The sequence below is a fragment of the Eretmochelys imbricata genome, chromosome 17 (genome assembly GCF_965152235.1).
Source record: "Eretmochelys imbricata isolate rEreImb1 chromosome 17, rEreImb1.hap1, whole genome shotgun sequence".
In the NCBI taxonomy this organism is placed as follows: Eukaryota; Metazoa; Chordata; order Testudines; family Cheloniidae; genus Eretmochelys; species Eretmochelys imbricata.
The window spans coordinates 4,112,640-4,354,969 of NC_135588.1; the positions used below are offsets into that span (position 1 = coordinate 4,112,640).

General features: G+C 48.4%; 9 protein-coding genes across 9 annotated transcripts; 4 read left to right on the forward strand and 5 right to left on the reverse strand.

Moving 5' to 3' along the window:
• The first annotated feature begins 11,703 nt into the window (after nt 1-11,703).
• Nucleotides 11,704-25,755, forward strand: ALDH3A2 (aldehyde dehydrogenase 3 family member A2). The gene is made up of 10 exons (XM_077836394.1): nt 11,704-12,004; nt 12,611-12,842; nt 12,955-13,040; nt 15,743-15,951; nt 17,521-17,638; nt 18,170-18,311; nt 20,018-20,184; nt 21,669-21,768; nt 22,387-22,622; nt 24,420-25,755. The coding sequence occupies exons 1-10, from the start codon at nt 11,843-11,845 to the stop codon at nt 24,432-24,434; spliced, it is 1,467 nt and encodes a 488-aa protein (XP_077692520.1). The 5' UTR covers nt 11,704-11,842; the 3' UTR covers nt 24,435-25,755.
• Nucleotides 25,756-26,853: 1,098 nt separating this feature from the next.
• LOC144276455 (multidrug and toxin extrusion protein 1-like) lies at nt 26,854-43,672 on the reverse strand. Its single transcript, XM_077836533.1, has 17 exons — nt 43,508-43,672; nt 42,021-42,122; nt 41,691-41,759; nt 40,318-40,466; nt 39,667-39,709; nt 38,925-38,969; nt 37,486-37,583; nt 36,294-36,391; nt 35,432-35,545; nt 34,803-34,870; nt 34,009-34,117; nt 33,430-33,505; nt 32,580-32,649; nt 31,767-31,899; nt 30,328-30,422; nt 28,078-28,162; nt 26,854-27,074 (listed from the first exon to the last, which is right to left on the reverse strand). Exons 1-17 carry the CDS (start codon nt 43,670-43,672, stop codon nt 26,854-26,856), a joined length of 1,740 nt encoding a protein of 579 aa, XP_077692659.1.
• A 3,309-nt stretch (nt 43,673-46,981) lies between these two features.
• Nucleotides 46,982-66,179, reverse strand: LOC144276438 (multidrug and toxin extrusion protein 2-like). Its single transcript, XM_077836503.1, has 17 exons — nt 66,048-66,179; nt 61,941-62,042; nt 61,402-61,470; nt 60,466-60,614; nt 59,332-59,374; nt 58,314-58,358; nt 57,552-57,649; nt 56,844-56,941; nt 56,278-56,391; nt 55,943-56,010; nt 55,160-55,268; nt 52,110-52,185; nt 51,611-51,680; nt 50,728-50,860; nt 49,824-49,918; nt 48,355-48,436; nt 46,982-47,474 (listed from the first exon to the last, which is right to left on the reverse strand). The coding sequence occupies exons 1-17, from the start codon at nt 66,177-66,179 to the stop codon at nt 47,230-47,232; spliced, it is 1,728 nt and encodes a 575-aa protein (XP_077692629.1). The 3' UTR covers nt 46,982-47,229.
• Nucleotides 66,180-87,262: 21,083 nt separating this feature from the next.
• NXN (nucleoredoxin) lies at nt 87,263-188,425 on the forward strand. Its single transcript, XM_077836708.1, has 8 exons — nt 87,263-87,580; nt 153,849-153,966; nt 156,015-156,148; nt 156,603-156,703; nt 157,537-157,643; nt 172,182-172,361; nt 177,248-177,372; nt 187,389-188,425. The coding sequence occupies exons 1-8, from the start codon at nt 87,263-87,265 to the stop codon at nt 187,569-187,571; spliced, it is 1,266 nt and encodes a 421-aa protein (XP_077692834.1). The 3' UTR covers nt 187,572-188,425.
• A 5,584-nt stretch (nt 188,426-194,009) lies between these two features.
• On the reverse strand, nt 194,010-198,341 carry MRM3 (mitochondrial rRNA methyltransferase 3). Its single transcript, XM_077836796.1, has 4 exons — nt 198,031-198,341; nt 195,909-196,153; nt 195,115-195,282; nt 194,010-194,686 (listed from the first exon to the last, which is right to left on the reverse strand). Exons 1-4 carry the CDS (start codon nt 198,306-198,308, stop codon nt 194,115-194,117), a joined length of 1,263 nt encoding a protein of 420 aa, XP_077692922.1. The 5' UTR covers nt 198,309-198,341; the 3' UTR covers nt 194,010-194,114.
• Nucleotides 198,342-198,398: 57 nt separating this feature from the next.
• Nucleotides 198,399-206,736, forward strand: GLOD4 (glyoxalase domain containing 4). The gene is made up of 9 exons (XM_077836361.1): nt 198,399-198,533; nt 199,153-199,202; nt 200,803-200,923; nt 201,887-202,031; nt 202,241-202,377; nt 203,126-203,212; nt 203,465-203,578; nt 203,670-203,756; nt 204,743-206,736. The coding sequence occupies exons 1-9, from the start codon at nt 198,444-198,446 to the stop codon at nt 204,806-204,808; spliced, it is 897 nt and encodes a 298-aa protein (XP_077692487.1). The 5' UTR covers nt 198,399-198,443; the 3' UTR covers nt 204,809-206,736.
• A 4,052-nt stretch (nt 206,737-210,788) lies between these two features.
• Nucleotides 210,789-215,839, reverse strand: LOC144276552 (diazepam-binding inhibitor-like 5). The gene is made up of 2 exons (XM_077836718.1): nt 215,823-215,839; nt 210,789-211,138 (listed from the first exon to the last, which is right to left on the reverse strand). The coding sequence occupies exon 2, from the start codon at nt 211,050-211,052 to the stop codon at nt 210,789-210,791; it is 264 nt and encodes an 87-aa protein (XP_077692844.1). The 5' UTR covers nt 211,053-211,138; nt 215,823-215,839.
• A 120-nt stretch (nt 215,840-215,959) lies between these two features.
• Nucleotides 215,960-222,441, forward strand: GEMIN4 (gem nuclear organelle associated protein 4). Its single transcript, XM_077836360.1, has 2 exons — nt 215,960-216,092; nt 219,062-222,441. Exons 1-2 carry the CDS (start codon nt 216,083-216,085, stop codon nt 222,247-222,249), a joined length of 3,198 nt encoding a protein of 1,065 aa, XP_077692486.1. The 5' UTR covers nt 215,960-216,082; the 3' UTR covers nt 222,250-222,441.
• A 421-nt stretch (nt 222,442-222,862) lies between these two features.
• TLCD3A (TLC domain containing 3A) lies at nt 222,863-231,191 on the reverse strand. The gene is made up of 5 exons (XM_077836473.1): nt 230,943-231,191; nt 229,534-229,617; nt 226,828-227,035; nt 225,717-225,812; nt 222,863-225,009 (listed from the first exon to the last, which is right to left on the reverse strand). Exons 1-5 carry the CDS (start codon nt 231,062-231,064, stop codon nt 224,740-224,742), a joined length of 780 nt encoding a protein of 259 aa, XP_077692599.1. The 5' UTR covers nt 231,065-231,191; the 3' UTR covers nt 222,863-224,739.
• Between the last annotated feature and the right edge of the window lie 11,139 nt (nt 231,192-242,330).

Genomic DNA, 242,330 nt, shown 5'->3' on the forward strand with positions numbered 1-242,330 from the left:
ATCTCTTCCATCTTGTTGTGCCTCTCTGGCCTGGTTTTTGTGACTCTTTTAATGCACCCAGACAGTATGATAGACACCATGGATGCCAAGGGTAGGTCTATGCAGCAAAAGCTAGGCACAGGCTTGTCAACCCAAGCTAGCTTGAATCCAGCTGCATGGGTAACGAGGAGAGTGAAGACAACATTGGCTTCAGCACAAGCCCAGTACAGATGTGGGTACATACTTGGCTCCCCAGCCTTCACTCCTGTTCTTGTCCAAGCTAGCTAGATACAAGTTAGCTCAGGCAGGCAGCCAACGTGTAGTTCTTGCAGTGTGGATGCACCCTTATAAATAGGGCCCTCCAAATTCACAGTCCATTTTGGTCAATTTCACCTATTTAAATCTGAAATTTCATGGTAGGGTAATGGCAGGGGTCCTGACCCAAAAAGGAGTTGGGGGGTGGGAGGTCGCAGGGTTGTTGTAGGGGGGCTGCAGTACTACCCTTACCGCTGCTGCCAATGCCTTCAGAGCTGGGTGGCTGGCGAGTGGCGGCTGCTGGCCGAGAGCCCGGCTCTGACGGCAGAGCCACTGCCAGCAGCAGCGTGGAAATAAGGGTGGCCTGGTATGGTGTTGCCACCCTTCCTCTGTGCTGCTGCCTTCAGAGCTGGGCCCTTGGTCAGCAGCCGCCCCGCTCTGAAGGCGGCAGCAAGGGTGGCCTGGTATGGCGTTGCCACCCTTCCCTCTGCACTGCTGCTGGTGGGGCTCAGCCTTCAGACCGAGCTGCCGGGCCAACAGTCGCTGTTCTCTAGCCACCCAGCGCTGAAAGCAGCACAGTAGTAAGAGTGGCGATACCGTAACCCCCCTAAAATAACCTTGCCAACTCCCTTTTGGGTCAGAACCCCTCGTTTGAGAAACACTGGTCTCCCCAATGAAATCTGTATAGTCGAGGGTAAAAGCACATAAAAGACCAGATTTCACGTCCATGACGTGTTTTTCATGGCTGCGAATTTGGCAGGGCCCTACTTATAAAAGACACAAATTGAGGATCACTGTCTAGGGTCTTGCCAAACTGCTCCAAAACCAAAGCATGTTCTCTCCCCTGCTTCCCCCCCAGGAAAAGGCTGTGAATGCAGATTAGATTTGCCCAGTGATCTCAAGTTGAACACGTTTGATTAACCAAAATTGGACATTTTCTATAGCTGATGCAGTTTCACAACAATTGAGATCATCCAGGAAGAGAGGATCCCTAGGGTAACCGGGACCCAATCCCTGTAAGGTTTTGTAGGTTGAAATCAACAGCTTGGATTGTATCCAGAAATATGTAGGAAGCCAGTGCAGATCATGGTGCATAGGTGTAACAAGATCCATGTGTGGCCAAATTATTTCATTTAATAGAGGCGTTGTTGTGGCTAAGTATAATAAAGTAATGTGTGAGGGACAGGGTTAAGTAGGACAGGAATGTAAGATTGACAAGCCTTTCTGAGTGATGAATATATATTAAATATATTGGCAAAGTAAGGCTGCAATGCAAGGCTGAGGCCTGTAAGCTTTCAGCTTCGCTATACCAGGCCTAAGGAGGGCTAACATAAGTTGATGACCCAGGAATAACCCTATACCAGGGTAAGAACTTTCTTATATTATTTATTTATTTAAGTATTGACAGCTTTACCAACCCTTGCCATCTAACTATCACAAACACAACAATCATTACAAGACTGAGCTTTTGTTTAAAGAGACAGTATACAGTCATCAGACCTCTGTTTATATTCTGGAGTGAGTGTCATTCCAACACCTATACCATGTCATTTCTAGTGAGTTTTGTTAGCAATATATAAGAACTCTCTTGAAGTTGGGTGATCTTAGGCTGTAGCCCCAATGCCGAGTGAATCCTATCTGCTGCTGAGAAAGGCAGCAGGGAACTCTGGGGTGAGGTCCTGCCTCCGAAAGGAAATATTTGGCCCCTTCTGGATAAGTTTTGGAACCACAGGTGTCTGGAAGAACATGCTTGATGGACCCAAGAAATTACCACTTCACATCATGTGATACCAGGGAGGCAGTAGCTGGCAGTCGAGTGACTCCAACTTAGCCTTCGCTGTTACTGGACACAAGTCAAGTGTAGTTTTTAAGCTACCCCAGCAGAGTTAATTGTATCCATACAGTGCCAGCTACCAACATATATCCTCTGACGGATCATCTCAAACCTCGTTTTTTAAACACTACAAGAAGAAAGCTATAGACAGAAGCCAGTGCATATAGTAGCATGGAACTACAATGAAATGCATCTCCTATGAGCAGAATAAACTATGGGAATGGGGAGGTGGTTATAGAATTTGGATGGGACCAAAAAGTTTATACACCGAAATAACCAGTGAATGTTTGTAGCAAAACTGAACCTCCTGGTAGTGAATTCACTAGCCAAACCCAACCCCCAGTTAGAAGGAGGCATCCTTTATTTTATTTGTTTCACTCTGAGGCAACAGGTTAGAGTAAAAATCCACAGAAAGAAACTGTTTACTCTCCTTTTTCACTCTGAAAAGGCCCCTGCTCTTCTCTCGTACCAGCCTGGCAATGACGCAGAGTGAGAAAATGCCAGTGAACTAGCCTAGTATTTGCAAGGGCCAGAGTTCAAGTCCAGGCCTGGTAAGCAATTGGAGCTATGGGGAGAAACGTGATGCGTACAGAACTGACATCCAACTGCCACACACTTCACACCAGCAAAGGGAAAAGTTCCATTAGAAGCTATTCCGCTCTGTGTTTAGGCAGCTGCAACTAAAGTGTTGCCTCCAGCAAGAGGACTTGAAAGGAGGCAAACTTCCCTTTTCAAAAGAATATTAGGAATACAGTGGAAAAGCTGTAAAAACCCTATACAATGCAGCTGGCCTTGGCCCAGCCCTAGTCTCCCAGTCCCTTGGGAACAGAATCCTTTTCTTCTTGGAGGATCACTGCACGGAGGGGATAGTTGGAGTAATTTCAAGCAGAGCGTGAGAACGTATTTGTGTCTCACCCAGGCGGTGCTTGTCTCTTGAATGTTTCCCACTAAACAAATTCATGTTTGTTCTGTTATGATGTAGCCTAACGCAAAGGAAGAAACTGATGCCTCAGAGGGATCTGTATATACATCACGGTGCTAGATGTGGTCTATCTTTCAGGCAGATCCCTGCCCTTTCTCTGCATATTGACTCCCTGCCCACTGCTGGACTGCGGTTTTGGTTTAACCCTTTGCTAAGAGCCTTTCCCAGGATGCTTTGCTTATTATGGCTCTCCTAAGTCTGAGAGACGACTCACTGCAGTTGTGCTTTGTTCCTTTGGCTTCCAACTGCTATTGGCTGTGGCTCCCTTCCTCCCAACTCAGCACTTGAGCTCCTTTTCTCCTTGTTTTTCTCTTTCCTCCCAGAAGAGGCCAAATGGTCTCTGTCTACGGAAGATGTAGGCGATGTACACTAAAACAGTGGCAGAGACGCTGCTTAGAACTCCACCTCCCTCCAAGCTAATGGTGTGATGAGAGTCAGTGGGAGAAGGCTCTGTACCCTGCTCCCACACTCCTGAGCCATCCACTCCTTTGCCAAGCCATCTCGAGCAGCGTCTGGGAGTGGGAAAGAGAACAACACAGACAGGTTTGTTCTCCAAACCCTGTGCATGCCTGTAATTTATGGGCATGGAAGATGACAGTCTTGCTAATTGGTCCAAGGGGAGAAGATGCTAGAACAAAGTCTGGTGGGGGAGAGGGCTTCTCTCATGTTCAGTCGCTCAATAAAACCTGTCACCTGATGCCATAATTATAACACTGGGGACTAATGGCACCCCAGTAATGTCTGCCATACGATTCCTCTGGAGTTCAGTTACCTGTCCACAAACACCCCTTCTGCCTTATTTCTTGGAGACTGAGTAAAAACAGACTATTCCCCAAGCTGCTAGCCATGAGAAACTACCATCAGCAAGCCCTCAAAAAGCCAGCATGTGTTCTTGTCATGTTCCAACTCAAGGATTCCCCCATTCTCCTTGTATCACATGTCCGTCTCACCAGCCTGCCACCCAAGGAGGGCTACACAGATCTCTAGAGATGCTGGATGCTTTCTAAATCCATGTCCCAATAATCTGCAGTGGCTGATGCTTTAACAGCTCGAGGGGTCAGTGGGGAGGGACCTGGGGCCCTTCTCTTTCCCCAAGGACTCAACATGCTGCCTCTTTAGCATTCCAGTTGCTGGAAACCAGTGACTGAGCCCAACTGTCCCTCAAGGCATGGCAGAACATTAGTGTGGTGTCTAGCAGACAGGGCATTGGACTGGGAGTCAGGAGACCTGAGTTTTGTCCTTGGTTCTATCACATCACCTTTGTTTCTCTTCCCACCATTTCTCTGCCCTATCTATTCAGTTTGTGTCTCAGCCTGTGTGCAGGGCCAAGCATAGGGGCCTCAAGGCACTACTGTAATGTTAATAATATGCCTGGGCTAAAGGGTCAGTTATATTCCAAGGAACAGACTCGCTTGTTCAAGACACTCTGGGGAAAAACAGATAAGAAGCAAACTCCCTTTTCCACTGCACTATCCCTTCTCTCTGAAGCATTGACTGCAAATGGGCACTTTACATGGCCTTCTCCAGAGGCCCATAATAACTGTCTGATCGGCGTGGGAAAGACTTTTGCTCCGCCTGCAGCAGAATTAGTTCCTTGTCTAATTTCCCTCCAATCTGTTTAAACTGAGGTGCCTGAATTCTGACAGGGCCTCTGGGGAGGGACGTTTGTGATGGTGCTCTGGGGATATATGTATTACAACAGGTCTGATATTGTAATCTTTATTCAGGTGAAACTTCCATGGAAGCCACGGTCTCAGCTACTCAGATCTTCATTCACTCTGAAGTCCTGTAGGGCGTTCTCTAAAAGCCAGCCCAGCCCTAGCTCAGTGACCATTCCTCTTAGTGCAAATCGCAGAATGTAAGCAGTTTCCTTGGCTTACAGATTCTCCATCCTGTGGAGCTGCTGGCAGTTGCTCCCGTCAATCTTTCCCACTCCAAGCTCTCTCCATTTGGATTTATGCAACGGCTTGTGCAATGCTCATGTGCAGACGTCCCCAGCCTGCCAGATTCATGAGCTAAGCCTGCTGACTGGACAGAGGCAAAGACTCCAGCTGGGTTGGCAGGAAGCAGCCGACTCTGCGTGCGGCATGGAATGACACTGATCCGGGATCCCTTTGCCCCACATAACATGGAAATGGGCCTGGTACCCTCTGAATAGAGAAATGGGAGAGGGGGGCTGCTTAGGCAAAGGAGCTATTAGGATCTGTGGCTTGATTGTTGTGGTCAGAGCTAGTCTCCAGGTGCTTTTCAATGTACTCACTACAATAAAAACCACAAAACCCTTTCCTGCCTCTGCACCCGGTCCCCTAAAAAAACAACTCACAAAACTATCTGAGGAAACGTTAGATACCTTTGGAGCGTGGAGGGATGGAGGCAGGCAGCGGGAGCCAAAAGCCAGGGTGGAGTAAAGTTGTAGAACTTGGCTGGGGTTAGGCTGCTGCCCTGACTAGGGCCAGTAGTGAGATCAATGAGAGAACCTGTAGCACTCTACCACCACCTAGTGGGCAAGACTAACACAGGTTCCATGGCCCAACAACCCTAGCAAAGCTACAGCCATGTTAGGTTTGGTTTTGGATTGATCTACCTAGCATGTTGGCAACAAACGTCTCTGCCCTTTGAGGCACTAAGAATCTGGCCGCACTGCAGCAGCACAGCTGGGCCGCTGTAGCACTGTTGTGCGGACACTTGCTACAACCACGGCCGGTTTTTTCCTGTCCATGGAGGTAATCCACCTCCCCAAGAGGCAGTAGCTAGGTCTTCTATTGACTTGCTTGCCTCTACACTGGGGGTTAGGTTGACCCAACTGCTGCACGGGGCGCAAAAGTTTTCACAGCCCTGCACCATGCAGGTCAGGCAACGTAATCTGTAGGTGTAGACCTTGTCTAAGGCCCTTATCCACAAAGCTATTTCGGGTCCTAACTGGTCCTAATCTCCCCTTAACCTATGATTTTTCCATGCTAAATATGACAATGTGTAGTAACTGATGCTTTGGGGAGAATTTCAAGTAACCTTGGTATCCGAGAATTATAAATGAGCTGTTCAGACAGGGCACAGCAACAGAAAGCAAGTCAGCTCAGAAATTTACCTAAAGTAAGTCACGCCCTGTCCCAATTCTCTTCTGGATCGTTGGCATGCACTCTGAACGTGACTGAGTTAACGCACCTCTTTTAACAAACATCCTGGCCAAATTTCAGTTAAGGTGATTACATGCTACTCCCTCACAAAACACGTGCATTTTCAGCTGTTTATTGGGAGTATTTACCTCCCATCAAAAACTATTGTATAATGTTGCTGTACATAGTTCAGGGGCTTGTGTTCAACCCCCAGAGGTGGCTGCAACTCAGTGGTGGGTGTGGTCATCCATCTGTATATACTCGGAGTTTCAATCAGTGAAGGACTTTGAGATCCATTGGGGTTAAAGATGGTGTACAAAGGTGAGTTACTAACAATTTTATGCAATAGGACCTCTTACATGAACATACAGCTCTGCTTCACACCAGCCTGAGGGGACTATGGAGTGCACTGGACTTGAGTCAATATGTTACATAATCCTAACTGGACTTTAAGTTAGTCTGCTCAGGCAGCTGCCTACTGGGGTGATCTTGTTTGAACAGGACTGGCAGGTTTCCCTAGCATTACAAAGGAACATGCCATACAGAGGCTGGGGACACGGAAAATTGAAAAAACACCCTATGCGACTTTGGCCAGGTGCTTCAAGCTCCTTACTCTGGCCTCGTGGCCCCAGCACATGTCAAGGCTCACCAAGGACAGAGAGGCACTCTTTGGCTATGTGGGGAAATCCAGGCATTCCTTGCCCCCGCCTGTGTTTTCACTGTACGTGGTTTAGGTGATTTATTGCCCAAAACATATTGGGAAAATTCCTTCCCTTTCCAGTCATGCACATAAGTGGATGCTGCATTCTCCAGGCCATTATGTGTCCTGTCTGTGGAGTGTCCACAAGCCTGTGGATTCCTCAGAGCTTGGCTGCCTCACTGTCAGCCATCAAATAGAAGTCAGAGAAGCGTCTGCATATATTTTTGAACCATGTGAACAGATCAATATCAAATGGAAGCTGGTTCCAAGGCTCACTGCTTACAAGGGTCACTTGCCCTTTGCCCATACTACTCACTGGAAGTGATTTCTTTGATTTTCTTTGTTTTCAAAAACTGGGCAGAATGTCACACTGTTGAGAGCAATCGGCCACATGTAAAGAATCTCACAGCTTGTGAGAGGCCAGGGGAGAGCCTATTCTATATAGTGGTCCTCACATCCACGCTGCATTGAAGTCTTGCAGAATCCTTCTGCACAACATCTCTAAGAGATGGCCTTTCCTATCCATCCACCCAGCCAAAACTGTCATCCAGGCTTCCATCATCTCAGATCCTGGTGATTGGAACACGCTTTTGTGGCCTTGACAAATGCAGTCTCGCCCTGCTCAGATCCATTTGGTTTGATGCTACAAGGATCGTTTTCCCAGCCTGTTGCACTGACCGTGTCACCCTTCTCTTTGAATCCCTCCATTGGCTGCCTCTTTATTGCATCAAACATATGCTGCTTGTCTTCGCTTTCAAGACCTAGCCCCACCCCGTCATCTCTTTTAGTCCATACTGAAACGTCAGCTCCCGCCTCTGATCAGCCCTTGGTGCAGCCTCCATCACTCACTCATTCAATTTTCAAACACGCACTCGTGCTTGGGAGGAGCTCCCCGTAAACAGCCACAAAACGAACACATTCATTATTCTCCTTCAAATTGCTCCTTCAAATCGTGTGATGCCTACAAAACGATTGACAAGGGTTAGGCTCTTGGTGTGCTGAGACCACCGCCTGCCAGGCTGACCCACGCTGTCTCATTGTTTCCATGGATTCCCCCACTGTCTATCTGCATCCATCTGTCATCTCTTATCTTCTGTTCAGATTTGTTTGCTCTTTGGAGCAGGAGCCCATCTTTGTTGTGTGTTTGTATAGCACCTCGCACTGGGGCTGCGAGGTGCCATGGTAATACATATAATAACCTGCCTGACCTAGTTTGGTGTTAAAATATGTGGGAGGACTCGCTCGAGGGAGATTTTGTTTGTGCACCTGTCTGCTTTGGGAAGTTAATTCTTTCACCAGCCTGGCAGTCACAGTCATTCAGAATGAAGCCGATGGGCATTGCCCAAATGGACTCTTCTCACATGATCTCAATGGAAACTACTTTTCCTTCAAACCCTTTCACCCCCCAAAAAACAACAAAACCAAAACTGAAATGGAGAATTCAAAAGTTTATCTTTGAGAGCAGAAACCCCTTAGGAAACAGGTTTACAGATGACTGGATCAGATGTTGCTAGAGGTGTATGGAGATTCCTTGTAATCTTCCCTCCTCGAAATCATAACATTTCTTTCCTTTCCTGTCTTTATCTTCTTTACCCTCTCTGCCCATCCCCTCTTCCTTAAATCTCCTCTCTCGGACATAGGTGCAGTGAAAGAAAGTTCTCTGAGATGCAGCAAGGAAATCAAGTGAGATGGACTGAGACCTGGAGGGAATGGAGTTAAGATTTTAAGGAGAGAGGGAACTGAGATGTTGAGGAGCTCAAGGTGGGAACAGTGGCCCAGATCCTGAAAGGTATTTAGGCATCTAACTCCCATTAATTCCAGCAGGAGTTAGGCATTTAATACCTTTCAGGATCTGGGCCAATGTACTTTGGACTTTGTAGAATCTGCCAGAAACCACAGGCAAGAAAATAATTGGCAACTAAATATTAAAGGCCCACAATTACATATAAAAATGTGTGTGTGTGTTCTTGCAAATACTATACAGCTGACGCTGGGCTTGGGGCCAAATTTCCTTAGTGGGAGGGATGAAGTCAAAGTAGGGAGGTGTCTGGGGCGCGGCTGTGTTCTTTGCCCTCATTGCTGTCGAGCAGTCCAGGGAGAAGCTGCGATTAAGGTAATGTCTTTTTATAACACGCCACTTTTGTTAAAGCTTAATAGCAAACTACCTACGCCCAGGGAAGGGGAACCACTGCGGGTATTTACTATGAAATACCTGCCCTTTATTTTCTCAGGCAAGGAAGAGTGCTTCTGCAGGAATAGCTTTCCTCCTCTTGCATAGGTATTTTCATGTAGTGGAAGCTACTTAGGGTAAACTCTGACATACAAAGACATAGAATGAAATGCCTGTATTGTTTTAATAGAGTAGGCTGGGGAGAGAATGAAGTCTCCTTTTACAGTGAAGTTGTTCTGTAAACACAAATGGCTTCTTTATAACCAGGAGCTCCTATCCCTGTAAAATTTGCAATGATCAAGCTGTGTTTTGCAGTGTGGGTGCCCAGACACTAGAGTGAATGGTGCTACACTTCAAAACAAATTCATTCTTAATATTTACAGTTTTTTAGTAGCATTTAAATAAAAGGGATGGGGGTTATGTTTAAATAAATTCCGGGAAAGAACGGAGACAGGGCAGATTTCTCAGCTGCCCTACCTGACCCTGGGAAAGGGCAAGAGAGCAGCTGGTACCCCAGAGACCACTCTGAAATACACTGGCATAGAGAGAATCCTATAGGTTGAGCAGCTGTGTTCTGTTTGCATGTTTTCCATAGGTTTTTTCTATGATTTGTATGAACATAGGGTCCTTTGTTGCTCAGGAGTCCCTCTGCCCACTGCTACCTACTCCCCAACTGCACCCATAATCTTGTGACTTCACGATCTCAGAATTAATGAGCAGAGGATTAGTACCCTTGCCAACCGTTGCAGGGCACCGGCAGAGATGCCAGCTCCCTGGGACGGGTGTTCTAAACCTGGGCCAAGCTGCAGCTCTACCTGCTGGGAGGGTTGAACTAGCTGCATGTAAATGCCTATATACCTGTTTATTCAAATGAGCTCTACATGCTCTGCTAATATTGACTCAGGATCAGGACTGTACCAAGCTAAATGGGTCAAAGGGAACATGCCTCTTGGGCTGGCCATGCCTGAACCTGCAAGGGCCCTACTGTTGTTTGCAAATTTGCAAAGTAATTTACCCCACACCCTAGACTGCAATGGCTCCTTCATTATCTCTTCCAACCTTGTCTGTCTCTACCTCCATCTCTCCTACACCTAGTCCCTCCCTTCCAGCCCAAATTCAATGCTTTGTCTACTCCTGATCTCGTATCCATTGTCATGGTGCTGCCCCAGGCCCCTACATCCACCTCCCAGGTGCTGCACATCAAGTGCCCCTGTTCCAAAGGACAGGTGAAACTGCACCTCTATGTGAAATACAGATCCAAACACTGTACGCTTTCTTTTGCTTGTTCTATATCATACCTGCTCCTCAGGCCTTTAGGGTATGTCCCCGCTGCAGCTGGGGGTGTGACTCTCAGACTAGGTAGACAGACACATGCTAGCTCTGCTCCAGCTAGCGTTCTAAAAATAGCACTGTAGACATTATGGCACGAGCTAGCCACTCGAGTATAGACCCGGGGGGTGGGCAGGCTCAAACACGGGTGGCTAGCCCATTCTACAACCTCCACACAGCTATTTTTAGGGCACTAGCTGGAGTCAGTCTTTGCAGGCAAAGAGGCACACTATAACCTGAACTGTAGACATACTCTTAGATTCTAGTCCCTCGGGCATGGACTTGCTACCTGTGGCATAGCTGCACAGCGCTGGGTACCATCAGGGCACTAAGCTCCCACAGCTCCAAATAAAGTCACGGGGCTGCAGGTGCTCAATGCTTCTGAAAATCAGGCCCTAAAAAAAGCAGAACGGGCTGCAGAAACCACAGACAGATGGATTAAAGCAGGTGTTATGGGGTAGTGACTGGTTCTGCATGACAGGGACATGCACCCACCCCCCCATTGCACCTACTCTGACACTATCCCCACTCAACACTGCACTCGCTCAACAGGGACCCATGTCTGCCCTAATGTGCCCACCCTGACTCTCCTCCCACCCCACCAGGGACCCACGCCCACCCTGCTGCTGCACCCACCCACACATAACCCCCACCCCAACACAGTGCACACCCTGGCAAGGACCCACATCCAGAATCCTCTACACACTCCGGGTGCTTTGGAGCAGGTGGGTCCTTCTGCTTCCTGGGTGTGTTTGGGGAGGCATCAGGGTGACTCTCCCCAGCGTCCCCTCCATTCTCTCTCTCTGGGGGGGGCTGGGTTCCCCACAGGGGCCCCTCCATTCTCTCTCTCTGGGGGGGGGGCTGGGTTCCCCCAGTGTCCCCTCTATTCTCTCTCGGGGGGGGAGGGCTGAGTCCCTTAGGGGCCCCTCCATTCTCTCTCTATGGGGGGCTGGGTCCCCACAGAGGCCCCTCCATTCTCTCTCTCTCTGGGGGGGGCTGGGTTCCCCCAGCATCCCCTCCATTCTCTCGGGGGGGGGCTGAGTCCCTTAGGGGCTCCTCCATTCTCTCTCTATGGGGGGCTAGGTTCTCCCCCTGAGGTCCTTCCACTATCTCCATGGGGGGGGTCCCTATATTGGTTGGACCGGAAGTGCGGCCACGTCCCTACCTGGTCAGGTGACCGGAAGGAGGCGGTGTTAGCGCGGGGGGGGAGGGTCAGGTGGGAGGCGGGCTGCCCGGAGCTGAGGCGCGGCAGAGTCAGGTGGGCGGGCCCCGCCCGAGCGGGAACCAGCGCCGGAAACTCCCCACCCCCCGCCTTGCGCGAGCGCGGCCGGCTCCCGCCTGCAGCCGCGGGGGGTCGTTGCCTCGCGCTGCCCGCAGCCCGGCCGCTGATTGGCCGGTCCCGGGGGAAGCGCCGGGCCGGCGCCGCGCGGCGCCCCCTGACCGTTGCCTCTCCCGCCAGGTCCGCGCCCGCCCGGCCGCCATGGAGACGCCGGAGCAGACGGTGGCGCGCGCGCGGGCCGCGTTCCGCTCGGGCCGCTGCCGCCCGTGGGCCTTCCGGCTGCGGCAGCTGCGGGCCCTGGAGCGGATGGTGAAGGAGAAGGAGACGGAGATCGCCGCCGCCCTGCACGCGGATCTGCACAAGGTGCCCCGCCGATCGCCGTCTCTCAGGGCCGGAAGGGACCTCGGGCGGTCATCCGGTCCCACCCCCTGCTCGGAGCAGGGCCAGTCCCCCATAGGTGCCCCAGATCCCTAAATGGCCCCCTCAAGGATTGAACGCCCAACCCTGGGTTTAGCAGGCCGGTGCTCAAACCACTGAGCGACCCCTCCCCCCTGCCGGGGGGGGGCTGGCGCCAAGACCCCGCTGCGCGGTGCCCTCACGGGCTGGCTCCGGGTTCAGGGCTTAAAGCTGCGCCCCCCCCCCCCCCGTGGGTGCGGAGGGCCTGGGGTGGCTGTGGCCCCCCTGCTCCCTGCAGGCTCGGTCCAGCCTCCTCTTCCCCCTGGGCGATTTCAGGTCTGGGCCGCTGCCTGCGTCTGGGCTCAGGCTCTGAAGCCGGGGCTCGTCTGTTGTAGACATGTGTCTTCTGGGGGCATCCCCCGCCCCCCGCAGTCGGGCAGTAGGTGCGTGCGCCAGCCGCCAGCCTCGGCTAATTAGATGTGCCATCATCCTGCCTCTTGCTCCGGGTGTCTCCAGTAACGTGGCACCCCTGCTGTGGCGCTCACTGACGGAGCACCCTGCTCTCTGTGACAGAGTGAATGCAATGCATACAGCTTCGAGATCATGGGAGTGTTGGGGGAGATCGCCCTGATGGTGGACAGGCTTCCTACGTGGGCCGCCCCGAAGCCTGTTTCGAAGAATATATTGACGCTGAGGGATGAGGTCTACATCCACCATGAACCGCTGGGCGTGGTCCTGGTTATTGGGGCTTGGAACTACCCCTTTGTCTTGATTATGCAGCCTCTAATAGGGGCCATCGCAGCAGGTATGGTACAATCCTTGTGCCTTGTTTTGTTGGCCTTTCCCGTCATCCTTTCTCCCCTTAGTGTGTTCCAGGCTCAAGCAGACAACACATTGTCTTGACTTTTGTCTCTTAGGAAATGCTGTAGTGATCAAACCTTCAGAGATAAGTGAAAATACAGCAAAGCTTGTAGCTGAGCTGATCCCACAGTACATTGACAAGGTCAGTAAAAGCCAACATTCCTGACAGTGCTGTTATTTTTAGTTATTCATTTGTCTTGTAGTGCCTGGGCCCTGTGCAGATACAAGCTTTGTATCTGTATCTGATCCACGATCCACAAACATGATCCGTGGATATCTGAGGATATTTGCAGGGCTCTAGACATAAAATTTAAATCCGCATCCATCTGTACACATTGTCCGCGGACATAGTGGATATCCGTGGATTTGCATGGCTCTGCCAATCCAAGTTCCATCTTGCTAGGTGCTATACAGGCATGTAACAAAGATGGTCTCTGTCCTAAAGGGTTTGCAGGTGGATACAGCAAACAGACAGGGTGGAAGGGGAGCACAGGCCAACAGTGAGACTATTAGGAACAACAGGATCAACAGAGGGGAGTTTATGGAGGGATTAGAAGGAAAATAATGAGGTGGCTTTGCAGGTGTCCATGAGGAACTCATGCACGAGGGAATGTTCCAGGCAGTTAGTGTATTGTAAAGTCAAGCAGACTATTCGCCTTTCCGTTCGCTGTTCTGAACTGCCTCTGAAGGACAGGGTTCTCTGTGGGACCAAGTGTGGTATCATTCCTTTCAGGTCCTGCTTCTGTGTTAGAAATTAATAGGAGTTTTGCTATTGACTTCAGCAATGACAGGTTCAGGCCTCCTGAAGTTTGTCATGAATGGTGACCTGCTCTCTCCAAAAGTATCCAAACTCTGCAAGCCAGGATGCTGCAATTAGGATTATAGCACAAAGGGGATCCCAGCACTTTTGCATCCTGACAGCTATTGTGAAACCCTGCTCTGTTTAAATAGGATTATTTTGCAAGTTAACTCAGGCACTGGAGAAGGATAGCATTACTGTTTGGTAGCACCAGGGTTGGGGAAGCAGCAGTATTTCTAAAGTGAACAGCTGCTGCTTTAGTGCTAGTGACATTGAATCAAAATGTTGCAACGACTCTTAGTCTGCAGTCATAGCTACTTGGGTGTAAAAACCTGGCCGTTCCTGGCCATCTCTGGGGGGCTAGTGGGTCTCTGAGCGCTCTATGAGAGGATAAAGGCCAGTCCACCTCTGGGCCCATATGTGTCCTACCAATCCCTCTTAGGGTGAAATTTGCTGCGCTGCTTGTGCTCCTCTTTAAGGCAGGTAAATGATTCTCATATCCTAGCCCTGACAGGACTTGTGGTGTTTGAGTGTTAAAATCTCACTGGGGATAGATGTAAAAACTACCAATTTGATTGGCCCCAGCTAGGAAACTGCTTCAGCCTCATTTTGGTGGAGAGCTGCCTTGAGATCCCGAAACCTACTAGAGTTGGCACAATAGGATAAGTGAGGGGTGGGTCCCTGCAAGTGGTTCTGTACTGGGGGGAGAGTCGAGAGGTGGCTTGAATGCCAGACTTTTTGCAGACTTTCATTTCCCATCTCCTCTATTGTCTAGCTCTGTGCAGGGCTGGCAGGTGGATTGCCAAAAGGGAATTCCTTCTTCCCACAATATTAAACCAAACCAGAGTCTTCTATTCCTTTTGCAAGGGGAACTGTTAACCAGCTTCTCATTCAGCCTGCTTTTGTCTGCGACCCAGTTAACATGCTGCAATTCTTCCCCGACTGCTGCCACGGAGCATTTCATTATGTGTCCTTTCTTACAGACAGTTCAGGCTTCCCCTTCTTAGGAACACAGGACTAGCCACGTTGGATCTGACCCAAGGTCCACCTAGCTCTGTATCCTGTCTGACAGTGGCCAGCACTAGATGCTTCCGGAGGTGCAAGAACCCTGCCAGAGGCAGATGTGTGCTAATCTTTCACCTACCTGAGGTCTCATTCTGGTCTCTAATAGTTAGAGATTTGCTTAAGCCCTACAGCATGAGGTTTCCTACCTGCTGGTGGTGGTGGTTGTGAAGCACTAATGCCTGCTAGTACCTGCACGTTTGACTCCATGTGTCTGCTATTTTGAAGAATGGGGATGGGATGGCACTCCCTGGCTAGAAGAGAACAGGCTCCGTGAGCTCGAACGCCGGGCAGTAAACACTTCAGTGTAGTCCATGCCTTGCTAAAGGAACTCTAGGTAGTGGGATTATCAGCAGCAGAGGCTTAATTCTCCCCCTGCCCCAGGCAGCATTAGCAAGTCAGCCCTCTTTTTAATGAGCACCGCCAGATGGCCCAGGAGACACAGTTGCAGTCTATTGCAGGTATTTCCTGCGATGCTGCAGTCATGCCTGTTTAGACAGTTGTCTAAAGATAATGAAGCCATGAAAGTAAACCAAACTTCCCATCATGCTGTATTGTTGTGGTGTTTAATCCGATGACTTCTACTGACACATCAGTAAAAATGTCCAAGAGCTAAGAAGCGACTGCCATTTCCATACCAAAAACCACTGCTGTTGGCTTTGATTCCATCTTGGCTTCTGTAACCTGGTGCTGGCAATAATTGCCTCCCAAGTGGCTGTAGCTTTGTTAAAGCAATTGGTGCTTTGCTTGAAGGAGCCAGACTCTGAATCTGGAGTTAACCGCTCACATCAGGCATGGGAGACCTTTTGCAGTGTTGAGATTTCCAAGCAAACAGTCCAAACGGGATGGGGGCTGCATTTGCAATGAACTTGCCATGCAGCAACAGCAAAGTAACGATATCGTGTTACAAATCTCTTGACATTTATTGCACCAAAGTCAAGTCAGTTACACAAACGTCTTGCTATTTCTGTCTGCATTTGAAGGACCTGTACCCAGTTATTAATGGAGGGGTCAAGGAGACAACTGAGCTGCTAAAGGAGAGGTTTGATCACATCTTCTATACCGGGAGTTCCCAAGTGGGCAAAATTGTCATGGAAGCTGCTGCCAAGCACCTCACCCCTGTCACTCTTGAACTGGGTGGAAAAAGTCCGTGTTATATTGATAAGGACTGCAATATTGAAATTGCCTGCAGGTGAGCTCATCCTCTAAAGGTTCAATTGCTGGGGGCGGGGTGAAGTCCATGAGGAATGTTTGTGGCTCACAGCGTTGGACACATGCCTCCGTGACTATGGTGGTGTCTTATGGCCGGGCTGTCCTTTCCTACACTGGTTTCTCTCTGTCTTGGGATATTGGTTGGCTCCCACTTGACCCCACTTCTGCATGTTTGAGTTTTAACAAATAGAAACTGAAAGATGAAACTTTTATTTTAGCATATTTGGCTCTGTTAATGTTTTTTAAAAGCTTTTATCTAATTAGTTTAAATAAATTAGATTATACTTGACTGACCACATTGGGCGAGAGAGGAGACTTTAAAAGGTGAAAAATTAGCTTAATCTGCCCCCTCGTTATTTAAATAGACCCCAGTCTTGCAAGTTGCTCCATGTGCAATACTGGCAGGATTGAGGCCGTGGTTTTGGATTTTTGTTTGTATCATCCCATTCAGTTTCACAGCCATCCTGCAGAATCTAGAACAAAGGGCACATGTCCAGAGTCCCGCAGCAGTGATCTCAGAGTCCCGCAGAACAGCGATCCCAGACTGCTGTATGGCAGCTGCCGTGCCTTGATGGGACCTTGCTCTGTGAATTATTGAGCAGTACAAAACCAAATATTTAGGGAGGTCTGTTTTAAAATAGGAGGCAGCATTCTTTAAAGCAGCTGTTAGAGGCCTAATTCAGTAACTCCGCTTACTATGGATGCTGGGGTATTAACATTTTTCTTGCAGCACAGCAAAAGAAAATGGCTCAGATTGAAAAGTTGTGGAGAAGCAGCATATTCTATTGTACGCTCATAACTCAGTTCTCCAGTTGCCTGAGCAGAGCTTGAGGATCTAGTATGGGGGCCCCAAGGTTTGTGTTAATTGTAAGAGCGCAGAGTTCTTTAACACAAGAAAATCATAGCATGGTACAAATGCTGTTGAATCTTGTAAAATGAGACTAAAACCTGTACTGTTCGTACAAACGTACTAACGGTCTTGCTAGGTAGAGACTTTGGAAGGCTGCAGCCTGTAGATATGACCGACTGATCACCAATGCTGATGCAGAATGTTACAGAAAGATAGTTACTGTACCTTGTTCAAGGCTATTGCTCTAACTCTTGGCTATTTTTAATTAAAGCAGCAGACTGCAGAGTTCAGGTGCTCTTGAATTGCTGGAGTTTATGCTGCAGTTGATCCATTGCGTTTTAGCATCTGCATGCAGCATTGGCTTCAGAATCCTCTGTCAGCATCAGCTGGGGGGATCCTCTGACTCGTAATGGGGGTCCCAATGAGCTTGGTTTATCTAGATTTCAAAATTTGTTTGCCAATCACTAGAAAACAGCATCATGGGGGTGTAATCTCTGGTAAGAAACATCCCTTATCTCCCCCCACGAGTCATCCTCCTGCAGGGAGGTGTGCTCCTGGGAGAAGCTGAACAGCAAGATAGTAATCACTTAGAATGGTTCGGGTTGGATGTGGTGCGTGAGTAGTGCCCCATGTAGAGATGGCTCCTCTTGTCAGGAAAACACTAGTAAATGGAGATCAATCCTTTTCTTCCGTCCTTAGACGAGTAACTTGGGGGAAGTATTTGAACTGTGGGCAGACCTGCATTGCCCCCGATTACATCCTCTGTGACCAATCCATCCAGAACAAAATAGTGGAGAATATCAAGAAGACTCTCAAGGTAAGTGTTAAGTGACACTTGCTTTGCAAATCTGCAGCTGCTTTCACTGTAATTGTAGCTGTGTGTGTTTTGCCCCCGGAGTTCCCGTAATTACGAACCTGTATTTCAGGCTCATGATGGTGTCAAGTGTGTGCTTTGGAATGTTTGTAAACAACTTGACAACTCCAAAGCCCTTGTCATAGCAGTGCCAGGTCTGGGGACTTACTCTGTCAGATGGCCCGACTTGTGTTTCCTGGCATCCATTCAGTTTTCCCAAGCCTGTAGAGTTTCAGATCTGTGCTGTGCAAATGTAACTGGAAATCCATACCTGCTGAGAGCACACTAATACATTTCAAGGAGATGACAGACACTTCCGAGGCTGAGAAATGGCCTCATCTGAGTAATGACAGGATTTGCAGCCTTGCAGTAGTCCAGCTGATGTCTGTGCTGACCCTGGCCTAGGCGGGTAGGTGCCAGATTATTGATCAACATGTCCAATTTTTAAACCCCACCCCCTTTTCTTTTCTTTTTTCTTTCTTTTTTTTTTTACAGGAATTCCATGGGGAAGATATAAAAAAATCTCCAGATTATGAAAGGATCGTCAACAAGCACCACTTTAAAAGGCTCGTGACGCTGCTGGAAGGGCAGAAGATAGCTTATGGAGGAGAGACTGAGGAGGCTTCGTGTTTTATCGGTATTCTTTCTACATTTGCTTGGGACAACAAGGTGGCATATAGGTGTGACCATGATCCTTATGCCCAGCTAGTGTTCTCTCCTCTCCGAGCTGATGTGTAGTCAGACTTCTGGCTCATTTGGCCTGTGTTTAATCCAGTTGGTGCATAGGATTAAAATAAAAAGCAAACACATAGGAATATCTCTGCAGCCTAATGTTCCTTCCTACAGGAGAGGTGTTTCTGGCAGCTGTTTCAGTGTTTTGATATAGCTATTCATTCTCCTCATGTCTAGTATGAACAAAACACTGGTGAATGGCAGAATAACAGACCAGCTTCGGTTTCCTCATTTTCAGGTCTCTTCCCCCCCGCCCCAAGCTTTCAGACTCCTATTAATCTGTACAAATCTCTTCTAAGACACAGAGACTTGTGGTGCCAGTTTGGAAGTCACACCGTGGTGCAAAGCCTCTGGTTGTGCTCAGGTGGTGCCCACACCACAGCCATGAGGTCTGCCTATTGCCTTCCCCTTTTACAAGGGATAAAGCATGGGGCTGGGATCCAGGAAACCTGGGTTTGTTCTCAGCTCTGCCACTGACTTCCTGTGTGACCTCGGGCAAGTCACTTGGCCTAACTGCTAACGATGCATACTGTAGCCTGGTCCTATAATAAATGCCAATTGGTACTCAGGTAAGGAGAGGAGTCCCCTAAGGTTCTTGCCCCAGGATCAGACACAACAGAGTCAAAACTGACAAGTTCAGTATCTTGTAGGGAACCCCAGGCTGTATGGGAAGGGCACTCACCTGGAGAGCAAAACACAACCTTAACCACCTTTTATTAATATAATTAATAGAGACAAGAAAGCTCCAAACCACAGAAGCAAATAGCAATAATAGAGCATTAGAGAAATCTTAACAGTTATTTCTTGCCTAGCATATGCTCATACGTATATACCCAGACCCCTTTCTTGGAGATCTGGTGGTCAGAGACAAGACAAAGGACCAGCCCTGTCTCCGGCACGCAAAATGGGTCCGATGGTCCAGATCCCCAGTGCTTGAAGATAGGTGATAAAGGATTGAAAGCTGGAGGGCTAGCTGCCTTCTTCACGTGGGTTCTTGCTTATATAAGGCCTGGGAATCACCCTGAATGTTCATACAAACACTCTGCCTCCTCTGTCCATATCCAGCTTCCTCACCCTTATAATACTGGGGTGCCTTTCCCTGATAGGCTAGCATATTCATCCCTATTGACTCATCCCTATTGCTAAAGCAAATTTGTGGTTAGATGTCTGCCAACAATCCTGTCCAAAAATATCCAAGCTTAGTATCAGTTCAGTATTCCTGCGGTTGCTTAGTCTTATGTCAACTTGTCTCATAAGCAAGCTATTCCCAGTTCCTCAAAATCTAGGGTGACCGTTGGCCACGTTATTTGTGCTAAAGGTCAGAGGCCTATGCTTCACTTACGCTAACTTGCTTAAGCCAGTGTCTTACAGGATGCCGGCCTGTAGGTTCCTTGCGTTACTGCTCGTGAAATAAGGCTAATCTGGCCCTACGGGTTGCATACCCACCTTACTAGATCAACAAAACTGCATTTATTTTCTTTGAAAATTGAGATGGGGAAACTAGCTGTGCTTGACCATTGCTGAGCTAGATGCAGGAGAGCAGGTGGGGCTTCTTGAGCAGAGCATTTATTTCCCTATTCCTAATTCAGTTTTCTCCCCTGTCTGTCGTAGCCCCGACTATACTCACTGATGTTAGCCCAGAATCCAGGATCATGAAAGAAGAGATTTTTGGCCCCCTCCTTCCTATCGTGACGATAAAGAGTGCAGATGAAGCCATTCAATTCATAAATCAGCGGGAGAAGCCACTCGCCCTTTATTTATTTTCCAATGATAAAAAGGTAGGTCCTGGGCTGCACTGCGCAGTTGGACACACAACTCTGCCCTGTTTATTATAAACACAGAGCCAGGTTCATCCTTGGCACAGCTTCATTGAGTGCATTTGGCTTTAGCTCATGTTAAACCCCAGCTCTTGGGTCCTGTGGAATCAGATATTCCCAAAGCTTCTGGAACTCTGGGGGCAGGAAGTAACTTAAATCAATCTGTTTTGCCCTCACACCCAGGTGGGAACGCAACATAGATGGGTCATTTTGGCAAGCGGCTTCCCACCACTCCACTGCTCGTCATAATAGGTCAGGGTGACCAGGCTCTCAAAGTGGGTCAGGCCTGTTCATACACCACCAGCCGAGTGTTATGTAAGAATGTGTAGCTTGGCAACATAGCAGAGACTGAAATACTAGCTCAGGTAAGGACACAGTCAGTAACAGAGGCTGGTAATCTTTCATTACAATATTCGGCAAGTTGAGGTCTCCGGACTTGCAAAGACTGTAGCTAGTACAGATCTTGTACAGACCATTGAATCAGCTATTGCTAGTGGAAACGTGATAAAGCCAAATACATTATAACCAAAAGGGAAAGGGGTGTGTGTGTGTCTGCCTCGGAAAGCTAACTCTAACCCAGCTGCTGGTGCAGTTCCACGGAGGGCAGTGGGGTTGTACTCGTATAACTAAGAGAATTTGTTGTCTTGAATCTGAACTCCTAGTTCTAAAACAGGAAAGAACTCTGTTAATGCAGAGTATTAAGACTCTGTACAAAGGGTAGCTCCTCCTGGAAAAGACAGTTATCAGGCATCTCAAAGTCTGAGCATGGAAGGATCTTGTGCAGTCAGCACCAACTTCTTCATTGTGACACTTGGCCCTAGTTAGCCTGCTTGCCAGCCCTTGGAATACAGCTGCTAATTCAGCACTCTGAGATTTTATTACATTTATAGCCATATAAAACCTGCATCCTTTATGGGTGGCTTCTTAGGGCATTTCCCTAGTTGGCCAGTCTCTGGGTTCTCTCAGGGAAACTTTTCAATCCTTCCTTAGTCAGAGCTGACGAATTAGCAGCTGAATTGCAGAGCTGTGTGATGTAACCCTGATCATGCACCCGTTCTCACCTCTTGATGCTCACTGCATTTAGCTTTGAAATATTAGTCCCTTTAAACATTTCTAAAACTTGACTCTATAGTGGTGATCTTAAAACGTTCATCACAATGCTGTAATCTGACAAGATGCCAAGGAAAGTGTTGGCTGCTACATGACCACTACATGGTGCTGTTTTGGAGACTTCCAGCTCAAAAATTTTTGCCCATGAAATGTGGCTGGAGAAACAGAACATTTCTGAAGCCACAGGTAGTAAACTTGATGGGCGGGTTCCCATCATCCCTAAATTTCTTTGTCAAGATAGTTTCTATCACAGTGTTGATCATCCATCTAAAACTTTATACTGAACGCAGCCGGTGGGTTATCTGGTATTGTATCGTCTGTTTGTGTTTTATTAGTTGATCAAAAGGATGATATCGGAGACCTCCAGCGGAGGTGTCACTGCAAACGATGTCATTATGCACTACACTCTCCCAGATCTGCCCTTCGGTGGAGTCGGTGAGTTACAGGAACTTTGTGTAATAAACCATGAGTGTGCTGTGTAGAGCTGATCTCTGTATCTTAGCCACTGGTTCTTTCCAGTGATCTCGTGATGGATCAGAGCCTTGGAGTTCTGTACAGCAGGTGGCCCCTAGTCCTTCTTAAAAAATAGACAGACAGCAGGTTCCCATAGAAAGGTGCTGGCCTGAATTCCCCCCGTTTATCCTCAGAACAGGTAGACACACACCCATAGGCAGCTTCCAGCGCATACACCTGCATTGCACCAACGTTCCTCCACCCTGGCCTGGAACGACCTCTTCTGTGGATGAGCTGCTAACTCAGTTTCCAGGCCCATTCAGTCCTTGGTCTCTCTGCTGAGAATGCCATGAAGGGGTCCTGTTGTGATGTGGACACCTGTCCTCTGGAAACGGGACTTAGACCCACCAAAGGTCTGACGGGGGGCAGGTTACTGAAGAGGAGCTGGGTTTTGAAAGGAACTTGTCTAGTGAATTCCCGCCTATGGTGCACAGTCTGTGCCTTTGTTTTCATGTGGCACACTGCAAGCCTGGATGCGCCTGACTGATTACCTTGCCCAACCAACTGCATGCTAACTAGTGTGTGTGTTTCCACATTCAGGGAACAGTGGAATGGGCAACTACCACGGCAGACACAGCTTTGAGACCTTCTCCCATCGCCGCTCCTGCTTAATTAAGTCTCTGACGATGGAAAGTATGAACAAAATCCGGTACCCGCCAAACAGTCAGAGGAAGCTGGACTGGGCAAAGTTCTTCTTCTTGAAGCGATTTAACAAAGGCCGACTGGGGCTCATTGCCCTGGCCCTACTGGGAGCCATACTGGCTGCGGTGATAAAGGTGAGCTTTGGGGCTCTGTTTTTCTGTACCATTGTGTGTTTTAAATGAGGGTTTATTTCTGAGCCCATTTGGCGCCAGGAGGTCCCACTTCCCAGCCTTGCTCCTCTCCTAGAAGCTGGTCTACTGTAACTTTTGAGCTGAGATCTGTGTGACAGCAGGGCCAGCCAGAAGCACTCAAATCTGCTTCTCTCTCACTTATGCTAGCAGGATCCAGACTGGTAACAGAGCTGAGCTGATTCTTGGGTAAACCCTCTGAGTCTGCTAGGCCATTATTGCTCTAATTTGATGGGTAACGTATGAGAAACTGAGCCCTCCTCCTGAAGAACAGGGGTTGGGACATGGCTGGATGGGATCTGCAAGGGCTGCATGAGCTGCTTCCGCAACTCTTTCGGCATGAGAGCTTTCTTTGGGAGTAGGTTGGCTACCTGGCTAACGAACTGAATATGTGGCATTTGCAGCTTTACTTACATTACTTACTTACAGGGATACTGTGGCGGGACTGGGCTGAGAGGGGAAGGTTGGCTTTTGGCTCTGCTGCAGACACCCCCTGTGGACGTGGGGATACTTCCCTCCCTCCCAGAGGTGCTGTTGAGCTCTGGAGAGGGGGAGCAGGGCTGTCTGGGTGGCATGAAACTCTTTCAGTTTGGAGCAGGTGGAGGATTCAAGACGGTCCATTGTGAAAAATGTCTTAAAATTCCAAATGAACAGCCTCCAGTAATGCAGCAAACCAGGCCGTACATGCTGCCTTGGGAAAGTGAGGGTAACCAGGGGCTGCGTGTGCTGTCATGCCACACAGCATACATGTCAACTCTAACTTGTGAATCTTTCCTGCCGCAGCATGGGTGGACTTGGGGACAGAAGGGAATGGTAGTTGTAGATCAGTATGTCAGTAAAGACTGGTTGAATTGGAATCGCCATTGGGGATCACATCCACTGTCCCTCTAGTGCAATATCCTGTCTGACAGTGGCCAGCCAGAGGTGCAAGATCCCCACATCAGGCAATTGCAGGCTAATTGTTGCCCACCATTAGGTCTCCACTCGTCAGAGATTGGCTTGATGAGCCCTGAAGCACACAGTTTTCTGTCCCTTCCCAAATTCTTTGTTACCATGCACTATGGAATGAGTTCCCTCTTAACCTATTGTGCCAGTCTTGTGACCAACTCTCTTTAAAATAAGGCCTTGTTCTGCCATCTCCCCACGCCTCATTACGTGCCTTCTCAGTGAAGAGGGTGACTAGAGGCATTTTTAAAAGCATTTGGGTTTTCCCAAGATCAGTGACCTGTGCTGAAGAGAGCAGCCCTGGGTGGTGCCTTGGCAGTGCAGAGACAGTGCTGGCTCAGTCATTGCTGAGGAGCAGCAGGTTTCAAAGCCCTGCTAGTCCTGCTGAAGCAAGATAGGACTTTCCTTGTGTGGCGTATTACAGACCCCGCTTGTAGAGGGGGGAATCTTTCAGAGCGGCGGGTGTGGGTACAGCCTGGAGTGATGCAGGCTTTCCTTCCGTCCATCACTTTGACTCTCTACCCTTACAGCCTGGTCACATGGGGGTTGTGAAGGGATGATTCTTCTCTTGCATGCAGCATCTAGGCTGTGGATTCTATACAGTACTCGAAGTAAGAGTCAAAAGGGGCATGATAATAGGGATTAAGAGAATGGCAAGTGGGCCAGGAAAAGCAGTGTCTATTGGATCTAGAGTCTGTTCAAGTGGGGAATGCGCACCCACCTTTGTTAATATCTAGGAGTTGGAATTTATTCCATCTCTTTGCTGAAGTTATACAATATCTTTCTTTGCCTTCACAGGTAGCCTACTCCTGAAGAAAAGAAGTGACCTGACCTGCTATAACCAAGCCGCAGTACTTGTATCCTAACCGCACACTTTATGTAATGACCTTTTTCCGCTTAAGAGTTTTACTTTTTTTCTATGAAATGTTAAGTGCACAAAACAATGAGAAGTAAAGTAAGAATGCACTAGCTAGTAACTGCTTGGGCTGGCACTTCATGTGATTTGAAAAGCCATGCATCAATAAAGGGATTAATGCAGCAGTGGGCGTAAAGTATTGGTCATGCAACCAGCAGTGAGTTAGAAGAGAACTGCAAAGCAGGAAGCAGCAGCACCCTCCGCTGCTACTCCATGCTGTATAAAGACCACGTCAGAGGCGGTCTGCTTATGTCTTCTCAGGACTATCACTTTTGCTGGAGAACTAGAACTTGGGCTTACATTTCAGTCTGTGAGCCATCACAGTTCAGTTCCTCCAATGATTCTTCCAGAGTCCTCCAAAAAGAGGGAAATCAGGACCTGATCCACTTAATGTAAAGAGTAAAAGCCCAAAATAAAACAGAAGTAGCCTTTTTACATCTTAATGGACAGAGACGTTTTCTTTACAGTTCTTCCCTTTTCTGGTACCTTCCTAGGGTTGTAGTAACTATCTTCCACACCTCATAATTAGTGTGGTATCTCTTCCTTTCTGGGGTGGTGGAGACAGAATTGGTCTTGAGTATTAGTAAAATCTGACTAAATGTACATTGAGGCTGCTGCTCACATTCTAATCCAGGACATGTGTCCTTAGAATCTCCCCCAGAAAAAGAGATTGTCCACTTGTTAGCCCTGTGATTTAATCTGACCGCACATTCAACTGGCTGCAGCTTCCGAAGTGAAGGACCTGCTACAGCTGCTAGAGAGTCGCAGGGTGTCTCTCTCGTCATGCTGCAGTCACCTGTGCTCCTATCTGCCAGGCTTGCATTCTGACATTCAGGTGCAGTGTTTAGAGCATTAGGAATTAAGAGAACTCACTCGTGGCATATTTCCATTTGCTGCTGGAGAGAAACCAGAACATACTTCCAAGTGAAGTATACCTAATCCTAGGAAGGCATCAGTTAATTAACAGGGGACATATTTCATCTTAAGGGGACAATACTGGATAAACTTAAGCACTAGAAGAGGTTCCAGCTTTTTAAAACAAATATTTTTAAACAATAAGGAAAATAAACAACTTGATATACTATTAAATTTAACTAAAGAATTTATATTGAAAAATGATTTGCCTTTTGTTCAGTAGATATAAATGTATGATGTTTAGTTAAATATATATATATATATATTGAACGTACTAAATAAACACTGCCTGACAAACAAGAATGAATTGAGCTTTGTTGGTTCAGTAGAGGAAGCAATACAGATAAGTACTTGAGAGGGAGTCAGGAAACCAGGTTTATATGCAGTTCTGCCACCCATTCACTGTGTGATCCCAGGCAAGTCTCTTCACTTGACTTCTCCCATTTGTAAACTGGGAATATTTACCCCCCAGAAAAAGGCCTTTGACCTCTTGGTGAACAGTGCTCTGAGTGGTAAGCTATTACAGATGTAAACCTTTCATGCTTCTATCTGTTGTCAGTATACCCTGGTGCTGTGGTGTACATGTCTACAGGTTAGGGAGGGAGCCAGCAAAACTATACTGGAAGCTTCACGCTAGAGCTACAAGTATTATTGAAATCTCCTCCCCACCCACAGATAGGCAGTGAGGTAAGGAAGAATGAGATCTGCACATAGTGTTCCTGTGTCAAATGATTTGATGCTAATGCAAACTCCTTTGGAAAGCTGTTCCTTCAGCTCTCCCCCTATGGAGCCGTCCTTTCAGGCAGCATGCATCTAAAGCAGGTACACCACTGTTGAGAGCGGAGATGGAGAATATGCTCTGAAGAGGTTCACAGCTAACTCGAGCTCAGTGACTGTCTTCTGCCATGGCAGCCAAACACGAATATGAATCTCAAACCAAAGGAGGTATTGCAATACCCTAATTGGCAGCTTGAGAGATTTATTCATCATTAAAGGCAATTGAATCACCATGCCAGCAGTCCTGTACACACATAAGCTGCCGCTGCTGCTAGCAGATTACAAGCAATAGAAGTTCACTGTGGTGATAAGTTATCAGTGCTTGCAATTGAAAAGCTGTTGCAGGTAGAAAGGGCAGTCCTCCAAAGTATTTCCAGCCTATTCAGCCAGCTGTGGGATGAGATTCCCATAGCAACCTTTAGCCATTTCCAAGGACACCATGTAGAGCAACTCATAGCACTGGTCACCTCTAGTCTTCTGATAAAGTGGACTCTTTGCCCTTGCTGTGACAGTAGGACCGGTGGAGTGTTAGTCTTCTGTAGCTGGGTCCATGCTTCAGCTACCTAGTGAGCCAGGGGGTCTCCTTCCCTTTATCCACACCCCTGGCTGGTTGCTGGCGTGACGCTAGTGAGGGATAGTCATGGCCCTAATTAGAATGCCTACTGCGAGTACAGCAATAGCTGCAGTGACAGCCAGCCCACGCCGTATGATCAGCTGCTTCACAGACAGCATTTCACCAACCGTGGAAAGGGCAGGCGTGGCTTCCTGGAGCGTTAGCTGGTACGTCTGACCCTCGTTCTTAGTGATGCGCATCAGAACAACGCCGTTCTGGGCTTCTGCTTCCACTGCAACACAACAAGGGGGGGGTGGAGGGGCAGTGGTGCTGCAGGGCTGCTCAGGCTGTAGAACTGAGTTTGTAGCTGGCAGCACTAGGATAGCCAGCAGAGACGTCACAAATTAAATTAAGCGCTGGCCCGATGCTGAAGAGTTCCTTGCCAACTCTCTCTGGGAGTACTGAACTTAAACTGCTTCACCACATGCTTGTTTTTCCTCTTGGGAAGGGGGGGGGGGAGTGAACGAGGCCTTCTGCAGCCCTTACAACCCCGCTGATCCCCTCCTCTTCTCTTTCTTTATGCCTCAATTCCCATGCTTATAGCTGGTGTTTTCCCCTCCTCTCCCAAGCTTGCAGGAAGAGCCCTGTGCCTGCCCTTCAGTGCAGGGTGCAAGGGAAAATAGAGCTGAGCAGGCCAAGCACTTACTAGAAGTAGGAGGGGTTTTGTGCTCTCTGCTCTTTAAACCCCATTTATTGTTTTAAAATAAACTGGATTGCAGGCCAGCTGCCAACGGAACAGGCTCCACCCTCCCAGATGCACAACAGGAGGCCCAACTCTGGGCTCAGCCTACTGCGGCCTGGAAATTCCACTTGTTGAGCAGCCTAGATCTTCATGGGGTGAGAGACAGCAACTCTAAACCAGCAAGGGCAAGAGTCCACTCAGCCCAGAGCTATGCGGCGTAACACCCTTAGTTTCCCTGCAGGTATGTCAGGTTTCCACACTGGGACTCAAGGGTTCGTTTCCTAACACTAGCCCTAGTGCGGCTTGCACTGTAACTAGTGCAGAGCATGGTAATGCTTCTTTACATGTTATATAATCAATGCAATTAAACTCCACTTCCCACAAACTGCTTAGGCACATGCATACACGCTGCCCAACACACTTGCCAAGAACGGTAGTGGTTTTAGTTAGCTACCCACTGGCCAACACTTCAGTTACTCGGGTCATATATGTGCTACCTAAACATCTGCAGGTCACACTATTAGGCCATTAGTAAATCAAACCTGTTCCCTACCAGAGGGGAGAGCCATCGTGTATGAGATAGGAGCTGAGTTCAAATCCTCGGCAGCCAACTGGCTCACACCTGCCCGTTGCTGAGCCTAGGAACATAAACACACTGTACTCAGATGATCACTGTTGTATGCAGCAGGTCGGAAGGGAAAATATATTTGTCTTACAAAGCAAGTTTTACTATCACATTTCAGATATAGTTTGTCTCACAGGAGATATCACTGCCCAGCCATGAGATTTGTGTTACATGAATATGGAGCTTTTGCTGACATGGACGTTGTGACTAAAGAAAGAACCCCGAGAGCAACAACAGCCCAAAAGTATCCAAGGGCTGAGAGGTTTAGGTTGTGTGTGTTTTGTGGATGAAGGGAAAGCAGTGGACGTGTTGTTCCTTGACTTTAGCAAAGCTTTTGACACTGTCTCCCACAGTATTCTTGCCAGCAAGTTAAAGGAGTATGGGCTGGATGAATGGACTATTAGGTGGATAGAAAGCTGGCTAGATTGTCGGGCTCAATGGGTAGTGATCAATGGCTCCATGTCTAGTTAGCAGCCGGTATCAAGTGGAGTGCCCCAAGTGTAGGTCATGGGGCCGGTTTTGTTCAATATCTTCATAAATGATCTGGAGGATGGTGTGGATTGCACCCTCAGCAAGTTTGCAGATGACACTAAACTGGGAGGAGAGGTAGATACGCTGGAGGGCAGGGATAGGATACAGAGGGACCTAGACAAATTGGAGGATTGGGCCAAAAGAAATCTGATGAGGTTCAACAAGGACAAGTGCAGAGTCCTGCACTTAGGACAGAAGAATCCCATGCACCGCTACAGACTAGGGACCGAATGGCTCGGCAGCAGTTCTCCAGAAAAGGACCTAGGGGTTACAGTGGACGAGAATCTGGATATGAGTCAACAGTGTGCCCTTGTTGCCAAGAAGGCCAATGGCATTTAGGGATGTATAAGTAGGGGCATTGCCAGCAGATCGAGGGACGTGATCGTTCCCCTCTATTCGACACTGGTGAGGCCTCATCTGGAGTACTGTGTCCAGTTTTGGGCCCCACACTACAAGAAGGATGTCGAAAAATTGGAAAGAGTCCAGCGGAGGGCAACAAAAATGATTAGGGGACTGGAACACATGACTTATGAGGAAAGGCTGAGGGAACTGGGGATGTTTAGTCTACGGAAAAGAAGAATGAGGGGGGATTTGATAGCTGCTTTCAACTATCTGAAAGGGGGTTCCAAAGAGGATGGATCTAGACTGTTCTCAGTGGTAGCAGATGATAGAACAAGGAGTAATGGTCTCAAGTTGCAGTGGGGGAGATTTAGGTTGGATATTAAGAGAAACTTTTTCACTAGGAGGAGGTGAAACACTGGAATGCGTTACCTAGGGAGGTGGTGGAATCTCCTTCCTTAGAAGTTTTTAAGGTCAGGCTTGACAAAGCCCTTGCTGAGATGATTTAATTGGTGATCGGTCCTGCTTTGAGCAGGGGGTTGGACTAGATGACCTCCTGAGGTCCCTTCCAACCCTGATATTCTATGATTCTATCCAGACTGGTTTGCTCTTGAGCTCTCTATCCAGGGTTGGCATTAAAAGCCCGCAGGGACCCAATGAGTAATAGGTGACCTGAACTGCTTTTAACTATATATGAAAAACTAGCAGGAGCCCAAATCATTAATAGAATCGCTGGATATACAAACCCCTTGCATTAAGCCAAAATAGCTAAAAAATCAGTTTTCATGGTGCTGTCCAGCCTTCTCCTGCAACACAGAAGCACTCAGCAGTGTGGGGTCTGGCACCTTTTGCTGGGCTGTGTTCGCTCAGGCTTGCAGCAAAGATTACAGGAGCTCCGTGGAACTCAGAACAGGGCAGGGACGAGGCCTTCCTTCCCTTTCGCCTTTAACGACATGGCCAGCTGGCTCCCTGCCGTGGGAACAGGCGACATCACTTGTGGCTAACGCTTAAAGAAGCGTGACTGGGAGGCCCCTAAAGGAGTAACTGATTATTGATTATTCAAGAGGGATAAATATGGTGACGAGTGTTAGCCAGGTCCTTGTGATTTTTAACATGGATATGGCCAATATGGCGGCATAACGGCAGGAAACCTCACCCCATGTCTGCATTGAGCCCACTGCTGCTAAGTCATGGCTATTCAGGGACCCTAAGATGTTTCACTAATAGGTCTGCGCCATCACCTCCTGTCCCCCCCGCTTGCATGCGTGCCAAATATAACCTGCAGTACACTAAAGTAAAGCTGGTTACCTCCTCGGAGGCCCTTTTCCAGTTCATCCGCCCAATGTAGATGACAGAGCAGCTGGCTGGGATAAAGGCGCTGATCAGCAAGCCGACCCAGAGGCCTGGTAGAGGGAACACTGGTGTTAACAGAGGAACTTGGTACCCAGATGAAGCTAGGGCGGCAGGTGCTACAGAAACCCTTAAGACGGAATCTCCTCCTGGCCCCGCAAGCCTGTGTCTCCCAGTGCTTTGCTGCCTATACACGCCCATCGTGGGCCAGAACACGAGTGCCCAACGCTTAGGACAGGGCCACCAGGGAACTGGGGAATTGCTCCTTGTGGCAGGTGCGGGCCGACCATGGGCTTGGCCTGGAGGCACCAGGCTGTACCTTCGGGGGCGGGGGGGGGAGCTGCGCAACACTGCCACCTAGTGGCCACTGCTGCACAGTACAGTCAGGGTCCTTAATACTACACCTGCCTGCTCAGGTGGCTCCTCCCCAAACCTAGGAGGGACTCCCAAGGGAAGCTGGAAGATCCAGGCCCAAAGGAACCCTCTACACTCAACCCAGCCAGGGAGAGGCCCAGAGCAGCCCTCAGCAGCCTAAGGGATCTCCTGTTTCTGCCAGACTCCCCCAGCCCAGGTAAGAAGGAAAAGGGGGGTGTTAGCCAGCCAGGGTGCAGATGAATATGGTGGTGGGAGATGGAATGCGGGTGGGGAGAGCTGGAGAGGACATTGGTGTTGAAGCCGAGGTTGGGTTGGGGGTGGAGGGGGGATGTAGGTGCTGGAACTAACGGTGTAAGGGGTGCTGCTGCACTCCCTGGCTTGAAGTGGTTTCGTTATATACAGGGTTGCAGTTTGGTTCAATGGCTCCCAGCACCCCTCAGGGGGAAGGAAAAGAGATGCATTTTGGGGGGATGGAAGATGAAATTTTTCTTGGGCTGTGCAGGGAGCGATGGAACTATTCTGGGAGGCTGGGGGGCAAGATGTGGGCTGTGAGGGACTGGGTTTTTAGGGAGGGCTGGAAGCTAGATGGATTTGGGCTGGTTTAAGGAGGGGCAAAAGGACAGATCACTGGGGTCCCTTCTGGCTTTGGAGTCTATGAGAACCCGGCTTCTAAAGCAAATTTCAGCTGTGTTTAGTATGCACCAAACAGGAGCAACATCCAAAACCCACTCCCTCGAAACCCACCCCCAGCCTCCGACCCCACCCCTCTCCCAACCAGCACAAGGACTGAGTAACCTTTAGGCCCATTTTAAAGGCACTAAAGTTTTTATGCCTTGGGTTTAAAAAAAAAAAAAAAGGCAGCCAAGAGGCATGGCAACAATTTAGCCCTGTTCCCGAGACACGACCAATGGAGTCTAACCTAGAACATCTGGTGCTGGGCTCGTTTTGTCCTGGGATTTGGGCGTTGGTATTTCCAGGGCTAAAGGGTCAATTCCCTTTCCCCACCCTTCTGATGTTTGTACCTATCATTCCAATCCTGGCCACGAACAGCAGCACGCTTCCCAACGGCAGGCCCACGGCATAGTAGCCAACTGTATTCAAGATCGCGCCGATCTTCTGCTTCCCTGTGCCTCTTAGCACTCCACTGGTTACGCACTGCGAGGGGGGAGGACAAGATGACTCTGAAGGACGTGCGCTGGTTGCAGTAAGTCCCCTAGGCTTGGTGCTGGCAGCAGCATTGCCCACACATACTGGTTGCTTTACTTCCCCTTACTGACCTCTATCGAACCCCCGGGGGGACACCCTCCCCACAGCTGAGCTCTCGCTTCATGGCTGGTTGCAGCCAGGCAGCTGGTAACCCCTGGAAGCTTGTATAAGAGCCTTGCCCTAGGAGAACCGGCTTTCTTCAATACAGCCCCTGGCAAATGACCACTGTTTGTCTCTCTTCTGTACTCATTGCTCTGTCTCCTGCTCACAGATGAGCCACACAGTAATTCCTGTAGGCCCACAGGTAGGGAATGTTTCCTGCATTCGTTTCCTTTCCTTTCCCCATACCTACCCCCTCCCTTCCATCTGAATGCACCATGCATTGACTATTAGCCCTTCTATTAAAAGGATTTTCCTTTTGGCCAGTTTCCCCATTACATCGGACGTATTCGTTCCTCTGAGTCCTTCCCTAGGGCCTGTGATCTTGGAGGCAGACATTACCCAGGCTCTTAGCCATGGGGATAACTCTGGACTCTCTCCTTGATCAACCTGGAGCCGAATTCCACCAGCATCAGAAATAATGTCTGAGAGCAAATGCAGCAGCACGGTTAATTCCTTGAAGTACTTACACAGCCGGCTTCAAACACGTGGACGGCCATGTACACTGGTATAACCCAAGCCACCAGGGCGATGATCTCTCTGTTTAAGGAATGGAGGAGGCAATCAGGCTCAGAAAGTGCATCTGTCACAGCTAAACTAGTTCATGCCCCGAACACATTGCTGCATTCTGTACAACCTGCTGACCCTCGCAGACTTGCACAAACGTGCCTGGAGAGAGACTTGCTTACAGCACACACTTTACAGTGCGACCGAGCACAACAGTACTACAGGGCCATGCCGCAGGCTGGGACTGAACTGAGTTACAGGAAGTCTTGACCCCCATTTCTGCTGCCGCACGGGGAAAGGTCAGCATCTCCTCAATCACTCTTCGCTCTTGGCTGGCTGGTCTTTAACCAGCGATTGAGGGTTTCGGGTGTCTTCAGGTGTGATCAGGAAAAGTCTGTTGGGCCGGGTGGCATCTGTACCGCCCTGCTAACTAAGCTTTTTGCAGCAGACTTTCCCCGTGACTTGATCAGCTGACGTCTTCCGAAACAAAATTTGCTCTGATCCAAATAAAGAGGAACATACACCAAGGTGCTCTCTCCTTCGAGTGAAGCCCAGCTCAGATGCAGCATCGTTTTTCCAGTGAGATCCCTGCTTTGTACTCAGATGATGCATGAGCCAGAGCGTAGGAGAAGGCAAGTGGGCCCACCCCATGCGTTAAGGTCCCCTGCAGTCACTGGGAACCTTTCCCCTGACTTCAGTGGGCTTGGGAGCAGGCTCTCCTAAGCCCCCAAACAATTCTTCCCTTGGCTCAGTCTTTAATAGTAACTTGTATCTTTGTTGTGAAAGACGTAGTACCGAATCGGAGCAACTCACCTGTCACTGGTAAATATGTATCCCAGCACATCCTTTGTGGCTGCTAATATGACGTCCACCACCAGGCAAAGAAACCCTGAAAAGCAGAGTCAAGAGTCAGTCGGGCAGAGCAATCACAAGCGGACGACTATGTGAAATCCAGTTCCTGTCAGGGCCTGAGCAACCTGCCTCAGGCCACAAGTGTAAACAAAACTGGGGCTGTCACCCTGGTCCCTAGGTGCCCATATCACTAAATAACTGCAGGCAATCCGGCTGAGTCCTAGGGCTGGAAACAATAGGATACTGCAGGGGAGAACTGAGGTGCAACTGGCAAAGATCAGTGTAGGAAGCTTGCAAAACCAGCTGCCCTTGCTATGCCCAGCACTAGGCAGAGCCATGAGCATCTCGCTTTGTCTGGCACTGTAGCATACAGACTGACCACCCAGGAGGGATGGAGCCAATGCAGAGTCACTAGGCTGACCAGACAGCAAGTGTGAAAAATCGGGACAGGGTTGTGGGGACCCTATATAAGAAAAAGCCCCGAGTATCGGGACTGTCCCTATAAAATTGGGACATCTGGTCACCCTAAGAGTCACGCACCTGTGCACAGAATGCTGGTGATGGAAGATCTCTTGGCCTCCTCTGGGTTCCCAGCACCCAGCGCGTTCCCCACCTGAACGCTGACAGCTATGCTGAGTCCATAGTGAATCTGAAATCCCAAAGCACCAACACACATTGGTCTGGGGAGGGGACGTCATGGGCGACCCAGGGGGACAAGTGTTACAAACACCTCCAGCCGAGACAATTGCTAGGAGGTGGCCCGTGAGCTAATGAAGGTGAATGTGGACGGAGCTCTGCAGAGCATGAGCTAAAACTTTAGGTCGGGCAGAGGGAGGGGCAACAGCCAGGTGTAATCGGCGCACGGGCAGGTAGCCACAAAAGCGGAGGTTCTCATCCTGCCTCTGACCCCGATTCCCATCTGTGACCTTGGGCAAGTCACTTCACCTCCCAGCCTCAGTTTTCCCATCTGTAAAAAAGGGATAACACTGGCCTACCTGACGGCTGGGGAGTGCAGGTAACATCTCTCTGAACCCCAGACTGCAGGGTATTATGGATTGACAGGCTGGGAGCAGGAGACAGGGACAGGCACATGGGGTGACAGTGTGGAAGCTGGGGCCAGGAGATAGATGTGGGACATGTTTGAGGCTGATTGTAGTTAAGGCTAACGCTTCAATATGACTGGCTGTCTGGCTTCCTCTGCCAATTTAGACCATAAGAGCTTCAGAGCGGGGGCTGTCTTGCATTGCTGGTCAGCGCCCAGCATGACGGGGCCCCACTCTCAGGGAGGGCCTTTAGGTGGTGCCAGAACGTAGATAATAACCCCAAATTCTTACCATGTACGACACAATGGACACCTCATAAATGATGGATTGTGCGGAAAGCTCCACTACGCTCAGCAGGCCTGAATTCGGGGGGAAAAGTCAGAATTTTGTATTCTGATCCCCAGAAAAGGAGCCTTTTAAAGGGCAGGTGATACGTCAGGCAGATCGGTGGCTCTCAACCTGTCCAGACTCCTTTCAGGAGGCCAATTTCTCTTGCATACCCCAAGTTCAGAAACTCCCTCACTTAAAAACTACTTGCCTAGAAAATCACACCTAAAAATACACAAGTGTCACAGCACACTAGTACTGAAAAATTGCTTACGTTCTCATTTTTACCATATAATTATAAAATAAATCGATTGGAATATAAAAGATTGTAGTTACATTTCTGTGTATAGTCTATAGAGCAGTGTAAATAAGTCACTGTCTGTATGAAATTTCAGTTTGTACTGACTTCGGTAGTGCTTTTTACGTAGCCAGTTGTAAAAGTAGACAAGTATCTAGCTGGGTTGATGTGCACTCGGGAAGACCTCTGCCTATCCCCAAGGGTACACGTACCCCTGCTTGAGAACCACTGTGGTAGATCCTCCTTGGTGATAATATTTCTAGTGCCCCATCAGCATGCTCCTCCCATCACTGACCTATCAGGAAGCTTCCGATTTCGTAGGTCCACCACTCAATGCATGTCATGAGCATGCTGGGCACAGCCAGCGTGACGAAGGTGTCCCACTCCTGGAGGCACTCGCTGGACCAGCCTGGGATAAGAAGATGAAGGGTGTAAAGAGTCAGCCCGGAGGTTTAGCATATGGAGAACCAGGAAGTGAAACTGACTGCGTCTATTTCCACTTTCCAGAGCAAGTGACGTGAAAAGAGAAAAAGCCCCAATTCAGATGCACCCAAACTCCAAGAGCGTTTAGAATTCAACCTAATCTTTTCGGGGCCTAGGCCATATTAGAGAGAGTGACAGGGACCAGCTTGGACATTTCTGTAAATCCCAGGGGGAAACAGCCACCCTTTCCATACTCAGTGGGCCCTACCAAGCCACATGTAACCTCAGCAGGAACTCCAGAGATGCTGAGTGCGCTTTGTCCGTTAACACATCCCAGCGGGCCCACAGAGCCTTAACTGACACTCACAAACCCAGGCCCCAGTTCTACGGGTGACTCCTGCACGTGTACAGAACTGACAGCAGGATGGGATGCGTGCTGTTCTGATTGCAGCCCGGGGACCTCTGGCAGCTTTAGAAGCGAGGTTCAGTTCCCCAGGAACGCTGATCACTGACGAGACTTTCTTTCCAGGCTCACCCAGCGCTCGTGATGCGTAAGTTACAGCTCCGACCAACACAGCGTAACACAGCATCTGGCAGACATGCTTATACCAAGGTTAACATTAACCCTTCTCACCAACGGAATGCAAATCAATGGAAGGGGGAGCTGAGAGGGTCTCCCAGGTGAAGCGGAGATTTTTGCAGACACACAAAAGCATAAGAGAACGATACCACACCTCCCCAGGTCTCCACATGGAGCTTCTTCGCGACAATGTACAGGAACAGGAAGATGGCTTGTGCGTACTGAGCAATAGTGTTTGCCCAGGCCGAACCCCTGGGAAAGGGACAGAGAAAGCAAGCTGGACTTTCTGCTCTTGCAGAGAGCCCTGTCTCGCCGGCAGTTGCTCTAGCTGCAGCGAAAGCCTCGCTAAGGAGCTGAACTGAAGACACTTGCCCAGACGACAATAGCATCTCGCCCACTCCACACACAGCGGTGCGTTGCTGAGCAGGTACTCAGTGAGTGGGGTGTTCACTCCCCCTGAAACATTCGGAATCGGGCCCTGGGGGCAGAATGCTGGAGTGGATGGACTAGCACCCCAGCTGGTTATGGCTAATCCTCAGGGGCTGGTTATCACTACGTACGATCTGATTGGCCTGGACTCCATATCCCAGAAGTCTCCATGGTACCCTTTGCTACCAGTCAGTTTCCAGCTGGTGTGTGTATATTTGCCTTGTGCTTTTACCCAGAGAAATGACTCTGCCCTACAAATAACTAGCACTTTCCATCTCCCAAGCATTGCACAAACATGAACTCACAGCTGCTTCACTTCCTATGCTAATGCTTTCGGGTCGTGAAGTCCTGTCTCAGTCAAAGCCAATGTTGACAGAGCAAGTGGGGGGTTTTACAGAGGAAGGACGTCAGGGCAATGTCTGTTCTGTATCTGGTGAACGTACCCAGTGAGAGGGGACTGCCTTTCTACGATGGCCAACGGGATACCTGTGGATCGTCTCGGGGCCTGGTTCTCTGGATGAAGAGAGCTAGTCGTACCACTGGGCCAAATATTGAGGCCCTTGCTTGGTTTTATCCTTTAAGCAAAGTCCCACTAGCCTCAGCTGGAATCCATGTGCAAGTTAAGAGAGCTTTAGTATCTTCTAGGGATCCAGGCTGTGTCTCTGTAGCCATCCGTGACCAAGTCACATTCGTTCACTTAGGCCAAGATTTTTCAAAAGTGGCTAATGCTTTTGGGCACCCAACTTGAGACACCTTTAAAGAGATCTGATTTTTCTGAAGTGCTGAGCATCTGGTCTCTGAAAAACCAGGCCCCTTTAAAGAGGTCTCAAGTTGGCCCCCCAAAATCAGTACCACTCAGGATCAAGCCATAGCTGGACGTCTAGTTTTTTTCTTCCAAATATTTAGGCACTACTCACATGACTCCGAGGCCCAGCACGTAGAGAAAGACATAGTTTGCAATTGCATTTATGATATTTCCAGCGATGCCACTTAGCACCTCTGGCCAGATTATCCTCTGAAATTAAACAAAATACAGATCTGTGTTTTTTTAACTGGGCTCCTAGGTTTCTGTTGCCTTGTCTAAAATATAAACATGGCTTCTGGAGAAAGGCGTATGTTAGTGCCTCACCGATCTGTTCAATACCAAACTCTTGGGGAGCAATTGAGGCAGATGTGGAGTGACCGGGGAGGGTAGAACTGATGATGCTATAATGAAATTTTATTCAAGAGAGCAGCCTTGCATTGATGGGAAGTAGCTCTGTATTCTGATTGGCCAGGAGCCTCCAGTTCCATCAGAATTATGGCTTTTTACAAACACCATTCAGGAAGCAGCAGGTTGAGTGGTGAGAGCAGGAGATCTGAGTTTTGTTCCCAATTCCATCATTAACTTGCCGTGTAATCCTGGGCAAGTACTTTAGGCCTAAATTTTCAAAAGGGGCCTCTAATTTAGGGTACCTTTAGTCTGTAGGTGCCCAACTTTAGAGCCCCAAGGCCTGATTTTTAGAAGCACTGAGCACCCATAACTCCATTTAAGTCAGTGGGAGCTATTGGTGCTCAGCTCTTCTGAAAACCTGACCACAGATTTACAGGCCACTCCTGAAATGTCTAGTTCTTAACCTTTCTGTGCCTCAGTTTCCCTACATGTAGGCTAGGCATAATGGTACTTTGCACATCCTTGCAAAGCGTGGCTGAGATCCTCAGGATTGTGCAAATATTATTGTTTCTGAGGAATGGAAATGCCAAGTTGAGTGGCAGTTTTTGCTACAGAGAGCTCCTCAGAGAAGGAATACAGATGCAGAACTAATACCCTACCGTCTTGCTGCAGTTATTAGCTAGAGTCGGGAATGCCCACAAAAACCCACCTAACCAGAACTGACTAAAAAGATTGACCTGTGGAAAATAAAGCCAGAGAGCAAAATTCAATATCGCTATTGCCTTGGAAAGTAGGAGACATGTAGGTGATCCACTGAAATAGCAGCATGTGCAAAGTGAGAAGCTTAATTAGCTGGACTCTAAAAGGGCAGCTAAATGCATTCAGAGTGAGCTCCAATGGGAACATCATGTCGGAGAACCTTTGTTTTTCCCAAACTCCTAACAGAGGGAGGATTGGCCAGTCATTAGCACAAATGCAAATGAAACTGCTGCACTGAACACAGGCCCAGGTGGGCGGCTCAAACTGCAGCAATAGGATACTACTGGGCGTGCGTGTTTTATATGGGCTACTGGACACGGTGCAAAACAACTATGAGCTCTCGGGGCAAATTACCTGAGAGAGACACCCTGAGCAATTGCACAGAATGAGAGATTTGCCCCCTTTACTTAAAGATGTGAACGTGAAGGTAAAGGGGCATCCTACCTGATTCTGCAAATATCTCGTCTCCAACTGGTACAGAAAAGCCGCCTGCAAAAGTCAGTGAATCAGCCTGTGAGATCAGGGGACTGGCCAGAGCAGAGTCTAGAGATTACAGGAGAAGCAGAAAGCACAGTGCCCAGCTGGCATTCATGGGGCACAGGAAGGAGGGTCTGATTTGGACGGCATCACTGAGGTTGGGGGTGCAGGACAAAAACATACTTCCAGCGCCATTCAAAAGACCTAGAGGGTAACAGAGCTCGGGGCTAACTGCAAAGTTGGGGTGAGATGCCGGACTCATCCTGCACCCCAAATTAAACCTACCAAGGCAGCTTGGCAAAACTGGTAAATGAAAATTTAGCAGCCCCGGCACAAAAACCCTTAAGATGCTCTTGGACACTAGGGAAAAAATAACAGTAGCAATAATATTATCTATTCACTAGCCCTTGAAGGGCATGAAAAAGTGAAGACAGTTTACTAGCCTGTCCTAAAAATCCCACAGAGTACTCGCCCTGGGCCAGTACATAAGTAGATCCTTGTGAGGCTCCACCCAGGGCTGTCTCCAATTTTGACCATTCCTGCAGGAAGGAGAGAGACTATTTTGCATGCAAGAAGCCACTGCAGGCAGAGAAAGGGGCTATGGGACTCCATGGAGCTGAGGGGACCGGCAGCATCTGGCTTTGGGCTCTGAGAGAAGTGACTTCCTAGCAGTGACTGATAGAGAAAGTCGAGGGTAATGGGAACTTACAGGAAGAGCTGGGATAAAAATCATCACATAAACCTGGGTTAACCTGGGGGAAGATACAAAACCCCCCAATTAGTACAGGGCATCTTCCAAAACATCCCTTTTCCCCTGCCAGCCCTGGCCTGCCCCTCCGTGCTCGCTGGGTAACGTAGGGGGGTATGGCTCACAGGAGGACCAGCTATCCTCTGCCTTCCTCCACTGTGGCTAAACCCTCCTACCGTGGCTCCGCAGCATTGTTACAAGAAATGGCTCCCCTGCGGAGACCCCGTCTGATAAGCCTCGGCTGCTGTGCAAGAGGGAGGCAGAGAATTTACCTTCAAAAGGCAGCAAGATTCAAGGCCAAATTCTGCCTTGGGTTATACCCATGGATGTGACCCCAATTAATACAAGAGCGGGCTGCATGGGGCGGGCTGATGGCAGAACCCATCCAATAGGGAGAGAGGGGTTGTGCCAATGTAGCCGAGGGCTGGGCCCGGCCAGCGGGGAGAAGGGAGCGCTCCACCGGTGTCGCCGAGGGCTGGGCCTGGTCCATAAGGGGGCTGCTCCGGTGTCCCTGAGGCCTTAGCACGTAATTTAAGGCACCCGTCCCCTTGGTTTCTTGGAGAGCGTGTGACCCGCAGCACGGAGCTGTACAAACTGGAGCACACGCCCGACCTGGAGACCTCCGGGTCCTGCCGGACCAGCAGCAGGATCTGCTCGGTGTTGATGAAGACAGCCCAGCAGGGGAAGCAGCAAAGCAGCAGGATGAGGATCCCACGCTGCAGGATGGTTCCCACCCGCTTCATGTTCTTACCGCCATATGTCTGGAAAACAAGAGGTTAAATCCAATGGCATCCTTCAGCCACCCTCTCCACCTCCAACCCCCTGACTGCGCTGACTAAGGGACTGCTGGGCAGTTCTCTCCGTGGCCTAGAAGCCTGCATGCTCCTCCCACTTGGGGACAGGGATCCATACAGGAACTGCACAGGAGTGTCGGGCATCACCCACTGCCTATTGTAGCACAGCGGCATGTGAGGACTTTGAGGGTCATTAAAAACATGCCCTGGGATCCTTCAGTGTCCATGCAAAAAAGGAAGGATGTGGCTTTTAGGGTGATCTAAGACAGTGGTCCTCAAGCAGGGATACGTGTAACTCTGGGGCTATGTGGAGGTCTCCCGGGGGTACATCAACTCACCTAGATATTTGCTTACTTTTACAACAGGCTACATAAACTGCACTAGTGAAGTCAGTACAAACTAAAATTTCATACAGTGTCATGTTTATACTGCTCTATAGACTATACACAAATGTAACTACAATATTTATGTTCCAATTGATTTACTTTATAATTACATGGTAAAAATGAGAAACTCAGCAATTTTTCAGTAACTGGGCTGCATTCTCATGTTTAATTTTTGTAGGCAAGTAGTTTTTAAGTGAGGTGAAACTTGAGGTAAGTAAGACAAGTCAGACTCCTGAAAGGGGTGCAGTTGTCTGGAAAGGTTGAGACCCACTAGTCTAGGAGCTGCTGCCGCAGTGTGGCTCTCTGACCCCACTTAGTAGCTTATGAGTCTGTTACAGCCTTGGAGTTAATGGACCTGGTCCTTTTGCTACAAGAGTAAGAGTCTCACATCTTTAAATCCAAAAGTCCTGGGCTCAACTCCGGCAGCCAGACTGTCCTGGGAGAACACTGCAGTCTCATTCTGCAGAAGCATGACATGTGATGGATCCTTGCAAGATGAAGAGCCACGTTGGACCCTGATGGAGCTTTGAACTGCATATTCTAGGGCATCTAGGTCATTGCTTAGACAATTGAGTCATTCCTTGGTATTTCATAGGATCCGCTCACCTGGGTGTCCTGAAGGGCAAAACCTATGGCGTTTGGAACTTCTAAGGGTTCATCTACTTGGCTTTGACTCTTATAGAAGCTCAGACACCAATTATGACAGCCCTGTGCAATATGGGCGACTATATTCAGCCAGTGTCTTTAAAAAACAACAACACAATCTCTAAAACAAAGAGATCAGAGACCAGCAGCTGTTACCTACCTGGGATATTAACGTGTCACATGCTGAAGATAAACCAAACCCCACAGAGATGCCAGTAACGTTTATAACCTGGAAATAGTCATAATAATAAAACAACAGTGAGAAAACATGACAGTGCAATTTCAGATGGTCACAAGTTTCATCTAGGGCTGGGTTTGAAAGGCAAAGGAGATGTCAAAGGTCCCCTTCTATCCCGGGCTGTTACCAGCCCTTCAGCCATCAACCCACCTCTCCAACTACCTAGTTGCTATTTTATAAGAGACGTTTCACATACATGAGCTGGCGTGAAAGGATACAACCTATGTAAAGACTCAAAACTAAAATACTTACAGCGATAGCAAGCGTGACGGAGGCCAACTCAACCTTCCCCAGATGGCCACAGAATACAGAGCTTACAATGTGTATCATAAAGATCAGCAACTGGATCAAGGTCTAGAAATGGGCAGGGAGGGGGGAGGAAAAACAGATCAGGGTGACTGCAGGCTGCAGAATTGGAGGTGTGATTACACCGAGAGGCTCCTTGAGGACACACTCTTCCTGTACTGTACAAAAGAGAGCGCGTGGGATTGTTTGCATTCAAATGGGTTTAACGAATAACATTAGAATATTTAAAAAAAAAACACAACAACCCCCAGATTAAGCTGGTTTTAGGTTTATCCACCAGCCCTTGGAAATTCTCTGAAAGACTCGGCCTGATGCAATGACTCTCTGTCACCAAGTCATTTCCTCGCGGTTCTAGCCAGTCCCTGGTCAGCTCAGGGTTAATCACTCCACTTGACGCTCCACAGGGGCTGGTGACGCCAGCAACTCTGTGTTTTGGCTAAATAGGCCAGACTCTGATCTCTGCTACATCTGGGTAAGCCCGGAGTAGTACTATTGAGCCCAGATCGGAACAGGTGCGACGGAGCTGCATTTCCGCACCCCAGGCGTGTCTCACATTTGGGAATATCTGATCAGCTCCACTGATGGGAAGAGTCTTAGTCAAGATGGGCCCCAAGTTGCTGCCACCATTTTAAATGCTTAAACTACCCCTGCTCCATTCCCTTTAGGTTGCAGCATCTCCTCAACCACCTCTGTGCAGCCTACGGCTCGCCTCCTGCTCTACTGTAGGCAAGATACCTGCCCCAAGGCACAAGCCAAGAAGACTTCAGCAGCGCAGCCTGGGGAAAGCTCTCCCAGCACCCATGGATCTCTTGCTCCTTCCAGGAACAGGGGCTTTCCCGATAGCGTCTCTGTGATGTCTCGTCCCTTTCCCTCTCTGAGCGAGCACCATCCACCCGCGTCCCCAGTGCTGGGGGCTTTAAGGGTGCCACACTGTACCTGATCCTACGGTTCCTCCCTCCCTTTCCTCTCTGACCCATTTCCCCTTTGCTGATTATACTCCAGGAAGCGGCAAGTGGTCGTTTCAGCACACAGCAAAGGGGAGGGGCGGGACCAGGGGATGAATTGAACCAGGGGTCTGGGGCTCTGAGCTTTGCAATGAGAGGGGGCCTGGACTTTCTAGGAGAGGCAGTGGAAGAAGGGTATGTACTGAGCTGGGCTGGCCAGCTTGTCTGCCTGCTAGGGAAGAAGATCCAGGATGGGGCCAGAAGGACAATGAGGGTCAAACCTCCAAATGCCACTTAAAACCTACAGGAGCTCATCACCTGGAAGTCTGGAATCCATCCAGCCGCCTCCCACCTAGCAAGCAGGATTCAAACCCATGTGACTTGGGGCTCTGCCGATCCAACTTGAGGGGAGTCGCAGACCCGGAGCAAGGGGCTCTGCACCAATACGCTGGACAAACCCGGCTATCTCTAGCCCTCCCTCGCTCTCACCAGTGGTCCCGACAGCACCAGCAGCTTCTTCACCTCTTCCCAGAAGTTGAATGGGATCAGCTGGCGAATCCAGCAGCTGCTCTTCTGGCCGGAGGATGGCACGTGCAGGACGATGCTCCTGGTGTCTCTGAAGGGGTTCTCATCAGCAGGGCCTGCAAGCTCCATGCTGCCGCTGTGCCAGGGAATAACTAACCCTCTTTTTCTTCCCCGTTGGTTAAACCCATTTGATTCACTTGACCCGAGCGGGCAACGGTTTCGTAACCACAGCAGAGTGCACTTCGGCCATGGCTGAGCAAGCATGCCCCTATCCGCCACCCGCTCTTGCTGGCACAGCCTGAGAACAGGTGATGAGTAAAGTCCCTGGGACACATGGAGGAGGAGCAGGAGGGCTCGGAAGCAGGACAGCCTCGAGCAGAGTCGGATTCTGTTCTAGGTATCCTTAGGTCTGCCTCCGCACGAGGGGGGTGGGGTGGCCTAGATGACCTCGCAAGGTCCTTTCCAGCCCTGCACATCTATGATTCTATGTCAGGGCGGCGTGGACAGCCCTGATGGGGGCAGCTGAAGACCGCAACCTCTGGGGATGGGGAATTCCTGCAGCCAGACTGCCTTGTGATGTTGTCTTGCATGCTAAGCAAGGCTGGTACTTGTCCATAATTGCATGGGCGACCTAAGGACAGAAGAGGTGCTGCAAAAAGTAGCATGGCTGATCCGGAAGGTGGCGTTCCTCTTTCTGAGTCAGTACTGACGAAATGCTCCTTAATAAACCTCTGGCACTTAGCATGGGTGTCCTGGCCATGGGCTGCGTGCTGGATGCAGTGGGGAGATCTGGCTGCGGGAGGAAAGCGGGATTTGTTCCCTGTGGACTGCACGTTGCCAGCCTGAGGCCGTGTCTGCACTGGCAATTGTTTGTGTGGCGGCAGTGCCAGCTGTGGTCGAGGTCTCGTTACGCTAAGCGCTGTAGACACAAGGCAAGAGCCAGTCCCTGCCAGAGCACTTGTAATCGCCAGGTACAAGCTGGAAAGGGAGTGGGAGGTGAAGTGACTTCAGATGAGTGTCGGGGCCAGGAACAGAACCCAGGTTTCTGACTAATAGTGGAGCCGTACTACTGCACGGGCCTAGCCAGGACTCTGGGTTTGGTTTGGTTTGGTTTTTTTTTTACCACCACGCCATCTAGATCTGTGCAGAATAGGATCAGAGGGGCTGGTGGTAACAACGCTAGAGTACTGTCTACACTACAGCTTCCACTGGTACGGAACTGCGTCACAGGCAAGCTGCGTACCCAATGCAACTTACGCATCCCCTGGTTCCACTGAGATAAGGCACACGCTTTCTGCCACACTGTTGCTGCTTGGGTCTGACTCCACTGCAATCAGTGACAAAGCACCCCATGACTTCAATGGATGCAGGATCAGGCCCTTAAAGAGCTGCCCGCCTATTATTTTGGTTGGCTGAGGCTTTCACCTGATCCCTTCCAGTGATGGTTGTGCTGTCCTCTTTACAGAGTCTCGTGGTTGCTCCCCAAATCACCTGGCTCCTAACTTTGGATTAGTCTATCTGCAGTTGGGAAGCAGCCCCACACAGTGATCTCTGCTCCTCTTTAACATTGCTTGATTCAGTTCCAAGCTTGCTCACTCCTGCTGAAGGAAACCATTGTTGCCTTTTAGCCTAGCTGTGTTAATGAAAAACCAAGGCTGGGGGAAGCAGGTCAGAGGTGATACTGGTCCTATAGCTTGTAAGCCTGGCTTCCCCCCACATTCACAGGGCCAGTGCCGGGGATTTCATTCAATGTATAAGCCATTGTACCCTTATACTGCCTTGCTTTGTTCTCTTGCTTTCCCTGCTAGCTGCAGTTCTATCCCCGGGGTTCATCTGGTGAATTGAACATTAATTTGGCATCTGGCTTCTCTCTGCATGAAAGGTTTTGCCTTCTGCGACTTTCTGCATTCAAACAGATTCCATCTCTGCTAATGTCTTTCACCCAGTCCTGTGTTAGGATTGCCCTTTATTCCCTAACATCATTTGTATTCTGGTCATTTTCACAGCGACCTTTGCTACAGGTTACTCATCCACCGCCATTTCTTACTGCACAAGTCTGTGCCAGGTAGTGGGAGTCTAACTCCCTGTTCCTTTGGCGCCTACACTGTGGGTCTAATGATTGGAGGGATGCAGAATTTCAGTGCATGAATCACATGCAAGCAAAATTCTGAGCTGACCCCTGCCCTACAGTGCAGAGAGGGGCCAGTATTTTTACCACTGTCCCATCTGCTCCTAGGCTGAGCAGGATGAGAGGGAACAGCAGATAAGAGTGCTTGCACCCTGTCTCCAGGAGGGCTATGTTACTCATTTTATTGTTCTGAGTTTAGACTAGGTCGAAGATTGACCTGGACCAAGGAGCTGGGAGTTCAGATTAGGTGATGGGGGTTTGGTGGATTTCTTCTACACAAGGCTTAGCAAAACATTTCTTAACTAGCAGTCACTGTAGTTCATCAAACCCTCCCTTTCACTGAAGGGAGCCAGAAAAGAATCCCAGCCTGGCGTCACACACATGGACCCGCTTGCAACCATGTGCACTTCTGTAGTTAGAAAAGCCAGCTAAGCAATGGCAGCCCTGGGCAGTGTAAGACATACTGCTAACAAGCGTTCATGTGGATGCAGCGGATTAAGTGAGGGAGGTTCCACTTTTACTAGGGGAGAGATGTTTGGTAGAACGAGACACAGTCTGAACGAATGGCAGCCTGGTATGTTCATTTCCATACCCGTTAGCGATAACAGGGCAGACTTTGCCACATGCGTCACGCTGGCCTGAAAAGCCAGAAGAAAAGTGGAGTGCTAGTAATGTGTCCACCAAATGCAGAGTTACCAGAATCAGACATACATTTTCCGGATGATACTTTTCTTGGATCATGCTGGGGTGACTAGAAACTAGTAACATAAGGACAAATTGGAAGCAATCCCTGAAATCAATTAAACAACCTGAATGTTTATGCATAATAATTTACTGTATCAAAATGCTGGATTCCAAAAGCATGACAAAAGATTTCTTTAGGCAACATGTCTGGTGAATGGTAGAGAATGCCCCAGGAAGCGTGTGTGTCAATTTGCTCCAGCCATTGCTGGGTGATTTTATAAACACTTTCTAACAAAGCAAAAAACTTACCCTCAGTTTGCTTTGTGTTGCATTATAGGAGAGAGTCGCAGATCAAGTTTTGAAATGTAAAAAGTGCTCAGAAAATGGGCTCTGGAATAACATGGGAGGCACTTGGCACATTCAGGGCAAACTCTGTATTTTAACAAAGCAATGGAACATAAAAGACATGAACAAATTCTTCTCAGGATCAGGAAACAGTGAACCACTGGTAACGTTTGACTGTCTCAGTCAGTGCATCAGTACCCATTCTCTGCAAGTGTTGTACAATCTGTCCATCAGCTGTGTTGCCCTACTGGCTCTGTCATACTGCTGTGGAAGGGATCAGCAAACATCCCCTAGTCAGTATCATTCATGCAATGAATGCATGAGTGCTGTGCCCTCACCCAACCTGTTAGAACAGGAACAACCAAGGGTCCTAAACAGGACACTGTGACTTCACCATAATGCCAAGAGACGTGGTCCTTGACATGTTAGCAGAATAGATGAGCATCCTGTTTCACCCCAGCCTCTTCCTAGAACACCCAATCACAGCCTCGTGCCCAAGTCCATCAATTCCAGTCTTCACATTGCTGGCCTACCCATTACCGGTCAGGAGCCGGACTAGAACCCCCACTAGCAGGACTGCAATGGCCACAGCCAGAGCCAACCCGCGACGGAAGATCAGCTCCTTCCCCGACAAAACGTTCTGTCCTGGAGAGGCGGAGCCCAGTGCAGAGTCCTCCTGCAGGATGAGCTGGTGATCTGGCTGGCTCTCACTCCTGGAAACAGGGTCAGGCAAAACCACCGCATTCTGGACTTCCGTTTCAATTGTGAAATACTCTGTGTGGCAGATAAGTTAGGTTACAAATGGGAGGTTGGAACAGGCAGGGTCTGAGCTGGAAAACGAGCTGCAGAGCTTGAGAGCCAGTGGTTCCCAGTCACACTCACCATGGCTGGGAGGCACAGGTGACAAATCGTCCTAATCTTCCTCTCCTTACCTGGATAAGCCTGGCCTTCATGTGTCCACTTTTAGAGAGAGCGGGGTTAGGAGCAGCAGCCGTTGGAGCGCTACTGCAGATTAGGCCATGCAAAACTGAATGGGAAGCAGCGGGCGAGGCTGGCTGACATAACAGAGGTCTGATTCAGAGCGGTGCTGCAGTCCCAGCTGGCACAGCTGGGGGCCACACTCGGGATCAGGCCCTCTGTATGCCAGGCTAGGTTCCGTTCCCGCAACTCTCAATCTGTCTTCCTGCCAGGTGAAGGGCCTTGTTAGGCACTCCCTGGGGATTTGCTTGCCTGGAGACCATCCCTTAGGGTGGGAGGGACACATGTGAGCAAGACTACACTCACACAGAGGTGTTGCTGCTAGTCTGCTTTGAGACCACGAAGCTCCGATATCAGTGGGGCCCTGCCCTGCCCTGCTCCAGGGGAAAACCCACCCCCATGCAAAATCCATCCCCAACCTGCTGCGCTGCTCAAGCCCCCACAGTCCACTCACGGAATAGCATGGGGCCACAGGGTAAGTTACTTTAGCACTTAACCCCACACATGCCTTTTGCAAAACCAGGCTCTTCCTGGTTGTGTAGAAGGACTGTCCCCGTGGAACTTGGCTATACAAGGCAAGAGCCTCTGCATCACAGGTGTTACTGGCACGTCTTGTTGGCATTCACTTGGGGGCATCGGAGAACTGCAGCCCCCTCCCCAAGTCCCAGACACGTACCTGAACCACCTGTTTCATCAGCTCCAGCACGACTGGAAGACACAGCTACTGGCTTCTCTTTGAGCCCTGCTCGGATCTGAGCCTAAGATAAAAAAAAGAGCAGGGTCAGAATCTCCATGGACCCTGCGCAGGCAACAGTGCAACCCGCCAGGGACACAGGGCAGTATGAACATACCACCATCAATCCTGACACTAAACACCGCGTTCCCTGTGGGGGGAGCACTAGGGAACAAGCCACATGTGACAGAGGTTATGCACCCAACTGCTCCAGGGATGAGGGCAAGAGAAGAGATGGTACAGAACAGGATTGAAAGTTGCCAGAAGAGCAGAATGGCTTGTTGCGCGGAGAAATGCCCATCCCGTTGATATTGCAATGGAGACCGTTAAATATTCCACATGGTTATGTGCTCTCTAGAACTAGAAGTCTAATCGCACCTTTGCCATTGAGCTGCTGTCTTCAGAGAGTCACTTTACCGCTGACTCTCCGTTTCCCCATCAATAAAATGGGATTAATGTAGACAATAAAGGAGTTGGGAAGCTTAAGTCATTGAAGCTCCCTTCATCGGCAGCCCTTCACGTTTGAAAAGTACTTTGAGGTCCCTGAAAGGAAAGCCCTAGAGATGAGCAGGTCAGAGGAGGGATCACAGGGCTAGTTTCCTCTAGTTTCCCATACACAGGAGAAGATCTCCAGTCCCAGGAGAGACTTTCAGTGCAGACAAAGGAAAATACTATAAGCCCTGAGAGCTGCAATGGAAAGGAGGGATCATTTCTTAAACTTTCAGCATCACAACAGCAGGTCCTAGGCAACCAGAGCCACAGCACCAGATGCAGTGCAAGACCCCACAGAAATAATCCTGATGGGGGCCCAACATGAGATCTCTGACCCATCTTGGACACCCTGTCCTCAGAGCGTGAGCTAAAGAGAAATGCTCTTCGGTTGGGCATCTGTGACCCTTCCAGCTGTCAGACGACTACTCAGGTAAGCTAATAACGTTACACACTCTCCCACCCAGCTCCACTGATCCTGGAGAGAGCTAGTCTTTTGTTATTCAGGTGTCCTTCCAACCCCTCAGACTCTCCCGAACTGCCTCCAAGGCCACAAGGACATTACTTCTAAAGGGACAATCCTTCCGGCTGGAGACTGCTCTGCCCTGGTGATAGGCTAGACGGGATCCAAGCAGGCCTTCCCAGCTCGGACTTCTAGGTCTTCAGCTGGAATATGGGAATTCCATGATCAACAAGTGACTCTGAACCCACAACCCTTCTGATGCTTCCTTTTCAGGTTTACAACCAATGAACTGCAGGTGTTCACCCCCCAGCACTCCTGCCAGAAAGCAGTTATTGAACCACGGAACTGGAGGGACAGATTGTGCAGTTACACCGTAGCAGTATCCTGGAGGTCTGATTTGCACTAGTGCAAGATTTGACCCACGGTCTTCGGAAGCAACTAAAGAGTGTGAGAGTCTTACCTCCTCTGCAGCTTTCTTCCAGTCCATGCGCAAGACAAAAATCAAGAAGGAAAGGGCTTGCAAGAAGAGGCAGACGGCCATCCCTATCCACAGGCCTGAAGTAAAGGGAAATCCCAGTCAGTTGTCTGAAGACCCCACGTAAAATCCTGGCCCCACTGGAGTCCACGGTAGCACTTCCATAGACTTGAATGGGAATCAGCATTTTACTCCACGTGTCTAGTTGGTTTCCTAATACTTCAGACCTGATCCTGAGATGTACAGACATGCACAACTTGGAGTCAAGGCCAGTATCATGGAGTCCCATTAGTAGTCCTGGAAGACCTCCTCCTAAGTTAACTGGACCCAACGCTTAGTGCATCTTTTAATCACAGAGCAGACACTGTGCCGACTTCTCTTCCTGCTTACCTGGGTTAGCTCCATAAAGCCGAATTTGTGTTATTACGTCAGCACACAAATACAACTCAATTTCTTTGGAGTTGAACTCCAGATTTCTGAAGGCAATGGAGAAGAATTTGGCTCCGTGTCCGTTCCTTTAAAATTGCTGGACCCAAGACACAATGCAAGTGCTGGAGTTGGAGGGAGGCTTCCATCCCTTGGAGGCCCTTATGGAATGCAGATGCTTAGCTGAGCCTGGATTCAGTAATATGCATCAGCCCATGCGTACGTCCCATTGCCGTCATTAGAAGTGAGACACGTGCTTCGCTGAACTGGGGCCCTGCGGAGGTTAAACCTGGGAGCAGGAGCGTACAGCTAGTGGAACCAGCTCTCCGCATGTCGCAGCCAGTGGCGAGCCTCCTACAGACTTCAACAGGCGCAGGACTGAGGCCAGCGTAGGCAGTGACAGACAATTGCACAAGTCAGGATATTCAGCATCCCTCATGCTCAGCGCCAGCCCCACACGTACCTAGTACCCCAAGCTTGGCGGCGAACATCAGTGAGATTCCAATGGGGAAGCCGATGCCGTAAAACCCAATGGCATTGGCGATGGCGCCGATCTTCTGTTTCCCGGTCCCTCTCAGCACACCGCCACACGTAGCCTACAGAAACATGCACGGGTCAGAGCCATGTTTGCTGGCCTCTGGCACACAGTGGAAACCGGGCAGCTTTGTAGCTATTAATAAGGAAATACTGCAGCACTAGCCCACAGAGCCGAGAGGGGCTGAAGTCCCATTTCAAAGATTTCCCTCCAATGAGGAGACTGTATATAAAGATTCCTGCCTGAGCTAGTATGGAAAGCAGCGGATCAGTGCACATAACATCAAGCTGCCCCCAGATACCAGGTGGTGTAGCAGCTGGTAAACCTGCCCTTGTGAGTGTCCTGGATCAGCTATATTGCATGCAGCAGTAGGCACCCCAATGTATCCATGGGGCAGGGAACTGGTGGGTGCGAAAAGATCTGAAAGTACCACACCAAGGGCCGTACCTTGGTACTATCAGGAGCCTGTGTGTGCTCAGCACCTCCCAAAATCAGGCCATGTGTTTAGGTGTCTAAATAGGAATCAAAGCACCCAGCGTAAGTCATCCAAGTTAGGCAACTTTGACTCCAGATTTTTAACCTTTAGGTGACAGGAGTTGGGATGTCCTGGATGTAACGATAAGTGGTGGCTACAAGCACCAAGGGGATTAAAGTGCCCCAGGATGCCACAGGCTGCTGCTTTCAGATGCAGCTGGAATCTTTTCCCTTTAATTTTAGCAGATTGCAGGTGAGCGTCAAAGGACCTAAGACAATAGAAAATGCCAGCCAGTTCCAATCAAGAGTACGTAGCTTGGTGCATTAAAATACTCACTGCTGTTGCATCAAGCAAGTGGAAGGGAGCACATATCAGCATCACCTTCGACACCAAGGTAACAATCTCTCTGTTGGGAGAAAGATGAAATGATCATTCTGGAGTGTGATATAAGCAACATGGTCTGAACGCAGGGCTGGAAGCAAGGAACTCCTGGTTTCTCATCCTAGCTCAGACACCGACTTGCTGCTGATTACGGACAAGGTCACCAAGAGCCTAATACAAAGCCTATTGACGATCCGTGGTACTCTTTCTATTGCCTTTAGATCGGGCTGAGTTAGTGGTGCTGTAGTGTTTTGTGCTGAAACCTATGCTACCTAATGGCTTCCTGTGCTGGGGAGATTCTCTGGTGGGGGTGGGCTTGCTAGATTTAGGATAACACACTCCATCCCCAACTGGCTGCTTCTCAGTCTGTCCCTCATACTCAGCAACTGGAAAACAAGTTCCAGAAAAGCCCTTTAAGTTAAATAATAGTCTTTGATGTAATCAGATTACCCACTTGTCGCTGGTGAAGATATAGCCCACTACGTCCTTCAAGGATCCCAGTAGGGTACTGACCACCATAGCAAACACTCCTGGAAGACAGTCAAGCAACAGGGGATTTGATCAAGACAGGTACCACGTTCTTCTCTTCTCCTGGGCTGCTGTTTGGGACCAAGATCTCTGGGCTGTTGGTGACAGGTTTGTTCACGATTTAATATAGTGGGGGCCTGATGTTGGTGGGGAACTCTGGGCGCTATTCCAATAAGCAACGTGAGAATTTGCTGCGTTAATTCCCCATGGATGCCTTCCCCACAGGTCCTGGCGCAAGGGTTAGAACATTAAATCAGATGCTATTTTGCTACAGAAACCATAAGTCAGACCTTCCACAGAGGAGCTTAACTGAGCCTTTTTTATTGAGGAGTTCAGTCCAAATGAGGACAGTGTGTGACCCACCTTCATGGAGAAATTAAAAAATAAAAAGTGACAGTCCCCATTTCCAAGGAATTTGAAGGCTATACTTTAACAGTGAGCGACACCCCCTTTTTTCCCCCCACGACCGTCAACCCACCATCAAAACCCCATAAAAAAATCAGCCTGAAATTTAGTAGGGCTGTCAAGCGATTAAAAAAATTAATTGTGATTAATCGCACTGTTAAACAAGAATAGAATACCATTTAAATAAATATTTGTGGATGTTTTCTATATTTTCAAATATATTGTATTCTGTGTTGTAATTGAAATCAAGTGTATAGTGCTCACTTTATATTGATTTTTGTTTACAAGTAAACACTGTAAAAAACTCAAAAGAAATAGTATTTTTCCATTCACCTAGTACAAGTACTGTAGTGCAATCTCTTAATCATAAAAGTCGAACTCACAAATGTAGTTATGTTAAAAAAAAGCTGCATTCAAAAATAAAACCATGTAAATTTTAGAGCCTGGAAGTCCAGTCCTACTTCTTGTTCACCCAATCGCTCAGACAAACAAGTTTGTTTGCATTTGCGGGAGATAATGCTGCCTGCTGCTTGTTCACGTCACCTGAAAGTGAAAACAGTTGTTCGTATGGTACTGATGTAGCCGGCATCACAAGATATTTACATGCCAGATGCGCTAAAGATTCATATGTCCCTTCATGCTTCAACCACCATTCCAGGGGATATGCGTCCATGCTGATGACTGGTTCTGCTCGATAACAATCCAAAGTAGTGCGGACCGACGCATGTTCATTTTCATTATCAGAATCAGATGCTGCCAGCAGAAGGCTGATTTTCTTTCTTGGTGATTTGGGTTCTGTAGTTTCTGCATCGAAGTGATGCTCTTTTAAGACTTCTGAAAGCATGCTCCACACCCCGTTCTGATCACATTTTGGAAGTCACTTCAGCTTCTTAAACCTTGGGTCGAGTGCTATCTTTAGAAATCTCACATCGGTACATTCTTTGTTTTGTCAAATCTGCAGCAAAAAGTGTTCTTAAAATGAAGAACATGTGTTGGGTCATCATCTGAGACTGCTGTATGAAATATATGGCAGAAAGTGGGTAAAAAAGAGCAGGGGACACACAATTATCCCCCAAGGAGTTCAGTCACGAATTTAATTAATGCATTTAAAAAAAAAAAGCGCATCATCAGCATGGAAGCATGTCCTCTGGAATGGTGGCCGAAGCATGAAGGGGCATATGAATGTTTAGCATATCTGGCACATAAATACCTTGCAATCCCAGCTACAGAAGTACCATGCAAAGCCTGTTCTCACTTTCTGGTGACACACAGTAAAGAAGAAGAGGGCAGCATTATCTCCTCTAAATGTAAACAACCTTGTTTGTCTGAGCAATTTGCTGAAGAAGAAGTAGGACTGAGTGGACTTATAGGTCCTAAAGTTTTACACTATTTTGTTTTTGAGTGCTGTTATGTAACAAAAACAAAATCTACATTTGTAAGTTACACTTTCACGATAAAGAGATTGCACTACAGTACTTGTAGGAGGTGAACTGAAAAAACTATTTTTTGTTTATTTTTACAGTACAAATATTTGTAATAAAAATATACACTTTGATTTCAATTACAACACAGAATATAAGAAAAAATGAAAATGTAGAAAAACATCCAAAATATTTAATACATTTCAACTGATATTCTATTGTTTAACAGTGTGATTAATTGCGATTAATTTTTTTTAGTTAATCGCGTGAGTTAACTGATTGATTGACAGCCCTAAAATTGAGGTTAAGGAATTAGGAAAATCTTCTTAATGGACAGCGAAGTTAAGCACTGGAACAAATTGCCTAGAGATGTTGTGGAATTTTCATCATTGGAGGTTTTTAAGGCAGGTTAGATAAACACCTGTCAGGGATAGTCTAGATAATTTAGTTCTGCCTCTGCATATGTGGTAGACTAGATGACCTATTGAGGTCTCTTCCAGCCCTACATTTCTTTGAGTCACAGCAACATCCAGTACAGGTGTAATATCAAGTTTAAAAGGGAGACTATAGATTGTAAATGCTCAGGGACAGGGATTTTAAAGTGCTTAGCGCATATTGTTGCTATTAGAACAAATGGCTGTAATTTAGGCTTTATTTAAAAAATTAAAAAACAACTGGCTGGGGCAGGGTACAAAACCTAATATTGGGATAAATGTTGTTAGGGTCAGCTTTTTCAAAAGAGCTGAACAATGGCAGATTCCCTCCCATCAAATGAAAACTCTTGCTGCAGTTTTGCATCCGCCGCCCTTTAGAAAATCTGCCCTTTAATTATTTTTTTGAATAGTGAGAATTTTCTCCCCCCATCCCCTTTAATTTAAGAAGTTCTCTTCTATGCTGGAGCCCTTCCCCAGCCACACAAGCCCTGTGCTGTTGGGTTAGGCCCAGACAGGGGAAGCAGCTATGCAGAGACCAGTCTAGTTTAATCAGCTGCAGACTGATATTACACAGAGTCACCAATGGTGAAAAGGAAATTAAGCCTTTGTAACAGAGTAGTTAACAGGGAAGGAATTTTTCTCCCCTTGGTGCTGTCCCCTTAAAAGCCACCAGGAAAACATCATTCCAGCAGGCACTGGACAGAGAACATACCCACCTGTGCACAGCAGTGCTGTTATACATGACTTCTTTGCCTGCTCTGCATTGCCTGCTCCCAAGGCGTTACCAACTCTGACTGCGGCAGCCACGCTGAAGCCCAGTGGCACCTAAGCACGAGGAAACAGATACCACCAGGGGTTTGTGGTTGGGAGCTGTTCGGCCACGATCGTGACAGGGTGCCAATGGCTGGCAGAGCCTGCAGCAATCTAGCTCTCCCCTTGCAGAAAGGGTAGGTACACATCAGCATAACTTGCACCCAGTCGCCTCTTCATACTGTCTATGATCCTCCCAAGCTATTCTGTGCCCTGGGGCAAGTACAGCAGCATGCTGGAAATGCAGCAAGTCCTCACTGATTTGAAGAATTTTCCTGCTGGGTTTAGCATCCATGACTGTTGGACTAATAGCCCAGATATAAGGGAAGTGTGACAGGCAGGGGCCGCGCTAGCTTCTTCAATGCACCAATCAGAGGCAACACACTGTTATTCCAGACCTGTAGGGCCTCCCATGTCAGTTCAGCCAACGCACCTCAGTCCTGATGTGCATTAAAAAGCCCCTGCCATTCCAGATCTGGTAACCACCCACCACAAACCCTGGGTTTGCCAATACATCTGAGCCTCGACAGGCAGCAGGCCCTGCTATGCCAGTCTTCTACTCCCTGCCAGGGCTCTGCCAACCCTCCTCCGTCTTACAGTGCCACTTGCTATTCCAGTCTTGGGACCCTCGAGTTCTTGATGCACCTCGATCCGGACACACAGCATGTCTCGCAAGCTTGAGCTCTTACCATGTACGCTGCAGTGACCAGTTCATAGATTACAGACTGTGCTCCCAGCTCCACCACGCTGATCAGACCTAGAAGAGAGGCATAGCTTTTGTTTTGCAAATGAGAATGAAAAGACCCTCATTCCGGGGGGGAAAACATTAATGGGCTGTGATCCGGCAGCAGCCGTGGAGGATCAGCCTACCACATGCAGGAGAGGATGACAGGCTGGAGTTGCATCTGGGGGAATCATGAAGGTCTGTTCAGCCACCTGGAATGGTCCCCCAAAACAGCATGAACAACGGGAGACCCCTGCTAAAGTGGGGAAGGGAACTGGCATTCGTAGAGGACTCTTTCACCTGTCAGAAAGCTCCCGATCTCAAAGGTCCACCACTCGATACACATCATGACCATGCCAGGCACAGCTAGCCGAATGAAGGACCCCCACTCCTGGAGACATTCCCTGGTCCAGCCTGCAACAACAAGCAGGGAGGGATAACGAAGGTGGAGTAACTGCCTCCCTTGGTCCCCGCAGGACGCTGGAGTTGTAATCTCTGCAGGCAGCCGCTCAGTATGACAGAGGAGAGCAGCCATGAGCTCCACAGTAGAATTCCATGGGCCCCAGTCCAGCCATTTCTGCAGTCCAATGCATTGGTGTAACGTGCTCAGAGGGACTGAACTCAGGACCATGCTTAGGCATGAGCCAGAGGCCACAATCCCCCTCATGCTCCAAGCACTCTGCAAGAGTCTCAGATAAAGAGGTTGCAGAGAAATCCTCTGGCAGCAGCTAACACATTCACACCTTGAATACAAAAATCTACAGGGCTGGCTTCCGAGGGATCAGGAACCAAGGCCACCATCCCCTCTGCTCTAACAGTTGCCAGATCAGACCAGTAACATATAACAGGACAGAGACATACGCTACCTCCCCAGGTCTTGACGTGTATTTTCTTCCACCACACATACAGGAAGAGGAGAACAGCCTGGGTGTACTGGGACACAGTGTTGGACCAGGCAGAGCCCCTGCAGAGAGAGGTTGAATGGTTACAAGGGGCACATCGCCATTAAACTGGGTATCATTCCCTCCCCCACCCCTATGTATTTGCTCTGCATGGATTCAAAGATCAGGATAAGGCAGCGTTGTATCAGTCTTGAGGCAGGGGATGCTTTTACACACAGATCTGCTAAGGCACTGGGAGTGATGGGCAGAACCCACCCACTCTTCCAGTCCTGTCTCTCCCCAGCCACATCTTTCCCAGTGCACGTGCATGCTGAGTGGCAGCCCCTAGTTAAGCCATAACTCAGCTAAGCAAGGCACTCGTGCGTGCAATCCCATCACACCAAGCTTGCATGCCACTGCCCTAGACTGAACGGGCTCGCCCATGATGAAGTGTAGCATCATGATGGCTTGCTAGGAGCACACAACCCTCACTAATAGTGATGCCAAACAGACGTTTTCATTGGCAGTCATGGCTGATTCAATTCTTTATAGGCTGGGGGCACCCATGGACAGAGACCAGCGCGACCAAGTCAGGGAGCATCCAGGAGAGAACAGCAGCCCTGGCCTGGGCAGGTCCCAGGATCTTTGCTAAAAACCCAGCGACCGGGAGTCTCTGGCCCTGTTCATACTCACACCACTCCCAGCTTCAGTGCATACAGGAAGAGGGCGTTCATGGCCACGTTGAGGAGATTGGCTGCAACACCTGTCACGACCTGAGGCAAGATGATTGCCTGGAAGCGGGAGAGAGAAAGAAAGTCTTTGGAAAGAGTTTCCCCAGTGCCACAGCCAGACCCCCAACTCCTGGCCCAGTTTAGGGACCCAGCAGCCATTTCTAAGTGTAACAGCGTCATTTGGGAGGGAATTAAGCCACCTACAGGGCCCCAGGAGGCAGCCAGGCTGATATCACCTGACCAGACAGAGTTTTCAGCCAGGTCCAGCTGAAGGCAAGACAATGGTGAAGGTGAAGAGGAGACCTGAAGGTAGCAGAACCTGCCATTTGGGAGGCCAACGCTGAAATCAATGATTAGTGCACAAAGTTCTTAAGGGGATAGAGATGGGAATGGGCCTTCCATCACCCCCTCTCTCTCTCTCCACCCCTCAAAGGCGATGTATCGGACAGACTCATCTCTCCAGCCAAGGAGGCCTCAACAGCTCCCTCTGGAGATCATCAAAGCAGCTCTGACCTTGAAAGAGGGACAGCGAGTGCCAGGAGACAACTGCGCTCCCACCACTGTAGAGGACTGATCAGAGACAAGTCCCCTGCCATATTTCCCAGGCCATGCTCCTCACAGCAAAGGAATGAGCTGTGATCCCCTGCTTTTGTGATGCTCCGAGAGACACATTTCAATCTGTGTCCCACAGCCCAACTAGTTATACAACTAGCAGGAGCCCTACCTGGCTTTGTAAATACCTTGTCTGCAGCTGGTACAGAAACGCTGCCTGCAAGACAGAGAGAGTTAGGTTCCATTTCATTAGAGCCACCTTGAGGACATACAGGGCTTCCCACAAACTGCTTCTTACCACTTAGTGGGGGTCCAGGGATTAGACACCCCGCTGTCAGTCCTGGGGCAGGAGTGGGTTACAATTAAGGTCACAGACAACAAGATTCCTCTCTTCTTCAACCACTCCAACTCCCTGTCCAAAGCACTGTGATATGACCAAATACGCTACAGCAGCTCCCTATGCCCTGCTTTGTTTTAACTCATTAGTGGCTTCTAGTTCAGCTGCTGAGCCCTTAATGTTAGCAAAGTTCAGACATTTGCTTTCCCTTCACCCCCTCGCTGGCTGGTGTGTCTTGCTCTCCTGCTGTTTGGAGCAATGCCCTTTCCGCAGTTGAGCGCCGAACAGCTCCTCTCACGCAGGGATGACGTGACGGTCTCCAAACTGCAGAGACGTATCCTGGGCCTTGCCCTTCAGGACAAAGGAAACTAAGAGCCTCAGAGAAAGTGGACAGAGAATGGACTTATGAACAGACTGTGCTCCAAAGCCCCAGAACACATCTAGTAGAATGTGGTACTTAGATGGCCAATAAGGCACTTGGTCCAATGCAGACCTGTTTTGACCATTTGTTATGTGCCTGGCAGCTACTAATGTGTGTGAAATCAAGCAGATTGCAGGTGCCTCTATCGCCCATGGAGACCTCAGGTCCCAATGCTCCTGGGAGATCATTTAATATGCAAAGGTGCTGCCTGCAGAAACTACAGATTCCAGCATGCAACGCTCAGTCTGAGTGACAAGAGGGAAGTGGAACCTGTAGTCTCAGGGGGCTGCACCTCTGTATTAAAGATTAAGATAAAGTGGGGAACACTGTCAAACCCCACAAGTCACACAGGCTTCCCATGTTCTGCAGTGCAGGGAGCACATCCCTTTATCCAGAGAGGTAAAGTGCACAGTAACCTTAGCCGCAACTTACGGGAAGGGCTGGGATAAAGATCATCACGTAAATCTGGGTTAACCTGGAAAAACAATATGATTTCCATCCAGTTAACAGTACAGTAAAAGAACCAAACCAAGCAAGTGTGCACCCAAATTCCCCCTCTGCTTTGTACTAGATGTCTTTGCCTGGTAATCCACCAGCAGCCCGCGGCTCCTTGCACACAGGGACAAGTAGGGGACAGACACTATAAGGCAGGGGTCTCAAACACGCAGCCCACAGGGTTATTTCCTGCGGCCCGCCAAGCTCCCCATGCCCTTGGAGTTATTTCCTGTGGCCCGCCAGGCTCTCCACTCCCCCTTCCCCCCAGAGCGCTGTGTCCCTGTTCCTCTGCCTGCCTGCAGGCGCTTCCTGATGCCAAGCAGGTGTTTGGCGGCGCTTAGCGCTTTCCAGGAGGGATGGGGGAGGAGAGAAGCCAAGAGCCACGCACTCAGGGGAGGAGGCAGAGAAGAGGTGGGGCGGGGCAGGGATTTGGGGAAGGGGTTGGAATGGGGTGGGGCGGGGCGGGGCCTCATGGAAGGGGTGAAGTGGGGGCAGGGCCAGGGCAGCGCAGGGATGGGGTGAGGTCAGCGATGCAGCCCTCGGGCCAATGTACTAGTCCTCATGTGGCCCTCGTGGTGATTAAAGTTTAAGATCCCTGCTATAAGGTAAGTGACTTGGAAAATTGTATGGAGTCTAAACAGGTGTCTCTCTCTTAATCTAGTGCTCGAGAAGGATGCTGGAGTGACGGCCCTGGCGACAGCTGTCTTCTCAATGCACAGAGCAGGTGTAGCAGGGGGACCATCAATGCAGGTCCTATCCCAGCAAGCTGACTCAGTCATGACCTGGAAGGGACAGAGGGGCATGGAGTCTAAGTGGCTCATTCCACTCTCCTGATCTGCTCAGAAGGGAGGCAAGCCTGGTTCTTTGGCTCCCAGGCTGACTAAACAGGGCTTGTGGGGCCTGTTGTCACCACACAGGGTCTCCTGAAGTCCTGGTGTGGACTCCACAGTCATGGAAGGGCCTGCCGCCTATGCTGGAGTGGTCGTCAGGATCAACAGGGGAGCCAGGGCGGGGGCAAAGCCTGAGCTGCTGAGGGGCAGGGACAGGACAGGATTAGATCTCACGCCAGACCTGGAGACTTCCGGGTCCTGTCTGAAGAGCAGCAGGATCTGCTCGGTGTTGATGAAGACAGCCCAGCAGGGGAAGCAGCAAAGCAGCAGAATGAGGATCCCACGCTGCAGGATGATCCCCACCCGCTTCATGTTCTTACCGCCGTACGTCTGGGGAAGAGAAGTGTTGCCAAGAGGCGAGTTATCCATGGCAAGAGGTTTATGAGGAAATAGGGTTAGATCAGTGGTCCCCAAACTTTTTACCTCATGCCCCCTTACCCTTGTCCGCACTCCCCTCCAGCCCCCCCTCACCCCTGGGGCCAGGACCGGGGCTCCGGGGGGGGAAGGGCCACAGCTGGGGTAGAAGGGCCACTGCTGGGCTAAGGGGGCCAGCAGCCGGGGCAACAGCTAGGGCGTGGGGCTGGCAGCCAGGCTGGGTAGCTCTCCCTCCCTACCCCCTCATGGGGGCTGGCCCCGGCCCCGAACGCTCCTCGGCGCCCCACAGATTGGGGACCTCTGGGTTAGATAAATGGAGTGGGAGGCAGGGGAGGTCATTTCACTGACCTTGCCACAGTGCAAGACTTTCTAAAAAAGGCCCCTGCCTTGTCACCAGGGTCAGAGATGGTCTCGTCAGCAGGTCCCAGCGGAGACTGTCAACAAATTACATAGGGGCCAGACCAAGATTCACCAATGCCAATGGGAGTCTCTTAACCTCAAAGGATTTGGCTCAGCCCCATTGGTTGCTAACCCCCTATATTTGATGGGGGCAGCCCCCCTGGACCCGCAGCAACAGAGGGGGTGGAGATGTGCTCTGAGGACCAGACGGGCTGTGAAGCAGCCGAATGGAAGGGTGAGATGATGATTGTCCGTTCTCAACCCTCCTTCCCACAGCATCCCCAGGCGCAAGACACAACCAAAGGGAACAAGTAAACGAGCCGGCCACAGGGCAGTTCCCCACCTGGGACATTAGGGTGTCGCATGCCGATGCTAAGCCAGAGCCGACTGAGATGCCAGTAACATTGATAACCTGGAGATCAGAGCACAAAGAGACAAAGCAACCGATCAGGGAAGGAGGAAGCTCGGGCTGCCAGCAGGCTCAGAAAAAAAAGCCAGCCATCTGCAGCTGTATTTTTTCCCCAACTGGATGGGAGGTGCAGTGGTGGTTTCAGGGCCTGTTTTTTTAGGCTTCCAAACTTGTGTATAGATAATAACATAGCCTCTTGTTACCAAAGAGAAGCACCAAATTTCGTAGAAGGGCTATATTTAGTTGCAAAGCAACATGTTTTAATGGTTACTAACTAATGAGAATAAGCCTCTCTTTCAAAAATGAACTAAAGTACAAATACAAAACAAGATTAAAATAGATTTTAACTGAGGTTTCCTCCTTGCTGATTTAAATCCTGATTAGAGCTGGTGATTTACATCACAGGGGTTTAAATCAGTCATTCCATCTCCCAACTGAAATGTTTAATTAAGGAAAAACAGGATAATACGTACAGATATAGCAAGTGTCACAGCATCTAGCTCAGCTTTTCCCAGATGGCCACAGAATATGGAGCTGACCACGCTGATCAGGAAGACCAACAATTGGGCTAGGAACTGGGGTGGAAAGAAAGGAAGTATAAAAATGAGAAGGAAGCCAGTCAGACATGGGGTTAGGTACAAACAGTGGGGAGGGTATTTCATAAACTGATGCATTCATACAAAATACTTTAGAATTAATCCCAGAATAAAGTCAGTTTGATTGATTGTGTGTGTGTTACAGTGATACTTAAACCCAGTTTGATGCGTTTGCATGTGTGTTTATATATTACAGTAACTTAGTGTTGTAGGAAGACAGCCTCAGACATAAGCCCTTGTCAGTGGCCTGGTATGAGGCCTAAGGCCTGAACTGAAGTAGTGGTCAAGCTTTAGGCCTCATACCAGGCCTCTGACACAAGAGTTTGTGTCTCAGGCTCTCTTCCTACTACACTTAGAAACCCCAATGGAGATCACAACTCCACTGTCCTAGGCTCTGCACACACATTGTAAGAGACAGTTCCTGATCTAAAGGGCACACTGTCGGGCAAGACAAAGCATCAATCGGAAAGGAAGACCCGTCAGGTGCTGCAAGGTTTTTAAAGCTTGCTGTTGCCTGCCCTCGCCTCAATGGGCAGTGTGGATGTCCTAGTCCAGTCGTTCTCGAGCAGGGGTACGTGTACCCCTGGGGGTACAGAGTGGTCTTCCAGGGGGCACAGCAACTCGTCTAGATATTTGCCTAGTTTTACAACAGGCTACACAAAAAGCACTAGCAAAGTCAGTACAAACATATTTCATACAGACAATGACTTGTTTATACTGTTATGTACTGTACACTGAAATGTAAGTAAAATATTAATATTTCAATTGATTTGTTATAATTATATGGTAAAAATGAGAAAGTAAGCAATTTTTCAGTACTAGTGTGCGGTGACACTTGTGTATATTTGTCTGATTTTGTAAGCAAGTAGTTTTTAAGTGAGGTGAAATTTAGGGGTACACAAGACAAAGCAGACTCCTAAAAGGGGTACAGTAGTCTGGAAAGGTTGAGAACCACTGTCCTACTCTATCGCCTGGCAGATCTCTCCTCTCTGGGGTTTAAACACTATAAGTTTTTGCTCCAGGAGGTAAATGTATCTACAGAGGAGAGGGCAAAACAGGCAAAAAGATTGCACCAAGTCTTTAAACTATCCTTACAACTACTCATGGGACTAGTAAGTACCACCTAACAACCATATTTTCCACCCCACGGCTGGAGGGGGCAGCAATACCCTAGTTCTTGGTCTGGAGAGCATGTGATAGGGCTGAAAGATGGAGGACTGCCGCCACACCATTGGCACCCACTCTCCCCTAGCCCACTGGAAGTCCCTCTGGGGATGCCCAGTGGGGTACAGAATCCAGGCAGATAGACAGGGCTGAGAGGAAGGGGAAGACTATGACAGGATTGTACTCCTGGGCCTCTGTTCATAAATCTGGTGACCCTGTCACCATCAGCTTTAATGTCTTCCCTTCTGCAATTTGTAAGCCACCAACCTCCCTTCAGCTCCTAGAGAGCCTCTGGCAGCACAGTGCCTGCAGGAGCCAGGCTCCTAAAAGGCCAGAGAGAGGCAGTACCTAGGCAGAAGCACAAGGCCTGTTTCTCTGTGAATCTCCCATAATCCATTTGTTTAGGAGGGGGACTTCTCAGCTAGCTCCCCAAGGATGAAACCCACCTCATGACGGAAGACTTCCAGCAGGACTCTGAGTTCAAATAATAGAGCACCCCAGCCACTCTGAGCAATCCCCCTGGGGCCACATCCCTGTCCTCAGCAACACCCGAGCCGCGTGGCTGTGCAGGAGCTTGCTTGAAAATGTACATTTGTTACTTTTGGCTAAATGTGGAGCCTGGTTTTAACACAGCCTCTGTGTTCTGCACTTAATTGTTGCAGTGTTTGTGCTCAGAGGGGGCCTAGAATAACTCTGGGAACACAAGTCGGCAAGGCACATGCCACAACAAAAACAAAGGCCAGTGTTTGGAAGTTGTGAAGGCGCAGTGTTGGATTCATCTACTGTTTGACCCCCCCACCCCCCTCAGCACTTGGTCTGAAACGTCTAAGACAATGAATAAGATAATTGTGCCTCGATGAAGATTTTCAGTTCATGTCCATTTGCCAGATAAATGCTAGAGCCTGCCTCAAGTCACAAGATTCAGGTCTAGGTTTCACACACGCCAAAGTTCAAGGGGGTTTGGATCCACAGGGCTGGTTCAGGCCCCATCTTTAATTAAAACGATTTTTTGCTTTCATTACAGAAGGGCCTCGAGTCCTCAGGAGAGGCTGGGAATCCTATTGTGCTAGGCGTCGTCCAAACATAGCAAGAGACAGTCCCAGCCCCAAAGAGATTCCAATCTAAATAAGACCAAATGGACAAAGGAAGTGTTATCTGTATTTTACAAATAGGAAAGGAGGCACAAGAGAAAGTAAGGGCCAGGCTTTCAGAAGACCTCAGAACCTACTGTGCTTGAAAATTTACTTCCGATGGTGGGTGCCAAGCTAAATGACTTGTTTAAGGTCACATAGAAACATTTGCAGCAGAGTCTGAAACTCAATCCATGTTTCTCAAGCTCCAGTCTAGTGCCAGACTGTCCCTCCTCTCTTAAGGCAACATTCTGATCTTCCCTCTCATAACACCTCATCTTCCGACAGTGCTGACGTCGACCCAAGAACAACATCAGGAGAGGATGGAATCCTAGTCACGCACTTCTTCTGGGGCAGAAACTATGTGGAGAGCTTAGTGTGGGTCAGCACCAAAGGGAGAGAATGGCAAAACAGGGCCCCAGTCCCAAAGGCAAAGGCAGCCCTAGGGAGGAGAAGAGGCCCTGGGAACCTGAAGGCCTGTTTGGCATCAGCCAGAATGTGACCTCGTCTATCTTTGGTTTCTAAGGAACTGTCAACGAGAGAGGAGGTGAGGTAACTGACCCAGGGACCCCCTTGAGACAGAGCAAAGAGCAGAAGCAACCCAAAGGTCATTGATGCTATTAGAAAAGGAGAAACATGAGACTGACCACCCCAAAGAAAAGGATACAGAAGGGATATTACCAGAGGATTTACATCCTTGCCATTACTGTTGTGATGAGGTAAGATGGATCCAAGTAGGACAATTTTCTTAGGAGCTAACTGAGGCCGCTTAGCCCCCAGGGTTGGTGATGAAAACACAAGAAACTTCCTTTCCCACAAGGAGTACTGCTGACCCGGGACCAGGTCTGCACCTTTTGTATCGCTCTCCAGAAAACCAAACCCTCAATTCTTGGCTTGAGGCAAGAAAATAACTTGGATGTTCCTTGCCCATGGATCCTAAGGCAATTGTACTAGGCACAAATCTGATCTTTGGACACAGCAGTAACACAAACATTGATTGTTTTTTTCTTAGTTTGCTAAGGAGCCCCGACCATTGAACTAAATCATAGATCATTTGAGCAGCGATTAGACAGGAGTTCTGGCAGACAGCAAGTGATACCAATGTAACAGAAAGAATTAAACCCACAGCCTTTCAAGGGCGAAGATACTTTTATCTTTCAACCCAGTAAACCTGGCCTTTTAAGGCACGTCAGACATGCACATGTCTTCGCACTCATTGTTTCTTCTAGGAGGAAGATATAAACTTCAGGAGCATCTTTCAGCCACTGATTCCCTGTGGCTGTTGCTTCCCTAGCCGCATTTTCTGCCTCTCATCACAAGAGGACGGAGCCTACTTTCCCATGGCATGCCAAGACAGGCGCGACAGACAGCAAAACGGGTGAGCTTTCTCTGCCCCGGCTTGAGGGTGACTTTAACCACTGCAGTCCCCCCAACTCCTTGAGAAAGGGAGAACTCAACCAGACCCCAATTCCCTTCAGTCCACCCGACATCAGGTTCACTCTAGCCCCCCGCGCCTTACGGGAAATCCCCACCCGGGTACCCCGTAGCCTCTGCCCTGCCCCAGCTCCCCCACTCTTTTAGGGGGACACCCAGACACCCCCCCCAACCAGCACCCCCCTGTGGCTGCTCTGAGCCGCAGATCTCCCTTGCCCAGCCCCTGGGCGAGGGCAGCGACAGCCCCCGTCCTTACCACCGGCCCCCCGATCTTCGCCAGCTCCTGGGACTCCTGCCAGGCGCCCACGGGCAGGAGGCCGCGGAGCCTCCGCAGGCAGCGTCCCCGCAGCGGGGCTGGGCTGGTCGCGGGGACGGGAACTCCCTCCATGGTCGGGGAAGCAGTGGGGTTCGGCCGGCTGGTTTATATAACTGCAGCCGGGAGCCTCCGCCGCTACCCCGCCCCCGGCACCTCCCTCCCCGGATCCTCTAGGTCGGATGGGGGCGGGACCGGGGGCCACCAGCCCTGGGAATCCCCCCGCGGAGGGTCCGGCCACGTGGGGGAGGCTCCGCTGCGGGGAGCCGCCGGGTCCGACCTGGCCACGTGGGGGAAAGTCCTTCCCCCGCCGGGCCTGCAGGGGCCCAGCGTACTTCCCCGGCTCCGGGCAGGCGGCGCCGCCCGCCAGGGCTCCGTGAACCCGGGCCGCGGAGCCCCGGGAGGGCAGAGAGGCAGCGCCCCGAGAATGGGCCCCACGGACTCCCTGCCCCCCTCCAGCGAGACCCCCGCCCCCGGCTGTCACTGCACCCCAGCCCCAGAGAGACCCCCCGTCCCCCCGGCTGTCACTGCAGCGCAGCCCAGCCCCAGAGAGACCCCCCGTCCCCCCGGCTGTCACTGCAGCCCAGCCCCAGAGAGACCCCCCTTTTTTCCTGGCTGTCACTGCAGGCCAGCCCCAGAGAGACCCCCGCCCCCGGCTGTCACTGCAGCCCAGCCCCAGAGAGACCCCCCGTCCCCCCGGCTGTCACTGCACCCCAGCCCCAGAGAGACCCCCCGTCCCCCCGGCTGTCACTGCACCCCAGCCCCAGAGAGACCCCCCGTCCCCCCGGCTGTCACTGCAGCCCAGCCCCAGAGAGACCCCCGGCTGTCACTGCACCCCAGCCCCAGAGAGACCCCCCTTTCCCCCCGGCTGTCACTGCACCCCAGCCCCAGAGAGACCCCCGGCTGTCACTGCAGCCCAGCCCCAGAGAGACCCCCCCTCCCCCGGCTGTCACTGCAGCCCAGCCCCAGAGAGACCCCCCTTTTCCCCTGGCTGTCACTGCAGGCCAGCCCCAGAGAGACCCCCGCCCCCGGCTGTCACTGCAGCCCAGCCCCAGAGAGACTCCCCCGCCCCCGGCTGTCACTGCAGCCCAGCCCCAGAGAGACCCCCCGTCCCCCCGGCTGTCACTGCAGCCCAGCCCCAGAGAGACCCCCCGTCCCCCCGGCTGTCACTGCAGCCCAGCCCCAGAGAGACCCCCGGCCCCCGGCTGTCACTGCAGCCCAGCCCCAGAGAGACCCCCCTTTCCCCCCGGCTGTCACTGCAGCCCAGCCCCAGAGAGACCCCCCTTTCCCCCCGGCTGTCACTGCAGCCCAGCCCCAGAGAGACCCCCCTTTCCCCCCGGCTGTCACTGCAGCCCAGCCCCAGAGAGACCCCCCCGCCCCCGGCTGTCACTGCACCCCAGCCCCAGAGAGACCCCCGGCTGTCACTGCAGGCCAGCCCCAGAGAGACCCCCCTTTTCCCCTGGCTGTCACTGCAGGCCAGCCCCAGAGAGACCCCCGCCCCCGGCTGTCACTGCACCCCAGCCCCAGAGAGACCCCCGGCTGTCACTGCAGGCCAGCCCCAGAGAGACCCCCCTTTTCCCCTGGCTGTCACTGCAGGCCAGCCCCAGAGAGACCCCCGCCCCCGGCTGTCACTGCACCCCAGCCCCAGAGAGACTCCCCCGCCCCCGGCTGTCACTGCAGCCCAGCCCCAGAGAGACCCCCCATCCCCCCGGCTGTCACTGCAGCCCAGCCCCAGAGAGACCCCCGGCCCCGGCTGTCACTGCAGCCCAGCCCCAGAGAGACCCCCCTTTCCCCCCGGCTGTCACTGCAGCCCAGCCCCAGAGAGACCCCCCGCCCCCGGCTGTCACTGCACCCCAGCCCCAGAGAGACCCCCGGATGTCACTGCAGCCCAGCCCCAGAGAGACCCCCCCTTTCCCCCTGGCTGTCACTGCAGGCCAGCCCCAGAGAGACCCCCCCGCCCCCGGCTGTCACTGCAGCCCAGCCCCAGAGAGACCCCCGGCTGTCACTGCAGCCCAGCCCCAGAGAGACCCACGTCCCCCCGGCTGTCACTGCAGCCCAGCCCCAGAGAGACCCCCGGATGTCACTGCACCCCAGCCCCAGAGAGACCCCCGCCCCCGGCTGTCACTGCACCCCAGCCCCAGAGAGACCCCCCGTCCCCCCGGCTGTCACTGCACCCCAGCCCCAGAGAGACCCCCCGTCCCCCCGGCTGTCACTGCAGCCCAGCCCCAGAGAGACCCCCCGTCCCCCCGGCTGTCACTGCAGCCCAGCCCCAGAGAGACCCCCGGCTGTCACTGCACCCCAGCCCCAGAGAGACCCCCCTTTCCCCCCGGCTGTCACTGCACCCCAGCCCCAGAGAGACCCCCCGTCCCCCCGGCTGTCACTGCACCCCAGCCCCAGAGAGACCCCCCGTCCCCCCGGCTGTCACTGCAGCCCAGCCCCAGAGAGACCCCCGGCTGTCACTGCACCCCAGCCCCAGAGAGACCCCCCTTTCCCCCCGGCTGTCACTGCACCCCAGCCCCAGAGAGACCCCCGGCTGTCACTGCAGCCCAGCCCCAGAGAGACCCCCCCTCCCCCGGCTGTCACTGCAGCCCAGCCCCAGAGAGACCCCCCTTTTCCCCTGGCTGTCACTGCAGGCCAGCCCCAGAGAGACCCCCGCCCCCGGCTGTCACTGCAGCCCAGCCCCAGAGAGACTCCCCCGCCCCCGGCTGTCACTGCAGCCCAGCCCCAGAGAGACCCCCCGTCCCCCCGGCTGTCACTGCAGCCCAGCCCCAGAGAGACCCCCCGTCCCCCCGGCTGTCACTGCAGCCCAGCCCCAGAGAGACCCCCGGCCCCCGGCTGTCACTGCAGCCCAGCCCCAGAGAGACCCCCCTTTCCCCCCGGCTGTCACTGCAGCCCAGCCCCAGAGAGACCCCCCTTTCCCCCCGGCTGTCACTGCAGCCCAGCCCCAGAGAGACCCCCCTTTCCCCCCGGCTGTCACTGCAGCCCAGCCCCAGAGAGACCCCCCCGCCCCCGGCTGTCACTGCACCCCAGCCCCAGAGAGACCCCCGGCTGTCACTGCAGGCCAGCCCCAGAGAGACCCCCCTTTTCCCCTGGCTGTCACTGCAGGCCAGCCCCAGAGAGACCCCCGCCCCCGGCTGTCACTGCACCCCAGCCCCAGAGAGACCCCCGGCTGTCACTGCAGGCCAGCCCCAGAGAGACCCCCCTTTTCCCCTGGCTGTCACTGCAGGCCAGCCCCAGAGAGACCCCCGCCCCCGGCTGTCACTGCACCCCAGCCCCAGAGAGACTCCCCCGCCCCCGGCTGTCACTGCAGCCCAGCCCCAGAGAGACCCCCCATCCCCCCGGCTGTCACTGCAGCCCAGCCCCAGAGAGACCCCCGGCCCCGGCTGTCACTGCAGCCCAGCCCCAGAGAGACCCCCCTTTCCCCCCGGCTGTCACTGCAGCCCAGCCCCAGAGAGACCCCCCGCCCCCGGCTGTCACTGCACCCCAGCCCCAGAGAGACCCCCGGATGTCACTGCAGCCCAGCCCCAGAGAGACCCCCCCTTTCCCCCTGGCTGTCACTGCAGGCCAGCCCCAGAGAGACCCCCCCGCCCCCGGCTGTCACTGCAGCCCAGCCCCAGAGAGACCCCCGGCTGTCACTGCAGCCCAGCCCCAGAGAGACCCACGTCCCCCCGGCTGTCACTGCAGCCCAGCCCCAGAGAGACCCCCGGATGTCACTGCACCCCAGCCCCAGAGAGACCCCCGCCCCCGGCTGTCACTGCAGCCCAGCCCCAGAGAGACCCCCGCCCGTCACTGCAGCCCAGCCCCAGAGAGACCCCCGTCCCCCCGGCTGTCACTGCAGCCCAGCCCCAGAGAGACCCCCGGCTGTCACTGCACCCCAGCCCCAGAGAGACCCCCCTTTTCCCCTGGCTGTCACTGCAGCCCAGCCCCAGAGAGACCCCCCCGTCCCCCCGGCTGTCACTGCAGCCCAGCCCCAGAGAGACCCCCCGTCCCCCCGGCTGTCACTGCAGCCCAGCCCCAGAGAGACCCCCGGCCCCCCGGCTGTCACTGCAGCCCAGCCCCAGAGAGACCCCCCCGCCCCCGGCTGTCACTGCAGCCCAGCCCCAGAGAGACCCCCCGTCCCCCCGGCTGTCACTGCAGCCCAGCCCCAGAGAGACCCCCGGCCCCGGCTGTCACTGCAGCCCAGCCCCAGAGAGACCCCCCTTTCCCCCCGGCTGTCACTGCAGCCCAGCCCCAGAGAGACCCCCCCGCCCCCGGCTGTCACTGCACCCCAGCCCCAGAGAGACCCCCGGCTGTCACTGCACCCCAGCCCCAGAGAGACCCCCCTTTTCCCCTGGCTGTCACTGCAGGCCAGCCCCAGAGAGACCCCCGCCCCCGGCTGTCACTGCACCCCAGCCCCAGAGAGACCCCCCATCCCCCCGGCTGTCACTGCAGCCCAGCCCCAGAGAGATCCCCGGCCCCGGCTGTCACTGCAGCCCAGCCCCAGAGAGACCCCCCTTTCCCCCCGGCTGTCACTGCAGCCCAGCCCCAGAGAGACCCCCCGCCCCCGGCTGTCACTGCACCCCAGCCCCAGAGAGACCCCCGGATGTCACTGCAGCCCAGCCCCAGAGAGACCCCCCCTTTCCCCCTGGCTGTCACTGCAGGCCAGCCCCAGAGAGACCCCCCCGCCCCCGGCTGTCACTGCAGCCCAGCCCCAGAGAGACCCCCGGCTGTCACTGCAGCCCAGCCCCAGAGAGACCCACGTCCCCCCGGCTGTCACTGCAGCCCAGCCCCAGAGAGACCCCCGGATGTCACTGCACCCCAGCCCCAGAGAGACCCCCGCCCCCGGCTGTCACTGCAGCCCAGCCCCAGAGAGACCCCCGGCTGTCACTGCAGCCCAGCCCCAGAGAGACCCCCGCCCGTCACTGCAGCCCAGCCCCAGAGAGACCCCCGTCCCCCCGGCTGTCACTGCACCCCAGCCCCAGAGAGACCCCCGCCCCCGGCTGTCACTGCAGCCCAGCCCCAGAGAGACCCACGTCCCCCCGGCTGTCACTGCAGCCCAGCCCGAGAGAGACCCCCCCCGTCCCCTGGCTGTCACTGCAGCCCAGCCCCAGAGAGACCCCCCGTCCCCCCGGCTGTCACTGCACCCCAGCCCCAGAGAGACCCCCACCCCCAGATGTCACTGCACCCCAGCCCCAGAGAGACCCCCCGTCCCCCTGGCTGTCACTGCACCCCAGCCCCAGAGAGACCCCCCCGGCTGTCACTGCAGCCCAGCCCCAGAGAGACCCCCGCCCCCCGGCTGTCACTGCAGCCCCGTCCCAGAGAGACCCCCGGATGTCACTGCACCCCAGCCCCAGAGAGACCCCCGCCCCCGGCTGTCACTGCAGCCCAGCCCCAGAGAGACTCACGTCCCCCCGGCTGTCACTGCAGCCCTGCCCCAGAGAGACCCCCCCATCCCCCCGACTCTCAGTGCACCCCAACCCCAGAGAGACCTCTCAGCTCTAGAGAATGCCCTCCATCCACACTGACTGTTGCTGAACCCCAACTCCAGCAATGCCCCCAACCCCACTGAATCTCACTGCACCCCCCCAGGCTCCCCATCCCCCAAATTAAAAATGATTTTAATCATTTGTATGAGGCCCTGTTGCCTTGTTGAAAACTAACAGTAAATACGTATAACTAGAGTCATGAGATAAAAGTTGCAGAGCGATTATGTAGGTATAAAAAGTGTGGGTTGTCTGTATCAAAGTATATGAAAAACTACTTTGGCTGGGGATATGCTAGCCCTCCCACTTTTTTCAGGCCATTTTAAGCTCTCTCAGGGCTTCTAGGGGCCTTGAATCCCACCTGTCCAGGCACATTGAGAAAAACCCTCTTCTCGGGGGTACTCAGCCCTGACCCTGGTCATATGTTACTCTTGAGGGGATTCTGAGCCAAAAAAATAAAAAGTCCTTGCAAAAAATTTAAAAATTATGCACACCATATTTTAAAATTCTGCAAATTTTATTTGTCAATCAATAAATGAGGCTCCAGCATGGCAGTGGGGAGCACAGGCCACTGGATGCAGTGAGGTGGGAGTTCACCCTGAAGCTCCCACCTCCCCCAGTACAGGGACTCCCACGGACCCATGGGCCCCACGGACTCCCTGCCCCCCCTCCAGCGAGACCCCCGCCCCCAGCTGTCACTGCAGCCCAGCCCCAGAGAGACCCCCGCCCCCGGATGTCGCTGCACCCCAGCCCCAGAGAGACCCCCCGTCCCCCCGGCTGTCACTGCAGCCCAGCCCCAGAGAGACCCCCCACCCCCCTGGCTGTCACTGCAGCCCAGCCCCAGAGAGACCCCCCTGCACCTGACACTGACACTGTGCAAGGGCTGGGCCTGCCCCATAAACACTCTGGGGCCCTGCCCCTCTGTGCCAGGTGCGGTGGGGCAGGCTCAGCCCAGCAGGATCCAAGTGTGGAGGGACTTAGTGGGGCGGGGGAGGATCCGGTTGTGGGGTGAGAGCTGTCTCTGTGCGGGCGGCTCAGTGGGGGATCTGGATGCACAGGGGGCTCGTTGTGCGGTTCCGGGTGAGGGGCAATGGGACTCTGCAGGGGGTCCAGGTCATGGTGGTTGGGGCTCAGTGGGGGTGGGGTGGGGGTCTGGGTGAGGGGGCTTGTTAGAGGGGTCCAGGTGTAGGGGGGTAGTAGGTCTTGTCAGAGTGAGGGTTCAATGGGCCTGCTTAATGGGGGAGCCCCAGCTGCTGCCGAGGGAACACCGCATGCCAGGCTCCCGCTTCCCCCTGCGATTCTCCGATCCCCTTTTCTTCTCCATCCCCCTTCCCTCACTCCCACCTTCCCCTCTCCCTTCCCTAGTCCACCCCCTTCTTTCCCCACTGCCTCTTCCCTGCACTCCCTCAACCCCCCTTCCCTCATTTCCCCCCTGCCCCTTACCCAGCCCCACTGTGGGCACTCACTGTTTCACAGAAAACAGGAAGGTTTCCAGCACTAGGGTGACCAGACAGCAAGTGTTAAAAATGGGGCTAGGGTTGGGGGGATAATAAGTGCCTTTTTAAGACAAAGCCCTGAATATCAGGACAGTCCCTACAAAATGGGGACAGCTGGTCACCCTACCCCGCCCACAGGAGGGGAGCACGACGGGCTCTGGGACTCAGGAGGCTGCGTTCAGCTGCAGCGTCAGCGGAGCCCAAGGTGCAGCCTCCCTCAGCTGGGCAGCTCTGTGCTTGCAGAAATGGGGGGCGGTGGCACATAACTCTGGGTGCCCTCCCATGCCTCGCCTCTGTTTGGGGGGCAGCCTCCCTCCAAAACCGGCACACGTGGTGTCCGTCCCCCCACGTGGCCTCCCTTTGCTTCCTTGACATTTTGTGCAGGGAAACACAGGATTTCTGCTGGGGGCCCGGGGGGGGGGGCGTTTTCTGGGGGCCGCGCAGTCCCGCAGAATCTCCCCAGGAGTAACATGTGCATGGAGATCTCGGATATTAATCCAGCTCCAGGGAGAAGAAACACAGCCTGAGACCAGCCACGTGGGAGGGGTGATAGATGATTTCATGGTAAATTAGAGGGAATCTGAGAAAACAACTGAAAGGGACTTAATCATTCCAGTCTCTGGGGCTGGCAGGTTATGGCATGGTTAGAAGCAGGGTAACAGATTGGAGGCAAAAGGATGTGAATTGCTCTGTACAAACCAATCACTTCCCTGCACGGGCCAGGGGCCTCAGGTGCCTTACACAGAGCAGAGCCATGGGAATACCCCTTCTGCTGTATGTATCTATTAGGCAAATGGCCTAAAGAGACTGTAAACTCCTCAGCTTGTCTACACCAGTCCTTCCATCCTAAAAAAAAATCCCACTGGTGCAGCTGCACAAATAACAGGTACGGTAGGAGCCGTAGTCAAGACAAGGCATTGCCCTTGGAACCGGCGCATTGTGTAACCCTGCTCAGAGCTAGGGTTGCCAGTTTTGATTGGATGTTTTCCTGGAGGTTTCGTTTCATGACATAATCTCTTATTAAAGATTAATCTAACTACAGGACAATCCTGGAAGATTGGCAACCTTCCTTAAAGCAGATCTAGATGTCATGGTATTGAAGAGGAGAGTGTAGAGGGAAGTGGTGGGAAATTTTGAGGGAAAGAGGCTAGTGGAGACATGACATTTCAAATCAGGGCTTGTGTCTGATTCTGTGTTTGTACCCTGATCCTGATGGAACCTCGGGGAGCAATCCTAGTGTAAATAATGCATAATAATTAATAACCGTAAGCATAGGCACCGACTTTCCAAAGTGCTGGGGGGTGCTCGGCCCCCGGCTCTGCCCCAGCCCTGCTCCCACTCTACCCCTTCCCCCAAGGCCCCGCTCTGCCCTGCCTCTTTCCAACCCCGCTTGACCCCCCCTCCTTGCCTCTTCCCACCCCGTTCCGCCGCCTCCCCCTAGCGCACTGCATCCTCACTCCTCCCCTCTCCCCCCCAGAGCCTCCCGCACACCATGAAACAGGTGATTGAGGAGGGCAGGAGGCATGGGGAGAGAGGGAGAGGTGTTGATTGGTGGGGCCTGCCAGCAGGCAGGAAGCACTGGTGCGGGGGGGAGGTTCTGATGGGGGGTTGTCAGTGGATGCGCAGCACCCACCATTTTTTCCCCGTGCGTGCTCCAGCCCCGCAGCATCCATGGAGTCAGCGCCTGTGAGCGTAAGTGCTTTTAACCGAGTGTCTATAACCAAATCTATTTACAATGCATGGAAAATGACACTTGGAAATAAGCCTTGGTTTTATTCCTAAGTGCTACCTTCTCATGCAGTCACTCTAACTCTGCGATGTCACCGCTCTGGAATGTAAAGCCTAGCTAATGTTTCACTTCTCCCCTCAGTTACAAAATGATGTGTAGAAAAACTGAACAATGGCAGATGGTGAGTCATAACTGGGGCCCTACCGAATTCACAGCCATGAAAAAGACGTCACCGACCGTGAAATCTGGTTTTCTCTCGTGAATTACAGTACAGGGTAAAAGCACACAAAAGACCAGATTTCACAGGGGAGACCAGCGTTCATCGAACTGGGGTCCCTGACCCAAAAGGGAGTTGCAGGGGGGTCACAAGATTATTTTAGGGGGGTTGCAGTATTGCTACTCTTACTTCTGCGCTGCACTCTGAAGGCAGCACCTGACCAGCAGCAGCGCAGAGGAAGGGTGGCAACACCATACCAGGCCACCCTTACTTCTGCTTCTGCGCTGCTGCTGGCAGCGGCTCTGCCTTCAGAGCTGGGCCCCCGGCCAGCAGCCGCCGCTCTCCAGCTGCCCAGCTCTGAAGGCAACGCGGACAGCAGCTGCGCAAAAGCAAGGGTAGCAATACCGCAAGCCCCTCCTTCCCCCAAATAACCTTGCAACCCCCCCCCACCTCCTTTTTGGGTCAGAACCCCCTACAATTACAGGAAGTGAAATTTCAGATTTAAGTAGCTTTAAGTAGATTTAAAATCCTATGGCTGTGAAATTGATCAACATGGACCGTGAATTTGGCAGGGCCCTAGTCATAACCGTGTGATTAGTTTACCTACCGTGATGAAACCTTAGGCACATATGGCATGAGAGGGCCTGATTCTGGGGTGCGCTGAGTGCCCTGACTTCAGTGGTAGTGGAGGGGACTCAGCACTTGAAAATTGTGGTTAAATTGGTTATTTATTATTTGTATTACCTAGAAGCCCTAGTCATGGACCAGGACCCCATTGTGCAAGGCACTGTACAAACACAGTACAAAAAGATGGGGGTTCTTCGTGGTGTACTCCAGAGGGTTTTCTTTTCCAATCCCACAAACTCTTTTGTTAGGCTCCAAAAGAGGGGGAAAGAATAATGAGCTGTTGTTTAAAAATATAGGGCACAGTCCTGTTCCCACTAAATCCGTGGGAGCTTTGCCATTGGCTTAAACAGAAACAAGCTTGGGCCTGTGTTTAGCACTGTACTTTACACAGTTAGTGACAATTTTCCCTTCCTTAAGGGAGCTGCAGATGCTTGTCACCTGTCAAGGCTGGCCCCGCATAGGTGGGGGAATGACCTTGACAAGGAGCAAAGACAGGACAACATTTTCAAATGCCTGGATCTATGTCAGGCTCCTAAATTAATATTTAGGCAGATGAGTAAAGGCTGATTGAGCTCCCTCTGAGGTCAATTGCAGATATAGTTGCTCACCACCTTTGAAAATCAGGCTAAAATGGGAATGAGGTGTCTAACTGTTAAGTACCCAGGCATGAAAATCTGCGCCATAGCCTATTAGGGAGAGCAATGGACTGAAGAGACGGAAGAGACACACGTCTTCCCAGTCTTTTGATAGGAAGGAAAAACCCAGCATGTTTTATTGAGAGTCTGCCTCATCACCCCCAAGTTAAGATGAGCCCAGGGCGTGAGTCTTTGTAAATTTCAATCTGCTCCCCACTCAGAAAAGCGACTGGCAGAGGAGGGCAGTTTGATGTGCGTACAGGCACTTTAAGAAACTCAATACTCGGGACTGTTGGCTGGTGTCAAGGGTGTGGAAGTTACCTGTACCCGCCTATTAATATTCCATCTGCTAGTGTGATTGTTGTTATGTTCTTGGCTAGCTACCTGATAACCAAGGGTTAGTTCCAGCAGAAGCTGTCTGGCATGTGCGCAGGAAGGGAGACCATACATTTCAGATAACACCGCTGGCAATAGAAAGACACTCCCTTTACCTTTGACCATGTTGAGTTCTCCACCCCTGGCTGGGCAGGGGGGGCGGGGGGGGGGGCCGCAATCCCAGTGGGAATAGTGGAACAAAAATATTGGAGTGGGTAAAACTCTGAGCTCTGAGGAGACAGTCACAGGGACAGACTGTTCCCCAATCCCGCAATGTGTTCCTGGGATAAGGTAGTTAGGTGAGACAGATGTGTGTAGACTGTTCACTGTGTTGAAAACCCTCCTCTTGTTATGCTTTGTGCCTACAGCTGAGAGTAAACAATGCTTTGATTTTGGAAAGGCTGTTTGATGTCCCTGTATTCACACACTGGTCACAGCCCTGAAAGGAATCCTTGCAGGGCAGCTGAATCCACTAATCACAGTTGGTAAACAGAGTCCCGATCTGAGGAGTGGAGGAAGAATCACAGGCTCCTGCTCCAGAGAGCTAAAAGCTTGTGACCTGTCACCTGGAGGGGTTGCACTCAGAGACTTCGAGGGCTGAAACATGCTGCTAGGCCTGAATTGTGACCACAGGTTGCTAGGTGAGTAATGATTTGATCTCTGTTGCAACACCAGTTAGGGGAAAAGAAGTGGTGGGTCACATTATCCCACAGTGTAACATCATTGTCTTCAGTAGCTTTACACCTGCAGACTGCAGTGAATTTGGCCAGTATTTTTTAGCCTGTTGTTTTGATGTATCCCTATTGAAAAGAGGTAATGTGTGACTAGCTGTAAGCCAACTGGAGCATGCAGATGCTCTGCCCTGTTAGCACTGATTTCAGCATCTGGGGCCCAGTTCTGTTCTTGGTTATGCTGTCATAAATCCAGAATAATGGCGTTGAAATCAATGTGGTTACTCCCATTTATACCATTGTGAGAAAGCAGAACTTGTCCCTTTGTCTGCAGACTTGGTATGTGACGACTTTTCAAGGCTTCTCCCCTAGTCGCGCACACATCCGTATTCTGAACTGCAGCCAAGATCCAGTTATAAAAATAAAAACCACAAATGCACCATGTCTGGAACCCTTAAGATTAAGAGCTACCAAATGAGAGAAGTGTCAGAATACAATAGGCTTATGTCAAAGGCTTAACTGTTTGAAGAGTGTCCCTTTTTTGGAAGAGGCCCTGTTGCTGTCTGATGTCCAGATGCCATGGAAAATCCACTCCCCTTTATGGTGGGCTTTTGCAGTTCTGAGCTGGGGGTAACACAAAATTAAAAACTAAAGAGTCTTTTGGAATCAAATTTGTTTTTATTTAAGCAACAAAGAGTCGCATGATCAGAGGTGTTAGCTGTCAGCGGGTGCAGCAAATCCACAGATGTAGGGCTTGTCTATACAGGGAAATTGACCCGAATAGTTACGGCAGAATAATCTATTCCTCAATAGCGATTCCAGAATAGCTTCCTGTGTGGACACTCTGTTCTGGAATAAAAGTCACTCTAATCGGAATAATGAGGGCACATTATTCCAAAACAAAATGATTTTTACTGCAGAATAGCTTATTTCACAACGGCTGTTCCATGTATTTCCCCATGTATACAAACCCGTAGGCTCATCCCGCAGATTGTGCTGTTCCTCAGAACCTTAGCTTTTAACTGCTTCACTGCTGCCTCCTGTTCCCAGGGTCTTGAGCAAAAAACACCTCCAGCAATACTACAAGCAAGTTGCCTTTGAAATGCTGGATGCTGATGCAGCCATCACATAGAAGTTGGAGCAGGGACTAACAGTTGCCCAGCTGCAAGAAAAAAATCGAAACCTACTTGCAACTTGCCAGCTTACCCACATGGGATGGAGACAACCTCTGATTGTTACCTGCTCATTCTCCAAAAGGTTCTCGTCACCAGTGAAGATGTACCCTGGAGGTAAAAATAGATGGATAGGGAGAAAAACGTGAATCCCAAAATAAGGACATCTGGAAGAAAGGGTTTCAGGGGACCTAATAATGGAGACACAAAGGATGAAAAATAGTTTGAGGGAAAACAACACAGAAAAAGCATGGAAAACAAGATGCAGCAGGATATGGGAGGAAAAGTAGGAAATAGGAAGACTAAAGGAAAAGGAGGGAAAAGAACAGTGGGCTTGATATTCAAAAGGGCAGAAGCTTAGGGCCAGTTTCTCACCTAACGTGCACCTGCAGTCCCTGTGAATTGCTCATGATATTGAACACCTACTTGCTCTAATATCCATTTATGCATTTTGTATGAAAATTAGGCTGGTATTTGCATACACATTTTCTCCACATGATCCTGGACTTCTGCCATTTTGAAAATCAGGTCCAGCAAGGTGTTTTTCTTTTCTTTAAGTTCCATGGTAAATTCTCTTATGCATCTGCTTTTAATCTATGGCATGGTGATTTATACACTGCTACCTAAAAAAAACCCCAAAACAAACAACCTGAACATTTACTGGCCCCCTTTTGAGGCCATTGATCCCCCTCAATTTCATTTGGATAAATTGACAGGCATAAATCTTTGTTTTACTTTCTCCAGATCCTGATCTCCCAAAGGGTTGGGGTTGCTTGGATCTGGGATTTTGGTTTGGATCCTTCTGTGATAGTAAGATACTCATACTGTCATTTACAAATATTTACATATTGATAAGATCTGTGTTTAATTTTTTAACATTAGCTTCCTACTGACCTCTCCTCCTGCTCAGCCACCAACAGATCCCCTTTGCCCCTCTCTGCTTATTTCTCTGTGGCTATTCCTTCCTATCCTAGCTCTTCACAACCCCAACGTCCCTTTTCAGGCAGCTCGTCTCTTCACAAATGGAATGGCCAGACCTGAGCCGAAGCCTGTGCAGTCTCTAGGCACAAGTGGGAGAGTTAAAGAGGCACTGAGTTTTGCCAGCTCAACTCAGAAATGTATGGTTATTGGTATTGCATTTCAGGTTGGCTTAATGCTTGGGCTTGTAAACTCAAATTCATTGCTACTCGTAGCCACTAGATGTCACTAGAGCCTCACTAACTGTCCTGCTCACGTTTTTTTTTTTTTTACTGTATGACTTCTGCCATAGCACCATCTATACACAAATTCACATTTGTGTCTGAAATTGTTGTACCGTCGCTAATTACAGGTAACACTCCAGGTTACTAGAAGTTAGGGAATAAACAAATTTTCCCTCTCTTTTTCCAGTTTGTTCCCTTTTTTTGTTTTTGACAGCACTTTTTGTATAGTCCGTTTATGGTTGTCTCCCTTGTACGCTCGGTTAAAGAGTCAATTTCCCTCGGGTTGAAACGACCTGTTATGATTAGACCTGTTGTGAACATCCAGAGGAGTGCAGATCGACATTTACAAATATTTTTTAAAGAAAAATTCAGGACCTACTATTTAAAGTCGGCTGGAATTTTTACAAAATAATTTGGAAATGTCAGGTTGGCCACATCCCTTTAAAGACAGGAAATAAGTGTATTAGAAGCATTTGGCTGGCTCCCTGTTTCTTCTCTCCCTCTCTGTCATGCTGATTTAGTAACATATGTTCCGGTCCTGCAATGAGCTCTGTATGGCGACAGGGTCCATTCATGTTGCAGAATCAGGGCCTTATGCATTCGCATAATTTCACTCATGTGAGTAGAGTTATCTTTTTGATTAACTTTTCTCATTCTTAAAGCAAAAAAGCAGAAACAGCTGTTCATTCATTCTGTATTTCTTGCAGAGCATCATAACTTCACTTTCTGAATAATTTACTGTGACTGAGAGAAAAAATATGATTGTTCTTACAACGCTTATATCGGACTGCAGATTTGTCTGTGAATCAGGACTGTGCATTAAAAAACATGTTCCCAGCTTTGAAGAGCCTGGCTAGCTAAATAAGGCAGGACATTCAAAAATGAGACAAAACACATCTCGCTTTGAACGATCTCTGGGAAGGTCTTGGCAGAGGAAAAGAGAGATTGTAATGCTGTAAGAATAGTAATGATAATTAATAATAATGTTATTTATAAAATATCCCCGGAGGTGCTCTGGATGCTGCACAACAATTTTAAATACAATAAAAAACAACAACACTATAAATCCAGATGAAAACACAAATGAAGCGTCATTAAATTAAGGGTGTCCTTTACAGCAGCTGGCAGAATTTAAAACTGTTTTCAGGTGCTTTTTACAAATGGAAAGGGATGTGCTGTATAATATACACCTACATCTGAGTTTGCATAGCTACGTATATCTCTGTATCTCCTTGTGTGTCCAGAGAAAGATACTAATACACAGAAATTATATATAGGCCACCATTTTCAGATTTGGGATTGGGAGCTTAAAACTAGGCACCAAAAGCCATATTTTGGACCCAATCCTGTAAATACTGACACAATTGTTTAAATGTACTTGTGCGAGTAATCCCATTTCACTGAATTTATCTATTGTCATGCTTAGATGTTTTGCTGGTGGGACCAGAGTGCTCAGCACCTTGCAGTAGGAAACCCTGGGAGCAGAATAAGACAAATCATGTTATTATTTCTTGACCTATATTTCTAGTTAGTACTTTGGGGAAGATTCTTCCCTGGTGCAATATGTCATAGCCCTGTTTAAATCAATTTTCACCAGTCCTGCAATGAGCTCTGTGCACATCCAGGGATCTGACTACAAGGATCAGGCCTTGGATTACTAAAAGAGAAGTAATTTTTCAAGCCCAGTTTGGATACCATTGTTTATCCTTTGTTTCCATTTCGCAAGTCTGGCAGATGGACAATATAATTCATTTATGTTAGTTTCACTTGTAGAGTCTTAGTACAACAGTAACAGCCGTGTTGGTCTGTATTTGCAAAAAGAAAAGGAGTACTTGTGGCACCTTTTATTTTTAATAAAATTTTTAATAAAATTTTATTAAAATTTTAACCAATTTATTTGAGCATAAGCTTTCTGTAGCTCAGGAAAGCTTATGCTCAAATAAATTGGCTAGTCTCTAAGGTGCCACAAGTACTCCTTTTCTTTTTGCGAGTACAGACTAACACGGCTGTTACTCTGAAACTTAGTACAACAGTGTTTGTTTCTGAAACACTGCAAGAGAGAAATATTTCTTCAAAAATAAAATGTTTTCATTGGAGTTTATATAGAAATGATGGAAACATTTCCTATTACTGTTAGGCCTTGTGAAAGCTTGATAACACACAATTTAAGTTTGGGGCCAAACTGAAGCTGACTGTCCCTGGAATAACAATACAGGGTGGGGAACCTGGCTGAGTTAACTTGCAGGTAATTTACATGTGTATTCATGAGAGTTTGCAGAGTTGTTTGGCTCTTTACTGCCTAAAATTTATACATGTAAAAATCTAAATTACTTAGGCGGGGCCCTGATCCTGCAAACAAATATGTATGTACTTAATTTTACTAGTGTGAGTAGTTTCAGTGGGATTGCTAATTGTAGTGAAGTTAAGCACATGCCCAAGTGTCTTTAGGATCAGAGTCCTAAACGAAACCATCTTCCAACAGGGCTGGCAGGATCCCGGGGGGGGGTGTGAGTGCATTTGCTCTCCATCTGCAGGATCCAGGGAGTAGGTTTGGGAGGGGGTGCCAGGTGGCTGACAGGATCCCAGGGGGTGGGTGGGTGGGTTTGCACTCCAGCTGCAGGATCAGGGAGTGGGCTTGGGGTGGGCTGCGGCTGGCGGGATCCTGGGGGGTGGGTGCGTTTGCTCTCCAGCTGCAGGATCAGGGGGTAGGTCATAGAATCATAGAATCATAGAATATCAGGGTTGGAAGGGACCCCTGAAGGTCATCTAGTCCAACCCCCTGCTTGAAGCAGGACCAATTCCCAGTTAAATCATCCCAGCCAGGGCTTTGTCAAGCCTGACCTTAAAAACCTCTAAGGAAGGAGATTCTACCACCTCCCTAGGTAACGCATTCCAGTGTTTCACCACCCTCTTAGTGAAAAAGTTTTTCTTAATATCCAATCTAAACCTCCCCCACTGCAACTTGAGACCATTACTCCTCGTTCTGTCATCTGCTACCATTGAGAACAGTCTAGAGCCATCCTCTTTGGAACCTCCTTTCAGGTAGTTGAAAGCAGCTATCAAATCCCCCCTCATTCTTCTCTTCTGCAGGCTAAACAATCCCAGCTCCCTCAGCCTCTCCTTATAAGTCATGTGTTCTAGACCCCTAATCATTTTTGTTGCCCTTCGCTGGACTCTCTCCAATTTATCCACATCCTTCTTGTAGTGTGGGGCCCAAAACTGGACACAGTACTCCAGATGAGGCCTCACCAATGTCGAATAGAGGGGAACGATCACGTCCCTCGATCTGCTCGCTATGCCCCTACTTATACATCCCAAAATGCCATTGGCCTTCTTGGCAACAAGGGTACACTGCTGACTCAGGTCGGGGGGGTGGGCTGCGGCTGGCGGGATCCTGGGGGGTTGGTGCGTTTGCTCTCCAGCTGCAGGATCAGGGGATAGGTGGTGGGGGGGCTGCGGCTGGCGGGAGCCTGGAGGGTGGGTGCGTTTGCTCCCCAGCTGCAGGATCGGGGGTAGGTCGAGGGGGGGGACTGCGGCTGGCGGGAGCCTGGGGGGTGGATGCGTTTGCTCTCCAGCTGCAGGATCGGGGGTAGGTCGGGGGGGGGTTGCGGCTGGCGGGATCCTGGGGGGGGTGGGTGCGTTTGCTCTCCAGCTGCAGGATCAGGGGGTAGGTCGGGGGGGTTGCGGCTGGCGGGAGCCTCGGGGGTGGGTGCGTTTGCTCTCCAGCTGCAGGATCGGGGGTAGGTCGGGGGGGGGTTGCGGCTGGCGGGATCCTGGGGGGTGGGTGCGTTTGCTCTCCAGCTGCAGGATCAGGGGTTAGGTCGGGGGGGTTGCTGCTGGCGGGAGCCTGGGGGGTGGGTGCATTTGCTCTCCAGCTGCAGGATCGGGGGTAGGTCGGGGGGGGGGGGGGTGCGGCTGGCGGGAGCCTGGGGGGTGGGTGCGTTTGCTCTCCAGCTGCAGGATCGGGGGTAGGTCGGAGGGGTTGCGGCTGGCGGGATCCTGGGGGATGGGTGCGTTTGCTCTCCAGCTGCAGGATCAGGGGGTAGGTCGGGGGGGTGGGCTGTGGCTGGCGGGAGCCTGGGGGTGGGTGCGTTTGTTCTCCAGCTGCAGGATCAGGGGGTAGGTCGGCGGGGTGGGCTGCGGCTGGCGGGAGCCTGGGGGGTGGGTGCGTTTGCTCCCCAGCTGCAGGATCAGGGGGTAGGTCGGGGGGGCTGCGGCTGGCGGGAGCCTCGGGGGTGGGTGCGTTTGCTCTCCAGCTGCAGGATCAGGGGGTAGGTCGGGGTGGGCTGCGGCTGGCGGGAGCCTGGGGGGTGGGTGCGTTTGCTCTCCAGCTGCAGGATCAGGGGTTAGGTCGCGGGGGTGGGTTGCGGCTGGCGGGAGCCTGGGGGTGGGTGCGTTTGCTCTCCAGCTGCAGGATCGGGGGTAGGTCGGGGGGGTTGCGGCTGGCGGGATCCTGGGGGGTGGGTGCGTTTGCTCTCCAGCTGCAGGATCAGGGGGTAGGTCGGGGGGGGGTGCGGCTGGCGGGAGCCTGGGGGTGGGTGCGTTTGTTCTCCAGCTGCAGGATCAGGGGGTAGGTCGGGGGGGTGGGCTGCGGCTGGCGGGAGCCTGGGGGGTGGGTGCGTTTGCTCCCCAGCTGCAGGATCAGGGGGTAGGTCGGGGGGGCTGCGGCTGGCGGGAGCCTGGGGGGTGGGTGCGTTTGCTCTCCAGCTGCAGGATCAGGGGGTAGGTCGGGGTGGGCTGCGGCTGGCGGGATCCTGGGGGGATGGGTGCGTTTGCTCTCCAGCTGCAGGATCGGGGGTAGGTCGGGGGGGTTGCGGCTGGCGGGATCCTGGGGGGTGGGTGCGTTTGCTCTCCAGCTGCAGGATCAGGGGATAGGTCGGGGGTGGGCTGCGGCTGGCGGGAGCCTGGGGGGTGGGTGCGTTTGCTCCCCAGCTGCAGGATCAGGGGGTAGGTCGGGGGGGCTGCGGCTGGCGGGAGCCTCGGGGGTGGGTGCGTTTGCTCTCCAGCTGCAGGATCAGGGGGTAGGTCGGGGTGGGCTGCGGCTGGCGGGATCCTGGGGGGATGGGTGCGTTTGCTCTCCAGCTGCAGGATCGGGGGTAGGTCGGGGGGGGGGGTGCGGCTGGCGGGATCCTGGGGGGTGGGTGCGTTTGCTCTCCAGCTGCAGGATCAGGGGATAGGTCGGGGGGCGGTGCGGCTGGCGGGAGCCTGGGGGTGGGTGCGTTTGTTCTCCAGCTGCAGGATCAGGGGGTAGGTCGGGGGGGTTGCGGCTGGCGGGAGCCTCGGGGGTGGGTGCGTTTGCTCTCCAGCTGCAGGATCGGGGGTAGGTCGGGGGGGGGTTGCGGCTGGCGGGATCCTGGGGGGTGGGTGCGTTTGCTCTCCAGCTGCAGGATCAGGGGTTAGGTCGGGGGGGTTGCTGCTGGCGGGAGCCTGGGGGGTGGGTGCATTTGCTCTCCAGCTGCAGGATCGGGGGTAGGTCGGGGGGGGGGGGTGCGGCTGGCGGGAGCCTGGGGGGTGGGTGCGTTTGCTCTCCAGCTGCAGGATCGGGGGTAGGTCGGAGGGGTTGCGGCTGGCGGGATCCTGGGGGATGGGTGCGTTTGCTCTCCAGCTGCAGGATCAGGGGGTAGGTCGGGGGGGTGGGCTGTGGCTGGCGGGAGCCTGGGGGTGGGTGCGTTTGTTCTCCAGCTGCAGGATCAGGGGGTAGGTCGGCAGGGTGGGCTGCGGCTGGCGGGAGCCTGGGGGGTGGGTGCGTTTGCTCCCCAGCTGCAGGATCAGGGGGTAGGTCGGGGGGGCTGCGGCTGGCGGGAGCCTCGGGGGTGGGTGCGTTTGCTCTCCAGCTGCAGGATCAGGGGGTAGGTCGGGGTGGGCTGCGGCTGGCGGGAGCCTGGGGGGTGGGTGCGTTTGCTCTCCAGCTGCAGGATCAGGGGTTAGGTCGCGGGGGTGGGTTGCGGCTGGCGGGAGCCTGGGGGTGGGTGCGTTTGCTCTCCAGCTGCAGGATCGGGGGTAGGTCGGGGGGGTTGCGGCTGGCGGGATCCTGGGGGGTGGGTGCGTTTGCTCTCCAGCTGCAGGATCAGGGGGTAGGTCGGGGGGGGGTGCGGCTGGCGGGAGCCTGGGGGTGGGTGCGTTTGTTCTCCAGCTGCAGGATCAGGGGGTAGGTCGGGGGGGTGGGCTGCGGCTGGCGGGAGCCTGGGGGGTGGGTGCGTTTGCTCCCCAGCTGCAGGATCAGGGGGTAGGTCGGGGGGGCTGCGGCTGGCGGGAGCCTGGGGGGTGGGTGCGTTTGCTCTCCAGCTGCAGGATCAGGGGGTAGGTCGGGGTGGGCTGCGGCTGGCGGGATCCTGGGGGGATGGGTGCGTTTGCTCTCCAGCTGCAGGATCGGGGGTAGGTCGGGGGGGTTGCGGCTGGCGGGATCCTGGGGGGTGGGTGCGTTTGCTCTCCAGCTGCAGGATCAGGGGATAGGTCGGGGGTGGGCTGCGGCTGGCGGGAGCCTGGGGGGTGGGTGCGTTTGCTCCCCAGCTGCAGGATCAGGGGGTAGGTCGGGGGGGCTGCGGCTGGCGGGAGCCTCGGGGGTGGGTGCGTTTGCTCTCCAGCTGCAGGATCAGGGGGTAGGTCGGGGTGGGCTGCGGCTGGCGGGATCCTGGGGGGATGGGTGCGTTTGCTCTCCAGCTGCAGGATCGGGGGTAGGTCGGGGGGGGGGGTGCGGCTGGCGGGATCCTGGGGGGTGGGTGCGTTTGCTCTCCAGCTGCAGGATCAGGGGATAGGTCGGGGGGCGGTGCGGCTGGCGGGAGCCTGGGGGTGGGTGCGTTTGCTCTCCAGCTGCAGGATCGGGGGTAGGTCGGGGGGGGGGGGTGCGGCTGGCGGGATCCTGGGGGGTGGGTGCGTTTGCTCTCCAGCTGCAGGATCGGGGGTAGGTCGGGGGGGCTGCGGCTGGCGGGATCCTCGGGGGATGGGTGCGTTTGCTCTCCAGCTGCAGGATCGGGGGTAGGTCGGGGGGGGGGGTGCGGCTGGCGGGATCCTGGGGGGTGGGTGCGTTTGCTCTCCAGCTGCAGGATCGGGGGTAGGTCGGGGGGGGGGGTGCGGCTGGCGGGATCCTGGGGGGTGGGTGCGTTTGCTCTCCAGCTGCAGGATCGGGGGTAGGTCGGGGGGGTTGCGGCTGGCGGGAGCCTCGGGGGTGGGTGCGTTTGCTCCCCAGCTGCAGGATCGGGGGTTAGGTCGGGGGGGTTGCGGCTGGCGGGATCCTGGGGGGTGGGTGCGTTTGCTCTCCAGCTGCAGGATCGGGGGTTAGGTCGGGGGGGTTGCGGCTGGCGGGATCCTGGGGGGTGGGTGCGTTTGCTCTCCAGCTGCAGGATCGGGGTGGCGGATTTGGGGGCCGTGACCGGCAGGCTCCGGGGGCGGGCGGCCAGCGGCCCCTCCAGCCTCCAGGGGCCGCGGTCTCGGCCGTCCGGCGGCGGCGGGCAGCGCTGCGCGGCAGCGCCCCCTGGCGGGCAGGCCGGGCGCAGAGCAGGGCTCGGCTCTGCCGGCGCTGGCTGCGGCTCGCTCGGGGCTGGCGGCGCGGAGGCGGCCGGCGGCGCGGGGGGCATGGCGGGCGCGCTGGCGGAGGTGCTGGGCGAGGTGCTGGTGGCCCCGGACGGGGAGGAGGTGGCGGTAGCGGCGCTAGCCGCCCGCGGGGTCTCGCTGGTCGGGCTCTACTTCGGCTGCAGCCTGAGCGGCCCTTGCGCGCAGGTCGGCGCCAGCCTGGCCGCCTTCTACGGGCGCTTCAGGGGGGAGGCGGCGGCGGCCGGGGCGCAGCGGCTCGAGATCGTCTTCGTGTCGGCGGAGCAGGAGCAGCAGCAGTGGCAGGAGGCCGTGCGGGCCATGCCCTGGCTGGCGCTGCCCTTCGCCGACAAGCGCCGCAAGGTGAGAGCGCCCGGGCGAGCCGGACCGGGCACCGGCCGGGCCGGGGGGGGCTGAGGCGAGGGGGGGACCGGGCACCGGCCGGGCCGGGGGGGGAGGGGGTTGAGGCGAGGGGGGGACCGGGCCCCGGCCGGGCCGGGGGGGGAGGGGGCTGAGGCGAGGGGGGGACCGGGCACCGGCCGGGCCGGAGGGGGAGGGGGTTGAGGCGAGGGGGGGACCGGGCCCCGGCCGGGCCGGGGGGGGAGGGGGCTGAGGCGAGGGGGGGACCGGGCCCCGGCCGGGCCGGGGGGGGAGGGGGCTGAGGCGAGGGGGGGACCGGGCCCCGGCCGGGCCGGGGGGGGAGGGGGCTGAGGCGAGGGGGGGACCGGGCCCCGGCCGGGCCGGGGGGGTAGGGGGCTGAGGCGAGGGGGGGACCGGGCCCCGGCCGGGCCGGGGGGGGAGGGGGCTGAGGCGAGGGGGGGACCGGGCATTGGGGGGGACCCTGAGGCGTGGGGGGGCAGGGCACCGGCCGGGGGACCGTGAGGGGACACCGAGCACCGGCCGGGGGGCGCAGAGGCCCACGGACCCCGGGGCGGCGGCCGCCAGGGGAAGGGGGCTGGGGCGAGGGGAGTCGGGGCCGGCGCCGCCTGTCGGGGAGCAGCCCCGGGGGAGAGCAGCCAGCTCCCAGCGGGGGCTGCGGCCTGAGCTCTGGCGGGAGCCGGGTCTCCGTGGGGCTCTTGTGCTGCCCTGAGGGGACTCCTGCGGCCCTGCCCCCTGGCCCGGCGGCAGCCGCTCTTTGGGGTCCCCATTTTGCGAGCCGGCCGGCCCCCGCGGCTGGGGACCCCGCAGCAGAGCCCTGTCCAGGTGGGGCTGCAGCATCCTGCGAGCAGGTGCCCTGTCCTGGTCCCCCTCTCCGGGGTGCAGTCCGGGCAACCCCCTGCATGGGAGCTGAGAGCCGGCCCTGGGCCCTGGCATGCCCCGGGGTGCAGCTGGCTCTGGGGGAGAAAAGAAGTCTCTGCCTTTCCTGGTTCACTTCAGACGTGGATGGGCCGCTTGCGGGGAACTGCTGTGGGGCTGGGCACTCGTACCAAGAGCGCTCCTAGTTTTGGCTGCATCTGCTTTAGGGTCAGTTGCAAATGTGACACCACCATAATGGTCTATGGGAGTTGCCTGCTTTAAGCTTCACGTCTACCTATGTGGGCTTTCAGGAAGGGAGGAAGGGATCGCTTCTTTGTTTCCCTTTGTACCGAGATGTGGCAGGAGGAGGGTAGGGTGACGGAGTGATTTCAGTGCCAGGGAGGTGACCCACACACTGGCGCATCCCTCAAAAGCCCCTCTTGTTAGAGGAAAATGAAACTCGCATATAAAACCACAGTTAATGTTTTCACAAAAAGAAAAGGAGTACTTGTGGCACCTTAGAGACTAACAAATTTATTTGAGCATAAGCTTTCATGAGCTACAGCTCACTTCATCAAATACATTCAGTGGATGCATTCAGTTTTGCATCCCTACCGTTTTAATGCTGGAAAATCACTGTGCTGTAGAACATAGCATACGATTTCGGTATGGTCAGTAGAACATCCCACAGCATTTAGTGGATGAGAAACACATCTGAAGTGTAAAATAGCATTTATTAAACTCCCAGTTTGTAGGGTTTGAATTTGTGGCTGCAGACAAATTGTCCTAAACGTTTAGTCAGTAAAACTGGTTGACACGCTCATAGTTGTGACCCTAGAGTAATCATCTGAATGACAGGTTTCAGAGTAACAACTGTGTTAGTCTTTATTTGAGCATAAGCTTTTGTGAGCTACATCGGTGCATCCGATGAAGTGAGCTGTAGCTCACGAAAGCTTATGCTCAAATAAATTGGTTAGTCTCTAAGGTGCCACAAGTACTCCTTTTCTCATCTGAATGAGTTATTTGTAAGGTTAGACAATACTTAAAATTGCCCATCACTTTGGCACAGGGTTGCTCTTCAGACTCTGGGCTTGTTGATACACAGTCATACCAGTTTAAGATATGATTTCAAACTAGCTAAACTGATGCCAGAGGCTATGTGGATACTCTTGGTTTAGTTTAAACCAGACTTATTTTGCCTTAGCTGAAGTGGATTAGAAACCGGTCTCAGCTAACCTGAGATAAGAATGTCCACACAAGAGATTGCACTGGTTTAACTAAATTGATGCATGTTTGTGTGTAGAGAAGGCCTTGGATAAGTCGTTGATATGTGGGAATTACTAATGTATGTGTATAATATTTCACAGTTTCAAAGTACTGATGGTGGTTGGTTTGTGATGGCTTTTATGATCCTTCTAGAAGAAATAAGTCAAGGTTAGATGGTGTTTATAAAAGGAATGTTATGTTTTTTAATACCAAGGCCTGCTGCTGATTTTGCTGTGTTTAAATCAGATGTCAATTTATAAGCCATATCTAGGAGGAATGTGTAAATAGCATTTTATCAAATTGCATAAATGTGAAAAAATAAAATCCACTGCCCTTCATTAGGGGAGTGGGACAGAATCTTTGCTTGCACAGAATTGAGGCTGTTTATGTTTTTCATATATAAGCAAAAAGTAAACTTTTCATATGTGGTGTGGGAAGGGGAAAGGGAAGGAATTATGATTCGAGTGTTTGCAGTTAGAAAAGTCATTATATAAAAATGGTATTTTCTTGATAAACATCTTAGTTCCTGGGTGTGTTTGACAGTGAAGTGAGCAGATACAATTTAGTGTTAAAAATCCAGGCCCCAGACCTGGAATTTGAGGCACATGGGCAAACAGTGTTACCTCTGTGGGGTAAATTGACTTCACTGGGGATCTGTACAGGTTTAAGGGATCTGATTGCAGGACTGGGCCCTTGGTTATTGTTAGCTTTATAAAGCCAATTCAGCTCCAGGGATGTGAGCGGGATTCTATCCTGAATTATGAATTATCAACAAAAACATCAGCTGGATTCAAATGATGATAGTAATTACCACTGTTTATTTAAGTGCAGATGAAATACTTGATGCTGTACAAGATGCAGACAGTCCCTATCCCGAGCAGTTTAATCTAAAAGACAGACAAAGATCAGAAAATAAGACACTGACAAACCCAGAGGCTGGAGTTTGTGAGAGGCAGTATGGCCAAGACTGGATTTGAAGATTCTGGTTTGAGTATGCAGCACTGTCAGATAAGAAAATTTGCTCTTTACAAAGCTAAAAATATTATGCTCTGAAATTCATTGAGAGCAAATGAATAAGGAGCCCTGCAGTATCATTTTTAGGCATCTTTTTAGACTATAACTACACCTGAGTATCTGAAAGTTATGGTTATTTTTGTGCCCTGTGATGAGAGGCTCCTCTACACCAGTGGTTGTGTACTCTTTACAGAAGAAAATAATAAGTTTGTGCACTTTGGAGTGGGAGCGGGTTCCCAATTGAAAATTTCCATCTGGGCTTTGATTAAAATTCTTACCTATAAATTCCAGATTAGATTGGATGCCTTGCAGCTCAGACCAGATTTCAAATCTCTTAAAGGTGTTTGGCTCCAGGGTTGAAGTTCAGTGTTTGGATTCAGGAGCCCTCTGTCACCATGCACCTGGGACTAAACAGCCTTCTCCTATCTCCGCTAAGGGTCTCTGAATTCCACGCTGTCTGGAGTCTTCTCTGTTCTTTAGGTGAAAGTTTCATTGTAAGGAGAAAGTCCAGTGGAATCTGGGTTGCAAGTCTGATGCCCTCTTCCCAAATATAATTTTATGCGTGTTGGGACCTAGAATTTTGGTTTGTGCTCATCTGCTGTCGAACTTGTCACTAAGGTCCTGATCCAGCAAATGGATAGACAACAGGCTTAACTTGATGACTGAGTAGTCCCATTGAAGTCCCCAGTTCTTGCACGTCAAAGTCAGGGGAACTACCTGTGCTTAAAGCTAAGCCTGTGTGTGTGCGCGCACGTGCAGGATCAGGGCCTTCTTTAACAAGATGGAGTGGGAGGGCAACTTCATCCTTTAGAGAAATTGAAGTTCCAATTCCCATTCCAATTTTTGAAAAGTTTTCTCTAGCATCAGCTTTTCCAGGCAGTTTGCAGCTCCTCTTCCTATTGGTGCATGAGAGGAAGATGGTTCCAATTAGTAGCTGGCATTTCCCTACAGAAAACAGAATTTTTAGCTGGTGGGAATTACATCTGGCATATTTTCTTTTAAAAAAACAAAAACAAAAAACAATTCCCCTTTAATATATTTAGGTTTTGGGGGAGCTGTAAAAGTGGGAGGTGGCATTGACTTGACCTCCCATCTCTTAGATTGTGAGAAAACATTAAATAAAAAGATTACTGGATATGAAAATCTTACCCCAAGAATCCCTGAGCTATTCTGGCTTGTCTTTGTGTGGCATGTAAAGTAATTGAAGCTTGTGCTGTATATTTTCAAAACTAAACAGATGTGATGTAGCGTTGGAGAAAGTTTAAGCTATGGCTAACGGAGAATGTACTTGTAAGTTATAAGGGCAATTATGATAGGATATAAAATTTCTAAACAGCAGATTTATAACCTCTAGTTCAGATGGTTAGAAGTTTCCTGGTCTAATTGGTGGGTTTTTAAATAGTAGGTTTAATGATATGACTCATCCAGAAAAGTACAAACTTTCTGCTTTTCTCATAAGTATCATTTATTACAAGGGCCCGATTCTACATCAGTGGGAGCTGAGGGCACTTAGCATGTGTTCAGCACCTTGCAGGCCCTAATTTTGTTAGAAAATGTATAGTACCGTGACATCTGGAAGCCCCAACTGAGATAAGGGCCCATTGTGCTAGAGGCTGTACGAACATGCAGAACAAGACAGCTGTATAGGCTTGGCAGACAAAGATAATTTTACAAATGTGGAATGGAGGCACAGAGAGATTGTGACTTGATGAAGGTCATACAAGTATGTGTGGCAGAACTGGGAGTTGAACCTGGACCCTCTGAGTCACAGTCTGGTGCCTTAGACCTGAGTCTATCCTCTTCATGGGTAGTTGACTCAACTGCCAGGGTTGTAAGGTCTTTGGGGCAGAGACTGTGTCGTGTTCTATAAAGCCTGTAACACAGCTTCAGCTGCTCACAAATAATAATAATAGGACATCTAGGGTCCTGGTTTCGTGCTCATTAGAGAGATTCCCTGGGGTCTTTTCTGAACGCCCAGGGTGGACTCATTATACCAGTACTAGTATTGCTACGGAGATGGGTGCCATGTAAATGTGCATAGTAATTAGCATTACATTTTGATCATTGCTCAGTGGGAGAAGAAAATAGTTGTGGTAAAAGAGGTTTTTTAAAACATTTCAAAAGATCAATGCCAAGTTTCATCTTACTCTTACATTTAAATGAGATCAGAATCAGACCTTGTTTGGTATGTGTACTGAACCTGATGTGTTCATCAGCACTATCCATGTTGACTATTAACCAACAGTGTTAGACCTATATATGTATGGAATTAGAATGTGCTTGCTGGAAGAATCTTGTGCCTTGTAGTGAGCTTGGCAGAGATACAGAAGATGCCAAATTTTCTTTTTAAAGTTATTGTTGTTGGAAGGAAAATGCTGAAGGGGTTTTGTTTTTTGGATTTTAAGTACAAAAGAAACATAAAAACATGAAGGGGCGGCAACCAGTGGTGAATTTTTATTTTTCTGTAAAGAGTCTAGTGTATTTGTGTGTGCTATAAAATAATAATAACTAATGATTGTAAGGATAAAATAGCACTTGTGCAGTATGCCAGACAATATGACTGATCTCACATAGGACAGGTTGTTGCATAGAATGGACAGTTCATAAGGAAAAGAAATGGGGCTAAATGTGTGTGTTTTGATCCATCCAAGTTGGGTGGTTGGTAATGACTGTGAAACACACCTATGGTTCTGGATGTTTACCGCTTATACATTTAAACAAATTATCTGTCTTGGGTACTTATCCAGCCCCTGTAACAGAGCACCGACACAATCTTTAATCCTCACAACATTTTAACGTTGTTATCACAGTGCCCTGGTGGGGAAGTAGCATTATTCCATTTTACAGATAGGGTACTGAGTCACAGAGAGAGTTGCCCAAGGTCACATGGAAAGTTTGAATTGGAGCAGGACTTGAATTTGCATCTCCCAAGTCCTAGGTTTGCATTTCCCAAGTCCTAGGTTTCATCAAACCAAGGAAGTCCTACAGCTGCCAGCTGTAACATTTATAATCCTTTGAAGTCAGTTATGTTCTTATGTGAAACTTCTGGATTAATTGTAACTGGAACAAGCCATTTTAACTGTGGCTACGTGAATATTCCACCCCATGTTGCTAAGGTTATTCTAGAGCAGCTATCGCCATAATTACTGAGGGTGCCTCTGGCAACATTCTAAACGGAACCCAGAAATTGCTTTGGATTCTTTTTTCTCGACAGTAGCCATTGCTGCCTGTCCTTGGGATAACTGGAATAATACCAGGTTAATACCAGTCAGTCTTGTACAGATGTTACATAGTGGCACATGCATTATCTAACCCTTTATCCCCCAAAGAAACAAAGCTGAACAATATGGCTGAAATATTTGACAGTGAATGAATTTTCTCTCATCTTAAAAAAAGTTGAGTGCACAGAAGAGATTGCTCCTCCCATCATAAATTTCTAACACATCATTAATAAATATTGAAAACCTCACTCCCCCCAGCACTCGAATTCCTACACCCCCAAAATCAAGACATAATCTCAACCCTGTGTTATTGGTAGCAGTGGCATGGCTGTATCTAGGATACCAGGCACTCTTCTTCTATTACCACAATAAGTTAATAGTGCTAATCCTGCAGTTACCAAGGATATAACATTTGGTGCTACTTGCAGCAACAAACTGAATTTGGAGAACATCAATATATAGCAATCATTGTCTTTCAAGCAGGAAATGTAAGGGTGCAGTGGAAATCAGCAAACGTCTAGACATCGGAAGACCTTTAGATTCTGAGCCATAGAATGTGATATTGTGGGTTTGCTCAAGAATAAAACCATTATGTGCTTTGTGTATTTGGGGTCTTTAACTTTGAATAGACATCCTTCAATTAAACTTTTGGATAGCTGTCGGCAGCTGTTGCTAATTGATTTGCCTTCTGATAATGATTGGAGCTACTGAGTGGAACATAGGAGAGAGAGATTGGTCTGTGTCTTTGTTTTTATTTAGGGGTTTTGGTTTAACATCACCCTGTTATCTGTTTGCATGAACAGCTGCTGAGTTTTGGAGAGTTGATTTACAAACAGCCTTAATTTCCCACTGTCATACAAGGCATTGAGAACCTCCAGTAATGTAAATGTTTCTCACATGGGTACATCTGTAAGTGTGCACTCATGACTGGACAACATCCTCCCAACTACTCCACCTTCATCATCCTGTCCTTCATAGAATCATAGACTTTAAGATCAGAAGGGACCATTATGATCATCTCATCTGACCTCCTGCACAACGCAGGCCACGGAATCTCACCCACCAACTCCTGTAATAAACCCCTAACTTATGTCTGAGCTATTGAAGTCCTCAGATCATGGTTTAAAGACTTCAAGGTGCAGAGAATCCTCCAGCAAGTGACCTGTGCCCCACACTGCAGAGGAAGGCGAAAAACCCCCAAGGCCTCTGCCAATCTGCCTTGGGGGAAAATTCCTTCCCGACCCCAAATATGGCGATCAGCTAAACCCTGAGCATATGGGAAAGACTCACCAGCCAGACAGGCAGGAAAGAATTCTCTGTAGTAACTCAGATCCCTCCCTATCTATCATCCCATCACAGGCCATTGGGCATATCTACCGCTAATAGTCGAAGATCAATTAATTGCCAAAATTAGGCTTTCCCATCATATCATCTCCTCCATAAACTTATCAAGCTTAGTCTTGAAGCCAGATATGTCTTTTGCCCCCACTGCTCCCCTTGGAAGGCTGTTCTAGAACTTCACTCCTCTGATGGTTAGAAACCTTCATCTAATTTCAAGTCTAAACTTCCTGGTGGTCAGTTTATATCCATTTGTTCTTGTGTCCACATTGGTACTGAGCTTAAATAATTCTTCTCCCTCCATGGTATTTATCCCTCTGATATATTTATAGATAGCAACCATATCTCCTTTCAGCCTTCTTTTGGTTAGGCTAAACAAGCCAAGCTCTTTGAGTCTTCTGTCATAAGACAGGTTTTCCATTCCTTGGATCATCTTAGTAGGCCTTCTCTGTACCTGTTCCAGTTTGAATTCATCCTTCTTAAACATGGGAGACCAGAACTGCACACAATATTCCAAATGAGGTCTCACCAGTGCCTTGTATAATGGTACGAACACCTCCTTATCTTTACTGGAAAAACCTTGCATGCTGCATCCCAAAACTGCATTAGCTTTTTTCACGGTCATATCACATTGGCAGCTCATAGTCATCCTGTGATCAACCAGTACTCCAAGGTCCTTCTCCTCCTCTGTTACTTCCAAGTGATGCATCCCCAATTTATAACAGAAATTCTTGTTGTTAATCCCTAAATGCATGACCTTGCACTTGACATTTCACTATTAAATTTCATCCTATTACTATTACTCCAGTTTACAAGGTTGTCCAGATCTTCCTGGATGATATCCCAGTCCTTCTCTGTATTGGCAGTACCTCCCAGCTTTGTGTCATCTGCAGACTTTATTAGCACATTCCCACTTTTTGTGACAAGGTCAGTAATAAAAAGATTAAATAAGATTGGTCCCAAAATCGATCCCTGAGGAACTCCCCTAGTAACCTCCTTCCAGCCTGACAGTTCACCTTTCAGTGTGACCCGCTGTAGTCTCCCCTTTAACCAGTTTCTTATCCACCTTTCAATTTTCATATTGATCTCCATCTTTTCCAATTTAGCTAATAATTCTCCATGTGGAACCATATCAAATGCCTTACTGAAATCAAGGTAAATTAGATCCACTTAGTTCCATTTGTCTAAAAAATCTGTTACCTTCTCAAAGAAGGAGATCAGGTTGGTTTGACACGATCTACCTTTTGTAAAGCCATGTTGTATTTTGTCCCAATTACCATTGACCTCAATGTCCTTAACTACTTTCTCCTTCAAAATTTTTTCCAAGACCTTGCATACTACAGATGTCAAACTAACAGGCCTGTAGTTACCCGGATAACTTTTTTTTACCTTCCTTAAAAATAGGAACTATGTTAGCAATTCTGTAAACTCAGGGGTTGTACCGTATGACTGACTGATTAAAAATTCTTGCTAATGGGCTTGCAATTTCATGTGCCAGTTCCTTTAATATTCTTGGATGAAGATTATCCGGGCCCCCAGATTTAGTCCCATTAAGCTGTTCGAGTTTGGCTTCTACCTCAGATGTGGTAATATCTACCTCCATATCCTCATTCCCATTTGTTGTCCTACCATTATTCCTAAACTCCTCATTAAAGACCGAGGCAAAGTATTTGTTTAGATATTGGGCTATGCCTAGATTATCCTTAAACTCCACTCCATCCTCAGTGTTAAGTGGTCCCACTTCTTTCTTTGTTTTCTTCTTATTTATATGGCATAGAACCTTTTACTATTGCTTGTAATTCCCTTTGCAAGGTCCAACTTTACATGGCTTTTGGCCTTTCTCACTTTATCCCTACATGTTCTGACCTCAGTAAGGTAGCTTTCCTTGCTAATCCCTCCCATCTTCCACTCCTTGTAGGCTTTCTGCTTTTTCTTAATCACCTCTCTGACATGATTGCTAATCCATCTTGGTCTACAACTCCTGCCTATGATTTTTTTCCCCTTTTTTGGGATGCAGGCTTCTGATAGTTTTTGCAACTTTGACTAGAAGTAATTCTAGGCCTCCTCCGCCTTTAGATCCACAAGTTTTTCAGTCCAATCCACTTCCCTAACTAATTTCCTTAATTTTTTAAAGTTAGCCTTTTTGAAATCAAAAACCCTAGTCACAGATCTATTTTTGTTTATCCTTCCATTTAGTTTGAACTGAATTAGCACGTGGTCACTCAAACCAAGGTTGTCCCCTACAACCATTTCTTCTATGAGGTCCTCACTGCTCACCAAAACCAAATCTAAAATGGCATCCCCTCTTGTTGGTTCAGCAACTGCTTGGTGAAGGAATCCATCAGCTATCACATCCAGGAAAATCTGAGCCCTATTATTATTAGCCCTTGTCCTCCAGTCTATATCTGGGAAGTTAGTCTCCCATGATCACACAATTCATTAGTATTTACTACTTTAAAAACATTAAAGAGGTCTCTATCCATATCCAAATTGGACCCTGGCAGTCTATAGCACACCCCAAGCACTATCCCAGGGGAGGCTCTTGTAGCTTTCTTCCCTAATGTGATTTTTGCCCGGACAGACTCTGTCCTATCCATTCCATCACCTCTTATTTCTTTACAGTCTACCTCGTCATTGATATACAATGCTACTCCACCACCTTTGTCTTTATTTCTGTCTTTACTAAACAGCACATACCCTTCAATACCTGTACTCCAGTCATGACTACTATTCCACCATGTTTTTGTTATCCCTACAATATCTGGTTTCACTTCCTGCACCAGTAGCTCTAGTTCCTCCATTTTGTTGCCGAGGCTCCTCGCATTAGTGTACAAACATCTTCATTTTTGCTGTGTGGCTTCGCTCACATTCTTTACCTGATTGGGCACAGACATTCTACTGCCAATATTACCTATTAGATTGGTATGTATGCTGCCCTTCCGCCTTATGTCCATTCTCCTACCCACAGCTGTATCCTTTCTTATTTCGTTTTCTTCCATCTCAAAGAGAAAATCTGGCGTGGAGATTACCTGGACATCTCCCAACCATCTCCCACAAATTCCTAGTTTAAAGCTCTCTTGATCAGTTGTTCCAGCCTCCATCCTAGAAGTCTATTTCCCTCCTTACTCAGGTGAAGTCCATCCCAAGAGAACAGTCCTCTGTCCATGAATGCTTCCCGGTGGCCATACATCCCAAAGCCCTCCTTATAGCACCACTGCCTGAGCCATCTGTTGAGCATCATCATGTTGTCACACCTTTGTTGCCCTTCTGTAGGAACAGGCAGTATCCCACTGAAGATCACCTGAGCCTCGATTTCCTTAAGCGTCTTCCCCAGCCTGGCATAGTCTCCCTTGATACATTCCAGCAAGAATCTAGCCGTATCATTTGTTCCCACATGAAGGATAATCAATGGATTCTTTCCCGGTCCAGTTAGGACCCTCCTCAGCCCCACATCCCGTATCTTAGCACCTGGCAGACAGCACACCCTTCTGTTCTCTGGATCAGCTCTTGTTACAGGCCTGTCTAGTCTTCTCAGTAATGCGTCCCCAATCATGTAGACCTGCCTTTTCCTGGTGATGGTGCGATTCTCCAGTCTATTCCCTGTTCCATCTGGCTGCAAGTCCTCTTGATTGCTAATGTCCCTTGCAATATCAAGAATCTCACCTCTTTAGGTGGAGCAGCAGAGTCCATTCTGAATTCTGGTATGGCAAGGGCCATGGTGTGTTAGCAGGCAGGAAGTGGCTGAGGGTCAGGGGTTCCCTCTGGAGAGGGAGCTAGGTAGGGGTCACGTGTTTCAGCACCTTTCAGGAAGTACCTGATGGTGACTGAGAGGTGTGGAGTCACAGCACACCACCTAGAATCCTCTTAGAATGTTGGTCATGTACTCCATTGAGTAAATATATACCCCCCCCCCTTTAACGTGCAGCTTAGGTGCTGAAGGGTAGAAAGAAGTGGGTGTGTAGTGGGAAAAACAACTAATGAGAATGTAAATGAATGTGTTTTGGGTGGGAGGCTGTTCCTCATCGTTCCTTCTCCTTACTTGCTTTTCCTGCTACATCCCCCCCTTTCTTGCACTGTTGGATTGCAAGTTACACTTCTTTTGCATGTCCACTGGATGCTAAAGAAAGAGGTGTAAATTACATGCTTTGCTTACTGATCACTTTATACCATATATGTGTGTCTTTACCCAGATTTTTCCATGGGGGTTGTGCCGGCCTAACCTGTGTTCAATTAAGAAACAAGAAATTAAAAAACAACTCTTAGTTCTAATGGAACGTCTTCAAGTGTTTAATGACAACTGATGTGGTGTCATCTGAATATTGAGTTGTGGGTGCTGGGCGAGGAGGAATCTCTTCAGTGAAGTGCTTAATCTTTACACACACAGAAATGAAACATTATTAAAGATGCTCCCTTTGGGCACACAGTGTCCTGAGCATTGGCTCTTGTTTGCCTGGGTTTTATTTTTCTCTTCTGTTAGTATGAAAATGGGGCCTCTCTTAATGTGCTCCGTGGCCAAGAGAATACAGTCTCTTTTCTGTTTTAAAGAAAATAAATTTAAACTTTTGTGCACTAAGGCAAGGGAAAGGAACTCATTCTTATTCTTTGTCATGGCTGAAGTGATAAAATAAGGCTAACAGTAATATGCCAATAACTCCGGAACATGCATGCTGCATTTTAGGGACGCCACCCATGGCATATTAATAGAGGCTCACTGTTGAGGTCACAGAGTAACAGCCGTGTTAGTCTGTATTCACAAAAAGAAAAGGAGTACTTGTGGCACCTTAGAGACTAACCAATTTATTTGAGCATAAGCTTTCGTGAGCTACAGCTCACTTCATCGGATGCACCGAATGCATGTGAGCTGTAGCTCACGAAAGCTTATGCTCAAATAAATTGGTTAGTCTCTAAGGTGCCACAAGTACTCCTTTTCTTGTTGAGGTCAGTAGATAAGAAATGTGACCTACTTCTCTTACACATTTGCAAATCTCGCTCCATAACATCTTTTACAACAAATATCTTTTCACTATTTAGGTGGGTTTTTTCTTCCTTCTTCTCAAAGCAAATTTAAAAAAAAAAAATCTGTGCAAGAAGGCCATCCATCGTATGACAGACCCTACAATAACAAATGGCTGCAACGATTCAGGATTCATAAGGTGACTGGTGTGCAAAGCCTGGCAATAGTGAGCCACCCTCTCATAACAAGCCAGTGAGTGCCCAGTTGTGTGCGCGTGAGCAGTCATATGCAAGCTAGAAGTCACGTGTGGTAGAGACAGATTTCAGGCTCAAGACAAAGGGTGGAGTTTTATAAACAATAATTAAATCAAGGTTTATACAGTTATGAAAAATACAACTGTTTTCAGTATAAACCATGATTTTCAGCGTCTTATAACTTTGCCATTTGAAATCACATCTGGCCGAGACCTGGGGAGCAAGCGGTCAGTCCAGATGTAGGATTTGTCTTTAACAAAAGATTTCGTAAATCATGTAAGCAGCTTTTGAGTTTCAAAGTAAAACACACACACACACACACACACACACACACACACACACACACACACACACACACACACACACACACACACAGTCACTCTCAGCTGCTGTCTGACTTGGTATTTTTGGTGAGGGGCAGAGGGGCTGTGAAATTTTTGGATCATGGAGACGTATATTTTAAAATAGTGCTCCTTTCCTGGCATGAGGACATCCCAGTGAATGACATGGTGGTAGCAGCACCAGCAGGTGGTTGTTGTTGCTTTGTTCCGTGATTCTGAACAGAGAAATGGGTGATGTATGAAGGCAGCCAAGAGATGCCTATGTGCTGTTTTTCATTGTGACATTTTAATCCAGATGTGGAGATGACAAACACATTTTTAAAAAATGCAAAGTTGATGATTTTGTTTGGTTTTCTCAGTTTGCAGATCTCAAGATTTCAACTTTATTGAGATTGCATTGGTTTATCACAGTTTATTCCCATGCAATTATTCCTGCAATTAAATCCTATCAAGTGTCCACCAGTATGGATTTGGTTGCAGAAGAAGGGCCTATGGATGAAATCGGGGTCCCACTGAAATCAATAGCAAAAATCCATACTGACTTTAATGGGGCCAGGATTTCACCCTATATCCAGCCATATGCTGCTTTAGTTCTTCTACCCAGAGGCAAAACTGTACCTTAAATATCTTGCCTACATGCTGGCACTGCGTTGTTTTCCTCCAGTAGGCTATCACAGAGAATATAGGGCCCGATCTAAAAGCCCCCCATACTATGATGAAATAATAAGCATGCTCTCTGGTTCATAACTGGTAAAAAATAATGGAACTTTAACTACTGTTACACACAATCAAGTCCTGTAATGGAACCCTGTGGCTTCTGTGGCGTTCGGGATGAAAGCTGGCATACATTTTGTATTGCCTTAGGGTCGTGACTTTTAAACCATAGCCCTAAGTTTTTGAGCAATTTTAATATGAAATACAGCAGATTTTCTCTTATTTTAAACATTTGAGGCAAATATCTAACATTATCATCTGTAGTACTGAGAGAGCTCCCACAAAGTGTTTCATTGTTAGCAGACACCAGTTATGAGAGAATCAAGGAATTTTTCTGCAGTTCGGTATTTTGATGCTTCCTCTTGAACAGGCTTTTAATGTTATAAAGCAGCCTATGGTAAGGTTAGCTAGCACTGTTTGGGTAGGGTTTCACTTCTTTTGCGTTTTATCTGGGTGAAATTCTGTACTTTGCATTCTTGTTTTTCAGCAAAGTCCTCAGCATGGAAACTGGGGTATGGTTTTAATCTGTGTAGTCAGAAGATACTGCATTTTTTTAGTGTGATCAGATCAGGACAGCTCCTTCCCCTTTCTTCCCCCCAGATCAAGACCGCTTCAGCATAACACTCATCTGTTACTCGTTGCTAAAGTTTTGATGTGAAATCTAAAGACATGGGCAAACTGAAATGCTTTCAGAGGGTAAATGTGATGTGGCCAGCTGAACTCTGAATTCAAAAGTGTGTTTGACCAACGCTTGTCAACGCATTTTGGATAGTTAGAACTTCTCTTGTGTGTGAGACACATGTTCTCTTTCTCTCTTTGTCTCTCTTTTTTTTTTTTTTCTCTCTCCCCTACAACCCCATACTCTCATCCTAACACCCACATGTTGTTCTGGACCAAAGTTCCAAGGAAAATATTCCAAAGTGATTTTTAACTACTCTTCAAAATGCAACTTTGTCTCCTGTCAGCTGTGTGGATTTATGTTTGCTGCTTTGATTTGGCAGTTAACGGTTTGTCATTCTTTTAAAAAGCTTACACGCTATGGGAATTTGTGATTTTGATGCTTTACAAAGTAGAGATGTTGAATTAACTGCAGCTTTGAACTCTCCAAGGATAATTTCAGACCTCCTGCTTTCAGTGGGTAACAAACTGACTGCTGAGCTTTTAGGTTGGATTAAATATTGAATAACTAAGACTTTATAGTTTGCCTTTTTTAACCAGTTCTATAACACATTACAGCACAATGGAATGGATCTTTGAAATTTTGATTGAAATGTTTGTTCTCTACATCAGTGGGTGTCTTTGTCTTAATGCCATCTCAACAGGAGAATAATTAGGTTGGAAAGTAGACAAAGTAGAGTGATTTCAAATATTGTAAAACTAGTTGAAATTATTATCATTACTATTATTTTTGTATCTATAGTCTGTCTTGAGTTCTTTCTTTTGGAGTAGATTGCATTAACCAGCATTAAAGTTTTCTACTACTTTAATCAGAGCACCTCTGATCTGTACAAACTTCAGTAACATCTCATAGCTTTCTGAGAGGTAGGTATTATTACAGCCATTTCACTGAGGAGTAACCTGAGGCGCAGAGAGCTAAGGAATGTGCCCAAGGTCACACAACAAAGCCATGCCATTGCAGATAATAGAACTCTACCTCAAAAATCCTATATTTTAAATAGACAAGACTGATACAGGGAAATTAAGTGACTCAAGATCACACAGAGACTCTGTTGGGGAATCTGGATTTAGTTCCCAGTTCTGGACTGGGACTTCCCAGTTCAGAGCCAAAATTACATCATTATCCTTCACTTCTGGTTTGTTTAGCTCCTGGGAAATGAGGCGCAGGTATTGGTGTCAGCAATCCTCCTTAGCTAGATGTTTTTTGTGCAGGGCATCCCTTGCCTGCTTTTGTGACTGGTGCTGTGGGGAACATTAGAAGTCCTGAAACCAGATCTGCAAAGAGCATGGGAAAACATGGCGAGGGACAACCTGATTCAGAATTAGAGAACAAGACCAGATAGTGGCATTTGGTGAGTGCTAAAGTGGGGGGAGCTTTACTCTTCTTAATGCTCCAAGAATATCACGCTCTTTCCTATAATACAACTTCCTTTTGGTGCTACATCTTCCAGCTGGCTCTCCAAACACTTTAGAGGCAGGTAACACAGTTGCAGAGTTAAAACAGTAGCAGAGGAACTAAAGCAGTGTGGCAATGGTGAAGCTGAGAAATGAGCCGATGAGGTGGAGAAATAGACATAAACATACTAAATTCACTAATGACAGAGAAATGGGGTTAATGAATAATGCATATGGATGTACCCCCCAGTACAGTGTGAATACCCTGCGTGTTTGCCCAACTATAAACTAGTTGCACTTCCTGAGATCTGCCTGAGATTTCCTAAGGAAATGTAATGTCTTACTGTATAGTACAGAGGATTAAAAAGATGCAGAAGTAACTGCCGAATACTTTCATGTCTGTATTAAAACACTGTGAACAGTTGAAACCAATTGAAGATGTTGAGAGTTTGTGGTCTGATCTCAGAATTACTTGTTCTCATTCTGATTGCATCAGGACAAAAGGCTGAGATTTTGCAATGCTCTAGTCTGACCTCCTGCTGGGAATACAGTTTGCAGCCCTCGTCTCAAAACAAACACTCCAGAGCCCCTGAAGAAGTACAGCAGAATGCAAGAGGCTGCTGCCTCTCGGCCTGAGCTGTAGAAGAGTGCATTTTAAAAAGGACCATAGATTGTAAATTTAGGAGGAGAGGAGCTGATTAAGAAAACCCAAAGCCCCAAATGATGTCGTGTAGATGATATGGGCCAAAATAACTGCAGTGACCACAAACTATGTTTCCAGCCCAATTACAGCAGTAGGAGGGGATGGAAGTGCATAAGTGGAATCTCAGAAAAGCAAATTGAGGACAGAACAGACCTTGAAGTGCTCACTCCAAAGCTGAATGAATGCCTGGAATGAGTGATTGGGCAAGGTTACCGGAGAGCTCGGAAAACATCTATGTGACCCTGGGAAGAGTGCATAGATGTGAATGTCAGATGGGGGGAATAGGGTGGCTGGGTGGGTAAGCTGAAAAGGAAGAGTTTGTTCCGTGTATGTTCTGATAACGGAGCAGAAGTTGAGCTACCCTGCATCCTATGTCAGCTTGACCTACAGAGAGAGAGAACACTCCACTGAGTTCTCTGGAAATGTTTTTTCTGCCTTTTAAACTGTGACTAACCCTGACCTTACGATATTTCAATCTGGAACCAGAGTGCAGAGGTCCCCATTTAAAAATCATTTGCCAGCACCATTTTTTCCCCTGTTCTACATGCAGAGGAAAATGGTGGCATCATGAGATCTTAGTGTGTGGTAGCTGTTGGCAAATGGCAGCACTGTGGAGACCACTGTGTGTCTGACTCGTTCCACAGATGATGAGCATGAGATGGGGTTGACAGCTGGAATGTAGGAGTCAAGGGATCTTCCCAGGGAGAGGATTAGAACTGGGTTGGGTTTGACAGGTGGAAAAGGGGCCCTCTGTGTCATGCTTTCAATGCAAGAATGTAAGAGTTGGGTGAGATTTAGAAAGATAATTTTTCTTTTAATTGAGGGAAGAATAATGCAACTGGTCCAAACTGCAATTGCACAAGCAAGCTAGGGAGAGAGAGAGAGAAATTCTAGTTCTGTCTGGATCCAGAGAGACTCCATCGAAGCACAAAATTGAACTCAGTACATCATCAGTATAAATTCCGCTCACATTGCACCCTAGACAAATGAGATTAATCTGACCCAGGAATCTAAAACCCATGTACAGTGCATGCAGATGGGGTTAGGGTCTCACCCCCAAAGTCCAATTCCAGCAGAGCTGTGGGAGCTTCTTAGAAGGAGCATGAAATCTGTTATAACGCATGCTGATGATCTAGTGACAAATCCAGGCTGCTAGACCTTCTAAACATGAGCCTGTGAATTTCCTGATGGGGCCTCTCACTTTGCTCTGCCTCATGCTTATGGTTTCAGTGCCTAATATATTTCCATACATGGAAGCATTCCTACCCCAGCCTGGGCTAATACTGACATGCCGTTGCATCTGGAGGTTCATTTCTTGCAGCTGACACTATACTAAGGCAGATCTCTGAAGTTGCTTTTAGTTTAATATTAATGATACGAACAAAAGTCTCACCCAGCTTACTAGCCAGAAAAATCTGTCATTTCCCCTACCTTGCAAGGGTGCTGGGAGGATTAACTAGTTCCTCTTTCTGCTGAGCTTTGCAGATGCTTATTATTTAAATTAGGAAGGGGCCCAAACCACTCGCTGTGCCCACATCTGGCTTTTATATCTCCAGAATACGCAGAACCAGCCTCCTTTTTATTGGACCCCCTGTTGTGTGCAGTAGATGTGCGCCTCCCCATACACATGCCCTCCTCCTTTTGCCCCCTTCATCATGTCACAGTATAGGTTCCACCATCTTTTTTTTCTTTCTTCTTCTGCCCATCAGCTTTCTCTTTCATCCTGTTTGTTTTCTGTATAGTCTTTCTTCTCCCTTCTCATCAGTGATTTATGCTCTTCTCCCCTCGTCCTGCTCTTCGAGTTTTTTGTCTGCTCCCTGCTCTTGGGGGCTTGCCCTCTCGCTCGGTAGGGCTGTTACTCCTGGGCTCTTGTGGTGGAGTTGAATGTCAAAGTAGCACAGAAGAAAGAGAGGCTTGTGTTGGTGAGCTGTTGTATGAGCCCAGGCCTGTTTATAATACCTCCCTCGGAGGAGGTGAGTTGTGAGTTTTAATTAAATGTTTGTAAGTGCTTTGAGATCCACTGCATAAGGGCAAAGTTTTTAAATAAAACCTGCAGACCTGTGCCACCCGTGGTGATATATTTGAAACGAAAATGGCAAGATTCAGTCAGTGTGATCTCAACAGCTGGTGTTTCTCCCCCCCACCCCACCCTTTGATGGTTCAAAAGAATTATTCTGACTCTACTCTTCCAAAAAAAAAGAGAGCGAGAGAGCAAAATGGTGCTTTTATTAGTGTTCGCTAGCAATCTGAGTTCCGACCCCTTCTGCTCCTAGTTAAAAGATTCCATGCTGTGCTAGAAATATAGAGAGAGTGTTTCATTTGTGAGATGCAGAGTACTTTCCTTGGAGTTAAGCGTCCACTTGCCAGACTCTGTGTGACCTTGCTGACCTGTTAATTGTCCTGCAGTCAGTGATGGCTGGTCCTCTGTATGTGTATGTGAGGAGTAAATTACTTAGTGGCTTTTGTACTGCTTTTCCCCAGCACTTTCTGCCGGTTGGGCAGCAGTGCTGTGTGCTAACTGCTGCAGGGCTGCTTCTTGGTCAGGCAGGCATCTTTGAGGGCTAATACTGTGGCTTGTTCCTCTTTTCACTTGGCTGTTCCTTTTTTAACCCAGTGCTGGGCACAGCGGAGCCAAAAGATGCAGCAAAGCAGTATTTGAAATGAAAAGGGAATGGGGTGGTGGTGGGTAAAATGCACTTCTCGTCTGAAATAAATGAGCTAGTTTAATAATATGAGGAGAAGGAGAATTCTAGTTAAAGCTTCACCGTTTGAGTCAAACCAAACTGGCTTTGATTTTGACCTCCTAATTGATTTGTTTCTGCTCCAACCCAGGCTAGGTCCTGAGGCTATAGGTAGGGGGGTCAGCGAGACACTGTGGCTGTCTACATGAGTTAGCCAGTTTATTTTTCACAAATAATCATTCTCTGACTTTCCATAGTGCCTTCAAGCAGCACTTCAAGCAGCACAGTACCTTTGTGAGTGAGGTAGGCCCTGTATCCATTGTGCAAATGGGCAGTCTCTCTGTGTTTCGGTTTGACTGACAAAACCTTGATGGAAATAGAACCCAGGAGTCCTGACTTACAGTCCTGTGCCCTAACCACAGTCCTTCCGCAGGAACAATACTATGGCCAGTTCTTCATACCTGTGTGCTTACACATGGTCCTGAGGAATCTTGGCATTGGACACGTTGCCAAGGCATTTGAGACACTATTGATTTCACATGGCTTTTTTGGACTCTGCTTAGACATTCTGAGAGCAAATTGCAGGGCACCAGACCATGAGCACAACCTAGGGGTGCTGCCTGGATGTTTGGCTTGCAAAAAAGCACTTCTCATACCAAGTAACACCTAAGATTATTTCAACAGGGCCATGGTTTAACCTGTTTCTTTTCCAAGTAGTCAATGACAAGTCTGTACAAAACTGCTTTCTTGGCTGCTACCTTACATGCCTCTCTTTCTTAATGGAATAATGTTTTAGGAGTTTACTCAGCGACATGTAAGTCTGCTTTTAAGACCCCCTTCTCAACCCTTAATGTGAGCTACTATAATTTACGGTACCATAGGCCAGGAGTGTGATCTAGTGGTTAAAGCAGGGGGTTGTGACTCTGCCACTGTCTCATTGTACAACCTTGGGAAAGTCATTTCACCTCTCTGTGCTTCAGTTCCTTCATTTGTAAAATAGGGATAATCTTGTGGGTATCTCAGGTGGTTTTGAGGCCTTATAAAAGAAAGTGCTTTGTGATCGTCTGCTGAAAGGTGTGATGTATTCTTCCAAATATTCTCCTGAGAAAGCTGTGTTGGAAAAGAGGGAAGCTAAGTAATTCTTCCAGCTCTCCCAAGGAGTTTGAGGTGACATGGTTGACTGTCATGCTTAGAAGATGCCTTTAGCAAGACAAGGTGCAGCAGAAACGGGAACCAAATCCCTTACCCTGCCCTGCATCCATTAATCTTGTAGCACCCATTGAAAATTTAGTGTAGAAAGGGATTCAACTGTATAATAAGTAACAAATTCCCTAGTCCCGTTTGGCAGTAAGTTTTAGTGCCTTAAGCTTGGTTGGCTGATCTCAAAGCACAGGATTTAGAGGGAACATTTGCTGACTGGTTTTCTTAATGCATGTTTTTGAGAAACGAAGCTTTATTTCTGCAATGGCTCATTGCCTGTGGATGCCTCCTGCTGTGATTATACGGCAAGAGAAACATTTAGTCTTTTGAGTACACTGGAGCCTAATAAATATATATAGTTTTTTTAAAAAAGAATATGGCAGTTTCAGAGAGCAGCACATATGGTCGGAAATTGAGGGCAGAGAGGACTTAAGTGCTAGCGTATGGCATAACTTTGATTTTTAAAAATAGGAAAAGCTGTGGGCTGCTGTATTAGCATTTTTTTCTCCCATCCACTAAACACTTCCCTCCAAAGACTTACAGGCCATCTCAAGCCTTGTCTAACATCTCTGTCCCTTTAGTCAGCCCATGATGCAGACTTGTAGGCTCTGGAAGGACCTTCACCTGTGTGTGTGTGTGCGTGAATGAGGTGACCTTTGTGGGACAGCTTTATTTTCTGGCTTACACAGTTCAGCATTGTCGCATTCTGCAGATTGCACTGATCTTTTCTGATGTTAAACCCTGTTGGAAGGGTTTAAAGAAACAAAATATAAATCCAGAATTTTACCCTAAAAGCACTTTTCTCCCTTTTCCTGATTGGTTAAGGGGTGATTTGATCATAGTCTATGACAGAAATTTGATAACAGAGCTCTTCAGTCTAGCAGACAAAGGTATAACAAGATCCAATGGCTGGAAGCTGAAGCTGGACAAAATGAGATGCAAATTTTAAACAGTGAGGGTAATTAACCATTGAAACAGCTTAGCAGGGGTTGTGGTGAATTTACCATCACTGGAAATTTTTGCATCAAGATCTGATTTTTTCTGAAAGATCTGTTCTAGTTCAAACAGGAAATAATTCAGGGAAGTTCTATGGTCTGAGGTACACAGGAGGTCAGACTAGGTAATTACAGCCGTTCCCTCTGGCCTTAAACTCTATAAATCTGCAATATAGTAGGTGCCCAGGAATCCTGTGGATACGTGCAGCTCTCCGCTTTCATTTCAGATTTAAAAGTGAGAGCCTCGCCCTCCTGATTGTGGAGAAAATCTTAAAAACACTAACAACAGTTTCAAAACACAAATGGCTAACGAAAAGAAACCAATGTATTATTTTTAAAATTGCTTGATTTTTAAAAGCAAATCTCATGGTTTTTCAATGCTTGGGGTTGGCGATATTGCAGCTGCTTCTTCCAGCAGCTAGTTTTCCTCTCTGTGTGTTTTCAGGGCTAGGTCTGTTTTACACAAACAGGACATTACTATACTAGCGCCTGGATATGGCCGTGCTTGGTGCCTTACAAATACTGGACGTAGCATCAAAGTCAATGTGTAGAAGGTGAAGGGCTTGAGGTATAGGGTTGACCTCAACTAGTTCCACTGCAATAAAAACTATAATTTCTTATCTTCATTAGGGTTTCCCATCAGGACAGTTATCGTGATGTGAAAAAATATAACCTTTCTATGAAGTGATGACAAAGCCAATGCGAGTTTGACTCTAAAGTCTATGAAAGTCAGATCAGACCTTACGAGAGTAACTGGAATAGTGGGAAAAGATCCTGTCCATATATGTGGCTGTCACCAACTCTTCCATCCTTAAATTCAAGTGGGTTCAATTGTGCTGGCCTGTCTAGTGCGTAGCTGAGCTCTGTTTGACCTGCTGCTCAATTAGATCTGGAGTGATAAAGTTAAACTACTTAAATTGTTTTCTCTAGGATGTGGTGATTGGTTGGACTCTTTCTGCCTTCAGCCTTGTGCTTTCCTGGCATACCCTAGGTGCATTGTCTATTAGATGGCATTGCCACACCTTAGTGGGGCTTTAATTTTTGTCCTGATTAGATTTGATCTTGGTTAGCTTTTATTTTGCTGCTGTTATCCCGACCAGATTCCAGCCTGGGTAACTGCATTTTCTTATCTAAACTCTGCCTGCATTTCCATTCATGTAGAGAATTTGTCACATACTGTCCTAAACACTTACTATTATTTGTATGACAGTAGCAGATAGGTTACATTTACATAGTTATTTTTAGCATGGTAGTGCACACTTATAAAGACCTCATTCAGTATAAGTGACCTTCGGTGCTAGGTGCAATACAGAGTAAAAGATAGTCCCTGCCCCAAATCTCTTACAGCCAAATTAAGACAAAATTCAACAACCAAGCAGAAGGCAATGGGGCTGGGTAGTTTCAAGCTGGTTAGTTTATGTGTTGTAAACTATCAGATAAATATTGCAGTCCCCGCTGGCTGCCTTCTAGCTGTTACCAGCTGGCAGCTTCTTGTCAGTATCCTGGGTAGCAGTGGGTCTGGTCTGGAGGACGAATTGGAAGGACGAGGACAGGGTAGCAGCTCTGTGCACTAGTTTGGATAAGATGTTCCCCACACAGGGGGAAGAAAGCCCCAGAGGTGTTGTGGGAAGAGTGGACACTTGGGTGATGAATCTGGCATGGTTGATTAGTGGAGGGGGCAGGGGCTATTGATAGACATGAGTGGATAAGTAGTGAGGGGCTAAATTGTATTTCCGGGAAGTTGCTGTCCTCCAGGTGCTTTGCCTTGAAATCACAGTGAATGCTGGCATTTTATTCCATTTTAAAAATAAAATGCCCTATTAACCCCGCATGTTTTATGTTTTTCTTTGGCTCTGGTTGACAGTCTGCCTGTCTTGGGCCTCCATCCAGAGTTCTCCTTTTGATGTTTATCTCCAGGAGAGTTTACTGGAGTCTGTATGGCTGAGAATGTGGAGTCATCTGGGTAAAAGCTGATTTCTCTTTTGCAAATGGGAGACAACAACAGAATGTTCTCCCTTTGTCAGTTCCCATCCCTCTAATAATGAGCCATTATTATTTATTTGTATTAAGGTAGAGTCTAGGGCCCCAGACATGGATCAAGGGCCCATTGTGCGAGGTGCAGTACAAACACGTAGTAAAGGGACGATCCCTGCCCCAAAGAGCATATATTCCAAGTAGACATCTCTTGTGACTTTCATCTGAGTATCCCAAAGTGCTTTATGAACATCAATGAATCGATCTGCCAGCAACCTGTGTGAGGTGGGTATTATCCCCATGTTACAGATGGTGAAACTGAGGCTCGGGGAGGTGAAGTGATTTGTGCAGGTTTATGGCAGAGCTGGAAATGGAACAGATGCCTTAACCCCAGTACCAGGCTTTAACCACTTGACCCAGTTTCAAAGCCCTAGTCTCCAAATATTTCTGAAATCGTCACTGCGTTGAGATCAGGGTGACTTGGATCTCCAGGGTGTGGCTGGGTGCTTTCACCACAGTTGCTGGAGACACGGCCTGCCCTGCAGGCTGCTGGGGCCAAACAAACCTCAGCTTTATTGTCACGGTAAGTTTTACCCAGTAGCTTAGCAGGGCCTGAAATGTTCCCCTTTGGCCTTGTTTGGCTTCCCTGTGACCATAAAAGCTGCACATGTGCTCTCCAAGGCAGTAGCAGGTGTGGTAATGAGCAATATGGAGATGTTGGTGAGAAAACATTTATTGTGGCCAAACTCTTGTAGCTTGTAGATGTTGTTGGGTGCAAGGGCAAATCATTCTGCTAACTTGGGCACAGGTCACTGACTTTTCCTTGGACTCCATTGCTGTCTGGGATGGGTTTTTGGAGCTGGCATGGAGATTTGCTTTGGTACTTTGTGGAGTTAGTACTTGGCCCTCATGTGCCCAGGTATTGCACTCTGAGCAGCATCTCTGTGGAACATACTGTTTTTATGCACAGGAGAGGCCTCTCTTACCTGCTTAGTACATCAAGTCCTGGTCCCCCAGAGAAAAGCATGCCTTAAAGCAACAGCCAGTAAACAGCCAGGGAGGAATGCAGCAGCCAGCTACACAAGAGTGGCTAAACCCCAGACAAAGACCAGCTGTTTCAGTCAGCAGTTAAAGAACCTGAATGCTTATACTCCAGATGTTTCCCAGTCCAATAAAATGGGTGTTTCTTGCATACATGGTAGTGCACAGGGTTCACGCAAATCTCTGGCCAAAGCTTATTGCATTTTTCTAAATGTTGTTTTGTGGGGCGGAGGGGTTTGCATTAAAACCGAAATCTCAAGTTTATTCAGCAGTGACAGTAAAAGAGGGGATAAAGAATATCTTTCATATTCCTGTCTTACTGTAAAAAATCTGGCCCGGTGCACTAGATCTCTGAGTGACTGTACAGACCTCCTGATGTCTGCTGTGGAAAATTTATTACAGCAGTGGCAGTGGCTACAAAGTGCTGCCTCCTTTGGCCAAACGAATCCAGAACTTTGCTCCTTGTCTTTAGGAATCTAAATTCCTGACAGCCGGCCTCAAGAACACAGATTACCCAGAACAAACCCTTTTACCAAACTATAGAGTTCTATTAAAGAAACCAGAGGAGCGCTGGAATGAACCATTCCTTTGTCACACCACCAGCACAGGAGCCAATGCAAACATCTGGCACTGAAATTGAAAGCTATGTTTCTCCTGCAAGAGAGGGGTTTCTGTAAGATAAGACTTTGTGTTTCTTTCAACCTTCCCCTCTTCCTAAACTTAGGCTGGCTTTGGAGAATACAAAATTCCCATCCAGTTACAAAGGAATAATAATTTTATGAAGAGAGAGGGTGGGAGTGAGACGGGGGCACATGGCATTAAATAAGTCAAGCTTGGTATTTGCAGATTGTTTTTGTAATGGTTGAAGCCCAGATTAGAAAATGAGATTGTTAGGGTTTCTTTGCCCGAGTGGAGTGATCTACATTTTGGGGCTTATGATGAGGAATTTAAAAGTATGATTCCAACCCTACAATATCCATTGTACAAATGTGTTGGTAGGGTAGGGAATTCTGTGTGTATTCAGTATTTCACTTCTCTTTGGCAGTCAGGGAATGAGGAGCGTTCTGTATGTTTTTCTGTTTAATTGGGTTTGAAATACAGGCACTGAAGTCTCCAGAGCATCTACATTCATGTCTGTTTATTAAAAGCTAAATTGGCCAGCAGAAACGTCTTCACATCCAGCCACGTCAGCCACGTCAAAGGGGAAATTCAGTCAATCCTACTGAGGAGAAAAATTCTTTCAACATATTTCAGTCAGCCAATCACATCCTGAAAAATTCCCCATGTAAACCGTTTAAATGTCTTTGCTGACTAAAAGCTACAGTTGCTAAGTCATTTGGGTGAAGCAGCCTTTGAGGCAGAAGAAGTGGGGTGATTCAGTGCTGACACTGAGAGGGCTTGGGGAGTTATTTTAATTATTTTCCACCAATAACATCTGGGGGAAATTAGCTCTCCATTGCTGCCCCATGTACATTATTTGCTAAGTCACTGCTGTGCTGCAGAAGTTCCAGTGGATTGCTGGGTCTTAAAAGAATGTAGCTTTATGTTGAAGCAGATGCCAGCACTGAGCGGTTCAAGTTATACATGTGTTAAGCTTAAACCACATTGATATTATCTCATAAACCTAACCAGCTTTCTCCCCCAACCGAAATAATATGCATTATTTGAATAACCCGGGCAGTGCATAATTACTACATCCTCATAGCATCATATGTGTGTATCCCTGAACAGTTGTAGAGGGATAGCATTTCTAATGGCTTGAGTACAGGACCAGAAAGCTGGAGTTCTAATATTTGCTTTGCCACTGACTTGTTGTGTGACAATGGGCTGGTCACCTAAGCTCTCTCCTTTAGTTTTCCCACTTGTTAATTGGGAATAACACTAATCAGCCTTGGGGTAATTAAAGTTTGTACAGCATTTGATGATGTAAAGTGCTGTAGTAATGCTAAGTATGATGGTTATTATGATTATTATTTATTATGTCACAGAGTAAAGTTATTGGAAAGAAGATGAGACTTTACCTTTGCAGACATGTAAACAAAAAAAAGTTAAATGTGGTTGCGTTGCATCTGAATAAATGGTTAACTAACTTGTACTTAGAAAAAGAAGTCGCCCAAGTAAGCTAGTGCAAGTTTCTTCTAAATTTCCTTTTTTTAAAAAATATTGTCTCTCTAAAATGTTACCACACCTTTATCAGACGACCACAATGCCACTTGCCTACCTTCGTAAAGTGCTTTGAGCTCCATAATGAAAAGAGCTACAGCAACAATGGGCAGTTTAGGAAAAACAACAAGAGCTTGCAGTTATTAGTGCTGGTTGTTTTATGTGTATGTTATCCAGCAATGTAAAAACGCCTTCCGTCAAAGAAGCTGATATTGAAATGAACAATACGTCTGCTGGCAGTGTGGAACTGTGTTTTGAAGCTAATGCATGTTGCACTGACAGCTCTCGTGTGAGTGAATAATAAGGCTCCAAGCCTCCTCGTTAAGAAGCATTGAAGAACACTGCAGGGTTCCCCCGCTAACCGAATTTCACAAAAGAAAATAAGTTTAATCAAGACCAGACCTTTTTGCAGGGCTCAACATGCCACTCTCCCCACCCCATGCTTTCTCCTCTTCCCTCTGCAGAACGCAGGGAGCACTGTGCAGTCTCAGCTGTCGCTCTTTGATTATGGAGGAAAAACCTTGTTTGTTTGGTGGAGTTTAAAGATCCCACCACAGCAGTCAGAAAACCAGTAAAATGTTAATTCTGGTGGTCTGGCTGCCATCCCTTTTTGTCCCCTTCAAACCCTAATGCTCAGGATATGCCCATCAAATCCCATCCAAGGATTATTTTCGTTCATGTACGAACTGATTTCCCTTCTGCTTGTGTTCCACTTATAAGGAGAGGTGGGAGCTAGCTGATTTTTCTGATAATACAAGATGGGAGGGGAGCAGGGATTTGTAAAATGGCCTTTGGAATAAGCAACAAAAAGGTTAAAGGATCTGTGCCCCAATAGGATTTCCCACTGGTTTGGGAGAGTCTCTCTTTCTCTCTCTTTTTTTTTTTTTTTTAAGATGAAATTTCTTGTTTCCATTTGTGTTGATGCCCTGCCAGGGGTTCTAGCTGCTTTAGCCTTCAGATCTGCCGGAGGTTATTTTCTCTTGGAAGCAGTTCAAGAAACCATCACTCCTTTTCTCGTTTTTTTTTTTTTTTTTTGGCATCTGACTAATCCGCTGCTTTGGCAGCCTAATGGGGGGAAGGGAGGAGGCTCTTAAAAGCGTGGACGTTTGACTTTTCAAGATGTGAGTTTAAAATTAGTTAATCTGGTAACTGGAAAAGCAAAACTGAAAATAATGTCCTGAAGGAAACACGTTTCAATAATTAGAAAACATGAAACAAAGTCTGTTCAAAATAGTGGTAAAGATCTCAGTTCAACCTACCCAGGCAAGGAAACTAAAGACAAGGTTGAAGCCTGTGAGAGATTCCCCGAGGTTTGGGCAATTAGGAGAGATTGGCCAAGTGGATCTTTAGAAGAGGCTTAGCATGACCATTTTTAGACCCCCCTGGGGCCTGATCTGTGTGTGTGTGTGTGTGTGTTTTGACTAAGTGAGGGACTTTGGGGTAGGGCCCGTTTGCTCCATACTTGGAGCTGGTCTTTTGTGTCCTCTACACAGGAGCGGAACACAGCGCAGAGACAGCATGCTCTGCTGCGAGGGCTGAAGATCACTGAGCTGGTGGCAATGCCTAATCCTCCCACCTAATTTAGGAGTAACAGCGATGTGCTTTGACGAATGCTCTGTGGAAGGAAGGTGGGGTTGCTGTGGGAAGAGCTAATTTGATCCGGAGCTATTTGTCCATTGTAGCGCAACGCAGTGACCCTTTGTTTGATGATTCACAGAGACCTAAAGTACCTTCAGGGATTTTAACGGTGTGCTTGATAGGGGTTTGTTGCACTAAACTTGGGATGGCCCCAGGAAATCTCAAATGGCGGGCATCCCTAGGTTACCAGGACATGGGGCCTTAAGGAAAAGGGTTGTATGATGGGGAGGAAGGGGAAGTGGAACTTTCCAAATAAATCCTCCGAGTTAAGGGCCAGTCCTGCATTATCCTGGTAGTGGAATACTAGGGCTACATTTCAGTCGTACCATTTTTCCTTGACTGTGTGGGTTTGAGTTAACTCCTTAACATGACTGTAAACTTGTAAAATTTCCCTTTTTAGGATAGGATTTTAAAAAGTAACTAGAGAAGGGGAAAACCTCCCAAAAGTTGTCTCAGAAAGGAAGTGAGACAGACCTTGTATTACATCATGTTATGTATGGTCTGGGCGGCAGCATGTGAAAGATGCTGCTTTGTGGGAGCTTTGGGCAGTGTTTGTGATCTAGATGGAAATGTATGAGGCAGGTTTCCAGGGTGGTCAGTTAATCAATGTGCAGGAAGGGTCTTGTGTGTCGATATGACTCCTGTGCATCCATTTCAAAAACGCACCCCTCTGCTCACCATACCTCCATCTTGCCTTGACATCATAAAATGAGTTAAAACCACAGTTGGCCTGGGTGGAAAATGGTTTTCTTGTTGGTGACTCACAGGTTCTTCTGGTTTTTAGGGAAGATGTGTTAAGTTTGCTGACTGGGGAACTGGCTGAACACACTAGCTTTTGTTGTCAACGAGAGCCTGCACAGCATTTGATGTGTCAAAGAATTGTATTTTCAAAGAATTCCCATCACTGAGGCATTGGCTGATCCGTTGTTAAAACCCTGGCCTTCAGGCCAGACTATTGTGAAAATTCAAGTTGAGCCTAAATTTTATTTCAGTGGCTTGGAAAGTTGCAATCTGATGGGCTAAAAAAATTCAGTCCAACTCTAACCCTTATTAGAAGCTTGATCTGAAATCCAGTGGCAGCCAGAACAAGGGGGAGTCTGAAAAGCAGCAAAATGGAACAAGAAATGTGCATCTAATTTACAACAATTCTGTGCAACCTTAGTTCTGCTCCTTTGTGCATATACACTACAGTATAGTCTTAATGACACAGTTACATACTGTTTATTCCACAGGACCCCTGCCCCATTCAGTGCACTGGCTGGACCATGCTCTGGGGATGAATCAGGGTTCTGTAGTGGAGGAATCTGTTGTCTATAGAACCCCTGCTGCATTTGTGGCAGAAGTTGGAAGGTGTGTAGTGAATGAGGCAGGGATTGCAGGAAGAGAGGGGGGATGGTCACATGGTTAAGGCAGTTGAATGCTGCCCTGGAGAATTGGATTCTATCCCTCCCTCTGCCACAGAGTTCCTCTCTGAAGCTAGGCAATTCACATTAAACTGAACTTTTCACAGGTGATTGTGTGTTCTTCATTTTCTGGCGCCTGACCCGAGACCCTGGGGTCTGGTTTGTGGAAGTGCTGAGTACTCACAGCTGTTATGGAAGTCAATGGGTTCTGTACTTTGAACATAGGAAATGCTAAGAACTCTGAAAAGTCAGACTGCAAGGATCTCAGATTCGGAACTAAAAATGAGTGGATACTTTTGACCTTAGTATCTCTGTGCCTCAGTTCTCTATCTGTAAAATGGGGATAAAATGATCCCCTCATCTCACAGAAGTGTTGTGAAAATAAATTCATTAATATTTGTGAAATATTTGGATACTATAGTGATGAGTGCCATAGAAAAACTCACAAGGAAATTAGTAATTCTGTCTTCAAAGCAGGTTTGAATAGCAAGCAGTAAATAAGGCCTAGGGACACACATTGAATAAGAAGGGCAAAACCAAGTATTGAATAGCTGCTTATTCAGTGAGCACCATCCGTCCTGTACATTGAATGAGGTAGGGCCCTATAGAAAATATTATGTGATCATGACATTATGTATCGTTTCATAATGCACAAGGGGGCCAAATGAAGGTGGCCTGGGCAATCTTACGTCTGGCATTTCCTAACTTTTGAGTGCTTGACTTTGCAATCTTAGTGTTCTTTTCATGTAGTCTCTTGGCTGCAATATGATGTCAAGATAGTATCTGATGGCCAAATGAAAGCATGCAGTAGAGCACCTTGTTGCCAGAGGCTCTGATGGCTTCTCAGCCCAGATGTGGTAACTTGCTTTTTTGACCTGCAGCATAAAGCTGAAACATTTTCAGATCAGTCAGAAGGAATCTTGTGGGTTGTTTAGGTTAGTAGCACCAGATGTCTGCTTTTGGCTTAGCCTAACATAGATTTTGTTTGATCTTTTGATCAACACACAACAGTGGTGCAGGCCCTGGGTTGCAACAAAGCTCCTGTATCTATTGAAGAAAGGGTTCGAGGAAGCTATTTTTCCTGCGGTTTTATGGAATTTTAGATGGCCGTCGGTTGCTCAGGAAGACCTAACGTGTGATGGCTTCGCAGCTCTGTAACTTGATGGAGAGGCATGTAGCTCTGAATGTTGTAATGGGGATGCAATAATAATGGGTTTGCACAGTCTTGAGCCAATAGTGGTGCATAGTTTTCTGCTCCCTTTTCCCCCCCTTGCCTTCTGAACCTGCTCCGGTTCACCTTCTTCCCCACAAAACGTGGGCTCAGGGGCTGGCATTTCAGTCTATCCATGTGGAGAAGCAATATGGCAGCCCAAACTAGGGGAGGGCCCTAGAGCCTGTCCCTCAGGGAGAGCTCTTCTGAAACATTCCACTCATCCCCTCTGCCCTGGGGTTTTACACGATTTCTAGTGGAGCTCTCTCAAATCAGCAGATGTTGCCAGGCATGCACAGGCAGACCGTTCTGTCTAATTCACTCTAATTATTTAGATTCTTGGCAGAAGCTCCATGTGAGTCAGCTACAAAGCATCATGTTAAAAAAGTTAGTGTTCCAAGTCTGACTTCAGCCCAGGAAAGTGAGGAAAGTCAGAGTTAAGTCTGCAAATCCAGCCTGTCACTCCAGCCTTACCTCACATCCTTTTTGTTTGGAAGGAGCAGGGGGAGGAAGAGACACAACAGTGTGAGTCAAGACCCAGATGTCAGTCCAGATTTGCACCTTCAGCTCTCTGAAGCTGGTAGCAGGGTGTGTAGTGTGAATCCGGGTGGATTGTGAAGGTCTATTAGTTAGATGCTCAGTAGCCCTGGGAGGGGCATCTTCTCCCCTTACATTAGTTCAAGGTATAATACATTTTGCAGGCGCCAGACCAGAATATATTTTATTACCAGAGTTTCCTTGAACAGGACTTATTTCAGTGGGCGCTGAGGAGCTGCTGCTCAGGTTTAGATCTGGGTTAGACTTGGAACAGGGCTACGGTTTGAGGCTGAATCAAGGCAAGGCCTTGCGTTTGGGGACATTCAAATATAGGAAGCCATTCACGCAAGTGTTCAGCTCCAAATGGCCCAAAGGCATGCAGGATTCTCATGAGATTTCTACTCGGAAGCATAAAGCACTCCTGAGGCTTCTGCCATGTCTGAACCAGAACTGGGAAATAGGCTTCTTCTGGATTGGCTCTGAAACCAGAACCAAAAACCACAGCTGGACTAGAGGCTTTGTAACTATGGAGACACCAGATTTAGGAAGGAATTTCCCCTGCTGGCACAGAAGCTGCCGACCTTGACTTTTTCTGCCTTCCTATGGAGCACTGAAAGGAGGTTGCTGAGTTGGCACTGGAGAGCCATATGCAACATCATCTATATCCTGCAATTGCTGGGGGTGGGGAGGAGACTGCTTCTGATTAGTCCCTCCCATCTCATATCTTTCTTTAACCCTAGATTACCTGCAGTTGAACACACAGACTGTACAACCCATGCAGCGTTTGGCTATTAATGGTGTCATAGCCAAGGAACTTGCAGTCTGGCTCCATAGATGAAATAGAGGAAGGCTCAGACCTTGGCACTTGTGAATCAGCTGTGAGTGCTATGGGTGCATTTCAGAACACTCCCCTAGAAACATTGATGGGTTGTTGGTGTTTTTTTGTAAAATCTTTTCTTAAACCACATAACTAATTTCCCTTATTCCCCCTGGAATCTTTTGCAGGCGTCTGCTCTGAGTGTGTTTTGGCCTGTGTGTCCATTGCTGGTTTTGAATCCCAGGCCCAGTGGTGGGAAGTTTTTAGAATTAATGCCAGTTGTATTTTTTAAATAGAATTGCAGTGTCCGCTTGTGGGTTTTAAAATAAATATCCTTCCCTTCACTTCTTGCCAGCAAGTACTCAGAATCCAAGGGCTACATAGCCAGCAACAGCTATGCTACAAGGAAAGGACATAGTATTTCCCCTCTCATCATAAATGATTTTGGGCTCTTCTTTTAATCCATCTTGTGCCTCCCAAAAGCAGATTCTGCAGCTGCCACATAGAACCATTTGGTTTGTTGTCTGTCCTGCTACAGCATGCAGTATGCTGCCTTTATTGTTAGGCTGCACAATGGTCTCCCAAGGGAAACGGTGCGGAATCCCCATTGCTAGAGTCATTTGAAATTAGACCTGGAGAATGTACAGTGGGGAACAATCCTGTCTGGCACCTTGGGGGGATGGATGTGACCTAATAGGTCTAACCTCTTTTTTGGTAAGGCAGGCAGCATCCCCTAGCAGTTATGTCGAGCTTGGCTGCTTTTTTTCTTTCAGCCACTTGTCCTATACCTGGTGTAAGGTTTTGCTTTCCAAACAGTTTGCTGCTCAGCATTAATTTTTATTTTCCTCCGTTTAATCTGGAGGTTGCCTTGATTTCCTATCTGTGGTGTCCTTGATCACATGGCCCTAATGTGCTTTCTTCCTCTGCAGATATCTCTCTGTGCCCAAAGCTGGCAGCTGAGTGCTCATGCGTTGGCAGCCCTCCTGTTTCATGAAAGATGGACTATTAAGTTCTCCAAAGTGCCCCAGCCTGGGCTTGCCTAGTAGCTGCTAGGAACCAGAGGAAGAAATATTTTACAGAGGAGGGCAGCATGCTGCAGACAGCCCGTTATTAGCATACATGTGTATGTTACAGTGACACTATTGTTAAGGTGATTGTCAGTGTTTCCATTACGAAATCTGGGTTTCCACAGTACTAAGTTGTCTATAAGGTATTTTTTAAAAGAGACCATTCCCCAAGGATACTTTATGAATATGAAGAAAACACCTTTTGTTCTCAGATGCAGCAGTGATGACTGTGGAGTGTTGGTCAGTTGCTGTTGTGTAGTGTAACTTGTTTCCTGTGGTCCGTCCACTCCTCCCTCAGCAGGGCTGTTTGGAATGGGTCAGCTACATAATATTTCAAGATCTGGATGTGCTTTGAGCTTAAAGGAAGGGAAGGAACCAAGAGAATTGCTGACTGGAGGGATGAATGAAGGTGCCTTGCTTTGAAGAAGATAAGGCACTGTCCTATGGAAGATGCAAAAAGGAGGAGACTGTGTCCTTGGGAAATAAAGATCAACTCACTTTTCTTCCCCAAATACAGTTAATCTGAGCTGGCTAAGGTCCTCTGCACTTTCCATATTGCGGATGCAAACACTTACTAATTCATATCTTATTTGCATGAAGTTGTCAATACATTTGGGACTTGATTGTACCATCCAGACTTTTATGTGAAAAAATCGTACAGAAAATCTTCCCAGTGACCAGACAGGAATGCCAGCGTAGGCGATAGGTTTTTGCACTGGGGAAAGAGGACTGTGTAGATGTGCCTTCTATTGGCATAGAGGAGTGATGCCAAGTGCCTGATGCTCGTGAAGACAGTTGTGGAAAGGAGTTGCATATGTTGGTGAAAACTTGTAAATGTCTTTTCTGTGTCCCAGCCTAAAAAGTATCTGTCATTGACTCCTTAATCCTGGGGGCTGCAGAGCATGTGTTTGCCATACGGACCCCTAGCTGTACTGTAAATCTTCTCCGTGTTTGGAAGGGCCTGTCAAAGTGCTATGTTATCTAGCTAGGAGTAGAAAGAGGGTTAAAACAGAATCCCTCCCTGTTTACAGACGGTCTATGTGAATGGAGTGTAATGTTCTTTCCTTTGTAATGAAATAAAACATCACCACAGCAACCCAAGACTTTGGAAAACCTATGGGTTGAATCTTCTTCAGTATAATATCATGGGAGGGTGAGGGGGGAGACTGTAGGACATGATGAGATTTTTCAGCTTGCAGATTTGAAATGAGTTTTGTTAAAATGATCTGCCACCTGCAGACTCCCTGGAGAGTAGGAAGAGGAAGGGATAGCAGAGAACAGCATTTGGGACATACTCTTTCCCCCACTCCCCAATGGGGGATTTGGTCTTAAGTCTTGGTTATTTTATAATAAGTAGGTCCAGACTTGGAAGATTTTAATTATTTTGCATTATGTTTAATAGGGCTCTTCCATGGAAGTTGCTCACCCCTTTCCTTCCCACTTTGTAAACCATCTTCTACATTCAGATCTTGTATATTTGGGTCTCTTTTTGTTAGAGTGCAGGAGTAGGCTGGGTTCCAGCAAGTCAGACGGTGTCTGGAAGTGTTCAATAGAGCTGCTGGCTGTGAGCAACTCTTATGCTCTTTGGAGAGTTCAGGAACCGGGAACTCACCAGAGCAGACTTTTTTTTAAAAAAAATGCTAATAACCCAAAGCACCAAGTCATTATGTTTGGGGTTAAAACTTTCTCTTTGGTCTCTAGTTCAGTCCCCGGGACAGAGATGACACTTGATTAGTGAAGTGCTGGGTAAAAATCAAAGAGATTCAGGGTTCAGGTTGAGTTCCAATGCTGGATAGCCCAGAAACTTGGACCCTGCTCCTGCAAAAGGATCCGTTCAGGCGGACCCTTCTGCCTGTTCAGTGTCCCACTGATTTGTTGGCTAGCCCATGACATGTCTGTTCCCTGAAGCATAGCGCTGTTCATCAGGCACCTTGCAAAACTCTGTGCAGTTAGTAATAGGCAAAGCAAATGCCTTTAACTCCATAAATCGCAGACAGGCTGTTTCTGTGTGGGGTTTCTGTTATATAAACCACCTGGCTCAATTCTTTATTTCTCTGGGGTCTGGAATTTCCTGGGGTTAGGCATTTATGCAAGCCCTTGAGCTCAAGGCAGACCCCCCTAGCATGTGTCTGCAGGTGGCAGGGAGTGGGAAGCACCAGGGCAGGTGACTCTTAAAGTGCTAGTTTTTGCTATAAAACTTTTCACTTGATACAGACAAGCAGGTTCCCACCCAGGTATCCCATCCCTCACTCTTCTGTTGCCCTGTATGGAGGGCACTGAGTCCTGCCCTGAGCCCGTCATGTCCTGGCCACTCGTCTGGGCTTGCCAAGAGACAGCATAGACCGGCAGGGTGTGGAAAACCAGTGCTGCATATTTCTCTCCACTTTCTATGCTTGTTTAACTGTCCAATACTCAGCCTTCCCTTTCTGTTTACTTGAGGGTTTGTTATGACAAATAAGATGGATTTTTCCTGGCTCTTGCATTTACAGTATCTAAACCATCAAGATGCAGTACATGGGTGAAGGCATGAAGTGTGCTGTGATCCAAGAACTTCGGCTGTGTGTGTCTTTTGTCTTGTTGGTGTGTACTCATTGCTGTATGTGCCGCTCACATTTCACCTCCTCAGACTGGACAGGACATCTCGCCTCTGATTCCCAGCAGCTCACAATGCAGAGTCTTGTTCCTGGTCATTCAGCCTATAAATAGGGGCAACTGAGATAGGGGAAAACAAAGACATACCTCTGAAGTCCAGTGAACCCCATTGGGCAAGGTGAGCTGTTGGGGAGAACGGGCTGGAAAAATGGTAGGTGTTTTGCTAACATGAAGGATGGGCTGGTTTGTGAGCGTTCTCTTTCCCTCCTCTTCCCCCTGCAGATCCAGGTTTGTCAGACCCCACAATCAGGATGGTTTCTGCGCAATCTCTTCATTGTTTCCCTCCTGGATTGTTGGCTTCTTGTCCTTCTTCTCATAGGTTGTTTTACTTCCCCCTGCCTTGCTAATCCATAAGGGTGATTTCATGTAACCTAGCAATGCTGACTCTTGCAGAAATGTCTTGAAAGAAAATGCCATCTTCTTTGGTTCTCAGCCAACTGTACACCCCGAAATACCAGGTGTCTAATCAGATCTCTTAGCATAGCTTTTCCCTTGGCAAAGTCTGAACCCCAACACTTGGCTGGGACAGAAGAAACCTTGGCCGCAGGGAAGGGCTCCACTTTTCAAAAGACCAGATCACTAACAAACTGATCAGAAGCTTATAACGTTCAGACAGGGCTCAGGCATTTCAATCAATATGTGGCTGTTTATTCATCTTAATCCTGGGATTCATCTCTGTTCAATGGCCAAGACCTTAGGATTCTTTCCATTTCACTTCTGATCATAATTTCTCAGCAAGATGGGAGGTGGAATAATTTTCATGCCTCAGTTAGTTGGCAAAAATTCAGACAGATGGGGCAGCTAGAAGGGGCCTGTTAAGCTGAGATCCTGCTTCCCACCCCTCTCTGCCGCTTGTCCGTAATTCACTCAGAGAGGACTCCCGGGATGGGCTTGAAGAGGTTTAGCTGCTCTGTTAACGTTAAGATGATGATTTGCCATAATTGATGGAAAAGTTCATACTAGTCATCCCAGGCCTGACTGGTACAGAGCTGCCAGGGGATGACCAAGAGCACCTCTGTGCTTGCATCCTTCATCCATCCAATGGGTATGGGATCTCTGGGGGTGACTATGCATGCATGTGCACAGCAGGGTGTGGGGAGTGTTTTGGTCCTTGGACTTGTTTACATAGGAAAGTTTTACCAGTTATACTGGTATAATTATACTGGTGTAATTCCCCAGGTGGATGCTCTTATTCCTGTGTAAGAGGGGGCTCTTCCTGGCTTAGCTAATATTGCTTTGGAAGGGGTTTACGCTAAAACCAGAAGGAGGTGCACAAGTGTGCACCAGGGGACTTGTCCCAATGTAACTATAATGTGTTAAATTCACACCTTATCGTACACCAGTGTAACTCCCCTGAGTAAACAAACCTGTGTCTTTATGGGCAGGTCAAGGACAGTGCAGAGCTGTTGTTTTCAGGGACGGGGGATGTAATAGAAACTGATCCTCGCAGGGCTCTATGCTTTTGGCCAGGGCAGTGAGAACGTGGCCAGTCCCTCCGGGGAGTTATGTCACAAATGAAGAAAAGTCTCTCTCTCCAGCATTTGCTAGTGAAGAGAAGTTTGCAAAGCAGGTGGGTGGCTATTTTTTTTTTTTTTTGTGGGAGGGGGGATGGACGGGCGACATTAAAGCTTGGCAACTCTTTGATCCTATTCGGTATGTCTTGCCAGCCCTGCCCACAGGTTCTTGCCTGCCTGCCCACTCCCTTTTCCTAGCCCGCCGTAGTATGCCAGTAATGTTGCTAGTGTATCCCTGGAACTGGGGCCCTGTCCTCAGAGACAACTGTTCTGAGTGTTATTTCTTTTTTATCCAGCGGGCGCTGGGGGACTTGAGAGTTTTCTGTTTCACAGACCGCATCCGAATTCTGTCTGATCTTGCATTTAGTGGTAAGTGGACTCTTTCAAAAGTTCCTCCCAAAGGGAATGCTGTTTAATAAAGCCAATGTTAAAAAATGTTATAATTCACAGCTTAAGAAAAGAGTGTCTGTACATCTGGGTACAGTGCTCAGATTATCCCACAGATACAAAAGCGGCACAGAGTCCTGTGGCACCTTATAGACTAACCGACGTGTTGGAGCATAAGCTTTTGTGGGTGAATACCCACTTCGTCAAATGCAAGTAGTGGAAATTTCCAGAGGCAGGTATAAATATGGAAGCAAGAATCAGACTAGGGATAACAAGGTTAGTTCAGTCAGGGAGGATGAGGCCCTCTTCCGTATTTGAGGTGTGAACACCAAGGGAGGAGAAAATGCTTTTGTTGCTGGTCGGCCATTCACACGCTTTGTTTAATCCTGAGCGGATGGTGTCAAATTTGCAAATGAACTGAAGCTCAGCAGTTTCTCTTTGAAGTCTGGTCCTGAAGTTTTTTTGCTGCAGGATGGCTACCTTTAAATGTGCTAGTGTGTGTCCAGGGATATTGAAGTGTTCTCCTACAGGTTTTTGTATATTGCCATTCCTAATATCTGATTTGTGTCCATTTATCCTTTTATGTAGGGACTGTCCAATTTTTGTTTTAAAAGTCATATAGTAAACGAAGTCCAGGCCCAACCGAACTGTAAACTACCCACTTTGCAGCCTCTCCTTCCCCAGCTCCTGTGTAAGAGTCTGAGCCTGTGAGTTATTGCTCTGTATTTGTGGGGTCTTGGAACTACTGTGAATGGAAAAGGCTCTGGATTTGGGGTTTCTGATAAAATCACTCACATTACACCTTAGGCCCAGGGTTTGGGATTTAAATGCAATAAATTTGATGGCTCATTTCCCAGTGAACTGTCCTAAAACTGTCCCAGGCCAAGGGCATTTGGTACAGCTGACAGGGTCCCTGTCCATGAGATGACTGTTGGTGTATGACAGTGCACAAAAGACAGTTCATAGAGAGATGATGCAGCACCAGGTATGGATGGCAGCCATGGGGACTCGGGGTAAGAGAGAATCCACTGGATCAAAGCAACAGTCCTGGGGGAGGTAGGGGTGTCTGAGAATGCAGAGCTGGGTCTGCCCATGGGTGCTCAGGGAATTGTGGTGACGGAATGTAGCACGCCGTGTGATTTGCAGTCTCAGGGATTTCATGGTCATGGAGAATATGCCACTTGGTCTGGGCAGCTGTCCTGCGGGATTTCACGGTACTAAAGAATCACACACGCTTGGTCTGGGGGGTGGCATTGGGACTTCAGGGTTCAGGGAAAGCTGCACTGAGTAACGGCGGTGCAACTTCTGAGTAACTGAAAATGGTTCTGAGGCTCAGGACTTTATATCCAGTTGAGCATATTTCTGGAAAGTCATATTTCTGGGTCTGGGTATCACTGTATAGCTGGTGCCTGTATGTCTGGGTGTTGGGTTTTCTTCCATGAGCTCGTGTAGAGTGATGCCAAGGTAGAGCAGGGAAGAGGCTATAGCTGGCCCTCTGGCTGGTAGGATATTGGGGCTCCTAACCTTTAATCTTCGTGAGGAGCCATGTTTTTGCAGTCAGCAAGCCCGTGCCCTAGTGTGAGGGGGAATGGTTTGGACAGAGCCAGGAGTTTCCTCGCTTATGAATCAGTCTCCACATAGGTGAAAGGAATTTCTGTTGTCTGCTTTTTCTCTCTCCTCTGGGCAGAATTCTGCATACCAAGATCACAGCTCAAATCTGTGCCATGAAATCCCTTCAAATCTGCAGGGAGAAGAAGTTTCCAGAAAACTTTTGGCAGCGTTCATCCAACCTGGGGAGAAAGAAAGGATGGGGGCGGGGGCTCTCTCATTTCCAAAGCAAAATATATTCTTTGTACTGCCATCTACTGGAGTTAAAAAGCTTGATGTTGCTTACCTGGATTGTGAGCTGAAGAGATGATTTAGGAGCTAAGGCATTAAATAGAAGGATGCACAGACTTCCTTGTGATCATCATGCAGTGCACCCTGCACTTTATCCCAGTTTGCTGTGGAAGGAGTGTCATGTAATGCAGTGTTGTTGTAGCCCTGATGGTCCCAGGATATTAGAGATGAGGTGGGGGAAGGCCATATCTGTTATTGGACCAATGTCTGTTCGTGAGAGAGATAAGCTCTGTGTAAGCTTCTCCCTCTCACTAACAGAAGTTTGTCTAATAAAAGATATGACCTCCCTCCATCTTGTCTTTCTAATGTAGGTGCTCGGGGCACGGAGGGATTGGGCGGTAGGAATCCTGGGTTCTGTTCTTGGTTCTGCTTTATGACCTTAGGTAAGTCACCATACCCCTTTGTGTGTCTATTTACCCATCTCTAAAAAGGGGATTAATATCTTAGGATGTTCAGAGTTTTAATTTGTGAAAGGGCTTGTGTTCCTCAGAGGAAAGCTACCACAGGAGTGTGAAATATTCTTACTATGTTAGCAATGTATTGTGCTGTCTTCCTGTTGTTTATGCATTTGAAGAATGCTCCTCTCAGATAGTTACACACTGTGTCACATTTCATCAGTAGAAATGCACACACTGCTAAATGTACATCCCTTAGACAGAGGGAAAAGGTAGTCTGTAAGTCCCAAAGCAATGCTGGTTTACACTGTTTATCCCATACTTATTACAGATGGCATCAAATTCTTCCTGGAGTGAGAGGCAACTAACGCCATCTTCTTTATCAGATGAACTGTTGTGGTATGTGGATTTACCACTCAGTTCTAGGTGGTAGTTCTGGGGTTGCACTTCTCAGTGCTGGTGGCTTGTAATCTTGACTCCCATCCTATGATGCTGGCTGGACCCATTTGCTGGCTAGAGCAGGTTTTAACTGCATAGAGGCTAGAGCACTCGACTGGGACTTAGGAGACCTGGGCTCTATTCTCTGTTCTTCCACTAGCCTGCAGGGTGACCTTGGGCAAGTCATGTCACTGTTTGGTGCCTCGGTTTCCCCAACTGTAAAATGGGGATAATGATACTGAGCCTCCTTTGTAATGCACCTTGAGATCTGCTAATGACCAATGCTATGTAAGAGGCAGGTGGTATTATTATCTCTGTTACTCTTGTGCTATCAAGAGAGCCCATTGGCCATTTCAGCATCCAAAAAGTCGTCTTGAAATATCTTGCCTAGACTCCTATCTGCCCTTGGTCTCTGACCCTACACACAACAAAATGGACCCTGTTTGAGGCACATCTGAAGAGAGGGAAAATCTTCACTCTCTAGAGAGATTTTGTTGGGCAGGTCATTCAGTGATACCAGGATGTTTCTGAATCTGGATCCACTTCAGTTTCAGATGAAGTGAGCTGTAGCTCACGAAAGCTCATGCTCAAATAAATTGGTTAGTCTCTAAGGTGCCACAAGTACTCCTTTTCTTTTTGCGAATACAGACTAACACGGCTGTTACTCTGAAACCTGAGTTCTGAAGCTGTGATTGCTTATGGAGGGGCTGGAGGGAGAAAAGTGAATAACATGGGCTTTTCCTACTTGCCAGTCTGTAGTCAATTTCCCTGTGTCATGTAAATTGCTCCCTGCCTGCCATACTTGTACATGCATGTCCTCATTTGCCTGCCTCTTTGGGTTGGTTTCCCAATCTACGCTCAGAGGCTGGTGAAAGATTCCTGGCAGACTTGTGCAATGCCCACTTAATGTTGTTAGTGCTGTTTTGTTAATGAGTGAGCCCTCTGAGTGTCTGAAGCGTCCTTGCTGAAGGCTGCTGGCACGCTGACAACACAGGCTGGAAAAGTTGCTGATTTCTCATGTGTTCACTCACCAAACACAAATGAATGGAACAGAAGTTCCTTTTGCATCTGATGGATATGCTAACCTTTGTTTCCATGATTTCTAAAGAATGGGGCTCCCTGGGGGTGTTTTGACTGCTGCGGCAACAACTGGGCTTTCATTTCCAACAACAGGAAACTCCCTAAAGCAATATTTGTTTTAAATACAGAAAAGTCCCTTGCTTCCAGGATAGCATAGGTTGGCTTTGTTGTTAAAGGCTTTTAGACACACACTGGCACAAACAAGCTTTGTGGTCAAACCAGACTACAGTGCACCACTCCCTGACGGTTGTGTGTCTGTGGATCAGAACCAGAAGTGTAGCTTCAGTGCTAAGAAGAACCTTATTAACAGGGTGTAAATTGAAAGGCCATTTCATCTCCCTCAGGGCTGGTTAGCAACAGGGACACATCATAGCTTACGTTGTTCCTTCTAGCCTTGTTATTTAATAGCGCGTGTTGGTTAGGTGGCTGCTGGTGGCCTAGGGTCCCAGTCTCCCCTAATCAGGCACTGACCTCACTGATCTACTGACACTTTTATTTTGCCATGTGGTAAATTGAGCTGTATTTATAGCACCTTGTCCTTCAAAATTCCTGGTGAATAATGTAGAGATCAGGGATCTGATCCAAAGCCCACTGAATCTGGTGGGAGTCTTTCTCTTGACTTCAGTAGACTTTGGATCAGGACTCAGTGGAACCGGTTTTTAGTCTTTTGATCTGGACTGATTGACAGTTTTTGTTGCATGCTGGGTTTTTCTCTTTGGGGCGTAGGTTCCTAGTGCTGTATCTATCTGTATCACAGTAGTGGAGCAAATGCTAGAACACAAAAGCAGAGCACAGAAGTGCTTTACAGAAAACTTGTATTACCGGAATTAAATGTAAAGTTTTCGTGGTGATCCTGGGCTCTAGCATTCTGAGACCCTGTGGTGCCCTTGTAAGCCCTGTGTGCCAGAGTCCCATGGAACCCTTCATAGCTGTGGGCTCAGCTGTTCTCATTCATAGTTTAAACAGCAACGCTTTGCCCCACATTTGGCAGATTAAAGTTTATTGCTCTTATCCCAGAGGGATAAAGTCTGTATTATTCCCTATAAGAGAAGGCCAGGTGCTCCAGAGCCCCAGCTGTGATAGCAGCAAAAATGCAGGCCCATATTTTCTCTGGTCTGGAACATGAGTGGAACCAAATGTTCCCTTGTGCTGTCTGGTCTGAGATGTGGTACAGAGGGGGTCAAAAGCTTTGGGACAAGAAACAGCTGATGAATATAACCATGCTCAGGAATGAAACAGCAGCAGTGTGTGTATGCGCACTAGGGGCATGGCTCTCTTTTAAGTTTTCCTGCCCTTTGATGTGCCTCAATGTGTGTAATGGACATCTGCCCTCTGAAAGGAAACTGATTTGTGGTATAAATTAAAAAAAAAGGGGGGGGGCAGCTTTGCTTAATTGTTTTCACACTGATACAGGGGCTCTTCTGTAAGAGCAAACAGCCCCTGCATCAAGAGTAGTCTAAGCTGTTCCACTCTAGTGTGGAGACTGGAGTCTCTGGTTCTGCTGCCAACAACCAGCATCAGTTCTCCTGTGGATTCGATCAGGGACTTCTTCCCCTTTCATTGTCCAGACACTTTCAGGACTTTTTTAAAAAATCTGTTTAATTTTTAAAAATAGCCCTAACTGGGGAAGAGATGACTCGCTGCATGAATCCTGCTGGCAGAGTGCCAGAAACAAAGTGTTAATTCATATCCAGAGCACTTTGTCAAATACACTAAAAAATACATTAGTGATGATGATCCATTAACTCTTGTCAACTAATGGGGAGAAGGAGGGTTTATTGCTTATATTGCTAGCGGATTTAAACTCCCCAAACTATACCCTGCCCACAAGTATAAAGCATCTTTAGTGGAACAGGTTTCAGAGTAACAGCCGTGTTAGTCTGTATTCGCAAAAAGAAAAGGAGTCCTTGTGGCACCTTAGAGACTAACCAATTTATTTGAGCATGATGCATCTGATGAAGTGAGCTGTAGCTCACGAAAGCTCATGCTCAAATAAATTGGTTAGTCTCTAAGGTGCCACAAGGACTCCTTTTCTTTTAGTGGAACAGTAGAGTGGATACAGTGTGTTATTAGAGTAATGCATTGCAGATGCAGATTATCTTCCAGTTCAGAGTTACTCCATCAAGTGACACTGGGTCCAGACTAGGAATGTGACAAATTCATGTTCTAGGGAATTTTAAGTTGGTGAATCCAAGCTGGTTTTTCTCCTCTCTCCATCAGTTGCTGGAGATCAGTTGCTGGGTGCAGATCTGGAGAGCCAGAGACGTCACTGTCTTGTATTAACCAGCATTTGCTTGAGTTAAGATTGTTTCCAATAGATGTATGTAGATCAATTAAATCATGCTGTTGTGTTATCCTCTACGTTAATGTACATGTGCCTGTTTTGTGTATTAAAGAGAGGGCTTCTGTTACTAGGACTGTCATTCTGTCACTGGTATCTTTCAATCAGCCAAGGTGGGATGGGATGTGTGATAAAGGCACCCAAAAAATACTCGGTCACAAACCTTAACATATTCTGGGATTTCTTATTTACTTTAAACCACTCATTCTGCAGCCTCAGATTTGCTGTTTCTGATGAAAATAATTTTCAAGGGTAAGAGCAACTTTTTCAAACTTGTGAGGAATTTAGGTAACGTTGGAACTAAAAGCAGTGATCTACCTGGAAATGAGGTATTCTTCAGAGGTACGCTGACAATTTAGCCACTGTTAAATTCACACTCTCAATTTAAAGAGTAGAAAAAACAAGTTGGCACTTTACCTGTACATGTTCCTATGTCTTGGTATCGGGGATGGTTGGAAATGTAATAAACAGCCACCTTTCCCTTCCCTTCCCTTCCTCTCCCCACACATACACAAATAACTTTTCAGACATCCTATGCTCTGTTGCTTCTGTGCCCAACACAGACTTTAAACAGCCGCCCTTATTAGAGAAGCCTTACCATGAAGAGTGTGATAATTATGTCTTAACCTACAATTAACTGACAGTGATCTCATTGTTTATGTCTCTCTCATGAAATTACCTCATGTGGGGAGCGTCAGAGATGAGGCCACACTATATTTCAGGTTACGTTGAACCTGGGGACAGCAAGGGTCTTTTCCCAGAGCTCTGGCATTTTGTCTGGAGCTCTGTGGCAGCACCTAATCTACACACTTACTGAAGATAAAAGAAAAGGAGTACTTGTGGCACCTTAGAGACTAACCAATTTATTTGAGCATGAGCTTTCGTGAGCTACAGCTCACTTCATCAGACGAAAGCTCATGCTCAAATAAATTGGTTAGTCTCTAAGGTGCCACAAGTACTCCTTTTCTTTTTGCGAATACAGACTAACACGGCTGTTACTCTGAAACCTGTCATTACTGAAGATAATTGCAGCCACTTTATCAGCTCGGGATTGTATCTTCCTGGCAAGCAGATAATTGCTCTCCAGCAAACAGTTCTTATCTGTCTGGCTCCCATTACTGTAGTGTCTGATCTTTAATGGAAGGATCCCCATTTTACAGGTGGGAAACTGAGGCACAGAGACCCTAAGTGACTTCTGCAAGGTCACACCGGAAGTCTGGTGGGAGCAGGGAACTGAACCCAGGTCTCTTAAATCCCAGACTGGTACTCTAACCACTGGACCATCCCACCTTCATGTTGACTAGGTCATTTGGCTTTAATCACTAAGAGCACAACCACGGGATGCTGCTTTGGATGCTATGGGCTGCGTTTGGCTCTTGGCATGCACTTTAGGTGCTCTGGAATGAAAGCTGCTGACTCTTCATTTATCAATAAAAGTCACTTTGCAGGAGAACACTGGGGTCTTGTCCTCCCTATAAGAGCAGGTTCTTGTGGCTGAGCTGGTGGAGCTGCATCAGGATATTGGTCTGAATCTCAGCTGTAGGAACAGGCAGTGTTCAGCCAGTCCTGCCATCAGATGGGGAGATTCCGCAGCCTGGTTTTAGCCCTATTTGGCCCCTGGCCATCAGATGAGAGATAAAGCGGAATCCTACAATACAAGATGAAGGCGGGGTGCAAGCTTTCTTCATATCAATAGGATTCAATGAGAAAGGGTAAGCTCTGGTGCTTGTGCCTTTAAAGAGAAAGACTTAAACCAGGGGAGAATGTAACCAAGAGAGAGACTTAGAAAGCACATAGGTCAAATTCTTTCTTTAAAATTTGCATGTGTGTGGTAAAAGGTCATCTTAACTGCAAAATCTCTCCTTCAGCTCCTAGCCTGTTGGTTGCTGATTGCAAGAGCCTGTTGCTAAGTGTTCCTGGAAACGGAATAAAGATGAAGCAAGATAATTGAAAAATGACCGGGAGAGAGAGAGAGAAGCTCAGAGTTAATAGTCTAACTGCAGAGCTGCCAAATGAAATGAAGATGTTGGAATTTGAATCTTGATGCGTTTAATTAGTTCTGACTGAGGGGTAGAGAAGGGGGTGACCATGCCCTGAGCTTTCAGAACAGATCCTTGGAAAAAACTGCTTTGGTTTCAAGCAGATTAGTCAGTTTCAATTCCTGCAGATATTCTTGTTCCCAGATCTTTGCGTCCTAACAAAGGGCTTGTCTACACTCAAAACACTGCAGCTGCAGTGCTTCAGTGCAGACATGACCTACGCTAATGGGAGTCATTCTTCCATCCATGTAGGTACTCCGGCTCCCTGAGGGATGGTAGCTAGGTTGACCTAGCACTGTCTACATGGGGGGTTAGGTTGGTTTAACAGTGTTGCTCAGAGGTGTGGATAATTTTCACACTTTTGAACAACGTAGTTATACCAACCTAATTTCCCAGTGTAGACTAGACCTTAATTTCATGTACTTTATACCAAAAGAGAAAGAAGCAATACTTGTATTCTTTACACTCTCTCTGTGTGTGGTGATTGTGTTAAAAGATCTCATTCCTCAGCTTTGTGTTTTGGTTACGGGATGTTAAGGGATTTTGTGCAAGCAATTAGAAACCACATACAAACCCAAAGCCTTAACTTCAGGCGACCTCCGAGGAATCTTTTCTGCCAACCTTTGCTCAGACTTCCTCCGTCAGTTTGGGAAGCAGCACACCTTTGGGGTTGGAAAGTGCAGATATGTGCTATCTACCAGACTCCTGTCTAAAGGGATGTTTGGCATAAGTGAGATCTTCAGATCATGTCTTTAGCTCTCATCATAATTAGTGAGGAAGGACACTAGTTTGCATTTCATAGTGTTTTGGTCCCCTTGAGGAAACTCAATGCTGGGGGAGGTACAGAGCAACCAAAGGGTCCAGTGAGAGTGGAGGGCTCTCGGGGCTTCACAGAATTGGGTCAATAGGAAGCTTTTGACGCTCAGTTCTGAACAAGAGAGTGACATTAACCCTGTTATTCAGAAGTTTGTCTTCCAAATCCTTCTGAAACAGAAAGAGATTGCTTTGTCACCACTGTATCCAGGCAGGTATGAGCTCAGAGGGTTGAATGTGGACTTCTGGCTCCCCTTACTTGTCTCTGTGCATGTATCTCAAACAGTTGATAAGAGCAGAGACTAAAGATTCTGTATCTATATTCAGAATAAGTGATTTCACAAGCTCTAGGGGATTTTCCCCTTGTAGTGTGGACATGTTTCCATTCCCTGATACTCTGAAAGCATCCAGTACCTGCAGTCTTTGTCACCACAACGCGGAACTAGCATTCTCCTGGTATGTTGCAAAATCAAGTAAAACTCTGAAAAACCTCTTGCTCTGTTTTCCAGTGTTTTCAATACTGGTGTCCCCCCTTACTATTCTTGCATTTCCCTGTTTAAGATTCTAAAACCACATTATTGTACTCTGTGGATCAGTTGCCTGGGTACAGTTTTAATAACTATGTTTCAGAGTGATGTTCATCATCCCAAAACACTTTACAAACTGTTCACACAGCAACAATTGAAATGTGGACACCTCCAAGGAGGGCAGCAGCCAGTGCCCAGCAGTGTGAGGAGATGTTTTGGACAAGAACATATGACCAAGTGTTAATCTCGTACAAAACCTTCTGGATCCCCACAGAACAGACAAGGCCTCTCTTCAAACTGACATCCCAACAGAAAGTTGCACGGGGCTCTACTTCAGAAGGATGGAGTTGACTAGTGAGATTTGAACCGATGGTTCCAGGGAATTTCCATCCTGGTGCTGCAGCCTGTGAGCCACCCCTTCCAGCTGGCTGTGAGCCTAAGAAGAAGTAATGAATGCAGAGTACATCTTATCTGACATTTTGAATGGCCCTATGGGATTTGTGTTGTCATCAGTTATTGCAATGAGTGTCTCATTCAGTACAAATCGCTGCCGCTGTCTCTGCACTGCTCTAAGGTTCCACGTAAACTACAGGGCCACAGTGAGTCTCTGCTCACTTGGAATCATACATGTTGCAGGATCAGTTCTTGCTTTTCCTGTTGTCAGGTTAAATGACTCCACCCTGAATGACAGACTCCTACAGATGGACTCGCCCCTCCAGGAGATATATTGTTACTTCCCAGAGTGAAGTCAGGATATCGCTGAAGGTTCTGACCTTGGTGCTGATTCATAGCTGTCCAGTTTTTTCTTTTTAATTGGTTTTGAGCTTGTAAAACATGCTGCTTAGGTTTAAAATAGAGAAGATAAAATTGCTCCCTCGTGTACTGCTGCTTCTCCTGTTTATAGCTGCTGTCTGGAGTTGTGGGCCTTGGGTAGCTTGGGCTTTGCAGGAAAAGATTTCCTCAGCTTGCTTTGCATCTGGCCTTCCATGTATTTTCAGAAGTTGAGCCTTGAAGGCTCAGAGGCTTTGTTTGAGCTGCACCAAGGTCTCTGCAGTGGCTCCCCTTTCGTCTGGCACCCACCAAGTGCTTTTCTCATTCATTTAGTGGACCCAGGTTCACGTTGTGTGTATCTGTCATAAACCCCTTCACCCCATGTACCTTGTCTCTGGTCCCCATGTCTGCTCATGTAGCACTGGCTTCCTCTCTCTCCCATCAGCAAGAGCCTTTTTCTCTGTAACTCCATCTTGTTCAGTCTCCTACTATCTGTCTGCCTCATCAATTCTCCATCTCCTTCCAGAGCTCAGCTGAAAACAGCTCTGCTCTGTTGCCCTATACTGCTCCCTTTCTAGGTAATTGTAGTTACCGGTAATTCTGTAAAGAGTTTTAGGGGAGCGTTTTATGAGACATGCTGTCTACAAAATAAATGATGAATCTAGTCCCTTGTGTACATGCATTCGTTGTTCAGGTGTAAACATTAAATCTAGACTGTATTTGACATTAATCTGGACTGGTTTCTTAACATATGGGTTTGATTAATTGCTAGTGCTAGACGTATGGTGATATTTTCGTATTTAGACATCACTGACTTGTCTTTTGTCAGCTTTGAGTCTCTGGGCTGCAGCCTCTTTGCAAAAGGGATTGAGTTTTACTTTTGGACACAGGATGAAAAAGAAAAGGGAAGTAGTTTTGCGTGCGGCTTTCTGAAACAATCAGTGTATGTATAGATTGTAAGACAAAAGGAACCATTGTGGTAATCAAGGCCAGTGGTTCTCAAGCAGTGGTACGTGTAACTCTGGTGCTATGTGGAAGTCTTCCAGGGGGCACATCAACTCATCTAGATATTTGCCTAGTTTTACAAAAGGCTACAGAAAAAGCACTAGTGAAGTCAGTACAAACTAAAATGTATTCACACAGACAGTGTCATGTTTATACTACTCTGTGTACTATACACTGAAATGTAAGTGTATTTATATATTTATATTCCAATTGATTTAGTTTATAATTATATGGTAAAATGAGGAAGTAAGCAATTTTTCAGTGCTGTGACACTTGTGTATTTTTCATGTCTGATTTTGTAAGCAAGTAGTTTTTAAGCAAGGTGAAACTTGGGGGTACACAAGACAAATCAGGTTCCTGAAAGGGGTACAGTAGTCTGGAAAGGTTGAGAGCCACTGATCTAGGCTGACCTCCTACATAAAACAGGGCATAGGACTTCCCTGAACTAATTCTTGTTTTAAGTAAAGCCCAGCTTTTGGAAAAACATACAAACCTTTTATTTAAAATTTGCCAGAGATGGTGAATCTATCATGGTCTTAGGCAAGCAGTTCCAATGGTTAATTCCCTCACTCATAAGAATTTGCAGCTTGTTGGGCCTTATTCAAATTATTAGGCTCTAAGGTGCAGATTTCTCCCATTATTTTCCATGGCCCACAATTGCTGCCCTGCTGACTCCTCTGAGAAGTGGGGAAGGAGGCGGTGATATGGGAAAGGAAAGCGTTTTCCAGGCAGTCTTGGCCCATGAAGTCATCCATCATACTTTCTGGTTAGCGGTTAGCCTGACAAGGATTCCTCTGCATGGGAACTTGCAGCAGCACTGACCACTGCCGTCACTGGGGTTCAGTTGTGGTTGCAACGTCCATTAACGGCAAGAGAATTTGAGGCCCAGAGTCAGCTCTGCAAAGGGCATCCTTTACAGCTCCACCTGAAGCCATTTCAGTGGTGAGATGTTTATGGAAACGATTTTAATGGCTCAGAGAGAGAATTCCCCAGCCCATGCGCACTCTGCGTATTTGAACAGATGAGCAGCCGCGGCCCTGTGTGTTACTGTAAACATCTTCAGGAGCACAGAAGGGATCGGCCGGGATGGTAGTGCTACCAGTTGGGGGTCCAGAGCTCACCAGAGAGTGCTTAAGAACAGATGGTTAATTCTCCGTATGCTTTGGCCGGGGTGTGTTAAGGAATAAGTCACTTGTATCATTTAACCCCTTGGAACATTGAAAATGACATATTTTCTGTCCCTCCTTGCTATTATAGGGTTGCTCCAGTGTGCTTGGGCTGTGGGAGGAAGGATGGGGTTCAGACAGCTGGGTTCTTCTATTCCTAGCTCTGTCACTGACTCACCATGTGGCGTTTGGAGGCAGTGTGTCACTAGTCTGTGCCTCACTTGGCTAACCTGGAAAATGGGAACAACAGCTGACTCTCAAAGGGGCTGTGAGGTTCAATTATTTCATATCTGTACAAGGATTATTGTAGGATAGCTTAGGAGCGTTGGGGCTCCATGAGTCCATGCCTGTTTGATACCAGCGTGTTGCTCAGGAGCGTTGGTCTTGCGTGTTCGGGCTGTTTTTAATTTTTGATAGTTCTCCAACATTTTCTGACTGTGCATTTTAGCATCCCCTTCACATTGTGCAGTTGTAGACCGCATTTGCACACAAGGCAGGCTACTGTCATGGAGGTTTGGTCATGTGGAATAACTTCCATGCTGGTTGTCTGAATGTCCTGGAAAGATCCCTCTACCGCTGCTGCTGCTGGGAAGCTCCAGGGAAAGTGGCTCAGTAACATCCACAAAGTCCTAGCCAGCCTTGGATTCATCAAAGGACTAACAAGCATGGTATTGCTTTCTCGGTGAGAGGTTTTCTGATCTGATTGTTTAAAGTACTCTTTCTGGATTGGCTGCTAAAAACAAAAACAAACCCACAGTATTCAGAGTAACAGCCGTGTTAGTCTGTATTCGCAAAAAGAAAAGGAGTACTTGTGGCACCTTAGAGACTAACCAATTTATTTGAGCATGAGCTTTCGTGAGCTACAGCTCACTTCATCAGATGCATACCGTGGAAACTGCAGCAGACTTTATATATACACAGAGAATATGAAACAATACCTCCTCCCACCCCACTGTCCTGCTGGTAATAGCTTATCTAAAGTAATCGTCAGGTTAGGCCATTTCCAGCACAAATCCAGGTTTTCTCACCCTCCACCCCCCCACACAAATTCACTCTCCTGCTGGTGATAGAAAAGGAGTACTTGTGGCACCTTAGAGACTAACCAATTTATTTGAGCATGAGCTTTCGTGAGCTACAGCTCACTTCATCAGCAGGAGAGTGGAGGGTGAGAAAACCTGGATTTGTGCTGGAAATGGCCTAACCTGACGATTACTTTAGATAAGCTATTACCAGCAGGACAGTGGGGTGGGAGGAGGTATTGTTTCATATTCTCTGTGTATATATAAAGTCTGCTGCAGTTTCCACGGTATGCATCTGATGAAGTGAGCTGTAGCTCACGAAAGCTCATGCTCAAATAAATTGGTTAGTCTCTAAGGTGCCACAAGTACTCCTTTTCTTTTTGCGAAACCCACAGTAGTACCTCATTGTGTGCATTGAAAACAAGCCCAGCTTCCCTGTGGATTTTGGAGGCCTTTGAGTTTGGTGGGAGCCCTGTTGAAAGCTCATGCTTAAAACATTTTTGTTTGTTTCTTAATGACTTGGGAGTGTGAGGCCTGGACCCAGAGATCGCTATCTGTGCTTGATGCTGGCTGCCTGCAAGCCAGTGCAGCGGCAAAAGCAAACTTTGCAGATAGGAAACCCATGCTGCAATGGAAGGTCATTTTGGCAGCTGGCCTATTAAGAATGACAGATGAGACTTGAGACCTTGGGAGACTCTTACTGTATATTTGGCATCCCAAATCCCCACCCCACCACTACCCTTTCCTATGAACATATGGAAAAATATCCTTTCCCCATAGAGAGATGGATAAATTATTATTTTTTCTTATTACATTTGCTGTTTATATAGCTGTTTCTTACTCCGAACTAGTCATTTAGGGGCATAACTTATAGGGCCCACGTTTGATGCCCTTTCCCATCTGTCTTGTATTTCTTTCCCCTGTATCCTCTCCTCCCACCATCTAAACTCGCTCCATTCTTGCTGCTTTTTATTTCCCTGTGCTGTGAGGCTTTGTGCTTTCCCAGCTTCTGGTAGGGAAACAATAGAGAGGTTACAGTCATGTTCAAATGCGAAATATATCCCACAGCCCTATATCATTAACGGGTGAATGTTAATCCTTTTCGTTCATATGGATCAGAGCATTTCACAAGGGTGCTGGTGGAAAGCGGCCTATCTGACAGTCCTGGAGACTGAAGTTCCTCTTTATCCCCAGAACAGGTGCTGTTGGGGCAACCACAGTGCAAGCTTCCCTGGCAATGTGTCTCTCTCCTGCAGCTGTCCCCTCTCTAGAGGTGGGAGAGAGATTTCAGTTCTTGTTCTGCTTCAATCTTTGACCTGTGCCAAGACTGCCAACAAAGATACCATTCAATGGCAATTGTAGTGATACAGTCAGCTTTCCACTGTGAACCACCAAACAGCCATTGGAGGAGAACGTGAGGTGGCCACCACTGCCCTGAACAAAATTTGAACCAGTGACTGGGATGTAAAAGGCTCCATGTTCCACTACCCATGACCTGCACCATCTGCTCTTACATTGTTCACAGAATCTGCAATATTATTTATTATCTTTGTCCCCAGCAGTGCCCATAATGTGCTAGGCTCTGCACAAACAAAGGAGGGGCCGTTCCCAAAGAGCTAAACAACCCTCCCCCCCCCATTTTAATTCAGTGGGAGGAATTGGCCGTCATTTACTTTACTGACAGCTGTTGTTGCCTAATTCAGCTAGCACAGGCTTTTGGAAACATCTGCTATTTGCCCGCTTACTACCACTCAGGACTCTGTGCAGGTGTGTGGGCCATGGTTGGTGCCTTCTTTCCACTCGCTTCTTTCCCCTTTCCAGGGAGAAGGGTTTTGTGTCTCATTGTAACTTTGACTCCTTTTCCACGGCAGCATTCTAGAGCTGCAGGTCTGCCGAGCTGGGCGTGCAGAAAAGCAGCGTGTAACCTCCCTGGGGGGTGGGAACGAGTGATGAACTGAGAGGAGAGTAGGCAGTTGTGAGCAGCTAATGGCCCCGCCATGAAACATGTACAAGACCGACACCTGAGCCTGTAATTTATACTCAAATACCACGTTTCTTCTGCTGACCTTCAGTTTGCATCTTGTGAGGAGAGTCTCATCATCTTGACTAGTTTATTGCTGTTGGGTTAGCAAAGGCTGCTTAAATGCTCACGCAGAGTTTCGTGGAATTGCAAACTTCAGGCACCATCTAAGTTTGAGGTTTTTACCCAACTTGCTTTTCTGGTGGTGGTTTATTTGTTTAGGAAAATTGTATTTTAGGGGCCAAATGAAGCCCGGAGGACTGAAATATTGTGGTGTCTTTTGGCTGGGCTTGGGTGAACATATGGAAATCTGACTTGACTCATTTATTCTGCCCCTCCCATGGACTGCCCTGTCTCTAGTTATGCCCATGCCAATGTGAAATTGTGGTAGTGACAACATCACAGAAAACATGAGATAATAGTTCAGGCTAGTGACTCACAATCTCTGATACTTTCTCCATCTTAATTGTTTTAAATCTATGTTTTTGAAGATTGTGGTCAGGTGGGTAGAGCAGGGTGACTTAGGGACCGCCTAGCTTCTGTCTCCAGCTTTGCCACTGACTTGCTGTGTGACTGTTACTGCATCCATGTACCTCAGTTTACCCATCTGTGAAGAAGGAATGCTTAATTAGTTCACAGCAGGGTTGTGATGCTTAAGCAATGGAGTGTAAAACACCATGAGATCTTTGGATAAAAGGCACAATATAAATGCAAAACGTTATTATTAAGCTTGATTGCGACGGAAAAATGCCCTTCCTAGAAATGTATGGTCTGTAGTGAAGTGTGTATTCTAGCATGTGGATATCTGATTTATTTATCTAGTGTTAAAAGTTCTTCCTTCTTTCTATTCTCCAGTCTCTGACTCTCACCCATTATTTGGAGAGCTTTGCTTAACTCATGTGGATTAGCCAGTGCAGCTGAGCTCTGTGGTGCCTTTTTGTCTCCACAATGTATGGACGCTCTCTGAGGGCAACCAAATTAATAGGCCCATTATAGGTTCCCCCATAAACTTTTCACTGACCAAACTCTCATCCATACACTTAGAAGATTAGTAAGATGTGAAGTTGCTGAATAATCTTACACTGTATATATAACTTCTTGCTTTCCTCATGTACCGGGGAATCAGTAAATCTGTTGTTTCTGGAACATGCAGACATTCTAGGTTTCATGGGCCATACAGCAAGCAGAAATTACTAGGAACTGGTAGGAAACTGGTGCAGCCTGCTGGTATTTGCAGCATGAACAAAACCATGTTTTTTTCCTAAGTAGAGTCTGACCTGAAGTCTTTGATCAAATATATTTGTGTAAACATGGAACTTTTCTTTTCAATCCGTGCCCAAGACAAAGCCGAGTGACTCTTTGCCCCCCTATCTGTCTGTGTTTGAAGCACAGGTCTGTATTTGCTGATATTGTTTTGTATTATAGTAGGGTCTACGCAGACCCCAATTGAGATCATGTCCCGCAGTGACTGCACAAATGCTTAGTGAAACAGTCCCTGCCCTGAAGAACTTATCTAAATAGACAAGAGAAACAAAGGATGGAAGAAAGGAAGGATTATCCTCATTTTACAGATCAGGACCTGAGATGGAGTGTGATTTGCCTAGAGTCTCTCTGGAAGTCTCTGGCAGATCCAGGGATTGAACCCAGTTGCCTGAGTCCTAGCCCAGTGTCTTGACCCTAGGGAAAGGTTGACCCCTCGCTATCGAATGGCTGTTGGGTGCGGCCTGCGTAAAATGGTCTCCATAGGTCAGAGTTGGCGGGGCAGCGTGGGGGAAGCTTGCATTGGTGCTCCCTGCACTGTACTTGCTCTGGGTACAGTCTAGACCATCAGCCTGTCAATCCAGCACCTTTCACCAGCCCTGAATTCTCTTTACAAGTCGAAAACATAAAACAAACCAGGCCCCCTTTTGCTCTCCATTTCTAGCCCTGAGGCTTTCACACTCCGTAGGTCATGTGAACCACTGTTCAGTCACTACAAGCTCTGCTCAACAAATTGGATGTTTTCATGTCAGCCATGGGCTGTAGGAAATCCAGTCTGTCAGCCTGTGCAATTTGTATCCTGCAAAAAGGAGGCAGCTCATGCTCACGCTCTGGAATGTCTGCCAGAACCTGGTGGCCATGTGCTGCTCTGCCCTCAGATAAAGTGCTCTGGTTGGTTTGGTTGTTAGTGCAGGAAATTGTAAAGCACGGTAATTGGGGTTGCTTAATTGGCAATGTATATGGCTTGTATGCTGCCTGTGGAGGGGGAGCAGGGTAACAGAAGGTCAGGATGGAACCACACGGTGGTTGAGGATGGAGTGTTAACGGGATTAGGTATGCTGGAAGGGAGAAAGATATTTCAATCTGGCTCTAGCTAGGATGAACCTAGTCTACACTGGGATTACAGCCACCCGTGTAGCTGCATTGATAAATACTCCTAGTATAGATAGGGTTTACACGAGGGCAGTATGATTTGCACCAGGCAGCGTTCCAAATTGGAATGAGGTGCACCAGTGTAACTCACATCTATCCTAGGGATGTGCCTCAGTGCAGCTGTGCTAGTGTTTGAAATCACAGCGTGGACAAGGCCTGAGTCAGTGAGTTGAATGATTTTTGGCAATGGGATGATTTAAAGAGAGACATTTAGGCGGAACATCAAAGGAAATGACTTGACAGTGAGATTGTGGTGGAAGGATGGAAGATGACTCAGATTGTGGTGGTCAAAGGCTTGTCACTTGAGGACATTTAGAACTAGACTGGACAAACCTCTAAAAAAGGTATAGGGAATAACCCTGCACTATTAGTGCCGAGGGGATCGACTAGAAAAGCCTACACTAATTGTTCTCTTCCACCTTTGGTCTTTAAATCGTTGTTTTGTTTGTCAGTTACAAAATGAACAATATTCTGGGTGCAAACTTGCACGCAGACACATGAGTCTTCTGTGACTCCCTGATGCTCGCCATCCAGCAGCTGCTTTGCAAAAATGATGACTTTGTCAGTTGACTTGTGGATCACATTTGCAGGGATGCTGATGGGTCAAAGAAGCAGAATCAGAGGTAGGACAAAGGAGACAATACAAATAGAAGTGGGGGCTTTTTTATTTATTTTGTTTAGCATTTTTTAGCTGACAAAGCCACATTGGTGGAACAAAGTCTGACACTGGAACATGGCACTGGAAAGGAAGCTCCCAGCAGGAGCTGCTGAGGCACGCATTATTTGATTGTAATTCCTGTGTGGAATAAGAGACTGTTCACAGTGTTGATTTCAGCTCGCCCATGTCTTCTCAAGGGTTGTGGAGGGGGAGGGAGAGAGACCCACCATGCCACACAGATGGTACCCGTAGCTGCTCAGTGCTCCATACACAACAGCAACAGGAACACCTTGATCATCATCAATGGACTCCTCCTCGGATGTATTTCTAGTGGGGTCCTGCAGGGATCGGTTCTCAGCCCTTTTCTATTTAACATTTTTATCAATGACCTGGAAGAAAACATGAAATCATCACTGGTCAAGTTCGCATATGACACAGAAATTAGGGGAGTGGCTGATAATGAAGAGGACAAGTCACTGATACAGAGCGATTTGGATCGCTTGCTAAGTGTAAGTAACTAGTATGCGTTTTTAATATGGCTAAATGTAAAAGTATGACTGTAGGCGATGCTTACAGGATGGGGGACTCTATCCTGGGGAGCAGGGAGTCTGGAAAGGATTTGGGGGTTGTAGTGGAAAATCAGCTGAACATGAGCTCCCCGTGCAATGCAATGGTCACAGGACTAATGCGATCCTTGGATGCATAAAAGAGAATCTTGAGCGGGAATAGAGAGGTTATTTTATCTCTGTATTTGTCACTGGTGTAACCATTGCTGGAATACTGTGTCCAGTTCTGGTGTCCACAATTCAGGGAGGAAGTTGATAAATTGGAGAGGGTTCATAGATGAGCCACAAAAGTGAGAAAAGGATTTGATAACATGCCTTATAGAGAGAGACTAAAGGAGCTCAATATATTTATTTTAACAAAGAGAAGATTAAGGGATGACTTGATCACAGTCTGTAAGTACCTGCATAGGGAACAAATATTTAATAATGGGCTTTTTAGTCTAGGAGAGGAAGGTCTAAAACAGTCCAATGGTTGGAAGTTGAAGCTAGACGAATTTAGAGTGCAAATAAGACACAGTTTTTAGCAGTGAAGATAATTAACCATTGGAACAATTTACCAAGATCTATGGTGGATCCACCATATCTGGCAAGTTTAAAATCAAGATTGGATGTTTTTCTAAAAGATCTGCTCTAGGATTATTTTGGGGAGGTTCTGTGGCCTGTGCTATACAGGAGGTCAGACTACATGATCACCCTGTTCCCTTCTGGCCTTAGAATCTATGAATCATTTACATTGATCTTGTATATTGCACTTTACAGGTCCAAATGCCTCCTCCTCTGTTTATTAATGCTCTAGGAGGAAGTCTCTGTCTCTTGTACTTTGTTTTTTTTGCAATTAGTTTTCATTGTTTTTCAGAGAGAAATAACTAGCAACAGAGTAAAAACTAATGTATCCAAACCCATGTATTCAGCACTCTGTCTTTCCTAAAGTCAGTCCTCCAGCAGGCATAATTTGCTTTGAAAAGTCCCCCTTTCTACCTAGATAAATGTCATGCCCCCCATTCTATTTGGATTAAGGAGGTTCAGCTACACAAGGAGATAGTGGGGAGCTGTGAAGGAAGTGCGAGAAGTCCTTCCCTTCTGAGCTAAGCTTGAATTGGAAGGACAGGCATTAACTGGATTTGAATTGACAGGGTGAGGGCATGTCCCGTTGGCCTGCAGTGCCCCACCTGCTGCGTGCAACATCGGGGTAGCCCCCGTGCACTTGTAAATCCATTAGGACACAATGTACAAGCTGCGAGTTAGCATTAGGAGTGAGTGAGGACGTGGGGAGGGCATTCATCTTGCAGCATTGACGGAGAATGAAGTGTCATGAACAGTTGAGGATGTCTCAGCATCCTGGAACCAATCCACAGGACAGAGTCGGAGCCAGCCTGTGTTCTCCAGCTGCCTGAGCCATAGTCTTTTTTCCAGCAGAGCAATACCTGTATGTTTCTCAAACAGACCTCTCGGTATTACAGCTGATGGCCCTGTAATGAGAGAGCAACAGGAGTTGAGCTCATGTCTGTCTGTCTGTCTGTCTTTTACTGGAGAGAAAAATGACGATCCCCGTCCAAATAGCATATGTAGGAGAGAGGAAGAAGAGAGAACTGGATTTGTTGTTCGTGTCCTAGTGAAGAACTAAACTTGTATTGCATTGCTGGCAAGAAGTCCCACCCCAGCAATTCTCAACCTGTAGTTTATGACTTAGGAATCCCCTCCCCAGTAGTTTTCTGTTGTGTGAGGGGGAAGGTGGATTACAAGTTTCTCCCATTCCCTGTTTCCGGTCTCGTGCTGAAACAGGTTTGCCCATTATAATGCTCTTGCTTTACTTCTCGAACTCACTCATGTTGACGGTAAGCCTACGCTGGTCAGTTTCACTTGCGGATTCTTGGTAATCACTCATTGCTGCTGTGTTTGGGTTGTAGATGTTGCAGGGAGCAGTTTAAATCCAAACAGAAATTTTTCCATGTTAGGTTTTGTAAACCACGACTCCCCCGCTGATTTGGGGGATTAAACTAACAGGCAATGTGCCTTTAAACAATTCTAAGATGTATCAGTATAATTGTGCTTGTAGGGGGGAAACGTTTTATTTTAATTTTTAATTTACAGTATCACTTCTGTGTAAGAGGAATTTAGAGGAATTTTTAACTGCCCCACCCTCAATCTCGAAGTATCAAATTAATTTATCTGCTCACTAGAAACTACTACCAATACACTGACCTCCCCAAAGGAAAAACCTAAACCCAGCTTCCCTGAAGTATGTCCAGTTGTCAGGGTGGTGGAAAACAGGATCTTCTAAGGGGCCTTCAGAGGAAATTAACAAGACTCTGGAGGCACTGCCTCCAAAGGAGAATTTGAAGGAAATGTTGCATTGCTTTTCGTTTAATGGAAAGCAGCAGCTCTCCATATTGGGAACACATTCTCATTATTGTTGACAGATCTGCCCTTGAGTTTTTAAATTAACTTTGTCTGCTTGAATTTCCCAGGGTTAGGGCAGAAGCCTGGGTTGCAGTATATATGATGATATTACTTGGGCAAATGCCTCTCAGAGCATTCATCTGACCTGAATGAAGACAGGCAAAAGTCTTTATCCTAATACGGTTTGAGGAGGGGAATCTAGCACAGCTTCATTCAGCTAACAGGGCAGCGAAGACACCCTTGTTACGGACACCAGTTGCCATAGTGGGCGGCCGCTAACCAAGTTCCTGTGGGAACAAATCTCATGCTTGGAGTTCTGCATGCACGAAAAGCAGTTTCATGTTCTCTTTATCAGTGGTTACCATCCCTGCCCAGAGTTTGCACTAGTGAGTTAATGCATCCCATGCAGATACCAGGGCTGAGACGTCAGTTAGCATGACCAAAAATAGCACTCTGCAGCTGTTAGTGGAGGGGGACGTTCCCATTCCTACTAGCATGCCACTGGGGAAATGAGAGTCCTCTTTCTCCTTGAGAGCCAATCCAGTCGGTTTTATTCAGTCTGTAGCCTGGTAGGTTTATAACCTGTCCCCCAGCCATTATGTGTTTTAGATCAGAGAAGTTTCCTGCTACATGGGTGTTTAGTTTAACACCTGTGATCTGATTTTTGTGTCCAGCTCCAGAGTTCTCCCATGTACTTCATGCTGGTCCATTTTCAGATCACCATGATGGAGTAAACAAACGAACAAATGATTAGTGACTGCAGTAGCATAGCAACCAATAGCAATACTTTGCCCTCCCATAATGCCTCTAGTCTGAGGCTCTCCAGCCACCTTATCAACAACAAAAGCGGCAGAGAGTCCTGTGGCACCTTATAGACTAACAGATGTATTGGAGCATAAGCTAGTCTATAAGGTGCCACAGGACTCTCTGCTGCTTTTACAGATCCAGACTAACACGGCTACTCCTCTGATACTTACCAACAATAGTTAATGAAGCATCATATCACTCTGCAATGTTCATTCTGTTTGACAGAAGGGGGACTGAGGCACTGAAACGTTAAGTGATTTGTATGTAAACTCAGGATTTGAACTCTGGTCCCGATTTCCGAGCTCCTGCCAATAAAATCCATTGATGACTTTGTGTTATGGATCAGATTACATAACTGGTAACTTGGTTTTCCACCAGAACTGTTCTATTAAGTTCCTGTACAAGGTACTAGGCTAAGCTCCCTCTAAGCTATCAAGGGCCACGCAGGTGGGGAGAGGCACCTCTCCCCTGGCCCAGCCCCAGAGCTGCCGCAGCCGGGGAAAGGTCTCTCTCCCCCGGCCCCAGGCTGCTGCAGCTAGAGGGGGCTGCGTGGAATTTCTCTCTCCCCGCCACAGCCGCAGGGAAGCCTGTACCCCTCACCCTGGCCCCACCCCAGAGTCCTCACTCCCGGCCCCCCCCCACCCCAACCCTCTGCCTCAGCCCTGAGCCGCCTTCTACACCCCAAACCCCTCATTCCCAGCCCTACCCCAGAGCCCTCACCCCCAACCAGAGCCCTCACCCCCCTGCACCCAACCCTCCTGCCCCAGCCCTGAGTCCCCTCCCACACTCCGAACCCCTCAGTCCTACCCCTGCCACACGTCACCTCCATATTAGTGCACATAGATTCATAGATTCATAGATATTTAGGTCAGAAGGGACCATTATGATCATCTAGTCTGACCTCCTGCACAACGCAGGCCACAGAATTTCACCCACCACTCCTACAAAAAAACCTCACACCTATATCTGTGCTATTGAAGTCCTCAAATTGTAGTTTAAAGACCTCAAGGAGCAGAGAATCCTCCAGCAAGTGACCCGTGCCCCATGCTACAGAGGAAGGCGAAAAACCCCCATAACAAAATTCATTCCACACATGAATGAAAAAATTAGAGGGAACATTGGTACCAGGTATATTTCTGTATAAACCGGTCACTCTGTGTCAGTGGTGTCTTGAGAAGAGAATGCTTTTGCAGCTCCTATTCCAACTGGCTTTCTGTGTGGAGTAGACTATTTAACTTACCAGGAGTACAGTGTGAATCGGGAGTGAGGAGCAGTCTGTAAGCATCAACTGGTTTCAGGCTGAAGCGTGTAGATTAATTCCACATCTGTGTTAGGTTTGGCTTGATCCTTCAGATTTGCAACAGCTGTTGGGAAGCAAAGAATCCCCTCTTTAAATGTATGATCAAATTCTCCGAGCAAGAAGCATGTTATTTCAGTGTCATTCTCCTCAAGACAGGAAAAGCTGCATTTAAAAGTTGCTGAGGCAGCATTCTCCTACAGCATCCTCTGATCTTCCTGTGGTTTCCGATTAGCTCACATTTGGCTTTCCATTCACCATGCCTAACACAATAGATGGTCCTTTCAGGGGCGATTGTTCACCTATTTGTACTGTGACTGCCTTTTCTTTCTCTTTCATTAGGCTTCCTGTATGGATCACAAATCCCAAATTGCTCAGAATAAATGTAGCCAACTTCCTGTGCCAGCAGAGCAGAGGAGACCCTTTGCCAGTAATTGGAGTCTGCTTGTGCCACGTTGACAGCCTTGTAGAGACGGTCAGTTAATGGCTAGGACTTCGCCAAGCTCTGCGCTTTCACTTTGCACAGGCTCGTGCAAACGTTGGCTTCAGGTCTAGATCTTCCCTTCAGTTTCAGGCCATCCATATAATTGCTTGGATCTAAGGAGGCCAGAGGGAATTTCCATAACATGAAACACGTTGCAGCCATTCTCGCCTTTAATACAGCTGTGTGGCCTGCTGATGCTACAGGATCCCAGCACTCCATGTTCTGTCTTCAGCCAAGCAGCATCAAGACAGAGCATGACATGCTGGAGGCCAGTCATTTCTGTCAGCTTCATTTTTGTATGAAAGGTATTGTCCAAAGACTACACAAATTAAAATTCCAGATATTTCACTATGAGGTTAATTAACCATTGGAGCAATTTACCAAGGGATGTGGTGCTTTCTCCTATCCCTGACATCTTTAAATCAAGATTGGAAGTATTTCTTAAACCTCTAGCTCAGCCATAAGATAGGAGCTTGATGCAGGAATCACTGGGTAAAATACTCTGGCCCGTTGTTATGCAGGAAATCAGACTAGGTGATCACAGTGGGCCCTTCTGGACTTGCATCTCTCAATCTACATTACTGTTCTATATCAAATGCTGATCAGTCCTTGGTTTTTCTGTAGTGCCCGTCCACCTCTGTAATATCTCAGTACTGATGGAATCTCTTTTCTGTCTGTATTTCCAGATGTTTCACTATGATTTTAACAATGAAAGTTTCCAACCACCAGAAGGCTGTTTATAAGTTTGGGTAGTTGTAAGGTTAAAAGCTGATGCAATCTGGCACTTACTGAACCCACTGTTCCCTTTCAACTCTTAACAAAACACAGAATCTTCTTCTTTGTACAAAGGGGGGGGAAATCTATCCTGTTCTTCGAATGGAGAGGAGAGAATCTGAGGGAATTTGAATTACAGAAATAAGCAGTAAATGAAAAAACCCAGTTTCCCATCAAGGTTATGTACTTTCGGGTCAGACCTGCCGTAAAATGAGCCATTTGACTTTCTCTTAGAAGTGTCTGATCTGCTTTGGAAAGCGGAGCGTGATTGAAAGAGCCCATTGCCATGGGAATGGTGGTAAATCTTGGCAATCATCCTTCAGTGCATGCGTTTTTCATTTCCAATCAGCTTTCCCAATGCACAGGAGAATCATCAAATCAAACTGCTCAGACTTTGAACAGTGCATTCATGTACTTTCTGATATAGACATTCACATTAATATGGTTAGTGCTTGGAGACCACTAATTTGCTATTCAAGCCTTTCATAACTGGGTTTATATGACAGCACATTCCGGTGTTCTTAAATGCAATTGTCTTGTTTGTTCATCCGTGTCTCATGCTGCATTTAAATTATAGGCCAACTAATTATAGCCCAACTAACTGGACTTATCTAGCTGTTTGTCAAGGGATTTATTTATTATTATCACCACAGAGCTCTTCACCAATCTGAGCTGGTTATACTTCACAGACCGCTGAATTGAGGTAGGTAAGCAGAGCTGTGCAAAATGTTCTCAGCTTGCACTGAACAGGGTGTGAAATTTACCAGGTTTCAGCTTCTTTCACAGCTGGGTCTAAGCACAACCCAGCTTTGATGAGGTTCGCAGATGTTTGGAGTGGACCAGGGACTGATGTATGATTTTGAGTTGAAGCTATGGGACTGTCACAGCGCTGTGTGGATTCAACATGAAAGTCAGCCATTGTGACTGATTTTTCTTATTTTGCTTGAGATTTGTGCATAACTGAGCTGGATCCAGTGGGTCTGTGCTTAATGCCCGGCACGACCATAACAATGACCTGAGTTTGAGTCCCAAGCTCAGTCCCTCCTTCCCCCTGTGGCCTTGTAGCATGTGCAGCCCCAGAACCTCGGGTTGCTCTGCAGTGATACCTTTGGTTATTTATACAGCACCCACAGATGTGCAGGACATATAAACTCTGTAGATTATAAATGGCTGAGTTAGGAGACCGTTGGTTAGGCATAATGTAGAGACCACTACCAGCAACCCCCCAAAAGGAAAGCTGCTGCAGCAGCATTCTACAGGGCCTTGAGGGGAGTCTGTTGAATATGGCAAAGACATGACAAAATAGAGCAGCTGTTTATAGAGAGCTCTCCAGTTACTTTCTGTAATCTCTTTATTATTTGCAACAACCTCTTAGATAGCTGCTTGAAAAACGTGATCCTTGTAAAGATCCCTTTAAACTTCACAAACTTGGATTTACTTTGTGTTTTGAACCAAACTCAATTTAACATGGCTGACTTGCATTTAGCAAAGTCTTTGCAGCTTTTGTGGCCAAATCCATTTAGCTTGTGCATCAGCATCATCGATGACGTCAGCTTAGCCCTGGGAATAGTGTGTGTTAGTAAATGGTGCTAGCAGGGGCAGCATGAGTCTGTTTTCTGTAGGTCCTAATAAATGGAGATTTAAAAAAAAAAATTATGATTCTGTATATGCATCTTTTTTAGATATTTGTGACCTAGAGGACTTTGATCATCAAATAACAAGTTTCAGGTAGGATAAATTTTGATAGCCTTGTCAAGTCTCTCAAAACACAGTAAGATTTTTGCACAGAAACAAGTTCTAGAAGAGCGATAGAGATACTGGCATTAAAACTTAAATGTCTCCTATGATTAGCACCCTTAGCTAGAGTGTCGGTAAGCATATAAAAAGCTAGATCACCCAATTCACTCTGGCTCGAGGTTGCATCCTTTTCCTACACCCTTCATCTGTCTTGTCTACTAGATTGTAAACTCTTCAGGGCTGGGATTGTCTTTTAGCACAATACAGAGTCTTCACCGTCTCCATCATACAATGCTTTACATGATGGGGGCCAAATTTCAACTGAGACTTGAGTATTACTCTGATATAAATAAAATAATAAGATGGATCAGAATATAGAAGCATGTGCTTTAAGGTTTATTCTGGATCCATTATTTTGCATTGCAAAATAACTCAGCATAAAGTATCAGAAGTAGTGTAATTGTGAGTTTTATTAACATTGAGGCTCCATTCTGCTGTTCTTCCATTGCGGTTTTTTGTTCTCCACTGGCCCAAATGAATGTCATAAATATCTATGGCGCCAGGGAGAGTTTGCAGCACATTATTTGATGATGTGGGAAACTAATGATTCATTTCCTTCCCTCCCCTCTCCTCTGTCCTCTCTGGTTCTGTGTTGTGATCTGATTGCATTTAAGAGGTTGATAATACATCACTGGGCTGTTTAGGTTGAAGTGCCTTGGAAAAATGTAAGTGAACTGCTCAGATTGGAATGTTTTAGGTACTCGAAGCTCTGAGATCAGCTCCTCTGACCACAGCCTTTCCTGGCTTTTAGTTACAGTTGAAGATGCATTGGAGTGGTTACAGAAGGCTTCCCATGTACACCTGCAGGTTATGCCTTGCCAGCAGCTGTTTTCCTCTTTCTATAGTTCCTTCTAGTGTTGGTGGTTTTTTACAATTCACATTTCAGATGCAGAATAAATTCTATGTGCAGAAATATGATGCCAGACGAGAAGTGTGTGACCAGGTGTGTTTCAGTTATTGGCATTGGATGAAGTTGTGTGGGGAGTTCTAGGCTGCGAATCAAGATGGCCAAAATGCAGCAGGGCCTAGGCAGAATCATCTCTCCAAGTTTCTGTATATCAGCCATGTTTTCAGTGTGAACATGTCTTGGGCATGGACTGGAGATTAGTGTAATGAATGGTGAGTTGGGAGGGAAGGAAGCAGCTGAAACAGGATTGCCTCATAGGGTGGTGGCATATCACAGTTACAGTGCCTTCCAGCCAGAGATCTCAAAGTACTCCACACGGGGGGAAACAGAGGCACTGGGAGATGAACTCCTGTGTCAAGGGTCACATAGCAAGTGCGTGGCAGAGCTGGGAGTAGAATGCAGACTTAGCTCCGGTCGACACGATGTCATTTTCTTTTGAGGTCACCAGGCTAGCAGTAGCTGGGCTCCTGTGTGAGACCTTTGGATGCTCTGCTACAAACTGCCGCTCTGTCGTCTTCTGCATCTTTTTGATCACTGGCCTGTAAGATGCTGCTGCTCAAAAGTATTAATGGTCAAGCTGCTTAGAGTTTACCTCTTCTTCTCCTTCCCCCTCTCTTTTACAGCTAAAACTATGGAACAAATACAGAGTCTCCAACATTCCGTCGCTGATATTTATAGACGCTTCCACGGGGAAGGTTGTGTGCAGAAACGGCTTGTTGGTGATCCGGGATGACCCAGAAGGTGAGACCTGGAGCGCTGCACACCCATACGACGGCTAACAGTTCGCTTCTCTTTTAGCTCCCTTTCCAAAGTGTGACTGGAAGCAAAAAATAGAAACAAATGAAGATCATCAGACTTACCTCATCAAAGCACTGGATTATTTTCAGCATGAAATTCCCTACATTGTTCCCATTAGAGTTAGGGTTTCATTTTTTAACGAACAAAGGCATCCCTTCTAGGTTTTCTGTCTGAAGTGCAAATGAGGGAAAAGTTAGATGAAATGAAACACTGCGGTACGCATTTCACTGGGGGGGACAGGCAGACAAACTGAGGACCCACGTTTTTCATCACTTAAAATCTGTGCTGTTCTCATATAGTGAGTGGTGCGTATATTAGTAACCCCATACAGTTTGAGACAGAACAGTTCCCTTGTTACTTACAGATGGTGCCGAAAAGAAGCTACAGTTTTCTTTTCTAAATCATACCATGCGGCGTGTTTATACCAGACCTTGCGTTCTCTGAATCGGCAAGTGATAAAAACAAACAAATATTGCTGCACATATTTGTAGTCCCTACACAAAATGAAAGTGGGGCATCTGCCTGGACACCTTTGACCTTTCAGCATATGTGCCTCTGCATTCCATGCGGTTGTCATTTCCCTGGTGCGGGAATGACAGATACTGAAAACAAGCCCCTAGGTGTAACACAGGGGGCGGGAGCCATGCAGCATGACAGGCTAAGTATAATTTGTGGTCGAAACCATCTGGTAATGTTTCTTTAGCTCTGGCTGAATTTATGGGCTGCTTATTCTGGGAATTGGCAGCAGGAATAGTCAGAATATATGGACGCTTTTTTTAGGTGGGTAAGGAAACCTGTGTGTCCATTATCCTGCCGTAAAGCTATGGACAAAGCAGCCCTGTGTGGGGGAAATGAAAATGGTGACAGCTTTAAGGAAGCCTGCTGCTGTTCCTAAAAGAGAAAGACCGAGGTGGGAGTTGAGCTGCAGTAACCGAGGCTACACCAGCTGCTTCTCAATTGTTTTCAAATGCTAGCTGTTCAGGAAGCAGAATGGCTGTGAGGAGCGGGATGGGCAGATTGACCTGTTCTCTAAAAGATGAATACTCAGAGTACATGGCCTGCACCCCAGCCATGAGCAGAGAGATCCTGAGCCTGCAGAGCTCTGCCAAACTCATTTAAAAGGGAAGAATGAACCGCAGACCACAGCAATGACCTGGCCGCCCAAAGCAGTACTATGTGCATTGTTCCCAGAGAGCATTCTGACATCTAGAGACTGGGTGAATGCACGCAAATGCACTTTGCGGCTTAGAAGGCACAGGGGTCCCTAAGGGTCAGATCCTGCCCCTCTGTGGGCACCGAGGGTCCTATCCAGAGTAGAAAGTGGTGCAGTTGTGGTGTTTGCGGGAGGGGAGAGCGGGGAAGAGGATACTGAGAGCCTACGTAGGAAATGTGGACCCTCTGCTTGATACAAAGCATGGCTCCTCTGGGGTGTCCTGCGTAGGGCGGTTGGGGATGGAGGTGTGAGGGCAGCAAGTAGATTTGCAGCTGCATAGGTCTGCTGGCTGAGCACTCCATTGTGGGGAGGAGGGGGACAAACCCGGGGCTGCATAGACAACTTCATCCCTGAGACTGCACTAGTGGCTGAACCCTGGGAGGGGGTGACTCTGGGGTCCCCCGCATGGAAAGCCTGATTGCCAGGTTTGGGGGCAGAGAATATGGTCCTTTGTAGGCGGCTCTCCTCTGCGTCCCTCAGTGGGTGTTTCATAGAGTGGTTTTCCCTTCAGAACAAATGTGTTGGTTAACGTTTTGTGCCAATCTCCCCACGGGGATGTGGCCCAGTATCTGGGTGGCAGAGGATGTCTCCATGGAAAGACATCGGTGCAGATGGATTAAGAGGACTCCCGGCTCCTGTCTGTTGCATGGTTGCCCAGCTAGATGCCTTTGGAGAAGGGGGAGGGCCTCAGTAAAGCCATTTCAAGTGTAAATGCTAGATGTGGCTCTCACTCTTCTTCTCTCTGCCTTCTCCCCTTGCCCATCCCAAACTCCCCTAGGGCTCGAGTTCCCCTGGGGACCAAAACCCTTCAGTGAAGTTGTTGCAGGGCCTCTGCTCAGAAACAATGGCCAGTCGCTGGACAGCACCGCCCTGGAGGGCTCTCACGTGGGGGTCTATTTCTCTGCGCACTGGGTGAGTAGCTGGCACCTCTCCATCGCAGAGTAAATGGAAGGGGTTGGAGGTGAGTGGCAGCTCTGTGGGAAGGCTCAACCCTGACTGCAGCTCCTCATGCTAGATAACCATGCCCTCTGCTGGCTGGGCTGCCAGAGTCACTTTTGCAGGGGCAGCTGTGCCCGAGGTGAAATTCACCCTGAGCAGACAGGTTCTTCCACCTTCCCCTTCCAGGTAACTGGCGGAGGTTGCACTGGTGACTTGCTGAGTCAGTGCCCTCTATCCAGCAGGCCCAGCCACTTGGCAGACTGCGAGACTGCCTCTTGGCCCCCTGGGAAAGCAGGGATCGTGGGGGCCTCATGGAGCTCCCTGTTCCCCCGCTGAGGGAAGCTGTGGAGTGAATCAGGCCCATTGACTTCAATGAGAGCAGTGTCCCTGGTGTCCAGGTACTATGTGCTCCTCTGTGTTTTTCCAGTGCCCGCCCTGCCGAAGCCTCACGAGGGTCTTGGTGGAGTCCTACCGGAAAATCAAGGAGACGGGGCAGAAATTTGAGATCGTCTTCGTTAGCGCAGACAGGTAATGTCTGCTGTTTGCTTTGGAGAGTTGTGTGCTGTGCCGTGGTGCAGAGGCTGGAGGGACGAGGCAAGTGTGCAGGCCAGACTGGAGAAACTCATGCCCCGAAGCAAGGAGAGAGTTGGGAGTTACTAGAAGCAGATCACGATCAGTACGGTTTTGTGGTACATTCAGCTGTTTGATATGTACCCGCGAGGTGGAAGAAACTCCAAGTATTAATGGATACGACATCTGCTTTAAGGAGAGAAACCAATCGGGTTTGTCCCTTGGAGTGCTGTTGGATACACAGGAGACCGGGCTCTAAATGTGGGGTGGGAGGGAGGCAGGGCTGGACAGGGCTCTTCCAGATAATAAGGACCCTACACCCCAACCTGGTAGCATGAGATACCTTCACCCTGCTGGCTTAGGGGAGAGATTGAAGGAGCCAGGGGAAAGATGGATTAGCCAGGGCAGAGGTGAAGTCAAGATCAAGCCCACAATCCTTGCGGTGGTCTTGCTTGACATTTTGCTTTGAGGTTCCTGCGTGCCCTGGATACAAGCCCGAGGTCTGCGGGACCCTTGAGCAGCAGCTGTCAGAATTGAGGAGATTTTAAATCTCTTAAAATTGAAACTCGCTGCAAGCTCCTTCTTTGGGAGAGGCGCCATCTTTAAAATCAATGCAGTCTCCCCCTGGGTGGGTGCAACTTGGCCTGCCCCGCGTACAGGTGGGCTCTGGGCTCTGGGGAAGTGTCAGGCGTCTGCTGGGACATGTATGGGCAAAGGGTTATACAGGAAAAAGGGCCGCAGAAGGACGGTAATGAGGGTGCATTTATTTGACCTCCATTTCCATTGCATAGGTCAGAGGACTCTTTCAAGCAGTATTTCAGCGAGATGCCCTGGCTAGCTGTGCCATACGCTGATGAAGCCAGAAGATCGCGCCTCAACCGGCTCTACGGCATACAAGGTAGGAAACACCTCAAGCCTGGCATGAAAATCACTCCTGCCCGCTCCTCTCATTTCATTTTTTTCTTAAATGTCTCCTCTTTTTAAATAAAACAAGAAAACAGCAAAGCAAAGGGCCTTCGGCAGAGCTCTCTTCTCTGCAGACTAATGTTCCTACTGTAACCTGCCATCCTGTTAGCCAAAATGGAACTTCAAAAGTAACCTAATAATTCCTCCTGGAAATTTGGAGCCTTCCGGTCTTATGTTTTATCCCTAATTGATTTATTTATTTGTTTTGCTTTTCTTTAAGGTTTCTGTGTTGTTTTCTTGCTCTTCTATGTGATGGGAACTCAGGCCATTGTTCTCTGTAGAGACTGAGGAAGATGGCATCTGATTTGCGTTAGTGACATAAGATTTGCATGTTTGATGTAAACCATGGCTTTGCGTCTACTCTTCCGGGTGTCAGTTTCAGAATTACACAGGCCTTGGCTGCTAAGAGGGGGAGGGAGAGAGGGATTGTGTGTGTATTTTTCAAGGTGTTCCAAAGACTTTGTGCACTCACAGGAGCTCTAAATGTAACTGATGTAATGCACTGACTCTGTAGTAAACAAAGGACAGCATTGATGTCTTGCCTAGAGGGTGTAGTACAGGGAAGGATAAATGGGGCTATTAGCTAGCAGGGAAGTTTTCAGTATTTATGCATGTTTCCTCCCTGTGAGTAGGGGACTGAAGGGATTGATTTATGATGGGAGATGAAAAGAACTAAGGATAATTTGGGTAAGTGATGGTTCAGGAGAAGTTGTATGATGACAGCTTGCAAGTGTCTGAGAGATGCAAACACCAAGAAGGGAATGGAGTTGCCGAGGGTGGTCCAAGGTGCAGCTACGGGCCTGCCCTTACACAGGGTCTCTCAAGGCCTGACTCTGTTACGCTAAGTCCCCTTTACACCACTGTGGCAGCATCCATGGGCCATAAAGTGGGTGTAAATGTAATTTACCTAACCCTGACTGTCACGTCAACGCTATCCAAAGCTTTCTGAAAATCAGGAGAGAGTAAATAATTGGCTCTTTGCATCTGCACCAACAGTTATTCTGTTTAACAAAATAATCAGTTCTGTCTGGTCTGGCCTGCCTTTCCCAAATCTATGCTGGCTTTCACGTTTCCAAACCATACATTATAAACTGCCCCAAATGTCCCTCTTTTGAGCTTTGCATACATACCGAGGCAGAATCTTGCCTGTAGAAGTTAAGTTATCCTTTGCAAACACTTTGGGACTATACCATCCCTGGATTTTTTTTTTTTGTCCTTTGTTACTTCCCCAGGATCGAGATAATAGTTGAATGGTTTAACTGTTTCATCCTTGGCCTTTGCAGGTGTAACCCACCTCTCCCAGTGTCCTGGCCAAATGATTGCCTCCCGCTCTGTTACCTCAGTCTCTCCTCCAGCTTATCCTCATTAGTAAACACAAGCACATCCTGGAGAGATGTGTTGTTAAAATCTTTGTCAAATGTGGATGTGAAGGAACTACTGCTGCAGCTACCAATAGTTTATTCCTCTGCTGCCTTATCATTGGCTTTTCTGGGTTGGTCTTGTTTTCCAGACCTCTGGTCTAGTTTAAAAGTCATGTTGTTCGTCACTGATATCCCTAGCTATATTTGCTGCTGTGTTTCCATTTTACTCTTTGAACGCCCCCTTGACATTCCCTCTGTTTCACATAAAACTCTGACAATGCTGCATTGCTCCCGGTAGTGCTGAGGAGCTCTGTGTTTGCTCTCTCTGATCCTTGTTAGTTAGTCATACCTCTGTTTTAGAACTCTGTAGGGGCCAGCGAGAAACCTATCAGTATAACCCTTAGCAGCCCTGCCTTGTCCCTCTTCATCCCAGAAGAAGGGAAGCCTGGTATGGCCCTTTTTGAGGGATTGCAAGTATGTCTGATAGCAGGTACCAGGCATGTGCACAGTGTAGTGTTTGTGTTTGTTTCACAAGCCTTTGATGGCCTCAGGAGCCCATTCGCAGAGCTGAAATAATACAAGATCTTGTCTTCTCAAACTCATTCAGTTCCTGAGTGGAGGAATGCAGCGAGATGACCAGATCTCTTGTTATTTTGCTGCCATAACTGGCTCCCTTTGGCATTGAGGAAGCCAGGAAAAAATGTAAATACAAATACTGAGTTATTGGGCTTTTATTTGGGTTTCCCTGAATGCCTTTCTCCTAGTGTGGAGTCAGGTGGGTGAACCATTCCCACCTATACTAACTTGCTTGGGCATCCAGCACTATTTATCTTGAGATTTATTCATTTTTTGCATTGTGGCTGTTCAGAAATAATTCCCCATTGTGTGCACCATTCCCAAGCTTCATGTAAATTGCCTCCTTCAGTTCACTCTTCCTACGGAACGAGAAGCAGCGATGAATTTTATGAACAAATGGGGATTTTCTCTTACTAATTTTTATTTAGAGAGAGGTTTTGGATTGTTAGAAATACCCACTGATCCCCTCAAATCTCCTTTGGATTGGCAGTGATTATGGGAGATGCTGCTTTCCTTAAAAATCTGTCTGTCCATCTATCTAGGTTTACCAAGTTGCCCATCACCCTGGTATCTGAGAGCCTTTCGCAAGAAGCGAACACAAAAATCTCTCTCTTCCTGCCGAGTTGGGCAGGAACAATTTTAAAGTTATTGTAGGGAAATGTGTCCCTTTCTGGACTCAGGAAAGCAAAAACCCTGCTAGTCGCAACAGATGGGATAGCAGGTCTAACTTTTTTTTTCCTTTCAAAACAAAAAACAAAACAAAACAAGCACTGCTGCAAATGCTTCGCTTAGTTTATCTATGGGACACAGAACTTTGCTTCTGATAATCACAAATCCATAACTAATAGATGTTAAAAAAAACCCAGATTCTCTTGCCAGTCATCTTAGAATAAGAATATTATCAGATGTGGTAACAGAAAATTCTGTCACTGAGTTTTTGTAAAATGTTAGTCACGTGGGAAAAACCCCTTTTCTAGTGGGTAAAATCTAATTGATGAGTCCAATCTGTCCTATTCTTAATCTAAACTTTTATAAGACACTTATCACCATCGCCCCTGATTTCATGATTGTACCTTCAAAGGAATGCATCCGATAAAGTGAGCTGTAGCTCACAAAAGCTTATGCTCAGATAAATTGGTTAGTCTCTAAGGTGCCACAAGTACTCCTTTTCTTTTTGCGGACACAGACTAACACGGCTGCCACTCTGAAACCTGTTAATAAAGTCTGGCTTTATCACAGCCAAAGGAATTGACCCTTAAAAAAAGTTGTTCTGGGAACTAAAAGAGGATCTGATGGTATGTGTGTGAGGGATGTATAACACAGGGGTTAGCAGGTGTGAAATAAGTTTGCTTTTGAGTTTATATGCCGAAGACGCTGACCTGGATACCACGGGCCTGTATCTCTGCAGATAGGATATGACTGCCATAGGATTGTGATGGTGTCAAGTTGTGCTGGGCAAGGTGTTAAATTCTCTTTTCCTCCGTGTCCCCTCCCCCACAGTTGCTCTGTGAGCTTTGTGACACACTAGCTAGGGGAAGCTGTCAGTGAAGAACTGGGGAAGACCTGAGAACCAGGTGAAAATATGCTGTGTTTTAAGCAGGGCAATAAAAGCACCACTCCCAGCGGGAGAGAGGAAATCAAAGTTCTTGTGAATTGTCCGAGTTGAGCAGCCATGCAGTGGGTCAGTCCTGTGGGAGGGAGATTACTGCCCTTTGCAGACTGAAGGGCCTCCACACAGAGACAGGACACTGCTGGAGATGGACTGTCCTTGATGAGTTTGCTTTAATTCTCTCCCTCTTCTGCCATCCTTCATAGAGGGTCTCTTCAGTCTTAACCAGAAGTGCGGCTTTCTGGGGGGTTTTAGCTCCCAGGGGCCAGTTGTTGCTGGCTGAGGAATACCTGGAGCCTGCAGTCAGTGTGTTTTTGGGAAAACTTTATTAAGATGAAGTTACAATAAAATGTGAACATATTAAATCGCACATGACTTGTTACTGATTCAGGATCAGGTTAATAGTCAAAGAACCTGGGTAAGGATTCAGGCTGGGAAGCTCTCCTTCTCTGAGCACACTAAAAAGGGTGACCAAGGTTCCCTTTTTTTGGTGCTTCTCTTGTGTACACACCTTGTGTGAAAGCGTTTCTATTACACGGACAGTCCATATTTGACTATGCCACAATTCCATTGGAGGAGAAGTCTGTTTTCCAATAATGAGCAATACAAGGTCTTGCTGCTAACAATAACAAATAAATTAATTTGTCATTCTGCTTACAATGTAGCTGCCTCACTGGAGCATTACATGAACCGGTCAGGGGATGTCGAGGGGAAGCTGGATAAAATGAATCTGTTTAATAGTTTCCTCCCAAAACTGACTAATTCCTGGAAACAACCATCACAAGTGCAAGTGTGTTCCCCTCTCCCCGCAACCCATCCAATACAGCACCTCCCTAGTGGCAAAAATATGAAGAATCTTAACAGGCATCAAATACCATCTGTACAGTTACTTTTACACATATTCTTTATGAGCTACCCAAACTGAAGATGTCGATCCCCTTTCCTTTCCCACATAGAGACTAACTCATCCCGATCAATTTCTTTGTCCAAATCACTCTCCCATCTTTCATTCTGGGTTGTTTTCTCATCACCATCTTTTTTCAGTCAAAATTGTCTCTGTCTCAGAAACCTTTTGTTCCAGCTTGCTCCTTTGTCAACTCCTCAGACGATGTTACAGATCTAGCTAAGAGCCGTTCGGTATCCAGAGATCACAATAAAATGTTTGACGTGTAAGTATTGAAAATACGGTACCTTGTTATTGTTTATGTCGTTACCTGTCTCTCAGTATGATTTTGAATCTGGACCCAGGAGCAGATGTCTGGATTGAATAGTCTCAGCTCTTACCCACAATGAATAGTCACGTACGGGATATTTCTTAGGGATGAATTCCTGATTGCTAATGAAAGTAGCAAAGGGACAGGGCTCGGCAGCAGGAATATACCAAAGCTGTCACAGTGGTCTGGATGAATGGGCGTGACCTACATTTCTTTTTCACCCAACAATTACTATGACTAGCTATATTTGGGCTCTGGTGTTGTCAAACTGAATCACTGTGTATTTTAGACTTGTTAAAGGGACACTGTCAGATTGAAAATCCAGAAATCCCCTTGTGTGTTTACCTGAAAACAGTAACACTGAAACAATTTATTCTTTAAATTAGGCCCTGATTTTCTGGGTGTAGTCTTACACTTGCAGGTAATTCGGTTCATAGCACTTGGATATCTTGCTATCTGATCATGCCTGGAAATCAAGTGGAGGTCTAAATGCTATGAGCAGTGCACACACATTGTCTGCAGATGCAGAATTATGCCATTAAAATGAGGCCAACAGTCAAAATCAGGCCCTTAGATTTCCCTGGTCAGCAGAGCTAATGTGAGATCTTTACCTTTGTATAAAGGGAATCTCAGAGAGGAGATTAAGTAACTTGCCCAAGGTCACACAGGAATGTCTGTGGCAGAGCTGGGAATTGAATCCAGTAAGTGCCTTAACACAGGACGTGCGCCTGGGAGTCTCTCAGCAGTGTCACATGGATCTGGAGGAGGAGATCAAAGTGCAGAGCAAGTTGGGGTGGGATTGGAATTCTAAGGAGATAAAGGTCCCAGTCCTGTGAGATGTGTCACATCCTCTGTGTCTGTTGACGTCACTGGTCAGGGTATTCTCCTTCTCACAGCTTAAGGCTCAAAGTGAGTTTCCCAGTTCCTCGCTCGCTTTCTGACCTGACCCTCTGCAGCTATCTCAAATGCCATCAGGTGATGAATAAACCCTTCTGTGATTCAAATAATTTTCTTGGCATAACCTTGGGATTTGTAACTCATCCACCAAGCTAGGTTAATGTGCTGTTCTTCCTGCTAACCTAGGGTGTACAGCCTTAGTATGTATAAAGGAATTTAAAGCTGCGCTGTCTAGGGCTGGAATGAGGGGAATGTAATTGCTCGCTGGGGTTTGCAGGCAAATGTTGAACAGACAAATGTCCATGGATTTCATAGTGAAATGCTTAGAATGCAAAGATGTGTGAATAGCCTGCGGTTTTCCACACATGTGCATGCAGGTCCAGGAGTGCGGCAGTAACTTCACTTGCTTTCCGCTACTCTGAAAATGGTTCTGGGAAGTCTTTGGAACAAGACTCCTGGGCTGAAATGCACGAGACCCGGCTGAGAGCGTTTGACTCGTCTGAATTTGCCAATTCTAATTTACAGGAGGTTGCTGGGTGTGGGAGGAGCAAGACACTCAATAGCGAATAGATCGATGCAAGAGTGGTGAGAACCAGACACCAAAATGCTGGCTCCTTGACTCTTAGCAGCCCCGATATTAAATTGTCTCTGTCCTTCCCTGTTTCTCTCTCTTGGGAGACAAAGAAGAAACATTTTTCCAGATGAGAGTGCCAGTGTTGGGTTATTTGTGAAGCCTTTTGAATTTCCAGAACCTAACGTTTCAGCTCCCGTCCACTCTGTCTTAGACAGGTCGAGATGGGCACCTGAAGCAGCCATGCGTTGCTCAGAGAAATCACTGAGCCTGCAGGTCTCCTCCTCCTCTGTCACTAGACAGGTTTGTACAGTGGCTGTTCCTTCCTCAGGCTTCCCAAGTGGAGAGACCTCCCCCCACCCTCTTTTCATTGAGTCCCAGCTGCTGGTGGTTCCTGTTGTTTTGGTAGCTGGCCTCTTCTCATTCCTGAATGGCTCCATTGCTCAAACCTTGCACTCTCATTTGAACAATAATCTCTTCCCCTGGCTGTCCGCTCAGCTCTCCCAGCTGTCCAGGGAAATGGAGCGGCAGGGCACAATCTGCAGCAGCATTTTCTCCAGCTTCTTGGAAGCTTATTAGCTGCTTTCCAACCCAGCAAATGGAGCTCGAACTGTAGGGGTCCCTCGTGTGTTTGAATGGGATCTTCTGGCCACTTCAGCCATGCCTTGGGCTTCCTCATGCAAAAAGATACCTGCCTTGATCTGCAAGCCAACTACAAGGAGTCGTTCGTGGAACCTGTCTGGTCTGTGTAAGTTTCAGTGGTACCAAGACTGTGGGTCACATCCTCAGCTGATGTAGATTGCCATAGTTCTACTGCAGTCAATGGACCTAGGCTGATTTATCCCAGCTCCGGTAGCCTTGGTACCACTGAAACTTACGCAGACTGAACAGTCATCTGGTTCATTGGGCAGCCATAAAAATCAAGGCAGTGAACGCTACAGGTCCTGTTGCTTCAAGGATCCGAGCATTAACATTCAAATGTGGAGCCAAAACTCAGGGCTCTTCTGGGACTGGGGGAGGTTAGGCCAAATGACGGCTATGGCCATGTCTACACTACAAAGTTTTACCAACACAAGTTACGTCGATCTAAAGCTGCCATGGTTAGTACATCGCTTGTGTGCGTACATACTTGGCTCCTTGCATCAGCACTGCACATGCTCACCAGGAGCGCTTGCGTCAATGCACAGTGCAGTGCACTATGGGTAGGTGTCCCAGTGTGCAGCCTGCCTCCAGCCAGCACACTCTCTTTTGGGAAGTCTTGGCAAATCATGGTGGAGCAGAAACCAGTTGTACAGGGGTGACTAGGCGCAAAGGGTCAACTTCCCAGGGGGCAACTATCTCCATCCCATAATATCCTCTATATCCCAGAATTTTTGTGCCTTATTAAAAAATCCCATGAACCCGCACAGCCTTCCTCGCTGTCTGTCATCTTTAACAGAAGCATGGAGCCTGCCCTGCTCTTCCCTATTGTCATAAGCATTGCAAGAATAGCACACACGATCCTCCGGTATTTGCAGCGCCGTAAGAGGAACTGAATCAGCGGGGAGCATGACGACTTCTTGGCGGACAGATTGCTGGGGACATGGCAAGAACCAGTTCAAAGGTGTTGGTGGCGTTCCTGGAGCAGCTGCAGGTGGTGGAATGCAGCTTTTGGGCCTGAGAAACGTTATGATGTGGTGGGATCACATCCTAATGCAGACTTGGTATGATGAGCAGTGGCTGCAGAACTTTGGGATGCACAAAGCAACGTTCCTGGATCTGTGTGCTGAGCTCTTCCTAGCCCTCCAACACAGGGACACCAGAATGAGAACTGCGCTGACAGAGGAGAAGCAGGTGGTGATTACGCTGTGACAACATGCAACGCCAGATTGCTACCGGTCAGTGGGAAATCATTTTGGGGTTGGAAAATCCGCTGTGGGAGCTGTTATCACGCAAGGGTGCAGGGACAGTGACCAACTCCTGCTACGCAGGACGGTGCCTCTCTGGGGTGCGCAGGACAGAGCGGATGGCTTTGCAGCAGTGGGGTTCTTGAACTGCAGTGGAGCAACAGTCAGCACGTGTCCCTCTTCTGGCACCAGACCATTTTGCCAGAGTGCATCAACAGAAAGAGGCCTGTGAATCGGGTTCCTCAGAGGTATCCATGGTGGTCTGCAGGGCGGGGGGGGGTCTCCGCCAAATATGGAATAAGCTCTTTATAAAAGGCAGGTCTGCAGCTCAGCACCAGATTGACTATTCACTACCCAGGCCTTCAGATATGCCTGATGCAGTTCCTTGGCTTTTACGCGGTACTGCTGCTGATGCCTGTCGTACCCTTCTCCTGCATGCCCCATGCAATGTTCTAGGAGACGTCCACATTTCTACAGCTGGGCCATAGCTGTGCTTGCTCAGCCTCTTCTCCCCTCTGGCCCAGGAGATCCAGTATCTCCGCTCTGCTCCAAGCCGGGGCGTATAGCCAGCAGGGTCAGCCGAGCAGTTTCATACAACAATGGAGAGCTGCTGGATGTGCTCGCCAAGCTGGACGATCATGGTTCTGGTATCTGTGGTCCCTGAGCCATGGAGTTCACAACTCTGTGCACAACAGTCAGTGTTGGGCATGGTGGGACAGCTGCTGGAGGACTGTTAAGGTTGACATAAATAATGCACTGTCTACACTCCCGCTGCATTGACCTCAGTACATCTACCAGGGCTCAATGCCACTGGGGGAAGCGGTGTTACTATGTCGGCGTAATGGGGCGCTTACAGTGGTGGGAGACAAATTTAAGTGTAGACACGTGCACATCTAGGTCGACACAAGGCAGCTTACATCAACCTGACTTCGTAGTGTTGACCAGGCCTATGTCTATGCTTTAAGTGGTACAGCAGCATAGCTGCAGTGCTGTAGGCTTCAGTGTAGACACTCAGGACAGTGATGAGAGGGGTTTTTTGCTGTAGTTAATCTACCCCCCCAAGAGGCAGTGGCTAGATTGACAGAAGAATTCTTTGTCAACCTAGTACTGTCTCCACCATGTAGTTAGATTGGCTTAACTATGTCTCTCTGGGGTGTGGAGTTTTCATACCCCTGAGAGATAGTTTAGCCAGTAACTTAATCAAGGTAGCAAGTAACTGAGGAACGTGCCTGTTTTCTATTTAAAGGCATTTGAGGAACTCAGGGCTGTTATGTTTAACAGGGCGCTTCCCTGCTAGCAGAAATGAATAGTTGTAGTTAAAGATTGGTGGTCGTGATCAGGTTTTGGGGTTTTTTTTAAGCTGTTGGTGTTGAAATGTGCTGAATTCACAGACCTGAAGACTGAAGTTCTCAGACAGATCAGGTGCAACATGGGCAGTGCTGAGTGAAACAAGCTTCTCCATAATGGCCAGGGCTCTTCAGTCTCTGGGGCGTCTCTGTTAGTATTTGGGGGCTAGTTGGGAGGGTGAATCTTATGAAGTGCTGGAGTGAGACCTTGGAACTCAGATCACTGAACAACAGTCAGGTAGTAACAACTTCCAGTCACTACCGCTCTGGGCTGGATTTGAATTGGCGATTTGCACCAAATCTCTATTATGACTCATTTTACTTCACTTTGTTTTACACTGGGGTGAATTTGGCCCTTGGAGGTCAAAGGCTCTGTATTGTACTGCCAATCCTCCCAGCCAGCCAGCCTTCTGTTTTTTCAATTAAGATGCATTTTTTGATCATTTGTCCTAGATCATTAAGACTGAACTAAATCCAGCCCTTCGTAAAAAGATAGAAGTCCATTGAATGTCCTGAAGTTGCACCGGCTTCCACCAGGGCTGAAACTGGTCTAAATCCAACCTCTGTTTGAATTTCTGACAATGAGCCTGTTTGCAAATATCACTCGCAGATAGGGATTCCAGTCCTATACCAAAACATAGCCTTGTGCCGATAAACACTCGGAGTCGATATACCATGTGTATGCAGACACTTTAAAATGCCCCACTGAATAAAACATTTGGCTAGACTTTGTAGAAGGGCAAAGCCCAGTTGGACTTGAGTGAGCAGTTCAGCACAGCAGGGGGCACAGCGCTCTTTGCCGTGGGGACTAGAAGCAGAACTTGCCTTTATTTTTATAGGACTTTTGTAGGAATGAAATATGTGCTCGTAACCTCCAGGAAGACTGTTCTTTAACACATCTGCTTCAGCCAGGCAGGATGAATTAAAATATCTATAAAGCTGCATCCACAGCAACTTAAGTGCACTAATCCTTGGGAGAAAAAAAATCTGTTAACAATTGTCAGGAGGTTTTTTCACTTTATTTCCAAGTGCTTGTTTTAATAGACTTCCCACCAGCCTTTCCCTGTAAGACTGGCCTTTCCCAAGTATACAGTTGTGTGGACAATCATACACCTTTACCTTGGCACCAGAACCTTCCCTCCCTCATCCCCCAAACTACCGTCATGATTAGCAGGATCCCATATTGGTTCCAGAACGTTGGGACATTCTTGATGCAGCTCTGTTGGCTTCCAGGAAATGTCTGTGATCAAGGATGAATCTGGCTGGGTTTGTGTGGCTATATACATTTATCGGACCCTCCCACTTTCCCTGATGTAGGGAAGTGTGTGTATTCTCCCCACTCCCCAAGGTAAGAATTGCTCAAAGGAGTAACGTGATATCAATCCTGTAGGAGGAGGAACAGCCAATCAAAGTTCTGCTTCTGCACTGTTGGAGTTCAATAAGGCATTTTGCCATTGATTTCAGTGAAGAGCAGGACTGGGTCCCAGGTTTCCTGCCACAGAGATCTGCAGGCCAGCACCAGTGTGTTAGGGGATCTCCCTTCCCTCCTGTTTTTGCAGCCATGCTATTCTGTTGCAAGCTGATGCCTTTTTCATCCTGAGGTGACTTTCAAAGAGCAAAGCATACTGCCAATGACTATACTTCTCTTAGCTTGGGATACTACTGCTTCAGCAAAATACCACCTGTTCAGCTTGAGTTTGGTCTTTGAGACTTTGGAAACTGACACTGGGGGGGCGGGAGTGAGGAGGAAAGTATAATTTTGATCTTGGGCCAAGGTCATCAAGTGTCAAGAGACTGGTCTCAGCCTTACATCGGAGAAGGCTGGAAAGCAGCAGGGAGCATTTCAGGACTGCATTACGCCTCCTTACATTTCAGTGAGGTTGATCAGGCTGCATGGAACGTAGAGACCCAGTGAAGTAAGTTTCAGGTTTCATTGTGAAAGTTTCACCCAGTTTGGGTGTGGAACTAAAAAGGGCTGTGAAATGAGCCCAGCGCTGCGTAAATTACTCAGGACAGAGCCGTGGGAAGGGAAGCTGGGCCCCTGCAAGATTGATAATAACACTCTCCTGATAGTGTTTGTGGCTGTGGCCAAGAAGGAACTCTTCCCACCCAAGGGGGAATCTGTGTTTCCTTTCACTGCAGTCACACCCAGCTCGTAAATCACAGTCTGCCAAAACAATGCCTGAGAGCAGGGAAAGCAGAGAGTTGCACAGCCTGTTTCTGTAACACAGTGACAGTTCTCAGCCTTCACTCTGGGAATTCTTACCATCATTCTGTCGGCAGCCTCTTCATGAGACCTGTGGTTCCGCCCCCTCCCCCAATAAAACACTTTCCCATCAGGCTCAGAAAGGGGCTGCGGCCACATGTTGGAAAGGATATCATCTCACTCCCCCATGCTTGCAGCACTGGGACTCAATCCTGCAAAGTGCTGAGCACCTGCCATTGCCATTAGCTTCAGTGGGAGTTGAGGGCATTCAGCGCCTGGTGAGACTGGTCCTTAGCAAGTGATAGGCACTTTCACTACCTCCAGAACCAGAGTCCCCAACAGTGAAATCAGTCTCCATACAAGTGATGCCTCCAGGATGAACTTTCAGCTCCCTCTGCTCCGAGGACCTAAAAGCAAAAGTGACTATAAACCGACACGATGCAGACTATGCAGAGCAGCCTAGTGCCACGGCCTGAGCAGAGCCAGCAGCATAAATGATGCAAGTTACATTGGTTTTAACAGATTCCTTCAGTGTGTGGCAGTAATGCAGGAAAAGAAGAATTCGGGGAGGGGAGGGAGATGTTCTTTTAACCTTTTTAGCTATTGATTACCAAAGGTAGGCAGCTGGTGCCTAGAACCACTGCTTATAGGACCCAGTCCTCTCTCAGTTGCTGTGTGCTCCCTTGTCTGCTTGCTGAATCCACCATTCCTCTCCTAGACTGTGAGCTCTTTGGGGCAGAGGCTATCTTTTCCTTCTGTGTGGGCAGTGTGGGGCCTTTGGTGCTATGTGGGGCAAATAACCACGAATGCTGCTATGCAGGGTTTAAGTCTGCACAACAAGCAACTGTTGGAGGGAACCATGCGCAGCTGGAATTTAATGTGCAAGCCCATCAGGAGAGTATTTCGAATGGCCTAGTGGTCAGCTGTGGAATAATAAAATGTGAAATGATTGCCTGTGAAATGTATTTGTAATCCATGAAATAGTGAAAAGCTCTGGCTTCTCGCGCCTGTGAACTGCCCCTTCGATTCCAGGAGCTACCTAGATGTGCCATGTTGGGGTGGGGAATTGTGGGAGAGCGTTATGCTGGCCCTACATGAAGGAAGCCTTGCTCTGTAACAGCTGGGAAGCAGGTGGTGGCCTCAGACTGACTGTTGCCCTTTGCCTGTTCACTCTGCCTCACTGGAGCTGGGAGAGTGGCAGCGGGGAGACAATGGCCTGATGGGGAGAAAAAAGAGTTAGGAAGAAGAGTCAGGGGATGGCTCTAAATAAATAGTTTCCCCTTTAAAAGCCTTGTCATGTACCTTCGTGCCCCACCTGTGCTGCTGCCATGTTTGGCACGGTGCTTTTGTCCCTGGTTCTCTTTCATTCTGGCCTCTGCTGGTGGGTCTCCTCTGCTACTGCGTGTCCTCGTTAGCGAAGCTTTAGAGTGCACATCGCTGTTCCCTCTGCTGCGTTCCAGCTCCCCAGAGGCAAGGCCAGTGACAGAGGGCCCAAGCTAAGAAAGCGTCTGACATGGCATTAATACGTACAAACAGTGCGCTCAGGCTTTATGAGCTGAAGTCCTTGCAGGACTGCTCTGCTTCACTGCAGGGGGCAGGAAGTGCGTTCTCTCCCTGCTCAGTGGGGATCCATAGTAAAAATCCTTATTAAGCTCATATATTTCCTGCTATGCAGCTGCTTCTCAGACATCAGGCCTTTTGTCACATTGTAAACGTCAGCAGCGTACATTACTGGGGCAAAGGCTGAAATTGCAAGAACGCAAGAGCATCTAAACCCAGTCGCGTGTGTGTTAGTTTGGAACGCAGCCGTAGTCTGTTACCACAACTGAACAGATTATCTTCAACCATCTTAAGGACTGTGACTTTCTGAGGCCTTGCAATGCCACTTATCCCAGAGCCTAGTTTGATAGCCGTTAATGGCCACTGAATTGTAAGGCTTTATAATGGAAACAATTGCACCCACCTTCCTCCATAGATATAGTGTAGGGCTGCTGTGCACAGCATGATCCTGTTGTGAGGTAACTCCCTTCTCTTCATGTGTCAGTATGTTCATGTCTGCATCTGTAATTTTCACTCCCTGCATCTGAAGAAGTAGGGGTTTTACCCACGAAAGCTTATGCTCAAATAAATCTGTTAGTTTTTAAGGTGCCACCGGACTCCTTGTTGTTTTTGTGGATACAGACTAACACAGATACCCCCTGATACTTGACAGCATGATCATAACCCATTGAAGTCAATGGAAAGACTCCTGTGGATTTCTTTGGGCTGAGGATCAGGCCCTTAGCTGCCATAATCCACCCCAGAGGTGGTTGTATTTGAGTGGCAGCTCAACGGTTCCTGTACATAACGTATGTAGCACCGTTCACCCAAGGATCTGAAAGCACTTTACAAAGTGTAAAGAAGCCTGGCAGGAAAGATCCCTGTGTGGGATTTTTATCTGTCTTGCTGAGCAGTGACCAGATCCACCAAAGCTGTAATGACATGTGCCCAAATTCATGCGGTGAATCAGTGGCAGAGCTGAGGACAGAACCCTGCCTCCTAGCTTTCCTGCTTTGAGCGCTAGACTACACTCCCCTCGCAAGGTCAGAAATAGAACCCAGGAGTCCTGACCCCCAGGCTCTAGCCTGCACTCCCTCACTTTGAGAGCAAAAGGTGCTGTAGAAACATGAGATATTGTTTGTTTAACCACCAGAATGACAGACATTAATACAAACTCTTGTCTCATAGCTCCCCAGCCCCCTTCCCTCCTCCCCATTTGGTTATTGCTGTGCCTGAGCCATCCCTTTGTTCTTCCTCTGCTGCAGGTATCCCCACACTCATCGTCCTGGACGCCAAGGGAGATGTGATCACTCGGCAGGGGCGGGTGGAAGTGCTGAATGACACTGAATGCCGAGAGTTCCCCTGGCATCCCAAGCCTGTGCTGGAGCTGACCGACTCCAACGCCGTCCAGCTGAATGAGGGCCCGTGCCTCGTTCTTTTCGTAGGTATGGAGCACTGTTGATTTCTTTCTTTTTTTTAATTCCTTCACTTATTATTTGGGTTTCATCAGTTGCGGGGGGTGTCTCTTTGGAGGAGATATCACTGGGATGCTGTTCACCAACCCATTGATGTTCTCCTTGGCAATGGAGCTAGCAAGGTACTAGATATATAATTATAACACACACCTCCCATTGGTACTAGATATATAATTATAACACACACACACACACACCCATACTTTTCCACAGTATGCATCCGATGAAGTGAGCTGTAGCTCACAAAAGCTTATGCTCAAATAAATTGGTCAGTCTCTGAGGTGCCACAAGTACTCCTTTTCTTTTTGTGTTTGTGTGTGTGTGTGTGTGTGAGAGAGAGCTGTACATGTGGGATGGGGTGTGCTGTGATGTATTTTGTACAAACAAACTCCAGCCCCCAGGGTATTATTTGTATCTTAACTTTATTACCTGCATGACGAAGCATGTAGAGGGTGCTCTTGGGTCACAGTATCCCAAAACAACTCCTATGGGTAATGACCAATGCATTTTGGTTTGATCTACCTCCGCTCAAAGCATTCAGACCACAAACCCGCTGGAACAATCAGGGTGGGGTGGAGTCACTGATCATAGCAAAAGCGACCAATTCTCTCCTCCTCTGGGGTAGAAATAAGAATGGCCACACTGGGTCAGACCAATGGTCCATCTAGCTCAGTATCCCATCTCTAACAGCAGCTGGTACCAGAGCTCCAGGGCGAATGTAAGGAACAGGACATTTTTGGAGAGATCCGCTCTGTCTTCCCCTTCCAGCTACTGGCACTCAGGTTTAGGGTCGCCCCAAGCATGGGGTTGCATCCCTGACCATTTTGGCTAATAGCCATTGTTGGACCTATCCTGCCTTATTGAGTAATTTGTGAACCCAATTATACTTGTGGCCATCACAACATCCCATGGCAATGAGTTCCACAAGTTAATTGTGCACTGTGTGAAAAAATATTTCCTCTTTGTATTAAACCTGCTGCCTATTAATTTCATCAGGTGACCCCTGGCTTTTGTATTGTGTAAAAGGGTAAATAACACTTCTATTCACTTTTTTCACTATACCATTCGTGTTTTTATAGACCTCTATCATGTCCCCCCTTTTCTCAGCTGAACAGCCATAATCTTTTTAGTCCTTCCTTGTGTGGAAGCCACTCCATACCCTTGATGATCTTTGTTGCCCTTTTCTGAAACTTGTCCAGTTCCACTAAATCTTTTTGGAGATGGGGCGACCAGAACTGCCCACAGTATTCAAGGTGTGGGTGCGCCATGGATCTGTATAGTGGCATTATGATATTTTCTCTCTCATCCCTAATTGAAGTGTAGTGTTGTAGTTATGCTGTGGGATGGCTGTATCCAGGGACAAGGAGGAATTAGAGGGAGTTCCTTGCCTCTTCCCATGCCCTTTGTCATGGAGAGCACACTTTTCCATAGCATTCGTAATATGGGTTTTGTATCTTCATTTTTTTTCCTTTTCAGCCTTGCTTTTGACCCTGATTATTTATTCAGTGGAACCCAGCATGGGATATGAACGCAGAGTGAAAACCCCTCTGCCCCCTGCTCTTTTTCCTGCCCCCTTGCTGGGAGGAAAAGCTTGATGGGCTCTGTGTGAGTGAGGCTGTCAGTGCACAGAAACACACCTGGGAAAAGTTGTTTTTATCTTGCTCTGAGTAAAGTTTTTCTAACATCTGTCTGCAAACAATCTGTGGGGAGGAGACTCCCTGACGGAGATTGGGAGCTCCCCGTGAAGTGTTAGGGGATGCTCCTAGATGTGATTTCCCCCACCCACCATGGGACAGACTAACCCCACCATGCTATTGCAATGTCATGCCACAAACCTACAATGGGGCAGGCGGCTCTGTGTGGCACTGCACATAATCACTATTGAACCCCCTGATTATCCTTACAGGATGCAAGAGTGCCAGGTGGAAATCGAAGCTGGTTAGCCGGCTTCAGAGCAGACAGAGATCCTAAATCCAACCCATTGAATTTTCTAATTTGACTGAAGAAGTGTTTTTTTACACACGAAAGCTTATGCCCAAATAAATCTGTTAGTTTTTAAGGTGCCACCGGACTCCTCTTTGTTTTTCTAATAGAACTGAATCTTCTTCGTCTCCAGGTATTGCCTAGACCAGTGGATTTCAACTTTTTTACCATTGTGGACCACATATGCAGCTTTCTGTGTTCTGTGGGCCACATCCACACAATATATATACACTACCTATATGGATGTCACTTGAACCGCAGCTGTCAAGGTTCCTCCCCCACTCTGAACTCTAGGGTACAGATGTGGGGACCTGCATGAAAAACCTCCTAAGCTTATCTTTACCAGCTTAGGTCAAAACTTCCCCAAGGTACAAAATATTCCACCCGTTGTCCTTGGACTGGCCGCTACCACCACCAAACTAATACTGGTTACTGGGGAAGAGCTGTTTGGACGCGTCCTTCCCCCCAAAATACTTCCCAAAACCCTGCACCCCACTTCCTGGACAAGGTTTGGTAAAAAGCCTCACCAATTTGCCTAGGTGACTACAGACCCAGACCCTTGGATCTTAAGAACAATGAACAATCCTCCCAACACTTGCACCCCCCCTTTCCTGGGAAATGTTGGATAAAAAGCCTCACCAATTTGCATAGGTGACCACAGACCCAAATCCTTGGATCTGAGAACAATGAAAAAGCATTCAGTTTTCTTACAAGAAGACTTTTAATAAAAATAGAAGTAAATAGAAATAAAGAAATCCCCCCTGTAAAATCAGGATGGTAGATATATTGCAGGGTAATTAGATTCAAAAACATAGAGAACCCCTCTAGGCAAAACCTTAAATTACAAAAAAGATACACAGACAGAAATAGTTATTCTATTCAGCACAATTCTTTTCTCAGCCATTTAAAGAAATCATAATCTAACACATACCTAGCTAGATTACTTACTAAAAGTTCTAAGACTCCATTCCTCGTCTATATCCCCGGTAAAGACCAGCATATAGACAGACACACAGACCCTTTGTTTCTCTCCCTCCTCCCAGCTTTTGAAAGTATCTTGTCTCCTCATTGGTCATTTTGGTCAGGTGCCAGCGAGGTTACCTTTAGCTTCTTAACCCTTTACAGGTGAGAGGAGCTTTCCCCTGGCCAGGAGGGATTTCAAAGGGGTTTACCCTTCCCTTTATATTTATGACAGCAGCTGTGTGCTGACTGGGTGGGCTGGGGTTGAGAACTACTGGCCTAGACTGAGGTTGCCTCGCACAATGCAATTGTTGCTCTAGCAGTTCCAGGGAAGAGGTGGCATTTACAGAGACTTCCTATGTCCTTTCACATACCCAGCATTTTAGGAGCAGTTTGTGCTCTGTTTAATGAATACTGTGCTAACACTCTCTAACCAAGCCTCTCCAGACACTCTGAACACTCATTAAGTGTCACAGCCATCCTGAAAAGCAGGAAATTAACTCTACATTTTACAGACGGATAAATGGAGCAAAGAACAGCGAAGAGATTTGACCGAGGACACAGAGCAAGTCAGTGGCATCGTTAGGAAAAGAACCCTGGAGTCATTGTTCCCTCAGCGCCTGGCTCCAGTCACTAGACGCCCTCTTTCTGTATGTCCCCAAGTCAGTTAGATTCACCAGTGTTTTGAAACTGAGACGCCCTCATTTGCGGGCATCTGGATAGCAGTGACTGCACTTTGTTTTATGGTCCTATAGCTCAGTGCTTCAACTCTGGAGGAGGGTGATACCCCCTAAATAATGGGAGCCTCCGAGCAGCTTCAGGCTCTGGAGAAAGGGCTGGGATCTCTAGGTCTTTGGGGAGGGGTTCTAGGCTGCAGCATTTGGTTCAACGGAGCATCAGTTATGAATAACTGACAAGTTTATGGAGTAGGTCAGCCGCAGCACAGAGAGCTGAGTTGGCATTTAGCCAGTAGAGTTTGTGTAGAAAATCAATCACAGTCCACCCCCATTGCTCTCTCTCACATAGAGAGACTGCAGATAATAGCTCTAGAAGCTGTTCGCTGTTTAAACAAGCCAGGGAATGGGGGGTGGGAGCAGAGAAGCTGTGTCTGGTGGGCCATGTCTCTGTTCAAGGGCAGACAGAGCTCCCTGCTGCGGTGGGGTGGGAGTTCTCTCAGCATCACCTCCTGCCTGTTTCAAAGCAGCTGGAGGGTCGGTCTTGTGCTGGCAGCAGGGCAGTCTGCTCCGCTGAGAGCTCGGCGGTGGCACCGTTACCAAGAGGCATGTCCGGGGGCGTTTATGGTGGGGCTGTTTTTTCCTATGTTTTGATACTGAAAGCTGCCCCGCATTGAGATCTTTTTGTCTAGTTGCTGCGCAAGGACGCGTTGTCTCTCTTCCTTCCAACCAAGCATTAGCACTTCATTTGTGGCTGGTGTTGGATTGATGTTCTCATCCTTTTCCACTGTACCTCTGCCAAAATCACAGCTCATTCCATAGGGCTGCTGCTGTAGAGACTTGCAAGTGAGCAAGTGCCTGAGCAGTCATCCCAAGGTGGAGAGATGGGTGTAGGGGGGGACAGGCAGCGTCAGATCAGCGTGCTCTCTGGTCTTCAACTGGCTGACCAGCTTCTCGGAGTGTGTTTGGCCCTGCGCTTCAGGGGAGCAAATGCTGCAATGTTTTGGGAGCAGGAGCTGCTCCGCCGTTAGGATTTATTTCCCAGGCTCATATGAAAGTACGTTTCAGCTGCTCCCTGATTGCTACAAGGCCACGCTGGCTTTGAAGTTGCTGCCATGCGTTCTGGCTCCTGTTTTCTCTGTGGAATAAAGCCTCCTGTAACATGGTGTCTTTGGATCCATTTGATTGTAACCTCCCTCTTGTGTTGCCTTTCTCTCTCCCGCTGCCCGTGCCCTGCAGATTCGGAGGATGACGGGGAGTCGGAGGCAGCTAAACAACTGATTCAGCCGATAGCAGAAAAAATCATTGCCAAGTACAAAGCCAAAGACGAGGAGGCGCCGCTGCTGTTCTTTGTGGCAGGAGAGGTAAGAGGGAGAGGAACTTCCTTGGCTTTATTTCTTCTGCTTTTTAAATTAAGGGCCCAATTCTTCAGCTCTTAGACCTGCAATTCCTGGGAGGCCAGGAGTTCTGTGTGGGGCAGGCCTGCAGGACCAGGCTTTTTATCAGCTACACAAGCATCTGCTTCTCTTTGGAAAGTAATTTGGGGGCTTCCTGCACGTCTTGTGAAGAGTGAGCTGACCTCCCACCCACCCTGGAGCACCTGCCCCCAAGGATCTCCTGGCACTGTACAGACATGAATGAATACACAAATGTAGTACCTGTCCCCATTGTACAGATGAGTAAACTGGGGCACAGAAATGCTGTGACCTGTGAAAGATCACAGAGTGAGCCTGGTACAGAACCCAGGAATCCTGGCTCCCAGCACCCCGGCTCTAACCACTAGACTCTGGTTTTTAATAAACCAATCAAAATAGTGTTTTGGGAACACAAACTTCCCAGCTTCAGGCCTCTATTCGATAAAACTCAAACAAACCCCAGACATTTCCAAGCAGCCAAAGGGAGCGTGCCACTCCTAGCATTCTTTAAATGCTTTGCCCTTAAGACAAATGGGGAAGTGGGGTTGGCAGGATCGCCGCAACAGCAGGGGTTGTTGGCTTTGAAACTTCTCTTGTGCCAGTTTTCTTCTTGACTATCAAATGAGGCCTGTGGTAACATAACATGGCTTGGGGCTGACTGCATGAACAGGTTACTTGTATTCCGATGACAGCCCGGGGGCTAGGGCAGAATTTTGAGGATAGAATCAAGGGTTTTCTAGATTCTCTGGTGGTGTTTAACTGATTGGAGACACTCAATGCAAGACTCTGGTGTGACTTGTCCATTCTTGACTTTCAAGCCGCATGAGACTGTGCAGTAATCTCCCAAGCAGAGAGAAAGAGACCCTTCCCTGGAGACATCGATAGACAGGACAGAGCTCTAGCAAATAGGCAGTGGGGAACAGTCTTACTGTGCTTTTCAGCAGCGTGGCTAGCTGGGAGCTGACAGGAGCTCTCCATTTCTCATTTATACGGGTCACTACTGCCTTTGCCCTTGCTGGATGAGGACTGGATGCAATCAGCGTGCACTCTCCCTCTGTCTGTGGGGTGTGGAAGGGAGCAGGGGGAGTAGAGGTTGCCACCCACTGCGAGGAGTAGAGACCACACCGCTGGTACTGAGGGAATTCAGAGCCCACATCTCAATGACTGGACTAAAGACGTAACATTTACAGGCTTCCCCTGATGGGGAGGGAGTGTTTGAATCTGAGAGTGATGTCACGTTGTCCATAGCCCTGCATCCCCCCACCCAGACTGCGCTGCTCTGGGGACTCAGTGCCCTGAGAGGAGATGCCCAGGGAGATGGTGCTTTAACTGGGAGAGGAAGCTGAGAGGCACTTTTTAATTGTGCTGTCTGTTTGCACCCCCCGCAGCCACTCAGAAAACTTACATGGCGGGCTAATCAGGCATAGGGCAGGCCGGGGGTGTGTGTGAAATGCATTGCTCAGCACATCCCTTTGGAGCATGGAGCCAAACTGGCCCATTTCTGTTGAACGTGGCCCTGTAACGAAGTGTGCTCTAGTGGCCTCTAATTGGAGGCATTCCTGCGCAAGATTTATCGAGAGCTCCCAAGTGGAGCCGACAGCCCCGTGATGGATGTGTCTCTGCGGTCCAGCTTCTGTCTGTCTAGAGAAGGGGCAGTGAGTGTGCTCCTGGTGTCCTGGAGGGAAGCGCTGCCTCCCTGGCTCTGCAGCGCGCCCGGAGCCGCAAGGACAGGCGGGTGTCGTGTCCAGAGGTGCCCCTGCTGTTCAGAGGCTTTGCAGACGGTACCTCTGGCTGGCTGAGTACCATGTGTACTGGCAGCCTGCTATGTGCTCCATCACATGCTGCAACAGCCTCGCTGGCAGCGGGGAGGGTGTATTCTCTTGGTTTCTGCTCAGTGTTGTGTTGTCAGTGCATTGTGCTTCCCCCGGTGCTGGGTGCAAGAGGTCTGTAGATCCCATCTTGGCGACTCCAGGGCTACACTAGGTTTCCCTTTACACCCTCTCCACAGCTCTGCATGGCAGGTGACCATCAGTCCTCTGGCTGAGTTGGTCAAATGTGATTCCTTCCTCAGCTGGCCAGAGAGGTTTCTGCAGGGGAATGCAAAGCAAAGACCCTCCCTCTTCCTGGCCCTGCTCCATGGACTGAGCAGGCTGCCTCGGATGTTCTCTCATGGTCCTGAAAATGAACGTAGGCAACTGGGGACTCCAGGAGATTAGTGTGTCTCCAGCTTTCTGTCGGACTCTGAGATGGGTGACCCCTGGGCTCTGCGTAGTCCTCTATCAGGGCTGGCACTGAAGGAGAATGCATTGGAAGTCTCCGGGTCACCTCTTGAATGTTAGAAACTGGTCAGCTGGTGTAGATCTAAAAAGAACTGACCTGAACCTTCCCCAGAGACTGACAGGAGCCCAGGAAGGCGGGGGAGAACCAGGCTCCTTTCCCTGATCCCACTTGTATTTCACTTCCTTGCACCTTTGTGGGCACGTCTAGAAGTGGAAGTGCCGAAATACAGCAGCAGAGGCAGGACGCCCCACAACTCCTAGGAGAGTCTGCGCACGGGACATGCAGCTGCATTTTTGGTTGCTGGATGGAACTCTTGGAGGTTCCGAACTCTTGGAGGTTTGCTGGTTGCTGTTTCTAATACTAAGTCCCTCTGTATTTATTGCACAGACAGGAAACTTGGCAGGGCAGGCAAAGAGATGAACAAATGCAAACCAGCATTTTCTTTCAGTCCTTGCTGGCTGCCAGGTATGTCTGACCCCATTCAACAATCCCCTGGCATAGTGCAGCGTGCAGAGGTGCTCTTTTAGAGCCCTATTTTATTGCTGCACCCCAGCAGCACCGAGGGGAGGTTGGAATCAATAGTTAAATCTTATTCCCTGGTGAGCTGGCAGCTGACCAAAGCAACTGCTGCAGGGCCAGCACTGACTGGCCCCAATCAGCTCCCCTCTGAGCCAGGCTAGCCTTTTTAGAACAGTCTGTACTGCAGATACGGGCTTGGTTTCATGGAGCGCCCTGCTCTGTCTGTGCAGAGGAGAAAGGAAACTCCAAGAGTGCCAGGGGCGGAGGAACTAATAGTTTCTGAGTGAGAAGAAGATTCTTCCCAAACTCTTCGAAATCTTCTGCCTCCAGTCCACCACTTCCTGGGGCCACTGTAGGAAAGGGGCTTTTGCTTCTGACACAGGCACCAGGGGTTGACTCCAGTCTGGGTGTGAGAGGATGCAGCTCCTGTGGGGATCACTGAGCCAGATTCAGAGTGATGTGACGTGCAGAGCACGTTGCAGGCCAGGTGGAAGTGATCTGGCATTCAGTGGGTGAACAAGAGGAGTGGGGTAAATCCTGCCTTTGGGAGCTTCTCTGCAAGCGTAGGTGCATGTGGTCAGTGAAACAGCAGCAAGCATAGGGCTGAGTGCTGGGAATGCCTAGGCCTCAGTTTGGGTCAGTTGCTCCAGCACAACCCCAGCAATTTCACTGGCTGGCACGAGGATGGCTGAGAGCAGCATTTGAGCCACAGGTTTTGCTCCTGGCTCTGCCGTTGCCTTGCTGTGTGACCTTTCACACTCCATGTCTGTTTCCTCCTGTGTCCAGTCGAGACAGTGTTTCCCTAGCTGCACTGGGTGGCTGGTGTTTGTAGAGACCCTAGAAGCCCAGTGGAAGGAGTCAGTGTGAAGAGAGATTCTTATCAGCCCTTTACTAGCCTGTGCAGGTCATGCTGTCACTGTAAGCTTGAAAATTACAAACATGCTTTAAACAAGGATTGGAAAATCCATAGTGCCCTTTAACTCCCCTGGCAGGGTCCAGGAGGAAGGGTCTGTGTTTCCCTTCCAGGCTCTCAAAGCAGGCGGCTGTCCCAGGGAAAATCGCGCAGCATAGGGCTGGGCAGGTGCAAAGCCTCCCATGGCTGTGTAACGTACGTGTGTGTGCCCGGTTCCCATGTGCATGCCCAGCCCTTAGTGCTCCCCTCAGAGCTGCGTGGGGCCTGGAGCCAGCCAGTTCCCTCCTGAGCTGCATTGCGCCAAGAGGGGAGCCCGCTGTCCCACCCCTGTGGCTCCCTCCCCCACTCCAGGGGCGTGCGCTGCTCTCTGTGACACACACGTCCATCTCTCTCACACGCCGTACCCGCCCCCACCCAGGGCCATCTGCCCCACTAACATCGCCCCCTCAGCCCGGGTCTCTGAATAACCTCCTTGTTGGAAAGGCGTCTATTCGAACGGTGCTGCGCTCGCACCCCTCCCCCGTAGCCTCTGGAGCGTTTTCTCCCCTGGCCCTCTTGCTCACTAGCAGTAGCTGAAACACTGATGCTTATTCATGCTGCTGCCAGCTTCCCAGCCTCTAAGAGTGGGGGGGCATCCTGAATGTCCCATTCATCACCTTCTCAATAGCTCCGACTGCCGGCTCCGTGGCCATCCCTGCATTTCCAGGGGCAGCTCTGCCGCTCACCATGCGGCCTGCGCAGGCGCCACCCACTTCTCTCCAAGGCCCATTTGCATTTATTAGAGGGTTGCGGTGGTTTTGCGACAGTCAAGTAAAGGGTGGGAACTCCTGATGCCTTGCATCCGGGCTGGCTCTTGTGACTCGGGAGCCGTCTTCATCTTCAGGCCCATCAGCCGGTTCCAGGTCGGAAGAAGCGCAGGTTAGAAACGTCTGAGAAAATGCGGTGAGAAGGCCCTCAGCAGTTACGCAGAAACAAAGCTGCAGAGACTGATCAGAGTCATCCCTCCCCTGCCACATCCACCATCAAACTGGCTGCTCTCGAAACCCCCAGCTTACCAGGGGAGCCAGCATTATAAATTACCTTGCGCGGCTGGCCGCAGCTAAGTGCTACCCAGCTGACTAAAGAAATGTTTATTACCGCTGTTGAAAAAACGACTCTGGAAAAAGGCCCAATTTCAGATGCTGCACATTCTAGGTTTGGCCGCGTTAACTGGAGCACAGAAAAAAGCATCCTACTATGGTGCTTGGAGCCAGGAGCGAGAAATGAATCATCCCAGCCCTGGCTTTGTAATTCTGCAGCTCTGGCAGTGACAAATTGGTTTTTACCCTTTCCCCAGAGCTCTGATTTCCCTGCACGCATTGACCAAAATGAATGCAACCCCTGCTGCACACCCCCACACCAACCAGCCCTCGGGTTGGATTCATTACAGCCGCCGCGTGTGTCTGGGGATATCTTGGAGGAGGCTCTATTGTTCCAGGATTCTCTCCAAAATACGTTGTTGTTGAATTGTCGTTCTTTAATTTGTGTGCTTGCGTCGGCCTTTTGCGAGCACAGATGTCACGTCTGTTGCTTGGCTCTGTGCCTTTGTCATTTCACACCCTTGCATTCGTGTTTTACTCTTCTCTGGCACCTTGTGTCTGATGATCACAAAGCATTTCAGAAACCACAGCGATATTGGTACTGAAACCAATCTGATGGTTGGTACTACGCAGTATACCACAGCTACTTAGATCTTCATACCCAGAGCTGGGAAAGAACTCAGATTCCCCTGCTCCAAAAGCACAGGCCCTTACCATTTGAGTTAAAGGAGACTCCATTAGCAGCTCTCAGCACAGAACCTTTTTCACACGTTGAGCTGTTCTGATACCATCCAGCAGAGGGCAGTTATGTACACACATTGGCCAGCTCATTGTAGTACTAACCTGTTTTACAGAGGAGGAAACTGAGGCACAGAGAGGTGAGGTGACTTGTCCAAGGCCACATAGTGACTCAGTGGCAGAATGGCGAATAGAACCTGGAATCTCCTCCTGGAAGCTTCTCGTCCTGTGCTGTAACCACTAGGTTACGCAAAGAGCAAGGCCATGAGGAAAATTGCAGTTTGTACTAACATTAGTCTGGTGCAGTGGTGCGCGACTTTAATCCCATAAGAACGGCCATACTGGGTCAGACCAAAGGCCCATCTAGCCCAGTATCCTGTCTTCCGACAGTGGCCAATGCCAAGTGCTCCAGAGGGAATGAACAGAACAGGTAATCAAGTGATCCATTCCTTGTCGCCCATTCCTAGCTTGTGGCAAACAGAGGCTAGGGATACCATCCCTGCCCATCCTGGCTAATAGCCATTGATGGACCTATCCTCCATGAACTTATCTAGTTCTTTTTTGAACCCTATTATAGTCTTGGCCTTCACAACATCCTCTGGCAAGGAGTTCCACAGGTTCACTGTGTGTTGAGTGGGAGGCTGAGGCTGGCGGATCGTTCAGGGATTCTGGGCTGCGGTGCCAATCAGGTGTCTGGTGCCACTGACAGCCTGGCCAGCAGGTGGCTGAAGGACTGGCTAGAACAACACGAATGACGTGTTGTGATCTGCACTCTCTCTGTGAGGGGTGATGGACCGATTGATCACGGTGACGAACTCTGTACCAGTTTGCTAGATGGACTTGGGCTATTCCACCTGGTGCCCACTCCATCCCTCCCACTTGAGATGCATGTTGCCCTGGCCCTCCATGGAGATTGGCCCACCCAAGTCCCAGCCTTGCAGTCAGTTGCAGGTCAGAGTGGGCAGTGGAGGCGCTGTGCGCAGAAGGGAGGGAGGGAACAGCGTTAGCTGGCTGAGGCTGAAGTAGGTCGTGCGAGTACGTGCACGACTGTTCTAACATCTCTCTTGTTCTCTCATGCGTGTGCATGGTGGTGGCTGGGAGGGAGGAGGGGTGGGTGGAAGGGAGTGTATATTCATGTCCTGGCAAGGCCAGGGTGGGCGTGTTAAGCAGAGCATTGAGAAGTGAAGAGCAAATCCCTCCAGCCCTCATGGGTCACCGAGAGGCTGGTGTGTAGCTGACAGGGCACATTTGAAGCAGCTAAAGAAACAATGGCTTTGTGCTGAGATTGGATTTCTGAGCTGTAGCCTGGGGCAGGCAGGCCATTCTCTCAGGACATGCTGGGTGGGAGCATTCTGGAGTCCTCGGGGAAGGGGGCCTTTACCTCTCGCTCCTTGTTTTCATCTCGGTAGCCTGGGTGGCACTGACTTGCTCTTGGAGCTTTCTTCATTCTCTCCTATCTTGTGACAGACAGCTCTGGGCAGAGGAGAGCAAACAAAGCCCAGCTGCTACTCAGAGCTGGTAGTGGCTGAGGCTCAGATGAAACTGTCCTGCAGCCCCCAACCCTACCCTGCATCTACCGCTTTTCTTTCTTTGGGCTTTATACTCAGGGACAGTTAGCCCCAGGGAGGTCATTCCCACCCCCACACAGTACAGCTGTCTCCGTTAAGGGTGCTGCAAAGCCTACGTTCTGGCTCAGCCATCCTCATTCCATCAGGCCACCCGTGCACTGCGTGAAATCACTGCCGGAGTGAGTCTCCCTTTGATAGTCACTAGGAATGCTGGAACCAAGGTGGCTCAGTCCAGGACTTGGGGGGCTACAGTTCGGGCATAGAAATGAGCTCATCTCATGCTTAGCACCTCTTGGCTAACTGCCATAGCGCAGCCCAGGGGTAAATGCTGGCCACTGTCATTAAATAGAGGAGCTGCTCCATCTTCTTCTGAGCAGTCAGCACAGCACCTAATTGAGCACTGCATGATGGGATTTGTAGTCTCTCTGGGCTGCACCTCTGTATTACAGATGATGGTGGAGCAGTCAGTTGCAGCGTAGGGCTCATCTACACACAGAAATTGTCCCAGGATAAGGGTGGGCGAAAACCCATTTTGCTGGTGCACGTTGCCGTGCGTGTGTTCACGCAGCAGCACACTGTGTCACTACAGGCATGGGGCCCTGTGAGTGCGTTTCCCAGCCCTCTGGCTCACACAGTAGTGAACAGGGCTACAGAGCCCCAGAGTTAGCCTTAATATTGGCGAGCATCACCTCAGAGAAGAGGGGAACACAGAGAGAGGACAGGGTGGGGTTGGATGATGTGAGGTAAATAAGCCCATATGATACCTAGTCATGTCCACTTAGCAACCAGGGCTCCTGGTCAGTAGTTCAGTAAGTTCCCTACTAATAGGTTGCATGGTGGAAGGGATCTGAATGAGGCCAGGCTGATGCTTGCCCAGTGGTCTCTTAGAAGGGGTTCCAGGTGGATGGAGGACAGCAGGGAGGTATTTGCATGAGGAGGGGATGCAGGGGAGTGTCCAGACTGACCTGATGGGAGGAGAGGCACAATGCTGGGATAGTGGGGCTCCTTCTGCTTGCTCTCTAGGGATTTGGCTTTCCTTGGCTCAGATAAGGACTGCTCTGGAGGAGAGAAGCTTTTTCTGTGTTCTGCACTTTTGACTTGAGAAACCAGGCCACAGTAGGAGAAGCTCTTCACCTTTATCTTCAAGCACACTGATCAAGTGCAGGTAACTGGGGGGAGACACCTGGCTGTTTGTCCGAATCAAGGGCTTGCTGCTAAGAATTTCAACAGAGCGCATTTAGCAAAAGGCCTTTCCAGAGAGGTGTGTTTGAAGGGAACTTGCCTGCAGAGAGAGCTGTTCTCTTTGTTCTGGCTTTCACTGTGTCTCAGGAAAATAGATCAGAGGATCCAAGGCTCGGGGTAGAAAAGACTTGTCAGGTTGTCACGTTCATCCATTTCCCCACCACCACTGATCTGTTTCCTGCAAGATCTTCTCCAGGACTTGTCCAGTTTTAAATCGCTCAGGCAGTGAGGCTTCCACCACTTTCTTCCAAGGGCCTATTCCTCAGCTGTACTGTTCTGGCTTTTGAAAGCTGACTTTTCCTTCTTTCCCGCCTCTGCTCCTAGCTATCCCCTAGGACTGCCCTAGACAATCAGCGTCTCTCCCACCTTGGGGCTTAGACACGCCAAACACATGTAGGTGGTTATATTCCCTCCACCCCTCAGGCATCACATAGTTGGGTCTTTTCATCTTCCCTCCTCCATGATTGTTATTCCTGCTCTTCTCTGAGCTCCCTTCAGTACTGGTAACTGTGCCTCCCTCTGGGACGGTACGCTCGGCTGCGTGATCGCCCTGAGTGCTTTGCAGGAGTTGAAGGGCAGAGTGGGCTGTTGAACCAGACAGGTGAAGATGAACACCTGGCAGTGCTGTCGTCAGAAGGCAGTGGCCAGCCTGCCGCGTGGGAACAGCCCTCCCTGGCCCAGCGGGAACTCGTGGCAGTGCAGCTAATGGCAGGCAGCAAGCAGCAGCCAGTATAGGGTGCTGCTCCCTGCTCGTCAGTTACACTCCATGATCCCAGAAGTGTGGAGGGTGGAGCAAGCCTGCCAGTCTTGGGGGGATGCGCTGGTCTGCTGCGTGGCTTTTCCTGTGTTTATAGGGAAGCCTGCTGGAGAGTTTCAATCCTAGCTAAGTGGTAAGGGGTGTTGCGTTAGGTCAGATGGAAGGTACGGACTAAAGGTGTTTGCATAACCCAATCACTGTCCAGCATTCAGCAGTGTTCAGCAAGGGTTGGGGTTGAGATACAGAGACCTGCGCCAGCTCGGCACCATGGCAAACACACCATTAACAATCCTGTTAACCTTGTATTGAAGATAGAGCAAAGAAGGCAAAACAGGTAAAGCATCTGCAGTGTAAAGTGTTGGGAAAGGCTTTCATTTGAACCACATCCCTTGTTCCTTTCCCTTTAGCTGGAGAGCGCTTTTAGAAGGCGACCCCCCGTTGAACTGTCCCTCAGATGGTAACAAAGATGATAATGATGGTCGGGGTGGGGGCGGGGGGAGAAATTTATTGAGCTGGGCTGGAGCTGATGTTGCTGTTAAAGTCTGATCTTGGTCCTCCCCAGGTGGTGGTTGGGTTTCAGCTGGAGCTGGTGGAAGTGATGATGTCATCTGGGTCATGCTCTCTGGCCGGGTCAGGACATTTCTCTGGATCTGCTGTGGTCAGGACATCTGCTCTGGATCTGGTTGGCTCCATGCTTTGATTGGGTGGGGGGTGCTGTTCCCTTTGGCTTAGTCACTGAGCCGAGCATATTGTGCAGGGCCAGAGTTCTTCATGAAATGTGCAGCCTGGATGCTGGGTCACACCAGCCAATTCTCCATCCCTTGGGCTTCATTCTCTTTGTTTATGGGCTCTTTCTTGCTGGCTTTCAGGACGACATGACTGACTCCCTGCGGGATTACACCAACCTGCCCGAAGCGGCGCCCCTGCTCACCATCCTGGACATGTCAGCCAGAGCCAAGTATGTGATGGATGTCGAGGAAATCACTCCTGAGATCGTGGAAGCCTTTGTGAGCGACTTTCTAGCGGACAAGCTAAAACCTGAACCCATCTGAGGGGCTTTCAGCACCGACAGACATTATTTAAAACTAGGTCTCTTCCTCCGCTAGCTGAGTGCTCAGCGTGTTCTCTCGCACGACCCAGTACCCAGCCTTCCTGTGGTGCCTTGTTTTACGCAATGAATCCTCCTCCGAAGCAGACTCCTGGAGATGCACTTTCAGCAGGGAGTTGCTGGCATTTGGAGACTTTGCTTGTGCTTCATGGTGATATATTCTCTAATAACCAGGCCAGAACCGTTACCGTATCGTTATTTTATACACGGCACTAGCTAGTAGGCAAACGTTTTGCATGATGTTCTTGCCAACTTAAGCATCAGGCAGTGGACTGGGGTTCTCGGGGCTCTTATATTCCTCCTCTTCTCCCTTCTCATCTTCACCCTTCTCTCCTCTCCCCACCCCTTCCCAGACAGACAATGCCAATGAAGCAATAAGACAATTCTCTACTTTGCCACCCAACCTCCTTTCCCTCGTCAGTATCAGTGAGCCCACAGTGCCAAGGAGAAGTGTAACTGCTGAAAAGCTCAATGCAGATTGGTCATGATGCAGCAAAGGTCTCTCTCCTAGTTCAAGAACTCCAGTTTCTAGGTTGTATTTACCCGCCCGCCACCTCCCCACCAAACACACAGCAGCCTTAGTTAAGTGTCAGTCATATGCATTTGGGGGAAATCCCATGTACCCCCATACACTCCTGACCCAAAAGGAAAAACAATGCAGGGCTGCCCTGATCCTCCTCTGCTGTTCTGACATTTTCTCATTCTCTCTTGCCTTTTTCTTCCCTCTGTTTCTTTCCTCTCCCTGGTAAGAAATGTCCTCCCCCTACATTCGTTGTTTAAGATGTTCTTTGTAGCTGTTTCCCAAGCCCAGCCTTGACGGTGCTGTTCTAAACAACCCCAAGCAGCTCAGCTGAGCCCCCAGAAAATTGAGGTTGTAAAAACTGTACATGGTGATTGGAACTTTGTAATAAAATGGTTACAGTCACCTGGTTCCTGGAGGTGCAGATTCCCTGGGCCCTGCTCACAACAAAGCCATCGTAATGGCTGGGGTGAGGGTTTGGACATGGGGGCAGGGGGGCTGAGGAAGAAGTGTGTCTAGTGGAGACCTGGAAGCGTTACTCTAGTATGCAGATCCACCGACCCACATGAGTAAAGGTTTTTGGTTTGGGGTCCTCATTGTGGCCTTTCTGTGCCCAAGGGGCTGCTGTAACAGTCTGTGGCTGGAACCAGCCAACCACAGTAGATTTTGGTGCTGTGTCTCATGCAAAGAGTTTGTTGTTAAACTAGAACATGGCTCCTGAATGCTGCAGCTTAGGGGTTTATCCCACGTAGCCCCTTGTTAGAAGCATTTAAACCAGGCCTTCCAGTGCTGGAGAGTCCAGGTTTTCTGCTGGAGCGGGTCACCGGACACTACTGTGGCGCGCACGCACACCCGCTTCTGGAATCCAGACAGGGGACCACGCATCTCGAAGAACCTCCAGTTACAGTAAGTCACCTCCTCCTAGAGCCCCTGCTGGGCTCTTCCAACCAACCGTGTATTTTGGAGCTGCGGCCTCTCCCGGACTGGTTAGTTCATCCATTAGCTCTTTTCCTTACGCTGCCCAAGCAGTAACAGTATTCGCTGGCTCTGGTGTTTCCCAGAAGCCAGTGGAATCTGAGCTATAAGGTGCGAATATGTATAGTAGAGACGTACACAGACACCCTGTTGTGTATCAACGCTGTGCATGTTCCAAACAGCTGAGGAATGGAAGACAACCGCTAACCAGGAAACAATGCCATGTGCGGCTACCGCCTGTTCCATCCAGGTAGGTCCCCGTGCCTTACCAACACTAAGTCCTACGGTACCTCCAGGCAGTAGGTTAGTTGTTGGCCTTGTTTCACAGAGGGAGAAGCAGTTTACTGGGAGGGGAGTGACTTGCCCAACATCTGTAGTGAGTTGGTGCCCTCATCCCAGCAGGCTTTCCCAGTCTGTGGGGGGAGAGAGTTGAACATTTGTGTGTTGGGTGGTTCACGAAATGGTGATGTCTGGAGTGAGGCCTTACACGCAAACGCACACCTGGAGAGAAGGGATTACTTTGAAGTTGTTAGTGGCTGCGTCCTCACCCTCTTGAAGGAGGCACTATTGTCCCCACTTTACAGACAAGAGAGAGAGAGGGAAAGAAAGAAGTAGAGTAGCACTAGGCCAGCTGCCTGGACTCGCGGGCCCCTGCTTAATTTGCCAGACCACGCTGCCTTTCATAACAAATCAGTCGCTGAAAGCTGGACTGAGAGTCCCTGTAGGCATTTCCTCAGTCATGTAGCTCTGTCGGTGATCATTTCCTTTAACAAACTGACATGCGTCCGTGGGGAGGGGCGAGTTGGGGAGCCATGTGGTGGTCTGTGCGTGTTGAATAGCTGGGGGCGTGCAAGCTGCTGCTTTCCCCTTCAGCCCATTTGTCACTTATGGCAGGATTGTAGCCTCCCCTTTTATCCATGGTACAACAACCTGCTAAGGAAGGAGCTTGGAAAACCAGCCGGCTGTGTGTGAGTGAGGAGTCGTATCAATCTAGACTGCACAGACAGTGCTTCAGGGCCTGAGTTGTATGTAGTGATCATGAACAAGGCAATGAATAACTCAAAAAGCAGCAGCATTGGCTGCTGAGTTGGAGACAAACACTGCAGATAATTAAGCAGGAGGAGGATTGGATGGCTCAGGATTGGTTGTTGGTGGCACCGATCTGGGTTCTGATGAAGGTGCTAATGTCCATTTTGCTAGGTGCTGTACAAATACCACATCGAGCCTTTCACGTGTGACTCCAAGCCAGGGGGAGGAACTGAAGCCTGTTCCGCTGCAGGCTGCTCAACAATGAGATGAGTCAGTCCAGGTCACAGAGGCCAGGCTGCACGCTGGGCAGCAGAAAGGTCCAGGAGCCTGGTCCCAAGCTGCTGGGTGTGACCAAACAGTCCTGCGCACTAGAATGCTCCACTGGTCCCTCAGGCTGGTCTGTCCACGTGGCAATCAAAATGTGGGGTGGGGAGGTCTGCCCCCAGTTGGTGCTTCAAGAGGATTTCTGACTCTACAGCTGCTAATCAGGCACCTTTCTCTAGTGCTCACAGCCCTGAATCACTCAAAATACATGATTGTAAGTGGAATCTGCAGCAAAATACCTTAAAATTCACTGGGGGAAAGGGGGGTGGTGAGTGAGAAATTCTCCAGTCCTGAAGTTTTGACCAAAGCTGCATGCACAGAAGTGGCTGAGAATGGGCTTGCCTGAGCAGGGTAATTGCTTCCAGATCCCACTGCCACCTAGTGCATGTTCTGTTTACGTAGCGTGGGTTTCTGGTGCTTTAGGGAGAGAATGGTGTCTATGCAGTTTGAATGAGAATCAAAATAAGGTGCTTAAATGGGATATTGTTGGTTCATGCAGCACTGGCAGATTCTAGACATTAGGTTGGGAGCAAAAACCCCTTCTGGCCGACGCCGCTCAGGCTCCCAGAGCGGGACTGTAAGTGTAATGCTGAGTCCATGAAATAAAATCACTTAATACTATGTATGTTCAAGCGACTGTAGCAGCTACTCAACTAGGGCTAAAGTGAAGTGTAAATGTTTGTGTCAACCTGGCTCTTCCCCTGGCCAGGGCTGGCGTCCTGTTCGGAAGAACGAGCTGTTCTCCTGCTGATGCACTTTCAGCCTTGATAATAGCAATACCTTTGAATGCGGCTGTGCTAAATGCTCCCTTCTAACAAAGGAAAGGTTGGATCGGTCACTCTAGGATGTGCCCAAAGGAACAACCACATTCTTTCTCCATGTATTTATCAAGCATCCAGTTCCCAGGATGGCTCTGTGCTATTACTGAATACAAGAGCCAAAGGAAATGGTGGCCCACTGCTAAATCATTGTATGATCATGACAGCCTCTGAAAATTAGGTTTTTTAATATGGGATAAGATAGAAAGGGATCTCTTAGCAGCAGCTGGAATTGTAGCAGGAGAGCTAGCACTGGGGTTGTCTACTAAACAAACCATTTAAAAAAGTTGGAGCAATTGTGTAGGGCACCAAGGGGCATAGTTCCCACAGGGCTTCCTGCACTCACTCCTGCTGCTGCTCCTCTGTGCCAGGACGTGATGGAGCCCGGAGAGCCTAGTTCCACTGACATGTAATCACCCAGGGTCAGGCTTACTGCACGCTGTCCTGCCACCATACAACCTCCTGCTCCCAGATTGAAGGGGGTGGCCAGGAGCTACTGAGCTTTTCCAGAATCTATTTGGATTTCTCCTTCTGCACACCCCAGAGCCTGTCTACGGGCTGGGGAAGACCCAAGGCATTTCCTATAGAATGGGACTCATTCCGCAGTTCTTTCCCTCCTCACCACCTCTTTCTTCTCCTCCTTCACAGTTTAAATCTGTGCTCTCATAGGGGCACCCAGGAACAACTGCTCCCCACACAGGCTGCATTCATGACAAATACTGCCACCGTCTGGCAGAAGGCTTAACCTCTGCTTTAAATTAGAACATGATGTCCATAGCTAAAGCTGAGGATTAAACTCTAGCCAAGAATGTTTGATGGCAGAATTGGAAAACTGACAGTCTTTGCAGGGACAGCACACCACCCTAATTGTGCCACAGAGTGCCACCCAGAGAAGCCTGTATCACATACAAGTACCCCCACTGTGTTTGCTGTTCTAAGGGCTAACATCCTGCTGGTTTGTCCCTGGCTTCTTGCTAGGGTTGGTGTTTACTGAGCCAGTGTTGATGTTACTGAGGAACTCCATTAACTGGAATAACTTCCTGTCCTCCTGCACCAGCAGCTGTGTTCACCTCCCACTTCCTTTGCCAAATCTGGATGGGGCACAAAGGTCACAGTAGGAATTTTGCAGCTGCAAGGGTAACAAGATTTCCCACAGACCAACAGTGTACGTGACAGACTTGATCTATAGAGTTTTGTGGGTATGTTTCACCTTTTCAAATGTCAGGACTCTGCACCCCTCCCATGTGCTACTTCTCTTGCCTTCCTGTTAGCCTATCCTGCTGACAGCAAGGAGAGGAAGGGAGCTTTTGAACTGATTTAAGCTATTTCCATGAACACAAACAGCTGTCTGTGCTTTATCACATTTTTCACCATGTTTCTTTCTAGATAAACAGGGCCCAAGATTATGGGAAAGGGGGAAAAATACCATCGCCTGTTGCCCTCCACGACAGCACCTGCAGTGGGACCTCCACCACTGCAGTAGTTTTAAGGGATACAATGGAAAGTTTCCTGGATTGTCCTGGAAGGGACCTGGCCCAAAACAGCACTGCAGGAAGAAACAAAAGCCATTACACCGGAACTGTTTAAATAACTCATGAGGCTGCCTGAACAAACAGGCCTGGGGAGAGAACTACATTCCAAAGAGCAGCTACTGCAATTCACACAGCCGGGGGCCCCCTGCCGTAACTGATTAGCCACTTCATGTCCTCAGTGAGAGGGTTACAGAGCTCTTGTGACACTACATTCCAACGGATTTTACTGCCAGCTGCTGAGACTTCAATGCAGAGGTTTGTCCCCTACTGAAAAAACAGAAGCCAGGGGTGTTTTTTCTTCTGTGAGAACCATATATCGAGCCCTTGTACAATACAATTTACACTTCATCCCCGCTGCACTAGCTCTTTTACCTTCCCCCATGGCCCTGGAAAGCCACATGAAGCTCTGTTTAGGGTAAGAATCTCTGCTGCATTAAGGGCAAGCCAGCTGTGCAGCGTGACCAGCATCCTCTGCCTTACAGTGAATATGAGAACCTCTGTGGCAGAGTAGACTGAGCAGGGCCCTGGTAAGAGACTCCCACCTGCCCTTTTCTTCAGGGTGGGGGATTCACCCACCCCAAGGAAAGAGTCCCCTTAGGATAACTGTCTGTAAATGACACACATGATGCACAACCTCTCCTTTGCGCTTCCTAGTCCCAGTATTGTGAGTAGTGCAACCTACTTGTGCTATAGAGCTAGCTTGGTGCACAAGGGTCAGAATCAAGGAAGGGAGGGTGTGTTGTTGCTCAACAGATGGCACCAAACCCACCCTCATTTCAAAGGCGGGTGAGCAGGCATGGATTTGAGGACTTAAGCTTGCTTGGTAGGGACTTTCACTGAATCGCTGAAGGGCTGTGTTAGCAATCACTAAGTCTGACAGCTACCTCTAAGAATGGCTCTCTGCTAATCCCCTTCTGACATTCCTAAGGAACCAGTCAGGGCAGCAGCAGGTGCAAAGGCCTGCTCTCTCCGAGGCCTACACCTTGATGATGGCAGCTGCAGATAAGTGTGGCCCTTGGAGTCCCAAAGTTTGGGCACCCTGCTCAAAACTTCATGTGTTCCACCAATGCTAAGGGGCATCAAGTACAGATGGTGGGCATGCTGTGGAGTGGCTGGATGTTGAACATGGGCATGGACCTCTTGGGGGCAGGTCTGTTTTAACAGCTGTGCAAGTATAAACTGAATAGCTGTTGCAAAACCTGTAATTTTATTGATTCCTCTGCAAGCTGCCTGCATGGGAACATAAAGAAGAAGAGGCTCTTTCTGTGCTGAATGGTCTCCTGCACAGTTTAGCCCAAGGCAGGCAACGTCTGTCTTTTGCTTTCTTGCTTCTTCCTCAACTGCAATTGTCTCTTCCCCTCAAACAACAGGATGCTCGCAGCCATGGCTGAGTTCAAACTGTCCACACCTGGGACAACAGGAATAATCAGTCTCTTTCCCCCCGTGCTCTCTGCTAGCCGAAGTGCTTCTGTGCTCAAACCATGGGTCTCCCCACCTATCACCACTGCTGCTGCTGGAGCCCGTGTCCAGTTCTCGTGGTAACACTGAGTGTCAAGTTCTGGGAACCAGGCCTCATCTGTTCCCTCCTCCTTGCTCTCTGAATCAAAAGCCAAGTCCTCTCTGCCTATCTGAGCCTTCAAGTTGTAAGGTCTGGAAACCCAGCCATAGCTGCTGACCTTTCCCGACACATCCTCCATCTTGTCCTGTGTTCTTGGGTTGCGGCTATCGGCCACGTGGACCTGCGTGCCTGTGGGAAGATAGTGGGAAATGGATTCCCACTCCAGATTGGCAATGATGGGCAGGCGGAAGTGAGCCCCCATGCCTGCACGAAGCACTTTGGGCTCCCAAGGATCCACGCAGCCTGTAATAGAAAACAGTGAAGGTGCAAGATCTCCATAAGCAGATGCATTCAGCACTCAATGCTAGTGAGAAAGCACATCAAAGGAGAATGCTTAAAAGCTTCCTGGAGCAAGCCATCATCTGAAACAGCCAGGAGGCTGTTGGGCCTATGGTACCCTAGCACCACACAAATTGGAAAGCTAACCTCTCTTCAGCTCCCTCAGTATGCAGAGTTATTGATGGGATGCTGCCTTTGTTCTAGGCCCCTAGACTTACTAGGTATCACAGGAGTATCCACAGAAGGTCCAACACACTGTGAGCTGTTGTGTGTTTCCATCCATATCAAGTGAAATCTCATCACTTTTCCAAATGGTTGATCTTTCATTAAACTCTCCCAACCCCACAGCTGAAGTCATCACAGACTCCTGCTCTCCAGAAGAAGAGGCCTACCTTTGGTGAGCAGCACTTTGCTGCAGCCTGCTCCAGCTGCAGATCTCAGTATAGTCCCCAGGTTTCCTGGATCGCGGAGATTGTCACAGATAAGGGACAGGGGCAACAAATTCTGTAGATGGACAGCTGGGTAAGTCATCTTGGCATGGTCAGGTCTGGAAAAGATTCCTGAGGAAACAAAGGGAGAGGCCCATTGGCAAATGAGACTCAATGGCTTTTCTGACATAGCACTGCCCCTGGGATGCATCTGTTTTAATCACTTCTGATCTAACTGATACTTTTGTGGTGGAACTGGAAGTACTGAAGATAGGGTGAGGAGCAGTACTGCTGGAGTCTGCATAAGACTGTTTTCCTAGTAAAGAAAAGAATGAAAGCATCATTTAAAAAAAAAAAAAACTACCCCTCATGGGCATCATCAGCTCAGAGATCATAGGTGCCATTTTTCCACACGCCACAGCAGAATACCTGTATCACCAGGCACCATCAGGGATGTCAGTTAGACAGAGGCCTCAGAGTCACCACGAGTGCCAATCATCTTCCAAGCTTTGAGGAGGTCTATTGAAATGTAGTCCCCTCCTCAAGCGGAGGGGCAAGTGACAAGACCGTCTATCACGTCAGTTTGAGTGGAAGCAGAGGAATCCTTCTTCTAGCCAATTCCACTTGACACCATGTCACTGGCAGAGTAACAGGAATGGGCTAGTGACGAGACAGTCAAGTCATATTTGTCGCTACATTTATTTTAATAACTGCTAAGTGCAGCTACCCGTTGTTTACTATTTCTAAAGCAAACTTACCTATCAGCCCTTGAGGAGCTATGAGGTCAGACCAGTTCTTAATGTCTTCAAACTTCACCTTAACTAGAGTGGTTTTCTTCAGCTTTTCCTCAGGCAGTTCCTTTAGGTGCCCCACAGTACTGAAGAAGAGAGTCTGGGGCACTGCTCCAGCGTCCAGGGCATCCTTGATAAGTCTCTGACCCTCCAGCAGAATCTTCCCATGCTGATCGCGAAACTTCTTTGACTTGGCAATAGTCACCACTTTTCTATAGAGAAGATGACCCGTTAAAACTGCTGGGATGTTAGTAACATCTCTGGTCAGCTTTGAAGTTTGCCACTTGCAGGTGGAGGATGTTACTCAAAACTTTCCTGGACTCAATATTATTCCTTCTGTCCAATGATTGTCCGCATACATATTTAAGAGTGGCTGCAGCTACAACTGCTATTGTATAGGATCCCTTATGCTCACCCTTATTAATCTCTACAGCAGGATCAGTCTAAGGCAATGGTTCTCAACCAGAAGGGGATGCAGGAGCCAAACTTTCTAGGGGGCCTTGGCTGCACAGCAAGCCTTCTTAGGGCCTTGCATAGATCTGCTTTCCAGTACTGAACAAGCCCAGATCTCTCAAGGACTGACAGCAGAAGCACTAATACAGGTAACGAGTGTTTTTATAGTACCATTTGACTTGTGTTTTGATGTAAGTAAGTTGCTTGGTATCTCCTGAACAAACTCAATAGCAACAGTAGGTGGCAGCGTCCTCGCTCTTCTAAAGGGGGAGGGACCACTGCCAATATTAAAAAAAAAAAAAAGTGGGATATCATTAAAAAAGGGTTGAGAACTCTAAGGGATTTATGAACCGACACTGACCACAGAGTAGCTTGTTAGCAAATTATTTGCAAGTGCTTTTGCTGAAATATTAATAGTTATGTGGAAAAATGCAAAAGCAAGAAGGCTCATACACTGGCAGGCAAACACCAGAATCAGAAACTTGGTGCCTCTCCCATGAGCTGACAAAAGAATTTCACAATGCAGCATATTAAGGCTTTGTTCAGCTCTTGCCATATATAACTTTAGATTTCCTTCATTTTATTGGTTTAAAAAGTTTGCTCCCTAACAGCTGAGGTTTTGAACATTGTTCCCTCTCCTGTTAGGATTTGCTCTGATGTTGTGAATTTCACCACTAGCCTCAGTTTCTCTTTCCATTATTTCATGTAGCATGTTTATTACAGCAGTGCCCAAGGGCCACGCCCCATTGTGCTAGGAGCTGCAAAAACAGCCAAGTAAACAGTCCCTGCCCCAAAGAGCTTCCAGTCTAAACAGACAAGACAGACACTAGGTAGAAAAAAGGATTTAACATGAGCAGAGGGAACAATGTGAAGGCAGCAAACATCCTGCTCATTCCAGGCTTATTTTTTTAAGCTAAAGTAAAGAAAACTGAAGGGAAGCAGAGTGAGGGGAACAAGGCAGAGGAAAAGGGACAGGTGTAGAGTGAAGCTAAGCTGAACTTGTGCCTTGCTTTCCTTTCAGGGTTCATGCATGCACTCAAACATGGAGCTTGCATGCTCCACAGTTGGTAGCAACCCAATTTAAATCATTACTTGAAGCCAAATGTAAAAACCTCACTCATGTGCACTAATCACTTGGAGACTTTTTGTGATTTAGCAGATAAGTAAACTATTAGCCTTGAGGATGTAAGTCTGACTATTGCATTGACCATCTGAAAGGAACTCTGATTTCTACAATGAGATTTTGCACAATACTTACATTACAATAGGTACAACTGCAAAAGAGAGTCGGGCTAGCGGCTGCAGATCATCAGTGCCAATTACATCATGCCTACGCTGCTGCTGTAATGCCCAATGCGTTAACCACCACTAAAGCAGCCCCGACCTACACCCCTTGCCAGCAGGTAGCTTTTGGCCGGGCCCAAGCTGGAAGCAGCCCGGGTGGGGGGGGCAAGGGGCCGGCTGTGCCACGCGTCTGTCAGTAGCGGAGGGAGCCAAGGGAAACGGGGGGGGGGTCCCCATACGTTGTTTGGCGTGGCTGCTGCCATGGTAACGTGTCTGGGGGCGGGGGAGGGGAAGCGAGCGGCTCTCGCACAGAGCGGATCCTGCGGGGCTGGGGAGCGCCGCAGGGCCTTACCCCAGCCTCCTGTCTCCGGGCTCCGCCTTCTCGTAGCGCAGCTCCTGCCCGGCCGGGCTCTTCTCCGGGGCCGGCCGGGCTCCCTTCGGCTCCGCGGGCTCCCGCCCGGCCGGGGCGGCTGCTCTCTGCTCTTCGCGGGGGGGCAGCACGCGGACCGGGCTCCGCCGCAGCGCCCGCACCCAGCGCCGCCCCGCAGCCGCAGCCGCCCCGGCTCCTCCCGGCTCAGCCCGGAGCAAGGCAGCGGCAGGACCCAAAGTGAGGCCCCTGAGCGCCGCCATCTTGCCCTAACCCCCAGCGGCCCCGGCCCGCCGGATATCCGGCTGCGCACGTGACCCTCCGCGGCTCCCTCACTCGGCCGCGGCTGGGAGGTTTGCGTCATCGCCACGCGCCGGAAGTAGGGGCCGAAGTCGGAAATGGGAGTCCGCCGCGCGCTGCATTTCGTGTTCAAAGTGGGGAACCGCGGCCAGAGCGTCCGCTTCTACCGCGAGCTGCTGGGCATGAGGGTGAGTGAGCGGGCGGGGGGGCCCTCAGCTAGCTGCGTCCGGCCCGCCGCTGCCCCCCACCCGCTGCCCCGTTCTGTGGCCGGGGGGGCGCGGCGCGGGGAGCGCTGCGCGGCTCCGTGGGTCGCCAGGGCCAGCGTTAGGTTTGCTGGGACCCGGGGCTGAAGCCGAGCTCCGCGCCCCCCTCCCCCCGGGCCAGCGGGGCTCGGGCTCCGCCCCCCGGGTCATGGAGTGACCCCGTTGTCCGGGGGCGGGGGGGTCGCGGTGCCGTGAAGTTTGAGAGCCCGGCTCCACAGCGGGCGGCCGCCCCGTGCGAGCGTGTCCGCGCTGCAGTTCAACACCCGCGCCTGGCCTGTGCCCGCTGACTCCCCTCAGGTTGTCGGGCTGCTCAGTGGTGAGGAAGACGCTGGAGCTCAAGCTCTGGGACGCTCTCGCTCTGTGGGGTCCCAGAGCCCGGGCTCAGCCTGCGTCTGAACGTGTACGCTGCTACTCTTAGCCCCGCAAACCCGGGTTTTTTGTCACGAGGCGGATGTGCCCTAAGCGTTCTGTTGGGGTGTGCTTAGGTCTGTTTCCCGTTAAGGACTAAGTAGGCTTTATTTGTTGCATGTGTTCGATCTGCCAGATTCTAAGACATGAAGAATTTGAGGAAGGATGCAAAGCTACTTGTAATGGGTATGTACCGTTATTTCTCTTTGTAATCTTTAGCTAAACTAAAACATCTGCAGATGCTGACTAACCAAATGGGCTTACTTATAGACCCTTGAGCATGCTTCCTAAGCATTGCTCATTTCATTTGAAGGAAGTAAGAATGTATCTTCTTGCGTCAGTGGTGCTTACATTGGAACATAAGCGTTGCCATGGCAGATCAACAGTCTACGTAGTCATGGAGGCCCAGATCTTCAAAGGCAGTTAGATGCCTAAATACCTTTGATCTGAGCCACTGGTTCCTGAATGGAAATTATATTTCATGCTTCTGGGATTTTATTTTATTGTGTTTGTAAATTATATTAGGAAGCCTAGTGCCTTGGGTAGGCATCTTATTATCTTAAGTCAAAATAAATCCGTTAAAATAAAATATCCTGCTACCGCCAGTGGCCTTTCATTTCTTTTCAGAAAGAAAGAGCTTAGAATATATTGTCTAACTTTACAATTTGCCTATATGAGGATGAGGAAATAGCTTTTTGACTCCACCTGGTGAGCTGCTTATGCTCTGAAACATGAACCTTGAGGGCACTTAATTTTATCCTAGCTCTTGCACTATAGTTGCAGTTCCTATGCTTGGATTATGGATCAAATTATGGATCAAATCATATGAAAACTACTGTTAATCATTCTTTTGGATGGCTGTGCAGTTGTGCCTTCCTAGTTACACATTAACATAGCTTAGCAGGGAAGGTAAAGGGGGTGACTTGATTATCGTGCATAAGTACCTACATGGGAATCAAGTATTTGATAACAGAGGGCTCTTCAGTCTAGCAGACAAAGGTATAACATGATCCAGTGGCTGGAAGTTGAAGCTAAACAAATTCAGACTTGAAATGAGGCATACATTTTTAACAGTAGAGTAATTAACCACTGGATCAATTTACCAAGGGTTGTGGTGGATCCTCCACAAGAGGAATCAAGTTTGGATGTTTTGCTAGAAGCTGTGGTCTACAAATCATTTTGGGGAAGTTCCCTGGCCTGTGTTTTACAGAAGATCAGACTAGATGATCACAATGGCCCTTTCTGGCCTTGGAATCAATTAAATTAAGAACTTACTGGAAAGTTACTGTTTTCTATCACACTTTGTGGGAATCCCTTAGTCATAGTGCCGGCTCCTCCTGTTAGCCGGAACTCATATTAAAAAAATGACTTCTATATGGTGAATAATTAACCAGTGGAACTTGCTGGTGCAAGATATTATCAAAGCAAATAGTTTAGTAAATTTCAAAACAAAATTAGACTATTTGTAGGAGAGCTGCATCTGCTGTTACGTAAGAAACTAGATAGGAGAGGATAAAACTATAAGGATCCTTTCATGGTTGAGGACATGAAGTCGGCACCGACTGGCATGCTCTTTCAGTGATATAGTATTGTATAAAAGTTTGTATGGTATGGGTTTCTGCACTTTCCCCTGAAGCATCTGCACTGATTGGTGTCAGGGGTAGGATATTGGATTAGCTGGACCACTGGTAATGCAGTTCCTGTCCGGAGGCACTTCTTACTTGTGTGGGGGGTTTGTTTGTTTGTGTCTGATACTGACTACAAATAAATGTGATGGTTGTCCTAGCCCTTATGATGGAAAGTGGAGCAAAACAATGGTGGGCTATGGGCCCGAAGATGATCACTTTGTTGCAGAGTTGACCTACAATTATGGAGTTGGAGAGTATCGACTCGGCAGTGACTTTCTGGTAAATATCACTTGCTGTCCTAACGTTCTTTTGTTCTTGTTGTGAGCTTTTTGGCTCGGAGTCCATTCAGACTGTCTTGGATGCGCTTTCCTGATACTGTTTGATTCCCTATCCATTTTTGTTCCCTGAGGGGAGTCTTGCAGGTGCTGTTTGCATGTCTTTTGTGCATGGAAGAGGAAGTGGGGAGAGGTGCTTTGTGCTCATGCTGCAGTTGGGCAGGGAGGTGCAGTTGTATTTGTTCTAGGGAGCCCCTCACTCCCCACCTCACTGACAGCAAAATTTGGAGCTTTCTGATAGATCATTCTGGAGAACTGCAGCATCCCTTTTATTTCCCTGGACTTCCAGCCAAGGAGGAACTCACTTTCTCTCCTTCCCCCCGGAGTCAGAGATGGATGGATGTTCATGGAAGCTACTCTTCTCTAAGGTGGCAGAACTCTGGATTTGAATTGGCCACTGCCTCTGCAAAACCCAGTTGGTCAGTGCTGTTCTGGTGAGCTCTGCAAAAACCGGTAGAGCCAGGATCTGGCCTATTAAACTCCATCTCTCTGCTTCATATTTCCCTGTTGTGTAAGAGGTGTTACAGACAGAGTTGTTTTTGTAGAGGCAAGATAACCAGCCTCTCAGAGGCTGTTTAGACCCTTGTTCAGGATAGCTCCAACTCTTACTACAGACCACTTGTGTAATTATTGCCCCCTCTCTCCGCTTTCTCTTGGAGGAAGATAATTGAAAAGCTGGGGGCAAGGAACCAGTATCTGGGCTGTTGAGGTTTCCTTGACACCAGTAGGTGTTTTACCCCGGGGTATAGAGCAGAGACTACATAGATGATTGCTCTGTTCCTGGCAATGGATGAAGATTAGGATTCTGTGCTGATACTTGGAGATCTATCAGCTGACCAAAAAGATGGTGTTGGTGCATCTTTGCACAGGTGTATCGGTGCATGTTTGTGCTTTGTATCCTTGCTAGGGCATGACTCTTATGTCCAGCCAGGCAGTGAGCAATGCCAGGAAGATGGGATGGCCACTCAAAGAAGTTGCAAAGGGTATATTTGAAACTGAAGCCCCAGGAGGATACAAGTTCTACCTGGAAGACAAAGAACAACCACAGCAAGGTAACGCGCACACACCCTTTTCTCTTGTCATCAGAGACTGAGAGCTGGAACATCAGAAGAGGTTGCAAATCTGGCTTGTCCAAGATTTATGGGAAAGTGTGCCTGCCTCATGTTGTTGCTATTGGTTTCCCATTATCATGAGCACAAAAACCTAGAGTTTAAAACTACAACATACACACCACTAATAGGAAACTATTACAATCTTGCAGATCCCGTGCTAAAAGTAACTTTGGCAGTCTCGAACCTGCAGAAGTCTGTTAGCTACTGGTCTGATCTGCTGGGAATGAAAATTTATGAGACGAATGAGGAAAAGCAAAGGGCTTTGCTAGGCTATGCAGATAACCAGGTTAGTCATTTAGAGAAGTGACCATTCTTTGAAAATAGTATGTTGTGGGATTGGTTCATTTCATAATGACCGAACCTTAAATAAATAAATCAATCTTACTGAGAACAGCTGTTTCTCTAAACTTCTAAATGTTTGCTTTTTCAGTGTGTCTGCCATCCTGCCTCCCTGCTAAGCACATACTGTAAAAAGGTGGAATTGTCAAATTTGTTAGTAGTTTTGCTCTTAACTTTTAATCTAAAAGACTTAAAGTATAGGCATAATAATGCCCATGCTTCATTTCATATGTAGGACCTTTCTTTAAAGCAAGCAAATAGCCATATAAAAATGAGAACCCCAGCTGCAACTGCTCAGGAAAGAGGCATAAAGGTTAAGATACCGTGAAATACGGTAATTTTGAGTGAAAAGGGAAATCGGGGCCCTAGCTGCTCTTTCTACAGAGAGGTTAACATGAACATGAGATTATCCATTCAGTAATTTGCAGTCAGACTAAATTTATCAAATACTCAGGGTGAATCATTCTGCTTTTGTTTTTTGTATCTGCGTACAGCCTCTGTTTCAAATAAGGTGACAGAGGTCACTACTACCTTAATGCACTGGGAAATAAGCATATGTGGCTTTGACATGATTAGCTTATTATGTAACGCTGATTGGCATGCATGCAAAAATGCAGTAAAAATTGTATGAATTCTTTTTTTGTCTTCAGATTAGTTTCCCTGCAAGCTAGACTCTTTCAATCCCTCTCTTTCAGTGTAAATTGGAGCTGCAGGGCATTGGCGGAGCAGTGAATCATGCCACAGCTTTTGGGCGGATTGCCTTCTCTTGCCCAAAGGAAGAGGTAACTGATTTCCTTCTTCCTCTGGCCCTTTCCCATATTGCCAGGGCTGGCCATGTGGAGGGTGACTCATGGTAATACCAATAGCCACTTGAAGGTCTCACGTCACTATGTGAACAAGACGATAACATCAAATGAAAGTTGTGTTTAACTTTCTCTTGGTGAGAATGTGATGGAGATGTGAGTACTGGGTACAGTAAATGATCACAGCCTGATATGACACAACTGACCTTCAGCTCACTCTTTGTTTTTAAGTTGCCAAACATTGAAGCACTGATGAAGAAGGAGAAGCAGAAGATTTTAACGCCCCTAGTTAGCTTGGACACCCCTGGAAAAGCAACAGTGCAAGTGGTTATCCTGGCTGATCCCGTGAGTGATGTTTGAAATAGAGACAGAATAAACTTTAATTCAGTCTCCCCCTCAGGCAATTTCACTTTCTCTCCTGTTAAATCTGGTTTAGGACAACCATGAAATCTGCTTTGTAGGAGATGAGGCATTTAGAGAGCTTTCCAAGATGGATCCCAATGGCAACAAGCTGTTAGATGATGTAAGTAATATATTCTCTGTATTGTTTGTTGGTGGAGAGGTTGGAGCATCAGGATAGAAATGCATAGACTACCTGTATGTTTTAAAATCCCAACACGGTCCAGTGCCTTTCCAGTCCTTCAAAGGCAGCTACACTGAGTTCTAAAGGGGTCTTTCAGATGAGTGCTTCGTGCAGTTCTTCAGATGCTAAAAATCCCAAATAGCTTTGGGGGTTTGCCTCTGTATCCTGGAAAGAATTTTCCTTCCCTGTTCTTGTGGTGGCCACTTGGGTGTTGCTCCTCACTTCAGAGGGGGCTGCGGAATGGACGATGCTAGAAGTGCAAAGTATCAGTTACAAATCAACCTAAGTAACAGTGGAAAGTGGCTTGTTGGTTGTAACTACAATCAGCTCAGTGCAGTAGAACAGCTTCACAAGATAATGGGCTGCTGCTACAGAAATGACAAGCGGTTTCAGGAAAAGTGTGAAAAGAAAAGGGATGTTTCAGAGCAGGAGACACTGATCCTGTCATGCCTGTGTCTTACCAAATCACTTTGTCGGATACATTTATCTGGTGCAGCAGTGACAGTCGCTCACCGTACCTTTTTTAACTTGCTTCTGAAACTAACATGTATTGTTGCAGGGAGTGTCTGTTGCTTTTGTTGTACTGAAGTCCGGAGGTGATTCCCAAAGAGCATTGTTTTTCATTTACAGTGTGGTAGAATTGTTTGCTTTAGGTAATCACAGATTAATTTAAGAGTTGGTCGTTATTGGTGAATAAGTCAGTCATCCAGTTGACTGACTGACTGCAGTCATCCAGTTGACTGACTGACTGCAGTCATCCAGTTGACTGACTGACTGCAGTCATCCAGTTGACTGACTGACTGACTGCAGTTATCCAGTTGACTGACTGACGCTAACCCAAGCAGAATCCTGGACGTGTTTGCTTCTGTAAATGCCTGTTTTAATAACTTTATCATTATACAAATTGTTCACTTCTATTTGTACAGGCGATGGCAGCAGACAAAAGTGACGAGTGGTTTGCTAAGCACAAAATGCAGAAGACTTCTGCTTAGTTGAAGAGAATTGTCTCATAAACGATGCCTTTAGCTGCTAAACACCTGTAAAATGTATCCGGTTTTGCAGTCATGTTGTCCCCATTCAGTGAGAGAGTGTGCAATGCCCTTGCAAAAGTCTATGGAAGAAAAGTGGGAAAGTTTTGTTGTGCTGTGATGTACAGATTGAGCACTTGATTTCATAACATGGGGGTCATGGACTTGTAATAGGACACCCTCTCAAGCTTTTCTCTTTCCTGTTGGATTGAGAGAGACCAGAGTTTAGCCTAGACATTACCTGCATCTTTTCGGTATTTTAGGTAGCATATATCTATTGCAGGATGTGTACTGAGCTATCTTTCTGCAGGGATTTCGGAGTGAAGAATAACTCCATTTCAAATTCACCCTGCTGAATAAGACCAGAATGAATTTACTGCATGTGCTAAAACAGAACGCTGGCAAGGGGGAGGATCAGAACACTAACTAATTAGATTAAACTATGGTATTTTATTCTAATTAGCAGTTCTCTTCCAAATAATTCATGCTGCTAAACCTAAACGAATAAAAATTCATGGTTCAGAGCTGGTGGAAAAAGGTTCTTTGGAAGTGTTGAAATACTTGCTTTCAAAGCAAAGTATAGGTTAAAGAATAAAGTATAGGTTAAAGAATAAAGTAAATGTTATATTGATGGTTGGTTCCATTCATGGAAAATGTATTGGACAACTCCAGAACTTATTGCCATGAAGTGAAAGGGACAACATTAATGGTGGTATAATAACAAATAGACTAGTTGTGTATGTTACAGAGCATTTTGTACAGTCAGTGGCTTTAGCAATGCTCAGTCTGCTGCACATGGAAAAGAAAAAGCCTTTGGTTAGCTACTGTTTGTTGTGAACAGTGCAAGTATTGTGCTTTTATGACATAGATTAAATCTGGAACTGAGAGCTTGTCTACATGGGAAAATTGATTAGCATAATTATAATAATAAATATCTAGCTCTTAGTGGAATAGCTGTCCTGCTGTAGCTATGCAGGTCAGTTTCCCCATCTAAACCGTAAGGCTGACATCTAGGTTTTGATTCTGAGAAAAACCTCCCTGAAGCCAAATGTAGGTGGATAGCTCAGTTGCTATTAGCTGGCATATGATTAAAATGTTTGAGCATAGCTTATCTTTTTTTCCAGATAAACATTAAACAAATAAATCACTGCAGTACTAATGAGAGCACCGTGATGAGCATAGTATAAATGCCTGAATCAACAGAAGGTAAAATACATAATCCAAGCTTCTTAGCTTTCAAACCATCACGACACAAAGGTGCGACATAGACCTTAAAATACTGGGCAAAATCAATGGGTGGAATTAGACTTTTTTTTAGACACATTAACCAGTATGTTTCCTGGGTCAGAATTTCTAAAGACTGATGCAGGAACTGATTTGGGAAGAACCAATACAGAGTTTAAAACGTGTGACTTCATTGGTACAGCTGAGAAATATGCTCATTACCTCTTCAAAAGCTGTGTTTTGTCTCTGTACTGCCAGTGTAACTCTTCTTCCATTTCCCCACTCAGCATAAAATCCTGGCTCTGTCTCAAACCATCCTTTCAGGCCAGAGGAAATGAGGTTATTTTGGAGAATGTGAAAAGCTGAGGATTCCCTGATAGGCCTTATTGGACTAGGTCTGTCCTATGGCTTCCATGCACCTTAAGCTGCATTATATCTATCTGCTAACTGCAGTGCATCAAACACTTGACATTCCAAACTAGAGCCAGTCAGACTTTATTATTTGGGAGAGGGGAAGAGTAAAGTGACAAATGGATAGCTGTCTTGAAATTAGCTTTAAGTGTGTTAATTTAACAACTTGTCGTCTTCTGGGTTGAACTGACTTGAATGCCTGCTGTTGCTGATGGAACTGTAGAATCAGCACGTTCTGAATAAATATCTACAATATACTTGTTGCATATGCTTACTGGTTTTTAATAATTCTCTGGGAAAAGTTCAATTAGCCTCTTGTGTTACAAAAACAAGTGAGCAAAAATCAACTAGCAAGCAAATGTCACCCACTTACTTTCATCCAATTTCTTAACATAATAAACACCAAAATATTTGAAATTAGACTTTGATTTAAGCAGAAAGGGGCCACTTAACATTCAGCTTCTCGGTATTTTTTTGTTTCTGAAAGATTGGGCTAAACTTTTTTCAGTTCAACTAGGTAGCAATTGTAAAACTAAAACAAAACAACCAACTTTAATGAGAGACTTGAAAGAAAAAGTAGCTCAATGTTGGAGTAATAGTGGGCCCGTTACTATCCTTTCCCCCTCAATTTTTAATAGTGGTAGTGTTAAGTTTGTTACCGGTCTTTCACTTTGACCCCTGATATCTTAAGAATTTATTTTAATAGTGTCCTTTTTCTTTGTAATTGATACTACACGTGAGACTAGGCATTCAGTATGGGGAGGGAGCTTTGAATTTAGGTGTGGTTTAGATTACATTGTATGCACACTCTGACTTTAATGTATCCAGAGCTAAGGCTAACGATTATATTGGAGTACATGGGAGCTTATGTCTGTGCAAATTATACTGGAGAACAAGGAAACACTTGAACAAAAATGATATTTGTTGAAGTAAATGTTTCCGCTTGCCTCAGCTGCCAGGTGCAGATTGCCATTTCATTTGCAGGTAATAGTTACTGTTTAACATAATCTGCTATGTACATGGGTAACAGGCCTGGAAGAGGGAAGCTGTAGAGAGGAGTGTGTTAAATTTCTTTTGCTGTGGTTTCTTATTTCAACCTGCTTTCATGAATGCACACATCAAAAGAGTTAATCCGAGGCTCTAATTATTTCGGTCCTCTACTGTAAGACAAAACTTATTAACCTTTTCTCTTGCAGTGTGCAGTACTATCAGAACCCTAAAAGTCACTGCATCATCCTGTCTAGGTCTATGATCTACACGGGAGAAAGGACTGCTTGGAATATCTTTCAGTTAAAACATCTGTATTTATATTGTGATGTGAAAATGCACCAAACCCCTTGGGCCTCACACTCTGCCTAATACTACAGATTTGTCTAATGCTCATATTGAAATAGACTGTGAACATACAGTAGGTGTTGGGAATAATATGCTCGAACTTATCTCTGGAGGGTTGGATCTCAGCTGTTGTTCACTGAGACATTCTCAAAGCCCAGTTTGAAACTGTTTAGTTCTGAGCATGTGCTGGATATTGTCTTAACCTACTATTACATCTGTTCACTTTTAAAGGGATAGTGTCAAAGACCCTTTTCAGTAAGGGTGCAGCTGACTATGGAAAGCTATCAAATACAGTCAAAACAATAGCAATATTTTCCATCAAGTTCCTCAATGTACAGTAAGCTTAAGTATCACTTCTAACTCAGGTAAGTGCAACGTTTCCAGATAGTAATGTCACTTTCAAATGGAGGGTGTTGTTTAAGCCAATACGCTTTTGTAGTTTATCAATTAAGTCTGAATTATTGGTAACAGTTTCATAGACTTCCTCAGCAATGGCTGGCCTATTCTTAAACTGAAATGGACTTCCACAGTTGTGTGAACTTTCAGATAGCAGCTTGCTGTAACTGTCTCTGCAAAGTGAATGCTCCGGGTGTCTCAGCCCCCTCCTTCTCTTGCTGAGCCCCCCTTCTGTGGTGCCTCTAGGGTGAGTCACAGCCTGGGTCCTGCATGTGATGACATCACAATGCTGGGGAGTACCTGAAACAATCAATGGGGAGGAGAATTCCCTGACTATCTCAGCCAGGCAGTGCTGCCAGATGCCTGAAAAGCTCTGCCTGGATTGAAGTGCCTCAAATACCATACAACTAAAACATAACATGATGTGAAGATGCATTAACCACACACAAAGCTTCAGACTCTGTGCATGACACTGTAATGATCTGGCTCTAATTTTTGTATTTGAAATGGGATCTGAATGTACTCCCAGTGTCAGGAGTAGCATGCTCGCTCTTATTCTCAAATGGTTGGATCTCAATCTGTCAGTTCACACAGCCCAGTATGAAATTATATACATCAGTGTGATGGTGTCTGGTGCCCACAAACAAGGGCCCGAGGCTCCTAAGTGCTGTACAAACACACAACAAAGAGGTGGGTTCATTTTAATAATGTGTTGGATGCTGTAACAATCTCAGGCTAAGCTCTGGGTTTATCTTTGTATCATTTACCTTTTAAAAGACACAGTTGGCAGGACAGCCAGGAAAGTGAAATGGAGACTTTCTTATTATTAAACTCAAACCAGGTGGCTGCTGTTTGAACTTGGACTTTGACTACAATGAAATGTGACTGCCACTGACTGCAGTTCAATTTTAAAATCCAGCTTTTCATGACTGATAAATTTAACGGGTGTGATCATCCGTGCCAATGACAAAGTTCCTTCTGTACACTCTTCTATATATTGTCCTAGAGCCTGCTCCTTAATGTAGTTGGAGGCCTGATCCTCAAAGGTCTTTAAGTGCCTAACTCCCCTTGAAATCAATGGGAATTAGGTGCCTAAATACCTTTTGTGGATTTGGGCCTAAACACATTCCAGTCATGCACAAAGTCACTGATGTTTGTCATGTGTCTCTTCTTTCCTCATCTCAACAGGGGCAGAAGTGCATGCAGTGAAGTGGGGTTTGGGTGTCTGTTTTTTTTCAATTATATATTAAATACATGCCACTTTACTATAGGTTTCTTACAGAGGGCAAGGTCAAAGAAATACACCTTGCACTTGGGGCAGAAGATGGTGAGGTTTGGTGTGGTTCTTTAGTTGGTGGAAGAGTTCATTCCCCAGCCTGGGCTGGTCTATAAGACCGTTCTGTCTTCTGTAGTAGATGAGTTTAAGCTCGTTGGAAAAAGTTCCATTGAATCAGAAGAGCAGTGTGGCCAACCGCTGTCTACATCCCAACCTGCTGCTATAAAGTAAAGTGAAAATGGAATTCTACCCATTACAGCAGCAGCCGTGGTGCTGCATGTGTGAAAGGCACATGGAAGGTTTTGTAAATAACACACTTGGAAGTAATCCTGTGTTTTGTTTAGAGGGGCAAGTACCTGAAAAGGGCAACTGGGATGGTGAGGAATTCATCTGTTTCTTGGTCCTTGGCATCATCATTCTAATGTCATCACAATCTTTGCCATAGCAATTAACTTATAGTGGGGAGTGAGAGCTGCTGACTTAATGAGCCCCCATCATACAGTTTTTATTTGCATATATCTAGTAACAACGTCCCACCCTGGCACCAGTGAGAGAGATGGAATGGTTTCTAAATCAAAGGTTTGCCATGGGGTTGTATCGTTTTAGCTTGCTAAACTGATATGCTTCGTTAGGAACTGAGCTTCAGCACAGAATCTGAAGCGTTAAAAGGAAATTAAAGTGGAGAGGGAGAGATTGTCTAGATTAACCCTGGCCTGTTCTGGATTAATGATTGCACAACATTTGACCTTGTAAAGGCTGCCTGTGGTGTGTCTTCTCCACACCCCAGGATTACATATTGGCAATGTGGTTTCTTATTTAATTGTCTGGTTTCCACAGGCCCATTTTAGTACGGGAGAAACTATACAAAGTGCTGTCCAATGCACAAAGTCAAACAGCCCATCACGTTCCTTTATGTACAGTAAGCTTGAGCAGCACTTGTAACTCTGATAAGTGCAACACTGATAGACAGTAATGTGTTTTTCAAAGGGAGGGTGTTCCTTTAAGCAAATACACTGGCTTGTGAAGTAAGCCTCTTAAGTATTGGTAAGAGTTTACCAGAAATCATAAACAATGATTGAACGATCCTTATCCTAAAATGAACTTCCGCACTCGTATAGACTTTCAAAGGCCATGCACAACTTTTTCAGTCATATACACTCCATGGCTGCTGATTACAGTTGTATTGGCTTGGCAGCTACTCTACATTGATCTAAGGGGTGAGAGGAAACTCCCTAACAGGGATGTTGCGTCAAAAGCCTGCTAATGCCACATGGCTGCCTGATATCTGTGAACACTTAATTTTTAGCTACGTGCTTTTTTTTTCAGTTCTTCGGCTTTTGCAATGTAATTCTTCATGGCATCAGCCTTGCTCATCCCTTTGTGTCCATTCCAGGCCTCCCATTTGGCTTTGCCTATTACATCAGTTGGAGCAGGGCAGGGGATGTTGATGTCCCCAATGGTGGCTTGTTTGTAGAGACTGTAAATCTCCAGTCTTTCTTGGTCTGAGATCGGCACCTTCATTTCCCGGACCATAGCAGCAGCTTTCTCAAATTCCTCCTGAGACATGGTGAGAGCTCAGTGTCAGGACTGCTCCTTTCTTCCGCTGTAGAGGGCTTGCCAAGATCCTCAAGGGTTGACCCAGGCCACGACAACTGGAATGAAGGAGAGTTGCAACAGCAGAGTAAGATTTTTAAATGCCCCAATGAAAGACCGTGCAACTGACTGTAGCAGGAGCAATACAATCTTCAAATGGCCTTAAAATTAATCCCAGATTGGGGGATTTAGCAGATTTTACAGATTTTTACAGTCAATTCTTCTTGGACCGAGCATTACTTTCCCTTTTGGAGACAGGCTCTTGGGGTCTGTTTCTCTCTACGTATAGCAGTTAGTCTCTCTACTGTGATGAACATGGTATAAAAATATAGACCGTTTATAAATATAGCTGGTTTGTAAAATGTGTGGCCATCTATTCATCAGAAATCTGCTAAACATATGGACAGGTTTAGTCTGCCTTTGTAACCAATGTGGAAGAAGGTCAAAGGAAGGCAATTATTCAAAGAAAACAAATTTAGCTAGGAATTTGGTCTTAACTCTATCTGTGTCAGTCTGGATTTCAGTGGGGTTGCTCTGGCTTTCTGCCAAGAGGAATTTAACCCTATGTGCCTATATATTGGCAGTTTGCCTAGGGAAGAAGTGTTGCCAACTGTTCTACTATTTGGTGTTTTTTCTTAAAGCCCCAGCTGCTGGAGTCAGGTGAGTATCCCAGTCTCAGCTTTCATTTAAGAAGGGGGTAGAAAAATGTAAATTTCTATCCCTGATCATTGTGGAGAAAAACTTGAAGATGTGACTCAAACATTTAAAAATCCAGAAGGAAAATAAAAAGAACCCAACTATTTATTATTTTTAAAGTTAATTTTTATGGGGCCTGACATGATTTTGGAAGCCTTGAGTTTAGCAATACTGGAAAACAACCACAAACAAACACAACCCCACCATATCCCCATGCTGAATTTTTGTGCCCCGAATGAGACAGTCACGTAAACAGTGGAAGTTTTTGTCCTATACTAAAATAGATATTTATAAAGTGCCCTGTCATAGTACCTAGCTAAGCAATGCAAATATGACCATTGGTTATAGAGAAGTACTTTAATCAATTGCTGGCTGCTAATAGGTTTAAGTTAAGTTCCTTAAGAGGCCTGGGCCCTCTGTTTCAAAGCTAGGATCACCTAAATAAGAGTGGCCCAGTTTGCTCAGCATCTCCTAAAACCAGGCTGGTTTGACTGAGATGCCTCAACTTAGGCACAAAAGGTTTGAACACTCCGGCTTTAGTGGGGTGGTTCTCCCAGCCCCCTTTCATTCCATTTAAAACTGATGCTCTAAACACACACCCCGCCCCCCAGTCTCGGGCATCCAGGATTCTTTGAGTCGCAGAAGCTGAGAGCTCCCAGCCCCACATGCTGAGGGAATCTGAAGTGTCCTGGGGAAGCGAATCTCCCTCTCCAGGACTCAGCCGGGGTAAGTCAAGATGGGGAGCAGGGAGCTGAGAGTTTTAGGAGGGGAAGATTTTCAGTGTCTCGGTGCGTGATCTGGGGGGGCCTTACCAGCGGAGGGGCTGACGGGGATCCCCAACCAGTGTCTCCCCCAGGAATTGAAATGGGGGGGGGTGTTCAAATTTACAGGGGGGGAGTCAGGGCCGCTGAGGGGTGAGACTGTGAGGGTTAAGGTGGCTCTATGGCACCATAGTAAAAACTGAAAAATGTTTCATGACCATTTAATTAGATTTAACTCATGTTTTAAAATCATCACAAATATTAAAGTTGGCTACTCAAGCCTTCTATGAAGCACTATGTCTACATCCTTCTTGGTTTCTTGTTATAATTTTGCACAACTCTGTTAATGAACTTCTTGAATGCAATGCGTTCATCTCTGGTGGCTTCTTGTGTGTCCGGTATTTCCATTCCTTCAACTGATATGCTCATTAGTTCATTTACATGATCAGGCAGAAGGTGACTTCTTTCAGAACACAAAATTCTATTCACTCGAGGCAAAAGAATGCTCGACTGTAGCTGTTGTGACTGGGAGTAGCAAGAGATGAATTCCTACTTCTTTCATCCCAGGAAACATGGCACAAAGATTGGGTCAAGCCACTAGTGATGATAAAGAAGATGAAGTCAAATCTTCATTCATTTGTCGTACGATATTCCACTGTGTGTTCAAATTCTCTATTCTGTCCTGAGCACACGGCAGCCCCATTGCTGGTGGTGCCTCACTCCACTCAACTGTCGGTGTTTTATAGGACAGGGATCTGTAAAAGCTACGTAGAGGTTGAGTAGAATCTATAAGTCGCTGTTGTAGATTTTTAAGAATCAAGTCCGTGTACTTTTTCAGTTGTCTTAACAAACACTTCTTGTCCTCTTCACTTAAGGATTCAATATAAATGCCTTCATTACTCAACTTCTGGACTGAAGTCTTTGTTCTTCCAGTAGTTTTTCAGTGGATAGCTCGCTGATTGATCCAAATGTAGCTTCTATTGCTGGACAAAGATCTACTACTGTTGTAGCAGATGCCTGGGTGGCCATTGTTTAATGACCCAAGTGGTTTTAACAGTAGACTTACAAAGGAGAGAATGGCAGTAGTCTTCTCTGAATGTAGTAGCAAAAGTAATCCACCAGTCTCACTACTTAGATCCATCCCATCTTGGTAGATACTTTCCAAAGCCAGTAATAGTATCTGGAGTAATTTTAAGACAACATCCAAGGATCGCTCATGAGAAAGCCAGAGAGTTTTCCCAGGTTGGACTAATTTGAACTTCAGTCCCAGTGTATCGTCTATATTTTCCAAGATATTCAGTCTTTTTGGACTCTTGCTGAAAAAAGAATATAATGAAAATATTAAATTTATAGCTTTTTAAATGTCTTTTGAAGAGTCTGCAGCTCCTACTAGCACTAGTTGGAGTAGATGGCCTCTGCAGTGTGTACAGGAGAGATTAGGGTTATGCTTTTCTCTGAGCAAAGCTTGTGCTCCACCACGTCTTCCAGAGAAGTTTGCAGCTCTCTCAAATGCACAAGCAGCCATCTGTTTGGGGTCCAATTGACAAGCATTTAACTCTTCTAAGATGTGGGTTGTCACAGATGCAGCTGATGTGTCTTCTATAACTTGAACATCTAGAAATGCATCTACTGGCCTATCACTGACATCAAGATAACGTACACAGTGACTTAATACTTGATGCCCATTTGCATCGGTGTATTCATCAGCTATGTATGCAAATTTTTTTTGTGGTGAGAGTTCTTCATTCTTTGAACTGTTGAGTCTTTTCACTGTTGCACCACATGCTTCTAGCCAGTCAGTTGAGTTTCCTGCAGAAAGACAGTGAGCATTTGCTGTTCTTGTTCAGAATCAGTGTTCAGCTTCAGGATGAACAAGTGACCATGCACTTAACATTGGCCTCCAGTTTGTAGTGTGCGGTATCTCTTGCTTAAATAGACAGTATGATGTCGCAGCCATGTTTGTTCGCATGAACTGTGTTGTGTCTCCAGCATTCTTAACAGCCTCATTAACACTCACTGGTGTTGTCCTTCGTCAGTGGAGACTCAGAGTTCAGAGGTGCTTTCACATGAGTTCACCTCCCAGGTGGGGGGCAAGAAGGCACCTTGCTCATTCCTCCAGCTGCTCACTGTTCGCTCTGGCCACTGTTATTCGTTGAGCCACCGTTCACTCCATCGCTCTGTTGCCAAAGGCCCTGCGCCATCACCTTCTGCTGCCACCTGCCACTGTGACCTCTGCGAGTTGCTCTCTTGAGGTTCCACCCAGCTCTCTGTGATTTCAGCTGAGCTCTCGGGGGAGGGGGGGAACTTCGCTGCTAGTGCAGACTGGGCCATCTCTTCCACAGAAACACTGTCCCCCAGCAGGTCTAAGCACTTTGACCTGATTTGAGCTGCAGTGGTCACTTAACAAAACAAAAGACTAGCTCTGGAGCCTAATCAGCTGTCTTTAAACAGGTTTCAGAGTAGCAGCCCTGTTAGTCTGTATCTGCAAAAAGAACAGGAGTACGTGTGGCACCTTAGAGACTAACCAATTTATTTGAGCATAAGCTTTCGTGGGCTATAGCCTACTTCACGAAAGCTTATGCTCAAATAAATGTTAGTCTCTAAGGTGCCCCATGTACTCCTGTTCTTTTTGTCTTTAAACAGGGGAGAGGGGGCAGGTCAAACAGTACTTGTGACTCAGGGAGACTATCAAGCAAAACCCCTGTCCCCACCCTCTCTTTTGATGCCCTCAATCAGCAGAGGCTAAGGACAGTTCTACTGCCCTTTACTCCTGCAATAAGACCAACAACATTTCATTACCCCCCTTCCCCTCCCATTCAAGTGATTTATAACCCAACCCTAGCCAAAATCTATCACTTAGGCAATGCAGCTCTGTTTGCTGGATACCTAAGTAGATTAGGTGTGAATGTAAATACAGTCTGGTCCTGAAGCTCATCAGGAGCTGCCAGGGAGAACTGCTTTAGACTTTGCTTACAAATTTGAAATTATTAGGTAGCCCAATGTCACCGAAATGAATGCACTGACATGGTCACAAAAAAACAACAGCTGTAGACGGAAGCTAGTCCATGTCCCTGCTTTTCAAATCTATTATACTTTTTCAGATACACGTATTTTATCATACACTGTGCGTGCTTTTAAAGCGTGTATTAATGTTTCAGTTTCAAGTCACGCTTCCAAACAGTCACTGAACAGGCCCCACTGCATGTAACTAGTTCACAGAACCGGGGTTGGGGGGGAAATCCCCGTCCCCAACCCAGGAGCCGGGCGAGAAGGGGCGGGATCTTACCGGCGGGGCAATGATCTGCGATCCCAGGCCGCGCCGTGCAGTGCTGCGCAGCCGCCCGCAGAGCCCGCTGTGCCGCGTCTCGCCGCCGGGAGCCCCGGGTGAGCCGCGGCCACGTGGCTCGCAGGCGGCGGCTGGGCCGGAGCGTCACAGAGCCGGGCGCGCCGAGCTCACAAGCGCCGCCTCGGGCAGCCGGGACCCGGGCCGCCCTCGCCCTGCCGGGGCCGCCGCCGCCTGGGCCGGAGCAGCGGACAGGCCGGGCCATGGAGCTAGGTGGGTGCTTGGCTGGCGGCGCGGCTGCCTCCGGCTCCTGCCCGCGGGACGCTGGGGCGGCCCGGCCCCGCTGCCTGGGGCAGCGGCGGGTGCGGGTGTGTTGGGACGTGCGTGGGGGGGGACACGCGTGGAGTGGGTGCGGGGGTGTTGGGACGTGCGTGGGGGGGTGTTAGGACGCGCGTGGAGTGTGTGTCTGCGTGGGGCCATGCGTGGGGCGTGTTGTGTGGGGACACGCGTGGCAGGGTGTGAGCGTGCATCGGGGGAGGGGGAGCGTGTGGCGACACACAGCACCTTAAACCAGCCTCACCTGCCGGGTGTTTAATAAACAGCTCCGCCCTATAAAGTCGTTCCCACGTTTCTGGCCTGGGTAGGCGCCAGGTATCCCAGCTATTCTGGGCCGGTGCTTGGGCAAGCTACCCTGATGTAAGAGTGCGCCCCCGCAGAGTTGCATTATACAAGGCTGCTGATCCCAGCAGGGCACCAGCCTTCCCCGCCTAAATTGGGACCCTGGACTGAGCTAAGGTAATTGCACCGGCTGGCTGAGGAGTCAGCTAGGGGGTTAGCAGATATCAGACCCGAGAGAGAATCGTTTGCCCTGTTTGTACACCCGATTGCATGTACCAAAAAAGGTGCGCTTCAGGGATTGCGATTCCATCTACATGCATGAGAGAGAGACACTGGTAGATCCCTCCTTGCTCCTTCTCTTGTGGCTTATGCTGTTGCTACAGCCTCTCTGACAGTGTGTGAGGAGCAGAGGGTTAACCTGCCTGGACAAGAGGTCCACAATTCTCATAGAACGTTATATCACGGCCAGTAACGCTGTTTGGAAACTGTTCGGAGGGGACAATGAACCTTCTGTGAGCAGGCAATGTAAACAGAAAAGATTCAAATCCAGTAACAAAAATACACACCAGCATCCTACACGGCAACCCCACCTACTGTGGGAATCCAGTGCCAGCCCCCTTGATCTTTGCGTTGGAGATGTACAGCCCAAAGCTTTAGACCAATGGGGTATGTTGTATTAGGAGGAGAATTTGCAGAGTACAGCATGATCAATGCAGATCAATGATTGTCTTGTGGCAGTGTTTTAGCCACAGGACTTCTAGATGTGACTTTTCCCTGGAAGCAAGGCCTAGCCTTTCCTCAGGGGTGGGCGTGTGTATGGAGGATCCTTGCAGGGGTGTGCTGGAATGCAGCTCACATTTTAGAGCTGTGCAACATTCCACCATGCTGGTACATTGGTCTGAAGGTGCTGCTGATGTGTGACCTTGGGTGAGTGACTTCACCTGTCTGTGCCTCTAGTGAACGTGAGCCTGGCAGTAGTGCTTCCCCCACCTCCATGAGATCCTCTCTTGGAAAGTGCCGTATACACTTAAAGTCTCACAATTCTGTATTTATGTACAACACCAGAGCAGGGCCTGTGCCAAGCAGACACAGAGACTTCAGGAAGCAGGGCCACCAAATTCCTTCCTCTATCCCTCCAGAAGCCCCCGTTATGCACCTTTTGCCACCACAGCAGTGGAGGGGCAGTTTCACAGATTCCTTCCTCCTCTGGGGGTTAGAAATCTTAAGTTCTTTGTCTGTGAGAGAGAAGTGGTGGGGTTGGCAATCTTAGAAACCAGAGCCCTGTTTGTGCTGTGTGGGCAATACTGATCCCGTGGCACGTTTTCTAAGAGGAAGAGTTTGTACTGGTGTCCGGAGCCCACCCCCCGCTGTTGTGTAGTGTGTTCAATGCATGGGTGTTGGTACTCATTGCCTCTAGCCTACCTGCATTTCAGTGCTGTCTAATTTGTAAACTGCTTTGGGATTGTAGGCTCTATAGAAACACAGGCTGATACAACAATCATCAGCTGGAAAGCATCCCTTTCCCTGCAAGCTGTTGTGCATGCGAGTGTAATCCTCTTTCCCTGACGCTCCCAGGCTGCCCTATGCTAATGAAGGAGCTACTGCAGCGTGTGTAAACTGACCGTGTTTTTGTGTGTAATTGGTATGTGCTGGGCTCCTGTTTGGAGTTCAGGACAATCACATCGTCTCTCTAATCCCCAGATCTGGTGGACTTGCTGCATTAAGGGTTAATGCAGGGTTGTTTTCCCCCCTATAAGATGGAAGGTTGAATTTTTTACTTCCTTGCAGCATTTCCGTAACAATCCATTAACATTCCTCAGTGTCAGTTAGTTTAAGTAAACTGTTTGTATTATAGCAGTGTCTCATGCTAGGTGCTGTGTGTATACATAGAAAGAGACAGTGCCCACTCCAAAGAGCTTGCAGTCTAAGGAGATGAAACAGAAGAAGTTCCAAGGAGTTCCACAGGTTGACTGGATGTGTGTTGTGTGAAGAAATACTTCCTTTTATTTGTTTTAAACCTGCTGCCTATTAATTTCATTTGGTGACCCAGAAGAACTAGGGGTCATCAAATTAAATTAATAGGCAGCAGGTTTAAAACAAATAAAAGGAAGTATTTCTTCAGACAACACACAGTCAACCTGTGGAACTCCTTGCCAGAGGATGTTGTGAAGGCCAAGACCATAACAGGGTTCAAAAAAGAACTAGATAAATTCATGGAGGATAGGTCCATCAATGGCTAGTAGCCAGGATGGGCAGGGATAGTATCCCTAGCCTCTCTTTGCCAGAAGCTGGAAATGAGCAACAGGGGATGGATCACTTGGTGGTTACCTGTTCTGTTCATTCCCTCTGGGGCACCTGGCACTGGCTGCTGTCGGAAGACAGGGTACTGTGCTAGATGGACCTTTGGTCTGACCCAGTAGGGCCATTCTTATCTTTAGAAAGATGGGAGAAGGGCTAGTAATACTTCCTCATTTTACAGACTGACTAGCCTAAGGTCAAACAAGGAGGCTGTGGCAGAACATTGAATCCAGCTCTTCTGAGCCCTGGTCTAATTACAAGAGCATCTTTCCTCTCAGATTGAATTGCATTCATTACCATGTCTGTGTGTGCTTCTCTTTAAACAGGACCCTTGAACATCTGTGAGGAAACAACCGTTCTGCATGGCGGATTCCTGCTAGCAACAAAGTTGTATCATCCCAAAGCGTTGTCAGAGTTGGCCAAATCCGACTGGCCCCTGGTTGGGCAGCCTATAACCGATGCCTTGAAGGAAATATGCACCAGCCGTTCCTCTTCCCCACCCCAACCCAATGTGTGGAAGAAGAAAGCGGTTATCATCATCTGGGCCAAAATCCTCCTTCCCTGCCCCTTGTCCTCTGCGGGCTCCACCTCAGTTGACCAACAGTGGAAGGAAGATGTCTTCTTCTCGGTGGGCAGCATGATCCCGCGTATAAACCACACCGTCCTCTTCGAGCTGCTCAAGGCTCTGAATGCGCCACGGCTCTTTGTGCAGCTGCTGCTGGCACTGCCTGCAGCCGTGCGTCAGCGGGAGCTCGAGCTATTTGTCAAGTACGTTGTGAACGAGACGTCCCTGGTGGACGTCGCCTTCTTCCTGGACGTCTGGTGGGAGATAATGAAACACAAGGAGGGTGAGCAAGACAAAATGATCCTGATGTTCAGCACTCTGGCCCATCAGCACCTGTCCGAGTCTCCCGATGAGCCCTGTCAGCCTGCAAAGAGATTCAAGGGTGACCCCTTCTCCCTGCAGAGCCCCCCCATAGCCACTGGCCTGTTGACAGTTCTGATCGATGGGCTAAAGCAGATCTCCGGGAGCATCGTCCTCCCCAAGATGAAGTGCTGTGCTCTGGCCAACCTAGTGGAGCTGCTGTCGGTCTTCACAGTGATAGAGCATGAGTCCAGCTCGCTGCCCGTCAAAGCATATCTAGACAAGATTGCATCCGTCGTCACCATCTGGAACGATGACAGCGAGAACCGGTACAACAGAAGGGGTCTGGAGGAGAAAGTGAAGGAGGCCGAGAGGAGCGTGAGCTTGCTGTCCGTAGTCAAGCTGTCCAGCGAAGAGCTGTTTGTTGGCTTGAACTTCCTCCGTAGCTTGCTCCAGAGCTGGGGGGAGGAGCTGCAGTGCATGCTGAACAACCACAAAGAGATCTGCTACGAAAGCTACCGACTCCTTGACAGCCTCACGGCCTTCGGGAAGAACCTGATCTCCTATGCCAAGTCCGGAGACCTGAGTGAGGACGAGAAGGAAATGGTGTCAGAATTGGGACAGATCATTGTGGACTTCCTCAAGAAGATCAATCCAAAGCTGAAAGGCAGGAATTCAGACAGCAGTGTCATGGCTTTGGTTGCCATGGCAATTATCGAGCAGAGGATGGACCGGCACACAGAAATGTGCTCCATTTTTGCTTCTGAGAAGGCCTGGGCTTTTTCTAAGGACTGGGTCACCTGTCTTGTTAAAAACAGAGCTCTCTTCCAGAAACCAGAGCTGGTCTTGAAATTGCTGGAGACCACCGTGACTTTTAGCCTGTCTGCCGATAACAGAGAGAGCAGGGAGCTGCAGAGCCAAGTGGTCAAAACTATTCTGGAGTGTTACACTGAGCTTCCACTACCTGACAAGAACAAGGTGATCTCGGCTGTCCTGGCTTCTTGGGGTGGGCAGGGCTTATCCTTGAACTTGAAGACTTTCATGGAAGGGTTTCAAGAGGAGCTGAACTTGGCTTTCAACCAGATCACGCAGAGTGCATCAGATCAAGGTCTCACCAAGGCTGTCGCCTCTGTGGCGAGGCTGGCTCTGCTCCACCCAGAGGCAACGGTGAAGAAGGTCTGCAACCTTGCTGTCGTCAACCTGGGAACACACCAGTTCCTAGCACAGATTCTGTGCTCCTTTCCAGCACTGAGCTTCCAAGAGGCACGAGACGACCCAAACCGGTCGGGCAGCCTGCTAGAGAGATGTCTAAAGGAGACTGTTTGGGGGAGACTCTCCTCCGCTAAGGAAAAGGAGCAGTTTCTAGAGTTCTTGACCTTTCTCATGCAGCCAAGTTCAGGTCATCCACTCCTCTCCCCTGCAGAGGTGACCAAAGCCTTTGTCCTTCCCCATTTGAAATCAGACTTTGCTCACATCGAGCTGAGCTTGCAGATCCTCAGTAAGGTTCTGGAAGTCCAGCCTGGTCCAGAGGAACAGTGGCTCAAGTCCTGCTACCCCTTCCCGCTTCTTCTGGGCCTCTGCAAGCTCCTGGATGGTTACACAAAGTACTGGCACCGGTTCAGGGACCAGCACTGCCCTTCGCTGGAGACCAAAGACCTGATTGCCACCACTCTCTCTCAGCTCTGCGAGGTGTTGGGGCAGAAAGCTGCCCCCGCCCCAGAAGTGTGGATCCAGTCGCTGGCCTGGCTGCGCCGGAAGGTCGAGCTGCTGGACTGGACCGTTGGTCTCCGGCTGAAGAAGCTTTTCGGGGACCACTTTAAGAACGAAGTCCCAGCTACCCTGTTTGAAATTTGCAAGCTCTCAGAGGATGAGTGGACGTCCCGCCCCGTCCCGGCCTATGGGGCAGGCAGCGGGCTCCTGGCCTGGATGGAGTGCTGCTGCATCTCCACGGCGCTGAGGGAGCAAATGCTCTCTCTCCTCACCGTTGATGTGGACAACCCAGAAGAAGTCAACTTGTTCAGCAAAGGGTTCCTGGTGGCCCTGATACAGGTCCTTCCGTGGTGCAGCCACAGCGAATGGAAGAGACTCACACAGGTGATTGAAAGCCTGCTACACAGGCAGGTCCTTCACGTACCTTATACTCTGGAGTACGTGCAGTACATGCCGCTGCTCAACTTCAGGCCTTTTGCCCACTATCTCCAGTTCTCTGTGCTCTTCCTGAGAGGATTCCAGCTGTTATGCAGCTCCAGTTGCTCCAGCTGGCTGCCGGCAGAAGCCTGGCAGCACGTGGTGAGACTCTACAGCAGCAGCCTCACCGACCTGCTAGGCTCTGTCAAGAGGGATTCCCTCTCTCACTGGCACTCTGCCGACGACAAGAACCCCACGCAGGAAGTGTCCTTCATCTACATCCAGGTGTTCTGCCATGTGCTGCATGTCGTGGCCATGCTGCCGGATGACTGCTCCGGTGAGCCGCTCCTGGTCCTGGCCTTGGAGATCCTCTCGCAGTATGAAACGCTCAGTGCCTCCGACAAGTCCCTGAGCAGCGCGCTCAGGAAAGCCAACGAGAAGCACTTCCTGGAGTCCATCACCGACAATGTCAGCAACAAGGAGCTCCGGGCCACGCTACTGCAGAAGCTGAGCAAGCTGTGAGCCATCCCAGGTGGCAAGCAGGTCACAGATTACACCTGGAGCAAAACGGTGTGTCTCGGCTCCACGGATCATCAAAGCTCAGAGGCATGACAGAATGAGACACACCAGTGTTGAACGGAGCCTAAACCCTACAAAGATGAGGAGAAGTTAATTGGAGATTTGTAAGATCTATAATAAACCTTTTCTTTTGGACTTGGTTTCGTAGCTGTATTTTTTAATGTGCCTGAGAGTGTCATGGTGCATTTAGAAATTGATGTCTGCATCCTCTCTGAAACCTGCCAGCTAAAGTAGCCTCCATTTTAGTTGCTCTTGACTTGCTCTTCAGCTATTGCACCCGCAACTCCAATCTGCCTTAATGTCTTGTTACTGTGTTTGCTGTTAAGGAGTTTCGCACCAGGCCTACAGCCCTGTAACTCTAATCCAGAGAAGCTCAGCCTCCATTGGCTATTCAGTAACTGGGCCCCCTGCTAATACTGTCAGCAAATGGGGCTTAGATCCTCATGGGCAGATTGTGACATCACCATCTGCCTGCTGGGGATAATTAAGTGACACCCCTAAATCTCTAGCAGCTCGGTAATGAATTTGGGTTGCTTCTGGGCTGAGCTGGATTCAAACTGGTAACCCTGACTCCCCCTCAGCCAGCTAGAGCCTCTCTACACAGAAAGTGCACGTTGTACAAGACAGATTCACCATGTAGTGGCTCTGAAAAGAGGTCTTTATTGGTCCCCCCTCCGACAGGCATTGTAGTGAGTAGGCGCAATGTTAGTGCAAATTTTAAAATGCCTCAAGGGCTTTTTTCCTTTCCATTACATAAGGCAAATTATTTGTAACAAAAACAGCATGATAAGAATGCCTGCAACTCTGAGAGCATGTTACAAAGTGGAAACCCACCCATCTGACTGGCCTTTGTAGTTAATAATAATAATAAAAACAAAACACAGTACTAATCTGTCAGTCATTGCAGTGACACATTGTTAGAGCTAAGCTTGGAAAGAGCCAATTCCATTAATCTTCCAGGAACATGTGACTATGTCCAGCGTAAGACCTGATGCCTGAAGGAACTGGGGTTTGGAGAGCTAAGTGCTTTCAAACACAGTCTTCAGCTCTTGTGCAGCGGCTGAATAAAAGCTACAAGGCAGCCTATCCTTTTGTAAACTCCCTGCTCCACAGATAAGTAAGGTCCAGATTTGCCCCTGGTGGAGTTACTCGCTTCTGTGGAGTTATTCTCCAGGGATGAATGCAGCCCGTTGGTGCTAGCACCAAAGGTTACAAAGAGCCAGTGACTATCCTGGTGTTTCTTGTGCATATGGTGATTGTCCATCAGAGGTCTATGCTCAGAGCGGTTGGTGTTTTGCTTCTGCACCTGCTAGGGTCTTTAGTCCACAGAAAGATCTGGTTCTCGGCATTAAGCAAAGTGCTGCAGTCTGGGGCCAGTCTTGCAGGGGGTGTGGTACTAAGCAGGGTCAGGGGAAACAGTCAGTCAGTGCAGCAGATACTGTGGGCCCAAGTCAGCGTTGGTGTAGGACTAGACTAGGGGTGTCAGTCAGTGACCACTGTTTTGGTGTTGCCACCTCCAGCAGCTTGTTGCATTTCACCTATAATTCCTAGCTCCAGTTTCTTCTCTCTGGTTCTTTTCACCAGGGCTGAGTTAGTGGTTATGTAATCCCAGACCTGGGGAAACATGGCACTTAGGTCTGCATGGAGTGTGGCCAAGGGACAAACTCGTGCTTAGCAGCAACTAGAAACTTCCCCAGAGGCAATGGACCAAATTCAGCCATGGCACAAGGGCAGCATAAGGGGAGCAGACTGTTCAGAATATCACCCCCTTTTCTGTTCCCCCAGGGCAAGATTCTGCTCTGAGCTGGAAGGGTGTAAATCAGAATAACTCCGAACCTGAACGAGGTGAACCTGCCCCTCAGTGTGTATGACACCCTGGTTTTCCACAACCACTAAATGCTAAATCACACCAGTGACAGCCCACAGGTTACACACACCACTGAATTTGGCCCAGAGTCTTCTGGGGGCGTTGCACCCACTGCTGCCAGGTCTGGGTCTGTGCCGTAGTCTTTCAATGCCAATGTCACCTATTAAATTGACCAGAATATTTATAACAAACCCTCTTGGCTCCCCTCTCTCCTCTTTAGCATTTCATTGACCAATAGCTAGAGAGTCTGACCACAGCGAGGCTCTTTAGCGCTTCACCTACATAACGCTCCCACTAGCCGGGTTCCCCCCCAGACAGAAGGACACAGGACACTTGAGTGTTACAGAAAGACAGTCCTTCTGTAACAGGCTGGTGCTGCTTCCCTGAACTGCAGCGGAGACAACACAGCTGCTTTAAAGTAAAAGGGCCTCCTAATACTAATGGGCAATGATGTTCCGGTCCCAACCTGGTACCGACAACACTGATTTTAATGGCAAGGCAGCTGGGAGAAGAGCCAGGATGCTGGCTTAGTCTCAAACCTTGTGGTCTGCAGCCTCTGCCGGTAATTATCTATTCTTGTCAGACGGTGAACTGCTGTAGAGTCGGACAGCTTTCTTACAGATCAGCATGAACCAGTAGAGCTGTGGGGCGATGAGAGAGGCGTTGGCCACGTTGCAGTGCATGGGGATGTGGAAAGGCACCATGTAGATGGGGATCCCCGTGTGCCTGGCATAGGCCCTGTACATGAACGGGAAGAGGACAATCCGGCAGAGGAAGAACGTCACCAGGATGAGAATCCCATTCACCTTGTGCAGGAGCGTGTCCTGCATTTTTAGCTGCAAAAGAAACAAGGGGGGGGTAAACGCTGCATATAAAGAGTGAATGTCCATGTCTATGTAACTGATTATTATCCCTGCAGTATTGTAATGCATGGAGATGTACAGGCATGGAGGGAAACAGTCCTTGCTTCAAAGAGGTTACAATCTATGGGCCTGAGTTAGTACACAGAGAAAACAATGGAAAGACTCTCATTGGCTCCAGAGAGCTTTGGATCAAGCCGATGGATGAGACAAAGACAGGATGGCCTGTGAGGGGAGGAAGGTGGTCAGGGTGACTGATGACAAAGAGTTTCCTAAATAAAAAGGATTGGTGAGGAGAGCTGCTGCTCTTTGGCTGGTGACTCGTTAGTGAGGACTTAGTCCATCCATCTTTGACTACAGTATGATGGAAGCAAGTGGGAACTAGGAAGCCAGTGTGGTCTTAAAACCGGGGTTTTCGGATGTGTGGATCCCAAACAGCTGCTGTGGGCATCCTGACCACCTGCGTTTCCCACAATGTTAAATGAAAGAGGGCTCCTAGTTCGATGGAAAGCAGTTCCAGGTGGGTCCCAGGGTGGTAAAGGTTGAGAACCACTGCTGGATTTCCCAGGTAACCTTGCTCTTATTATTAAGGCTTTTTTGATCCCAATATTTAGGAGAGCAACATGGGTAAAACAATACACCCCACCCCATTCTTTTTAAAGATACATATGGGCCAGGCCTACCTGCATCAGGATTTTGCCCAGTGACACGAACGGAGTGCTCAGTTCTGCCACAAAGATGCAACCGACGAAGAAATCTCCAAGCTCTCCTCTGAGGTACTAGAAATAACCAGAGTGATTAGTGCAGGGACCTTCTCCTTCGTGGCCAAGTGGGGCCCAGTCCAACTCCCACTGATGCCAACTGGAGGCTTCCCAGTACTTTCAGTGGTGTTGGCTCATGCCCCTCCTGAATAAAGCTGGAAGGAAGGTAACTTTATGGATTACCATGGGGATTGCAGCTTCTCTATTGGGTCCAGATGGCTCCCCCCAGGAGGTAGACTTGGAAGCAAAGATTTCTAAGCTCGTTGAAGATGATACTAATCGATGGTGACAGATACAGATCCAAGGTACACAGACTGATTGAAGCTTCCACTTGACTAAATTTTATGTTCAGACTAAACTGGTTTCAGTCCTGATAAGTTCAGAATGAGTCTAGGAGCAGAGCTTGGCATGTGCTGCTTGTAGACTCTGGGAAAGGAGGTGGAGGACTTTGGCTGTCCCATCTTTAGAGTCTCACCTACTAGTCAGTCTGTGAAATGTCCTAAATGGGAGAGATGTGGTGTCCCCTGTGTTCCCAGGCATAGGTGCTGGAACTAGGGGTGCAGGGGGTGCTGCAGCACCCCCTGATTGTGGTTTCTATTATATGCAGGGTTTATAGTTTGGGTCAGTGGCTCTCAGAATCCCCACTATACAAACTCTTCCAGCCCCCCTGTTCCCAGGTGGAAGAAGGTGCCCTGGAGCAATGGTTGATGGGGGGAGATCATGGGGCTGCACGGAGGGTTCAAGAGCAGAGTGAAGTGGATGATGAGGTGGAGCTGGGTGTGGGGAGTCCGGCTACTGCAGTGGGGGACAATCAAGGGTGAAATCCAGGGCAAAACTCCCATGGATGTCTTTCGAGCCAGGATTTCACTCCGGTGTTTAGAGACCACCCAGGAGGTAATGGGAATCAACAAAGACCACAACTGAGGGCACTATGTGCCCAGGCGTTGCTCCCAGTCTGGGACCAGGTGAGCGCTTCACTGTCTCTCTCAGTCTTATGTGTGGTTAGACTGGTAATCCCGATTGCTTCCCCTACCTGCGCGACGGGCGTGAGGACAACAAGAATGAAGAGATGGTGCGTCACCATGAGGCGATCCTTCTCCAGGAAGCTCCTCACACTGGCCAGCGAATGCTTCTTCTCCAAGGTGTCTCTGCTTTTGTGCCAGTGGCAGAGGTACATGACACACACGTCATAGATCATGTACGGGACGATGACCCAAACGTACTCTACTGCGAGCCAGTACCTAAGGGGAGGAAGTGATCTCCCATTATCATAGCCTCGTGCACAAGTGGAAGGCTGGAAGATGGAGGAGATCGAGACGCCTGGCTCACCAGCGTGATATCCAGTTTTAGGCTGGTTTATCTCCATTGTCTGCAAGGCCCAAAGGAAAACTTGCCTCTAATAGGCCAACCCCTGCTGCGAGCACCCACTTTACCCAGTTGCTCACATTTCCATGACAGTTTTGTTCGACCTTTACTTCAAAAGCTAGGCTGTGCCTGCAGAACATCCCGTCAGAGGGTTTCACAGCACTTCCCCAAAGGTAGGAAAGTACCACCCTCCTGCTGTACAGACAGAGAAACTGAGGCCTTCAGAGACAAAGCTGCTTACCCAAGTCACTTCAGTGCCATAGCCAGGAACAGAACCCAGAAGTCCTGAGCTCTAACGAGCTGAGAAGCTACCTCAGCATTGCCACAGGTTAGCAGGCAGCTCCAGTGTCCTGCCAGGTTCTGAGTGCTCTGGTCCTGATGCAGCACCTTACAGGATTGAGCTCGTCAGCCCTTGCTTGAAGAGAGAGGCACTTACACTCAGAAGCAGTCTCACAAATTCAGATGGGGCACTAGTAAATGCTCCCTAGTGTGGCTTGTAGAAATGGGCTTGTAACATTGCTGTGCCTTGGTTTCTCAATCAGTAAAATGAGGATAAGAGTGCTTACCTAGTCCCCCTTCATTACTGTTTGGAAAGCACTTTGGGATCCCTGAGTTAATCCCTGGGAGTTACTTTTGAGATCTCTGCCTGCCAGGTCTGAGAGAGCTGCAGAGTATTTTAGTTAGGCAATAAAATCCCCCAGGATGTGTGGTTATTGGGGAAACAGCCACATGTTGCAGCCTGTTCTCATTGTATCGTGGTGTCACAATTGCACAACGTGGAATAACTGTAACCGATGCCTTGCAAAGAACTGCTGGCATGTTACTGGTCGATAACTTCTGTGCAGGACTGTGTTCCGAGGCCTGAACAGCCTCTGGTGTCTGGATGTCTAAAGAAATGTTTTCCTTCCATTCCTATTTCAGAGGAGGAGTGGGACAGGCCAGAAGGGATCATCAGCTCATCTACTTCCTCCTGTGCATCACAGCAGGCCACCAACACTGCCCAGCCCCCCTACAGTAACCCGACAACCAAAATTAGACTAAAGCATTACAGTCCACGGTAACTCTGTATTTGTACAACACTTTGCACTATGCGACCCCAGTCCTGGTCAGGGCTTCTGAGAAGGGCCACAGTACCAGTAATGAAATAATCATTCTTTGCCTATAGATCAGGGGTCTCAAACACGTGGCCCGCGGGCCGCATGTTTATTTTCTGCGACCTGCCAGCTCCCTGTGGCACCCCTGCCCCCCCAGCATTTACCTAGAGCGGCTCCGACCTGGCATGCACCAGAGTCAGGGCAGGCTGCCTGCCCTGCCCCTGCGCCGCTCCGGGAAGCGTCCAGAACCTGGGGGGGCACGGGGGTCTGTATGTTGCCCTGGCTGCTCTTCCAGGTACCTCCCCCGAAGCTCTCATTGGCCGGGAACGGGGAACCGTGGACAATGGGAGCTTCGGGGGAGGTACCTGGAGCAGTAGCCAGGGCAACACACAGACCCCTGTGCCCCCCGCAGGTTCCGGCCACTTCCTAGAGCGGCACGGGAGCAGGGCAGGCAGGCAGGGAGCCTGCCTTGTCCCCGGTGCACACCAGGCTGGACCCGCCCCCTGCCACACCCCTCCTGCAGCCAAACCCCCTGCCCTGAGCCCCCTGCTGCACCCCTCCTGCAGCCAAACCCCCTGCCCTGAGCCCCCTGCTGCACCCCTCCTGCACCCCAACCCTCTGCCCTGAGCCCCCTGCTGCACCCCACCCCACTCCTGCACACAGCCCCCCTGCCCTGAGCCCCCTGCAGCACCCTGCACCCCTCCTGCACCCCCTGGGGGCAGGCAGGGGGCGGAGTTGGGGTGGGGATTTCAGGGAAGGGGTGGGGCAGGGGCGGGCCTCATGGAAGGGGTGGAGTGGTGGCGGGAAAGGCAGTGGTCGGGGTGGGGGTCAGTGGTGCAGCCCTCAGGCCAATGTACTAGGCCTCATGTGGCCCTCGTGGTCATTTGAGTTTGAGATCCCCGGCTTAATATCTGTTGGGAAAATGATGTTGTCCTCATTTTTCCTTTTTGTCCAGCTGAGCAAATTAAAATCTAAAATGCATCGGTGATGGGGGAGATTCCCTTACCCCATTTAGATTTCAAAGAGAATGGTATAACAGTGTCTGAGAGCACTCCAAAAGCCACCGCTTTGCAAAGAATGGCATTACTGGCGCATTTCCTCCAGCAATTGAAATGTGAGGGAAGGAGAACACAGGAAGTTTGTTCCTAGCTACTCTTTACACCCTTCCTCTTTATCATAAAAACCTATTTACGAGCGGCCTGCCCAGCACCCCCTTTAGTGATTCTTGTAAAGCCTTTGCAAAATTGCAGCCTGGCTGTGATTTAGTGAGGTTTAATTACCTGTCATGTACCACATCCTTGCAATTAAGGACAACAATGATCCCAGAAAGAGTAGCCATGGTAGCTTGAACAGAAGACACCACCCTGAAATTGACAAATAAGAAAAAAATCATACCCCTGCTAATCTTGCTATGACTAGAATGAAAGCACCTCAGTGGTTGGAGGGATCACTGACAAAAAGGTGCATATTTACTTGATACCTACTCTACACCCTTCTAGCCTCAAAGGCGATGGCACCTCTCTCCTCCCACACACAGTGTTTGTGTCTGAAACATGCCGATCCTTGTGTGATGTAAACGGACACCGCTCTATTGAAATCAGTGTAGTTGCATCAGTTTATTATCAGCTGAGGATATGGCCTGCAGTTTTTTTCAAGGCCTAGCCCTATTAAACACATTCCCTGGAAATAATAATGCATAGTTCCTAAAATATACATGGTCTTGCCCAGTAGCTGAACTATGTTAAACTGTCCCTTCTCCAAAGAGTTTGCATTCTAAAGGTACAAGTAGGTATGAAACAGCACAACACAGACAAACAAAACAGAGTTGAAACACGCTGTTTGCTTCTGGATGTCTCTTGCATTCATACACAGGGTGTATCTGAGACCCATGCTGGGATGTTTTAGATGCACAGACCGCAAACACGGGGGTTACCAGAAATGTGCCATTCTCTTCTAGATGTACGTAACAGACGCTCTGCACAAGTCAGAAATGATACGCTATTGTGCCGTTCTAGATGGATGTTGCACAGCATCACACGGTCTCACCCACTCAGGAACAAGCTCTTCTGTTCTCGGTGCCCACCGTGTGGACACGCACACTCTGCCTTTGAACTCTGCTCGGTTCTATCCTAGATCTATGGGTATGTCTGTACTTATGGGTAGAGTGGATGCTGCACCGCAGTGAGCACGGGTATAAATAGTGGAAATGGTGAAGCATGGCTTAGGTGAGTAGAGTGCCCTACATGCCTGAACCTGCAGGGTCCATACCTTACCCGGGCTCTCTACACGGCTATGTTTAACAGCGTTGTGTCCCGCTGCCTCCCTGCTGCCAGTGCCTCCCTCGCTGCGGAATGCTCCACCCGCATGAAGCCACACATCGACACGTGCGGATGCAGCCTGCCTCTCACTACAGCAGGCGGTGCCTGGACTCTGCAAGCCACCATCAAGGTAGATCTAGCCTCTCTCACACACGCTGCCCGTGTCAGGCTCATGCCCTTGGGTCCTAGATCAATGTCTCTCACACACGCTGCCCTGTCCTGGAGGCGCCCATCACTGCCCGTGCCAGCAGTACTGTGCTGGATCTCCCACACGCTGCAGCAGGCGCCAGATGTTGGCAGCCAGCTGTGCCGACCTAGCCGGTCGCCTAAGAGACTCCGGGTGACCCCCGCCCCTTCATGCCCCCCGGTACCTGCTGCTGAGGAGGATCCGGTCCTTGAGGCTCCATGCCGGGGCAGCCCAGCCGAGACTCCGAACGGATAGAAAGAAGAGACCCGGGAAAAACACCGAAGCGATCGCCAGCGTTTGCCACATTAGCTCGGCGGAGTCCCCTGCCCTGCTCCGGCTCGCCCCGCTCGCGGCTGGGCGCTGATAGCTGCCGGGCGAAGGGCTCCTGGAGCGCCAGCAGCCGCTGCCCAGCGGGACTCTCGCCGCACCTGGTTTGTCAACAGCAGGCCGGGCGGCGGGGAGGAGGAGCAGAGCCGAGGGTGGGGGGCGGTTTAGCGCCTCCCATCAGCCACTCGGTCAGCCACTCCCCGGGCCTTGCTCCTCTGCCCCCCGCGGTGGAACGCGGGTACACTGGGGGGCTGCTGCTGATGGTTCCGCCCACAGAACGCTGGTAGCGCGGGGTGCCCCTCGGCGTTCCACCGGGAGAACGTTGGTATAGCGGAGGGTTCCGCCCACAGAACGCTGGTGGCGCGGAGCTGGTCTTCGGCGTTCCACCAGGAGAACGTTGGTACAGCAGAGGGTTCCGCCCACAGAACGCTAGTGGCGCGGAGCTGGTCCTCGGCGTTCCATCGGGAGAATGTTCGTACAGTGGAGGGTTCCGCCCACAGAACGCTGGTGGCGCGGAGCTGGTCCTCGGCGTTCCACCGGGAGAACGTTGGTACAGCAGAGGGTTCCGCCCACAGAACGCTAGTGGCGCGGAGCTGGTCCTCAGCGTTCCATCGGGAGAATGTTCGTACAGTGGAGGGTTCCGCCCACAGAACGCTGGTGGCGCGGAGCTGGTCCTCGGCATTCCACCGGGAGAACGTTCGTACAGCAGAGGGGCCGCCGGTGGAACGCTGAACTCTGTGGAGTTCCCGGTTAAACTCTGCGCGGCTGGGGAGCGCAAGCCATGCACGGGTTTCCACAGCGCTGGGGTGGCAGAGGTTGCTGAAGGGTGAGTGGGTGGAAGGCTGAAAGTCCATGGTAAATCTTGCACTGACTTCGAGGGGGATGACGACAAAGGATAGGATCCTTTATTTACAACCAGGTTTCAGAGTAGCAACCGTGTTAGTCTGTATTTGCAAAAAGAAAAGGAGTACTTGTGGCACCTAAGAGTATCTCTAAGGTGCCACAAGTACTCCTTTTATTTACAACTACGTTATCTAGGACATGAACTCTAACTGAAGCTATGCTGAAACCAGTTTAAAAAAAACCCTCCACTAAATAAACATTAAGCTATTTATGATGATTGAATTTACTCATTCAGAATACTCCTGAAAATTTACCAACCTATACACCAATTTGCTCCCCTGCTCTTTACCACAGTGATGAACAAGCTGGTGATATTTTATATTCTGTTTTAAAAAAAAAAAGGCACGTGAATGAATAGAATTTTGCAAGCGCCCTCGGCTGATGTTGATAGTTTGTAAAAGTGCCTTGGAGATGAAAAATGCTCAGCATTAAAAACCAGTGCATTCCTAATGAGGTTTCCCCAGGTCTGAGGTCTCCAGCACATTCTGCTCTGATTCTTGCCCCCATTTAATGACATAATTTCTATCTCTTGCAGTCGGACTGTAAGTTTTGCAGGATAGGGACTTTATTTTCTAATGTGTTTGTAAGATGCCACATATAGCAGTAAATAAATAATGCAGCGGGAACTCTGGCTATGCAACTACCTAACCTCATCTTCACAAGAGCCACTTTGCCAAGTAACGCTGTGCACTCAGAAGTAGCAAAACAGGTTTGGCCATCTTAACCCACAAACTTTGCAGGCAAATGTAAAGTTCTCAGATTGCCAAACCAATCTAAGGATGAAACTATGGTAGGAAAATCAAAACGGGGGAGTATATAACAGTGTGGTACTAGAAGTGGTACCATAACCAGCATCATCTCCATCTTTCCAGATAAGAGATTAGGCTGTTCAAATATACAGTATAACTTTGCACTTCTATTGTATCCTTTATCTGAGGATCTTAAAGTGCAGTAGAATCATCAATTAATTTAGTCTCAACACCCCAGTGAGACAGGGGAAACCTTGTTGTGGGTTGAGTTAAAACCTCATTTAAATTGATGTATGAAAACACCCTTCAATTACGTTATTTGTAAGAGATGATTAAGGGGCTACCCCTAAAACAAGGCCTATTAGAGTGTGCCCAGAAACTAGTACCATGTGGGTGTAGGTAATTCTACTGGGTATTGTAACCAGGTGTGAGAGATAGAGAGAGAGAGAGGCAGGCAGAGTCAAAAAGCAAGAAAGCCAAGCAGTAGCCTGTGAGCACAGTATTACCCTGGAAAAAACTAGAGAGCTTTTGGTCTGATGTTGGCTAAAGAGGCTTTGGGACTGTAAATTAAGAAACTGCTTCTTTTGTTTTTAGTTCTTGTGTTCTGAGAAGCAGGACTTGTACATTCCTTGTAAATAAACAAGATTGCATCAAAGAGAGTACCAGATACTATCAATTTCTGCTTCCAAGTGGAACTTCCCCAGGGCTCCAAAATTTGACTAGTTGATTCCGGTCCAAAAGAGGCAACTTTGGTCTTAGACATGGGATTCAATTTCTGAGGTGAGAGAGTCTGTAAACTGGTATGACTGTTGAACCAAGATAGAGCAAATAATGGAGGTTCTTGCAGAAATCAAAAATGGGCAGTGAGATTTAAAACAAGACCTAAAACAGAAGCTGGAGGCTTCACAGAAGGAATTAAAGCAGCATCTGAAGGTGTGCCAGAAAGATGACCTGCAGGCAGAGATGAAGTCTCTGCTGGAGCAACAAATACAAAGCATCCAAACAGATTGGGAAGTCCAGCCACAACATGACCAGGTGAGAATGGTAAAAGAGACTGATGAGTTGACCTGCAATCAGACTGCCATAGACCAGAAGGTTTTCCTTTTAAATGGTAGAGACTAATAAACTTTAGTCAACCTGGAACTTGCCAACTGAGATGAGCTACAGAGGAAATTGAAGAGTCACTGGTCACTATCCAAGGCAGCTCCTGGATGAGGAATTGAGCCAGCTGGAAGACTTGGATAGGACTAGACATTTACAACAGTCTTCTACCATTTGTCATCTACAGAGGGCCAGAGTGGAGAGGTTGGATTGTCCCAGCTCAGATAATGCAAAAGCCCCACTACCTTTCAGGGAAAAACAACTTGGGAGGCTCCTTTAGTTCAACCCAACATTATAGCTCAAATTAATGGTAGGGAGGAGGGACAGAAAGGGGGGTTGCTAGCAGCAGTTCAATGGCCATCCGCCAGGATGGGCAGGGATAGTGTCACTAGCCTCTGTTTGCCAGAAGCTGGGAATGGGCAACAGGGGATGGATCACTTGATGATTACCTGTTCTGTTCATTCCCTCTGGGGCACCTGACACTGGCCACTGACGGAAAACAGGATACTGGGCTAGACGGACCTTTGGTCTCACCCAATACGGTCGTTCTTATGTTCTTAACTTAATCCCACAAAAAAGACTGAGTTATCCAGACCTGGTACAACAAGCCATGGACATATGGTTTGGAGATAGCTATCTATCTGAGCTGGCCAGGGCAAGAACCAAGAGTTAGAAAGAGGGGGAAAGAAGAAACCCCACTTGAACTGTCAGAGGACCTGCGGAGACTTGTGTTCTTAGGACACTCAGATACTGCTGAGACCTTCCAGTATAAACTGGTGAGGGACCAATTTATAGATGCTCGGCGAGACTTGGACTTGCCTGTGAAGATCACCAAAAGGTGGCAAAGGACACTCTGAGGGGCTGTGGACTTTGCCACAGAACTTGAATTTTTCCTTGCAGTGGTTGTCGAAAAGAGGAAGCAGCTGCTAATGAGGAAGATGGAAGTGGATCACCATGAGTTCTGTAAGTACAGTTCTGTGTCTAATATATCTGATGATAGAGGGGATTCTAATCTCTTATCGGGTTTGTGACTATGATGAACAATTACAACAAAAGATAAACGTGGTTTCTAAAATAAGGAAAATTGGCAAAAATTAAAGGGAAGAAGTTAAATGTGGTTATTGTGACAAAACTGGCTACAAAAATTATAAATTGTGGGAAGGCAGGCTGTTGCAAGTGTGTCGTGAAAGCCTCTCTCCCTTTTCAGGAAATCAGGGAGCCAGGGGAGACACCATTCTGGAGGGGCAAAGCTTGGTGGTATGAGAATTAGCCCCACAGGGTTTGTTTAGATCTGGGCAGTTGAACAACAAGAATGGGAGTTTGGCTATTGAGTGCATAACGGGATGTGTTCTCTGTATAGGGATAATTGATGCAGGCTCAAACATAAAAGTTATTAGACTAGATACACTAAAAAGGCTAGGGAATAGGGGATCCAAAAAGGAACCACCTCATGAGTCTCAAACAGAGACAATGACTAGGGCATGGGCACCTGTCCTAGAATTGGATTAGAAGATTGGATCTCTGAAATTTGAGCAAGAAGTTTTGATGACTGAAATAGTGGATTAGCTAATAACTGGCTTGGATTTCATTATGGCTAATAACTGTGTAATCAATGGCAGGAAAGATGTCTTACAAATTCAGTATGTGGCAGTCCCTTTAAAGATAGTTTATAGGCAATTGGGTTGCAGTGAACCAGTTGTCCTGCCCCATAACCATTATAACAGCTACATGAAATTGTGGCTTTCCAGCAAGAAGAAGAGTGGGAGTGGTTGAAACCTTCTTTTGAGACCCAGGGTCTCGAAGGAATCAAAGGGTCTACTCAGAAAAAAAACCTGCCCCTGGCTGTGAGTCTCAGAGCTAGGGTCAACTGATCCAGTTTCACTGGGGGTTGTGCCGCAGGATTAAAAATAGCAGTGTAGATGTTTGGGTGGCAGCCTGGGTTCTGAAACCCAGTGAGGGGGGAGAGCTCAGAGTTTAGGCTCCAGGCCAAGCCAGAATGTCTATATTGCCACAGCAGGAGCCCAGGTCAGCTGACCCAGGCTCTGAGACTTGTGTCATGGGGTTGTTCTTTTTGTTTTTTTGTTTGTTTTTGCTGTGTAGACATACCTTTAGCTGTTAAAGCGCTGCTTGTTCTGAAAGAAGAACTGGTCCTTGTTGGTTTGCTGAATGTTTCTGACAAGTAGCAAATAGTAAAGAAAGGAAGCCATTTCAGTGGTCAGCAGAGCGGTATAACATTTTCAGAGTTGAAAAAGGCTTCTGGGATTGCTCCTGAGCACTGTAGTTAGGCCAACCTAGACCCCAGTGTAGATATGGCTAGGTTGAAGACCTGCTAAATCAACTGCCGATTGCTCTCCCGTTGGCTCCGGTACTCCACCGGAATGAGACGCATAAGGTAAGTCGACCCAGTGCAGTGTAGACCCCGCAATAAGTCAACCTAAGGTACGTCGACTCCAGCTACATTATTCATGTAGGTGGAGTTGCGTAACTTAGGTCGACTTAACCCCATAGTGTAAACCTGCCCTTGGAGAAGTGGATTACCTCCACTAATGGGGAAAACCCCTTTTGTTGATGTAGGAAGTATCTACGGTGTGGCACTACAGTGCCATAGCTGTGCTGCTGTAGCATAGACAGACCCCTTGTTAGGGACTGAGTTAAAACTGCATTCAAATTGATGTGTGAACACATGCTTAATTTAAAAATAATTGTAAGAGACCATTAAGGGGCTACCTCTAAAACCCCTAAGGCCTATCAGAGTCTGCCCGGAAACAAGCATCATGTGGGCAGGGGATTCCACTGCGTATTGTGAGTGACCAAGTGGAATTGGAAACTGAGAACAGAGAGAGAAAGGAAGAGGCAAAAAGCAAGAAAGCCAAGCAAAAGCCTGTGAGTGAAGTATGACCCTGGAAAAAGCTAGAGAGAATGTGGTTTTGGGTCTGGTGTTGACTAAAGAGGCTTGGAGCTGTAAGCTGAGAAACTGCTCCTTTTGTTCTTAGTTCCTCCTGTGTTTGGAGAAACAAGACTTTGTAGATTCCTTTCAAATAAACAAGATCGCATCAAGAGAATACCAGACTCCATCAATTTCTCTTTCCAGCTGGGCCCCAAAATTTGACTAGCCACTTGGGTCATCCCCACTTGACAGGCAAGACAGCTGGTACAAAAATAAGTTTAACTAATTTGCACAAGAACACAGAGCTGAGAACATGTCCATTTACCCTGACTCACAGCCCCCTTCTTTAATCACTAGATAAAGCTTCCTCTCCAGTGAGGTTTTCTTTGACACTGCTATAAATCTGTGTAGAGTTCAGCCAAAGCAGACCTGACCCACGAGGTAATGAAATCAGTTTGTACGTAAACTTGAATAAAAGTGTCAGACACTTCCCTGGATGTTTTGTAAATAGTGTATTGATCATCAGAGTTATTCCCCATCCAGAGTTTGGTTGTATTAGCAGCACAAGTGCACTCCTGTTCCAATAATTTTTGTACTGCTCCTGGTCTGTTCTCACCACCTTGTAATAAACACATGTAAATGTAACAAAATCTTCCTAGGTAGTCATTTCCCATTTTGTATGGGTGCAACTGATTGTCCCTTCTTAAGTGGAGCACTTTGCATTAGTCCTTATTGAATTTCATGTGAATGGGAGCCTTTCCCTTTACTTTGACAGGTTTTGGATCAAGCCCTTATGTAGGTGAGTAGCCCCACTGAGGTCAATGAGTAACGGTTGTGGGACTGGCTGCTATACTAGATTGGGAAAATTGTTTCAATTATGTTTAAGTGAAAATGTCCATTTAACACTTCCATAAATCCAACTCACTTAAACTGTACCTCTGAAAGTTAGTCTATAGTGGGTCTGAAGCACTGAAGCAGCAGCATGCAGGAACATGTATTGTGGCTGCCCATATTGTGTAAGTCCTGTGAACAAACAAAGAAATTCATTTTCCAAATTGACAGGAACAAACAAACATCCCAGGATTAAAATAATTCAGGACAGACAGGAGAATCCCATCTATTTTTATTTCTATATTTGCAATATAAATCTGTATTTATTTATAGGCAATCTTTATGCTAATTTGCTTTCCCCATTTTCTATATTACTTCCAGCATTTCGCATTATTGGGGAAGAACAAAAGCACACTTGTGACACAGTGTGCGTTTCTGATTATGTTTCATTGATAACAATCTTTGCTTTCCGTCAACCGTTACTGTTCAATTGTGTGTTCAGTGTTATTTCCTAAGCAATTCTGGGGAGGGTTACGAAGTCCAAGGCCACGTCTTTGGTGTTACATATAGATGAAATTTAACCTCTTTGGTTTTCAGAAAGTTTTGGGAAATAAAGGTGGTGGTGGGGAGTGAAAATTAACATGAGTTGTTGGATGAACAGAGGTCATGTTGGGAGAGGCTAGACTAAGGTGGGGTGGATGAAGGAACTGTGTAAGAGCTGCTAGCAGGCCTAATGCTAACAACGGTAGCTATGGTAACTTGCCAGGTGAGGGCTCTGACACAGTAAGCAAGAGGGAGGGGGAGTGGAGAGGCAGTGTTAAGGATGGGGAGGAACTGTAGAGTCAGATAAGCAAGCCAAGTGTTTGTGAGTTAACTGTGCTCTGGGTGTACTGTGATTTTGATCATTGAGAAATTCCTGATCCATCTCTGAAGTGGCATGTCAGAAATAAAGGGTTACATTTATTATTACGGCAGGGTTCTCAAACCTTCCTGGAATGGGAACCACACTGCACTTAGTCTCTAAGGTGCCACAAGTACTCCTTGTTTTTTTTGCTGATACCCACTCTGAAAACTGCAAGAGTTGTTTCACAGAGTTCCCCCTTCTGTTCCTAATTGTAGAATATAGCCACCCTGAGGGCAACTAGTGCAATTGTGACATGGGCATGTCATACTGGGAAAGTCTGAGGTAGGTTTATCTACTTTTAATACAGTATAGCAGCTGGGAAAGAGGCAAAATCAAACCATGTGACCAGCAGGTGTTCCACAGCCCCCAGTTTGAGAATCGCTGCAGAACAGTATGCTTAATAGGTTTGTTGCAGGATAAAGGTCTTAGTGTGTGAGGTCTGCAGGCTACGCGTGCGCACACGCACACATAATTGCTTGGACTCAGTGGGACTACTCTTGTGCAAAAATGAAGCATGCATATAAGTGTTTCGTGAATCTTTGGGACTATTCACAGGAGTAAGTACTGTCACTGTTCTCGGCCCCTGCACCTGTATTTCTCCTGAGTGGTCCAGCAAAGGCCCCACTCTCAGGCTTCCAGCTCCTGAGCCTTTTTGAGGGGAGACCTGTATTTCTCTCCCTTTGGACTGGGGTTTCCCGTGCTGCACTGTTCCCTGCCTTCACTGTGTGATTCCTGACCGTGACAGGCTGCCCAAGCACGCCTGCTTACTTTCTCTTCGGAGATTGACCAGAGTCATTGTCAACACTTGTCAGTTACTACCCGGGTCTTTCTATGCAAGCCTATTTTCTTCTTCAGGTAAAAGCACTACAGAGGAAACATGTTAAAAAACAATAAAGTAACCTACCTCCATGCTAATAACCTTACCAGGCCCCAACCCCATTCTACCATGAGCTCTGGCAGGAGCAGTCCTTCGACACCCCAGCCAGTGTTTCCTTTGTGGTCTCAAGTTCATCACAGCTTCAGCTCAGAACTGCCCAGTCCCTCCAACCCTCCCCCAAGGATTGGGGTCCTCCATGGATCAGGAGACTCGTCCGTTTGTTAGATCAGGAAGAAAGCCCTGAGCCAGTTTAAAACTAGGCTATTTATCCAAAAAGCCTTTCTTTGTCTGTTAGTCCAAACTAGACAATCTAGTTTGAACTAGTGTATGTACACCTCTCCAGGGGTGGTTTCAAAGGGTTGATAACAAAGGAAGTACATTAGCCTCCCCCTCCAACTAGAGAACACTGCCACAATCACACATGCACAATTGGATTTTTAATACAATAGTCCCCTACAAGGATTAACCACTCTACTTCAATAAGGTTTAACTTCATTCAATAAAATTCATTTAGGATATTACAGGTTGTCGGTCTGTCACAACTACAACTAAGTCAGGCTCCGAGGCCCAGATCCTCAAAGGTATGTAGGCATCTAACTCCCACTGAGCCTCTTGGCCTAGGAGCCTTGCAGCATTAAGAGCCAGATCCTAAGCAGAGTCTGTTCAAATGAAGTGGGTGGGAGATGAGCGTGCTCAGCAGCTCTCAGGATCAGGCCCTGACCCTTGAGTTTCTGACTTTCATTGCTAAGAACAGGTTTTGAGAGTGCTAGCTTGGCAAGATGGGAGAGTCGGCACAATGTAAAACTGAAACTAAACAAAGCCAGAGTGCAGCCAAAGGTCTGTGAGCCGTGGCTAACGAGTAGACGAGCTTGTTGGCCAAAGAACGCCACTTACCCATAGGGAAGTTTGCACTTGTCTGCACTGGTGAGGAGGATCATCCAGCAGGGAATTATAACAGGAGGTGCAGACTCCATGGGCTACTCATCATGGTGGTTTAGCCTTATAGTCAGATTTTTTTTTTTTCTCCCCCATCTCAAATCCTAGTGCTTACAACCTGGTTCTGATGCTTGTGTTTTCACCCTTTCTGAGGAGGATGCAGTAGTGTGGCCTACTGGAACGGGCACCATACAAGGAATCAGAAGATTTGGGATCTCTGCTGGAGTGCAACTCACAAGTGCTCTGCTGTGCTACATGAAAACAGGATTTAAGACAGAAATAATTATGTGAAGAAATATGTAATCAAGACAAACAGATTTTCATTAGTGCTGTGAGGTGGTGGGCCAGCCTGAGCATTCTAGCACCAGGAGGAATAATGGACTTTTGATAAATGAAGGCTCATTATAAGGAAAATACGTGTCTTTTATTAGCAAGAGTGCTCTGAATACAGAACTGGGAGTCAGGAGTTCAGTTCCCAGTTCTATCCGTAATTCCCAACCTGGGGCAACTCACTTCACCTTTCAAGCTTAGTGATGATAACATCTCAGAGGGTTTGATCCTGTCCCCTGTGGGAGTCTTTCCAGCCACTCCAAATTCTAACACCAAAAGCAGGGGCACTGCTAAGAAAAGGTCCGTCTTTTTCCTGGTTTGTGACCTTCACAGGATGCCAGAAATCCCACCTGGTGCCCCCAGCACAGCATGTCACCCCCTCCTCCAGTGCTGCCAGCCCACTGCTCCCTCCTGCTGCTCCAGTGCTGCCAACCCTCTGCTCCCAGTGCTCCTGCTCCTCCAGTGCTGCCAGCCCACTGCCCCCTCCCTGCTGCAGTGCTGCCAGCCCCCTGCTCCCAGTGCCCCTCTTGCTCCTCCAGTGCTGCCAGCCAACTGCTCCCAGTGTTCCCTCCTGCTCCTCCAGTGCTGCCAGCCCAGTGCACCCAGTGCCCCCTCCTGCTCCTCCAGTGCTGCCAGCCCCCTGCTCCCAGTGCCCCCTCCTGCTCCTCCAGTGCTGCCAGCCAACTGCTCCCAGTGTTCCCTCCTGCTCCTCCAGTGCTGCCAGCCAACTGCTCCCAGTGCCCCCTCCTGCTCCTCCAGTGCTGCCAGCCCCCTGCTCCCAGTGCCCCCTCCTGCTCCTCCAGTGCTGCCAGCCAACTGCCCCCTCCCTGCTGCAGTGCTGCCAGCCCCCTGCTCCCAGTGCCCCTCTTGCTCCTCCAGTGCTGCCAGCCAACTGCTCCCAGTGCCCCCTCCTGCTCCTCCAGTGCTGCCAGCCCCCTGCTCCCAGTGCCCCCTCCTGCTCCTCCAGTGCTGCCAGCCCCCTGCTCCCAGTGCCCCCTCCTGCTCCTCCAGTGCTGCCAGCCCCCTGCTGCCAGCCCCCTGCTCCTCCAGTGCTGCCAGCCCACTGCCCCCTCCCCGCTGCAGTGCTGCCAGCCCCCTGCTCCCAGTGCCCCCTCCCCTCTCCAGTGCTGCCAGCCCACTCCCCCTCCCCTCTCCACTGCTGCCAGCCCACTGCTCCCAGTGCTCCCTCCTGCTCCTCCAGTGCTGCCAGCCCCCTGCTCCCAGTGCCCCCTCCTGCTCCTCCAGTGCTGCCAGCCCCCTGCTGCCAGCCCCCTGCTCCTCCAGTGCTGCCAGCCCACTGCCCCCTCCCCGCTGCAGTGCTGCCAGCCCCCTGCTCCCAGTGCCCCCTCCCCTCTCCAGTGCTGCCAGCCCACTCCCCCTCCCCTCTCCACTGCTGCCAGCCCACTGCTCCCAGTGCTCCCTCCTGCTCCTCCAGTGCTGCCAGCCCCCTGCTCCCAGTGCCCCCTCCTGCTCCTCCAGTGCTGCCAGCCCCCTGCTGCCAGCCCCCTGCTCCCAGTGCTGCCAGCCCACTGCCCCCTCCCCGCTGCAGTGTTGCCAGTCCACTGCTCCCAGTGCCCCCTCCCCTCTCCACTGCTGCCAGCCCACTCCCCCTCCCCTCTCCACTGCTGCCAGCCCACTGCTCCCAGTGCTCCCTCCTGCTCCTCCAGTGCTGCCAGCCCCCTGCACCTCCCCCCCCCCCCGCTCCAGTGCTGCCAGCCACGTGAATC

What these genes read in the sequence shown, in the direction of transcription:
- ALDH3A2 (XM_077836394.1), top strand. Translation starts at nt 11,843, where the DNA reads ATGGAGACGCCGGAGCAGACGGTGGCGCGCGCGCGGGCCGCGTTCCGC. An exon ending in AATAGGGGCCATCGCAGCAG is followed by an intron (nt 12,843 to 12,954) that starts GTATGGTACAAT and finishes TTTGTCTCTTAG; the next exon opens with GAAATGCTGTAGTGATCAAA. An exon ending in GGAGGCTTCGTGTTTTATCG is followed by an intron (nt 18,312 to 20,017) that starts GTATTCTTTCTA and finishes TGTCTGTCGTAG; the next exon opens with CCCCGACTATACTCACTGAT.
- LOC144276455 (XM_077836533.1), bottom strand. Translation starts at nt 43,672, where the DNA reads ATGGAGCTTGCAGGCCCTGCTGATGAGAACCCCTTCAGAGACACCAGG. An exon ending in GTGCTGGGCCTCGGAGTCAT is followed by an intron (nt 36,392 to 37,485) that starts GTGAGTAGTGCC and finishes TCCCTTTCCCAG; the next exon opens with GGGTTCGGCCTGGGCAAACA. An exon ending in TACATATTTACCAGTGACAG is followed by an intron (nt 32,650 to 33,429) that starts GTGAGTTGCTCC and finishes TTCCTTAAACAG; the next exon opens with AGAGATCATCGCCCTGGTGG.
- LOC144276438 (XM_077836503.1), bottom strand. Translation starts at nt 66,179, where the DNA reads ATGGAGGGAGTTCCCGTCCCCGCGACCAGCCCAGCCCCGCTGCGGGGA. An exon ending in TCTTTATCCCAGCCCTTCCC is followed by an intron (nt 58,359 to 59,331) that starts GTAAGTTGCGGC and finishes TCTGTCTTGCAG; the next exon opens with GCAGCGTTTCTGTACCAGCT. An exon ending in AACAGCACTGCTGTGCACAG is followed by an intron (nt 52,186 to 55,159) that starts GTGGGTATGTTC and finishes ACTGTCTTCCAG; the next exon opens with GAGTGTTTGCTATGGTGGTC.
- NXN (XM_077836708.1), top strand. Translation starts at nt 87,263, where the DNA reads ATGGCGGGCGCGCTGGCGGAGGTGCTGGGCGAGGTGCTGGTGGCCCCG. An exon ending in TCTATTTCTCTGCGCACTGG is followed by an intron (nt 156,149 to 156,602) that starts GTGAGTAGCTGG and finishes GTGTTTTTCCAG; the next exon opens with TGCCCGCCCTGCCGAAGCCT. An exon ending in GTGCCTCGTTCTTTTCGTAG is followed by an intron (nt 172,362 to 177,247) that starts GTATGGAGCACT and finishes CGTGCCCTGCAG; the next exon opens with ATTCGGAGGATGACGGGGAG.
- MRM3 (XM_077836796.1), bottom strand. Translation starts at nt 198,308, where the DNA reads ATGGCGGCGCTCAGGGGCCTCACTTTGGGTCCTGCCGCTGCCTTGCTC. An exon ending in AGCTCCTCAAGGGCTGATAG is followed by an intron (nt 195,283 to 195,908) that starts GTAAGTTTGCTT and finishes TTGTTTCCTCAG; the next exon opens with GAATCTTTTCCAGACCTGAC. An exon ending in CAAAGTGCTGCTCACCAAAG is followed by an intron (nt 194,687 to 195,114) that starts GTAGGCCTCTTC and finishes TTTCTATTACAG; the next exon opens with GCTGCGTGGATCCTTGGGAG.
- GLOD4 (XM_077836361.1), top strand. Translation starts at nt 198,444, where the DNA reads ATGGGAGTCCGCCGCGCGCTGCATTTCGTGTTCAAAGTGGGGAACCGC. An exon ending in GCGAGCTGCTGGGCATGAGG is followed by an intron (nt 198,534 to 199,152) that starts GTGAGTGAGCGG and finishes TCGATCTGCCAG; the next exon opens with ATTCTAAGACATGAAGAATT. An exon ending in TGCAAAGCTACTTGTAATGG is followed by an intron (nt 199,203 to 200,802) that starts GTATGTACCGTT and finishes TGGTTGTCCTAG; the next exon opens with CCCTTATGATGGAAAGTGGA.
- LOC144276552 (XM_077836718.1), bottom strand. Translation starts at nt 211,052, where the DNA reads ATGTCTCAGGAGGAATTTGAGAAAGCTGCTGCTATGGTCCGGGAAATG.
- TLCD3A (XM_077836473.1), bottom strand. Translation starts at nt 231,064, where the DNA reads ATGTGGCAAACGCTGGCGATCGCTTCGGTGTTTTTCCCGGGTCTCTTC. An exon ending in AAGGATGTGGTACATGACAG is followed by an intron (nt 227,036 to 229,533) that starts GTAATTAAACCT and finishes TCCTCCCCTTAG; the next exon opens with GTACTGGCTCGCAGTAGAGT. An exon ending in TGGGCAAAATCCTGATGCAG is followed by an intron (nt 225,010 to 225,716) that starts GTAGGCCTGGCC and finishes TTTCTTTTGCAG; the next exon opens with CTAAAAATGCAGGACACGCT.